The sequence below is a fragment of the Schistocerca piceifrons genome, chromosome 1 (assembly GCF_021461385.2).
Source record: "Schistocerca piceifrons isolate TAMUIC-IGC-003096 chromosome 1, iqSchPice1.1, whole genome shotgun sequence".
NCBI classification, from domain to species: domain Eukaryota; kingdom Metazoa; phylum Arthropoda; class Insecta; order Orthoptera; family Acrididae; genus Schistocerca; species Schistocerca piceifrons.
The window spans coordinates 1,109,575,884-1,109,853,361 of NC_060138.1; the positions used below are offsets into that span (position 1 = coordinate 1,109,575,884).

The 277,478-nt window shown below is 43.4% G+C and overlaps 1 protein-coding gene across 3 annotated transcripts; it reads right to left on the reverse strand.

The window, feature by feature from the left end:
• Positions 1-14,608: 14,608 nt before the first annotated feature.
• On the reverse strand, positions 14,609-149,608 carry LOC124798990 (caspase-1-like). 3 transcript variants are annotated; one of them, XM_047262537.1, is made up of 7 exons: positions 149,396-149,606; positions 115,045-115,202; positions 103,079-103,262; positions 61,008-61,294; positions 43,230-43,408; positions 31,780-31,921; positions 14,609-14,954 (listed from the first exon to the last, which is right to left on the reverse strand). In XM_047262537.1, the coding sequence occupies exons 3-7, from the start codon at positions 103,210-103,212 to the stop codon at positions 14,683-14,685; spliced, it is 1,014 nt and encodes a 337-aa protein (XP_047118493.1). In that variant the 5' UTR covers positions 103,213-103,262; positions 115,045-115,202; positions 149,396-149,606; the 3' UTR covers positions 14,609-14,682. The 3 variants fall into 3 exon arrangements, with proteins under 3 accessions (XP_047118493.1, XP_047118500.1, XP_047118485.1); XM_047262544.1 differs by lacking the exon at positions 115,045-115,202 and having other exon boundaries at positions 103,252-103,262; positions 149,396-149,608; XM_047262529.1 differs by lacking the exon at positions 115,045-115,202 and having other exon boundaries at positions 149,396-149,605.
• Between the last annotated feature and the right edge of the window lie 127,870 nt (positions 149,609-277,478).

A 277,478-nucleotide genomic window follows, 5' to 3' on the forward strand; every position in this document is an offset into this window, starting at 1 on the left:
CTTTCCATGTAGGCATTTACTTCCTAATATGGAATAAGGAAATGTGCTTCTGCTTTGAACACGGTAGAACTACATTTTCTTATTACATATTAAGTTGACATTTTTCTTGAAATACACATAAAATATTAACAAAAGATCCTCAGCCATCTAGATGCTCTTGTAAACTTGTAAACAATGTCCCAGTTCTGTTGGCATTTTCTGAGACAAGTTCTTCGTACGTTTGTTTTCTGCACAAGTTATAAATGATCTTCCACTCTGTATAAGTTCAAAAATTTTGAAAGGGTATCCCAGCGGACTAAATCAAAATCTATTTCTTAATCTACAATCCTCGATTGTCGATTTGATTTTCATCAACCTATCTTGTAAGATAAGTTTGATGTGACATTTCGGTTTTACGAAAGATCTATATCAGCAATTCATTTACCATGTGTTTTTTTTAATAGTTCAGAGAGATTATTTTCTTCGTAAATCACAGGCTAATTTAATTCATGACTATAGTTACTGAATCATGAACATATCGTGAACATTACAACCACTATCTTCCACATTGACACAAATGTTATCATCTCATTTAGTTATAAACTATCACTATCTCTCAAACAAATAAAGAGCTTAAAGAACTTACATACTTCCATTAATTAAAAAGAGAACAGTTGCTGACAGGTGTGAAAATTATCGAACTATCAGTTTAATAAGACACGGTTGCAAAATATTAAAACGAATTCTTTACAGAAGAGTGGAAAAACTGGTAGAAGCCACTCTCGAAAAAGATCAGCTTGGATTCCAGAGAAATGTAGGAATACACGAGACAATACTGGCCCTACGACTTATCTTAGAAGATAAGTTAAGGAAAGGCAAACACACGTTATGGCATTTGTAGAGTTGAAGAAATCTTTTGACAATGTTTACTGGAACACTCTCTTTCAAATTCTGAATGCAGCACGGGCAAAATACAAGAAACGAAAGGCTATTTACAAACTATACGTAAACTACACGGCTGTTATAAGAGTGGAGGGGCATGAAAGGAAAGCAGTGGTTGAAAAGGAAGTGAGACAGGGTCTGAGGTAATCGCAATGTGCGGTTACACAGAAGCTAAGTGAAAAGGTGCTTTTTGCAATTGCTGGGCATTTTTGTAAAATCCCAGAACAGAAAATCCAAGAGTAAGGAAAAGGTATTATCTTAGTCACCCGGTAAGGGTGAAGATATCGATCTTGATAAAAACTGACTACAGAGGTACTGAAATTTTCAGTCCTAGAATGTATAGCACTTGTATTAATGAGAATGGAAAAACTGCTGAAGAATTGCCTAATATGAGACTGGTAGACCAAGCGAAGATCGAACCAGCAGCATTCAAGTTGAGTTATTCAGTGTCTAAGAGTACTTAAGGTTCTCGCATAAAGACGGAATCTATAGAGGAGAAACTGTGTCCCGATATCAGTACCGAGAGGGAAATTTTTTATATTCTGCCTTTAATGGATACAGTAAGCAGCTTCGGAGATTAATTGAAAAATGACAAAGCAAATTCAAAAACTGAAGTTAATAACTTATGAACACATATTTCAACTGAAATCTCTAACTTGAAATCCAAAGTGAAATATGACATTGAAAAACAGTTTGCCAACTACGGATTACGACCCGATGAAAATGTAAGTTCCAAGTGTGATGTCATTATTACCAATTTCATTCTGCAGATTTTAATTCAGAGCATCAAGTTTGTGAAACAAGTGCACAAGAATCAGAGAAAAACTTCCAGAAAAACTTCGATGCCAATGCAAATGCTAGTCACACCTTCAATGAACATATAGAGAGAAAGCAAGCGACGCGCAAAGAAGCCGTGTGCAAAGAGTTAGTATGATCGCTAACTTTATGCCACAGCAGTGTACTAGCCTTAGGAAACATGTAGCGGACACGAGTGCTATGCTTGACGGTGAGTGGACTGCATGATAGTTGTCGCAAAGCGTACTGATGGTGCATAACAGTGCTGTAGATGGGAAGATGGTTAACTACAGACAACGATTTCTGAGGTTTCAGGGTTTATTTTAAACGTGAAAAGCGAAGGAAAATGTTTTAAGGAGACTGAAAAGGTACATGGTGGAATTGCAAAACCAGATTTGACCTTGCCATTCGGAGGCAGGCTCAGAGTATTACTAATGACTGACGCACTGCATTAGGTGACAGACTGGATGGCAGTTCCAGCAACCATACTTTAGACGAAATACCTGAGGTTGAAATTTTCGGCATTGCAGTGCTATTTAACGAAAGGAAACAAAACACATATATACTCCACAAGCCACCGTATGGTGTGTGGCAGAGTGTGGTTTGTACACTAGTGCCACTCCCTGCTTCTCCTCTTCCAGTCGAGTATGGTTCACGGAAAGAACGATTGTTAGTAAGCCTCTGTGTGGGCTCTAATAATATCTTCACGGTGCTTTCGCAAGATGTACGTAGGAGGAAGCAGTATATTGACTGACTCTTCTGCGTAAGTACGACCTCTGAACTTTAACAGTAAATCACACCTTGACGCCGAGTTTCTCTCTTGCAGCGTCTAACAGCAGAACGTCTCGTGACGCTGTCACAGTTACTACACTACTGGCCATTAAAATTGCTACACCACGAAGATGACGTGCTACAGACGCGAAATTTAACCGACAGGAAGAAGATGTTGTGATATGCAAATGATTAGCTTTTCAGAGCATTCACACAAGGTTGGCGCCGGTGGCGACACCTACAACGTGCTGATATGAGGAAAGTTTCCAACCGATTTCTCATACACAAACAGCAGTTCACCGGCGTTACCTGGTGAAACGTTGTTGTGATGCCTCGTGTAAGGAGGAGAAATGCGTACCATCACGTTTCCGACTTTGATAAAGGTCTGATTGTAGCCTACTGCGATTCCGGTTTATCATATCGCGACATTGCTGCTCGCGTCGGTCGAGATCCGATGACTGTTAGCAGAATATGGAATCGATGGGTTCAGGAAGGTAATACGGAACGCCGTGCTGTATCACAACGGCCTCGTATCACTAGCAGTCGAGATGACAGTCATCTTATCCGCATGGCTGTAAAGTATCGTGCAGCCACGTCGCGATCCCCGAGTCAACAGATGGGGACGTTTGCAAGACAACAACCATCTGCACGAACAGTTGGACGACGTTTGCAGCATCATGGGCTATCAGTTCGGAGACCATGGCTGCAATTACACTTGACGCTGCATCACAGACAGGAGCGCCTGCGGTTGTGTAGTCAACGACGGACCTGGGTGCACGAATGGCAAAACGTCATTTTTTCGGATGAATCCAGGTTCTGTTTACAGCATCATGATGGTCGCATCCGTGTTTGGTGACATCGCGGTGAACGCACGTTGCAAGCGTGTTTTCGTCATCGCTATAGTGGCGTATCACCCGGTGTGACGGCATGGGGTGCTACTGGTTACACGCCTCTGTCACCTCTTGTTTGCATTGATGGCACTTTGAACAGTGGACGTTACGTTTAAGATGTGTTACGACCCGTGGCTCTACCCCTCGTTCGATCCCTGCGAAACCCTACATTTCAGCAGAATAATCTACGGCCGCATGTGTCTGGATGCAGAAAATGTTCGACTGCTCACCTGGCCAGCACTTTCTCCAGATCTCTCACCAACTGAAAACGTCTGGTCAATGGTGGCCGAGCAACTGGCCCGTCACAATACGCCAGTCACTACTCTTGATGAACTGTGGTATCGTGTTGAAGTTGTATGGGCAGCTGGACCTGTACACGCTATCCAAGCTCTGTTTGACTCAATGCCGAGGCGTATCAAGGCCACTATTACGGCCAGAGGTGGTTGTTCTGGGTACTGCTTTCTCAGGATCTATGCACCCAAATTGCGTGAAAATGTAATCACATGTCAGTTCTAGTATAATATATTTGTCCAATGAATACCCGTTTATCATCTGCATTTCTTCTTGGTGTAGCAGTTTTAATGGCCAGTAGTGTAAATGAACCTGTGCTGCTCTTTTTAGGAGTTTCTCTATTTCCTCTACCAGCCCTATCCGGTACGAATCCCATACTGACGAGCAGTATTCCAGTGCTGGGCGCACTAGTGTTTTGTAAGATACCTCCTTCGTTCATGGACTTCACTTTATGAGAATTCTTCCAATGAATCTCTGTCTGGTATCTAATTTACTCGCTATTAATTTATGTGATAGTTCCACTTGCACTTCAAATCGCTCTATACGTATACACCGAGATACTTTATGGGAGTAACTGATTCCAGTGATTGTTCCGTAATTGTGTAATAATCATACAATAAAGGATCTTCCTGTCTATATGTTCCCAATATGCTACAATTCTTTTTTTTTTTTTATTTTTTTTTTTACATTTAGGGTCGACTACCTATCGTTGGAATGAGCGTCCATCTTCTACAGGTCTTTCGACATTTGACTACAATGTTCTAGCGTCCGTGAAAAACCTCCTGACGTTATCTGCTAGGTCACTGAAATATATGGTAAAAGGTAATGGTATTATAACACGTATACTTTTACGTCTCAAGACATGTCTCCGTTCAGCATGACATACGGTGTTCTGTTTGCTAAAATCGCTTCAGTTCTGTCACACAGCTGGTCTGATATTCCATACACTCGCGTGTTGTTCATTACGCGGTAGTGGGGAACTGTGTAGAATGCCTTTCGGGAGTCAGTAAACAGGGTATGTACCTGGGCGCCTGTGTCTACTGCTTTGAGTTTCTTGTGGACGAACAGAGCGAACTGAGTTTCGGACGATCGTTCTTTTTCGAGCCTGTGTTGTTTCTACATAGATTATTTTCGGTTACCAGAAATTTCATAATACGCGAGCATGAAATGTCTTCAAACAATCTACAATAGACCGGCGTCAGAGATACAGGCTTATAGTTTTGTGCGTCTGCTGGACTACTCTTCTTGAAAATGTGAATGACCTGTGCTTTTTTCCAATCCCTAGAAACGCTTACCTCCAGTAGACCCCTTGGGTACACTGCTACATTCTCGTACGTGTATAGAATCGAACTGGTGTCCCGTCAGGTCCAGTGGACTTTCCTCTGTTGAGCAATGCCATCTAGTTTTCGATTCCTTGATCACGTATTCCGATAGCTGTCATTTTGCCGTTCCCGCGGCGATTTAAAGGAGAAACTTCAATGCGATCTTCCTCTGTGAAACAGAATTGGGGAAAGACGTTTAGTATTTCAGCGTTTTCTAAGTCGTTCCCTGTTTCAGTGCCATTATGGTCACACAGTGTCTGGACAGATGGCTTCTGTTCATTTACTGAGATATCATAGTACCATAAATTCTTAGGACTTTCTGTCAACTTGGTAGCTACAGTTTTAGTTTCGTATTCATTGAACGCTTCACGCATAGCCATCCTTGTGCTAGTTTTGGCTGTGTTTAGTTTTTGTTCATCTGTGAGGCTTTGGCTAAAGATTCGTAGCTTAGGTGAAATTAAAATGTCTAGAAGAAACAAAGTGTGCGAAATAGAGTAGACGGGTATGGAAAGATGAAGGGCTTCAAAGTCCGTAATTCATGAAGTTGGAATCGGACATGGTTGTACTAGGTGAAAACATTTTTTGTAATGGGAATGTATTGCACTAGGCAATAGGTCACCAATGTATGGGGTCTATTTCAAATACATCTGTGGCTGCAAATTTGGCAAAGAATCATGCATACGAAGTCGCCATGAATGTTGGTAGGCGTGTGAGTGCTTTATGCTCAACACCACCTACAAGCAAGTTTGGTAAGCCCGTATGTAAACGTCTGAAATTATGGATTGTGCACGGCAACTAGATGAAGAAATAAATGGTAATATTGAAAGAAGTGCACAAACCTAAGATAATGGTATATGGAATACTTATCTCTTCGTATAAACATTCTCGGATGGGAACAGCTCAAAGAATTGCAGTCTAAAATTATCAGGCAACACTGATAAGCTGCAGTTAGGTGACTCAGTGTTTTGGAGTGATACTATAGTGTAATGGCTACTACGCTGAGGAAAGGTGACGGATTAAGCTGTTAAGAACGCTTGTATTGCACGATATTATCCGGCTGTGTATGTAGTAAAATACTCTAAGCTGGCACGAGTGCTAGTGTACCATAAAATTACTTTCCTTTTAGGGTTTGAAATGGGATGGACTGAGCTGCCACGAGAGCCAGTGTACAATAGGAAGCAGGAAACTGCAGTTCCTCGGAATATCCACTAACGGAGATAAATCGCAACAACAAAAAATAATTAATGTAGAGTAATGAAATTTGGGAGATAGGTTTCTCTAGGTAACTTTTAAGTGATTGACATTGAAAAATAATAGGTTAATGTAATCGGGAGGTAAGCCATTCCAAATGTGAAATACTGGTACGTTAATAACCGGTGTGACCGTCAAAATGTTAAATGCGAGCATGCAGACTTACCTGCAGTATGCTGTACAGGTGCCGCATGTCAGTTTGTGGGATGGAGTTCCATCCAGCTGCGTTTCGTCGATCAATACAGAGACAGTTCATGCTGTTTGTGGATGACGCTGGAGATTTCCCATAATGTACCATATGTGCTGGACTGGAGGCAGATCTGGTGATCGAGCAGGCTCAGTAACATGTCGAGTTGCAACAGAGGTATGTGGGCAAGCGTTATCCTGTTGGAAAGCATCCCCTGGGATGCTATTCACGAATGACAGCATAACAGGTGAAATCACCAGACTGACGTACAAATTTGCAGTCAGATTGCGTGGGTTAACGATGGCAATGCTGCAGCTGTAATACGAAATCACACCGCAGACCATAACTCCAGGTACAGGTCAACGCGTCTAGCTCACAGACAGGTTGGGAGCCAGTCCTCAACTGACCTCCTTCTAACAACACACGGCCATCACTGGCACCAGCTTTCATCAGAAAACTCAACAGACCTCAACCGTGCCCTATAATGAGCTCTTCCTTGACACCACCGACGTCGTAAATGGTGGTAATTTGGTGTCAGATGGATGCACGCTAAAGGGTATCTGGCTAGGAGCTGTCCTCGAGGTAACCGATTGGTAACAGTTCGTTGTGTCACTGTCGTGCTAACTGCTGCTCAAGCTGCTGCTGCAAATGCAATACGAGGTGCATTCAAGTTCTAAGGCCTCCGATTTTTTGTTCTTCACACTGGAAAGAGATAGAAACATGTGCATTATTTTAAAATGAGACCGCGTTCATTGTCAATACGTCCCAGAGATGGCAGCACCGTACGGCAGATGGAATTTTACCGCCAGCAGCGAGAATGAGAACTGTTTTAAATACTTAAAATGGCGACGTTTTCCTTACTTGAACAGCGTGCAATCATTCGTTTTCTGAATTTGCGTGGTGTGAAACCAATTGAAATTCATCGACAAGTGAAGGAGACATGTGGTGATGGAGTTATGGATGTGTCGGAAGTGCGTTCGTAGGTGCGACAGTTTAATGAAGGCACATGTTGGTGTGACAACAAACCGAAACAACCTCTGCCTCGCACAAGCCAGTCCGACGACATGATCGAGAAAGTGGAGAGAATTGTTTTGGGGGATCGCCGAATGACTGTTGAACAGACCGCCTCCAGAGTTGGCATTTCTGTGGGTTCTGTGCACACAATCCTGCATGACGACCTGAAAATGCGAAAAGTGTCATCCAGGTGGGTGCCACGAATGCTGACGGACGACCACACGGCTGCCCGTGTGGCATGTTGCCGAGCAATGTTGACGCGCAACGACAGCACGAATGGGACTTTCTTTTCGTCGGTTGTGACAATGGATGAGACGAGGATGCCATTTTTCAATCCAGAAACAAAGCGCCAGTCAGATCAATGGAAGCACACAGATTCACCGCCACCAAAAAATTTCGGGTAACCGCCAGTGCTGAAAAAATGATGGTGTCCATGTTCTGGGACAGCGAGGGCGTAATCCTTACCCATTGCATTCCAAAGGGCACTACGGTAACAGGTGAATCCTACGAAAATGTTTTGAAGAACAAATTCCTTCCTGCACTGCAACAAAAACGTCCGGGAAGGGCTGCGCGTGTGCTGTTTCACCAAGACAACGCACCCGCACATGGAGCTAACGTTACGCAACAGTTTCTTCGTGATAACAACTTTGAAGTGATTCCTCATGCTCCCTACTCACCTGACCTGGCTCCTAGTGACTTTTGGCTTTTTCCAACAATGAAAGACACTCTCCGTGGCCGCACATTCACCAGCCGTGCTGCTATTGCCTCAGCGATTTTCCAGTGGTCAAAACAGACTCCTAAAGAAGCCTTCGCCGCTGCCATGGAATCATGGCGTCAGCGTTGTAAAAAATGTGTACGTCTGCAGGGCGATTACGTCGAGAAGTAACGCCAGTCTCATCGATTTCGGGTGAGTAGTTAATTAGAAAAAAAATCGGAGGCCTTAGAACTTGAATGCACCTCGTAAGATGCGCCAGAACCATAAGCCGAACACTATGGTCTTCGCTCTCGGTATTGCCACATGGCCGTCCAGAGCCCCGTCTCCTTGCGACCGCACATACTGGTGACCGCTGCTGCCAGCTGTCATTGACAACGGTTACATTCCTGCTAAGTCTTTCTGCAATATCGCACAATGAACACCCAAGTTACTCGTAGCCATTTTACACGACCCCACTCAAACTCAGTGGGGTGTCTGTGCTGCCTTAAAGCAGTTCTTGACTAACATCAACTCACCACGTCCAGTATTTAATGTAACTAACGCTCACGACCTCTGCAGCGCATATTTAAAGCAAACTTGATTTGCATTGTTATAGTGGCACTAATAGCGTCACTCTTATTTGACTGGTCCGAAATTTCAATAGAAACCATTTTTCAGATGTACAAACACACCTACCAACACTCTTTTTAAGTGGCGCAGCTCCTTCTCGGTGCTGCATTTTTTCTTCAGGCAGTGTAATTTCACAGGGTACTGGTTCAGGAAGAAGAGGAATAGTAAGCTTAAGTTAAAAAGTTGTTAATTGGTAGGTATGATATTCATACGAATGGGGGCTGAATCAGAATTTTAAAGCAGCAATAAATAAAGTTTTATTTGTGAAATAATTTCTTAAAAATTGGTAAAATTATGGCAATGCTTTTATCGTTTGCAGAGGAATGCAAGGCAAAGAATACTACACTTAATAAGACAGCTGACATCACTTAATAAGGATTGGCGAAAGAAGTCTCTACCAATGAAGTGCTGACGCCTCAATTCAGTCATTTCTGGGCAGCTGCTTAAAACCTCTAAAATGTGCTTGAATAACGATAATCATAACCAAAAGCTGTACCATAATCCAGCGTCGTTTATTCAAAACATGCTACCAGTTTCGACGCCGAAAACCGTCATCTTCAGGCCCCAAACGTTATCCGCCACCAAACTACGAACCACAACACAGCCGTCAAATTGAAACAATACAACTTTCAATTTCAAACATGGTTGTTTCTCTGTAACTGTATACAATTTTCAGACATAGGTATTATACAGCCAACCGGTTACAAATAACTCTTTTGTACATCTGACCTAGGTTTTGATACCTACTAAGGATGTCTTCATCAGAATGAAATTTTGAGAAATCGTAAAATTACATTGCGAGAAGGAATGGCCAGAATTTAGAGCAGCTGTTCTCAAGTCGAAAATAAAATAAAATGCTTTACAGCATGCGCGACGAGTATGTGTCGAAGCGTAGATCAATTGTACCACAGTTATTTGCAACCGGTTGGCTGTATAACGCCTGTGTTTGAAAAACGTGTTACGTCGGCATGTGCAACTCACAAAGTCGAGTGCAGCGGGGCCAAATTCAATCGGATCCCGTAACTTCCAGTAACAAGCCCACCAATGGTCAGACGACAACCGCAGTTACTGGAAGTTAACGGAATCCACACCATATATCGGGGGAAGCTACCCTGCCTCAATCCTGTTGATTGTTGTGTCTTATTGGATTGGTGTGTAAATTCGTTGAGTTTTTCCATCTTATTAATAAACACAACAAATAAACATAACAGAGACTTTAGTGATTAATAATATATTCTCCATCACTATCTACAACAGACTGCCAACGCTGCGGTATATTTCGATTCTACAACTGAAGAAATCAAATGGTTACGAAGCGATGATCTCGTCCAGCCCATTTTGATTTGGAAAGGAAATTTTTTGAAAGATGTTCGATAGAGACCGGAAAAGATGAAAACCCGAGGGCGCAAGATCGGCTGAAGAAGGTGGGTGTGGAATGACTTCCCAACATAGCTCCTTGGGGTTTTTGTCAGTCTAGCAGAATGGGCGTTATCGTGGAGTAGCTTCACTTTACGCAGTCATACTGGTCGTTGTTCTTGGGCTGTGTCAGCAAGACGTCTCAGTTGTTGACAATAAATGTCAGCTATGATGGTTACACCTCGTGAAAGCAATTCGTAGTACACTGCGCTGTCGCTTTTCCACCAGATGCATAAAACTATCTTTCGTAGATGCGCGCAGGTCTCTGTGGGCGGAGTTGCTTGTTTGTTTGCCCTCAACAAATGGTTCAGATGGCTCTGAGCACTATGGGACTTAACATCTGAGGTCATCAGTCTCCTAGAACTTAGAACTACTTAAACCTAACTGACCTAAGGACATCACACTCATCCATGCCCGAGGCAGGATTCGAACCTGCGACCGTAGCAGCAGCGCGGTTCCAGACTGAAGCGACTTGAACCGCTCGGTCACAGCGGCCGGATTGTCCTCAACCATTCCTTTCTCTTCCTTGCGCTAGCGTAAAGATTAAGTTCCCCATCACCAGTAACGATACAGGCTACGGGTGGTCGGTGTTATTGACAAGCCAGTTGATGACGAACAAGTAGAGATGCACTCAAGGCAACCAACGATTTTTTGTGATTTTGGCTTAGAGCATGCGATACCTATACACACGGTTTTTGAACCTTCCCCATCACATGCAAAAGTCACACGATGGTGGAATGATCACTGTTCATCACATTTTGCGGTTCTAGAGTACATTGATGTGTATCACCGTAGATTAAGTTAATGTGCTTAAATGGTCTTCGTCAAACCCTGAAGGTGGAAAGTCTCAAATGTCAAAACGATCGTCCTTAATTCGAGAAAACCATTTTATTGCCGTACACTATCACCAGGTATTATCCCCATGCGCAGCGCAAATCTTTCTGGCTGCCTCTGCTGCTGTCATCCCTCTATTGAACTCAGACAGAAGAATATGTCGGAGGTGTTCCAATTTCTCCACTTGGCACTCCATTGTCTAACCTCCGTAGTTCCCCTGACTACTCCGAATGACAGAATGACAATATGTAAACTGAAATAGCAACAGTGAACTACAAATAAGAAATGCCAATTGATAAATAATTACATAGCAACCATGATACCAACATGCAGAACAAAAACTTTACGAATTTATGCACCAACCAAAAACATAGAAGGAATGATAAATGGCCATCAACAGACTGAACGTATTTTAGTGTTAATTCCATTCAAATTCTCTTCCAGATCCCTTCGCCGTCTCTAACAGACTGATAACGATTTCGGGGAACCTAAAAGATTTTATTTCCTCTCCCAGACCTTTAATTCCTTTGGTAAAACCACTACGAACTGTAAAATACGTCGCCGCGCGGGATTAGCCGAGCGGTCTCAGGCGCTGCAGTCATGGACTGTGCGGCTGGTCCCGGCGGAGGTTCGAGTCCTCCCTCGGGCATGGGTGTGTGTGTTTGTCCTTAGGATAATTTAGGTTAAGTAATGTGTAAGCTTAGGGACAGATGACCTTAGCAGTTAAGTCCCATAAGATTTCACACGCTCTTTTTTTTGTAAAATACATCGTAATTTTGAGTTTATTTTAGTAATAAACTGTCTTTTTGAAATAAAAGGATTTTACATGACAGTCAAGAATAAGTATTGAAGATTTTAAGTTGTAGGATATACTAAACCAAATCAAATTTCTGAATGATATTGATGAGAAAGTGGTACTGCAGGCAATGCATTGCAGGATTGTGACTGAACTGGAATTCAAAATGACGAGTTGGCTGAATAATTGATTAATGTAGTCACATAAGTTCGTAAAGCAGAATAATTCAAACCAGACATTATCATTTATATAGATCAGATTAGATTAGATTAGTACTTGTTCCATAGATCATGAATATGGCACTTCGTAATGATGTGAAACGTGTCAGGTTAATAAAAGACGTCTATACCAGATATTACATTACACAAAATATTACATGACACTTATTATTTTTAATTTTAATTTTTTTGTGGGGATTGGGGAAATTACCCACTTACTACATCCAAAAATTCGTCTAACGAGTAGAAGGAGGTGCCATTAAGAAATTCTTTTAAATTCGTTTTAAATGCTATATCTGTCAGACTTTTGATGGTATTAGGGAAGTGACCCAAGACTTCTGTGGCAGCATAATTTACCACCTTCTGAGCCAAAATTAGATTTGACATTGAGTAGTGACGATCATCCTTTCTCCTGGTGTTGTAGCCAAGTACACTGCTATTACTTTTGAATTCGTTCGGATTGTTAATAACAAATTTCATAAATGAATATACAGGGTTATTACAAATGATTGAAGCGATTTCACAGATCTACAATAACTTTATTATTCGAGATATTTTCACAATGCTTTGCACACACATACAAAAACTCAAAAAGTTTTTTTAGGCATTCACAAATGTTCGATATGTGCCCCTTTAGTGATTCGGCAGACATCAAGCCGATAATCAAGTTCCTCCCACACTCGGCGCAGCATGTCCCCATCAATGAGTTCGAAAGCATCGTTGATGCGAGCTCGCTGTTCTGGCACGTTTCTTGGTAGAGGAGGTTTAAACACTGAATCTTTCACATAAGCCCACAGAAAGAAATCGCATGGGGTTAAGTCGGGAGAGCGTGGAGGCCATGACATGAATTGCTGATCATGATCTCCACCACGACCGATCCATCGGTTTTCCAATCTCCTGTTTAAGAAATGCCGAACATCATGATGGAAGTGCGGTGGAGCACCATCCTGTTGAAAGATGAAGTTGGCGCTGTCGGTCTCTAGTTGTGGCATGAGCCAGTTTTCCAGCATGTCCAGATACACGTGTTCTGTAACGTTTTTTTCGCAGAAGAAAAAGGGGCTGTAAACTTTAAATCGTGAGACTGCACAAAACACGTTAACTTTTGGTGAACTGCGAATTTGCTGCACGAATGCGTGAGGATGTGAGGATTCTCTACCACCCAGATTCGCACATTGTGTCTGATCACTTCACCATTAAGAAAAAATGTTGCTTCATCACTGAAAACAAGTTTCACACTGAACGCATCCTCTTCCATGAGCTGTTGCAACCGCGCCGAAAATTCAAAGCGTTTGACTTTGTCATCGGGTGTCAGGGCTTGTAGCAATTGTAAACGGTAAGGCTTCTGCTTTAGCCTTTTCCGTAAGATTTTCCAAACCGTCGGCTGTGGTACGTTTAGCTCCTTGCTTGCTTTATTCGTCGACTTCCGCAGGCTACGCGTGAAACTTGCCCGCACGCGATCAACCGTTTCTTCGCTCACTGCAGGCCGACCCGTTGATTTCCCCTTACAGAGGCATCCAGAAGCTTTCAGCTGCGCATACCATCGCCGAATGGAGTTAGCAGTTGGTGGATCTTTGTTGAACTTCGTCCTGAAGTGTCGTTGTACTGTTATGACTGACTGATGTGAGTGCATTTCAAGCACGACATATGCTTTCTCGGCTCCTGCCGCCATTTTGTCTCACTGCGCTCTCGACCGCTCTGGCGGCAGAAACCTGAAGTGCGGCTTCACCCGAACAAAACTTTATGAGTTTTTCTACGTATCTGTAGTGTGTCGTGACCATATGTCAATGAATGGAGCTATAGTGAATTTATGAAATCGCTTCAATCATTTGTAATAGCCCTGTATATCTTGTGAGGCTACAGTGAAAATCTCTAGCTCTTTAAATAAGTGTCTGCAGGATGTTCTTGGATGAGCTCCAGCAATTATTCTGATTACACACTTTTGTGCAATGAACACTCTTTTACTCAATGATGAATTACCCCAGAATATGATGCTATACGAAAGCAGAGAATGAAAATAGGAGTGGTAAGCTAATTTACTGAGATGTACATCGCCAAAATTTGCAATGACCCTAATAGGATAAGTAGCTGAACTCAAACGTTTCAGCAGATCCTCAATGTGCCTTTTCCAGTTCAACCCCTCATCAATGCATACACCTAGAAATTTTGAATATTCTACCTTAGCTAACGATTTCTGATCAAAGTCTATATTTATTAATGGTGTCATTCCATTTACTGTGTGGAACTGTATGTACTGCGTATTGTCAAAGTTTAATGAGAGCCCATTTGCAGACAACCACTTAATGATTTTCTGGAAAACATTGTTTACAATTTCACCAGTTAATTATTGTCTGTCGGGTGTGATAGCTATACTTGTATCATCGGCAAAAAGTACCAGCTTTGCATCTTCGTGAATATAGAATGGCAAGTCATTAATATACATTAAGAACAGCAGAGGACCCAGGACCGAACCTTGCGGCACCCCATTCTTGATTGTTCCCCAGTATGAGAAATCACCAGTTTTTTGCATATCCATCAGCAAAAGCAACCGAAATATTGGAACAATTACACCATGACAATATAATCAGAAGGTTTTATTTAAGTTAAAGACTTAGTTCCAAGAAAATCAGATGAAAGAAAAGATGGAAGTTGGAGTTATTCCACATTAGGCAAGGCGTCCGGGGCAGCTGCAACAGGCGGCCACAGGTGTACCCGGCGCGTGAGGGAGGAGATGAAGCAGGGGCCCTGCACCAAGCCGTCCATACACGGCTCGGACGGGTCGCTGGAGCGGAACTCCTGGCCCACGATGCGGTTCACGTCGGTTAGCAGCGACACAACGTCCTTGTCGCCCGCGTGCTTTCCCAGCTGAGTACACAGCGTCTGGATGAACCACGAGCCTTTAGTGGGATGGCGGAAGGAGTACAGACCTGCGACATCACAAAATCACCGACGTAAGCGTGAGGCAGGTGCGTGTCACGCTACTTAAACATATTATGCTTGCTATTTCAACAGACAGAATGAAATTGACAGAGCAGTAAATTGCGCATTTTACATCATTTAATGACCCACAAAATACAAATAATTTAATATTTATGCGAAATAATATGTGATTTCCGGCGCAAAAGTTTTGGAACGAAGTGCTGAAATAAACTAAAAACCAGGAAATAATGAGGAGTTATTACTTTGTACTTCCACCGCGACGTTGTAACATTTGTTTCAGCTGTTTTCGCATGCTTTGTACAAGCTTCTGTAAGTACGAAATACTTAGATTTTTCCATTCTTCTTGCAGTCTTCTCCTGACCTCTTGTTAGGACCGTAGGGCGACTTTTCCAATATTTCTTTCTAAAGCATCCCATAAATTACCTATAGGATTCGTGTCCGGACTTTGTGGAGGAGGATGACATCTTTCGGACAGTCGTACAGGAGCCACAACCGTACAAATATAGGCGGTATGTTTGGGGTCGTTGTCCTTATAAAATTTGAAACAGTTTCCATTCCCATATTTTCTGCGCTCTTCTTCAAATTGTTCCTTAGAATCTGCAGGTATACATCTTTATCCATTGTTACGTCAATGAAGACCAGCTCACTCACTCCCTGGGCCGACATACAACTCCAAACTATAACTGGCACCTGCCATATTTCACTGTGGATTGCACAGTTTTTCCTTGCAGCTCTTTCTTGGGGTGCCGCCGGACCGTTATTCGTCCATCGGGTCCCGACATGTTAAACTTTTGATTCATCCAAAAATATTACTTGATTCCACCTCTCCATGATCTTGTTGATGTGTTTCCTTGCCAATAGCAGCCTCTTCTTCCTACTGGCAAGACTGATATAAGGCTTCCTTCTTGCAATTCGCCCCTGGTAATTTTCTCTGTACAGTAGTCGTCTGATTTTGCTAGGACTGGCCATCTCCCCAAACTCTTCCTCAGCCTCAATGGCAATTTGTGTAGCTGTGATTCGTGGATCTTGCTTAACCTTCTGCACTATTGCCCTCTCTTCTCTCCTCACAAATATCGTTGGACGGCCTGTCCGTGGGAGATTTTCTGTCCTGTCTTCATATTTATATCGACGGACGATCTTCCCTGTAGTAATTTTCCTCACATACAGTAACGTTGGTATTTCTTGGCACGTTGTTTCCTTTTCGACGTGGAATATTAGTAACTGTTCAAAAGTGCTGTTTTTACCTCTACGTACCATTTTGTACAAACACACTTGTGTTTCCTTTGAGCTCTCGACATCGCAGGAAGTAACGAATAACAGAGATATGCACACTGGCACTGTTGCCAACATTTGTCCCAAAACTTTTGAAGTACAGAGTTTCATAACACGCAGTAAGAAATGGGCCTTTTTCTGCTGTAAGCAAGCAAATATACGTGATTGCACTTTCCATCGCCCATAGTCACATGTACGACTTGCCGACGTACATCTTTATTTCAGTATTAACTACCCTAAATTCACACTGTGAACAATGTTTGTCCCAAAACTTATGAGAGGCACTGTACGTAACTTTTAACCCAGCGCGGCAAAGAACCCGGCTCACGCCCCGTGCCCTGACAGGAGTGCCACAGTTCTCAACCTGGCCGGCACATTTCCCACACCACCACGCTACGCTGTCTGATCGCTAGGAGGGGGAAAGGGGGGAAACAGCGAAGAAGTCAATTTGAATGGCAGTCCAGTCGCACTGCATACGACTTGCTTTTATATCTCACATTTCTCAACGACATAGTTACAAAAATTAAATTTTCAGTGTTATTTAATTATTTTTGGCGCGCTGAAGACATCAGATATTTTTTTTCTGATACGAACTGTCGGCTTACGGAAAGACTCAGACAATATCACAGATTTTCGCACTCAGGTTGCCATGTAATGGTGATTTATTTGGTGTCATAATCGAAAATACGTTTTTCATACACATGTTTTGATCCAAATATTGTAGCACATTTGCAGCCCCATTATGGAGACGTGGAAACTCTGCCTCAAGAAAACAATGTAGAGGCTCTAAACGATGTTAAAATTAAGGATATTTGTCTTCAAAACCGGAATTACCTTGCAGATCAAACAGTTGCATCTGAACACCCACAGGGGCGCTTTCAACTGGAACAGCAACGGTCCAGAAAACAGCTTGAAACCAGATAAAAGACCAGTGTCCTCAAAACGTTTAGGAAACTATCCTTAAAATTCGTTCAAGGTCACAATAAATTCTTCGAACCTCGCGTTCCTTAATGCCAACGGTCTTAGGGGAGAGGGCTGTCTTTGTCAGAATGTGTCCCTTCTGCGAGACGGTTTTCTTTTAAATGCATCCCCATCAAATTAGAGAGAAGTTACCTTGCAATAGTTTACTGTGGGCAGTGTGCAGTCAAGTCCACTTAAAATCTGAAGTCTCAAATCCAGTTCGGATGTTCTAATTTTCTTTTCTGCAATCCTTTTTCCTTGACAAAATTATCAATAGGGGCTTCTAAATCGGAAAATCGCTCCAAGTGTGCCTCTTGGAACATACTTTTCAGTAAAATATGGAGCCTCCATAATTTTCATTCAGTTTCATTAAAAACAATTGCAGCTGACGGTGGAATAATGAGTGTGACTTCAGAAATTTTACTGTTCATGTCTCCAAGTTCTTCAAACGCTCCATGCATGCAAGTTCATCACAAAGCGCTTCTTTATGTGCAGAACAATGAGTCCAGTCTGTAGACTGTTGTAAGTTTTTGTTCTTTCATTGTCTACTAAGCATTTACATTTTTGCTGCAAAGAACTGTCACACCATTTCATAGCACATGTGCAGTACCCGTCAGTTATGGGAACTGAGAATTCTCATCCCTCTCTTCTGTCGTTCCTATTCGTTTGAAAGGCTTCTGACGATAGATCGCTAGACTTCCTTTTTTTGTGCAGTCACTGGACCTGTGAACGTCCTTCATACCACGACCAAGTAGCGAAGGGTGAACAAGGCTGACACTACGATTTTGCCGAACTCAGATAATTGTGTCGACCGAAAAATGCCGTACTGCAATGCTAAGTGAAACGTGGTGCGGTTTTGGGTACCTCCGAGAAGTATGGAGCAAAGTGCGCGCGTGAAGTTTTGCAGAAAGTGCGCACCCACCCCATATAGCCCATCGTCTGATGGACAAATGAAAGAATGTCCTCGATATAAAGCCCATCATAACCCAGGCCAATGTAGGTGCGCCATCACTACGAGGCGTGTTGTGATGGATCACAGAAATCACAAGGTGCATAACATCACAGACAAACGAAAGTATGCCTTCACTATTGGACCTGTAATTCAACAGACCAATGAAAGCATGCCCACACTAGAGCCCTCAAACGGTAGATAAGGTGCCTCAAAGTGTGTACTCAGCGCAAGGCCTGTAAAACCACCGATCAATGTAAGCATGCCTTCGATACAAAGCCTGTCATATGAGGGATCAATGAAAGTTGTAACGTTCTCATATTTTTTCTGCTGTTGTAAATAATTCACCTTTCCTGTGCTAGGACAAAGACGAATGAGCGAACTCCATGAGTTGCGAATAAGATCCTTGTCTCTGTGTTTAATTTCATCTGTGATTGACGTACTTCTTATTTGCGGCATAGTAGCGAGCAGTTTGTGAAGACATCGTTATTTGCGGTAGATATGTATTTACCATGTTTTTTTCTTTTTCCTTTTTCCCGTCTGTTCATATCTCTTCGATGTTGTAGCGCATTTTTCGTTTGTCCTGTAATATAGAGATAAAAGTTGTTTTCTAGATGTAATATGTAACTGGAAATTATTTCTTTTTTGTAAGTAGATAAATATGTTTAGAGTATATTGATTGTGGAAAGCTTTAATTTTTTTGTTTATCGTTTACTGTAATAAGTTTGGTAGAAAATAGTTGTGTAAAGATATACGTAATTTACTTTGATGTTGTATAAACTGCGGGCGAGAGTATTGAGAGAGAGCAATATCGATAGTCGATCGAACAAAGCGGGGGTGTGTTGCTGGGTAGCTAGAGAGGCGGACACATGTTTTACTGTGGGAGTCGTGACTTTTACGAGCTGGTGAAGATTGAGTTTAGTGGCAAGCGATGTACGTTTTTAATGACTGTTTTATGCCAGGACGTGATATGATAATAGTGAGAGTAGAAACTGGGCGAAATAAACACTGAGACTGTGCCGTGAGAGGAAGTAACTATGATAATGCAACCGAAAATGGACGGTATTGTAGCTCTGTGACTATGAATTGAACTGCGCTTGTATTTTGACTGTGTTTTCGTACACTCAAGTACTGTGAACTTATGTATTTATGGCGGGCGCCCTTGTCCAAGTAGCAAAACATTTCAATACTTCTGGTAAATCAGTAATAGTCGTTCTGAACTTAGGCGAACTGTCTATTCTGTGGGAGTACATTCCAGCCCAGGACGGTTTTTCGCGATTGCTGCACTCATAATACGAATTGATTTTCTACAGAATTCGCGGTCGGCAAGTTTTATAAACTGTGTGTGGCTTGAATAAACTTAAATTGTGTGCGCCAGAAACATTAAAACTGTGCACATACGGACATCTGTAACAACAATTACATCGACCAGCCTGTGGCCTGCAAAACGCCACTGTAATCAGATTTGCAGCTTAACGAATACCACCGCCCGCCCGATTACGAGCAAAAATCATCAGCAGCAATCACACGACCGTGGGAGCAGATCTCAGCGTTTCGCCAGGAACAGCCAGCTGCCGTCGATATCGCGACCATCGTCACAACACACAAGGTAAGATTTAAAAGCAGCGCTCTCCTCTCGAAGACTCAAAATTATTGCAAACAATTTTAATTTGTAATTTCTTTTGTTTTTGGCTGACATTCGCATAACGTTTGTCTTCTTTAGAATAAAAGTGTTCTCCGCGTAGTGGAGCGTTCTATGCAGACATTGTTGACTTTGATTAGCAGTAGCCATTTCCCTTTTAATTATTTCCATTTTTTTTTTTTTTACATTTTAAATCCGCTGCCGCTGCATGGATATTTTTTATAACTTTTGGGGGGTATGTGTCTAAATTCGCGTGCCGTAACATTTACCAGAGGTACTGTAATGTTTTGCTAATTGGACAAGGGCCCCCACCATTAATTTCTTAAACGTCGACCAATAACTGTGAAGGTCGCTTGCTACTGGTGCTAACATTCTATAGTGGGTAATTCAATGGTGGGTAGCTGTCAAACCACATGGATTGCGATTACTTTGAATGAAAGTCGTGTAAAATTGTGGTTTCGTCACTCAACTTTGGTATTCTTTTGTCTATTGATGTTAGAAGCAATTTTTTTTTTTCTTTGGTCAATGTCATTAAATCTTATTTAATATGGTTATTCTATGCTAAACTGGGATAAGTGCACGGTCAGATATTGTGTTGGGAAGTAAAATTTGGAGAAACGTCTATTTAGATACGACTTGATTTTGACTGCATTACTTAACACGGTACTTCTCGGGTATTTTGGCGATACTTAGTCACAGTGTATAATCGCAGTCGTCGCAAGTTGAATGTTTCAGAGAAAGATATCTTTTATTTTGGAATATCGGAGAAAATACCTGGAATACTTTCTTATGAAGATAAAAACATATTTATAATACTTTCTTGTTATTTATATTGTGTATGAAACTGGGGACCTAGAAATGACGGAGAGGCTTCGTCCAGCCGTATCCCTCAGTGGTCCACAACCCCACAACAGCCCACAGCAGAACATCCACCCCACCGCCCCCCCATGCCGAACGCAGGGTTATTGTGCAGTTGGACTCCCCCCCCCCCCCCCCCCCCCCTGGAACGTCTCATACCAGACACGTGTAACCCCAAATGTTTGCGTGGTAGAGTAATTATGGTGTAGGCGTACGCGGAGCAGTGTTTGCGCAGCAATAGCCGACATAGCGTAACTGAGGCAGAATAAGGAGAATCAACTCGTATTCGCCGAGGCAGATGGAAAAACGCCTTAAAAACCTTCCACAGGCCGGCCGGCATACCGGACCTCGACACTAATCCGCGGGCCGGATTCGTGCCGCCAGGTTTCGAGAGGGTGCGTTTCTGGATGAGGTATCGAATGTATTACTTCCCCCCTACTTATACCTCCCGAGGAGATCACGAATGTAAAATTAGAGAGATTCGAGCGCGCACGGAGGCTTTCCGGCTGTCGTTCTTCCCGCGAACCATACGCGACTGGAACAGAAAAGGAAGTTATGACAGTGGCGCGCAAAGTGCCTTCCGCTACACACCGTTGGGTGGCTTGCGGAGTATAAATGTAGATGCAGATGTAGACCGGCACGCCTTCCCGCTCGGGAAGCAGCGCGTTAGACCGCGCGGCTAGCCGGGCTGCTGTTATTTACATTGATGGCAAGAACTTTGAAGAAATTTTAAATATGTGTTTTTAGTTTCTTTGTAATGAGAGAATTTGGTAATTGTTAGAATCTTTTTATGTCGTGCACTCTTTTCGTCAATAATTAGAGTGTGATTTGACGTAAACAGATGTAGCTCCGTCATAATAGCTGCTTGTTCCATCAACAGCAAAGTACGTACTGTATTTTGCTGCTGTTAAGTCGGCCATATACTACTTCGAATACTGCAGGGGCAGTTTCTGTTCGTGGACTATCGCCTGTATTTGTCACACTTACAGCACGGATGGTTAAAATGGTTCAAATGGCTCTAAGCACTATGGGACTTAACATCTGAGGTCATCAGTCCCCTAGACTTAGAACTACTTCAATCCAACTAACTTATGGACATCACACACATCCATGCCAGAGGCAGGATTCGGACCTGTGGCCGTAGCAGCAGCGCGGTTCCGGACTGAAGTGCCTAGAACCGCTCGGCCACAGCGGTCGGATAGCACGGATGGCTTGAAAATGGACACAGGTGTATGAAACTAGTCACCAGGTGAAAACACGAGAATAAAACTGCTGTGGATCCCTGGTCACTGAGATACAACTGGCATCAGACAAGCTGATAAGCTGGCCAAGACAGGTGTGACGATACATTTGTTGGACCAGAACCTACCCTAACCATACTAACGCAAAGGTAAAATCAAAACTACGTAGCTGGATCAGGAGGCAACATGTAGAATATTGTTGATCCAAAAGTAAAAACTTGGCAAGTTAATGAAGCCAAAGGCAAGTTTCACGAGAAATTCTGTAATCCCGGACTTGAACAAGGTATAAGTAGTGACTGCCCATGAGAACTTTGAGAAACACCAACATAGTATTACTATGGAGAAAGAAGCCCCTAAGTGTAAACATTGTGATGAGAGGGATGAAATCGCGACACACCTGAGCTTGCAATGAGAAGCGTTAGATGTCCAAAGGACGGGATATTCGTGTCATTAAGCTTGAAGAAATAGTGTCTAACAAGGAACTACTAAAGGGTTTCCTACTACATATTAAGGCTACTGGTTAGCGTTGCTGGTATCACAGGTAGCGAAACCACACAGTAAGCTAAGTTTCACTGTGGGCAACAATGGGCTTGACCACTGCTTTTTTTGTCTCCCTGTGCAAATCAAATCAATCACCGAACGCACTAAGTACAAGGACTGGTCATTACGAGGTTCATAGTATCACAGAAGAATGAAAGTATTACTTTGTTGTGAGGGCGGTCATACGACAAACGAAAGTGTGCCCTCACTATGAGAAACAGCCACTCCCACTGGAGGTTGGAGTCCTCCCTCGGGCACGGGCGTGTGTGTTGTTCTTAGAATTGGTTAGTTTAAGTTAGTTTAAATAGTGTGTAAGTCTAGGGACCGATGACCTCTGTAGTTTGTTCCCTTAAGAACGCATACACACACTCACACTGTGAGAAGTGTCATTAATGGACTGATGTCAGTGTGCTCTTGCTGCGAGTTCTGTATTTTGGCATACCAATAAAAGTGTGTCCTCACTATGTGCCAAGAAAAGAGTGCCCCCATTACAAGACACATTTAACTGTGGATTCATCACAGTGTGGCATTGTGGTGAGCGTACTGTAAGACCTTCGGTACACACACCCTCAGATTATTTGACTTGTCGCTCTCACGAAGTAGGCGAGTGTCAGCAATATGTCTCGTGGTCTTATTGTGCCGTTAGGTCAGACGATAGAAATGCCTCTTGCACGCTTAGAGTAGCAGATTGACGGTGGCCAACTTTAAAAAGAACTTGATTAATTTTCACCCACATTTATTAAAATAATAAAAAGCATAAAAATTACTTAACTAGGTTCTGGATGCTATTTACAATTGACAATCTGAAGTTCCTTTGGTATTGGTACGTTAATCTTATTCTCACATACACTCCTGGAAATTGAAATAAGAACACCGTGAATTCATTGTCCCAGGAAGGGGAAACTTTATTGACACATTCCTGGGGTCAGATACATCACATAATCACACTGACAGAACCACAGGCACATAGACACAGGCAACAGAGCATGCACAATGTCGGCACTAGTACAGTGTATATCCACCTTTCGCAGCAATGCAGGCTGCTATTCTCCCATGGAGACGATCGTAGAGATGCTGGATGTAGTCCTGTGGAACGGCTTGCCATGCCATTTCCACCTGGCGCCTCAGTTGGACCAGCGTTCGTGCTGGACGTGCAGACCGCGTGAGACGACGCTTCATCCAGTCCCAAACATGCTCAATGGGGGACAGATCCGGAGATCTTGCTGGCCAGGGTAGTTGACTTACACCTTCTAGAGCACGTTGGGTGGCACGGGATACATGCGGACGTGCATTGTCCTGTTGGAACAGCAAGTTCCCTTGCCGGTCTAGGAATGGTAGAACGATGGGTTCGATGACGGTTTGGATGTACCGTGCACTATTCAGTGTCCCCTCGACGATCACCAGTGGTGTACGGCCAGTGTAGGAGATCGCTCCCCACACCATGATGCCGGGTGTAGGCCCTGTGTGCCTCGGTCGTATGCAGTCCTGATTGTGGCGCTCACCTGCACGGCGCCAAACACGCATACGACCATCATTGGCACCAAGGCAGAAGCGACTCTCATCGCTCTTCATGGCGATGTACAGGAATATGGTAATCTTATTGGGCGCAGACTGAAACGTGATTATAGACTGGTACAGACAAATGTAGAACTTGTACAGACCGATGCAGACAAATGCAGACTGACTAATCGGAGGTCTGTACACTCGTTATAATACCTCACGTGTTCATGTATCACTGCGCGAGTGTGATCCACGAGGCGAAAAGGTTCTACGTTAGCAGCAATCTCACTGGTTGCGTTACATATTTATACGTGGATCGGCGGAAGCAGAATTTGGTCTGTCTCTATGGCAGCGCCATCTCGTAGTGCGGAGAAGGACGAGTGCTGCGCCTGTGCTGTTGTGGTTAATGGGGTACGCTCTAGTGGGAAAGTTGTGTACACGATGATTACGCGGAACTATGTACACAACAGGCATCACTATGAAGCGCATAATATCGCAGATCAACAAAAGCATTCCCTCGCAGCAATGGCCATCGTCTGAGAGTCCAATGAATGTGTTCCTGACTATAAAGCCTGTCATATGATGGAGCAATGAAAGTGTCCATCGCTAAGAGGCCTGTCAAATGATGGACCAATGAAATCAAACCCATTCTACGAATCGTAACTTTTTTTTAAGTTGTTCATTGTGAACTATAAAGAGTTACAAAAAATAACCTGGTCAACCAAAGTTTCAGTTACTTCCTTCTTTTATTGCTTCTTTGTCTTATTCCGTTTGGAGTGATGTAATATGCGAATACACCTCCACTGAAATGATCAGTCCCGGTCATGTTTCAGTTAATGCTCCTACCGGTTCTAGACTAACAACTGATAATAAAATGAAGTTAAAGAACTGTATTGCGGCATATCATACAATTGTGTAAAGAAACAGGTATAACCGAATACCAATAATAATAGTATCTCTACTACCCATCTCATAATATAAGAAAGCATCTTTCATTGTTGTGCATAGCTGGATGTTGCTTTTGAGATTAGAGAAATAATATCATATACACGCTTTTCTAACGTAACACTAACTCTACATTTTACGAGAAAAGTCATCATCAGTATCATCAGACATTAACTACTACATTAAAAGGTATTTCTCATCTGCATCTCAGGCGGTTCTTCTTCATGCTTATGTACGTTCCGCCGTCCTCCACACCGCCCAGGATTAGAAATCTCTTCACCCTTCAACTCACCTTCCACATACCCATCTAAGGCTCTTTTCATTCTTGTAATTACACTCAGTAGTTGTCTTGCTCTCCCACTACCCTCAGCATCTACTTATTTCTCACCATACCCATCTAACTTATTGCTTCCATCAGTCAAATACGTGAAGTATTAGTAAGAGCCCGCGATCGCTTTTTGTACTTTTTATCAAAACGTTCCATCAGGATAGAAATTTTAGTTTCCTTAATAACTTGTTTCGGCTACTACCATTATTGGACTCCATTAAAACGTGAAATGACAATTGAACATTAGAAACAAACTAAACGTTGTTGTCCAAAGACTGGTTTGTACAATTCTCGAAGCTACTCTATTCTGTGCAAGCCCCTTTATCTCCAATTAACTATTACAACTTACATCCTTTTGAACCTGCTCACTGTAATAGTCTCTTGGTCTCCCTTTACAGATTTTAGCCCCCACATTTCCTTTCAGTATTAAATTGATGACTCCTTGATGGTTCAAAATGCGCCTTATCATCCGATTCCTTCCTTTAGTCAAGTTACGCCACAAATTTCTTTTCTCTCCAATTCTATGCAGTGGAATTGGTTACACGACCTACCCATTTAATCTTCGTCTTTCTTTTATAGCACCACATTTCAAAAGCTCTTCTCTTATTGTCTGAGCTGTTTATCGTCTACGTTTCACTTCCAAACAAGGGCAAGCTTCAGACAAGTACCTTCAGAAAATAATTCCTGACACTTAAAGCTATATTGGATGCAAACATACTTCTCTCCTCCAGAACCGATTTTTTTGCCAATGCCAGTCTATATTTTACACTGATGAGCTAAAGTATTGTGACCACCCGCTTAACAGCTTGTTTGTCCGTCTTTGTAATGAAATACACCATTGATCCTGCGTATCAGAGATCAGACAGTTTGTTGATAGGATTATGGAGGTATGTGGCATTAGATGTCGACGCGCAGGTCATGTAATTCGAATAAATTACGAGCCTGTTACCTGCGTACGCGGCGGTGGCACCCGATTCTAACCCAAATGGATTCCATAGGATTTACATCAGGCTAATTTGATCGGCGAAATTTCAACGTGGGTTCAGTCTTAAGCTCTTCAAACCACTGAGGACAATTATATTAATGAAAGATGACACCGCCGTTGGGGAAGATACAAAGGGATGCGGGTGGTTCGCAACTATCAGCGGGTCTTCGGTTATTACCACAGGTCCTACGCAAGCGCAGGAGAATGTCTCCCGTAGCATAATACTGATCCCACCAGCCTGCGTCCGTGGCGGTCTGGACGTTTCGAGCGCCGTTCACCTCGATGACGGCGTCTGTGGGGGCGACCATCGACCTAGTGTAGCAAAAATGTGATTCGCCAGAAGAGCCGACACGTTTACATTGATCGACGGTCGAGCCCCGATGTTTGCGTGCCCACTGCAATCGTAATATGAACACGCAGGGGTGGTCAGTTGTACGATGGAGCCGTTTGTAGCAGCTCCAAAGGCTGATAGGGTTTTCTTCATTTTCCAACCACCTCTCTACAAAATAGTCGAAAAAATCAGAAAGCCTAGGAACATCCGGTGCCTGTGAATGTATCTCCAGCCTGCCATCACATACATCTTCAGGGCGTAGAAACGCCAGCGCAGCACACGTGCGAATTTGTTGTCTCACTTCCTCATTTTCTTTATATTCTCGAGTGAGTCCAAGATCCTGCACTTTCCTCCAGAAAGACTTTCTCGTGTGGAAATAGCGTCCATGCACTGAGGAAGTTGGTAAAGTACGTATAATTGCAGAAAGAGCTGCTGACTCAAAATCTACAGTCACACCTGCAGGGTTCCATTCTGGAATATTTTCCAGCACATTTCTGAAAAGTCGGATGTATGTCTCTCTCCTTTTATTTGGTAATAATGCAAATGCAACTGGTTCGATATTAGTCTCATTTTTATTACTTCCAAAATCTGCATGAACTGTATACAGGGTGTTACAAAAAGGTACGGCCAAACTTTCAGGAAACATTCCTCACACACAAAGAAAGAAAATATGCTATGTGGACATGTGTCCGTAAACGATTACTTTCCATGTTAGAGCTCATTTTATTACTTCTCTTCCAATCACATTAATCATGGAATGGAAACACACAGCAACAGAACGTACCAGCGTGACTTCAAACACTTTGTTACAGGAAATGTTCAAAATGTCCTCCGTTAGCGAGGATACATGCATCCACCCTCCGTCGCATGGAATCCCTGATGCGCTGTGCAGCCCTGGAGAATGGCGTATTGTATCACAGCCGTCCACAATATGAGCACGAAGAGTCTCTACATTTGGTACCGGGGTTGCGTAGACAAGAGCTTTCAAATGCCCCCATAAATGAAAGTCAAGAGGGTTGAGGTCAGGAGAGCGTGGAGGCTATGGAATTGGTCCTCCTCTACCAATCCATCGGTCACCGAATCTGTTGCTGAGAAGCGTACGAACACTTCGACTGAAATGTGCAGGAGCTCCATCGTCCATGAACCACTTGTGACGTACTTGTAAAGGCACATGTTCTAGCAGCACAGGTAGAGTATCCCGTATGAAATCATGATAACGTGCCCCATTGAGTGTAGGTGGAAGAACATGTGGCCCAATCAAGACATCACCAACAATGCCTGCCCAAACGTTCACAGAAAATCTGTGTCGATGACGTGATTGCAAAATCGCGTGCGGATTCTCGTCAGCCCACACATGTTGATTGTGAAAATTTACAATTTGATCACATTGGAATGAAGCCTCATCCATAAAGAAAACATTTTCACTGAAATGAGGATTGACACATTGTTGGATGAACCATTCGCAGAAGTGTACCCGTGGAGGGCAATCAGCTGCTGATAGTGCCTGCACACGCTGTACACGGTACGGAAGCAACTGGTTCTCCCGTAGCACTCTCCATACAGTGACGTGGTCAACGTTACCTTGTACAGCAGCAACTTCTCTGATGCTGACATTAGGGTTATCGTCAACTGCACGAAGAATTGCCTCGTCCATTGCAGGGGTCCTCGTCGTTCTAGGTCTTCCCCAGTCGCGATTCATAGGCTGGAATGTTCCGTGCTCCCTAAGACGCCGATCAATTGCTTCGAACGTCTTCCTGTCAGGACACCTTCGTTATGGAAATCTGTCTCGATACAAACGTAAAGCGCCACGGCTATTGCCCCGTGCTAATCCATACGTCGAATGGGCGTCTGTCAACTCCGCAATTGTAAACATTGCACTGACTGCAAAACCACGATCGTGATGAACACTAACCTGTTGATGCTACGTACTGATGTGCTTGATGCTAGTACTGTAGAGCAATGAGTCGCATGTCAACACAAGCACCGAAGTCAACATTACCTGCCTTCAATTGCGCCAACTGGCGGTGAATCGACGAAACTAAAATGAGCTCTAACATGGAAATTAAGCGTTTCCGGACACATGTCCACGTAACATCTTTTCTTTATTTGTGTGTGAGGAATGTTTCCTGAAAGTTTGGCCATACCTTTTTGTAACACCCTGTATATCTGTGAAAACTGTTTGCTACAGCACTTGAACGTGCCATCCATAAAAAAAGTCTCGTTTACTTCTTAGAGCCTCTCTCCCTGCTCTTCCACAAGAAACTATTATCCTGTCTCCTGATTTATCGTCGCTTAACAGGAAACTGCTGTCATCATCCATAGTTATTAGCTCTGCTTTAAGTTCAATCTGTTCTCTTGTCTCTGGGTCGCTCTCACTTCCCTGTGACTTTGCCCGCCCTCTTCGTTGTTCGCTGCTCTGGCATTTCTGTCACAAAGTCGTACCCTCGATTATGCAAGCTACCTAACTCCTCTGAATAGATTTTAGAAATAAACGTATTTTCCTCTCGTGCCGTCTTTTTTGCCTGGTTCAGAGTCCTCTGTACTTCCAACCTTGCGTCATCCAGAGCTCCATATTGATGCTGGTGTGAAAAGAGCACTGCAGTATTCTTGGTTTTAAGCTATCCGCGGTAAGGTTTCCGTGTAAGAATAACCTTCATAGCGGCAACTAGGCTTACCACGAATTGTCGTTGAAACTTCCATATCACAACTATTGAGATGGTAATATCCAAGTGGCACGATGTGAAGTCTACGAAAACTAGAGCGATACTAATAGGCTGACGGGCCTGTGCGGGCGGAGTTCGGCCGAGTCCAGGGAACAGGTAGAGCAAGATGATTAGGACGGTCCGGATGCAGCTAGGGCGGGACACAATGGACGCAGGTACGAGGCAGAGGGTTGGCAGATTTCTAGTGGGGCTTGAAAACTTTTAACAAATTTACGAGTATATGCGTTGTTCAAACTCGTGCCTGTGGTAAAGAGACTGCAACAATAATAGTACAAACTGTGATTTTTAGTCCGCAGCTCGTGGTCGTGCAGTAGCGTTCTCGCTTCCCACGCCCGTGTTCCCGGGTTCGATTCCCGGCGGGGTCGGGGATTTTCTCTGCCTCGTGATGACTGGGTGTTGTGTGATGTCCTTAGGTTAGTTAGGTTTAAGTAGTTCTAAGTTCTAGGGGACTAATGACCATAGATGTTAAGTCCCATAGTGCTCAGAGCCATTTGAACCACTTCTTGTGATATTTAGTTGAATGTGCCATCAAGTCCTATAAAAATTCTCACTCTGTGGCTGATACAGAAGGTGTCAGACGTTAACTGTTAGTTAACGCTTTTTTTATCTCGTTGTCTGAGTAATATTTGTTTTTGAATTTTTTGTCATTATTTTGATGACTCAACTGTTAGATTTCCAAGACAATCAAAGCTCACTGACAGATGTCAGAAAAGACAATATTACTACTACTTTCATTGGGTTCTTCTTCATTTGCTCTTTCTTCAACTAATACACTATATGCTTTTGCATAGCCGTAATGTGGAAGATATTCTACGTTTTCTTTAAGTCCTTCAGTTTGATCAAGAACTACCTCCCTAATAGGTTCTTAATTTTTGTTAGTCTCTTCAATTTTTTGATCATCTGCAAATGCATTCTTGAACTATAATATTTTTGAGCCTTCTTTCCTGTCCTTTGGGTCGAGTGCTTCTCTGACGTAAGTTTAACAAATTTCAGCATTGAACCAGCCAACAAATAGACCTTCAAAAACCTGACCACAATTTACTTGTTCATTTATTTATTTATTTATTTATTTTGTGCTCCGCTTGGGCAACATCGCTGTGTATATGTTCTGAACCAAATTTCTGCATAAATTAACAGAATTTTTTTTTACTTTTAATCAGTAAGGGCGGAGAATTCATACATTCGGTCTGCTACGGAGCCCCATGTTCAACAGTGCGACAATTAGGTCAGTTTCTTTCTTTCTCTGTGAGGTTTGTAATGTTTTAACTCCGAAACAATTAACTGAAGTACGTAATCGTTTTCTGTTTCGTGTTTTCTGTTTCATGGCGCCAGGTGGGGACAGTGGAGAGCAGCGTCGTATACCGTACTTCGTTCGTAACTGGCCTGAGAGCGACGATCGCTGAAAATCTACAGCCGACAGCGAGCCCACAAATGTAGATGCGCCGGAACTCGCCTGGGTCGTTGTCCCGTAATTAGTGTACATATTTTAAAAAGGAAAACGTTTCATTGTAGCTGTATATACGTCCATCTGCCGACCCATTCACAGCATCGAACACGTTATCGTTGACTGCGGCAGAAACTTTTGTAATGTACTGTGTGTGATTTAATGAGAAGAACACAATGAAGTCGAGTCACAACATTTTTTTTTTTTTTAAATTGTGTATGGCGAAGGAAAACTGCACTGTTGAATTTTAAACTTTTGTTAGTAAAAGCATCAAAAAAGTATTAATGAACCTCTGAAGCAGTGATCTTGCGTAAACTAAAATGTGCCGTGAATGATTTTAACGAGATAAAAGTAATTTCAAGTTATGTAGTCACATCCTTTCAATTTTACAAAGATACTAACAAACACGACCATGAATAATGAAACTTTTATAAGTCAAAATTTCATTAATAATAACTCGGTTTAGAAACGTAAGCTGTGGAACATCGTTGGAGCAAAGAGCTCAGACAGTCGATATACGGATTCACAGGTACAGTAAACTATGACGAAAAGAATTTTCTGCAACAGGTAGATGCCTCCTCCCATTAGATTAATTCCGCGCGAGCCCAGGTAGAACCTTTTAACGAACAGTTACGTGCCTGGTTTTCTGAGTAACGTTTGCAGGAAAAAATACCTCTGAATAGTAGCCACCTTGAACCACAGCAGTGAATACGCGGAGAGAGAGAACACCCAACTCCACTACATTCTGTCAACCGAGAAGGGCGTACAGCTACTTAAATACGCATTATATGTTAACTTCCTGATTTGCCACTCCCAAAGATTTGCAATGATTCGATGTACAAATGTTGCTGAAGAAAGTTGTTGTGGGAGTTCATGAATGTGTTTTTACCTGTTCAGATTCTCAGCAGTACGGACGCAAAAAAATTTTTTAAGTTCTTATTGTTTCTTCACCATGTGCTATACTTATCATTCGCGTAGTACTTATAGATGGGCAGAATTGAGCTGCATAGAATAGATATATGTTTGGTAAACTGATTACTCTTAATAAAAACAAAAAAAAAACAGACGTTCTAGTAGTTGACATGGTACCACACCTTCGAATGTGGAGTAGGCGATGAGGAAGTCAGCGAACGATGGCACCTGGAAGCTGGCTGGGATAAATGCAGCAGTATCTGTTGCGTCACCGATGGAATTTCGGACAATGGCGCCAGAGTCCCTGGTTCGACCTTTGCACGCCTGCAATCAACAGATCGTATCTCAACCACGTATCTACATCTGCATCTGTGTATATTACCTCGACAACACTATAAAGTGGTTGACAGAGGGTACTTACCCACAATAGAAGAAACGTTCAAGAGTGGGATTAAAGTTCAAGGAGAAAGGACATCAATGATAAGCTGATTTGATCCATTAAAAATGGTTTTTGAAAGCCTGCGACTGTAGATACAATAGGTTTGTTTATAATTTCGTTTTGAGGTTTTTGTATTTATATATAGCTTTCATTGCCTGGCTTGGCACTAATAATCTGATTTGATCCATTATGAATGGTTTTTGAAAGCCTGCGACTGTAGATACAATAGGTTTGTTTATTTATATTTATTTATAAACAAACCTATCAATGATAAGATTCGCTGATGCCAATACTGTCCTCAATGATAGTGAAGAAGAATTACACGATCTGCTGAATGGAATGAACTGTCTAAATGAGTCCAGAATTTGGATTGAGAGCATATCGAAGAAAGACGAAAGTAATAAGAAGTAGCAGAAATGAGAGCAGTGAGAAACTTAACATCGGGGTCGATGATCACGAAGTAGATGAAGTTAAGGAATTCTGCTACGTAGGGAGCAAACTAACCCATGACGGACGGAGCAAGGAGAATATAAGAAACAGATTAGAACTGGCAAAAAGGGCCTGACTGGCCAAAAAAAGACTGCTAATATCAAACAATGGTCAGGATTTCAGGAAAAAAATTCTGAAAATTTACGTTGGGAGCACACCATTATATGGTAGTGAAACATCGGCTGTGGGAAAATCAGAACAGAAAGGAATAGAAGCATTTGATATGTGGTGCTAGATAAGACTGTTGAAAATTAGGTTGACTGATAACGTATGCAATGATGAGGATCTGCACAGAATCGGTGAGGAAAGGAATAGATGGAAAACACTACGAAGAAGAAGAGATGACAGAGGGATAGAAAAACAATTAAAATCGCTCAAAAGAGGAAAGGCCGCTGGACCTGATGGGATACCAGTTCGATTTTACACAGAGTACGCGAAGGAACTTGCCCCCTTCTTGCAGCGGTGTACCGTAACTCTAGAAGAGCGTAGCGTTCCAAAGGATTGGAAAAGGGCACAGGTCATCCCCGTTTTCAAGAAGGGACGTGGAATAGATGTGCAGAACTATAGACCTATATCTCTAACGTCGATCAGTTGTAGAATTTTGGAACACGTATTATGTTCGAGTATAATGACTATTCTGGAGACTAGAAATCTACTCTGTACGAATCAGCATGGGTTTCGAAAAAGACGATCGTGTGAAACCCAGCTCGCGCTATTCGTCCACGAGACTCAGAGGGCCATAGACACGGGTTCCCAGGTAGATACCGTGTTTCTTGACTTCCGCAAGGCGTTCGATACAGTTCCCCATTGTCGTTTAATGAACAAAGTAAGAGCATATGGACTATCAGACCAATTGTGCGATTGGATTGAAGAGTTCCTAAATAACAGAACGCAGCATGTCTTTCTCAATGGAGAGAAGACTTCCGAAGAAAGAGTGATTTCAGGTGTGCCGCAGGGGAGTGTCGTAGGACCATTGGTGTTCACAATATACATAAATGACCTTGTGGATGACATCGTAAGTTCACTGAGGCTTTTTGCGGATGATGCAATGGAAAATTGTACTGAAATGCTGGAGGATCTGCGGCGAATTGACGCATGGTGCAGGGAATGGCAATTGAATCTCAATGTACACAAGTGTAATGTGCTACGAATACATAGAAAGAAAGATCCTTTATCATTTAGCTACAATATAGCAGGTCAACAACTGGAAGCAGTTAATTCCATAAATTATCTGGGAGTACGCATTAGAAGTGATTTAAAATGGAATGATCATATAAAGTTGATCGTCGGTAAAGCAGATGCCAGAATGAGATTCATTGGAAGAATCCTAAGGAAATGCAATCCGAAAACAAAGGAAGTAGGTTACAGTACGCTTGTTCGCCCACTGCTTGAATACTGCTCAGCAGTGTGGGATCCGTACGAGATAGGGTTGATAGAAGAGATAGAGAAGATCCAACGGAGAGCAGCGCGCTTTGTTACAGGATTATTTAGAAATCGCGAAAGCGTTACGGAGATGATAGATAAACTCCAGTGGAAGACTCTGCAGGAGAGACGCTCAGTAGCTCGGTACGGGCTTTTGTTGAAGTTTCGAGAACATACCTTCACCGAGGAGTCAAGCAGTATATTGCTCCTTCCTACGTATATCTCTCAAAGAGACCATGAGGATAAAATCAGAGAGATTTGAGCCCACACAGAGGAATACCGACAATCCTCCTTTCCATGAACAATACGAGACTGGAATAGAAGGGAGAACCGATAGAGGTACTCAAGGAACCCTCCACCACACACCGTCAGATGGCTTGCGGAGTATGGATGTAGGTGTAGATATAGATGTAGACAGGGTGGCAGGACATCTGTTAAGACATCAGGGAATATCTTCCATGGTGCTGGAGATAGCTGAGAGTGTAAAACCTTTAGAAGAAGAAAGAGATTGGAATCCATTCAGCAAATAATTGAGGATATGGAGTACATAATTGAGACTAAGAGATTGGCACAGTAGAGGAATTCGTTTCGATCGCATGAAGCCAGTCAGAGGACTGATGAGTCAAAAAAAATTCTTCATTGATCAGTCTCGCTTCGAACTCACTGTCAGCCAAGAGTGAAAGTCTGGGGAGCCACTTCACTTCATAGCAGGGCCCCGTTGGTTGTCATTCGCGGCACTCTTAAAGCACCGCCGTACGTCGACAACATTCTATGCCCCGTTTAGTTGACGTTCGTGGAAAGCCATCCTGGGTTTACGTTTCAGCAAGATAATGCCCGCCCGCATACAGCAAGAGTTTCTCGTTTTTTCTTTGTGCTTGTCAAGCTCTACCTTCGCCAGCAAGATCACCAGATCCCTCCCAAATTCAGAACATTTGGAGCATTTCAGGTCCCTCCAACTATCTCCTTTTGACGATCTAACGAGCCAGTTGAACAGAATCTGACACGTTATCCCTTATGTGGACAACCAACAACTCTATCAATGAACGTCAATGTGCCGGCCGGGGTGGCCGAGCGGTTCTAGGCGCTATAGTCTGGAACCGCGCGACTGCTACGGTCGAGAGTTCGAATCCTGCCTCGGGCATGGGTGTGTGTGATGTCCTTAGATTAGTTTGGTTTAAGTAGTCCTAAGTTCTAGAGGACTGATGACCTCAGAAGTTAAGTCCCATAGTGCTCAGAGCCATTTTGAACGCCAAGGCAAATAACTGCTTGCAGGAGGTTCAGAGCGGGACCAACGCACTTTATTATCGCACATGATTCAGAGTCTGTTGGTTTAGAAATGTGGACGCAACATTGCTTTCTCGACAAATAGAGGTTTGCAAAAAAAACTTTACTTAGCGGTCCCTGTATTTCCTTACCGCTAGAATTCAGACGGTGCGGTATTCTGGTTATACATGTATACACAAGAATATTTTTCTTCTTTGCACATAACAATACCTTGTTAAAGTTTATTATTTTGCCTCAGCACATATTTTTGCAATTAATCGTTTTATTCGTTTGTGCTTCTTATTGTCGTAGTCATTTTAAAGGAAAATTATTTTATTCGTTTTGTATTCTCTTTTGGTTTGGGACAAGCTGGCGACTATAATGAGGGAAAAGGAGTGGACTGCAAAACCAGAAGACTTATAAACATTATATCTTAATCAAAAATTTTCAGTTAAATTGAGAGGAGAAAGTGCAAACTGGATCAGACTAGGAAAAGGAGTAAGACAAGGATGCTGTTTATCACCTACTCTTTTCAACCTCTACTTGGAAAATATGATTGACCAATGCTCATTAAATGACAAAGGAGTAGAAATTGGAGGAAGAAGAGTAGGGTGTTTGAGCTTTCCTGATGACATGGTCCTTCTAGCCACAGGATTTGGTGGACACCATTGCAACTAACGGAAAAAAATATGGAATGAAAATTAACACAAATAAAACATAAGTATTGGCACTAGGAGGAAATAAGGAAATAAAAATTATGCTGAATGGAGAAACACTAGAACAGGTGAAAAATTTTAAGTATCTTGGAAGCAGGGTAGACACCGACTGGAAGTGCACCACAGAAATTAAAACAAGGATTGCAGTGGCAAAAGAGGCGTTTTATAAGAAAAGGAGAATCTTCTGCAGCGGCCTGGACAGAGAACTCAGAAAGAGACTCATAAAATGTCTTGTATGGAGTGTTCTTCTATATGGCGCTGAAACATGGACTATGAGGAAAAAAGAGAAAGGCTGGAGGCTTTTGAGATCTGGACATGGCGGAAGATGGAAAGAATAAGTTGAATGGACAGAGTAAAAAATGAAGAGGTACTGAGAAGAGTGGGAGAGAAAAGACAGTTACTAGATGTAATAAAGAAAAGAAAAAGAAATTGTATTGGGCATATATTAAGAAAGAATGACGGACTGATAAAAACAGTTTTAGAAGGTTATGTAGAAGGGAAAAGGAAACGAGGAAGGAAGAGATTCCAGATACTGGATGACATGATGGACGGTACAACATACAGCAGCCTTAAGAAGAAAGCAATGGATCGCAGAAAATGGAGAGGCAAAGGACCTGCTAATATAGTAGATAACTGATGATGATGATTCTCTTTTATAATGTCCTTGCCTTTAGACTACGTACAATTTTTTTCTATTTAAGACCCGAAAATGTATGTCACACTGTTGTATTACCGCTTCAGTTACGTGTTTCATACGGCTGAGCGATTATCGCATTCCTCCACCTATATACTACCTCAGTTGTGCCCTCCTTGACGACCAGCCATTCCGATTCAACATTAGACTACCCACGCCAGGGCAGGTCCTTCAGCTTTACCGCCACAGACGTGTTTCTTCTTAACATCAGTGTTCCCCACCAAGGTTATTAAATATGTTTTTCAATGTAATTTTGCCGTGTGTCTGTTTTTTACATTTTATGGCAACTGTTTTTAACTGAAAGTGAAGGAAGTCATGTGTCGTATGTACAAAAACTTCCATTTTATTTTCGCCTTAAAATTTTTCTAATTCATTGTGTATATCTCACATTTATGTTTATTATTCTTTCATCTTATTTACATTTTCTTCTCGAGGCGTTGACATGGGGAAGGGAGTAACTCATGAAGGCAAATTTGAGAGGAGAAGCAAAACACTGGTTTGACATTATGAAAAATGAAGTTGTATTTACCAAATGGTTATATATTTACAGAAAGCTGCACATTTTATAAGAAATATAATTATGGTGTACAAATATTGTGGTGAAATGCGCGATATTTGACCTCCATGTAGTCCAAAATCACCAAGAAGTTTTTTTTTTAATTCTAGCTGAATTTACCCTTTTTCAAAATTTCGTGCTCCCCCCACGGTTACATTTCATTGTATGAATCTTTTATTCGTACAATGGACAGCTTATCCCTCACAATTCTATTCCAAGAAGCAGAACTGACCTTAACTAGTTCTGCATGCAATAATATACCGCATGCCGAGGTGAAATCATAGAAATGTTCCTCCGACATCTTAACAACATTGAATGGCTGTAAATGCTGCGCTCCTCTAATCATATCAGCTATTTTGTGAGGAGTCATTGGTTGTGAAATCTTCTTTGTCTTCTCTATTATTCCGAAATCTGGGAGACAAGGCATCTACGAATACTCCAATACTAGAAGTCACAAATTGACATTTTCAACCATGCTGTTGTCCACTGAGTAGGTTAAATCCGTCAAAACCATCCAATTTTTATTTTGCCCCGCGCATTTCGCACACCACACGGTCAGAGATACGTGAATGAAACAAGTTTGGGAGTCATTTTGTCGTTCTAACAACTCCTAGTAACGTTACTATCGAATGAATAACACAGTAATGAACGGTTGGTTACAGAGTAAACGCTGGTATCTCTGTGGCTTCTTGACTTACTTCCAAACCCACGCCAGCTCACTTGGTGTTACAAGTGCCATCTCGCATCGTTCGTAAGAACGCAACGGCTGACAACTTCGACATTCTGCTTCTTCTGTGCCACTGGCGACATGTCTCACTACCTTTTCGATAATAAATCTGAAAAATGATTTGTTTTGACTTACTACGTTTCCCATGTCAGTACCTCAAATATTAATAATAAAGAAAAAAATGTTTAAAACACTATTGAAGATTTCATTCATTCTGAAGGAGATATCTCTAGTGGTACTGAAACCTGGACAAGGCCTATTACGAATGAACATCATTCAACCAATTGGCTGTATACACTGAATAGGCAGAAGATGACGACCACCTACCTAGTAGCTGTATGTCCACCTTTGGCATGGATGAGAGCAGCGATTAGTCGCTACAGTGCAGCCTTGGTAGGTCTCTGGAGAGGGTTGGCACCACATTTTCACATACAAATCACCTAATTCCCGTAAATTCCGGGGAGATGGACGATGGGCACGGACACGACGTTCAGTCACATCCCAGACGGATTCCTACGGCGAGTTGGAGGCCAGCACATCACTTGGAGTTCATCAGTGTCTTTCTCGAACCGATCCATCACACTCCTGCCCTTGTGGCATGGCGCATTATCTTGTTGAAAAATGCCATTGCCTTCGGGAAACAAGATCATCTTGAAGGGGTGTACGTGGTCTGCGTTCAGTGTACGATACTGCTTGGCCGTCATGGTACCTTGCAAAGCTCCACTGGACCAATGGATGCCCATGTGAACGTTCCCCAGAGCATAATGGAGCCGCCGCCAGTCTGTCTCCGTCCCACAGTACAGGTGTGAAGTAGCTGTTCTCCTGGGAGACGACGGATTCGCGCCCTCCCATCGGCTTCATGAAGAAGGTATATGAGCCGTAGTAAAATTTGCTGTTTTGAAGAGCGCGCCGCAGTGCGTAGTGTGAAGCAGTCGCCTTCCGTTTCGGGCGTGGCACCGCTGTGGCAATCGCAGCTTTGGTGTGTGCCTCTGGTGGGAAAAGGGAAAAGTTGCCTGTTCACGTGCATTTAAGGGGCGCTATGAGCTCGGTAGAGGCCCCCTCCCTCCTCGTGAGCGGCTTCCCCCTCCTACTCACCCCACCACTCTTGTGCCCCCTTTCAGTGTCTCTGCACTCCCTCCTGCCCTGTCTTCCCTCTTCATCTCCCGCCCCACATGTCTCCTGCCTCTTCGTGTACCCACTGATGCCCTTCCACTCTTCATCCTGCTGCCCCTAGCTCTCCCCTCCTTTTTCATCCTCTCTGACCTTTCCCTTGGCAGGTTCCACCTGGCAGTTTTATATTCTTCGTTGTGTGTGCTCCAAGTGGGTTTTAAGTTTGTTGTTCTGGTGTGTTTTTAATACTGTGGCCGACTTTTAACCTGTGCATGTCCATTCAGTGTCTTCTATGTGTTTTAAGAGTCGTCACCTATGTTTCTTAACTTTCTGGTGACTTTTTTAACTGTCCTCCATGACCATCTCCATGTCAGTCTTTTTTACCTCCATTTTCCCCTATTAGTCTGTTTTAAGTTCCCCTTTTTTATCGCCTTATGTATGTAACATTTTATTCTTATTTTAAGTTGTCATGTCACTCGGCTGAAGAGAAGCGAATTGTGCCGCTGACAGCCCTCCCCTGCCCATATGGAGCAGGGGAATGAAATCACAACAAAGAAACAAAAAAAAAAAAACTCGGTAGAGGGGCAGTCTCTCAGTCTTGACGAGTCTGGTCAGTTGGTCATCCGGCTCAGTGTGTGGCAGTTAGTGTCTGTCTGTCGTTTGGAGTTCTAGTATGTTGTCATCTGGATCAAACTTTAAATCTGGCACTAGGAGGGGGGCAAGTCTGGGCAGTTGGTCAGCCGGGTCAGTGTGGCCCAGTCAGTGTCTATCTGTCGTCCGGTGTGCTAGCATGTGTTAGGTCGCCAGTCTACACGAGTTTGCTCAGGCAATGGGCATTGGCGGTTGGATCCATCGATTGGTCGGTCGCGTACAGAGACACGAGATGACTTGTCCGCCTGGAGCGTCAGCGCATGTGAGGTCGCCACGTGAGTCCAGTGGCCGCGCCGTATATCGAGCCGTAGGGGTTTCGCGGCCGGCACGAGAGCGACAGTGGCTAGCCTACGACATCAGTCTGGCCGGTACGAGTTGCAACGCCGTGAGACAGGAGATCGGCACACCTTCCTGCGTCCGTTGAAGCGGCTGGCAGCGGACGGTTCGGGAGAATGTTTGAGGGTGCTGCGCCAGGTCTTCGCTATACATCGCCGTTTATTAGAAGTTAACTGATTGCGGATATATTGTTTCATTTACTTGTAAAATTCTACTTGTGTTCTTGGTCAGTCTCTCGTCCCCAGCTTGCTTGTTTGCCTCTCGTCGGCATTTGTTAGGCAGTTAGTGTCTGTCTGTCGGTCTGCCGTACGTTAATAACTGCCTCTGTCATGTTTGTCAGATTCGGTGTCATCGATATTATTGCTTAAAGGCCGAATTCTTGAAATATGTTTCTATCTTGTTTATCATCTTGCGAGGTGGTATATGCGTAATGTAGAGCATGTTGTACATTTTATGTAAGTCTGCATTTTATGCGTTTTATTTAAATAGTCATTTTAGATTATAAGCTTGCCACCCTTCCACCGTAATAGCCCTAAAAAAATTTTAAAAAATTGCACTTTTGGTGGCAAATAATTCGAGGGTTGTACCATTTCCATTCCTCTTACGGGATGCATAGTTTACATGTTTGTATGAGTTGTTAAAATTATTGTTTAAAGTAATCTGGTGTGTTGCAGATTTGCACCAGTGTACTCTTTCAGAGGTTGTTGTGAGCTGTCATGACTACGGCCGTGTTGAGAGAGAGCAGGCAAGTTTCTCAGCCCAAAGGCTCCTATTGTTAATATTGTTCTTGCCTCAAAATTAAACTGTAACTTGATATTTCGAGGGTGCTTTTCTGCTTATAATTTTAAGTCCGCTTTGAAAAGTCCTTTAGGAATAAAAATTCACATTCGTTAAATTGTGACTTGATATTTCGAGTGTGCTTTTCTGCTTATTATTTAAAACCTGTTTCGAAAATGCTTTTAGCAATAAAATTCACATTTGTTAAATTGTGACTTGATATTTCGAGTGTGCTTTTCTGCTTATAATTTTAAGTTTGTTTTGAAAAGGCCTTTAGGAATAAAATTCACATTTGTTAAATTGTGACTTGATATTTCAAGTGTGCTTTTCTGCTTATAACTTTAAATTTGTCTTGAAAAGCTTTTAGGAATAAATTCACATCTGTTAAAGGTGCATTTTCCATCAGTTGCTTAATGGTAACTACTTCCACGCTCACCTAGTGTGATTAAATGTGTCACTGTTCATGATGAATCGCCAGTAAATAAAGTAATTCTTTAAGAAAAGATTTTGAAAGTAAAATTACGGTTCAGTATCTGGATTCATCTGACCACGCAACGCTCTGCCACTGCGCCAATGGCCAGTGCTGATGTCACGTGCCTATTTTAGTCGTAGTTGCCGATGTTGAGGTGTCAACATTGGCACATGCATGAGTTGTCGGCAATGGGCGCCCATCGTTAGCAGCGTTTTCAGACACACTTGTACTCCATCCAGCATTAAAGTCTGATGTCAGTTACGCCGTAGTTCGCCTCCTGTCCTGTTTTACCAGTCTGTCCAGCCTACGACGTCCGACATCTGTAATGAGGGGTGGCCGCCCAACCCGACGACGCTTGGATGTGGTTGCACCCTAGTTTGGCCACGTGTGGAAGACACTCAGCACAGCACTCCTCGAACACCCGAAAAGTCGTGCCGTTTTCAAAATGGTCGTGCCAAGCCTCCGCGCCATCATGATCTGCCCTCTATCAAACTAAGATAGAAGGCCTGCCTTCCCCATTTCTGCACACGGGCAGCATGCTCACTGATACTACACTACTGGCCATTAAAATTGCTACACCAAGAAGAAATGCAGATGATAAATGGGTATTCATTGAACAAATATATTATACTAGAACTGACACGTGATTACATTTTCACGCAATTTGGGTGCATAGATCCTGAGAAATCAGTACCCAGTACAACCACCTCTGGCCGTAATAACGGCCTTGATACGCCTGAGCAGTGAGTCAAACAGAGCTTGGACGGCGTGTACAGGTACAGCTGCCCATGCAGCTTCAACACGATACCACAGTTCATCAAGAATAGTGCCTGGTGTATTGGGACAAGCCAGTTGCTCGACCACCATTGTTCAGACGTTTTCAATTGGTGAGAGATCTGGAGAAAGTGCTGGCCAGGGCAGCAGTCGAACATTTTCTGTATCCACAAAGGCTCGTACAGGACCTGAAACATACGGTCGTGCATTATCCTGCTGAAATGTAGGGTTTCGCAGGGATCGAATGAAGGGTAGAGCCACGGGTCGTAACACATCTGAAATGTAACGTCCCCTGTTCAAAGTGCCGTCAATGCGAACAAGAGGTGACCGAGACGTGTAACCAATGGCACCCAATACCATCACGCCAGGTGATGCGCCAGAATGGCGATGACGAATGCACGCTTCCAATGTGCGTTCACCGCGATGTCGCCAAACACGGATGCGACCATCATGATGCTGTAAACAGAACCTGGATTCATCCGAAAAAAATGACGTTTTGCCGTTCGTGCACCCAGGTTCGTCCGAACTGTTCGTGCAGATGTTTGTTGTCTTGCAAACGTCCTCATCTGTTGACTCTGGGATCGAGACGTGGCTGCACGATCCGTTACAGCCATGAAGATAAGATGCCTGTCATCTCGACTGCTAGTGATACGAGGCCGTTGGGATCCAGCGAACAGCAATGTCACGATACGATAAACCGCAATCGCAATGGGCTACAATCCGATCTTTATGGAAGCCGGAAACCTGATGGTACGCATTCCTCCTCCTTACACGAGGCATCACGACAACGTTTCACCAGGCAGCGCCGGTCAACTGCTGTTTGTGTATGAGAACTCGGTTGGAAAGTTTCCTCATGTCAGCACGTTGTAGGCGTCGCCACTGTCGCCAACCTTGTGTGAATGCTCTGCAAAGCTAATCGTTTGTATATCACAGCATCTTCTTCCTGTCGCTTAAATTTCTCGTCTGTTGCACGTCATCTTCGTGGTGTAGCAATTTTAATGGTCAGTTGTGTAAATGCGCCGTGCGTGTGTCTGATTAACAGTAATTCCTCGCTAGGTGGCGCTGCCATCGCCTGGACGGGTTTATATCGATAGTAGGTCGGTGGCCATAACGTTCCTGGCTTATCAGTGTACATTATTTACTGAAAATATTGTTTGTAGTATGACATAAATAATGGAAGTAAACGGAGCTGACGGGCCAGCCTACCTGAATGAAGAAGAGCTTGGGCTTGCCAGCGAGAGTGGGACAGCTGGTGGCTATGAAGGGCTCCCACAGCGTCCTGGCGTCGTACTCCCAGTCCTTCGCATCCAGCCTGCCGCCGCGCTCGCCGTGCGTCAGCACGATCACCGCCAGGCAGTCGTGCTCGCTGTGGTCCTGTTGAGCCACTGCAACCACGTAACGTCCACACTGTCACAACCGGTGCCTCACACAATGGCTTACTCTATTTTTATTTGCGGTTGGTATACAAGGCTATGCAGCTAAGCTCTTCACCTGTGTGTTCCTGAAGATACCGTAATAATGTTTTCAAACGACTAAGAGTCCTCTCTAAATGACGTACAATGCCATTCCATAAATGTATTAATTACAATTTCTCGTTTTCAAACAGGAGTATACTTCAGGGTGTCCGAAAAGACTTTCCCTGATTACATAAATTGATAACTCAGGCTAGAAGTAAGAAACAAATATGAAACTTGTGTCGAATTGTTTATAACTATCAAAGTTTTTGTTCTGTTTTAGGTTCGCAGTACGTAAGTAGTGGATGAGGTGCAGTGCCCAAGAAGCCATGTTAACCAATCAGGAGAAGGCACAGTGTGTCCTGTGGTACCATGAGACAAGATCACCAACCACAGTGCAGAGCGACTTCCAGACAACATTTGGAAGGAATCCACCTGATGTCAAGAGCATTAAAGCTTGGTATGAGAAGTTCAAGAACACAGGATCGGTTGCTGACCTTCCGAGGTCTGGTCGACCAAGAACCTCAGCAGACAGAGTGGAAGCTGTAAGGCAGTTTTTTCTGCGAAGTCCGAAGAAATCGGTGCGCAGGGCCTCACGTGAATTACAGATGCCAAAAAGCTCTCTCCATGACGTTTTACACAAACGTTTATTGTTTCGTGCATACAAAGTGCAAATCGTTCAGGCCTTGTTGCCCAATGACAGTACACGTCGATATGACTTTGCGGTCGAAATGCTATCACGTATTGAGGACGATGTTCGTTATCTCAGACGAATTGCCTTTTCCGACGAAGCGACCTTTTTTGTCAGTGGAGTAGTGAATCGCCATAATGTGCGCATTTGGGGTTCGCAACCCCCTGGCGATGTCATGGAGTGCACCAGAGGCAGTCCAAAGGTGAATGTTTGGTGCATGCTATTACACGATCGAATTGTCGGGCCATTCTTCTTCGCTGAGGCTAGCATCACATCTGCAGTGTATCTGGATATGTTGCAACAGTATGCTGTTCCTCAGCTGCTTCAGTATCACCCCGATGTCTTGCTTCAGCAAAACGGTGCACCGCTTCATTGGGGTTTGGACGTCCGTGCCTATCTCGATATGACCTTTCCTGGGCGATGGATTGGTCGTGATGCGTCAACGGTTTGGCCTCCACGTTCTCCTGACATAATCCGATTAGACTTCTTTTTATGGGGTTATGTCAAAGACAAGGTCTACCGAACACGTGTACCCGATGATGAAACCCTGCGGCAACGGATATCCACAGTCATTGAATCGATCCCTCCTGTGATCTTGGCTAATGTGTGGACGGAAATTGAATATCGCCTAAATGTGCTACGTGTTACCAAGGGTGCTCACGGGGAAGTTTACTGATGTGTGAAAAAGCCTTTGATAGTTTGTAAACAATTAGACACCAGTTTCATATTTGTGTCTTACTTCTAGCTTGAGTTATCAGTTAATGTAATCAGGGAAAGACTTTTTGGACACCCTGTATTTTCTGTCGCTGGTACCGTAGTTCTAAACGACACGTTTGACGGCGTTCCACTTCCCAAAATCTGACGACTAGTTTAGATAAATGCTGCCGGCAAGGTGAACGAAGGACTGCGTTTTATTGGTAGAACACTTAGAAGACGCAACAGATCTTCTAAATAGACTGGACTGCGTTTTATTGGTATAACACTTAGAAGATGCAACAGATCTTCTAAATAGACTGCCTACACTACGCTTGTCCGTCCGCTTTACGAGTATTACTGCGTGGTGTGGGATACTTAACAGGTAAGATTAACGGAGTGCATCGAGAAAGTTCAAAGAAGGGCAGCACGTTTTGTATTATCGAGAAGTAGGTGAGAGAGTGTCACTGACATGATACAGGGCGGACAGCATAACAACAAAGGCGTTTCTATTTGCGGCAGGGAACTTCTCACGAAATTTCAATCGTCAACATTCTCTTCCGAATGGGAAAATATTTCGTCGATGCCGACCTACAATAGGAGAAATGATCATCGTAATAAAATAAGGAAAATCCTAGCTCGCACGCAAAGACATAGGAGTTAGTATTTGCAGCACGCTGTTGGAGAGTGGTATAAGAAATGTTGGTCTTATCTCAAAGCTGTAGATGGATCAAAACAAAATGTGCAGACACTCTGTGACCAAAATGGTGCTGAAACAGAGGATGACTGCCTAAAGGCCGAAATACTACATGTCTTTTTCCAAAGCAGTTTCACAGAGGAAGACTGCACTGTAGTTCCTTCTCCAGATTGTCGCACAGAAGACAAAATGGTAGATATAGAAATAGATGACAGAGGGATAGAGAAACAATTAAAATTGCTCAAAAGAGGAAAGGCCGCTGGACCTGATGGCATACTAGTTCGATTTTACACAGAGCACGCCAAGGAACTTGCCCCTCTTCTTGCAGCGGTGGATCGAAGGTCTCTAGAACAGCGTAGCGTTCCAAAAGATTGGAAAAGGCCATTGGTCATCCCCGTTTTCAAGAAGGGACGTGGAACAGATGTGCAGAACCATAGACCTATATGTCTAACGTCGACAGTTGTAGAATTTTGGAACACGTATTATGTTCGAGTATAATGACTTTTCTGGAGACTAGAAATCTACTCTGTACGAATCAGCATGGGTTTCGAAAAAGACGATCGTGTGAAACCCAGCTCGCGCTATTCGTCCACGAGACTCAGAGGGCCATAGACACGGGCTCCCAGGTTGTTGTTGTTGTGGTCTTCAGTACTGAGACTGGTTTGATGCAGCTCTCCATGCTACTCTATCCTGTGCAAGCTTCTTCATCTCCCAGTACTTACTGCAACCTACTTCCTTCTGAATCTGCTTAGTGTATTCATCTCTTGGTCTCCCTCTATGATTTTTACCCTCCACACTGCTCTCCAATGCTAAATTTGTGATCCCTTGATGCCTCATAACATGTCCTACCAACCGGTCCCTTCTTCTTGTCAAGTTGTGCCACAAATTCCTCTTCTCCCCAGTTCTATTCAATACCTTCTCATTAGTTATGTGATCTATCCATATAATCTTCAGCATTCTTCTGTAGCACCACATTTTGAAAACTTCTATTGTCTTCTTGTCCAAATTATTTATCGTCCATGTTTCACTTCCATATATGGCTACACTCCATACAAATATTTTCTGAAACGACTTCCTGACACTTAAATCTATACTCGTTGTTAACAAATTTCTCTTCTTCAGAAACGCTTTTCTTGCCATTGACAGTCTACATTTTATATCCCCTCTACTTCGACCATCATCAGTTATTTTGCTCCCCAAATAGCAAAACTCCTTCACTACTTTAAGTGTCTCATTTCCTAATCTAATTCCCTCAGCATCACCCGACTTAATTCGACTACATTCCATTATAGTCGTTTTGCTTTTGTTGATGTTCAGCTTATATCCTCCTTTCAAGACACTTTCCATTCCATTCAACTGCTCTTCCAAGTCCTTTGCTGTCCTTCTCCGTGGATTTTAATACCTACTCCGAATTTTTCTTTTGTTTCCTTTACTGCTTGCTCAATATACAGATTGAATAACATCGGGGAGAGGCTACAACCCTGTATCACTCCGTCCCCAACTGCTGCTTCCCTTTCATGTCCCGGCAGATGCCGTGTTTCTTGACTTCCGCAAGGCGTTCGATACAGTTCCCCACTGTAGTTTAATGAACAAAGTAAGAGCGTGTGGACTATCAGAGCAGTGGTGTGATTGGATTGAAGAGTTCCTAGATAACAGAAAGCAGCATTTCTTTCTCAATGGAGAGAAGTCTTCCGAAGTAAGAGTGATTTCAGGTGTGCCGCAGAGCAGTGTCGTAGGACCGTTGCTATTCACAATATATATAAATGACCTTGTGGAAAACATCGGAAGTTCATTGAGGCTTTTTGCGGATGATGCTGTGGTATATCGAGAGGTTGTAACACTGGAAAATTGTACTGAAATGCAAGAGGATCTGCAACAACTTGACGCATGGTGCAGGGAATGGCAATTGAATCTCACTGTAGACAAGTGTAATGTGGTGCGAAGACATAGAAAGAAATATCTCTTATCATTTACCTACAATATAGCAGGTCAACAACTTGAAGCAGTTAATTCCTACGTATATCTCGCAAAGAGACCGTGAGGATAAAATCAGAGAGATTAGAGCCCACTCGGAGGCAAACCGACAATCCTTCTTTCAACGAACAATACGAGACTGGAATAGAAGGGAGAACCGATAGAGGTACTCAAGTTACCCTCCACCACACACCGTCAGATGGCTTGCGGAGTATGGATGTAGATGTAGAAGAGAATTCTTTGAAGAAAGAAGCTACTGTCCTGGTGTTGCAACAGAACCGAACGGGAGAATTCCATGTGTATTCTGCAGTTCCGCTGGTTTTCTGCTGGTGAAGTGGCTCATGATGTGGCTGGAAGTTGTTTCCACACAAAGTGTGAACAATCGTAGGCTGACTTATTCCAGAGTCACTCGCAGATTCTCTGGAACTAACATGTGAGTCATGAGAAACAGCTGCAAGAAAATCTATTTCGTCCATTCGTCCTACTGGGGGTTTGCTTTTTACCTTCTGCATGGAGTATCAGTGTCCTTCTAATAATAACTGTTTGCACATTGCTCGACCCCATCTGTTGGCATACCTTTTAGCGTACAACTCAACGGTGCTCTTTGTGGACCTTCCGCATTATCCATAGAAAAGTGGCCGCGTTATCAGCGTGGCGTCCTTGCGGCGTTTGCCACCCGATGCTGATGCGTGCTTTTTTTGGGCCAGCATCACCCAGGGACGCCGCATGCCTCTGAGGAGCTGTCTTCAGCCGCTGTTTGAATTATACTGAATGTGAGATGTTGTCGTTACCACTGCAATTATGATACCATGATGGATGAGGAACAGGTTCTTCATACCTGCTGTCAACGTTCCTGAGACACCACGTTGACGAAATACGGCCAATATGCCGGAATATTCTGAAGGTGGCAGGGGTAAAATACAGGGAGCGAAAGGCTATTTACAATTTTTACAGAAACCAGATGGTAGTTATAAGAGTCGAGGGACATGAAAGGGAAGCAGTGGTTGGGAAGGGAGTGAGACACGGTTGTAGCCTCTTCCCGATGCTATTCAATCTGTATATTGAGCAAGCAGTAAGGGAAACAAAAGAAAATTTCGGAGTAGGTATTAAAATCCATGGAGAAGAAATAAAAACTTTGAGGTTCGCCGATGACATTGTAATTCTGTCAGCGACAGCAAAGGACTTGGAAGAGCAGTTGAACGGAATGGATAGTGTCTTGAAAGGCGGGTATAAGATGAACATCAACAAAAGCAAAACGAGAATAATGAAATGTAGTTGAATTAAGTCGGGTGATGCTGAGGGAATTAGATTAGGAAATCAGACACTTAAAGTAGTAAAGGAATTTTGCTATTTGGAGAGCAAAATAACTGATGATGGTCGAAGTAGAGAGGATATAAAATGTAGACTTGCAATAGCAAGGAAAGCGTTTCTGAAGAAGAGAAATTTGTTAACATCGAGTATAGATTTAAGTGTCAGGAAATCGTTTCTGAAAGTATTTGTATGGAGTGTAGCCATGTATGGAAGTGAAACATGGACGATAAATAGTTTGGAAAGGAAGAGAATAAAAGCTTTCGAAATGTGGTGCTACAGAAGAATGCTGAAGATTAGATGGGTAGATCACGTAACTAATGAGGAGGTATTGAATGGAATTGGGGAGAAGAGGAGTTTGTGGCACTACTTGACAAAAAGAAGGGACCGGTTGGTAGGACATGTTCTCAAGCATCAAGGGATCACAAATTTAGCATTGGAGGGCAGCGTGGAGGGTAAAAATCGTAGAGGGAGGCCGAGAGATCAATACATTAAGCAGATTCAGAAATATGTAGGCTGCAGTAGGTACTGGAAGATGAAGAAGCTTGCATAGGATAGAGTAGCATGGAGAGCTGCATCAAACCAGTCTCAGGACTGAAGACCACAACAACAACATACCTGGACCATCCTGACATGTAATAACTGCTGTCAGAAGCGACCAGTGAAACTGAGCTACGTCTTGGGCCAGCATACAACATCAATGGAGCAGTGGGGTCAGTGGCTGTTCTATCTTCAAATATTGTGCGATGTTGGTTAGATTGGATTGGAGGACTGGGTTTACAGTAAATTATAAGAATTACTGAGGGCATTGTCTTGGACAGTTCAGAGGAAATGCACGAGACTTACGCAGACATGCGCCCTGTTCCATGTACGAAATGTAATTTACTTGTGTTAGTGCCCCCTGTACTCAGTCATCACCTGTAATGCGCTTCAAGTGCAGAAGGTATGGGCATTACGCCAGGAGTGTGACGAGTGTACAGGTGCAAAAATCAGGGCATGTCAAGAATTGTTACAGTAGTGCTAAGGTTAAGAGTCCCTGTGTTTGTCCTATTGTGGTTGTATCAGTGGTTTAGATACAGTATGTATAAATCAAAGGCACAGGTGGTTACCAGTCAGGAACCTGTTGAAGTATAGTCATGACTATACCAAGTAGTTCAAATGAGAGCAGATGAAACATATCTGCAGTTGGATGTTTGTAGGAGGAGGGTTTCCGTCCAGCTTATCGGTGCCCATACTAGATGATAGTGCTGTTAGCCTAGTTAATCCTTTGCTGGACAGGATAGGAGACGATGCGTTAGTATTAGTGAAAATCTGTTGACAGTCGCAAAGCTACTGTTCTTGGGCTGATGAACAATTGTTATGAAGGGCCAAACTATGTTTAAGAGGGGATGTGTAAACTTATGTGTTGTACCACGAGGAACTGAGAAACGCTCAGACGTTTCATGTTCTAAGGGACATTCATTACAGCAGCATAGAAGAAAGAATAGTTTTACGCACCAGTGTAATCAGTTAAATGGTATGGCACAGAAGCCGGGCGAATCTATCAACAGTTTTACTGAGAGAATAAGAAGACTCAGTATTAATACCTGTAAGATGGATCTGAGCACTATGGGACTTAACATCTGAGGTCACCAGTCCCCTAGGACTTGGAACTACTTAAACCTAACTAACCTAAGGACATCACACGCATCCATGCCCGAGGCAGGATTCGAACCTGCGACCGTAGCGGTCAGACTGAAGCGCATAGAACCGCTCGGCTACAACGGCCGTCCCTGTGAGTTAAAGGAGAGTTACAACACAAAAAAGATCCTTCTACAAGAAGCAGCGCACAGGGTATTAGATGCATTGCCACCCATTGTGTCAAGGAAGGTAAGAACAGAATCTCTGAAAGAATTAGGTGGAGCCACTGGCACAGCAACGGATTTAAAAGAAACAGATGGCTAATCAATCATTTTTTTCCGTTGACCTCAAATGCTACCATTGTAGAGTATCGGGCCACATACAATGACATTGAAACTTCCTGGCAGATTAAAACTGTGTGACCGATCGAGACTCGAACTCGGGACCTTTGCCTTTCGCGGGCAAGTGCTCTACCATCTGAGCTACCGAAGCACAACTCACGCCCGGTACTCACAGCTTTACTTCTGCCAGTATCTCTTCATATCAGCGCACACTCCGCTGCAGAATGAAAATCTCATTCTGGATACAATGAGATTGTCTTTATCCACAATGTAGAAAATATGGGAAAGTTGGACATTAAGAACAAGACTGTAGAAAAATATGGAGGATAACAGAACGCTATTAAACAGAAATAGCCAACCATTAAATGAGAATGGAAGGCCCAGGTCCACTAGGCAGCACTCTCAGTGAATGTTAGCAGAGTATTGGATGGAAGGGAAGCACAAATGCCTATCATACACAGTGGTGTACATGTCTGTATTAAGTTTGCACCCCATAGGAAAGAGGTTATTAAACCCTTCACAGCATAGATTATGTAGAATAGAGGGTAATGACGTGCATTCGGTGGGATTGGCAGTATTAAGTTTTCAGGGAGAGCAAAGCCATTTTGGAAGAATGTGGAGGTTATATATAATGCAGATGACAGTTACAGCAAATCCTTCGTTGGGTTTTCTGTATAAGCACCACGCTAAAACTACTCTCTATGAAACATAGTTCTGTCTGGGGAAAGTGTTGTCAGTGACATTCTGCTTCAAGTCTCATCTTTCCAGTATAATGAACCGATAGAACTACGTGCAAAAGCATTAGTGATCAGTTCATATGATAGCATACCACAAGGTACAGGGAACCTACTACAGATGAAAGTAGTAACAGATCTACCAGTAAATGTGCTATTGTAGTTGAACCACTGTTCGAAAATAATGAACTGGATAAAACACAAAAACATTTTACTTGTACAGTAAGCAGATAGTGCACTTCAGCATTGATGATTTCGTGAATGAAGACACAGAGTTACCTAAAGCATTGTTGGTCACCGGTTTAGATGTTCTAGATGAAGATGATCTAGACAGGATGAATTTGAAGCCTACCTATAAGATAACCATCGGCGTAACTGCATTATGTGAGAAGGTGAAACATTTAAAGGTAACGAAAAGAGTACCAACTACAGTGACGCAACACGGAATACCAGCTGGTGTGAATCACTGGTGTAGTCTGCGCCGCATCACATAATGATGGAGCCTATTAACCAGCAACTGTGTAATGGCAACATTGAGGAAACTACAGTCCATGAGGTGATCCTGTAGTGGTAGTACCAAAAGAGAAAAGAGAGTGAATGAAACGAAAGTGTAGAGGTTTACCTGTGACTATAGATGCCTCAATAGTCATTCAATTACAGACATATACCCAATCCTGAATATAACAGAAATACTGGACAATTTGTGGCATTGTAGGTATATTTTCACTATAAATCTAAGGAGTGGATATCATTAGCTGAAAACAGCATTGAACCTTGAGGTCATTACCAGTGTCGGCATATGCTGTTTAACATGAAGTACGCACTAGCCACATTTCAGCGTTTCATGGATGGAGTGTGGAGTGGATTAAATTTAAAGTAATGTATCGTTTATCTGGACGAGATCCTTGTGATTGCTAGAGATACAGAGGGGCGTGTACGTTGGTGTTAAAGGGAATATGCTCAGCAAACATAAACCTTAGCATAGAAAAGTGTTAGTTTGCACTACAGGAAGTAAATTACTTAGCACATGTAGTATTATGAAAAGGATAAATTGCTACTCACCATAGAGTGGAGATGTTGAGTCGCAAACAGGCACAACAAAAACCACTAAACAAGCAAGCTTTCGGCCAAACGGCCTTCTTCTGCTGAAGTAGACAACGAACACAAACACACAAACACACACACACAAAACACACACACACACACATACACACACACACATTCACACAAACACCTCCGTGGCCAGAGACAGTGGTCATGTGTGTATGTGTGTGTGATTGTGAGTTGTGTGTGTGTGTGTGTGTGTGTGTGTGTGTGTGTGTGTGTGTGTGTGTGTGTGTGTGTGTATGTGTGCGTGTTTGTGTGTGTGTGTGCGTGTTTGTGTGCGTATTTTGTCTATTTCAAAACAAGGCCTTTCGGCCGAAAACTTACTTGTTTAGCGGTCTTTTTGATGTGTGTGTCTGCAACTCAGCCTCTCCACTATAAAGCGAGTAGCAATTTATCCTTTTCATAATACTGTCATTATTCTATCCTGGATTTCCCCATTTTTAGGACACCGAATTATTCATGAGAGGATGTGGACGGATTCTAGAAGGATGAACACCTTCCCGAATTTCCAGCAGTGCAGGGAGGAGAGGACTTGCATTGGTTTTTGAAGTTAGCGAAATGTAAGAGGAAATTTCTCCCAAGTTTAGCAGACCTCTCGTGTTCTTATTGACAAAAGATGTAAAGTTAAACTGGACATCAAAATGCGATGCTTCATTAGAAAAGCCGAAGAAATTGCTGACTACTAGGCTGGTAATGGTATTTCTGAACTAAAAATATGATTCCATATTATGATGGGACACTAAAAATCACACACTAGACTCTATTTTAAGGAAAGAGGTAGAAGGGGATGAACATTCCATAACCTAATCAAGGCAACAATTAGACAAAGCTGAGAAGAACAATTTTCCAAAAGTAAAGGGCATGCTGAGCCTCATATATGGTGCCACATACTTCTGCTGCAGTTTGTATAAAAAAGTTTAAGATCTCACGATGTTGAAATGAGTGTTTGTATTAAAGGATCCATCTAGTAGGCTCACAAACTTAGCACAGAAACTAAGTGAATTTAGAAGTTGTTTGTAAACCTGGTAAAAATCCCTGTAATGCAGGCAGCCTCAATAGGGAGACTGGTGTATTATGGACAGTTCGTCGTAACATTGCAGAGTCACAGAGCGCAAGCTGCAGATGGAGATTGCAAACTATTTGGAATGCAGCTGCAGATCATTATACATGATGGTGTATTACGCAGGATGTAAAAGCTTGGACCATGTGTTGTGGTTACAATTCCGTTGCGTGAAGAAGTACTAAAACAGGAACATGACCACATATTATCCAGTCAGGGGGACGGAGGCAAAGGACCAAAGGACCAAGGAGTGAAGAGTAGCTCAATATCACTGGTGATGCACACATAGAAAATGTGTGAACAATTGTGCTAAGAAACTGCGTGCCATGTGGACAGTGGACAGAGTTAAGCCAGCAACATATTCCAGTGCGAAAGTTACCTGCCACTAGAGGTGAGTAAACGTTTTATAATGATTAGGATGGAGAGTTCAGGACCTTCTGACCAGACACCAGGGGGGAACTGCTATCTTCTGACGATACTAGATAACATTTGGCGCTTGGCGCTATGTGAGAATTGCTGCTGGCCTGAATCAGTAAGCTGACATGGTAGCACAGGCAATAGTGAACAACTGGCTATTAAAGTTCGGTGTTACAGAGAAGTTCATTATGAATCAGAGCACCAATTTAACATCGTAATTAAGGAAGCAGTTGTGCAATTTGTTGCAGTTTGTAAGTTGAGGACATCGCCATTACATCCGCAGCCAAATGGTAGAGCAGAAAGTGTACATCAAATGATAGGGAAAATGTTAAGTCACCATGTGAATAGTCATCATAGTGACTGGGATATTTTAGTGTCATAAGCTGTCACAGCATATAATTCTAAGTCTCGTGAAGGTACAGAGCTCTCACCAAAGTAATATATAGTAGGAACATGCCACCGCCATTTAAGGTAAACCTAAGGTTGTGAAAAATGGTGAGTCAGTGCAAATTTTCCGGAAGATATCGTAAGAGGAAAAAAAGCCAATATCAGAATCCTTGAAGGTCAGGAATGGTTGGGAAACCACAATGCAAACCACCATAGTACTGTATAGGTCAGTGGGTTATCCTGACAAGCTCATACACTGTAAAAGGAAAAATTAAGAAATTTATTACCCGGAATCAAAACGCATGTCAGGTAATTGTGATGACCTAGCCGGTGAACATTAAACAGGAGCTTTCGACACAGAAATGGTCATAGAAGCTGGAAGAATATGCCCTTCTGGGGTTCATCAGATCCAGATACATTACCACCGTTCTTTTTGTTTTCGTTTTTTTTAATATGTATGTTGTGTTCCGTTCTTTACGTCAGGTGGTGCGCTTTAATTGTGTGTACATGTGCAGTTCATCAAGCTGTATGATTTTTATGCACATATACGTGTAGTTGCACATCAAAGAAAAAGGAAAGGCATGCCGCACTAACATAAGCTAGATGCATGCTACCGTAAGTGGCAGCGCCACAAGTGTATCGAGTTTTTTGGTGTTTTATTGTGTGTATCTGTTGTGTCATATACCAAAGTAATAGAGATATGAGAATTTTGTACCAGTGATGAAGGGGTTTCTTGTTTTCTTTTTTGGATGTTAGTTTGCAGAGTATAAGGTATGGGTAGATTTCTTTTGTTATAAGTTAAGGATTATTTTGGACGATGTCATGGGATTTGGTTTATGTTCTTAGTATAGTACTTCTTGCTTTGCTTGTGTTTTACAAAGAAACTCTTGATGGAATAAAGTTTTTCATTTTTTGTGTCTGTAAAAACGCCGTTGTGGAACCCAGAAATGCTTCTTTGGAACTTAAGTGCTGCTTTGGATTGTGTCTGAAACTTTTGTGTGATACGTTAGAAGGAAGTTTATTTCTTAGCATGAATTGTTGTTACTTGAAATATTAAGGCTGGTGGACTATTGCATCCTTGGAACACGCATAGGAGTAAAGCACTATTGGTGTAAGTTAACATTTTGGTAACATAGTAGGAAGTCATTACTGACTGATGAATGAGTTATTCATTACTTGGAGACAGTTAGACTTTGTTATTTTGAATTTTTTACTTGGAATATCGTTTACTCGTCTTGTTAGCGTAAAGAGCTAGGTTTCTGTTTTATTACTGGACGAATACGGTGAGGGTAAAGTAGGACGATGAACGATGAGTGTTTTGTGGCGTAATGATCCTGATCACAGGTGTGGCAATAGAATTTTTATTTTGAAAGCAGAAAGTGGAGAGGAAAGAGGGCACTTCGTGGTAGGCTTAGCCCACATGATTCTCGCTAACTGACGCTGCAGATTTGTCGGAAAGCCTTCTTCTGGGGTAAGAATATGGTAACAGATAATGGAGTGAATGTAAGCAAAGTAAAGAAGCCTCCAGAGACGGTGGAGATTATTCGTACCATGAAAATAGCAGTACCGGTATTCAGATGTAGCACAAACTCTTTCACGTGATACAAGAAAGCTCTTCATCTAACCTTAGTCACAAATATTTAAAATACAAGACTTTACTGTGTGACCACCATGGGACAACACATTTCAGCTCTTACAAGAGTGAAGAGCATTGCTTTTTGTTGCAGTTCGACGTTACTTTACTCTCTGGAAGCCACCTGCTAATGTTATTGACTAACCTGTTAGATGGCTCTACACCTACATCCACACGATTGCTCTGCAATTCACAGTTAAGTGTCTGGCAGGAGGTTAATCGAACCACCATTAAGCTACTTCTCTGCCGTTCTATTCTAGAACAGTGCGCGAGAAAAACGAATAGTTAAATCTTTCCGTGCGACCTCTGATTTCTCTTATTTTATTATGATGATCATTTCTTCCTACGTAGGTGGGCACCAACAAAATATTTTCACACATTGAGGAGATAGGTGGTTATTGAAATTTCGTCAGAAGTTCCTACCTCAGCGAAAAACGCCTTTGCTTTAATGACAACCATTCCAATTCGTGTTTCATATCCGTAGCATTCTCTCCCCTATTTCGTGGTAATACAAAATGACCTGCTCTTCTTTAGGTTTCTCGATGTCCTCAGTCAATCACATCTGATGCGGATCCCACACCGCACAGCAGCACTCCAGAAGAGGGCGGACAAGCGTAGTGTGAGCATCTTAGATCTTTTACATATTGTTCCCCATCTAACAATTGTGTCATCTGCAAAGGGAAAGTGTTTCGAACCATCTCTCAGGTTCAGTAGTAGATCATTGATACAATTATTTTAAGAAAACGGACTGTAACAGAACCTGTGGCAACTTTCCACTTTACATATTCAAACTTATTCCCTGTTTGTTAAACTGGAGGAGAACTTTCTGCTATCTTCTTCCAAGATCTGAGCTCTTGCCAACGTTTTTCCGTTATCCTATGATATTCCAATTTATGCAAAATTGTTTCACTACAAAGGCCTTTGTTAAATCAAAGACAATAACTTCTATCCTCCTGTGCTGCCCTAGTAATGCCTCGCATTCAAAACAACAAATTTCTTTTCCTGTGAATGCTACTTCCTCGAAGGTAAACTTCCAGTCTGCCAATAAATTACGTGTCCTGAGATGTGGCATTCGTCCCTTATACACTCCTGGAAATTGAAATAAGAACACCGTGAATTCATTGTCCCAGGAAGGGGAAACTTCATTGACACATTCCTGGGGTCAGATACATCACATGATCACACTGACAGAACCACAGGCACATAGACACAGGCAACAGAGCATGCACAATGTCGGCACTAGTACAGTGTATATCCACCTTTCGCAGCAATGCAGGCTGCTATTCTCCCATGGAGACGATCGTAGAGATGCTGGATGTAGTCCTGTGGAACGGCTTGCCATGCCATTTCCACCTGGCGCCTCAGTTGGACCAGCGTTCGTGCTGGACGTGCAGACCGCGTGAGACGACGCTTCATCCAGTCCCAAACATGCTCAATGGGGGACAGAATCGGAGATCTTGTTGGCCAGGGTAGTTGACTTACACCTTCTAGAGCACGTTGGGTGGCACGGGATACATGCGGACGTGCATTGTCCTGTTGGAACAGCAAGTTCCCTTGCCGGTCTAGGAATGGTAGAACGATGGGTTCGATCACGGTTTGGATGTACCGTGCACTATTCAGTGTCCCCTCGACGATCACCAGTGGTGTACGGCCAGTGTAGGAGATCGCTCCCCACACCATGATGCCGGGTGTTGGCCCTGTGTGCCTCGGTCGTATGCAGTCCTGATTGTGGCGCTCACCTGCACTGCGCCAAACACGCATACGACCATCATTGGCACCAAGGCAGAAGCGACTCTCATCGCTGAAGACGACACGTCTCCATTCGTCCCTCCATTCACGCCTGTCGCGACACCACTGGAGGCGGGCTGCACGATGTTGGGGCGTGAGCGGAAGACGGCCTAACGGTGTGCGGGACCGTAGCCCAGCTTCATGGAGACGGTTGCGAATGGTCCTCGCCGATACCCCAGGAGCAACAGTGTCCCTAATTTGCTGGGAAGTGGTGGTGCGGTCCCCTACGGCACTGCGTAGGATCCTACGGTCTTGGCGTGCAACCGTGCGTCGCTGCGGTCCGGTCCCAGGTCGACGGGCACGTGCACCTTCCGCCGACCACTGGCGACAACATCGATGTACTGTGGAGACCTCACGCCCCACGTGTTGAGCAATTAGGCGGTACGTCCACCCGGCCTCCCGCATGCCCACTATACGCCCTCGCTCAAAGTCCGTCAACTGCACATACGGTTCACGTCCACGCTGTCGCGGCATGCTACCAGTGTTAAAGACTGCGATGGAGCTCCGTGTGCCACGGCAAACTGGCTGACACTGACGGCGGCGGTGCACAAATGCTGCGCAGCTAGCGCCATTCGACGGCCAACACCGCGGTTCCTGGTGTGTCCGCTGTGCCGTGCGTGTGATCATTGCTTGTACAGCCCTCTCGCAGTGTCCGGAGCAAGTATGGTGGGTCTGACACACCGGTGTCAATGTGTTCTTTTTTCCATTTCCAGGAGTGTATTTCGTGTCTCAAAATCTTTCGAAAACACTGGATTCAAGGATTTTAGTTCACAATTATCTACACTATCTATCTCTCCTTTTTTATGTATTCGTTTCACTAACGATGCCATTTAACGCTCTTACTCTGCCGGCGAAGGTGAAGTTCTTCATTTCCAACATAAAAGAAATCAACATTTGTCTTGAAACTATTACGGTCACTTTTAAAGTTATCACTGTCAACCCAATATTCGAAAAGATACGTAAATGTTTATTTTTAAATATTTAACGTCTCAAAAAGGAGGTCGACAGGAAGTGCAAAATGGCTAAACAGGAGTGGCTAGAGGACAAATGTAAGGATGTAGAGGCTTATCTCACTAGGGGTAAGATAGATACTGCCTACAGGAAAATTAAAGAGACCTTTGGAGAAAAGAGAACCACTTGTATGAATATCAAGAGCTCAGATGGAAAGCCAGTTCTAAGCAAAGGAGGGAAAGCAGAAAGGTGAAAGGAGTATATAGAGGGTCTATACCAGGACGATGTATTTAAGGACAATATTATGGAAATGGAAGACGATGTAGACGAAGATGAAATGGGAGATACGATACTGCGTGAAGAGTTTGACAGAGCACTGAAAGACATGAGTCGAAACAAGGCCCCAGGAGTAGACAACATTCCATTAGAACTACTGACGGCCTTGGGAGAGCCAGTCCTGACAAAACTCTACCGTCTGGTGAGCAAGATGTATAAGACAGGCGAAATACCCTCAGACTTCAAGAAGAATATAATCATTCCAATCCCAAAGAAAGCAGCTGTTGACAGATGTGAAAATTACCGAACTATCAGTTTAATAAGTCACGGCTGCAAAATACTAACGCGAATTCTTTACAGACTAATGGAAAAACTAGTAGAAGCCGACCTCGGGGAAGATCAGTTTGGATTCCGTAGAAATATTGGAACACGTGAGGGAATACTGACCCTACGACTTATCTTGGAAGCTAGATTAAGGAAAGGCAAACCTACGTTTCTAGCATTTGTAGACTTAGAGAAAGCTTTTGACAATGTTGACTGGAATACTCTCTTTCAGATTCTGAAGGTGGCACGGGTAAAATACAGGGAACGAAAGGCTATTTACAATTTGTACAGACACCAAATGGCAGTTATAAGAGTTGAGGGGCATGAAAGGGAAGCAGTGGTTGGGAAGGGAGTGAGACAGGGTTGTAGCCTCTCCCCGATGTTATTCAATCTGTATATTGAGCAAGAATTGAAGGAAACAAAAGAAAAATTCGGAGTAGATATTAAAATCCATGGAGAAGAAATAAAAACCTTGAGGTTCGCCAATGACATTGTAATTCTGTCAGAGACAGCAAAGGGCTTGGAAGAGCAGTTGAATGGAATGGATAGCGTCTTGAAAGGAGGGTATAAGGTGAACATCAACAAAAGCAAAACGAGGATAACGAAATGTAGTCAAATTAAGTCGGGAGATGCTGAGGGTATTAGATTAGGAAATGAGACACTTAAAGTAGTAAAGGAGTTTTGCTATTTGGGGAGCAAAACGATTGATGATGGTAGAAGTAGAGAGGATATAAAATGTAGGCTGGCAATGGCAAGGAAAGCGTTTCTAAAGAAGAGAAATTTGTTAATATCGAGTATAGATTTAAGTGTCAGGAAGTCGTTTCTGAAAGTATTTGTATGGAGTGTAGCCATGTATGGAAGTGAAGCATGGACGATAAATAGTTTGGAAAGGAAGAGAATAGAAGCTTTCGAAATGTGGTGCTACAGAAGAATGCTGAAGATTAGATGGGTAGATCACGTAACTAATGAGGAGGTATTGAATAGGATTGGGGAGAGGAGAAGTTTGTGGCACAACTTGACAAAAAGAAGGGACCGGTTGGTAGGACATATTCTGAGGCATCAAGGGATCACCAATTTAGCATTGGAGGGCAGCGTGGAGGGTAAAAATCGTAGAGGGAGACCAAGAGATGAATACACCAAGGAGATTCAGAAGGATGTAGGTTGCAGTAGGTACTGGGAGATGAAGAAGCTTGCACAAGTTAGAGTAGCATGGAGAGCTGCATCAAACCAGTCTCAGGACTGAAGACCACAACAAAATGGTTGAAATGGCTCTGAGCACTATGGGACTTAACATCTATGGTCATCAGTCCCCTAAAACTTAGAACTACATAAACCTAACTAACCTAAGGACAGCACACAACACCCAGCCATCACGAGGCAGAGAAAATCCCTGACCCCGCCGGGAATCGAACACGGGAACCCGGCGTGGGAAGCGAGAACGCTACCGCACGACCACGAGCTGCGGACTAAGACCACAACAACATCAACAACAACAAATATTTAAGATGTTTCTGAAGATGTTTACTTACCTTTTGCCAGTATTTCCATTATTTCCTTGCAACGCTTATCGTCGAGAGGTATGACTTTGAAGCCGAGTTTGCTAAAAGTCTTCAAGACTTCGTCTCTGTCTCGGCTGGTTCCTTCTCTTCTCGGCGGCCTGTACAACTCGCCGTCTTTGTACTCACGGACTTCGAACTCATAATGGTTGAAGACGAGAGCCAAACCACGCTTAGTATTGCGCATGAAGTACTCCTCGTCGTCTTTCGAGACGCCAGGGTTCGGCAGCGCTTGCATCACTCGCGAAGGTTTGGAAATTCTGCAACCAATTGATTGTCATTCAGTGTTTGTACATTGTAGAGCAAAGCAACTTGATCTTTTTAGAAATACATTCAAATAAAAGTAACGCAGATGCGTATTTAATTATTTGAACAGCACCAAGGACAACATCCAGCTTTTGTATTTACAGAGTTCTCAAGAAGATATGAGGCAGAAGGTTTCCATTATTGCCAATTCTCTGCTTTAACTGAACTATCATAGGAAGTTTCGTTCAACTCTTCCCAGCATATCGACGGATAAGTTGGCGCCAGCTTCAGGAATGTTGTTCTCCAGGAGGCTAGGGTCCTAGGGCGATCGTTGTAAACAAATTATTTTAAATAGCCAGTCGTAGGGGGCTAAATCTGGCGATCATGGTGGCGAGTGGAGATTCCTCCACAAGGAAATGAGATGTCCCGGGAAGAGGTATCGCAAAACAGTCATTGATGCACATGCTGTATGTCCCATGACACAGTCCGGCTGGAACCATGCATCTTCCACGCGTGTTTCGTTGAGTGTTGGCAGGAAAAACTCCTGAATCTTGTGGACATAACTATCAGAAGTCACCGAAGCTGCCCGTTCGTTTTCTTCAAATAACCGTGGACCAATTATTTCAGCTCGCGATTGTGCACACCAAACAGTTACACTTTGTGAACGTAGGGGTCGATGATGAAGTTGTCTGGCTACTTATTTACGAATGCAAAAAATTAATGTGAGACTCATCACTGACGAAAACAACGTCGAATTCAATGTTGACACGGGGTGTACGAATCAAGCAGCATCTCTTATAGCATCAACAGCCTCATGCTGGAGATTAAATCTTGTTGCAAGATGTTCACCCCATCACATCACATGCACTTTTTCCAACACCTGTTACTGAAATTATCCATTTTGTTGTCTTAATTCCTGTACTACAGTGTTGACCAAGCTCTTAAAGCTGAAAGCGGTCTTGCTGCACCATCAGTCACATACACATATTTAAGAAATTCATGGCCTCTAAATGCTATTGAGGCGTAGCGCCGTATAACGATCCTGCCTTGGAGGCGGTTAAGTTGGAGATGTGTCTCAGAGTTGGATAGTGACAGATGGTGACGCGAGACTAGACGCGCACGTAGTTTATGTATCAGCCGACAGAGGACAATATTAGATAGGGGGACTGTGATTTTAGTTTCGATTGCTCCCACTAGAGTGCACTAAAGTAATAGAATGATTTTCATAAACTGTTCTAGTATTTTCATAAAGTGTTACTATTTCTTTTTGTGTATGTAAAATGTTATAAATGTGTTTTAGCAGTATGAATGATGTGTGAGTGTGGTTTAAGGTTTATATGAAGATAATTGTTTAACAAGTTATGTAGTAGGATATAGTGTGGGAACATTTCGAAGAAGTATGGATATGGACAAAGGGGATTTTTGTAGAATAGATTTTTAAAGTAAGTTTATGGTGAAAGGAAAGTTAATTCAGGTATAAATAACAACAGTAAATAACTTTATGCATAAGCAAAACTTCAGCATATTACATAATTACGTCGGTAAAAAGTGCAGTCGTGAGGTTTACTATTTTGCGATGGGTTATGCATGAAAAGTGCGGACTGACGCGGGAGAGTGTTTGTTTTGCTATTGGCTGTTGACCAATGATAAAGCAGTATTCTTCGCGCGCCTTTCTCTGCTGATAGAGAAGACCTAGAGTATTCTAGAGAAGAGTGGAAGCCTAGCCATGAAAGAGATCGGACGTGTGCAGTAGTACACTCCTGGAAATTGAAATAAGAACACCGTGAATTCATTGTCCCAGGAAGGGGAAACTTCATTGACACATTCCTGGGGTCAGATACATCACATGATCACACTGACAGAACCACAGGCACATAGACACAGGCAACAGAGCATGCACAATGTCGGCACTAGTACAGTGTATATCCACCTTTCGCAGCAATGCAGGCTGCTATTCTCCCATGGAGACGATCGTAGAGATGCTGGATGTAGCCCTGTGAAACGGCTTGCCATGCCATTTCCACCTGGCGCCTCAGTTGGACCATCGTTCGTGCTGGACGTGCAGACCGCGTGAGACGACGCTTCATCCGGTCCCAAACATGCTCAATGGGGGACAGATCCGGAGATCTTGCTGGCCAGGGTAGTTGACTTACACCTTCTAGAGCACGTTGGGTGGCACGGGATACATGCGGACGTGCATTGTCCTGTTGGAACAGCAAGTTCCCTTGCCGGTCTAGGAATGGTAGAATGATGGGTTCGATGACGGTTTGGATGTACCGTGCACTATTCAGTGTCCCCTCGACGATCACCAGTGGTGTACGGCCAGTGTAGGAGATCGCTCCCCACACCATGATGCCGGGTGTTGGCCCTGTGTGCCTCGGTCGTATGCAGTCCTGATTGTGGCGCTCACCTGCACGGCGCCAAACACGCATACGACCATCATTGGCACCAAGGCAGAAGCGACTCTCATCGCTGAAGACGACACGTCTCCATTCGTCCCTCCATTCACGCCTGTCGCGACACCACTGGAGGCGGGCTGCACGATGTTGGGGCGTGAGCGGAAGACGGCCTAACGGTGTGCGGGACCGTAGCCCAGCTTCATGGAGACGGTTGCGAATGGTCCTCGCCGATACACCAGGAGCAACAGTGTCCCTAATTTGCTGGGAAGTGGCGGTGCGGTCCCCTACGGCACTGCGTAGGATCCTACGGTCTTGGCGTGCATCCGTGCGTCGCTGCGGTCCGGTCCCAGGTCGACGGGCACGTGCACCTTCCGCCGACCACTGGCGACAACATCGATGTACTGTGGAGACCTCACGCCCCACGTGTTGAGCAATTCGGCGGTACGTCCACCCGGCCTCCCGCATGCCCACTATACGCCCTCGCTCAAAGTCCGTCAACTGCACATACGGTTCACGTCCACGCTGTCGCGGCATGCTACCAGTGTTAAAGACTGCGATGGAGCTCCGTATGCCACGGCAAACTGGCTGACACTGACGGCGGCGGTGCACAAATGCTGCGCAGCTAGCGCCATTCGACGGCCAACACCGCGGTTCCTGGTGTGTCCGCTGTGCCGTGCGTGTGATCATTGCTTGTACAGCCCTCTCGCAGTGTCCGGAGCAAGTATGGTGGGTCTGACACACCGGTGTCAATGTGTTCTTTTTTCCATTTCCAGGAGTGTAGTTACGGTGGAAATGATAAGTTGCCGGATCTACCAGTGTTTCATACATCAAAAGTGTTGGAAAGTGACGGCATAATTATTCCGATGTGTGTGTAGAAATTTCGGAATTTTGAAGTGAATTTTGTAACGAGAAAAGACACATATTCCGCGTGGCGTATTGAGCTGGTCGGTGGCTAAAAACTGTGACTGCTTTTGGTACCGACAGACTTCATATTTGGCGAGCATTATCAATCCAAAACAATCAGTATTTTTGTACGTATTACGTTTTCGGGAAATGCAACACCATAAACTTGCTAACGTGAGTGGAAGGGATTGTGTGTGACTGTGTTAAGACTAGCACAGGCTTGGCAGTGATACTTGTTCACCTAAGTTTCAGACTATATTAATTGAGGACAAAATTTCCGAACTTTCATTTCGTGTTTCTCCCGAAACGTAGATTAGTGACTTTAATTGCAGCCCGGTTCACGTCGAAGTACAGTAGGTTTCACTCGGCTTCCCTTCTGATGATCTGTTGAGACAATGTTCACAGGTAGGTGCAGGTCCGTCGTAAAGGGACGGAAAGAACCGCGCCGCCGCACTATGTCATCAATTATCACGCTGACAGCGTAGCATCATGTGCACTGTCATGAATGAGATCGTCACTGACAATAGCAAAACAGTGTGATGTTCCAAGGAAGTGAGCAACACGTGAATATTGATACCTGTGATGTGTGCCAGTGGTAACTTTGAATTTCGTTCTGAGCAACAGACCAATTCTCAGCAAAGTTGAAATGAAGACTTAATATATAGGTATTCTGGGATGTGGATGATTTTACTTCTGCTATGATCTGTCTTTGAATCCCCCAAAAATGATGATGAGCTATTCCTTTCACGACCCAATGCTTAACTTCTGTAACAAACTTATCTCGTCCTACTGTCTGCTTCACCAACTCTCCTCTGTCCCACAGTGCATAGGTTACGTCATTGACAGGATCCTGAAGATGTAATGCTTCAACAGTCATCACTTAAGCACCAGGTGGAGACCCGTGGTCTAGGGGTAGCGTCTTTGATTCATAATCAAAAACGTCTTCGGTCCCGGGTTCGATCCACGCCACTGCCTAAATTTTGATAAATAATCAGCATTGGCGGCCGAAGACTTCCGGCATAAGAAGTCAGCCTCATTCTGCCAACGGCCTTGTCAAAGAGAGCGGAGGATCGGATAGAGGTTCAGGGCACTTTCTTGTCCTAGGGGTGGGAAATTGCCCCTAAAGGCGGAAGAATCAGCAATGATCAACGACATGAGGATGCAGAAGGCAATGAAAACCACTGCATTAAAGACACGTAACGTGTATCCACAGGACACGTGGCCTGTAATTGAAGAAGTGTCATGATGATCTCTCCATTGGCAAAAGATTCTGGAATAGTCCCCCATTTGGATCTCTGGGAGGGGACTGCCAAGGGGGAGGTTACCATGAGAAAAAGATTGAATAATCAACGAAAGGATAACGTTCTACGAGTCGGGGCGTGGAATGTCAGAAGCTTGAACGTGGTAGGGAAACTAGAAATTCTGAAAAGGGAAATGCAAAGGCTCAATCTAGATACAGTAGGGGTCAGTGAAGTGAAGTGGAAGGAAGACAAGGATTTCTGGTCAGATGAGTATCGGGTAATATCAACAGCAGCAGAAAATGGTATAACAGGTGTAGGATTCGTTATGAATAGGAAGGTAGGGCAGAGGGTGTGTTACTGTGAACAGTTCAGTGACCGGGTTGTTCTAATCAGAATCGACAGCAGACCGACACCGACAACGATAGTTCAGGTATACATGCCGACGTCGCAAGCTGAAGATGAACAGATAGCGAAAGTGTATGAGGATATTGAAAGGGTAACGCAGTATGTAAAGGGGGACGAAAATCTAATAGTCATGGGCGACTGGAATGCAGTTGTAGGTGAAGGAGTAGAAGAAAAGGTTACAGGAGAATATGGGCTTGGGACGAGGAATGAAAGAGGAGAAAGACTAATTGAGTTCTGTAACAAGTTTCAGCTAGTAATAGCGAATACCCTGTTCAAGAATCACAAGAGGAGGAGGTATACGTGGAAAAGGCCGGGAGATACGGGAAGATTTCAATTAGATTACATCATGGTCAGACAGAGATTCCGAAATCAGATACTGGATTGTAAGGCGTACCCAGGAGCAGATATAGACTCAGATCACAATATAGTAGTGATGAAGAGTAGGCTGAAGTTCAAGACATTAGTCAGGAAGAATCAATACGCAAAGAAGTGGGATACGGCAGTACTAAGGAATGACGAGATACGTTTGAAGTTCTCTAACGCTATAGATACAGCAATAAGGAATAGCGCAGTAGGCAGTACAGTTGAAGAGGAATGAACATCTCTAAAAAGGGCCATCACAGAAGTTGGGAAGGAAAACATAGGTACAAAGAAGGTAGCTGCGAAGAAACCATGGGTAACAGAAGAAATACTTCAGTTGATTGATGAAAGGAGGAAGTACAAACATGTTCCGGGAAAATCAGGAATACAGAAATACAAGTCGCTGAGGAATGAAATAAATAGGAAGTGCAGGGAAGCTAAGACGAAATGGCTGCAGGAAAAATGTGAAGACATCGAAAAAGATATGATTGTCGGAAGGACACACTCAGCATACAGAAAAGTCAAAACAACCTTTGGTGACATTAGAAGCAACGGTGGTAACGCTAAGAGTGCAACGGAAATTCCACTGTTAAATGCAGAGGAGAGAGCAGATAGGTGGAAAGAATACATTGAAAGCCTCTATGAGGGTGAAGATTTGTCTGATGTGATAGAAGAAGAAACAGGAGTCGATTTAGAAGAGATAGGGAATCCAGTATTAGAATCGGAATTTAAAAGAGCTTTGGAGGACTTACGGTCAAATAAGGCAGAAGGGATAGATAACATTCCATAAGAATTTCTAAAATCATTAGGGGAAGTGGCAATAAAACGACTATTCACGTTGGTGTGTAGAATATATGAGTCTGGTGACATACCATCTGACAATCGGAAAAGCATCATCCACACAATTCCGAAGACGGCAAGAGCTGACAAGTGCGAGAATTATCGCACAATCAGCTTAACAGCTCATGCATCGAAGCTGCTTACAAGAATAACATACAGAAGAATGGAAAAGAAAATTGAGAATGCACAAGGTGACGATCAGTTTGGCTTTAGGAAAAGTAAAGAGACGAGAGAGGCAATTCTGATGTTACGGCTAATAATGGAAGGAAGGCTAAAGAAAAATCAAAACACTTTCATAGGATTTGTCGACCTGGAAAAAGCGTTCGACAATATAAAATGTTGCAAGCTGTTCGAGATTCTGAAAAAAGTAGGGGTAAGCTATAGGGAGAGACGGGTCATATACAATATGTACAACAACCAAGAGGGAATAATAAGAGTGGACGATCAAGAACGAAGTGCTCGTATTAAGAAGGGTGTAAGACAAGGCTGTAGCCTTTCGCCCCTACTCTTCAACCTGTACATCGAGGAAGCAATGATGGAAATAAAAGAAAGGTTCAGGAGTGGAATTAAAATACATGGTGAAAGGATATCAATGATACGATTCGCTGATGACATTGCTATCCTGAGTGAAAGTGAAGAAGAATTAAATGATCTGCTGAACGGAATGAACAGTGTAATGAGTACACGGTATGGTTTGAGAGTAAATCGGAGAAAGACGAAGGTAATGAGAAGTAGTAGAAATGAGAACAGCAAGAAACTTAACATCAGGATTGATGGTCACGAAGTCAATGAAGTTAAGGAATTCTGCTACCTAGGCAGTAAAACAACCAATGACGGACGGAGCAAGGAGGACATCAAAAGCAGGCTCGCTGTGGCAAAAAAGGCATTTCTGGCCAAGAGAAGCCTACAAATATCAAATACCGACCTTAATTTGAGGAAGAAATTTCTGAGGATGTACGTCTGGAGTACAGCATTGTATGGTAGCGAAACATGGACTGTGGGAAAACCGGAACAGAAGAGAATCGAAGCATTTGAGATGTGGTGCTATAGACGAATGTTGAAAATTAGGTGGACTGATAAGGTAAGGAATGAGGAGGTTCTACGCAGAATCGGAGAGGAAAGGAATTTGTGGAAAACACTGATAAGGAGAAGGGACAGGATGATAGGACATCTGCTAAGACATGAGGGAATGACTTCCGTGGTACTAGAGGGAGCTGTAGAGGGCAAAAACTGTAGAGGAAGACAGAGATTGGAATACGTCCAGCAAATAATTGAGGACGTAGGTTGCAAGTGCTACTCTGAGATGAAGAGGTTAGCACAGGAAATGAATTCGTGTCGGGCCGCATCAAACCAGTCAGTAGATTGATCTGATGACAAAAAAAAAAAAAAAAAAAAAAAAACAGTGCACATTACGTACTCCTGAAACGGCTCTTGACATATACACATAAGCCTCAGGTCCATCTCTGTGTACTATTTTTCTGCGACACTACTTATGGCAAAAGAAACAAGTTTCCAATTAGTGCAGTAAATAAATGTGCATACTTCTTTCACTGCCTAGCATTTTACTCATGTTGGTAGTCAGGAGTAGAATTCTGTGAGATCAATTTTCAAATTTGGGTTCTCCTTTTTCATTAAGAGATATGCTTTTCTGAATCATCTTGTCATATGTCTTTTTACCTTTTTAACTTTTTCACCATTTTCACTAACAGAGATAACGTAAGCCTCGTTAAGACCTCGCCTGTTGTAATATTTGTCATCACTTAGGTAATATTCCAGAGAAACAGTAAGCATATCGTCTTACAACGGATTCCCACAGTTAGAATATCGGCACGCCCAAATACCTTTCTCATTATTTATTTTACAAGCTTTTGAAATCAAATAATGTGAGGAAGTGGCTATGTACACTCCTGGAAATGGAAAAAAGAACACATTGACACCGGTGTGTCAGACCCACCATACTTGCTCCGGACACTGCGAGAGGGCTGTACAAGCAATGATCACACGCACGGCACAGCGGACACACCAGGAACCGCAGTGTTGGCCGTCGAATGGCGCTAGTTGCGCAGCATTTGTGCACCGCCGCCGTCAGTGTCAGCCAGTTTGCCGTGGCATACGGAGCTCCATCGCAGTCTTTAACACTGGTAGCATGCCGCGACAGCGTGGACGTGAACCGTATGTGCAGTTGACGGACTTTGAGCGAGGGCGTATAGTGGGCATGCGGGAGGCCGGGTGGACGTACCGCCGAATTGCTCAACACGTGGGGCGTGAGGTCTCCACAGTACATCGATGTTGTCGCCAGTGGTCGGCGGAAGGTGCACGTGCCCGTCGACCTGGGACCGGACCGCAGCGACGCACGGATGCACGCCAAGACCGTAGGATCCTACGCAGTGCCGTAGGGGACCGCACCGCCACTTCCCAGCAAATTAGGGACACTGTTGCTCCTGGGGTATCGGCGAGGACCATTCGCAACCGTCTCCATGAAGCTGGGCTACGGTCCTGCACACCGTTAGGCCGTCTTCCGCTCACGCCCCAACATCGTGCAGCCCGCCTCCAGTGGTGTCGCGACAGGCGTGAATGGAGGGACGAATGGAGACGTGTCGTCTTCAGCGATGAGAGTCGCTTCTGCCTTGGTGCCAATGATGGTCGTATGCGTGTTTGGCGCCGTGCAGGTGAGCGCCACAATCAGGACTGCATACGACCGAGGCACACAGGGCCAACACCCGGCATTATGGTGTGGGGAGCGATCTCCTACACTGGCCGTACACCACTGGTGATCGTCGAGGGGACACTGAATAGTGCACGGTACATCCAAACCGTCATCGAACCCATCGTTCTACCATTCCTAGACCGGCAAGGGAACTTGCTGTTCCAACAGGACAATGCACGTCCGCATGTATCCCGTGCCACCCAACGTGCTCTAGAAGGTGTAAGTCAACTACCCTGGCCAGCAAGATCTCCGGATCTGTCCCCCATTGAGCATGTTTGGGACTGGATGAAGCGTCGTCTCACGCGGTCTGCACGTCCAGCACGAACGCTGGTCCAACTGAGGCGCCAGGTGGAAATGGCATGGCAAGCCGTTCCACAGGACTACATCCAGCATCTCTACGATCGTCTCCATGGGAGAATAGCAGCCTGCATTGCTGCGAAAGGTGGATATACACTGTACTAGTGCCGACAGTGTGCATGCTCTGTTGCCTGTGTCTATGTGCCTGTGGTTCTGTCAGTGTGATCATGTGATGTATCTGACCCCAGGAATGTGTCAATAAAGTTTCCCCTTCCTGGGACAATGAATTCACGGTGTTCTTATTTCAATTTCCAGGAGTGTATTTCTGTATCTACTGCTTAGAGTAGCTACGTGGTATCAGTGTCAGTAACTGTACTTCTCAGTACAAGTGGCTTCTGGGACAGAAGTATTTAGGTTTTGAAACCATACATCACATTTCGTGCACATATCACTATCTTCAGTGTCTGCACCAAGTGCATCTACATTATACACTTCAGAAAGTTTTGAAAATGTTGCCTGTTCAAAGATGTTTCACTTTCTTCCACTTTTCTTTTTACATACCGTGTTCTTCTTGTGCATCTTATATTTCCTGGACGTTTAAGGGGGGATATAATAGGAGCTAGAGTAGAAACGCTAACATTCAACACCCAGAAATATAAACATCTGCAATGTCTTCTACAGTTTCACATTCGGGTGGTGGGGATCGTCCAGCTGAGTCGACATTAAATTTCTTCTTGTGATGAGTGTAGCAATTCCTGCACAATTGATGTAATGCTAAAACCGTTACTTGAGGACCAAGACATTTCTGCAATACCTCTGACACACTTCCAACAATTGTGAAGTGTTTTTCACTTTTCTCAAATACCACCTTTTTGTGTCTTTTTTCATAGTCCACCCATCTCACTCTTTCACTACTGTATTTCCCCGCTGGCACTATATCTAACAAAAAGTTCAAAACAAACACAAAACTCAATGCATAACGGTTCATGTGCAAGCTCTCAATCGTTTGTTATAAACAGAAGAGCGCTGGAAACAGTTTTACCAACATGCATATTTTACACTAGAAATTCAGTGTTGCGAATAATGCAGAATATTGAAAAATTTTTGACACTTTACATAGAAAAATATTGCCCACTGGTTTGCATTGACTACTAACATATTAACCAAATAATATTTAGCGTAATTCTCAAAAGTTTTCGGATGTGGATTTTCTAGTAAATAATTCGTAAAAGTAAAAATGTAATTTTTTACATTTTTAGTAATAAATATTTACAAAATACAGACAGATGGAGCAGGAAAGATAATGTTTATAATTACATCAGTAGTATCTGGTAATATATCAGAAAAGTTGGCGTTCTGTGAATTTCGAAATTAGAAGAAAAAGTTTTTTAATTGGAAAAAATAATTTAAATTTCGTTTTTCGTCTTAAATTTGTAAGTTAAAGGAACCCTTTAGGTGTATGGGTTAAATAAATTTCAACACACTAACAGGGAGCTTTATAGCAAAACATCTGCCATGTCCCCAGTACTTTTGGTTCATTAGTTATTTTTTTTTCTTTTTGTTCTCTACTGTTTTAAGAATTATTTACAAAATAAACATTCTTCAAAAGGCCATAACATTTACGAAAATTAAGATAAAACGAATATATTTTATTTTTTGACACTTAACGATATAGAGGTCTAATATTTATTTTTTCAGAGAAATTCATGACCATGAGTTGACATGAGCTGTATGATTTGAGATGAAATCACCCAGATGTGGATCCATCTATGAGGAACTGCTTGGAGACTGTGCAGCGAACAGACTTGAATTGCAGGGAAGTGCCATTGCAGAGGGTACTGAAGGCATCAAAATCAACTAAACTGCCTGCGATCGATGTGCTGGAACCATTAAATCATATACCAGCAAGAAACTGATTTGTATTAACAATGATAAACCATTTTACTCGGTATGTTGTCAGTGACACCAACACAAGCAATGGCTAACAACTGGATAATCGAGTTTGGAGATCGAAGTACACTGACCACAACCACGGCACGAATTTCATGTTGGTCTTATTGAAGGAGCTGCGTTGGTTGTTGCTTGTGAAGAAGTTAAGAACTAGGCCCCTTCATCCAAAGGCTAAGGACAGAATGTAGTGGGTTCATAGAACAATCAGGAAAATGCTGGTCCTATGTGATGCCACATCACAGCGATTTGATTTTGATACATATCTTAGGTTCATGTATAACTGAAAAGTACACGCGAATACTCGGTTATCCCCGTATGATTTGATGTACGGGCGGTAGCATCATCATTCGATTTCATAAACACGAAGAATAAAATACAAGAAGAATGAGAACGAGTACAGAAGACGAATTAGAAGGCTTGAGAGAAGCAGGAGGAATCAGTGAAACATATGGCAATTCACTGCAGTTTAAAGTACGGCACTGGGTGATGTTATCTGCCCCTCACAGGCTGAAGGGGAGGATGAAGAAGTTCATCACAAGGCTACTTCACGAGTCAACCAAGAGCATTAGTTAACGAGAGGAAGGGTATTTTGAACATCTACGACCTTTTCGAAATAGTCTGAACTCAGTTCCAAGAGTTATTATGGCAGAGTCAGAGAATAACATGAGGAGAAGGAATAAGAGGAAAAGACAAGAAAATGTGGTTGAGCCTATGCAAGAAGTACCATATATATTAAGATCAAGGATATGAGTGGTTCTTGTTACAGATTTCGTTTCTTATATTTGTATATTATCTCGTATATAGGATTGTAGTGAATTACTTATTTTAACACAAATACTTTTTTCGTTATTTTTGTTATATTTAATGGGCTTTCTAGCAGCAGTTGCCTTCTGAGGGGGGGGGGGGGGAAGAGTGACATTAGCCCCTGTTGCAGTATGCATTTCATCATATTTACTAGGCATCAGTGGCGCTGAAGGTGATTTTTAACGGAAGGGAAATGCGGAATAACGTGAGAACTTTGGGAAAAGTACTCAACGGACTTTGGCATGGGGTGCTGAATCGGGTGTCGTAAGCTGCATACATCCTATGAGCAACTACAGGAACAAATAAGATGGTTAGTGGAAGTTGTGGCACGTACACATGGAACAGGGGACGGTGGGATGCTGTAGGCAAAATCTAGAAAACGGTTTTTGAGACGGTGTGGCTTCATTTACACAGCTTGAGGCTCCAGTGAATGGGCACCACTGTTGTGGCCCAGCTGTGGGGATCCAACGGACGTCCAACATGACTCGGGACTTTGCCGATGGGTCCGCACCGGTGGCCAGCCCTGTTGCTGCTCGCATTGAGGTTGACCCCTCACCAGTGGTCGAGTGGGAGGTCGCCTTGTGGCGTGGCAGGCAGTGAAAGACTCCCCAGGGGGTGGAAAGTAAGGACTCCCTGGTTAGTCTGACGAGCAGGTTCCAGGTGCTGTCTGCGGCTGACACTGTCGCTCAGCCAGATGCAGTCACCTGTCCTTTTCCAGAGGAAACCTCTCAGCCTGCAATACCCAGGCAGTCACAGGGGGTGGGATTATTGATAGTTGGGAGCTCCAATGTTAGGTGCGTTATGGGGTCCATCAGATAAATGGCTACTAAGGAGGGGAAGAAACCAGTTTGAACTCTGTGTGTGTACCGGGTGGAGTCAATCCAGATGTGGAATGGATGCTTCCAGATGCCACGAAGACCACAGGATGCAGCCACCTGCAGGTGGTGGCTCACGTCGGTACCAATGATCAGAAGAGATTGTCTCTGGCTTCGAGTGGCTATCAGAAGTAATAAAGGCTGCCGAAATTTTTGCGAGGGACCTAATGGTGTTCAGAAAGGGTAGGCTAAAGACAGCAGTGGCGTCTCTGGTCCTTTTAGAAGGAGTTTATCTTGTAGCGAAATGGAATTAGCTGGTTCCTGTGAGTTCGTATAGGTAAAGGTCATTCCTTTCATCCGGAATAAAATAATAATTGGATCCTTTCACCGACCTCCCAAATCAAATGATACAATTGTTGAAAGGTTGAAAGAAAACTTGACTCTAATTTCAAACACATACCCGACCTATTCAATCAAAGTTGATGGTGACTTCAAATTTTCCCTCGATATGTTGTCGAAAATACATGTTTAAATCCACAGATACGCATTTTGTGCTAAACGTATTGTCTGAAAATTATTTCGAACAATTAGTTCATGAACCTACTGGAATAGTAAACAGATCTGAAAACACACTTGACCACTTAGCAACAAACAATCCTGAGCTAATGAGCATCAAAGTGAGTAATGCGATTCGTGAACACGGGTTTGCCGTAGCGACACTGAATATCATAACTCTCAAATCCTCCAAAAATAAACTAAAAATATATTTATTCAAAAAAGCAGACAAAAATTCGCTTGACGCCTTCCTCAGAGACAACCTCCACTCCTTCTAAATTAACTATATAAGTGTAGAGCAGACGTGACTTAGATTCAGGGGAACAGTGTCGACAGCAATTGAGAGAGTTGTACGAAATAAATTAAGAATAGACGGAGCTGATTCCCCGTGGTACACAAAACAGGTCAGAACACTGTTTCAGAAACAACGAAAACAATATGTCAAATGTAGACGAAAGCAAAATACCCAAGATTGGCATCTTTTACAGAAGCTCGCAATTTAGAGCAGACTTCAATGCGAGATGCTTATAACAGTTTTCACAACGAAACTATCTCTCGAAACATGGCACAAAATCCAAAGAGACTGTGGTCGTATGTAAAGTATTCTAGCAGTAAGACACAATCAATGCCATCTCTGCGTGATAGCAACGGAAATACTATCGATAGCAGTGCTACTAAAGCAGAGTTACTGAACACAGTCTTCTGACATTGCTTCACCGAAATAGACGAAGAAAAAATATTTCCCAATTCGAATGAAGAACAGCTGGCAACATGAGTAACTTAGAAGTAGATATCTTCGAAGTAGTGAAGCAACTTACATCACTTAATAAAAGCAAGTCTTCCTATCCAGACTGTATACTACTTATGCTTCTTTCAGACTATGCTGATTCAATAGCTCCGTACTTAACACTCGTATACAACCTCTCACTCGTAGAAAGATTCGTACCCAAAGACTGGAAAGTTGCACAGGTCACACCAACATTCAAGAAAAGCAATAGGAATAATCCACTAAATTGCAGATCCACATCATTAACATCGATATGCATCAGGATTTTGGAACATATACTGTGATCAAAAATTATGAACTACCTCGAAGAAACAGTCTAGCGAGACACAGTCGACACGGATTTGGAAACAACGTTCTTGTGAAACACCACTAGCTCTTTACTCACACGAAGTATTGAATGCTACTGACAAGGGATTTCAAATTGTTCGTGATTTCCTGTCAGAGAGGCCACAGTTCGTAGTAATGGATGGAAAGTTATCAAGTACCACAGAAGTGATTATTGGCGTTCCTCAACGTAGTGTCATAGGCCTCTGCTGTTCCTTATCTATACAAACAATTTAGGAGACAATCTGAACAGCAGTCTTAGGTTGTTTGCAGATGACACTGTCGTGTATTGTCTAATAAAGTCATCCAGAGATTCAAACAAACTGCAAAACAATTTAGAAAAGTTATCTGTATGGTGCGAAAATTGGCAATTGAGCCCAATAATGAAAATTGTGAGGTCATCCACATGAGTACTAAAAGAAATCCGCTTAACTTCGGTTACACGACAAATCATTTATATATGAAGGCCATAAATGCAACTTAATATCTAAGAATTGCAATTACGAACAACTTAAATTGGGAAGAACACACAGAAAATGTGGGGAAGGCGAACCAAACAATGTATTTTATTGGCAGAACACTTGGAAGATGCAACAGATGTACTAAAGAGAGTGTCTACGCTACGCTTGTCCGTTTTCTTTTGGAGTAGTGCTGCGTGGTCTCGGATCCTTACCAGAAAAGGCTAACTGAGTACATCGAAAAAGTTCAAAGAAGGGCTACACGTTTTGTATTATCGAGAAACAGGGGAGAGAGCGTCACGGAAATGATACAGGTTGTGGGGTGGACATCAATAAAACAAAGGCGTTTCTTGTTGCGGTGGGAACTTTTCGCGAAATTTATATCACAAATTGTCTCCTCCGAATGTGAAAATATTTTATTGGCGCCGACCTACGTAGGAAGAAACGGTGACCACCACAAAATGAGGAAAATCAGAGCTCGCATGGAAAGAAATAGATGTTCGTTTTTTCTGCACACTGTTCGAGAGTAGAATAAAACCGAATCATCGCGAAGGTGGTTCGGTGACCCTCTGCGAGGCACTGACTGTGACGGTTCAAAATGGTTCAAATGGTTCTGAGCACTATGGGACTTAACAGCTGTGGTCATCAGTCCCCTATAACTTAGAACCACTTAAACCTAACTAACATAAGGACGTCACACACATCCATGCCCAAGGCAGGATTCGAACCTGCGACCGTAGCAGTCGCGTGGTTCCGGACTGCGCGCCTAGAACCGCTAGACTAAGTGTGATGTACGCAGATTTAGGCGTATTTACAGGAGTAACCGTAAGTAATACATGATCAAAAATCCATTTCACAGTTACATTTATTGGAGTAAATCTAGCTTTCTTCTCTTATTGTATCTTAGGATTTGCAAGCATACTACTAGGATATTCTCACTATCCATACACATGCGAGGGTGATATTAGAGAATGAAACGAAAAACTGTGCGAGCAGTAAGTAGACTGGCGGAAGGAAATAAGTAGCCAGAAGCGTGGCACGTTCCAAAGACAGATTTTAGAGAGTGAAATGCTTGACAGCACATGGTCGTTACGGAAATCATCAATTAGTGTAACAGACTACACTAGGAAACCGGAGGACACGATAAATCGGATTTTGTGAGTGCTGCAAGCATGAGTAGAAGTAATGCGCAAGGGAATTGTAGTGAGGAGGCTATTACAAGTATTATCAGATAGCTTATGGGGCACATGAGGGGTAGCCTCAAACTTGGAAGAAGATATACATCATGTGTTTCATGGATAACTGGGTGCTAATTTTCTGTCGTCTGAACAGTACTTGTGAGTGTTAGCTGCCGCCTGAGTTATACCTGATTATGGAACCCAGTAGACACAACGTGCCCTTCTATCAACGCATAGCATCACTAATGGTGAAAACTGACCGGGCACGATTGTGAGTTCTCTTTCGATTTATAGTAACAGGAAGACATATACAGCTGAAGTGTTACGCCATTCACACATACCCAGTCAGGGGGGCAGCCCTTGCGGGGTTCATGTAGATTGGAATCCGTGGAACATTACTAACATCGGAAGATGGCTGCAAGCACACAATAACGACGAAGGAGCTACAAATCGTTGAAGGGGGAAGATCACGGTAGGTCCGACAAGAGTTAAACAAATTAGCTTGAGCACATGCGTGTTACAGTTGTTCTTAGCCAAACAGAATGGACAAGATAGTGTGAGGGATATCGTGGAAGCTAAAGTGCATTTCCAGCAAGCAGCTTTTCATTGGATTTGCTATACTTGTGGTGACATGGTAGTATTGACTAGTTGTTACGAGCAGTGAAAGCTCACGGAGGCCAGATGGATTCAACTGAAGGGTAGTGGCTTATCAATCAGGACCAATCTTCCATCTACCAGCAGAGATTACAGTAATCACGCAACCACAGTTGCACAGTCCAGAAGTACCTCTGGAAGTATTGCCACCACCGAATATAACATTTGTAAACCAACGTTAGAACCTGACCTAATCCATTCGCCAGATCGATATACTGAAGTGCAGACAGGGCACGTTTCAGTGCATCAGCTGAAGGATTGCTTTAAGAAAATCATCACTTTTAAATATAAAAAATATTGCAGATTGATTTTCTTGTGCGAATGTGCGCTCTCTCCGTAAGTAAATGTTTCATGTGGTCTATGAAAAATATTATAAAATGTTAATGAGCTGTGAATTCATATCAGCGGTAACAGTGAAATCAGCCTACGGCTGAAACGAATCGGAGGAATTGTATTTTCAAATGTTTTATTGCAAAACGTAAGCTGGAAGCCAGGCTCCTCTCAACAAACTATACTCCTTTCTGTTGCCTCCATCTAACTGAAAAGACATATTTTATGTTAAGACTCTCTGTAATGGAGTTAGTTTGATTAGCAATTAAATATGTCGCAATGGGTTATATTTATGTTCCATTTAAAAGGATATGTACTCCCTGTAATTATTAACTGATACTTGCTTTATAAATTTTGCTAATACATGTTTCAGAAAACCTGGAACTGTGAGGTCATCAGATCATAAATCTGCAGAATGGAATTTGTGTTCCGCCATTGCTGTAAGTAAAGCGCATTCCTTATATTATTTGCGGATCATTTAACAGTGGCTTATATAATTCTGAGCAAGCGCAAACTACACATGATCTTGCCACTGTCTGCGAACTGCGAATCTACTGCTCTCGCTTCTGTAAGATACAGGCCCGACACACAGAAATTATGGTGGTGTTAAATTACGATTCGTAAATGATAAAAACTTCAGGAGCCAACTTTATTTTTGAAATCATTGCAGTCTTTTTAATAAATGGCTCTGAGCACTATGGGACTTAACTTCTGAGGTCATCAGTCCCCTAGAACTTAGAACTACTTAAACCTAACTGACCTAAGGACATCACACACTTCCATGCCCGAAGCAGGATTCGAACCTGCGACCGTAGCGGTCGCGCGGCTCCTGCCTGTAGCGCCAAGAACCGCTCGGCCACTCTGGCCGCGCAGTCTTTTTACATGTGTATCAGATGCAATAGAGAGAATGCGCGCCACCATCAACAATGATCGTTGTTCAGTTACTCAATCAGAAAGGAACTATACTGATTTACTAATTTTTATTTTCAAAATTTCTGTCATTTTATTCAGATACCGGAGCCAACAATGTGTCACGGTTACTGCAGCATGTAGAGCAATTCAGTGAAGGACAACGATCGGCGAGTGATTTTGATTGCACTGTCACACTGGCTCAAGTTCCACCATCCTAGAGCATAAGAAAGAATGAGAGTGTAAGCTTGCAGTGTGAAAGAGAAAAAGTTAAAAGGGCGCAGTGGAACAAGCCACTGTAATTTTTCCTCCTATCTATGTAATTATGTAGTTCTCAATTCGTTCGAGTAATCATTCATGATATGAAAGACAGTTATAGCTCAGTCACTCAAAATGATTCAGAAATTTTACTTGTTAGAATGAAATCAGGCGATGATTCTTCTTGTCTGCAGGCTCGTGCTTTGCAGCAGTCTGCTAATCTGTACAAATAAAATGCCTCGTATTTTTGGGAGCGTTGTATAATCAGTCGGGAAACCTCAGATCAAGCGGATATTTAGCTTTGATGAAGTTTAGCCTTCCTAAGAAGTAATGGAGCTCTTGGATTATTAAATGCAGGTTCGTATCCAGTCTTTCGGAAGTTCCCTTCTGATTAACAACTACGCAATATATCGATGAATATCAGTAATTCTCAAATGTCAAATACACACCTTTTGTATGAAGGAGCAACATATATATATTTCCCTTTTAATCGTACAATTTCGTATCAGTTATCTTCTGTCATAAATCTCAATAATCAGATTACAGTTCTTCAAACAAAGCTCAGGCTAATCGGCACGAAGACAATCTCGGAAGCTTGCTTTTTTTTTTTTTTTTTTTTTTTTAACAACCACCAGAGAGAGAGTACTACAAAGAATAATTATGCGCTCATGGCATAGCTATTGTATGAAACTACTTTGCGCATGGATTCTGCGAGTATGAAGATAGAAAATTAGTAAACGTCATTCAAGGGTAGAATTGTATCAGAATAATTCATCGAATATAAACAGATATTACACCACGAAGGTTCATATCGCCAGAAGTACAAAACAGGTGTGATAAATAGACTCATAAGTAAAGTAGCTAAACCAGTATACTACGTAAGATAAGATGCGATAAAACCGATAAGCCTAAACCTTACGACTACTGCCCAACGCGATGTTGGCAAGTGACACGGTAACAAAAGTGTATAACTGGAGCAGACACGGACGGTGGATCACCATAGCGAAGATATTGGCTGCAAATGGCAAAGTCCATTGAGATAAGTGATTTTGACAAAGGGCAAATTATTATTACGCAGAGCCTGGGAGCGACTGTCTCGAAAACGGCGAAGCTGTTCGAGTGCTCACTGCTACTGTAGTGAGAATTTACGAAAAGAGGTAGCAGGACAGTGAAACCACCACTAGGCGCTCTATGGTTCGACTTCCGTGACTCTTCACAGAACATGGGGCTCGGAAGTCTGTCTGCTCTGTAAAGTAAGATACGCGATGATCTGAGGTATCTCTGCAGAAAGAGCACAATGCTGGTGAACGCACAAGTGTTTCTGCGCACACCGCTCATCGTACAGTGTTGATCTACATCTGCATCTACATGATTACTCTGCAATTCACATTTAAGTGCTTGACAGAGGGTATATCGAACCACAATCATACTATCTCTCTACCATTCCACTCCCGAACAGCGCGCGGGAAAAACGAACAAATAAACCTTTCTGTTCGAGCTCTGATTTCTCTTATTTTATTTTGATGATCATTCCTACCTATGCAGGTTGCGCTCAACAAAATATTTTCGCATTCGGAAGAGAAAGTTGGTGATTGAAATTTCGTAAATAGATCTCGCCGCGATGAAAAACGTCTTTGCTTTAATGACATCCATCCCAACTCGCGTATATCTGCCACACTCCCCTATTACGTGATAATACAAAACGAGCTGCCCTTTTTTGCACCCTTTTGATGTCCTCCGTCAATCCCACCTGGTAAGGATCCCACACCGCGCAGCAATATCCTAACAGAGGACGAACGAGTGTAGTGTAAGCTGTCTCTTTAGTGGACTTGTTGCATCTTCTAAATGTCCTGCCAATGAAACGCAACCTTTGGCTCGCCTTCCCCACAATATTATCTATGTGGTCTTTCCAACTGAAGTTGTTCGTAATTTTAACACCCAGGTACTTAGTTGAACTGACAGCCTTGAGAATTGTACTATTTATCGAGTAATCGAATTCCAACGGATTTCTTTTGGAACTCATGTGGATCACCTCACACTTTTCGTTATTTAGCGTCAACTGCCACCTGCCACACCATACAGCAATCTTTTCTAAATCGCTTGGCAACTGATACTGGTCTTCGGATGACCTTACTAGACTGTAAGTTACAGCATCATCTGCGAACAACCTAACAGAACTGCTCAGATTATCACCCAGGTCATTTACATAGACCAGGAACAGCAGAGGTCCCAGGACGCTTCCCTGGGGAACACCTGATATCACTTCAGTTTTACTCGATGATTTGCCGTCTATTACTACGAACTGCGACCTTCTTGACAGGAAATCACGAATCCAGTCGCACGACTGAGACGGTACCCCATAGGCCCGCAGCTTGATCAGAAGTCGCTTGTGTGGAACGGTGTCAAAAGCTTTCCGGAAATCTAGAAATACGGAATGAACTTGAGATCCCCTGTCGATAGCGGCCATTACTTCGTGCGAATAAAGAGTTAGCTGCGTTGCACAAGAACGATGTTTTCTGAAACCATGCTGATTACGTATCAATAGATCATTCCCTTCGAGGTGATTCATAATGTTTGAATACAGTATATGCTCCAAACCCCTACTGCAAACCGACGTCAATGATATAGATCTATAGGTCGATGGATTACTCCTACTACCCTTCTTAGACACTGGTGCGACCTGCGAATTTTCCAATCTGTAGGTACAGATCTATCGGTGAGCGAGCGGTTGTATATGATTGCTGAAAGGAACCTAATCGGTATACAATCTGGACCTGAAGACTTGCCCGTATCAAGCGATTTGAGTTGCTTCGCAACCCCTAAGGTATCTACTTCTAAGAAACTCATGCTAGCAGCTGTTCGTGTTTCAAATTCTGGAATATTCCATTCGTCTTCCCTGGTAAAGGAATTTCGGAAACTCCAAAGCAGACCACCCCTACGTGTTCACAGGTTGACCCAACGACACCGTCAGTTACGATTGCAGTGGGCACGGGAACATCGGGAGTCGACCGTCGATCATTGAAAATGTATGAGTTCTTTAGGTGAGCACATTTTTCCTGCACTAGCCCGATGCGCGGCTCTACCAACGCCGTCATCGAGGTGAACGGCGACGCCACGGGCGCAAGCTGGTGAGAGCGGTATTATGCTATGGAAGACAGTCACCTGCGCTTGTATGGATAGTGTGGTAGTAATCGCAAACACGCTGACAGCTGCGAACCACCTGCATCCCTTTATACATACATCAAAATAGTTTTGGATACCCCAGTTCCCAGAACTCCTGAAGATAAACGTTGACTGTGGATATTGTATGACAGACACAGTCCATTTGACTGTTCAGAGATGTCACTAAACCCGCCCAAAGATGTAAACAACCATGCATGAGTAGCGCCTATTAGACGGATGGGGTCCGACAGCCGATCAGTTCCAGTCATTCCACCAGGAATGAGGTACATTACTCTTGTTTCCCGTACCTCAACCACGCCTATACGGTCAATACCGCGGTTCGATCGCGTCCGCAATGTTACTTTGTGCCAGGAAGGGCTCGCAACAAGGGAAGTGTCCAGGCGTCTCGGAGCGAACCAAAGCGATGTTGTTTGGACATAGAGGAAATACAGAGAGGCAGGAACTGTCGATGACATGCCTCGCGGAGGCCGCCCAAGGGCTACTACTGCAGTGGATGACCGCTACCTATGGATTATGGCTGACAGCAACGCCACCATGTTGAATAATGCTTTTCGTGCAGCCAAAGGACGTCGTGTTACGACTCAAACTGTGAACAACAGGCTGCATAATGCGCAACTTCACCCCCAACGTCCACGGTGAGGGCCATCTTTGCAACCACGACACCATGCAGCGCGGTGCAGATGTTCCCAACAACATGCCGAATGGACCGCTCAGGGTTGGCATCAGGTTCTCTTCACCGATGAGTGTCGCATTTGCCTTCAACCAGACTGTCGTCGGAGACCTGTTTGGAGGCAACCCGATCAGGCTGAACGCCTTACACACAATGTCCAGAGAGTACAGGAAGGTGGAGGTTCCTTGCTGTTTTGGGGTGGCATTATGTGGGGCCAACGTAAGCCGCTGGTGGTCATGGAAGGCGCCGTAACGGCTGTACAATACAATCTCACGACCGGTAGTGCAACCATATCGGCAGCATATTTGCGAGGCATTCGTCCTCATGGACGACAATTCGCGCCCCCATCGTGCACATCTTGTTAATGACTTCTTTCAGGATAACGACATCGCTCGACTAGAGTGGCCATCATGTTCTCCAGACATAAACGCTATCTAACATGCCTAGAATAGATTTAAAAGGGCTGTTTATGGACGAAGTGACCAAGTGACCCACCAACCACTCTGATGGATCTACGTCGAGTCGCCGTTGAGGAGTGGGACGATCTGGACCAACAGTGCCTCGATGAACTTGTGGATGGTATGCCATGACGAATACAGGTATGCATCAATCCAAGAGGACGTGCTACTCGGTATTAGAGGTACTGGTGTGTACTGGATGTGTACAGTAATCTGGACCACTAACTCTGAGCGTGTCCGCAGCTTGTGGTCTCGCGGTAACGTTCTCGCTTACCGAGCACGGGGTCCCGGGTTCGATTCCCGGCGAGGTCAGGGATTTTTCCTGCCTCGAGATGACTGGGTGTTGTTGTGTCGTCTTCATCATCATCATTCATCCCCATTACGGTCGGAGGAAGGCAATGGCAAACCACCTCCACTAGGACCTTGCCTAGTAAGGCGCCGCGGGTCTCCCGCGTCGCTCCCCTACCTCTGAACGTCTCGCTGTATGATGGTACAACATGCAATGTGTGGTTTTCAAAAAGGTTTCAAAAATGGTGGAAATAATGTTTATGTTGATCTCTATTCCCATTTTCTGTACAGGTTCCGCAACTCTCGGAACCGTGGTGATGCAAAACAATTTTTACAGCGATGTCATCTTTCAGCTGTAAAATTGTCCACGTCTGGGGGCCAGAACCGTTCCACTGTGGTTTGAGGAGCTTAACAGTGAACTCACTTTGATGTCCCGGTGACCAAATTCGTCTCATGTAAGTCCTATCGAACCCAACTGGGTCACTATCGGGTGCGATCACCGCGTATGCGAATTAGCGGCACGTTATCTACGCGAATTGCATGACCTGTTCTAACATTCTGCGTGGTTTCTGTTTGTTCTAAGTCGTGTCTTCCTACCAATTTCGCGCAACGATGCTCTGAGCGTGTTCTTTAGGGAACTGACTAGTTTGAACCTGGGACCTGTTGCTGGTAAGGAGACGCCAGACCACACATGACATGTAGAGTTCAGAAGAGTTCAGTGAGACTAGCGATGATATAACCAAATACTTAATGATTGCAGCGTCAGCTCCACTGCACTCCCTGTAAAAGAATCTTAATACTAACTAAATTTAGTGGAAGGGGTTCAAGGCTTTCCTATTTTTAGTTAGCTGGTAAAATAACGTCGAAAAAGCAGTTAAGTTTACCACTGGAAATTTTATTCTACTAACAAAACATTGTTTATAAATTGCACTATTGATAAAAGGAAATATTTTAATACAGGATGATAAAAACCAACTGCGTTCAACAAAAATGTGAACGAATATTCCCTGAATGGCTTTCCAAGTTCTATAATTGATCGAATGATGACCTATGCCATATCACATCTATAATCTAGATTTAAGTTAAGTTTCATAAAAGAGAAAACTATAAAAATGGTCTACAGTGGCCCTCAATTATCTTTAATTACTTATCTAACTTGTCGTAAATTACAGTGGCTGATGTGGCTTCTCAATAATTATATAACAGAAACATCATCGCGTTTCAGATTTTAACTTAGATAGCAAATGTGAATACCATAAACTTTAACTGACGATCGACACTAATATTACGCAAAAAGGGGATGTAACAGATGAGACCTGCAGTTCTAAGTGAAGCTTTATGCGCTGTTATGCGGCATCGCGTGCGTTCATTACCTTGTCGCTGGTTAGGCAGTGTCAGGGGACGGTGAGCGGCGCAGCTCCATACAGCTCGCCATCTCGGAAGCAACTCTCTCCTAACTTCTCCTTACTACAATTTACCGAAGTTGGTTTAAAAAAACTATCTAGCTATTTTTTCATCTGACCAATCAGGGTCTCAATGTTAACCTTAAGCTCTGCCTAAAAAAATTCTGTCTATCCAATGAGAAACATTATACTTTTTGTGGTGGGGCAATGTTTTTAACGTTTGCAACGTAACAGACGCGAAAAAGTCTCACGCTAAAATTTGCAGCTGGTGTGGCCCTTTTATCGTGAGAATTATACTGTTCTTCTGGAGGGCTCTATCTTTTAACATGGGCTGGGGGGGGGGGGGGTGGTCCTGGCGGTTGACTGGCGACGTGGGTGTCCGTCCCTTATCGTAGGGCCTTCTAGCTTAACACGGTTCTGCTCTCGGCTTCTGTTCTCGTTTCTCCCCTCGGAACTGCGTCTGTCTCACGGTGGGTAGTATGACATGTGAAACGTCCCCTTTGAACAATTATACATGACTGTGCTTAAACTGATACACAATATTTTTAGCGCAACGCAATCTGACTTTCAAAAATCCCAACAAAAGAATGGCCCTGACTAACATTAACCTATACCTTTCACAAATCACTTACCTCACAAAAATCTTCGTTTCTCAAGCTACTGCAATACAGCGAGCGCCACTACTGCCAGCTAAATAAAAGATTCAAACTACTGAAGGCACTAACTACTGATAGGCTTAGCAAATGAAAGATTCTAATAGAGAACAAACAATGTATTTACCTTAATAGTCATAATATATATAGCAGTTAATGACATCCAGTGTTACAAATTTCAAAACTCCGCCATCTCTCTCCCCACATCCACCACTGCTGGCGGCTCACCTCCAACTGCGCAACGCTACGCGCTGTTCGCATCCAGCTGCCGCTGCCCAACACTACAATGGCAGACAACAATGCAAATTAGCCACAGACTGCACACAGCACAGCCAGTGATTTTCAGAGCGCTACGTGGGGTTACCAATAAGAAAACCTAAACAGCCTACTTACACATGCATTTAGGCATTCTTGTGTTAGTCTGTGGTATTCCATTTGCTCACTCGTTACTTTTATTAATTTGGTTAATTTAATGTCACGATTTATTCGGTGCTATGTGACATACTGCTGGATTTGCTTATCATGTCAGGGTTTTCATGGAAGGTGTTGGATTTGCCTGATACCTCACACTGTGCGTAGAGTTCTAATGCCACATACCTTCACAAACCTACCAACAAACTATCGGATCCCTTCTACACAGAATCAGAGATATATTTTGTTCCAAAGACGGGCAAACAATATATTAAGGAAGTGGTCATAATGTTTTGGCTCAGCAGTGTATACCCACGTGGGCAAGCCACCAGTTCTTTTGGTTATATATTTTTTCTGTCTTTTGTACGAGGATGTGGTATAATAATATGGAAGTCATTTTAAAGTAAACCCAAGGAACTGGGTCTCAATTGTAGGTAAAGGTGATACAGCACAACGACCATATATGGGCATATTACTGTGAGCCTGACCCGCGTATTGCAGCAGTGCTGACGAGTGTGGGTATATGACTGGTAGTGGTGAATATGCATAACATGAGTGCTGCTACAACTGTAACTACTGGGCATTTTGTAATGAAATTATTCTGACACAACTCTACCAGGATGAGAGCGCTTTGGCAGCTGAGGTCGACTCGTGGTACTGCCAGTAGAAGTCACCAGCTTGAGGCAATGGCGGGACAACTGATCTATGGGAGCCATCCCAGATCCAGCAACATGTCTGACACCTGCCCCGGAACAGCGGATTGTTCCCCATGCATACTAGCCATATTCCGCCACTGCACAATGAACACCTCACTGTGGGGGGTGGGGAGGGGGGGGAGGTCTTTCCTCACTTTGACGCAGCTGAGGCGACACACAGGCTGCTGCAGATACAGCGTACTCAGGTTACACACCGGTGGTGTGGAAGCCTCACCGCCAGCTTACTCAACGAGGCCGCTGGCGCACAGTGGAGGCTCCCCTCAGGAAATCCGGGGAGTGCAAGCAGCCAGACCAGCAGAACTCAGAGGCCAGCAGCCACTAACCTGGTGTGCTATCTGCGTGGTTCGAATGCCGGTGGCGGAAGAAATTTTCACTGCCAGTTTCTGGCAAGCAGGAGGAGAGGTGGTGGCATAAAGTTTTTGATCACCAGACATTGCGCCTATGTCCTGGTTTAAATACCAAACCTCACCACAGTATCTCATCAAGTGAGAGCATGTGACACTGTTGATGGTGATTTATTCGTTGGATGGAAATGTTCAGCTCGGTGTCCCCCGCAGTGCTGTTAGAGAGGAGTGGGCTATGTGTTGACAGTGGGTTTCACCCTTTTCCTTCTCTCATCACCTTCAACACACAACACTACACTATACACACACCCGTTGCAGTCACCTACTCTTCACAGATACACTTACATAGTTCTCCTACTTAGTGAAGAAAAGGTGCCTGCGGCATGAAGTATACGTAAAATCTTTCCAATTAGTAGGTTGAGTCTATTCTTCAGGGGGTCTCAGCCATTCATGTCATACGACTTTACTTTTAACTGGTGTGCTACATATCGCAGATGCTTCAAATATGAAATTGTTAACTTTGCAGCCGCCTTTCTCTGGAGCCTCCCGGGTTTTCCCATCTCGCCTCCACCACTCGCTCACACCATCCTGGCTTATAGCGGACCCTCGTTGCGCTGGGGGCGCTTTATTACTATTTTGTGGTTGGTTGCTTTGTGGGGTTGAAGGGACCAGACTACAAAGGCCATCCGTTCCACGATTTTGTGATCTCCATTTTTGTTTCCATGGAGACGTACTTAGTTGGCCTGCATACTCAAGGCTGTCCGATTTTAGGAGTTTTCGAACACATTTCAATGGAGCAGTTCACTTTTATTCTTTCTATGTGTGTTGGGTTTGTGCATTTATTGTTTACAGTGTCATAAAATGTCGCTGTGTGTCAGAGAAGTTGCTGCTGTACAAGGTAACGTTGACCATGTCACTATATGGAGTGTGCTACGGGAGAACCAGTTGTTTCCGCACCATGTACAGCGTGTGCAGGCACTATCAGCAGCTGATGGCCCTCCACGGGTACACTTCTGCGAATGGTTCATCCAACAATGTGTCAATCCTCATTTAAGTGCAAATGTTCTCTTTACGGATGAGGCTTCATTCCAAGGTGATCAAATTGTAAATTTTCACAATCAACATGTGTGGGCTGACGAGAATCCGCACGCAATTGTGCAATCACGTCATCAACACAGATTTTCTGTGAACGTTTGGGCTGGCATTGTTGGTGATGTCTTAATTGGGCCCCATGTTCTTCCACCTACACTCAATGGAGCACATTATCATGATTTCATACGGGATACTCTACCCGTGCTGCTAGAACATGTGCCTTTACAAGTACGACACATGTCGTTCATGCACGATGGGGCTCCTGCACATTTCAGTCGAAGTGTTCGTGCGCTTCTCAACAACAGATCGGTGACCGATGGATTGGTAGAGGCGGACCAATTCCATAGCCTCCACGCTCTCCTGACCTCAACCCTCTTAACTTTCACTTACTTTCACTTATGGGGCATTTGAAAGCTCTTGTCTACGCAACCACGGTACCAAATGTAGAGGCTCTTCGTGCTCGTATTGTGGACGGCTGTGATACAATACGCCATTCTCCAGGGCTGCATCAGAGCTTCAGGGATTCCATGCGACGGAGGGTGGATGCATGTATCCTCGCTAACGGAGGACATTTTGAACATTTCCTGTAATAAAGTGTTTGAAGTCACGCTGGTACGTTCTGTTGCTGTGTGTTTCCATTCCATGATTGTGATTTGAAGAGAAGTAATAAAATGAGCTCTAACATGGAAAGTAAGCGTTTCCGGACACATATCCACATAACATATTTTCTTTCTTTGTGTGTGAGGAATGTTTCCTGAAAGTTTGGCCATACCTTTTTGTAACACCCTGTATATGTGCGTGTGTTATTGCGTGTGGTGGGAAGTGCTCTAGAAAGAACGCGGGATTCTGAGTGGAGGAAATCGTAAAAATCCTTTACTTGGTGTGTTCTGATGTAGTCTGGTTATGTGCTGCATCTCTGTTTATTGTTGTTTTAGTGCATAAAATGATCAGTGAGCTGTGACTTGCAATGTTTTAGCCATCTGATCATTTACTCACTTTTTAACTCTCGTGCATGTATTGACATTTCTTACATAGACAATCTATGGTGACGTCCGTCGTTTCTTAAAACAGATCTAGATTTCAAATACTACATAATCTTCTTCAATGCATATAAACACTGGCAGCATTAGTCCAAAGTGTCACGTAGTAAACACTATTGATTGACGTAGAGCATGCTGGAGTCTGGGACTCTTGCATGTTCTACTTCAACCAATATTGCTTATACGTGTTGTGTGCGCTAAATATGACTATGCTACAGTTGAAATCTAGATCCGCTGTAATAAATCAACGGGTTGTCAGATTTTTCCTAGCCCAAGTATACAAGGCTGTGACAAAGTACAAAGACGTAAGAGGAAAATTACTATACAAATGTACAGTAATTATTTATAACATGCGTTGTGAAGAAATGGGATTGTAACCCAGTCACGTAAAAGCCATTCTGAACCTTCAGGCAGTGTATGAAAGAACCAACAACTTTTAAGAGCATAGAACACAAAGTAATTTCCGATAAAAATCAGTTCTCTTTGCAAGGTGACAGACTAAATGAAGAAGCTTTCTTTCTGCACATAGAACTTACAAAAAGTTTTCTTATGAATTAAATTATCAGACTGATATGTCTGGAATTTTACTAACCATGGGTAAGATAACAGTACAACTCTTATTTACAGTAACTGTGAAAAGAAATTCGCTAAGCTTCAATGTGTTTTAACTGTGCCAAAATATTTTGTTACTAATAGCTTTCAAAAGTCAGATTTTAATATACACTCCTGGAAATGGAAAAAAGAACACATTGACACCGGTGTGTCAGACCCACCATACTTGCTCCGGACACTGCGAGAGGGCTGTACAAGCAATGATCACACGCACGGCACAGCGGACACACCAGGAACCGCAGTGTTGGCCGTCGAATGGCGCTGGCTGCGCAGCATTTGTGCACCGCCGCCGTCAGTGTCAGCCAGTTTGCCGTGGCATACGGAGCTCCATCGCAGTCTTTAACACTGGTAGCATGCCACGACAGCGTGGACGTGAACCGTATGTGCAGTTGACGGACTTTGAGCGAGGGCGTATAGTGGGCATGCGGGAGGCCGGGTGGACGTACCGCCGAATTGCTCAACACGTGGGGCGTGAGGTCTCCACAGTACATCGATGTTGTCGCCAGTGGTCGGCGGAAGGTGCACGTGCCCGTCGACCTGGGACCAGACCGCAGCGACGCACGGATGCACGCCAAGACCGTAGGATCCTACGCAGTGCCGTAGGGGACCGCACCGCCACTTCCCAGCAAATTAGGGACACTGTTGCTCCTGGGGTATCGGCGAGGACCATTCGCAACCGTCTCCATGAAGCTGGGCTGCGGTCCCGCACACCGTTAGGCCGTCTTCCGCTCACGCCCCAACATCGTGCAGCCCGCCTCCAGTGGTGCCGCGACAGGCGTGAATGGAGGGACGAATGGAGACGTGTCATCTTCAGCGATGAGAGTCGCTTCTGCCTTGGTGCCAATGATGGTCGTATGCTTGTTTGGCGCCGTGCAGGTGAGCGCCACAATCAGGACTGCATACGACCGAGGTACACAGGGCCAACACCCGGCATCATGGTGTGGGGAGCGATCTCCTACACTGGCCGTACACCACTGGTGATCGTCGAGGGGACACTGAATAGTGCACGGTACATCCAAACCGTCATCGAACCCATCGTTCTACCATTCCTAGACCGGCAAGGGAACTTGCTGTTCCAACAGGACAATGCACGTCCGCATGTATCCCGTGCCACCCAACGTACTCTAGAAGGTGTAAGTCAACTACCCTGGCCAGCAAGATCTCCGGATCTGTCCCCCATTGAGCATGTTTGGGACTGGATGAAGCGTCGTCTCACGCGGTCTGCACGTCCAGCACGAACGCTGGTCCAACTGAGGCGCCAGGTGGAAATGGCATGGCAAGCCGTTCCACAGGACTACATCCAGCATCTCTACGATCGTCTCCATGGGAGAATAGCAGCCTGCATTGCTGCGAAAGGTGGATATACACTGTACTAGTGCCGACATTGTGCATGCTCTGTTGCCTGTGTCTATGTGCCTGTGGTTCTGTCAGTGTGATCATGTGATGTATCTGACCCCAGGAATGTGTCAATAAAGTTTCCCCTTCCTGGGACAATGAATTCACGGTGTTCTTATTTCAATTTCCAGAAGTGTATCTTCAAATAAGACAGAAATACATTTTCCGCGTGAAGAATCATCACTCTTAGAAAACAATTTTAAATGCAATAATGCCAAATGTGTCACATTGCAAATGTGTCACATTGCAAATGTGTCAAATGTGGTGGGTCTTGACAGTATTAAATTGGAAAATTTCTCTTCAAATAAGGATAGCCTATGACTTATGTAACATTTCTAACAAAAATTTAGTTAAAAGTCAATGTTTGTTTGATAACGACTTTTTTAATTTTGAGTTATCAGTCTTCCGCACGCTTTGTTGCAGCACGCCATGAATTCATCTCCTGTACCAAGCTTCTCATCTCAGAGTAGCATTTGCAATCAACGGCCTCAGTTATTTCTGGATGAATTCCAGTCTCTGTCTTTCTCTACAACTTTTACCCTCTACAGCTCCCTCTAGTACCATGGAAGTATTTCCCGGATGTCTTGACACAGGTCCTGCCATTCTGTTCCTTTTTCTTGTCAGTGTTTTTCACATATTCCTTTCGTCTCCGATTCTGTGGAGAACCTCCTCGTTTCTTACCTTATCAGTCCACCTAAATTTCAACATTCTTCCGTAGCACTACATCTCAGATGCTTCGATCTTGCTCTTTTCCTGTCTTCTCACAGTACATGTTTCACCACCATACATTCTCAGAAACTTCTTCAAATTAAGGTTTATGTTTGATACTAGCAGACTTCTCTTGGCCAGGAATGCCCTTTATGCCCTTTTTGCCTGTGCTAGTTTGCTTCCTGTACCCTCCTTGATGCATAGGTAGCAGAATTCCTTAGCTTCTTCTACTTCGTATCATTGATCCTGATGTTAAGTTTCTCTCTATTCTCATTTCTGCTACTTCTCATCATTTACTTCGACTTACTCTCATGCCACATTCAGCACATAGATCCTATAATACGTCCCCATTTCACTGATGATAGCAACGTCAACAGCAAAACCTATCGCTGATATCCTTTCACGTTGAATTTTAATCCCCCTCTCGAACCTTTATTTCCCTCATTGCTTCTTCGATGTATACACTGAACAGTAGGGGCGGAAGACTACATCCCTATCTCACACTCTTTTCAATTCGAACACTTCGTACTTGATCTTCCACCCTTATTGTTCCCTATTGATTCTTGTACATATCGTATATCATCCGTATTTCCCTACACCTTACCCCCATTTTTCTCATAATGTCGAACATCATGCACCAATTTACATTGTAGAAAGCCTTTTCAAGGTTGACATATCTTATGGCCATGTCTTAAATTTTCTTCAGTCTTGCTTTGATTATCAGCCGCAACGTCAGAGCTACTTCTGCAGTGCCTTTCCCTTTCCTAAAGCCAAACTAATGGTCATCTAACTGACCCCCAGTTTTATTTTCACTTCCTCTGTATATTATTGTTAGCGACTAGGATGTATGAACTTTTAAGCTGATTGTGCGATAACTCGCACTTTTCGGCTGTTGCAATCTTCGGAACTGCATGGATCATGTTTTTCCGAAAATCTGATGGCATTTATCCAGTGTCACACATCCTGCGCACCAACGTGAATGGTCGTTTGGGTGTTGCCAATGCCCAAATGATTTTAAAAATACCGATGGAATGTTATCCATCCCTTCTCCCTTATTTGATTTTAAGTCTTCCAGAGCCTTTTAAAATTCCGTTTCTAATACTGGATCCCGTATCTCTTCCTTATCGTCTCCTGTTTCTTCTTCTGTCACGTCATCAGACAAGCTCTCTTCATCATAGAGGCCTTCGGTTTACTGCTTCCACCTATTCGCCCTTCCACATTTAACAGGGCATTCCCATTGCACTCTTCATGGTACCACCCTTGCTTTTAATTTCGCCTAAGTTTGTTTCGACTTTTCTGTATGGCGAGTCACTCCTTCTGTCAGTTATTTCTGTTACTTCACATTATTCATGCAGCCATTTCGCTTAGCTTCCTGTTTATTTAATTCGTTAGTAGTTTGTATTTCTCTGTTCCTGAAGTTCCCTGAAAATTTGTGCACTTTCTTCTTTCGTCGATCACTAAGTAGTTCTTCTTTTAACCATGGATTTCTCGCAGTTACTTCACTAGCACCAAGTTTTTGTCTCCAACGTCTGTGATAACTCTTTTGGAATATGTCCATTTGTCTCTAAATGAACGGCCTGCTGAGGTTTTCTGTATTGCAATGTCTATAGACTCAGAGAACTTCAAGCGTACGATGTCTTCATTCCTTAGTAATTTCGTAGCTTATTTCTTCGATTCTTCCTGACTACTCTCTTAAACTTTACCCAACCCTTCATGATTACTAAGTTGTGACCTCAGTCTATATCTGTTCCTCGCTAGACATTATACCTGATTTCGTAATCTCCATCTGAATGGTTCAAATGGCTCTGAGCACTGGGACTTAACTGCTGTGGTCATCAGTCCCCTAGAACTTAGAACTACTTAAACCTAACTAACCTAAGGACATCACACACATCCATGCCCGAAGCAGGATTTGAACCTGCGACCGGAGCGGTCACGCGGTTCCAGACTGAAGCGCCTAGACCGCACGGCCACACCGGCCGGCTATCTCCATCTGACCATGACGTAATGTAACTGAAACATTACTGTGTCTGCAGGCCTTTACCAAGTATATCTACTCCTCTCTTCATTCTTGAACAGAGTGTTTGTTATTACAAGCTGAAATTTATTGGAAAACTCAATTACCCTTCCTTCTCTCTGATTTCTATTACCAAATCCGTATTCAAAATGGTTCAAATGGCTCTAAGAACTATGGGTCTTAACACCTGAGGTCATCAGTCCCCTAGACTTAGAACTACTTCAATCTAACTAACCTAAAGACATCACACACATCCACGCCCGAGGCAGGATGCAAACCTGCGACCGTAACAGCAGCGCGGTTCCGGACGGAAGCGCCTAGAACCGCTCGGCCACAGAAGCCAGCTAAACCCGTATTCTCACATAACCCCTTCTTCCACTCATTGCCGTACCACCGTGCTGAAGTCGCCCATGACTATTAGTTTTTCATGTTCTGAATTTCTGCCTCTTCATCTTCTGTTTGCGACGTTGGCATGTATACCTGAACTTTTGTTGTCGGTGTTTGTTGTCGATTCTGATGAGAATAACCCTATCACGGAACTGTTCACAATAACTCACTCTCTGCACTACCTTCCTATTCATGGCGAATCCTACTCCCGTTAATACCATTTTGTGCTGCAATTCTTATTACGTTAAATTCGTCTGACCTGAAATCCTTGCCTTCTTCCCACTTCGCTTCACTGAGAATCACTATATCTAGACTGATCCTTAACAGCTCCCTGTTCAGATCTTCTAGCTTTCCTACAACGTGCAGCCTCCTTACATTTCACACATCGATTCGTAGAACGTTACCCTTTCGTTGGTTATTTAATTTTTTCGCATGATCACCTCCCTTTCGCAATCCCCACGCGGAGATCGGAATGGGGGACTAGTCCGGAATCGTTTGCCAATGGAAAGATCATCAAGACACTTTTAGTTTCAGGCCACATGTCCTGTGGATATACGTTATGTGTATTTAATGCAATAGTTGCCTTCTGCATTCTCATGCCGTTAATCATTGGTGATTATTCCATTTTTCAGGGGCATTTTTCTACTCCGAGGGCAAGAGCTTGCTCCGAACCTCTGTCCGCTCATCTGCCCTCTTTGACAAGGCCGTTGGCAGAACGAGGGTGACTTGTTAGCCGCAAGTCTGTGGCCTCTCTTGCTGGTGGTTTTTATTCGAAATTTATGACCGAGGACGTTTTCATTACTAATGAGAGGCATTACCCTTAGACAACGCGTTCACTCTAAAAGTGATTAAAAACATTAATGTCAAACTTAAAAAAAATGAAGCCCTCAATTCGAAATCAGACAAGTGTAATGCTTCAGTTATTGCCATTAAGCGCGAACATGTAACAAAGACTTTAAAGTTTTTTGAGGAAACAGCATTTCAGGATCTAACGTGAACCCAATTCCTGCATTACGAAAAGAAATTAAATCATTTATTGGCGACGCTAAGCATTTCCTCGAAGAATTCCATAAAAAAACAGATAGTTAATATGAATTCACATGCCCCAAAATTGCACTCACAGTACAAAGTACATACGATTGCTTCATCCAGTTCGACCAATCACGAATAGTATGAACAATGCTAATCACAATTGCGCAAAATTTCTTAACTACAATATAAAAATGTCATTCGTATTTCAAAATATTTACTCAGTCACTAAAAACCAGCCTCTAGTAAATCAGATTAAGACCTTAGAATGCGGTCAAGATATAAAATAACTTTCATTCGATATTACCAATTTGAACAGCAATGTACCGGTGTAAGATGGCTATTGTTTGGTGATGTTGTTGGATGTGTTAATATTTATAAAGGAAAATGATATATTCGAAGAACTGCGGCCAGAGAAACAGTTGTTAAGCAACAGTATCTGTGTCTGTGTTGGCAGCACTGTGGAGTCGTAGAATCTTTGACAGCCGGTAATGGACAGCTGCAATTTACAGCAGTCGGATTTTTTTTCGTTGAGTATACAGTGTAATGCGTGGTCGCATTTTTGGAACTATGTGAGTTGCAGATTTATTACGAGGAGGAATGATGAGTCACAACAATGGCTGGATAGCATAAGGACGAAGAAAGGCTTTTGAAATGAAGAACAAGGTATTATTTGATGAGTTAAAAAGTTTGTTTTTGTAGATTTGTGTTGTTGGTCCATTCCATCCTCGTCACAGTCGTGTTTTTGATAATTATTCTACTGAACTGATCACCTGAGTTAATTTGCTGAACCGTGGAAGTTATCAGATTAAATGAATTTTCGTATTAGGGTCTGTAATTGTTTTCTTTGATAAGTTCCACTTAGAGGTTGTCATGTGTTTCTATGGCATTCTGTGTCGAGATGGACCAACTGTAGTTTTTAATATATAGCTGTTTCGGAGTATTACTGTGCAGGTGAGATACATAATACTTGACTGTTTCGTTTCCTTTCGGCAATGTAGGTTTTGCCATTCTCTTTATTTTACCAGGGTCATATGTCACTGCAGAAGTTTTCCTGTGTTTTCTTATAATGGTCGACATTACAATTGTCTTTAAATACAGTTACGATTTTTTTTTCAAACGTTTTGCACTGACCAAGCCTACTGAGCGTGAAATTATTGGTTTGCTTATTTATTTGCTTATGAATGAGATCGGTTTTCACACACACACACACACACACACACACATAGTATTATCTTCAATTTCATGTAAGTGATGTGGCGTTGTGCTCAATAGCGCACTTAGGTTGTCAGTTCACATACCCAGGTTTGCATTTACGATTACATGTGCGCAAGTAACGGCTACTTACGTACACCAGTTCAAACAATCATCAAGAATAACATGTTGTTGTTGTGGTCTTCAGTCCAGAGACTGGCTTGATGCAGATCTCCACGCTGCTCTATCCTGTGCAAGCTCCTTCATCTCCCAGTACCTACTGCAACCTAAACCCTTCTGAATCTGTTTAGTGTATTCATCTCTTGGTCTCCCTCAATGAGTTTTACCCTCCACACTGCCCACCAATACTAAATTGGTAATCCCTTGGTCTCCCTCAATGAGTTTTACCCTCCACACTGCCCACCAATACTAAATTGGTAATCCCTTGATGCCTCAGAACATGTCCTACCAACCGATCCCTTCTTCTAGTCACGTTGTGCCACAAACTCCTCTTCTCCCCAATCCTATTCAATACCTCCTCTTTAGTTTTGGATCTACCCCTCTAATCTTCGCCGGCCGAAGTGGCCGTGCGGTTAAAGGCGCTGCAGTCTGGAACCGCGAGACCGCTTCGTTCGCAGGTTCGAATCCTGCCTCGGGCATGGCTGTTTGTGATGTCCTTAGGTTAGTTAGGTTTAACTAGTTCTAAGTTCTAGGGGACTAATGACCCCAGCAGTTGAGTCCCATAGTGCTCCGAGCCATTTGAACCATTTGAACCCTCTAATCTTCAACATTCATTTGTAGCACCACATTCCGAAAGCTTCTATTCTCTTCTTGTCCAAACTATTTATCGTCCACGTTTCACTTCCACACATGGCTACACTCCATACAAATACTTTCATAAACGACTTCCTGGCATTTAACTAGATGTTAACACATTTCTCTTCTTCAGAAACACTTTCCTTGCCATTGCCAGTCTACATTTTATATCCTCTCTACTTCGACCATCATCAGTTATTTTGCTCCCCAAATAGCAAAAGTCCTTTACTACATTATGTCTCTCATTTCCTAATCTATTTGCCTCAGCGCCACCCGATTTAATTCGTTTACTTTCCATTATCTTCGTTTTGCTTTTGTTGATGTTAATCTTATATCCTCCTTTCAAGACATTGTCCATTCCGTTCAGCTGCTATTCCAAGTCCTTTGCGGTCTCTGATAGAATTACAATGTCATCGGTGAACCTCAAAGTTTTTGTTTCTTCTCCATGGATTTTAATTCCTACTCCGAATTGTTCTTTTGTTTTCCATACTGCTTGCTCAATATACAGATTGAATAACACTGGGGATAGGCTTCAAACCTGTCTCACTCCCTTCCCAACCACTGTCTCCCTTTCATACCCCTCGCACCTTGTAAGCCGGCCGGGGTGGCCGTGCGGTTCTAGGCGCTACAGTCTGGAGCCGAGCGGCCGCTACAGTCGCAGGTTCGAATCCTTCCTCGGGCATGGATGTGTGTGATGTCCTTAGGTTAGTTAGGTTTAATTAGTTCTAAGTTCTAGGCGACTGATGACCTCAGAAGTTAAGTCGCATAGTGCTCAGAGCCATTTGAACCATTTTTTGAATCTTGTAACTGCCATCTGGTTTCTGTACAAATTGTAAACAGCTTTCGCTCCCTGTATTTTACCCCTGCCACCTTCAGAATTTGAAAGAGAGCAGTCCAGTCAACATTGCAAAAGCTTTCTCTATGTCTACAAATGCTACAAACGTAGGTTTGCCTTTCCTTAGTCTATCTTATAAGATAAGTCGTAGGGTCAGTATTGCCTCACGTGTTCCAAAATTTCTGCGGAATCCAAACTGATTTTCCCAGAGGTCGGCTTCTACCAATTTTTCCATTCGTCTGTAAAGAATTCGCGTTAGTATTTTGCAGCCGTGACCCATTAAACTGATAGTTCGGTAATTTTCACATCTGTCGACACGTGCTTTTTTTGGGTTTGAAATTATTATATTCTTCTTGAAGTCTGGGGGAATTTCGCCTGTCTCACAAATCTTGCTCAGCAGATGGTAGAGTTTTGCCAGGACTGGCTCTCCCATGGCTGTCAGTAGTTCTAATAGAATATTGTCTACTCCCGGGCCTTGTTTCCACTTAGGTCTTTCAGTGCTCTGTCAAACTCTTCACGCAGTATCATATCTCCCATTTCATCTTCATCTACGTCCTCTTCCATTTCCATAATATTGTCTTCAAGTACATCATCCTTGTATAGACCTTCTATATACTCCTTCCACCTTTTTGCTTTCCCTTCTTTGCTTAGAACTGGGTTTCCATCTGAGCTCTTGATATTCATCCAAGTGGTTCTCTTTTTTCCACTTTGATTTTCCTGTAGGCAGTATCTATCTTACCCCTAGAGAGATATGCCTCAATATCCTTACATTTTTCCTGTAGTAAAGTAAAGAATACCTTTAAAAATGTATTTGTTGCGAACAAATTAGTGGTCTCATTGTTTGCTAGAAACAGTGCAGAAATACAATTACTTTGAATTTAATGGAATAATGTACAAACAACCTGACGGCTTTGCAGTGGGCAGCCCAGTGGCAGGCATCTTCGCTAATTCTTTGAAGGAAGAATTTTTCAAAAATTAATTGTTTTGTTAGTGTACGTTTTCAGTTACATTCTAGGTACATGACATTATGTCCGTCTACAGCAGACTTGACTACGAATTTATTTTAGCAGTTACTGCCGTTCCCTGGTTGTCGGTCTTCATACAGACAGCTCTGAAACATAGTTTTCCTGCTCTTTTAATTGTTTTTATTGTATTCCATGGCTGCTATTCCTGCTGTGTTAATTCTACTCATATTGAGCACTTTAATGCTTTATGCACTCGACAGATGATGTGTAAGAACTGTTGTTTCAACGTGCAGCATTTCTTGTATCATTCTTTTATTATCTACTATTATACGTCCGTTATTTAGCTAGTTCTGTTGTAGTAATTATTTTCATTTGTAACATAGATGTTTTCTCGCGTGCCGCTCTACGGCAATCGCGTCCCAAAAGTGGGGCGCATTGCGCTGTTACCATCCTGTAGTGCTGTTACTGCGTCTGATGCCAGCCCTAGTGGTTTGCTTTGCTTATGCTTTTAACACTGACTTTACTAAACTTTTATTGAATGGACTTCGGCACTTCAGTTTGTATTGTTTTATTACCTCTCGATGCGATGGAACCTATGTACGTTATGCATATTTGTTATTCTGATATGTTGATTAATTTTTTTATAGGTAATTGTAGCTCATTATGACGAAGATGCCCTTAATTGGTACAGTCTGCAGCTCGCGGCCTCGGGGTCGCGTTCTCGCTTCCCGAGCACGGCGTCCCGGATTCGATTCCCGGCGGAGTCAGGGATTTTCACCTCCCTCGAAATGACTGAGTATTTGTGTTGTCCTCATCATTTCATCATGATTCATGCAAGTGGAAAGATTGGCCTGATGAAATATTGGGAATTTGTACGGGGGCTGATAACCGCTCAGTTGAGCGCCCCACAATCCAAATATCATCATCGTCTTAGTTGGTACCAAAACCAGGTAAATGAAGTAAAATTTGTGCAACCGGTTGGCTGTTTTCCCATCAAACCTTCAAGGCCATCCACGTTCAAGATTGTTGTTTTGAGAAACCTTCAGCTCGTCCGATTGTAGAAAACACAAACCGACAAAATTACACTTAATCTGCAATTGCCGCCATACACTGCCATGTTGACGCAACGGTCCAAATACAAATCGATTGGACCAAACAAACACTAACAGACACAAATGAACGCACCAGAGAACAGCCTATGTTGTAAGAAGTAAGTATGTAGACAGAATTAAACGGAAGAAGGCAGATCAAGTAGCTCGAAAGACGGACGGTCCAATGAAATTATTTGTTGAATTTCTACATATGTACATCTTCTCTCGGTATCACTGTGAAGTTTATGGCAGGGGACGCTTTTCATTTTGGAGCATATGGTGAGCTCGAACTTAACGACGTATCTGAAACACAAGGGCCTTCTCCCTGCCAGCCAGTGCAGATTCCGCAAACGCAGACCTTTCGAAAAGAGATTTATTGTGTTCTCACGTGACTGCTGGGAAGCTATGAATAAAGGCAGTCAGTGAGACGTAGTATCTCTCCACTTCCAAGTAACGTTTGACTCAGTACCACATCTACGTATATTATCGAAAGTATGATCGTACGGGATATCAAGTGTAATGTGGCACTGTATTAAGGATTTCTGGCTAGGAAAGTCCCAGGGTGTTACGTCGTCTGGAGAGACGTCGGTAGTTGTTGACGTAACTTGAAGCGTGTCCCAGGGAAGCATGTAGGGACGCTTAATGTTCATGCTGCACGTTAGCGACCTGACAGACACTATTAGTTGTAAGCTCAAACTTCTCAGATAATGGAATTATTTGCAATGAAATACTATGTTAAAGAAGCTGTAGAAATATTGTCGAATCTTGAAAATGTTCCAAAGTGGTGCGACGGTTGGCAACTTGCTTTAAATGTTCTGGATGAGCTGGGGAGTTTTCGAGGAGCAAACCACGCCCTTGAACAGCTTACAATGACACATCGCCTTGACAGACACCCATAACACTGTCAGACTATGTTTAATGTATGCAAGTTTGACTTTTAGAGCGTAATCTGTCAACACCACATGGTGGTATTCCCAAAAACATTCAACACATCACTTTACACGATGATTGGGTCGCCGAATTTTTCAAAAGTCAGCTTTAGTTTTGGAGCTTACTTAGCGGCTGAATGCACCGTACAATCTCATGCCAAGACCACTTTAATTTAAAAACGGCTGAAAGCCAATAACTTAAAGCTCAACCAAAATCAGAAATTTAAAAAGCAAAGTCTTATCTAAAAACAGTTCCTTAATTAGGCCGAAGGCCAAAGAATCTGATACATTAAGAGCAAACAACTTAAATTCAAAATCGGCTGAAGGCCCGTTACTTAAGACTCAATATCAGCGGTTTAAAAAGAATACCAATGGCTTTACATAAAACAGTTCTTAAATTATGCTGAAGGCCCAAACCATCTGACGCCCTAAGGGCAAAACAATCTTAATCTAAAAATCTGCTAGAAGCCATACAAGTGCAAACAACAAGAACAAACAAGAAAAGGCAGTACACCCAAGGGCGCTCAGAAGTTCCGAGGGTCGGCCTGGAATTCAAACACAAATGCTCACTTAGGTGAGACAGGCAGCCGGCCCAACTATTGTCGATCCGACGACAACCCAACTGACAGACAGTCAACGGACCCACTTACAGGATAACCTCCGCTTCACCTGACTATCGCACAACAGGGAGTTCAATGGAACAACGTAGAAGGTATTGGCGCCCACAAACAATTATGCATTGACCTGTCAAACTACACACCATGCTGGACAGAGACAACACGATGACGAAAATACACTGCCTGAATTTACATCAACGGCTAGGGCAGGTAGCCGGAACGTTAACTTCCACAAGGCAGAAGATTCCTCTGGTGCACTTTTGTTAAAATAACCGAGTACAGTTAAACGCCACCAGAGGGTAGCTAAAATTTGCCAACTTAAAAACACACATTGTTGCTCGCGGGAATATCCCAACAGCCGACAACGAACTCCAAACGACACAATGTGAACAGTCATGACTTGCTGGTAGATTAAGTCAAACTCAACTTTCATGTCCTGGATCGGTGAGCCACATATTCTGACACCACATAGAGGCCACCAGCGGGCCCGGCTAAACTGCATGCCGCGGAGATTTCCACGCCAACTGCCCAACTGCCCGCACACAGCCCAGCTGGAAACTATAAGCGCCAGGCCAAAGATAGTCCAAAAAGAGGGTAACAGAATAATCGCAATAACCGCGGAAGACTGAATGCAGAATAGCAACCAAGGTTTAATCCAACGCATAGCATGAGCCAGCCATGGCTCACAACTCATCACGGCGCTGCTCTGATTACAACTACCTTTTTATGTTGTGTGCTAAATTTTGCAAGCAATACCCATAGTCTGCCTACCTGGTGCCATCGTGTAAGGTGGTGACCGCTTCATGCTGTTCACTGGGTTTGGCGTGATCATCAGATGGCTTTGCCAGTGAGTCTTCTTGTCTGCTTTCTTTCAACTCGCTGACCTGAACACTTTTTTCTTCCATCACACGGGGATAAGAGTACCTGCTTCAGAGAGTCCTTACCTCGTAAATACCTGAAACGAAAACAATGAAATGTTGCTTTTAATGCAGAAAACAATTATTGGAAGCCAGCAACAACATTCAGCATAACATGCTAGTGCGAACTCCTGTTTCCGCGAATACTTACTTCCACATCTTTTCAAAGCCCTCTGTCCAGCTGTACACACCATGTTATCCTCCCTAACTAGTAGCTACTTACATCTATGTTCGTAGGGGCCGCACTATACAGTGTGTGGCAGACGCTCACACCACACCAGTTCCATTTCTCCTCTTGAAGTTCCTTCTGCAAACCGTGGGCGGGAAGAACGCTGTTGAAATGGTTCTGTATAGGCCCAAAATTCTGTTGTTGGACTATCTTGATCATGCCGTGTGAAGGAAAAAAACTCATGTGAAAATTTTGATGGTCGCAGAATGAGAACATACACTCCTGGAAATTGAAATAAGAACACCGTGAATTCATTGTCCCAGGAAGGGGAAACTTTATTGACACATTCCTGGGGTCAGATACATCACATGATCACACTGACAGAACCACAGGCACATAGACATAGGCAACAGAGAATGCACAATGTCGGCACTAGTACAGTGTATATCCACCTTTCGTAGCAATGCAGGCTGCTATTCTTCCATGGAGACGATCGTAGAGATGCTGGATGTAGTCCTGTGGAACGGCTTGCCATGCCATTTCCACCTGGCGCCTCAGTTGGACCAGCGTTCGTGCTGGACGTGCAGACCGCGTGAGACGACGCTTCATCCAGTCCCAAACATGCTCAATGGGGGACAGATCCGGAGATCTTGCTGGCCAAGGGTAGTTGACTTACACCTTCTAGAGCACGTTGGGTGGCACGGGATACATGCGGACGTGCATTGTCCTGTTGGAACAGCAAGTTCCCTTGCCGGTCTAGGAATGGTAGAACGACGGGTTCGATGACGGTTTGGATGTACCGTGCACTATTCAGTGTCCCCTCGACGATCACCAGTGGTGTACGGCCAGTGTAGGAGATCGCTCCCCACACCATGATGCCGGGTGTTGGCCCTGTGTGGCTCGGTCGTATGCAGTCCTGATTGTGGCGCTCACCTGCACGGCGCCAAACACGCATACGACCATCATTGGCACCAAGGCAGAAGCGACTCTCATCGCTGAAGACGACACGTCTCCATTCGTCCCTCCATTCACGCCTGTCGCGACACCACTGGAGGCGGGCTGCACGATGTTGGGGCGTGAGCGGAAGACGGCCTAACGGTGTGCGGGACCGTAGCCCAGCTTCATGGAGACGGTTGCGAATGGTCCTCACCGATACCCCAGGAGCAACAGTGTCCCTAATTTGCTGGGAAGTGGCGGTGCGGTCCCCTATGGCACTGCGTAGGATCCTACGGTCTTGGCGTGCATCCGTGCGTCGCTGCGGTCCGGTCCCAGGTCGACGGGCACGTGCACCTCCCGCCGACCACTGGCGACAACATCGATGTACTGTGGAGACCTCACGCCCCACGTGTTGAGCAATTCGGCGGTACGTCCACCCGGCCTCCCGCATGCCCACTATACGCCCTCGCTCAAAGTCCGTCAACTGCACATACGGTTCACGTCCACGCTGTTGCGGCATGCTACCAGTGTTAAAGACTGCGATGGAGCTCCGTATGCCATGGCAAACTGGCAGACACTGACGGCGGCGGTGCACAAATGCTGCGCAGCTAGCGCCATTCGACGGCCAACACCGCGGTTCCTGGTGTGTCCGCTGTGCCGTGCGTGTGATCATTGCTTGTACAGCCCTCTCGCAGTGTCCGGAGCAAGTATGGTGGGTCTGACACACCAGTGTCAATGTGTTCTTTTTTCCATTTCCAGGAGTGTATATTTGATTCCAGTCGCTCTCAAGCACTGCAGGACAGCTTTGTGAGCTGTGGCGTCAGAAAATCCCCTCCGTAAAATAGCTGTACAAAGGCTAATTGCCTTCTTTCTCACCCCTGTTGTAGCCTGGTCGCCCACCCAAATATGAACGGTTTCGACACGCTCTTCGTTAAACTGACCAGTCTGATTAGTCAACTGTTTCCTCAAATTTCAGACGATATGTCAGTATCTTTAAGCACTGCGGATCATCTTTGCTTGCGTTTACCTCCCCAGAAGAGTTTTGTCAAAATGGGAGGTAGCTCGCAACGTCAGGTTATATATCATACTAACTTAATCCAAGATAGGAGGAAGGGAAGTATCGGTCGTTAATTTTAATCTATTTATTGCAGACTGATTTCAGCTAATGTGTAGCTGTCTTCAGCGTAGTTACATGCAAGCCATGATGACTCATCTTAAATAAACTGTCGGAATGTCAACACAATGAGTTTAGCGGGATGGAAATATAAGCAGCAACCTCAGTAAACTGTTTATCTCCAATGGCAAGGTTGTCCTATGTGCGATTTTACAGTAACGTTCAGAAAAAAACATGAAGCCTTGAGCGACTAGAGAAAGGAAGTTCATATTCGCAAGATAGGTACGTTAGCATGTTCTGCAGAAATGATTAACATTTCAGTCACTTCTGCTGAGCATGTGTCCTGTTGCCTAGTAGTCACAGGGTCTGCCATAGGCCCTGATACATTACTGGCCATAAAAGTTACTACACCACGAAGATGACGTGCTACAGACGCGAAATTTAACCGACACGAAGAATATGCTGTGATATGCAAATGATTAGCTTTTCAGAGCATTCACACAATGTTGGCGCCTACAACGTGCCGACATGAGGAAAGTTTCCAACCGATCTCTCATACACAAACAGCAGCTGACCGGCGTTGCCTCGTGAAACGTTGTTGTGATGCCTCGTGTAAGGAGGAGAAATGCGTATCATCACGTTTCCGACTTTGATAAAGGTCGGAATGTAGCTTATCGCGATTGCGGTTTATCGTATCGCGACATTGCTGCTCGCGTTGGTCGAGATCCGATGACTGTTAGCAGAATATGGAATTGGTGGGTTCAGGAGGGTAATACGGAACGCCATGCTGTATTCCAAAGGCCTCGTATTACTAGCAGTCGAGATGACAGGCATCTTATCCGCATGGCTTTAAAGGATCGTGCAGCCACGTCTCGATCCCTGAGTTAACAGATGGGGACGTTTGCAAGACAACAACCGTCTGCACGAACAGTTCGACGACGTTGCCAGCAGCATGGACTATCAGCTCGGAGACCATGGCTACGGTTACCCTTGACGCTCCATCACAGACAGGAACACCTGCGATGGTGTACTCAACGACGAACCTGGATGCACGAATGGCAAAACGTCATTTCTTTCGGATGGATCCAGGTTCTGTTTACAGTATCATGATGGTCGCATCCGTGTCTGGCGACATCGCGGTGAACGCACATTGGTAGCGTGTATCGTCATCGCCATACTGGCGTATCACCCGGCGTGATGGTATGGGGTGCCATTGGTTACACGTCTCGGTCACCTCTTGTTCGCATTGTCGGCACTTTGAACAGTGGACGTTACATATCAGATGTGTTACGACCCGTGGCTCTACCCATCATTCGATCCCTGCGAAACCCTACATTTCAGCAGGATAATGCACGACCGCTCGTTGCAGGTCCTGTACGGGCCTTTCTGGATGCAGAAAGTGTTCGACTGCTGCCCTGGCCAGCACATTCTCCAGATCTCTCACCAATTGAAAACGTCTGGTCAATGGTGGCCGAGCAACTGGCTTGTCACTACTCTTGATGAACTGTGGTATCGTGTTGAAGCTGCATGGGCAGCTGTTCCTGTACACACCTTCCAAGTTCTGTTTGACTCAATGCCCAGGCGTATCAAGGCCGTTATTACGGCCAGAGGTGGTTGTTCTGGGTACTGATTTCTCAGGATCTATGCACCCAAATTGCGTGAAAAAGTAGTCAGATGTCAGTTCTAGTATAATATATTTGTCCAATGAATACCCGTTTATCATCTGCATTTCTTATTGGTGTAGCAATTTTAATGGCCAGTAGTGTAACTTGTGCCACGCGTATTGGCAAAGACACGCATAAGGCGCGAATGGCGCTCTGTAGTATAGTCACCCATACTGCATTCACATGGTTCCAAAGTTCATCTCTGGTGGTGGGCATTGGGTTACAGTACTGCACCTGTCGTTTGACCGTATCCCACACATTTTAGACTGGCGGCAAGTCTCGTGATCTAGTGGGCCAATGCAAAAGGCTAGCTCCTCTGACTATTTTTGTGATGTGTCTGGACTCTGGCCTAAACTTTTAGGCTGGAGGTTTTAGTGTATTGCAGAGTGGCTGGCTCCTCCCTTTTTCCTTGCGGTGAGCCAGCCACTTCCATCTGCTATATTGTTTTAGCTTCCTCTACCACTTTCTTCCTGGGTTGTCCATGTTTTAACGATAGCGACATGCTTCGTCCCTCGCTTCGGTGTGGGTAGGCACATATTTTTTCTGTGTCTTATGTTCTGTTTTATCTTATTGTTATGAGTCTTTTCTTGACACACGTCTCAATCTGTTATTGAGTGGGCACTGAAGACCTCGCCGTCGTGCGCCCTTAAGACCCTCTCCATCCATCCATCCATCCATCAAGAAGGCACTCGTTCGTGCAGCAACATGAGGTCGTGCCTTGTCTTGCTGAAAAATGGAAACGAGGGTGTAGTGCAGTAAGAGTATGGCTACAGGCAGCAAAATGTCTTTCTCGTAGGTCACGCTGATCACAGTGCGCTGGACACGCATCAACTGTGATTTGCGATTGTACCCAACAGCACCGCAAACTGTAAAGCCTTGTCTTGGCGCTGTACGTCTTGTGCGAATGCAATCACTGCGATGACGCTTCCCCTGTCTGCGGCGAACCAAAATGCGACCACCATTTTCAAACAAATAGAATCTGGATTCACCGAAAACACTATACGATGTGAATGATAATTAATTGAAGCCCTCAGCTACCAACAGGTGTTGTGCATATAACTTGATGGGGACAGCTGAAATTGCGTGTCCCGACCGGGACTCGAACCCGGGATCTCCTGCCCTCATGGCCGACGCTCTATCCATCCGAGCCCCCGAGGACACACAGATGAATAACGCGACTGCAGGGACTTATGCCTTGCACGCCTCCCGGTGAGACCCACATTCCCAACTGTCCACAATCTACATACCTAATGTTCCTAACAGATATATTGGCCATCCACTCGTTACTCGCGCCAACTAAGGTGACGATTCCTGTAAGAGAAAAAACGCACAGGTTGCCCGAACTCTTACGGGAATCGTCTCCTTAATTGGCGCGAGTAATGAGTGGATGGCCAATATATCTGTTAGGAACATTGCGTATGTAAATTGTGGACAGTTAGGAATGTGGGTCTCACGGGAGGCGTGCAAGGCATAAGTCCCTGCAGTCGCGTTATTCATCTGTGTGTCCTCGGGGGCTCAGACGGATAGAGCGTCGGCCATTAGGGCAGGAGATCCCGGGTTCGAGTCCCGGTCGGGACACGCAATTTCAGCTGTCCCCATCGAGGTATATCAACAACACCTATCGGCAGCTGAGGGTTTCAATTAATTATCATTTATTTTAGAGAAGCTGCACGGTCATCAATTGTACCTGTTCTTCCGAGAACAGTTACTGTCTTCAACTATATGACGTCATTCCTGTCATGTTTGACGTCGTTCTACACCATTGTCATTTAGCATGTTTCTGTACATTCGTCAAAGGTAGGTGGAGAAGTGGACGACGTCGTAATAGAGGGCGACGGTTTGTGACCTCTGATAGTTTACGATGTACTACACTGTTCCACTGTTGCGGCAGAGCCGCGGAGAAAGATCTATCCTGCAATGTCATTCGGACGAGGTGTCGATCTTCTCGGGGTGTGGTCTGGTTGGTGTGACCTGGCCCATCTCGTCGTGTTCTACGATCTTCCGTCAACCACTCTGCATACACTCGTTGCACTGCTGAAACACTTTGTCCCACACGAGCAGCAATTTTCCGGATGGATGCATCACATTCCCTCACGCCAGTAATGTGCCCTCTTTCAGTCTCACTGATTCGACGGTACGGATCGCGGATACGTCTGCGGTGAGGCATCCTGCACGTCTGCTCAACTCACATTGATCCATTACCTTCGATTTATAGCGACAACGAGAGCCGAAAGCATATTTTACCGGTAGGCGTCGTTGCGTCGTGATATCGGTGTTGTCCTTGAACCCTCAGACCGACATGGTTCAAATGCTAATCATATCTACAGAACATGCTATTATAAGCGTCCTGCGAATATGAACGTCCTATCTCACGTCGTTCACGGTTATCTGTTTGTTTGTTTTATTTATTTTTTCTTTTAATTACGACCAATGCTACCCTTCCTTCTGTGTTGAATCTTATTAATACGGCTGTGGAGCACGCAGTTCCTGATGGAAGCAAGCTTGTAGAATCATATCTAGATTTGACTGGAAACGCTCAGCAGAGGAAAGGCTACAGAATCTGATGTCATACGCTTCTGTATACAGTACGCCACAGAACTTACTCGTCTTGTAGCAGCACTGCTGCTTAGGGAGCAAAATACGAGGGTGTACAGAGTGTCATTCTCAACGGTCAGTGGAGGAGCGAATATTTCCTAGTGAACGGTGAGAAATCTTGAGACTTAGAAGTAACTTTGTGCGCACACGAAGGGAGTGTCAGAGGACTATTACTTTACACAGTGTATACAAATAATTAAGTGGATAACTTCGTAAATTCCATGAGGCTGCTTGCGGATGAAGCAGCAAACCTGTATGGTAATGAAATTCAGGAAGACATATACAGGATTGACGCTTGGTACAGGGATTGGTAGTTGACCCTCAACAATGGCTCAATGTGCATAAATAGGTGGTAAGACGCACTGTTACATGAATACGAGATAGCATAATATTGAGGACGCAGTCACATCGATTGATTGTCTATGTGTATGAGAACGGAGCGATTAAAGTGACACGATTACGTAAAACTAATTGAAGATAAAGCAGATGCCAGCCTGTGTCATTGGAAGAATCCTCAGGAAAAGGTAGCTCAGGAAGCTCTTCTACGACCGATATTTAAATATTTCATATCAATCTGGCCCCGTATTAGGTGGGACTGACACAGAAGATTCAACGAAGTGCATCGCATACTACAAGACTGCCTTTTTTATCAGGTGTGGTTTACTGTTAAAATTCGTACCTTCCTAGAAGTGACAACAAATACATACAGTATGTAATCAAAAGTATCCGGACATCTGGCTGAAAATGACTTACACGTTCGTGGTGCCCTCCATCGGTGATGCTGGAATTCAATATGGTGCTGGCTCACCCTTAGCCTTGATGACAGCTTCCACTCTTGCAGGCATACGTTCAATCAGGTGCTGAAAGGTTTCTTGGGGAAAGGCAGCCCATTCTTCACGGATGCTCCTCTGAGGATAGGTATCGATGTCGGTCAGTGAGGCCTGGCACGAAGTCGCCGTTCCAAAACATCCCAAAGTGTTCTATAGGATTCAGGTCAGAACTCTGTGCAGGCCAGTTCATTCCAGGAATGTTATTGTCGTGTAACCACTCCGCCAAAGGTCGTGCATTATGATCAGGTGCTCGATCGTCTTGAAATATGCAGTCACCATTCCCGAATTGCTCTTCAACAGTGGGAAGCAAAAAGGTGCTTAAAACATCAGTGTAGGCCTGTGCTGTAATAGTGCCAGGCAAAACAAGGGGTGCAAGCTCCCCTCCATGAAAAACAATACCAAACCATAACACCACCGCCTCCGAATATTACTGTTGGCACTACACGCGCTGGCAGATGACGTTCACCGGGCAATCTCGATACCCATCGGATACCCATCGATACCCATCGGATCGCCACATTGTGTACCGTGGTTCGTCACTCCACACAAAGCTCTTCCCCTCAGTCGTCCAACGTTTACGCTCCTTACACCAAGCGAGGCTTCGTTTGGCATTTACCGGCGTGATGTGTGGCTTATGTGCAGCTGCTCGACCATGGAATCCAAGTTTTCTCACCTGTCGCCTAACTGTCGTAGTACTTGCGGTGGACCCTGATGCAGTTTGGAATTCTTGTGTGATGGTCTGGATAGATGTCTGCCTATTATACATTACGATGCTCTTCAATTGTCGGTGATCTGTCAGTCGACAGACGAGGTCGTCCTGTACGCTTTTGTGCTGTACGTGCTCCTTCACGTCTCCACTTAACTATCACATCGGAAACAGTGGACCTAGGGGTGTTGAGGAGTGTGGAAATCTCGCTTGAGACGTATGACACAAGTGACACCCAATCACATGACCACGTTGGAAATCCGTGAATTCCGCGTAGCGCTCTCTCACGATGTCTAATAACTAAAGAGGTCACTGATACGTAGTACCTCGCGGTAGGTGGCAGCAAAATGCACCTAGTACGAAAAACGTATGTTTTTGGGGGTGTCCGGATACATTTGTACACATAGTGTAGCTTCCTTCCACGTACAGTGATGAGGCAAAACATTATGACGACAGCCCACCGTGAAGTTGTAAGATGTCTGGTGGCACTGCGGGCACGTGACGCGGAAAGAGAAGTATATGAGCGGAGCAGAGACGAATGGGGAATCATTCTAGTTGCGATAAGTGGCGCTCATGCGAAATACCACCGGCTTAAGTGACTTTAACAAAAGCCAAATTGTTGTGGATCTGTGTCTGGAAGCGAGCATCCCGGAAACGACGAAGGTGGTCGGCTGTTCGCGTGCTACTGTCGTGATCATCTTCGAAAAGTGGTTAAAGAATGTAGAAACCATGATCAGGCGACAAGAAGTAGGACGCCCATACGTCATCACAGAACGCAGGGATCGGAGGCTTGCCTGCTCTCTAAAGCAAGATAGGCGGCGATCTGCGGCTGATCTGACAACAGAACACAGTGCTGTCGCAGACACAAGTGTTTTGGAGCAGGAACTTGAGCGTACAGTGTTGAACATGGTGTTCCACAGCAGAGGACCCCTTTGTGTTCTCATGTTGACCCAACAATATCGTCAGTTACCATTACAGTGGGCACGGGATCATCGAGATCGGACGGCGGATCAATGGAATCGTGTCGCCTGGTCGGAAGAATTCCGCTTGTTGACGCTCGTATCCAGATACACCGTCATCCAGGCGGACGACCGCTCAAAACTTGCAACATCCGCCAATGGGAGCAATATTACGTTATGGAGACATTCACCTGGGCTTCTATGGGATCTTTCTCAAGGATATTCACGTCAACAGTATGCGCGAAGAGCAACCGGAAACAATTGGTCTTCCAGTAGTTGAAAATGACTTTACGAAGAAAGGGTCAGTGTCGTTGATTTAGGCTTATTTCCTTCTCAGGCAGTGTTCAACAGGTTTTAATAGTCCACTGATTCCAATTCTATAAAAAAAGAAGTGATACTTGCTTTTACTTCCTGAAAATAGTGTGTTTTTAGATGTATCAAATTTGAAACTACATTTCATACATATATGAGCAACTGGCGGAGGGGGGGGGGGGGGGGAGGCTTATGCGTATATGAGCAACTGACAGTCGTTACAGTTTTACTGTGTTCATCGTTTTGTAGTTTTTAAGACATGCATGACGGCTTCAATTACTACTATGTCATTTGTTACTTTTTCTTAGATGAAAATGCGCTGGGAACAAAGATAATTACTTAGCCATTCCAGAACCATACAATGAGTATAAGTACAGAACCTAGTTCCAGTCATTTTTCCATACAAGCAACACATAATTTTTCGCCTCACGCCCACCCTCCCTCCCCCGTCCCAATCCTTTCGGCATTAGCTGTCTTTAGCTGGGTGCTTGTTAAAATCGTAAAATCTTTTGTACTTGGCGCGCTCCTCAGCTTGGTACCCCAAGCGGCCCCTTATGTCGCTTGGACCTTGCACCGACTCTTCACAAAGCAAACAATGTTATTTATGAAAGACAGAAAATGTCGCAAATGAAAGAAGAAACACCATTATTGGACATACTAGCGCCGAGGAAGAGGAAAATTGGCCAAAAGATACAAATGTGTTTTACACATGCTAAAACTCGCTACCGAAAAAAAGAAGCAGATCATAGTACAGGGAACTGGGGCGTTCGAGTCTGATAAATGAGAGGTGCTCCGAATGTAAAGCATTCCTTTACCGTACTTCATTAAGAAAGTGTTTTATTTTGCAAAGTAATTTTGTGTAATTTTATATCTTAGAATATTTCTTAACATCTTTTGTCCTCCCAAGTAACACTAAGGTGGCAACATTTAACAATCTTGTTCACTTTACAGGATGATAAGAGATGTGCGTTAAGTTATAGAATCAAATAACGTAAAATTAATTTTTCACCCGTGTCTCTTCCTGTTCCTTGTGCAACTAGTTGCATCACGTGTAATATAGGACATACAGGACCTGCAAAAACGTGTAAGCAGCTAAAACAGTTATTCGTGAATATATTCTCACTACTGGTGTTAACCAACTTGTTAAAGATTGTTCACGTAACTTTACTTTGTAAATGTGCTTTTAGGTCCCCACAGGATATGCGAGCACAAAATAGGCCGGCATTAGTTTGCCATGTGTTCTGCGCGTCTGCCTTTCGACCTACATTATAAATTTGAAAAACCTACTGTGGCAAATCTGTACACACTGAAAGGAATAAATGAAAATGTACTCGAAGACATAGTTGAGAAGACGTGTCTGCTCACTATTAGCATTCATTTCCACCAGGAAAACTGACACGTATTGTAGCGTGCTGGATTGGGTGGACTGGATAAAAGGGTGGAGTTGATTGATTGAGTTCAGGTTAACATTTGATCACCTATTCATCTATTAATAACTTCATTCAAGGTCAACACAAAAATTCAGTTTTGTTTGAACCGTCAACCTGTCGTAAAAACTAAAATAAAATTGAGGACAGTAAAATGTTTTAAATACTCTGACTCAATAAAATTCTACAGCATTTACGATCACAAAAAATTATGCATAAGCATAACGAACAGTGGAACAAGTACTTCCAAGTCTTATTCAGCTTTGAAAATGAAATATTTACAGAAACGCTCTCCAATCGAACTCATTAAAATGGACACTACATTGATTTAAAATATAATAATATTTCTATTTAACTGTATTTTGGAAAGGCATATGCTCACTTTAACAATTGGTGCGAAAACTGAATTTACGTAGAACCACGAGGACAACGGTAACTTCCCTGGCACAGCCCGTTGGATCTCCGGCGCTCTTTCTGTCGCAAGATGTACTTCGGCGTACGAACATCACTCCACTCCAGCTTATACAAGTATACGGAAATGCCTCAGCCTACTCTGAAACAACTTAGTATTAGAAACAGGAAACCATCGGTTCTTAGCGCAGCCATACAGTATAGGTGTACTAGATGCCGGTTAAGCACCAATAACCAGTACTCATACAAAACCCATCGCTATACAACAAATATGAAGTGAGCAGTCAGATGGATATAAAGAGAGTAAGTTAATCGGATAACTGTCTGTTAACGCCGTTCGCTGATACAAAGTTAAACCTTGTACAAACTCACACGAACCCAGGGTATGGCCAAATACATGAGCATAGTTCTAACGTAGTTCAAATGGTTCAAATGGCTCTGAGCGCTATGGGACTTAACATCTGAGGTCATCACTCCACCAGAACTTAGAACTACTTTAACCTAACTAACCTAAGGACATCACACACATCCATGCCCGAGGCAGGATTCGAACCTGCGACCGTAGCGGTCACGTGGTTCCAGACTGTAGCGCCTAGAACGGCTCGGCCACACCGGCCGGCTTGAACGTAGTCAATCGGCGCACAGTTTGTAAGTGGTAAGTAGAAAATGATGATAAAGCCACACCAAACAACAGTACCTGTTTTCATTTTGAGCATACGTGTACTGCATCCAGAATTCTCTCCGTGAGTCCGACTTGCTCTGACACAATACAACCACCGCCGTAAGCCCAGGGTGCGCCACCTCCAGAATCCACAATACGGCTGACCCACGAGTGCTCGGTGAGCGCGGTTAGTCCTATAAACAAATTGCATTGTTTCCACAACGAAACCTTGTCTCGAAATCTGTCAGAAATTCCAAAGCAATTCTGGTAGTAAGTGAAGTATGATAGCGGCAAGACACAATCAAAGGCTTGTCTGCGCGATAGCAATGAAAATACTACCGAAACAGTGCTACCAAAGCAGAATTATTAAACACAGCCTTCCGAAATGCCTTCACCAGAGAAGACGAACTAAATATTCCAGAATGCGAATCGGGAACAGCTGCCAACATGAGTAACTTAGAAGTAGATATTATCGGAGTAGTGAAAAAACTTAAATCACTTAAAGAAACCCTTCTGGTCCAGACTGTATACTAATTACGTTCCTTTCAGACTATGCTGATGCGATAGCTCCATACTTAACGCTCATATACAAACGCTCGCTCGTAGAAACAACCGTTCCAAAGGACTAGAAAATTGCAAACGCAGACAAATATTCGAGAAAGGCAATGGGAGTAATCCACCAAATTACAGCCCCATATCATTAACGTCGATATGAAGCAGGCTTTTATCGACACAGTACCTCTCGAGCCGCACGTAACCAGATATACGGCATATACTCTCAGTCCTGCAACTGGACTCGTGGTTTCCTGTCAGAGGGGTAACAGTTAGTAGTAACTGGCAGAAAGCCGTCGAGTAAAATAGAAGTGATTTGTGGCGCACCCCAGTGTAGTGTTATAGGTTTCTACTGTTTCTTATCTATAAGTATATAAACGATTTAGGAGACAATCTGAGCAGCAGTCTTAGGTTGTTTGCAGACTCATCTAGTCAGGTCGTCAGAAGATAAAAACTAATTGCAAAACGATTTAAATGTTTGAATGGTGCGAAAATTGTCAATTGTACCTAAATAAAGAGAAGTGCGAGGTCATCGACATGAGTGCTAAAAGGAATCCGCTGAACTTCTGTTCCACGGAACATCAGTCACCTCCGAAGGCCATAACCCAACTACATACACTACTGGCCATTAAAACTGCTACACCAAAAAGAAATTCTGATGATAAATGGGTATTCATTGGACAAATATATTATACTAGAATTGACATGTGATTATATTTTCACGCAATTTGCGTGCATAGATCCTGAGAAATCAGTACCCAGAACAACCACCTCTGGCCGTAATAACGGCTTTGTTACGCCTATGCATTGAGTCAAACAGAGCTTGGATGGCGTGTACAGGTGCAGCTGCCCATGCAGCTTCAACACGATAGCACAGTTCATCAAGAGTAGTGACTGGCGTATTGTGACGAGCCAGTTGCTCGGCCACCATTGACAAGACGTTTTCAATTGGTGAGAGATCTGGAGAATGTACTGGTCAGGGCAACAGTTGCACATTTTCTGTATCCAGAAAGGCCCGTACAGGACCTGCAACATGCGGTCGTGCATTATGCTGCTGAAATGTAGGGTTTCGCACGGGTCGGATGAACGGTAGAGTCACTGGTCGTAACACATCTGAAATGTAACGTCCACTGTTCAACGTGCTGTCAATGCGAGCAAGAGGTGACCGAGAAGTGTAGCCAATGGCACGCCATACCATCACGCCGGGTGATACGCCAGTATGGAGATGACGAACACACGCTTCCAATGTGCGTTCACCGCGATGTCGCCAGACACGGATGCGACTATCATGATTCCGTAAACAGAACCTGTATTCATCCGAAAAAGTGACGTTTTGCCATTCCTGCATCCAGGTTCGTCGTTAAGTACGCCATCGCAGGCGCTCCTGTCTGTGATGCAGCGTCAAGGGTAATCACAGCCGTGGTCTCCGAGCTGATGGTCCATGTTGCAGCAAACGTCGTCGAACTGTCCGTGTAGATGGTTGTCGTCTTGCAAACGTCCCCATCTGTTGACTTAGGGATCGAGACGTGGCTGCACGATCCGTTACAGCCATGCGGATAAGATGCCTGTCATCTCGACTGCTAGTGATAAGAGGCCGTTGGGATCCAGCACGGCGTTCCGTATTACCCTCCTGAACCCACCGATTCCATATTCTGCTAACAGTCATTGGATCTCAACCAACGCGAGCAGCAATGTCGCGATACGATAAACCGAAATCGCGATAAGCTACAATCCGACCTTTATCAAAATCGGTAACGTGATGGTATGCATTTCTCCTCCTTATACGAGGCATCACAACAACGTTTCACCAGGCAACGGCGGCCAACTGCTGTTTGTGTATGAGAAATCATTTGGAAACTTTCGTCATGTCAGCACGTTGTAGGTGTCGCCAACGGCGCCAACCTTGTGTGAATGCTCTGAAATGCTAATCATTTACATATTACAGCATCTTCTTCCTGTCGGTTAAATTTCGCGTCTGTAGCACGTCATCTTCGTGGTGTAGCATTTTTAATGGCCAGTAGTGTACTTAGGAATGACAGTTCCGAACAACTTTAACTGGAAAGAACATAAAGAAAATTTTGTGTAGAATGCGAATGAAAGACTTCGTTTTGTTGGCAGAACACTTAGAAGATGCAACAGATGCACTGAAGAAACTGCCTACACTACGGTTGTCCGTCCCCTTTTGGAGTAGTGCTGTGCGGTGTGGGATCGTTACCAGGTAGGATTAACGAAGAACATCGAGAAAATTCAAAGAAGGTTAGCGGGTTTATAGTATCTAGGAATGGGGAGAGAATGTGACGTACATGATACACGATTTGGGGTGGGCATCATTAAAACAACAGCGTTTATCGCTGGAGGAGGATCGTCTCATGAAATTCCGATCACCATCTTTCTCCTCCGAATGTGAGAATGTATTCTTGAGGCCGAGATACATAGGGAGAAACGATCATCGTAATAAAATAAGGGAAATCAGAGCTCACACGGAAAGATATAGGTGTTCGTTTTTTCCACGTTCTGTTCGAGAGTGGAGTAACAGAATTATTGTGAAGGTGTTCGATGAACGCTCTGCAAGGCGTTAACTATGGTTTGCAGAAATTCCATGTTGATGCAGCTGTTGATTCAGATGCATTCGTAATTTCCGGCAATGCTCCTCCAGAGCGAGCGAGTGACTGCCTTTCTTCGTGGATCCGCGCGCCGGCTGACAGACCACTTCCGTGTCCCTAGTGCACGCAGATAAAGGCTTCCGGGACGAGAGATATCAGCCCACAAGGCTCCAGGAAATGTAACCGACCTCTGGCTTAGGCCTGGCAGTGCCAAATTAGGTAGTGGTGTCGAACGCGGCACAGTATACTTCAGAATCGAGGAACAGGCGAGAGAACAGTGAAGGCAATATGAAGTAACACTTCACAACAAAAGTACGTTTACTGACCACGTATGGAACTACTCTCAGAGCTGAACTTCCTGCCGCAGCAAATAATGCACCAATTCATACGTATGCAGAATGCTACAGGTAATTCCAGTGTTCCATAAATAAATAAGACCGAGAACCTACATGAAATCGTAAGTCTTCCGAAGCGGACACCCACTCGTCATCAGCCGCGGCAAGTCGCGTGCTTCGCTCCCTTTACTACCGTCCACGTGCTAGGAATACGACTCGCTGAGGAACTCCTGTAGCTCTATCCTACGGAAGTGAAAATCAGGACGAAGAAACACAGAGCTTGGCCAAAGCAGACGTCAATAGCGTTTTCACTGCTGGTGTCATAAAAAATACCGTATTTCAAGATTTCGTTAAACTACACTGTTGGCCATCGGAATTACAATACCATGGGAGGATAGCGCATGCAGTCTCATTGGAAGAATGAATGATTAAATTTGTAGGTGTGCCCGTTCCAGCCTCTCGATTTTCGGACGTGGCGTTGAGGGCCCAGCTTTGCCCGAGAGCGCCCCTGCGGCATCTCGCCTCGCTAGTCGGAACGTGGGCTCCAAATTATACTGATAGGAAAATCTATTTTGTGAGCTTCTGAATGAGATATGGTATATTAAGTTTTGGGTTTTACGATACAGTGATCCATTTGAGGCGCTGAGAACCATAAAGCACAACTTCGTCGATTGTGAGAGTGTTGCATTTATCCACGCTTGTGACATCTGTTTATCTTACAGTAGGTCCGGTTTACCTGTACTGAAGCCTCACATTGTGTACATGAACATTCCCTAAAAGCTGTACCATTGGTTTCTCTGATATTCGCTTAAATGTGGAGTCGACGACGGTGTGCTTTTTGTCATGTTGTAACCTCCCCACGAAAAAAATAACCTCCCAACAGTAAAAAATATTACATATAATTTAGATTTTAGCGTAACCTACCAACAGAAAAATTGCGTAACCTACCAATAATAAAAAATATAATTATTTGTATCATTCACATTCAGTGTAACCTCCCAAAAGTAAAATTTTGAAATCTACCAATAATACAATGTGACTAACTTCTCAATAAAATTGTCGCTCACTTATAACCTTTCAATAATGACTGTGAATTTAAGCTGGTGAATTTTAGACGTCAGCACATCACAGTTATTAGTGTCTCAACCGAAATGGATTCACATGTCACAGAGATCGCCGATCCAAGCTCGACCAGCGTGGCGGGATGCTTTCGGTAGACCATGTCTTTCACTGTGCCCCACAAAAAAAGTCAGATGGAGTCAAATCCGGCGAATATGGAGGCCAATCCATGCCTGCACCAGTAAATTTGGGATATTCCAAAGCAATGACTCGATTCCCGAAGTATTCTTCAAGAAAGCGAAACACTTGTTCGGTCCGATGTGGTCGGGCTCCATCTTGCATAAACCATTCAGTACCTCGTCGATCCTCTAACGCTTGCTGTGTGGCGATAAATTGTTCCAAAATTGCAACGTAACGTGCACCAGTGACCGTTTCTCGAATGAAAAAAGGGCCAATAATGCCTCTGCTGCATACTGCGGCCCACACAGTAACGTTAGCAGAATACAGGGGTTTTGCTTCACACCAATATGGCTTTTCGGAACCCCAAAATCGCCAGTTCTGCTTATTTACGTATCCATTCAGGTGGAAGTGTGCTTCATCTGTAAACCAGATGCAGCCAACATCAAATCCTTCACTATCAATCATTGTGAGCATCTGATTAGCAAAGGCAACCCTTTGTCGCAGGGCACGTACTGGTATGGCCTGGTGCGTTTGAATTTTGAATGGAAACATCTGTAGACTCTTTGTCAGTATTTTCTGCGTGCTGGAACGTTGCAAACCAGTCTCAGATGCAATTCTGCGGACGGAGTGGTTGCGAAGGGAGTGAGACAGGCTTGTAGCCTCTCCCCGATATTATTCAATCTGTATATTGAGCAAGCAGTAAAGGAAACAAAAGTAAAGTTCGGAGTAGGTATTAAAATCCATGGAGAAGAAATAAAAACTTTGTGGTTTGCCGATAACATTGTAATTCTGTCAGAGACAGCAAAGGACCTGGAAGAGCAGTTGAACGGAATGGACTGTGTCTTGAAAGGAGGATATAAGATGAACATCAACAAAAGCGAAACGAGGATAATGGAATGTAGTCGAATTAAGTCGGGTGATGCTGAGGGAATTGGATTAAGAAATGAGACACTTAAAGTAGTAAAGGAGTTTTGCTATTTGGGGAGCAAAATAACTGATGATGGTCAAAGTAGAGAGGCTATAAAATGTAGAATGGCAATGCCAAGGAAAGCGTTTCTGAAGAAGAGAAATTTGCTAACATAGAGTATAGATTTAAGTGTCAGGAAGTCGTTTCTGAAAGTATTTGTATGGAGTGTAACTATGTATGGAAGTGAAACATGGACGATAAATAGTTTAGACAAGAAGAGAATAGAAACTTTCGAAATGTGGTGCTACAGAAGAATGCTGAAGATTAGATGGGTAGATCACATAACTAATGAGGAGGTATTGAATAGAATTGGGTAGAAGAGGAGTTTGTGGCACATCTTGACTACAAGAAGAGATCGGTTGGTAGGACATGTTCTGAGGCATCAAGGGATTACCAATTTGGCACTGGAGGTCAGCGTGTAGGTAAAAATCGTAGAGGGAGACCAAGAGATGAATACACTAAGCAGATTCAGAAGGATGTAGGTTGCAGTAGGTACTGGGAGATGAAGAAGCTTGCACAGGATAGAGTAGCATGGAGAGCTGCATCAAACCAGTCTCAGGACTGAAAGCCACAACAACAACAACAACATCACACTTTCCAACCATACAGGTGCCCAGTACTCGGCAGCAGAGTACACAAGACTGATGCCAGTTAAACGTAGACAGTCAGCAGAGGTTCCTGTCTGGTTGGAAAGTGTGCATGTGAAGAAGGTAGAAACAAAACTTAACGACACTATGCGCTGCATTACTGGTTCCATCAAATCAACCCCATGTCACTGGTTACCTGTACTGAGTCACATCCCTCCACCTCACTTAAGGCGGAAAAGAGCTCTACTGAGGCAGGCCAAGAAAATCTCTGCGTCACCTTCTCTACCACTGCACCAGGAATTCTGTCATCCGCCACAGCCACGATTGCTATCAAGATGACCAGAAAGTGCGACTGCAGGACAACTCATTGCGGATGGTTTTTTGATCTAAATGAAAGCTGGAAGCACGAATGGTCAACAAGAACATTGGGAGCAAGAGCCCATCATCTTGATCCTACAAAGAAGCCAAAAGGTTTTGACCTACCGAGGAAATTTTGGTGCCGCATCAACAGGTTAAGGACTGGACATGGTTGTTGTAGCTACTTCAGGTACAAATGGGGATCATTTCACCAATATGTGAATGTAATCAAGAAGAGCAGACAATTGTACATTTATTCCAATGCTGTCCACTTCATTCATACCCTGGAATTCCCTATGACTTGTTCACTCTCACACCCAGCTTAATTAACTGGATGAAATACATGGACTTTAAGGTTTAATCTTGTCTTATATCATATGTATATTGTATAAAAATCATTTGCCTTATATCAACTGTATACTGTATAAAATCACCATACGAATAAATAAATTGCTATCACGTAAATATTTAGCAACCGACATAAGACAAGCAGCTGCTATTCAGTTTACCTGAGGAAGAAGCAGTTTTTTTATACAGCAGCTTTCCTTCTAATTTACGAGATTAAATTCAAGTAGCAACGCTGAAGTACCCCGTCCTCCGAATATGCGAGCCCAGCAATTACGTGGCAGGTTACCACTGTGATCAACGGATGTGTATTTCACCAGGCAGTTGTGTGAAAGTACTGAAATTCGAATGAAAGGTCAACGCTCTGACGATATAACCAATATTTACGTCAATGTTGCGTGCAGGTTGAAGTACGTCCCAGAGAAGGTCTTCTCTGACAGTTTCACATTGTTGTATGTGCTTTGTTCTCAAGTGAGGAGAGACTATGTGCAAAGGGCGTTCAAAAAGTTTTGCACAGTCGTCTCTACTTTTTTTTATTTTTTTGCGGGAGGAGAATGAAATTTTTTGTGAACATATTTGTAACCTTTATCTATAAGTTGGTATATAAAAGTATTTTCTTTCATTTAGACGTGAGCTATAATGGAGCGTGAAGTAGATGTCAGGTTGTGACAACGGTCGGTGATGGAGCCCTCTTCAAGACCGGCGATGATTGTGCCACATCGATTCACAGAAAGTTGCTTTGGGGAGGACACAGTGGATCACAGCAGCATCCAGCGGTGGTTGCAGATGTCATTTCAGCAAGATGTCGTGTCGTCACACATCTGTCATTTTGGATGATTTGATCAATGGTCTCCTTATTCACATCACTAACTACTGTCGATGGTCTGCCACATCGTGAATTGTCAAGTAATCACCTTCTTTAAACCTCTGCAACCACCGCTGGATACTGCTGGGGTCCTCTTTGTCCTCGCCATAAACAGGGAGTAGCTTTCTGTGAATCGATGTGGCAGAGTCATCGCCAGCCTTGTAGAGGAACTTCATTACCGACCGTTGTCGCAACCTGACATCTACTTCACGGTCCATAATAGTTCACCTGTAAATAAAAAAAAATGTTTTTATATACTAACTTATAGCCAAATGTTCCAAGTATGTTTGTAACCTCCCCCTCACTTATCGACCTTAATGACAGCGAAAAATTAAACCGCGTGTACCTAATGGAAATTTGGGAAAAGCAATCGTCACCGAAGTTAATCTGTCGGTAAAGAGGGAGGAAAAGGTTACATCTAAATGAAAGGAAAAATGCAAATGAAACTGGTGGAAATTAATTTTCAAAAGGGGTAAAGTTAATAAAGAAAGTAAATGTGCGGCCGTTACGTTAACAATTAACTAGCGGTAATTAGATATTTGAGATTTGGGGAAAATTACGGTCGCCAGTCCTATGCGCAATTACTATAGTAACTGAAAAAGAAAGGTTATTGCACATATAATTAGCACTAAAAGTGTGGCAACTGAAGGTTGACACGTGTTGTGTGAAAACTGAATGTTTGTCTGAAGTAATAAATTTCGCTACACCCTGACTTAATTTAGCAATAGAATTAATAAAACTGGAAAACTGAAAGTTAATTTAGTGACTGAAATTAATAGTGAACTTTGTTTCTGAAGCATATCGAAATTCAGTAAAATACAGTTAGTCTTGGGCTACCTCAACAATCATTTCAAAAGCTACTTGAATCTACGCAATTTAGAAATAAGAGATTTAACTTCGAACTTGAATTAAATGATTCTGAACAATTAACAATAGTAAAATTTAGTACGTACCAAGCTGAGCTGCAGTCACAGGTAAGCTAAAATATGCTAAAAAAACTCGCACTCTTAATTTGTGCTCGTGTAATCTAAATATTGTAGCCAGCTATGAATACTTTAACTGAACTTTGAAATTAAGGCAGTGAAATTGAATCTTATTATTTTAATGCTGGCGTTTGAATTTCAACGACACTCGGGTTCATTTCGGAAAAGGAAGGGACCCTGCTTGGCAATGCAATTGGGACAATGAGCAACAAAGGTTCATGCTAAGTTGCTGTAATTTTGCGATGCAACAATTTTAAAAGCTGAGGTCTGCCATACAGTTCTGAAACTTTACGTGCTTTTAGTCTTCCTTGTTGGTTGGCTTCCCGTCCGCGACACCGTGCTAGAAACTATTATAGCCAGTCGAGCGCAATTACATGCTGCCCAACCCCGAACGCGCGGCAACTCGCGGGAGCGTCACACAACACACCTGCTCCACTGCACTAGTCCGGCCAGACCCTCTCTGCTCTGCCCGCGCTCCACGCGGCCGAGTTAACACTACCAAAGATCCTAAAACACTTTGCTTCTCCACACGACCTATCGATGTATTCGTTCGATAGCATAGTTTTCCCTTGGCCAGACCCAGCGTATAAATACAAATAATATTCACAAAACAAACCAACACACACACACACACATATATATATATATATACACAAACAGTAAAACAATTACAGTATACAAAGACACAGAAACGTCATATATTCAGGTAACAAAATATGGAAAATAAATTATAGTACAATAGATGGAAATAGGAGGATATGCATTTCCGGCGTTACATGTTCACAAAAAATTTCATTCTCCTCCTGCAAAAAATAAACAAGTAGAGCCGACTGTGCAAAACTCTTTAAACGCCCTTTGTATAACAGCTGAAGCATTAAAACCAGCATCTCATCTTTTATCTGCTTTTTTATTAAACTAGTCTCGAAAATTCTTGATCTGACAGGACGGCATTAAGCAATACACACTGAACAACCAAAGTAACTGGTACACCTGCCTAATATCGTGTAGGGGCCTGCCGCGCGGGATTATCCGAGCGGTCTCAGGCACTGCAGTCATGGACTGTGCGGCTGGTCCCGGTGGAGGTTCGAGTCCTTCCTCGGGCATGGGTGTGTGTGTTTGTCCTTAGGATAATTTAGGTTAAGTAGTGTCTAAGCTTAGGGAATGATGACCTTAGCAGTTAAGTCCCATAAGATTTCACACACATTTGAACTTTTTTTTTTGTGTAGGGGCCCCGCGAGCACGTAGAACTGCCGCAACACGACGTGGCATGGACTCGACTAATGTCTGAAGTAATGCTGCAGGGAACTCACACCATGAAACTTGCAGGGCTGTCCACAAATCCGTGAGAGTAAAAGGGGGTGGAGATCTCTTCTGAACAGCACATTGCAAGGCATCCCAGATATGCTCAATAATGTTCACGTCGGGGAGTTTGGTGGCCAGCGGAAGAGTTTTAAATCAGAAGAGTGTTCCTGGAACCACTCTGTAGCGATTTTGGACGTATGGAGTGTCGCATTTTCCTGCTGGAATTGCTCAAGTCCGCTGGAATGCACAATGGACATGAATGAACGCAGGTGACCAGACTGGATGCTTACGTACGTATCACCTGTCGAAGTAGTATCTAGACGTATCAGGGGTCCAATATCACTCTCACTGCACACGCCCCACACCGTTACAGAGCCTCCACCAGTTTGAAGTGTCCCCTGCTGACATGCAGCGTCCGTGGTTCAAACCCGTACACGTCCATCCGCTCGATACAGTGCGAAATGAGACTCGTCCGACTAGGCAACATGTTTCCAATCATCAACAGTCCAATGTCGCGAGGCATAAAGCCTTGTGTCGTGCAGTACATGAGTGGGCCTTCCGCTCTGAAAACCCATATCGATGATGTTTCGTTGAATGGTTCGCACGCTGACACTTGTTGATGGCCCAGCATTGAAATCTGCAGCAACTTACGGAAGGGTTGCACTTCTGTTACGGTGAACGATCCTCTCCAGTCGTATTTGGTCCCGTTCTTGCATGATTTTCTTCTGGCCGCAGCGAAGTCGGAGATTTGATGTTTTACCGGATTCCTGATAATCACCGTACATCCACGACCAGGTCGTACGGGAAAATCCCCTCTTGATCGCTACCTCGGAGATGCTGTGTCGCATCCCTCGTGCGCCGATTATAACACAACGTTCAAACTTACTTAAATCTTGATAACCTGCCATTGTAGCACCAGTAACCGATCTAACAACTGCACCAGACACTTTTTGCCTTCTATAGGTATTGCCGACCGTAGCGCCGTATTCTTCCCGTTTACATATCTCGGTATTTGAATACGCATGCCTATACCAGTTTCTTTGGCTCTTCAGTGTGATACAGTTTATTGTTTTATGCAGTGCATGGAGTAAAGTTCTAAGTGTTTCATCCGTTTCTTTAACGTGAACCCTGCCTCATTCCATGTCCCTAAAGTTTCCTCTTCGTTATTGGATGTACAGAACACTATCAACGAATTTTTTATTGAGCAATGTACACAGTAACATAGCTATCCGTGTTGCAACTATGTCAGACAGCGTAAACCCATCTGTTAACACGGAGACAGATCTTATTTATTTGAATTAATTGCCTACCATGACAAGTGGGCTCCAAGGCATTCATATCAGCATTGGGACGTCACTGCTGATTACAGATGGCAACTTCCGCCAGACAGACAAACGTTTGCGAGACCAGACGCCGTTTGGATGGAAAGACATAGACCCTACCGAGACTTTACTAATTTGAAAAATCTGTTCCTACAGCATCAGTATTCTTCCCGCTAGTCGCATGACATTACCAGCTTTATACTCACTCTGCTTAGCTGCAATGTAGGAGAGTCGCAGTTTTCATATTAAGTACCTGGTTGAACTGGATTCTACCGACAAATCTTCGGAGTCTGTTCACGGATATTTTCTGCTGGCTTGTTAATGAGTACCAGCATAAAAATACTGACATATTTGTTTTGTTAGCATGTTTAACTTTTGTCTGAGGATAAACCTTCTCAGCAGTAAAAAGGCAAGTTATTCTTCTCACAGCAGCACTTCCAACATTTGTCCTCAAGCATTTGCTGGACGTATTCCAATCTCTGATTTATTCAACAGCTTTTACCCCCTACAGTTTCCTCTAGTACCATTAAAATTATTCCTTGGTGTCTTAATAGCTGTCCTACCATACCGTCCCTTCTTCCTGTCAATGTTTTACGTATATTCCTTTCCTCGACTATTCTACGGAGAACCTTACCTTTTCTGTGCAAATAATTTTCAGCATTCTTCTGTAGCATCACATCTCAGATGCTTCGTTTCTCTTCGTTTCCAGTTTTCCCACAGTCCATGTTTCACTATCGTACAATGCTGCAGTCCAAATGTACATTATCAGAAAAATTTTCCTCAAATTAAAGCGTATGTTTTATATTAGTAGACTTCTCTTGGCTAGGAATGCCCTTTAATCATTGCTAGACTGCTTTCTTTGTCCTCCTGGCTCTGTCTGTCATTGGTTATTTTGATGCGTAGGAAGCAGAATTCCTTAGCTTCATGTGCTCCGTGATCACCAGTCCTGACCTTAAATTTCTCGCCGTTCTCGTTTCTGCCAATTCTCATTACTTTTGTCTTTCTTCAATTTACTCGTGATCCATCCACAATTTATAATCCTTAAACTGTTCATTCCGTTCAGCGGATCCTGTAATTTTCTTCACTTTCACTTAGGGTAGCAATATCATCAGCGAATCTTGTCATCCTTTCACATTGAATTTTAACTCCACTCTTGAACCTTTCTTTTATTTCCATCATTGCTTTTTCGATGTACCGATTGAACCGTAGGGGCGAGACGCTATGTCAATGTCTTACATTCTTTTAAATTCGAGCACATCGTTTTTGGCCCTCTAGTCTTATTGTTCCATCTTGGCTCTTGTACGAGTACGTATTGTATATTACCATTATTTTCCTACAGCTTACCACTACTTTTCTCAGAATTCCGAACATCTTACACCATTTGCCATCGTCGAACGCTTTTTCCAGGTCGACAAATCCTATGAAAGTATCTTGATTTCTCTTCAGTCTTGTTCCCTTTATCATCGCAACGTTAGAATTGCCTCTCTGGTGCCTTTACCTTTCATAAAGGCAAACTGATCGGCATCTACCGCAAACTCAATTACTATTCCATTCTTCTGTTTACTATTCTCGTCTGCAATTTGGATGCATGAGCTGTTATGCTGATTATACGTTAATTGTTGCTCTTCTCGGCTCTTGCTATTTTCGGGATTGTGAGGTTGATGTTTTTCTGAAAGTCAGATAGTATATCGCCAGACTCATACATGCTACACACCAACGTGAAAATTCGTTTTGTTGCCACTTCACCTAATTATTATCGAAATTCTGATGGAATGTTATCCATCCCTTCTGCCTTATTCGATATTAAGTCTTCCAAAGCTCTTCTGATGTTAATACTTGATACCCTATCTCTTCTGTATCGACTGTCCAGCTTCTTCTCTATCACGCCATCAGACAAGTCTTCCCCCTCATACAACGTTTCGATGTACTCTTTCCACCTATCCACTCTCTTCCCAGCATTTAACAAGGAATTCCCACAGCACTGCTAATGTACCATCCCTGCTTTTAATTACAACGAAGGTTGTTTTTCACTACCTATTTATTTCATTCCTAAGTGACTTATATTACTGTATTCTTGAATTTCCCTGAACATTTTTGAGCTTGCGTCTTTCATCGATCAACTGAAGTATTTCTTCTGTTACTTATGGTTTCTTTGCAATTACCTTCTTTGTTGATGGTGTTGGGACTGCAACCAGCCACAAATTTGCTTTCAGTTGCTTTATTCAAAGGGTACCGTTACCGGTTTCGAATCGTTGTGATTCATCATCAGACGGTTTACACGCTTTCCTTATGACATGTGGTGTGTTTTTTACAGATTAATTGTCGTGAAATGTCGGTTTGGAGTGTTTGTTTTCATAACATTCGTCCAACAGATGTGAATACATTCCCACTGCATTCTTATTGTTGCACATGTAAATTTTTCTCACTGAACACTACCACGCACCACATAAAGGATCTGAAAGTAAATTTGTGGCTGGTTGCTGTCCCAACACCATCAACATTTGTCTTCAAATAACAGCCACGGTCTCCATCATGTCATCATATGACAAAATTTCATACCTTCTTTGTATCTTTATTTTTCTAAAAATTATTTCATTCAATCTTGGCGTGGAGGTACAGCAACCATCTATTGCCACTATTTAAAAAACAGTCGTAGGTTGCACAATGTTCTTTATTAACTGAAGGACGTCACGTTTCGCCCGGATAGGGGATCCTCTTGTTATGTCAAAAAATCAGAAATTTTCTGCCAGAAAACATTCGTCAAGATGGCATGATACCGCATAAGACGTACTAAAAGGCAATCTCATGGAGACGACAACAGGCGTAGCAGCGTAGAACAGGAACTCGCTCACAAACTGTAAATACAGCCGTAGATCTCAAGGGGCTCAGAGACCCGTCCGTATTCACATAGAGAATACATATGAATACATTTTTAACGTAACCTGACGATGTCCTATACGAGCGAAACACGTCGTTCTTGAGTTAATAAAGAACATTGTGCAACCAACTACTGTTTTTAAACACTATGGTTTTCAAACTATGGTTTTTCTTTCCAACTTCTGTGATGGCCCTTTTTAGAGTTGTCTATTCGTCTTCAACTGAAATGCCTATTGAGATATTCCTTTTTGCAGTATCTACAGTCTCAGACAACTTCAGTCGTATCTTCCTATCCCACTCCTTTACCCGTTCATTCTTCCTGATTGGGCTCTAAAACTTCAGACAGGTGGAGTCATTCCGGATGTGGAATGGGTTCTCCCAGATGCCATGAAGAGCACAGGGTGCAGCCAACTGCACGTAGGTACCAATAATGTGTGTCACTTGAGATCAGCAGAGATTCTCTCTGGTTTCGAGCGGCTAACAGGAGTGGTAAAGGCTGCCAGTCTTACTTGCAAGATGAAAGAAGAGCTGACCATTTGTAGTATACTCGACAGGACCTATTGCGGACCTCTGGTACAGAGCCGAGTGGAGGGTCTGAATCAGAGGCTCAGACGGTTCTGCGACCGTGTAGGCTGCAGATTCCTCGACTTGCGCCAAAGGGTGGTTGGGTTTCGGGTTCCGTGGAATAGGTCAGGAGTCCGCTATACGCAGAAGGCGGCTACACGAGTAATAGAGGCTGTGTGGCGTGGACTGGGCGGTTTTTTTAGGTTAGAGGGTCTCGGAAAACACAAGAAAGGCTTCAGTCACAAAGGGTGCAGGCCGAACACAGGAAGAACGTAGATACAGGAACCATCGGTAGTACACTTGTAAATTGTCGTAGCTGTGTTGGGAAAGTACCAGAGCTCCAAGCACTGATAAAGTCACTGATGCTCAAATCGTTATAGGCACTGAAAGCTGGCTAAAGCCGGAGATAAGCTCAGCCGAAATTTTGCGAACAACGTAACGGTGTTACGATAGGATAGGCTAAACACGGTGGGCGGTGCTGTGTTTGTTGCTGTTAGAAGTAGTTTAACTTGTCGCGAAATTGAACAAGATAGTTCCTGTGAGTTAGTATGGGCAGAGGTCATTGTTGGCAACCGGAATAAAATAATAATTGGATCCTTTTACCGACCTCCCAATTCAGATGATACAGTTGCTGAAAGATTCAAAGAAAACTTGAGTCAAACACGCACCCGACTCATACGATTATAGTTGGTGGCGACTTTATTTTACCCTCGATATGCTGGCGAAAATACATGTTTAATTCCGAAGGTACGCATAAAACATCATCCGAAATTGTGCTGAACGCATTCTCTGAGCAGTTAATTCATGACGCTATGCGAATAGTAAACCGTTGTGAAAACGCACTTGACCTCTTAGCAACAAATAATCCTGAGTTCTACATCTACATCTACATTGATACTCCGCAAGCCACCCAACGGTGTGTGGCGGAGGGCACTTTATGTGCCACTGTCATTACCTCCCTTTTCTGTTCCAGTCACGTATGGTTCGCGGGAAGAACGACTGTCTGAAAGCCTCCGTGCGCGCTCTAATCTCTCTAATTTTACATTCGTGATCTCCTCGGGAGGTATAAGTAGGGGGAAGCAATATATTCGATACCTCATCCAGAAACGCACCCTCTCGAAACCTGGCGAGCAAGCTACACCGTGATGCAGAGCGCCTCTCTTGCAGAGTCTGCCACTTGAGTTTATTAAACATCTCCGTAACGCTATCACGGTTACCAAATAACCCTGTGACGTAACGCGCCGCTCTTCTTTGGATCTTCTCTATCTCCTCCGTCAGACCGATCTGGTACGGATCCCACACTGATGAGCAATACTCAAGTACAGGTCGAACGAGTGTTTTGTAAGCCACCTCCTTTGTTGATGGACTACATTTTCTAAGCACTCTCCCAACGAGCATCAAAACGGATACAGGGATTAGTGAACACAGCGTTGTCATAGCGAGATAATACTGTAACGGCCAAATCGTCAAAAAATAAACGAAATATATTCCTGTTCAAAAATTCAGATAAAAATTCACTTGACACCTCCCTGAGACACAATCTCCACTCATTCCAAATTAATAATAAAGTGTAGACCAGATGTGGCTTTATTTCAAAGAAATAGTATCGGCAGCAATTGAGACATTTATACCAAATTAATTAACAAACGGCGGAGCTGATTCTCCTTGGTACACAAAACGAGTCAGAACTCTGTTACAGAAACAGCGAAACAAAAAAGCCAAATTCAAACCGACGCAAAATACCCGAGATAGGCGATCTTTTACAGAAGCTCGAAATTTAGGGCAGACTTCAATGCGAGATGCTTATAACAGTTTCCACAACGAAATTTTGTCTCTAAACCTGGCAGAAAATCCAAAGAGATTCTGGTTTCATGTGAAGTATGTTAGCGGCAGGAAACAATCAATGGCTGGCCGGGGTGGCCGAGCGTTTCTAGGCATTTCAGTCTGGAACCGCGTCACCGTTACAGTCGCAGGTTCGAATCTTGCCTCGGGCATGGATGTGTGTGATGTCCTTAGGTTAGTTAGGTTTAAGTAGATTTAAGTTCTAGGGAACTGATGACCTCAGATATTAAGTCCCACAGTGCTCAGAGCCATTTGAACCATTTTTTGAAACAATCAATGCCTTCTCTGCTCAATAGCAATGGAGATACTATCGAAGACAGTGCTGCCAAGGCAGAGTTACTAAACACAGCCTTCCTAAATGCCCTCACAAAAGAAGACGAAGTAAATATTTCAGAATTCGCATCAAGAACAGCTGCCAACATGCATAACGAGTAAATATACTCGGAGTAGTGAAGCAATTTAAAACACTTAATAAAAACAAGTCTTCTGGTCCAGACTGTATACCAATTAGGTTTCTTTTAGAGTATGCTGATGCATTAGCTCCATAGTTAACAATCAAATACAACCGTTCCCTCGATGAAAGATCCGTACCCAAAGACGGGAAAGTTGCACAGGTCACACCAATATTCAAGAAAGGTAGTAGGAGTAATCCACTTAATTACAGCCCCATATCATTGATGTCGATATGCAGCAGGATTTTGGAACATATATTGTGTTCGAACATTGTGAATTACCTCGAGGAAAACGATCTACATGGGTTTAGAAAACATAGTTCTTGTGAAACACAATTAGCTCTTTGTTCGCATGAAGTGTTGAGTGCTATCGACATGGGATTTCAGATTGGTTACGTATTTCTGGATTTCCGGAAGGCTTTTGAATCTGTACCACACAAGCGGCCTGTAGTAAAATTGCGTGCTTATGGAATATCGTCTGAGTTATGTGACTGGATTTGTGATTTCCTGTCAGAGAGGCCACAGTTCGTAGTAATTGGTGGAAAGTCATCGAGTAAAGCAGAAGTGATTTCTGGCGTTCCCCAAGGTAGTGTTATAGGCCCTTTGCTGTTCCTTATCTATACAAACGATCTGGGATACAATCTGAGCAGCCGTCATAAGTTGTTTGCAGATGACGCTGTCGTTTATCGACTAATAATGTCATCAGAAGATCAAAACAAATTACAAAACGATTTAAAAGATATATCTGTATAGTGCGAAAATTGGCAGGTGACGCAAAATAACGAAAAGTTTGAGGTCATCCACATGAGTGCTAAAAGGAATTCGTTAAACTTCGGTTACACGATAACTCAGTCAAATCTAAAGGCCGTAAATTCAACTAAGTGCTTAGGAATTGCAATTACGAACAACAAAAACTGGAAGTAACACATAGAAAATTTTGTGGGAAAGGCTAACCATAGAATGCGTTTGATTGGCAGGACACGTAGAAAATGTAACAGATCTACTAAGGAGACTACCTACACTACGCTTGTCCGTCCTCTTTTAGAATACCGCTGACCGGTGTGGGATCCTTACGAGATAGGAATGGCGGAGTACATTGAAAAAGTTCAAAGAAGGGCAGCACGTTTTGTGTTATCGTGAAATATGGGAGAGAGTGTCGCTGAAATGATACAGGATTTGGCCTGAATATCATTAAAAGAAAGGCGTTTCCCGTTGCGACGGAATCTTTTCACGAAATTCCAACCACCAACTTTCTCCTCCGAATTCGAAAATATTTTGTTCACAACGACGTATATAAGGAGAAACGATCACCACGATAAAATAAGGGAAATCAGAGCTTGCACGGAAAGATATAGGTGTTCGTTCTTTTCGCACACTCTACTAGGTTGGAATAATTGAGAATTGTGAATGTGGCTCCATGAAACCTCTGCCAGACATTTAAATGTGATTTGCAAGAGTATTCATGTAGATGTAGATGTAGCCTACCCATCATCACTAATAAATTTTTAGATCAGTCTATATCTTCTCCTGGGTACGCCTTACAATCCAGTATCTGACTTCGGAATATCTGCCCGACCGTGCTGTAGTGTGACTGCAATATAGCCGTACCGCCCGGCCTTTTCCAAGTATACCTCCTCCTCTTGTGATCCTTGAACAGAACATTCACTATTACTAGCTGAAATTTATTATAGACCTCAATTAAACTTCCTCCTCTCTCTCGTTCCTACAACCATGCCCATACTCCCCGTAACACTTTGACCTACTCCTTCCCCTACAACAGTATTTCAATACCCCATGACTATTAAATTTTCATCTCTCTTTACGTACTGAATTACCTGCTAAATCTTCTCATATTGTTTCTCTATCTTTTCATATTATGCTCAGTATTCTCATATACTTTCCCTGTATCTTCATCTTATGCTTGCGACGACGGCATGAATACCTAAAATCTTATTATCTGTGTTTGTTTGCCGTCTAGTCTGATGACAGCAACCCTATCACTGAACTGTTCACAGTAAATCACTCTATGCACTACCTCCCTATTCATAAGGTTATACTATTTTCTTCTTCTGTTGATGTTACCCTACACTTATCTAACCTGAAATCCTTGTCTTCTTTCCATTTCACTTCACTGATCCCCTCTACATCTAAACTGAGCCTTAGCATTTCCCTTTTCAGATATTTTAGTTCTCCTACCACGTACAAACTCCTTACATTCCAAGCCTCGATTCATAGAACGTTATCCTTTTCTTTGGTTATCGATTAGGGGACAAGTCCGGAATCGTAGGCCCATGGAGAGATCATCATGACAATTATTCCAATTATTCAGTTACAGGAGACATGTCCCGTGGATACACTTTATGTGTCTTTAATGCTGTGGTTCTCATTGCCGTCTGCATCCTCATGTCTTTGAACATTGCTGATTCTTCAGCCGTTAGGTGTAGTTACCCACTCAAGGCCCAGAACCTCAATCAGCTCCTCGGCCACGTTTGACAATCCCCTTAGCCGAATGACGGTGACTTCCATGCCGGAAGTCTTCAGCCGCCATTGCTGATAATTTTTATTCAGGACTTAAGCGGTGGGTTGGTTCCAACCCCGAACGGCGGACGTTTTGATTACTAATCGAATATGCTGGAGTAGAGGTACATAGAGAGTCAAAGGTTGATTCTTTTATTTACCAAAATCCTTTGCTTTTTTCATTGGTGTATGTCCTGACAAAACTCTACCATCTGGTGAGCAAGATTTATGAGACAGGTGAAATACCCTCAGACTTAAGAAGAATTTAATAATTCCAATCCCAAAGAAAGCAGGTGTTGACAGATGTGAAAATTACCGAACTATCAGTTTAATAAGTCACGGCTGCAAAATCCTAACGCGAATTCTTTACAGACGAATGGAGAAACTGGTAGAAGCCGACCTCGGGGAAGATCAGTTTGGATTCAGTAGAAATGTTGGAACACGTGAGGCAATACCGACCCTATGACTTATCTTAGAAGAAAGATTAAGGAAAGGCAAACCTACGTTTCTAGCATTTGTAGACTTGGAGAAAGCTTTTGACAATGTTGACTGGAATACTCTCTTTCAAATTCTAAAGGTGGGAGAGGTAAAATACAGGGAGCGAAAGGTTATTTACAATTTGTACAGAAGCCAGATGGCAGTTATAAGAGTCGAGGGACATGAAAGGGAGGCAGTGGTTGGGAAGGGAGTGAGACACGGTTGTAGCCTCTCCCCGATGCTATTCAATCTGTATATTGCGCAAGCAGTAAAGGAAACAAAAGTAAAGTTCGGAGTAGGTATTAAAATCCATGGAAAAGAAAAAAAAAATCTTTCAGATCCGCCGATGACATTGTAATTCTGTCAGAGACAGCAAAGGACTTGGAAGAGCAGTTGAACGGAATGGACAGTGTCTTGAAAGGAGGATATAAGATGAACAACAACAAAAGCAAAACGAGGATAATGGAATGTAGTCGAATTAAGTCGGGTGATGCTGAGGGAATTAGATTAGGAAATGAGACACTTAAAGTAGTAAAGGAGTTTTGCTATTTGGGGAGCAAAATAACTGATGACGGTCAAAATAGAGAGGATATAAAATGTAGACTGGCAATGGCAAGGAAAGCCTTTCTGAAGAAGAGAAATTTGTTAACATCGAGTATAGATTTAAGTGTCAGGAAGTCGTTTCTGAAAGTATTTGTATGGAGTGTAGCCACGTGTGGAAGTGAAACATCGACGATAAATAGTTTAGACGAGAATAGAAGCTTTCGAAATGTTGTGCTACAGAAGAATGCTGAAGATTAAATGGGTAGATCACATAACTAATGAGGAGGTATTGAATAGAATTGGGGAGAAGAGGAGTTTGTGGCACAACTTGACCAGAAGAAGGGATCTGTTGGTAGGACATGTTCCGAGGCATCAAGGGATCACCAGTTTAGTACTGGAGGGCAGCGTGGAGGTTAAAAATCGTAGAGGGAGACCAAGAGATGAATACACTAAGCAGATTCAGAAGGATGTAGGCTGCAGTAGGTACTGGGAGATGAAGAAGCTTGCACAGGATAGAGTAGCATGGAGAGCTGCATCAAATCAGTCTCAGGACTGAAGACCACAACTGCAACATTTTTTTAAACATGGCGATAGCCAGAGAATATCCAGTTCTAACAATGGAAACGCCGTGGATCGCCTCCTCATTGGTGTAACACCCCAACTCTGTGATTAGTTAAGAGAGACACTACTGATGAAATTCGAGAAAAATGGAAATTGTCTGAATTAGAGAGTGCGGATAACTGCAAGATTGAGTTCACTAAGGAAGTGCCAAAAATCAAGAATATTTTTCTCGCCGTCAGTAAGCAAGTAGTAAATCTCGAGTCCGCAAATCAACTTCATGGAGCTCGTCTTCGCTTTCGGGAAGCATCCCGAGCCCAGAAAGAGGACGACGGGAGGAGGTATTTGGCGAGGAGTCGTTAGGGTAATTAGGAACAACATCTGTCGCACCAAGAACCGCACACCCATCGGCGATCTGCACACCAAGCGATGCTTGACCGTGTCCAGTGCATCTCAATGGGGTGTCTGCAAGGTGAATCCTGTGAAGGTGTGACCGGCATAGTCGCTTCGCATTGACCGTAAGGTACCGTGCAGACTAGCTGTGCAACGATGCCATAGCGCCATCTGAGAACTGACTAAAAGGGCTATTGCTGTGTCAGGGGCATGATACAGACCCAAACAGCCCCCGCACGGTGGGAGAGTGAGGGTCTCGTGCTGTATCTTGAACATACGAGCCTAGTACCGCTAGCATGTTGCGAGCCATAGACTGCCGAATAGGAAGTGTCTGTGCCATATAGGGGATACGTGATGCCAAATATACATTTACATACTGTTTCTGGTTCAGAAGATCGAAGGCGTATAAACGATGATCTACGAGCCCAGCTCATAGTTTAGGCACCGGCAGTTGAGGGCAATCGTGCGCCGCAGATCCCATGCGAAATCGAGTCCTCAGCATCGGACAGTAGCAGCTGCACGCAATGTAACAGCACCGTCCGCAGGAAGCCCAGCATCTCGATTTTCCGACGTTAAGGCCGTGGGTGGTAACTCCGTGATCTCAGCACCGCTACGAAGAATGATTATGACAATGTCCGCACAAGCAGTGCAACTGAGTACATGGTCAGCGAGAGACGTCCCAGACAGTCGTTAACGGAGACCCCGGAGCAGTGGTTCCACGGCGAAAGCATACAACAGTGCTGAGAGTGGGAAGGTATGAGACAGCCATTGTAGAGAACACGGGTGTGCCTCCACGAAGGAGACGCATTACGACTTCGACGGTAGTGTCAGGGTATCCCATATTGCAGAGCACCCCTTTCAGGAAGTCGTGATCGACCCGATCGAACGCCTGGCTGAAGTCAAGAGCTGCCAAAAGGTGACCGACACGGCGAGAGTGACCAAGAGCGATTACGTTCCGATAGCGACAGAGGGCAGTGGGGATGTTACTGGCACCTCCCAAAGAAGTTTGATCAGGGGAAACCACGTACCGGATCGTCCGATTTAGCTGTGCAGCCGACAGGCGGGTAAAGATACGCTACTGGCCATTAAAATTGATACAACAAGAAGAAATGCAGATGATAAACGGGTATTCATTGGACAAATATATTATGCTAGAACTGACACGTGATTACATTTTCACGCAATTCCGGTGCATAGATACTGAGAAATCAGTACCCAGTACGACCACCTCATCAAGAGTAGTGGCTGGCGTATTGCGACGAGCCAGTTGCTCCACCATTGACCAGACGTTTTCAATTGGTGAGAGATCTGGAGAACATGCTGGCCAGGGCAGCAGTCGGACATTTTCTGTATCCATAAAGGCTCATACAGGACCTGCAACATATCGTCGTGCATTATCCTGCTGAAATGTAGGGTTTCACAGGGACCGAATGAAGGGTAGAGCCACGGGTCGTAACACATCTGAAATGTAACGTCCACTGTTCAAAGTGCCGTCAATGCGAACAAGAGGTGACCGAGACGCGTAACTAATGGCACCCCATACCATCACGCCGGGTGATACACCAGTATGGCGATGACGAATACAGGCTTCCAATGTGCGCTCACCGCGATGTCCTCAAAAACGGATGCGACCATCATGATGCTGTAAACAGAACCTGGATTCATCCGAAAAAATGAAGTTTTGCTATTCGTGCACCCAGGTTCGTCGTTGAGTACACCATCGCAGGTGCTCCTGTCTGTGATGCAGCGTCAAGGGTAACCACAGCCATGGTCTCCGAGCTGATAGTCCATGATGCTGGAAACGTCGTCGAACTGTTTGTGCAGATGGTTGTTGTCTTGCAAACGTCTCCATCTGTTGACTCAGGGATCGAGACGTGGCTGCACGATCCGTTACAGCCATGCGGGTAAGAAACCTCTCATCTCGACTGCTAGTGATACGAGGCCGTTGGGATCCAGCACGGCGTTCCGTATTACCCTCCTGAACCCACCGATTCCATATTCTGCTAATAGTCATTGGATCTGAACCAACGCGAGCAGCAATGTCACGATACAATAAACCGCAATCGCCATAGGCTACAATCCGACCTTAATCAAAGTCGGAAACGTGGTGATACGCATTTCTCCTCCTTACACGAGGCATCACAACTACGTTTCACCTGCCAACGCGGTCAACTGATGTTTGTGTATGAGAAATCGGTTGGAAACTTTCCTCATGCCAGCACGTTGTAGGTGTCCCCACCGGCGCCAATCTTGTGTGAATGGTCTGAAAAGCTAATCATTTGCACATCACAGCATCTTCTCCCTGTCGGTTAAATTTCGCGTCTGTAGCACGTCATCTTCGTGGTGTAGCAATTTTAATGGTCAGTAGTGTACAACACAAAGCTCAGAGTAATGCAACAACCTCCGTAGGTGAAAAGTACGGCGATGCGGTTCCATCACTGTTGAGCATAGCGCCTTGGTGGTACGCTTCCATTGCAGTCCGTAACCCATGTACAAGATGCATATCGGCCAATTCATCATCAGTTAACCTATCCGCAAGGCACAGCTAATACTACTGAAAAAAAAAAACTTAGGCAGAACCGAGTAATGCTGAATTCAAACTTGAGGGCGAAGATTAAATTGTTGTCAAAAGCAAGCCCCGTCTCTAAATGAAACAAGTTTGTTCCCAAACGAGACACCCAGAGTATATCATCGACGATTATACTATTCAGCAGATAATTTCAGTGCAATACACAAGGTGTTTCATAATTCATGTTTACACGCTTCTAGAGGCTGTAGAGGGATTTTGTAGCTCAAGTTTATCGGGGGAACCCATGCCCGGAAACGTCATCCGACAAACGCTGCAGAGCGTCAATGTTACAGGCTATGGAGCCTGTAAATGTATGTACTAGTATATACAGGGTGATTCCGTAATGATTGTTACAATCTTTTTCGCATGATCGAGAAGGATAAATGTATCAATTTGAGGTAATCGTCTCTGTACTTGAAACGAACGAATTGAAAGTTATAAGCGGAAACTGTTCTCACACCTCGGACGATGGAATACATGTATTGGTACTGTTTTTGCTAAGATTATCGGGTAGGCTACTTCCTGAGGTGGTGGTATGGACCAAAACGAGAAAAAATGTTTAGTAAACACGGGCTCTAAAATGTACACCTTACCAGCTATGAGCGCTTGTTTAATAGAGATGTTTCACAGTAGCGTTCGTTTCCGCCACAGTTATCTTTACATCAAACTGATACTTCTATCCTTCTCCACGATCCTGAAGTGAAATCACCTTATATACACATACGTTTACAGGCGCCGATGCCTATAACTTTGACGCTATGTAGCGTCGTTGGGTGACATTTCCGGACATGGGTTTCTATGTAAAACTTAATGTACTGCTCTCTCTACAGCCTCTAGAAGTGTGTAATATGAGCTGTAAACACCCTGCAGATACCAACGTAAATCGGGGTAAGAAATCGAAAGAACTCTGCAACGCGCCGCCGTGGACTATGGGTCCGTTACACCAAACTACTCATAAAACAATAACCCAGGTTTCCAAAATTTTGTTGATGCAATACGGATTCTCCCTTTAGAAAACAAATACGCAATACACCTGAGCACATTTTTTTGGAATTCTAGCTACTAGGGATAAAATGCAGAATTTGTGGTTGTCCTCAGCTTGTACTCAAACCAGACTTGAGTTCTAAGACTAAAACGACCCGAAAGAGAAGAAATTGTTGAAAAGAGAACGAGATTAGTTTGTAGACTACGCCCTGTATAACACAATATACATGTACAGGGTTATTACAAATGATTGAAGCGATTTCACAGCTCTACAATAACTTTATTATTTGAGATATTTTCACAATGCTTTGCACACACATACAAAAACTCAAAAAGTTTTTTTAGGCATTCACAAATGTTCGATATGTGCCCCTTTAGTGATTCGGCAGACATCAAGCCGATAATCAAGTTCCTCCCACACTCGGCGCAGCATGTCCCCATCAATGAGTTCGAAACGGTAAGGCTTCTGCTTTGGCCTTTTCCGTAAGATTTTCCAAACCGTCGGCTGTGGTACGTTTAGCTCCCTGCTAGCTTTATTCGTCGACTTCCGCGGGCTACGCGTGAAACTTGCCCGCACGCGTTCAACCGTTTCTTCGCTCACTGCAGGCCGACCCGTTGATTTCCCCTTACAGAGGCATCCAGAAGCTTTAAACTGCGCATACCATCGCCGAATGGAGTTAGCAGTTGGTCGATCTTTGTTGAACTTCGCCCTGAAGTGTCGTTGCACTGTTATGACTGACTGATGTGAGTGCATTTCAAGGACGACATACGCTTTCTCGGCTCCTGTCGCCATTTTGTCTCATTGCGCTCTCGAGCGCTCTGGCGGCAGACACCTGAAGTGCGGCTTCAGCCGAACAAAACTTTATGAGTTTTTCTACGTATCTGTAGTGTGTCGTGACCATATGTCAATGAATAGAGCTACAGTGAATTTATGAAATCGCTTCAATCATTTGTAATAGCCCTGTAGAAACATTAGAGGAAACTATAATTAATAAGAATAGAAAGAGAAGTAAAGTTATGAGGGAAAGATATAAAAACTTGTCGGTTGTCGATAATGAGAGCCCGGATATTCATCAACTGTTCAGTCGTAGAACATACATACATTCGTGCCATTAAACGTGCACCAAGGGTCAGCAAAACAATAAAATTATGCGGTATCAAAATTCAGCTCTATAACAAGACACAGCAACCAAATTCTCCAAATGTTCTTCACTGTGGCTCGTGTGTTTATCAGATAGGACATATTTGAACACAGAAAAAGACCTTTCTACGCCACAAGAAGTGACAGGTGCAAACTTAACTGAAAAAATTTCGCACAAAGTCAGCTCAAGATGGAAGCTTTCTTCATTTTCGCCAAAAAAAAAACTCAAAACCAGAATTTGATCCGATAACTTTGGTCACCTTATTTTGTGATGCAACACTCACTTCTCCATAGGATGATTGCAAAGATTTTTCAGCCTCTTCAATAATTTAGTTACGGTTGTGACCAAACGCAGCTGTTCGCTGTGCCTCCATCTCAGCCTAACGGTGCTCCTAAACTGAAGATGACCGATTAAAAGTTCCAAAATTGGTCATTTTTATAAATGAGATATTCTGGCATATTGACGGTTTACACTAATTGATCATCAAGAACAGATCACTGTTGCCTCCTTACCATGCTGGTTGAAATCTGCAATAGTTGTCAAACATCCTACCAGTTACTTGTGGCTTCCAATTTCGTTATTACCATAGGAAATTGCACAAAATTTGATTTGGTGTAACCTAATTCAGGTTTTGTTTCAAATCAGTTTTTTTGAATGCTAGTTCCGTGTCTTTAATGCAAGCTGCGTGAGTGGCTTCTAAAGTGTATACGACCCAAAACTGGAAAAAAATCAATTAGGGGGCAGTAACTTAAGCTTCTTTTAAGTAGAATGAAGCTCACGCATACTAACTTCAATAAATGTACTGGAATTTACGATCTCTTATTATAATGAAAGACAGGAACATTTTTCCATGTACTCTATCTACTAGAATTAGTTGTGGCTCCAAAGGTAAATCTGGCAGTATATCTCTAGATGGGGTAACACGGACAGGAGTTTTCAAGAACACCTACAATAGAAAACAAGACAGCATTTGACTTAATTAATGCTCTCAGAATTATGAATCTTTCGTATTTTGTGCGCCTATTTACGTTGTGTGTGGACGATATCAGCGTATTCACATTTTCATATTTTAGACGTGCAACTCCAATTACGCGGCGTAGGGCACGTGCTAAATATGTAACGTGCTTTAAGTTAGGGTAAAATATTTTAATTGCTTTCCTGGTCTTCATCATATATACGACATCATCGCTTAACAACAGGAGGACACCTTTCTATTTAAATTTGTTGGCATGGAGTATACTGACTTCTAGCGACATCTACAGAGCCGAACTAAGATGCCAGAGCACTCTATTAAGTTTACAAGCTGCAACAAAAAAGCGAAATTTCTCGTATTTTGAACGTTTGGCGTAATTCATGTGAAAAAACTTAAGTAAAAGGTGCTATCATGCAATTTGTAGCAATATATGCTCAATGGCTAGAAAAATTATGAAGTACCTGAATATAATGCAGATATATTGATGAAATCGTCAAAATATGCTTATACTACCGAAACGCCCAAAACTTGCAAACATGCATACAACACGCATTTGCATGAAACTCTGGGCTCTACCGGTGGTGCTGTAGTTCTGTTAGTGACGTCATAGGATTTCCTAAGCCGTTTGAACGGAATAGATACTGTCTTGAAAAGCGGACATAAGAAGAACATAAAAAAGTAACAAAGTTAATAGAATGTAGTCGTATTAAATCAGGAGAAGCTTGAGGGTAATGAATCAGATTATGAGGCACTAAAGGTATTTCGTTGGATGATAATAAATATAAACATGAGGGGAACAGAAGGTACTTTTTACAGAAACACGCTGAAGATTAGATCGGGAAATGGAGTAACTGATGAAAAGCTACGGCCTAGAAATGAGACTATAAGACCTATATGACACAGTAATTTGACGAAATGAATGGATAGACTGATAAGGGACGAGTAGCTAACATCAACGTGGTGCTATTGGTGTTTTGTGAAGTGACTTCTCGCTATTTCACGTTGATAAGATATTTCGTAACGTGAAACGCTAAAAATGTTCTGCGATATTTCGACAACGTCCCACATAAAGTAGAACCAATAGAATTGCTTAGGTACCAGTCCTATTTGGTACAGGTCATATACGGAGAAATATTCTAGAATGTGTAGCACCAGTGCCTGCTACGTAGCCTCCTTTGTAGACTGGCCGCATTTCTGCCAGTGAACCACGTTCTGTCACCTACTTTCGTATCCCTACAGACTTTTACACCCAGGTATTCGTATGACCTGAACCACTCTAACTGTGACTCATTGGTATTATAGTTAGATACACTACATTTTTTTCCATTTTATAAACTGCCGAAGGTCACGTTTCTGAACTTTTGAAGCAAGTTGCCAACATTTCCATCACTTTGAAATCTCATCACGATTTAACTGAATATTAGGTTCTTCCAGACAGTACTTCAACACAGATAACTGCATCATCTGAGAAATGTCTGAGGTTAGTGTTAACTTGCATTGTCCACAAGGTCTTTAATAAACAACATTAACAGCAAGGGCCTCAACACACTTCCCTGGGAGACACCCGAATTTATTTCTACACCTGTCGACGACTCTCCATACACGATAACTTGCCGCGCCCTCCGTACCATAAAATTCTCAATCCAGTCACAAATTTTGCTTCATACCTCATACGACCGTACTTTTGAAAATAAACCGAAATGTGATACTGAGTCAAATGCTTTTCGGAAATCGAGAAATTCTCCATCTATTCGACTGCCTTGATCGACGGCTTTAGGTCATGTGAGGAAAGTGCAAGTTGCGTTTCATATGATCGATGTTTTCAGGATCCATGCTGGGTGGCATGGAGATCTTTGTTCCAGATACCTCATTACGTTTAAGCTCAGAATATGTTCTAAAATTTTACAATAAGTGGACTTCAAGGATAATGGGCGGAAACTTTTCTAAATCACTTCTGCTACCCTTCATACAGACTGGTCTGTACTGTCCTAATATTTCCATCAGTTCATGTATTTCAGCCTTGTTTAATTTCTTATTTTGATTAAATTGGTCTTTAAGAAGTTAATAGTGTCTCTAATCAGAACGCTTGTATAGTGGTTGCAAATACTAAATCTTACGAACTACTTCTTGCACATTGTGAACAGTATATTTCGCCCCATAAGTGTAAAGCTCTTTCAGTATAGTATTTTTTTTTTTTTTTTTTTTTTGCTCACTAAATACTCCGAGCTGTAAAATGAACACCATGTTCAAGGAGTTTTACACTTCTGGGACGAAAGTATGTGTGGGACGAATCTATGTTCCTATCGAGATCTAATAGGACATAAATGATTTCTTTTTTTTTCTGGCAGAATTTCCATTTCGATAATCTCATCAACATCTGCGAAAATACCGCTATACACAGCATTAACATTGTACACAAAAAATGGTTATTATGTATACACATTTACATATGAATGTGTAATGTGAATCTAAAATGGTTCTTTGCACATATTTACGTCTGATCGTATAAATGATGATTGCGACATAAAACTAAGCCTTCCCTGCGGCACACCTGATATTACGTTGGTGCATATGTTCGTAGCGTTTTTCCCTAAGTTTAATAAACAAAACAGACACACATGACAGACTTCAATCGTCAATAATATATTCTCCTTCACTATTTACAACTGTCTGTCAACCCCGAACAACTTTTAGATTTCGCGATTGTAGGAATCATGTGGTTGCGAGGCGAAGAACTCGTCGATCCTTGTTCGGAACGCATTTTATCCAAAAAGCAAGTTCCCTGAGGGATCTTCAATAGAGAGTGGAACAGGTGAAAATCTGAGGGTGCAAGATCAGATGAACAAGGCAGGTGCGAAATGATTTTCCAATCCAATTCTTGTATAGCGCTTTTTGTGAGTATAGCAGGGTGCGGATGGGCGTTATCGCCGAGTTACATCACTTCACTTCACGCAGCCTTCCTGGTCGTTGTTCTTCGACTGCGTCTGGAAGACGTCCTATTTGTTGTCAGTAAATGCCTGCAGTGATGGTTACACCTCGGGGAAGCAATTCGTAGTACACCACACCGTCGCTATTCCACCAGCTGCATAACATTTTTGGGGATTCATAATGGTCTTTGTGCGAGGAGCTTTGTTTGGGCTCAACCATTCCTTTCTTTTCCTTATGTTAGCATGAACACATCATTTCTAATCACCAGGAAAGATACAGGCTAGGAATGGTCGATGTTGTTCATGAGTCAGTTGATGACGAGCAAGCAGAGACGTACATATGGCCACCACTCAGCTTTGTGATTTTGGTTTAGAGCATTCGGGACCCATTCACCCGAATTTTGAATCTTCCCCATTTCATGCAAATGTCGCACGATGGTGGAACGATCGTAGTTCATCACATTTTCCAGTTGTCGAGTACACTGACTTGAATCATTGAGGATTAATGCATTTAAAAGATCTTCATCGAACCCGGAAGATTTTCCTGAACGTGGCGAGTCACAAATGTCAAAACGATCCTCCTTAAAACGAGATAATCATTTTCCTGCGTGCTCTGTCCAATGGCATTATCACCATACATCGTGTAAATGTTTCCGGCTGCCTGAGCTGATATCGCCCCTCCAGGGTGAGCTCATCAGAAGATTATGTCGGAAATGTTCCAATTTCTCCACTTGGCACCCCATTTTCTAGCGTCCACAGCTCCATTCATTATCTCCGGATGACAAAATGACAATATATAAAATCAAATAGTAATAGCGAATTACAAATAAAAAAATGACAATCGACAAATAAACCCGTAGCAAATGGAATACCAACATGCAAAACCAAAACGCTACGAACTTATGGTCCAACCTAATATTTCACCAATGCTTGTAAATGACTGTCCACGAAGAATACAAACCTGCACCCTGCCTGTCACGAAACTCTGATGAAGTCGTAAATCTGATTAGATATTCAGTAGGAATAGAGTAGACTGAAGTCGAAGATAGTAGTTCGGAAGAATCAGTGTGGAAGGAAGACAAAAGTAATGATAAACGATGAGACGCGTTGAAATTAACTGAGGACGTGGATACTACGATAAGGACTATCACAGTACGCAGATCACTTCAAGAGGCGTGGACATCACTAAAAAGGCTAGTCACAGTCGGACAGTCAAACATACATACAGGGAATATAACTCCGAAGAAATCTTGTGTCACAAAAGAAATATTTCTGTAGGCCGATGAAAAGATGAAGTACAAACGTGGTCATTAAGAGACAGGAATACAGCATTATAAATCACTTAGGAATGAAATAAATAGTAAGTGCAGGGCAGCCGAGACTAAAAGTCTGCAGAAAAAATGTGAATAAATCGAAAAAGAAATAATCGTCAGGAGGACTGTCTAATCATGCAGAGAAGTGAAAACAACCTTCGGTGAAATTAAATGCAAGGGTGGTACCACTAAGAGTGCAATGGCCATTCCACTGTTAAAAGCAGACGAAAAGTCGGATAGGTGGAAAGAGTACTCTGAACGCCTCCATGAGGGCCTGTATGACTTGATAAAAGAAGAAACTGGTCTCGGTTAGGGGAATATAGGGGTCCTGTATTCGAGTTATAATTTAAAACACCTTTCAAATACTTGAGATCAAATAAAACAGAAGGGATATATTACGCTCCATCGAAATTTCTAAAGAAAAACACTGAGAGACATGGCAACCAATTGACAGTTGTATAATGTATAAAACTGGCGACAAAACGTCATACTTTCGGAAAAATATCATGCACGCAATTCCGAAAACAGCAAGAGCAGACAAGTGCAAGAATTATCGTACAATCAGCTGAACAGTTCATGCACCCAAGTTGCTGACAAGAATAATGTACAGAGAAATGGAAAAGCAAATTGAAGATCTGTTATATGACGATCAGTTTGGCTTTACGCAAGGGAAAGGCAGTAGAGAGGCAGTTCTGACATTGTGGTTGATAACGGAAGCAAGACTGAAGAAAAATCAAGCTACTTTCATAGGATCTGTTGACCTGAAAAAAGCATTCGATAGTGGGAAATGGTAAAGTATATTCGAAATTAAGAGAAAAATAAGGGTAAGCTACAGTGAAAGACTGATGATACACAAGGAACAACGACGGTGGAACATCAAAAGCGAAGTACTCGCACTAAAAAGTGTGTAAACAGGAATGCAGTCTATACATCGAAGAAGCAATGACATAATTGAAAGGAGGTTTCAAGAGTCGAATTAAAATTCAAAGTAAACGATATCAACAACATTCGCTGACGACATTCCTATTTTCTGCTACCTAGGCAGAACGGTTGATGAGCGGAGCAAGGAGGACATAAAAAGTAGATAAGCACTGGCAAGAATGGTATTCCTGGCCAAGAGAAGTCTACTCCTAACAAGAGAACCTTCCCATCGCACCCCACTCAGATTTAGTTGTAAGTTGGCACAGTAGATAGGCCTTGAAAAACTGAACACAGGTCAATCGAGAAAACAGCAAGAAGTTGTGTGGAACTATGAAAAACATAAGCAAAATATACGAACTGAGTAGTCCATGAGCAATATAGGCAACATCAAGGAAACTGTGGGCTCAGGAGCACCGTGGTCCTGTGGTTAGCGTGAGTTGCTGGGGAACGAGAGGTCCTTGGTTCTCATCTTCCCTCGACTGAAAATTTTCTTTCTTTATTTTCGCAAAGTTATGATCTGTCCGTTCATTGACGTCTCTGTTCACTGTAATAAGTTTAGTGTCTGTGTTTTGCGACCGCACCGCAAAACCGAGCGATTAGTAAACGAAAGGACGTGCCTCTCCAATGGGAACCGAAAACATTTGATCGCAAGGTCATAGATCAACCGATTCCTCCACAGGAAAACACATCTGATATATTCTCTACGACACTGGTGACGGCATGTGCGTCACATGACAGGAATATGTTGTCGACCCACCTAACTTGTACACTTAGCGAATGAGTAAAAAGATTCTTCTACCCTGCCCGATTTAGGTTTTCTTGTGGATGTGATAATCACCCCCAAAAAAGTGATGAAAACGTAAGAGTTTGTCACATAAACTGAAAATAAAAAATTAAAATTTTCACTCCAGGGAAGACTTGAACCTAAGACCTCTACAGACGGTCTCGCTAACCACGGGACCACGGCACTCCTTCAGTCCCATTATCCTTGTTATTGCCTATCTTCAAATGGGCTACTCAGTTTGTATATTTTCTAATTTTTTTCATAGTTCCACACAATTTCTTCCTGTTTTCTCAATTGATCTGTGTTCAGTTTTTCAAGGCCTATCCACTGTGCCAACTTATAACTAAATCTGAGGGGGGTGCGATGTGGAGGTTCCCTTGTAAGAAACATAGGCTTTAAATCGAGGAAGAAATTGCTGAGAGTGAACGTTTGGAGCACAGCATTGTGTGGTAGTGAAACACAGACTGTGAAAAATCGGAAAAGAAGAGAATCGAAGTATTTGAGATGAGTTGCTATAGAATAACATTGAAAACCAGATGACTTATAAGACAGGTCATTCGGTTGTCCGCAGAATCGGCGAAAAAAGGAACACATGGACAACACTGACATGAAAAACAGAGAGCATGTTAGTACATGTGTTAAGGTCTAGAGGGAACTGTCGAGGGTAAGGTCTGCAGGGGAAGACAGAGATTGGAATACATCCAGCAGATGTCTGAGCGCGTAAAATAAATAATTGAGGACGTACGATGGAAATACTACTTTGAAATGGTCACGCAGAAGAGTAATTCTTGGTGGGTCGCATCAATCCAGTCAGAAGACTGATAACTAAAAGAAAACACGTATTGCTGTCAATGGAGGACGTTTTCCTCCCATGGAAGTCTTAATGTAGAAACTCACAGTACGTTCTCTGATATTCTGCTAGAAAAGAATGTTAGTGACCTTTTCCAGTTCTGGAGAACATATTTTTCCTAATGGAATTTGTCGTCAATGTAATTCTACACACAAGATTGAGTTGTACACAAGAAAACATTCAGCAAGTTTAAGAAAAGCAATAATACAAGCGAAAAAGAAATGAGAATATGCACTGTACTTACGTTATTAAGAGTGCTGTCGCGTCTGGGCCGTGTCTGGTGCTGCGACTTGCACAAGATAGAAGTTATCTCATTCTAGGAGACATGAGTTCCGCGAATGACGTATCATTTGTCCCCGACTCATTACTGGTTGTCGAGTTCGCGAATCAGACGGCAGCAGATTTCAAGTTCCCGTCTTGGAAATACAGAAAATGCCCGCTGACTCCGGATGCGAAGCTTCCTGTTGACGTCGTACAAACGCTCGGGAGAGCTTATCTGTAGTGAGCGAAACGGCCGGCAGAGGCTATCTAAGTCACACAAATTAAAAATACCGCTCGTGATAATATGAAGTATGTAAATCAAAAATATACTCATACTCATTCTTCACTATATTTGGTGAAATGCAAGTTTGATAGGCAGCACATAAATGTCACTTCCTTACTCGACAGAGACGTTCGATGATAAAAACCAGACTGCGAAAACTCCTTTCATTGGTTTTCCCGGACACGGTACCACCTCTTCATCCGTCCAATCTTCAAGCCCCCGCAGAGAAAAAATCGATTGTTAGACGAAATCAATTTCTTTTTAAATACGGGCGCAGTGCTGAAAGTTGTACAAAATTAGCGTTATTATGTTACACTAGATCTCAGAGCCAAGAGATGGGTGTTAGACGTTAAGACAGCGCGGGGTGCCGAAGGTGGGAGTGATCATTTCCTGGCCAGAGGCCGTTTAAACATACACTGTAAAGGAAGAACGGGGCCTAAGTTAAAAAGAGTGGAAAGGTACCACGTGGAGAAACTGAAAGATGAGGCAACGAAGACCATATACCAGTTGCAACTTAGTAACCGCTTAGAAGCACTCAGTGAAGTGGGCGCGAATCAGGACCTCGAACTAATGTGGGGAAACATCCAGAGCTCAGTTAGGGATACAGCAAAGGAAACACTCATGGGAATCCCAGTGAGCAAGAAGATCTGGTTTGGAAAGGAATGTGCAGATGCCCTGGAAAGGAGAAAGGAAGCCAGGAACAAATGGCTGGAGGGGACAAATCTGGCACAGGCCAAAGCACAATTTGAGGAGGTCCGAAAGACTACACAAGTAATTCTTAGAAGAGCAAAGAGGAAATACATAAGGAATATCATCACTGAAGCAGAAACAGACTTCAGAGGACAAAAGACGAGATAAATGTTTCTGAGGGTGAAGTACCTCTGCAAAGGTCACCAGGTCAAGCAGAAATTTGTCAAAGATTCCCGTGATAAGATGCTGACGAACGATAGGGACATAGCTGAGAGATGGAAAGAGTACTTTCGACAGCTGCTAAATTGTGATGAACCCGAACTGCATTTTGATTTCCAGTACCCAATTACAGCCGATGCAGACTATCCCCTACCTACCCTGTATGAGATAAAAACCAGAGTCAGACACCTCAAACGGAATAAGAGTCCAGATGAAGATGGAATACAGGCTGAAATGATCCTGGCTGGAGGAGAGAAACTTGCAGAAAAAATACACCGACTGATACAGGCAATATGGACCAAAGAAGAACTACCAGGAGAATGGAAAACAGCTTTGATTTGTCCAATACGTAAGAATGGCGACAAACTGAAATGTGACAACTATCGAGGAATCGCCCTGCTTAACGTCTGCTATAAGGTCCTGTCCAATTGCCTCATACATAGAATTCAGCCAGTGGCAGAATCGGTGAATGGGAAGTACCAGGGAGGTTTCCGGCCAGGACGGTCAACAATAGATCACATCTTCAGTCTCCGGCAGCTCACTGAGAAACTGGGTGAATATGGTAAAGATTTGCATATTTTATTCGTTGATTTTAAGAAGGCCTATGATTGCATACATCGCAAGAGCCTGCTCAACTGTTTAAGGGAGTTTGGCATAGCAAGAAACTCATCAATCTGATAAAGATCTGTCTGAACGAAACACATGCAAAGGTGAAGATGGGAAATTGTGTAACTGAGGAATTTGAAATTGTGACAGGACTTAGGCAAGGAGATCGGTTGTCCCCTATCCTGTTCAACTTTGCCCTCGAGAAGATCGTACGCGAGACCTTCCAAGAGAACGAAGGGATTGAAATCGAAAGAAAGAGACTGGCATACTTAGCCTATGCAGACGACATCTGTTTATTCTCTAGGTCGGAAGAAGAGTTGGAGCAAATGACCAAAGCACTAAAGGAGGCTGCCAGCAAATTTGGGCTAAACATAAACGAAGCTAAGACAGAGTACCTCGTTATGACGCGTAGTCATTGTCAGACTGCTGATCATCTACAATCACTGCAGGTTGGGGACCATTCCTACAAGAGAGTGCAAGAATTCAAATACCTAGGGGCACTTTTCACTGAGAACTCGTCATGTGAAGCAGAGATCAATGCCAGAATACAAGCAGGAAACCGATATTACCACAGCCTAGCGCAATTGCTTCGCTCCAAATCTCTCCAGACAGTTCAAGATTCGACTGTACAAAACCCTGATCCAGGCTGTTGTTCTATATGGCTGTGAGACATGGAGTATCCGGAAACAGGACTTCCATAAGCTCCTTGTTTTTGAGAGAAAAGTGCTTCGGAAGATCTTCGGTCCGGTTCTGGATGCAGATACAGGGGAATGGAGGATCAGATACAACCAAGAGCTCGAGGAAGTATACCAGCAGCCCAACATAGCAGGAACTGTCAAAGCCAAACGAATGCAGTGGGCCGGCCATGTGGCCCGGATGGAGGATCACAGATGGCCTCGGAAGCTCCTGGATTTCACACCTACAGGAAAGAGACCGCCATGGAGACCCAAGAAGCGTTGGAGGGATGGACTCCATGAAGATTTAAACCAAGTGTCAATAGATGTGAACGGATGGCGGATAGCAGCAATGGACAGAATACAGTGGAGGAGGAAACTTGTAGATGCGTGCGGTCCACTGGGCCTGATCACGTAGTAGTAGTAGTAGTAGTAGTAGTAGTATGTTACACTAGTATTCCAAAGATCACGAAGTGGTATGGTGTGGAAAGAAGTGGTGAGGTGTAGAAAGAAATTGAAAACGTACGTTTTATTGAACTGAAATACAATGAAATGACTTAAAATTGTGTTTTATTAATGTATTTTATTAAAGTATCACAAGTATTTAATTATAAAATAATCTAAACTATTAATTTCTATATTTCAATAGAGTATAATGAGTCGCACCAAATACAGTTGTTTACTGCAGTCCCAAACTTCACACCAGCTGTAAGACATGTAATACGCTCTGGCAGGTCGCTGAATACATGTGCTTCCTTATAGCTCCCGCCCATCTGTACGAATGTTAACACCTTGCATTTTTTGTAGTGGTTGGTCCTAGTATTATTTTACTCGTTGTACTATGTACGGGAAAAATAGATATTTTTCGTAACGGGAGATAGAACTCATAAATATATTTTTTGTGAAGCAACTGTCAAAATAGCAAGGTCTTTTTGTAGAAGATTCTGCATTATGATCAAACGCCAGATAATATCAGGCTTCTGTAATACGAAAATGCTATGTCTGGTAGCTGACTTTTCCCAGGAAATGGTTCTGTAACTCATCAGTGAACGGAATTATGCCAGATAAACTATTTCCTTAATTTTTAAATATCTAAAGTGGTAATTATACATACGGTGAATTTAGTTCATCTACGGCACTTAATTGGTTCTGTAGCGTGTACTTCGCAGTTTCATGAGCTGAATCCCACATACTTAACGCTTTCTACCCTGGTGCCTCACTGAGTAAATTACTTTTAATTTCTCTAGAGGTTAATGAGCACTATTGATTTGCACACAACCAACTGAATCTTGCCATAATTTATCTGTAATCCAGATCGGAAATTCTGGATGATACAAATTCTGTGTGTCTGTTGGTATGTGATCGAAATGGAATGGGTGCACTCTGTCAATCATTAACATGTAGTGTCTACTATTCCTTAATATTTTTCTTATGCACGACTACATCGCATTTCTCAAAATCAAAAGTGTTGGACAAGTCTTAAAAAAATTAATTGACTCAGTTGTATCATCAGTCAAGGTAATTAATGCCTATTAATCATTTATTGGACGAAACTCTTTCCTTGTAGGCATTTACTTCCTAATATGGAATAAGGAAATGTGCTTCTGCTTTGAACACGGTAGGTCTACATTTTCTTATTACATATTAAGTTAACATTTTTCTTGAAATAAACATAAAATATTAACAAAAGATCCTCAGCCATCGAGATGCTCTTGTAAACTTGTAAACAATGTCCCAGTTCTGTTGGCATTTTCTGAGACAAGTTCTTCGTACGTTTGCTTTCTGCACAAGTTATAAATGATCTTCCACTCTGTATAAGTTCAAAAATTTTGAAAGGGTATTCCAGCAGACTAAATCAAAATCTATTTATTAATCTACAATCCCCGAATGTCGATTTGATTTTCATCAACCTATCTTGTAAGATAAGTCTGATGTGACATTTCGGTTTTACGAAAGATCTATATCAGCAATTCATTTACCATGTGTTTTTTTTAGTAGTTCAGAGAGATTATTTTCTTCGTAAATCACAGGCTAATTTAACTCATGACTATAGTTCCTGAATCATGAACATTACAACCACTATCTTCCACATTGACAAAAATGTTATCATCCCATTTAGTTATAAACTATCACTATCTCTCAAACAAATAAAGAACTTATATACTTCCATTAATTAAAAAGAAAACAGTTGCTGACAGGTGTGAAAATTATCGAACTATCCGTTTAATAAGACACGGTTGCAAAATATTAAAACGAATTCTTTACAGAAGAGTGGAAAAACTGGTAGAAGCCGATCTCGAGAAAGATCAGCTTGGATTCCAGAGAAATGTAGGAATACACGAGACAATACTGGCCCTACGACTTATCTTAGAAGATAAGTTAAGGAAAGGCAAACCCACGTTATGGCATTTGTAGAGTTGAAGAAATCTTTTGACAATGTTTACTGGAACACTCTCTTCCAAATTCTGAATGCAGCACGGGCAAAATACAGGGAACGAAAGGCTATTTACAAATTATACGTAAACCACACGGCTGTTATAGGAGTGGAGGGGCATGAAAGGAAAGCAGTGGTTGAAAAGGAAGTGAGACAGGGTCTGAGGTAATCGCAATGTGCGGTTACACAGAAGCTAAGTGAAAAGGTGCTTTTTGCAATTGCTGGGCATTTTTGTAAAATCCCAGAACAGAAAATCCAAGAGTAAGGAAAAGGTATTTTCTTAGTCACCCGGTAGGGGTGAAGATATCGATCTTGATAAAAGCTGACTTCAGAAGTGCTGAAATTTTCAGTCCTAGAATGTATAGCACTTGTATTAATGAGAATGGAAAAACTGCTGAAGAATTGCCTAATATGAGACTGGTAGACCAAGCGTAGATCGAACCAGCAGCATTCAAGTTGTGTGATTCAGTGTCTAAGAGTACTTAAGATACTCGCATAAAGACGGAATCTATAGAGGAGAAACTGTGTCCCGATGTCAGTACCGAGAGGGAATTTTTTTTTATTCTGTCTTTAATAGATACAGTAAGCAGCTTCGGAGATTAATTGAAAAATGACAAAGCAAATTCAAAAACTGAAGTTAATAACTTATGAACACATATTTCAACTAAAATCTCTAACTTGAAATCCAAAGTGAAATATGACATTGAAAAACAGTTTGCCAACTACGGATTACGACCCGATGAAAATGTAAGTTCCAAGTGTGATGTCATTATTACCAATTTCATTCTGCAGATTTTAATTCAGAGCATCAAGTTTGTGAAACAAGTGCACACGAATCAGAGAAAAACTTCCATAAAAACTGCGATGCCAATGCAAATGCTAATCACACCTTCAATGAACATATAGAGAGAAAGCAAGCAACGCGCAAAGAAGCCGTTTGCAAAGAGTTAGTATGATCGCTAACTTTATGCCACAGCAGTGTACTAGCCTTAGGAAACATGTAGTGGACACGAGTGCTATGCTTGACGATGAGTGGACTGCATGATAGTTGTCGCAAAGCGTACTGATGGTGCATAACAGTGCTGTAGATGGGAAGTTGGTTAACTACAGACAACGATTTCTGAGGTTTCAGGGTTTATTTTAAGCGTGAAAGGCGAAAGAAAATGCTTTAAGGAGACTGAAAAGGTACATGGTGGAATTGCAAAACCAGATTTGACCTTGCCATTCGGAGGCAGGCTCAGAGTATTACTAATGACTCAAGCACTACATTAGGTGATAGACTGGATGGCAGTTCCAGCAACCATACTTTAGACGAAATATCTGAGGTTGAAATTTTCGGCATTGCAGTGCTATTTAACGAAAGGAAACAAAACACACATACACTCCACAAGCCACCGTATGGTGTGTGGCAGAGTGTGGTTTGTACACTAGTGCCACTCCCTGCTTCTCCTCTTCCACTCGAGTAAGGTTCACGGAAAGAACGATTGTTAGTAAGCCTCTGTGTGGGCTCTAATCTTATCTTCACGGTGCTTTCGCAAGATGTACGTAGGAGGAAGCAGTATATTGACTGACTCTTCTGCGAAGGTACGATCTCTGAACTTTAACAGTAAATCACACCTTGACGCCGAGTTTCTCTCTTGCAGCGTCTGACAGCAGAACGTCTCTGTGACGCTGTCACAGTTACTACACTACTGGCTATTAAAATTGCTACACCACGAAGATGACGTGCTACAGACGCCAAATTTAACCGACAGGAAGAAGATGTTGTGATATGCAAATGATTAGCTTTTCAGAGCATTCACACAAGGTTGGCGCCGGTGGCGACACCTACAACGTGCTGATATGAGGAAAGTTTCCAACCGATTTCTCATACACAAACAGCAGTTCACCGGCGTTACCTGGTGAAACGTTGTTGTGATGCCTCGTGTAAGGAGCAGAAATGCGTACCATCACGATTCCGACTTTGATAAAGGTCTGATTGTAACCTACTGCGATTCCGGTTTATCGTATCGCGACATTGCTGCTCGCGTCGGTCGAGATCCGATGACTGTTAGCAGAATATGGAATCGATGGGTTCAGGAAGGTAATACGGAACGCCATGCTGTATCACAACGGCCTCGTATCACTAGCAGTCGATATGACAGGCATCTTATCCGCATGGCTGTAAAGTATCGTGCAGCCACGTCGCGATCCCCGAGTTAACAGATGGGGACGTTTGCAAGACAACAACCATCTGCACGAACAGTTGGACGACGTTTGCAGCATCATGGGCTATCAGTTCGGAGACCATGGCTGCAATTGCACTTGACGCTGCATCATAGACAGGAGCGCCTGCGGTCGTGTAGTCAACGACGGACCTGGGTGCACGAATGGCAAAACGTCATTTTTTCGGATGAATCCAGGTTCTGTTTACAGCATCATGATGGTCGCATCCGTGTTTGGTGACATCGCGGTGAACGCACGTTGCAAGCGTGTTTTCGTCGTCGCTATAGTGGCGTATCACCCGGTGTGACGGCATGGGGTGCCATTGGTTACACGCCTCTGTCACCTCTTGTTTGCATTGATGGCACTTTGAACAGTGGACGTTACGTTTAAGATGTGTTACGACCCGTGGCTCTACCCCTCGTTCGATCCCTGCGAAACCCTACATTTCAGCAGAATAATCTACGGCCGCATGTGTCTGGATGCAGAAAATGTTCGACTGCTGACCTGGCCAGCACATTCTCCAGATCTCTCACCAACTGAAAACGTCTGGTCAATGGTGGCCGAGCAACTGGCTCGTCACAATATGCCAGCCACTACTCTTGATGAACTGTGGTATCGTGTTGACGTTGTATGGGCAGCTGGACCTGTACACGCTATCCAAGCTCTGTTTGACTCAATGCCGAGGCGTATCAAGGCCGCTATTACGGCCAGAGGTGGTTGTTCTGGGTACTGCTTTCTCAGGATCTATGCACCCAAATTGCGTGAAAATGTAATCACATGTCAGTTCTAGTATAATATATTTGTCCAATGAATACCCGTTTATCATCTGCATTTCTTCTTGGTGTAGCAGTTTTAATGGCCAGTAGTGTAAATATACCTGTGCTGCTCTTTTTAGGATCTTCTCTATTTCCTCTATCAGCCCTATCCGGTACGAATCCCATACTGACGAGCAGTGTTCCAGTGCTGGGCGCACTAGTGTTTTGTAAGATACCTCCTTCGTTCATGGACTTCACTTTATGAGAATTCTTCCAATGAATCTCTGTCTGGTATCTAATTTACTCGCGATTAATTTATGTGCAAGTTCCACTTGCGCTTCAAATCGCTCTATACGTATACACCGAGATACTTTATGGGAGTAACTGATTCCAGTGATTGTTCCGTAATTGTGTAATAATCATACAATAAAGGATCTTCCTGTCTATATGTTCCCAATATGCTACAATTTTTTTTTTATTTTTTTTTACATTTAGGGTCGACTACCTATCGTTGGAATGAGCGTCCATCTTCTACAGGTCTTTCGACATTTAACTACAATGTTCTAGCGTCCGTGAAAAACCTCCTGACGTTATCTGCTAGGTCACTGAAATATATGGTAAAAGGTAATGGTACTATAACACGTATACTTTTACGTCTGAAGACATGTCTCCGTTCAGCATGACATACGGTGTTCTGTTTGCTATAATCGCTTCAGTTCTGTCACACAGTTGGTCTGATATTCCATACACTCGCGTGTTGTTCATTACGCGGTAGTGGGGAACTGTGTAGAATGCCTTTCGGGAGTCAGTAAACAGGGTATGTACCTGGGCGCCTGTGTCTACTGCTTTGTGTTTCTTGTGGACGAACAGAGCGGACTGAGTTTCGGACGATCGTTCTTTTTCGAGCCTATGTTGTTTTCTACATAGATTATTTTCGGTTACCAGAAATTTCATAATACACGAGCCTGAAATGTCTTCAAACAATCTACAATAGACCGGCGTCAGAGATACAGGCTTATAGTTTTGTGCGTCTGCTGACTACTCTTCTTGAAAATGTGAATGACCTGTGCTTTTTTCCAATCCCTAGAAACGCTTACCTCCAGTAGACCCCTTGGGTACACTGCTACATTCTCGTACGTGTATAGAATCGAACTGGTGTCCCGTCAGGTCCAGTGGACTTTCCTCTGTTGAGCAATGCCATCTAGTTTTCGATTCCTTGATCACGTATTCCGATAGCTGTCATTTTGCCGTTCCCGCGACGATTTAAAGGAGAAACTTCAATGTGATCTTCCTCTGTGAAACAGAACTGGAGGAAGACGTTTAGTATTTCAGCGTTTTCTAAGTCGTTCCCTGTTTCAGTGCCATTATTTTCACACAGTGTCTGGACAGATGGCTTCTGTTCATTTACTGCGATATCATAGTACCATAAATTCTTAGGACTTTCTGTCAACTTGGTAGCTACAGTTTTAGTTTCGTATTCATTGAACGCTTCACGCATAGCCATCCTTGTGCTAGTTTTGGCTGTGTTTAGTTTTTGTTCATCTGTGAGGCTTTGGCTAAAGGTTCGTAGCTTAGGTGAAATTAAAATGTCTAGAAGAATCAAAGTGTGCGAAATAGAGTAGACGGGTATGGAAAGATGAAGGGCTTCAAAGTCCGTAATCCATGAAGTTAGAATCGGACATGGTTGTACTAGGTGAAAACATTTTTTGTAATGGGAATGTATTGCACTAGGCAGTAGGTCAGCAATGTATGGGGTCTATTTCAAATACATCTGTGGCTGCAAATTTGGCAAAGAATCATGCGTACGAAGTCGCCATGAATGTTGGTAGGCGTGTGAGTGCTTTATGCTCAACACCACCTACAAGCAAGTTTGGTAAGCCCGTATGTAAACGTCTGAAATTATGGATAGTGCACGGCAACTAGATGAAGAAATAAATGGTAATATTGAAAGAAGTGCACAAACCTATGATAATGGTATATGGAATACTTATCTCTTCGTATAAACATTCTCGGATGGGAACAGCTCAAAGAATTGCAGTCTAAAATTATCAGGCAACACTGATAAGCTGCAGTTAGGTGACTCAGTGTTTTGGAGTGATACTATAGTGTAATGGCTACTACGCTGAGGAAAGGTGACGGATTAAGCTGTTAAGAACGCTTGTATTGCACGATATTATCCGGCTGTGTATGTAGTAAAATACTCTAAGCTGGCACGTGTGCTAGTGTACCATAAAATTACTTTCCTTTTAGGGTTTGCAATGGGATGGACTGAGCTGCCACGAGAGCCAGTGTAGAATAGGAAGCAGGAAACTGCAGTTCCTCGGAATATCCACTAACGGAGATAAATCGCAACAACAAAAAATAATTAATGTAGAGTAATGAAATTTGGGAGATAGGTTTCTCTAGGTAACTTTTAAGTGATTGACATTAAAAAATAATAGGTTAATGTAATCTTTAGGTAAGCCATTCCAAATGTGAAATACTGATACGTTAATAACCGGTGTGACCGTCAAAATGTTAAATGCGAGCATGCAGACTTACCTGCAGTATGCTGTACAGGTGCCGCATGTCAGTTTGTGGGATGGAGTTCCATCCTGCTGCATTTCGTCGATCAATGCAGAGACAGTTAATGCTGTTTGTGGATGACGCTGGAGTTTTCCCATAATGTACCATTTATGCCGGACTGGAGGCAGATCTGGTGATCAAGCAGGCTAAGTAACATGTCGAGTTGCAACAGAGGTATGTGGGCAAGCGTTATCCTGCTGGAAAGCATCCCCTGGGATTCTATTCACGAATGACAGCATAACAGGTGAAATCACCAGACTGACGTACAAATTTGCAGTCAGATTGCGTGGGATGACGATGGCAATGCTGCTGCTGTAATACGAAATCACACCGCAGACCATAACTCCAGGTACAGGTCAACGTGTCTAGCTCACAGACAGGTTGGGAGCCAGTCCTCAACTGACCTCCTTCTAACCAACACACGGCCATCACTGGCACCAGCTTTCATCAGAAAACTCAACAGACCTCAACTGTGCTCTGTAACGAGCTCTTGCTTGACACCACCGACGTCGTAAATGGTGGTAACTTGGTGTCAGATGGATGCACGCTACAGGGTGTCTGGCTAGGAGCTGCCCTCGAGGTAACCGATTGGTAACAGTTCGTTGTGTCACTGTGGTGCTAACTGCTGCTCGAGCTGCTGCTGCAAATGCAATACGAGGTGCATTCAAGTTCTAAGGCCTCCGATTCTTTTTTCTCCGGACTGGAAAGAGATAGAAACATGCGCATTGTTTTAAAATGAGACCACGTTCATTGTCAATACGTCCCAGAGATGGCAGCACCGTACGGCAGATGGAATTTTACCGCCAGCGGCGAGAATGAGAACTGTTTTAAATACTTAAAATGGCGACGTTTTCCTTACTTGAACAGCGTGCAATCATTCGTTTTCTGAATTTGCGTGGTATGAAACCAATTGAAATTCATCGACAAGTGAAGGAGACATGTGGTGATGGAGTTATGGATGTGTCGAAAGTGCGTTCGTGGGTGCGACAGTTTAATGAAGGCACACGATGGTGTGACAACAAACCGAAACAACCTCTGGCTCGCACAAGCCAGTCCGACGACATGATCGAGAAAATGGAGAGAATTGTTTTGGGGGATCGCCGAATGACTGTTGAACAGACCGCCTCCAGAGTTGGCATTTCTGTGGGTTCTGTGGACACAATCCTGCATGACGACCTGAAAATGCGAAAAGTGTCATCCAGGTGGGTGCCACGAATGCTGACGGACGACCACACGGCTGCCCGTGTTGCATGTTGCCAAGCAATGTTGACGCGCAACGACAGCATGAATGGGACTTTCTGTTCGTCGGTTGTGACAATGGATGAGACGTGGATGCCATTTTTCAATCCAGAAACAAAGCGCCAGTCAGCTCAATGGAAGCACACAGATTCACCGCTACCAAAAAATTTCGGGTAACCGCCAGTGCTGAAAAAATGATGGTGTCCATGTTCTGGGACAGCGAGGGCGTAATCCTTACCCATTGCGTTCCAAAGGGCACTACGGTAACAGGTGCATCCTACGAAAATGTTTTGAAGAACAAATTCCTTCCTGCACTGCAACAAAAACGTCCGGGAAGGGCTGCGCGTGTGCTGTTTCACCAAGACAACGCACCCGCACATCGAGCTAACGTTACGCAACAGTGTCTTCGTGATAACAACTTTGAAGTGATTCCTCATGCTCCCTACTCACCTGACCTGGCTCCTAGTGACTTTTGGCTTTTTCCAACAATGAAAGACACTCTACGTGGCCGCACATTCACCAGCCGTGCTGCTATTGCCTCAGCGATTTTCCAGTGGTCAAAACAGACTCCTAAAGAAGCCTTCGCCGCTGCCATGGAATCAGGGCTCAGCGTTGTAAAAAATGTGTACGTCTGCAGGGCGATTACGTCGAGAAGTAACGCCAGTCTCATCGATTTCGGGTGAGTAGTTAATTAGAAAAAAAATCGGAGGCTTTAGAACTTGAATGCACCTCGTACGATGCGCCAGAACCATAAGCCGAACACTATGGTCTTCGCTCTCGGTACTGCCACATGGCCGTCCAGAGCCCCGTCTCCTTGCGACCGCACATACTGGTGCCCACTGCCGCCAGCTGTCGTTGACAACGGTTACATTCCTGCTAAGTCTTTCTGCAATATCGCACAATGAACACCCAGTTACTCGTAGCCATTTTACACGACCCCACTCAAACTCAGTGGGGTGTTGATAAATGGTGTCTGTACTGCCTTAAAGTAGTTCTCGACTAACATCAACTCACCACCTCCAGTATTTAATGTAACTAACACTCACGACCTCTGCAGCGCATATTTAAAGCAAACTTGATTTGCATTGTTATAGTGGCACTAATAGCGTCACTCTTATTTGACTGGTCCGAAATTTGAATAGAAACCATTTTTCAGATGTATAAACACACCTACCAACACTTTTTATGTGGCGCAGCTCCTTCTTGCTGTTGCAATTTTTCTTCAGGCAGTGTAATTTCACAGGGTACTGGTTCAGGAAGAAGAGGAATAGTAAGCTTAAGTTAAAAAGTTGTTAATTGGTGGGTATGATATTCATACGAATGGGGGCTGACTCAGAATTTTAAAGCAGCAATAAATAAAGTTTTATTTGTGAAATAATTTCGTAAAAATTGGTAAAATTATGGCAATGCTTTATCGTTTACAGAGGAATGCAAGGCAAAGAATACTACACTTAATAAGACAGCTGACATCACTTAATGAGGAATGGCGAAAGAAGTCTCTACCAATGAAGTGCTGACGCCTCAATTCAGTCATTTCTGGGCAGCTGCTTAAAACCTCTAAAATGTGCTTGAATAACGATAATCATAACCAAAAGCTGTACCATAATCCAGCGTCGTTTATTCAAAACATGCTACCAGTTTCGACGCCGAAAACCGTCATCTTCAGGCCCCAAACGTTATCCGCCACCAAACTACGAACCACAACACAGCCTTCAAATTGAAACAATACAACTTACAATTTCAAACATGGCTGTTTCTTTGTAGCCGTATACAATATCCAGACATAGGAATTATACAGCCAACCGGTTACAAATAACTCTATTGTACATCTGACCTAGGTTTGATACCTACTAAGGATGTCTTCATCAGAATGAAATTTTGAGAAATCGTAAAATTTCGTTGCGAGAAGGAATGGCCAGAATTTAGAGCAGCTGTGCTCAAGTCAAAAATAAAATAAAATGCTTTACAGCATGCGCGACAAGTATGTGTCGAAGCCTAGATCAATTGTACCACAGTTATTTGCAACCGGTTGGCTGTATAACGCCTGTGTTTGAAAAACGTGTTACGTCGGCATGTGCAACTCACAAAGTCGAGTGCAACGGGGCCAAAATCAATCGGATCCCGTAACTTCCAGTAACAAGCACACCAATGGTCAGACGACAACCGCAGTTACTGGAAGTTAACGGAATCCACACCATATATCGGGGGAAGCTACCCTGCGGAGTACCTAAGTAGGAGAGTCATTTTATCCAGGTCGGAAAGAATGGAACAAAATTGCCAATTTACCAATATATAGTCCTGATACGGTGATTTATAAGTAATTTAATCAGAGCCACAATTTAGTCGATGTAATGACACATTCCGACGCAGAGGTATACAATACCCCTGCTGCCCGAAGATTAAATTGAGAGGCATGTAGAATATAATCTCTGTAATGTTCATATTCGATTTTCTTTTGTTTCTTACTCCAAGAAGGAGTTAAGAGACACTTTCAATTGTTACCTTGTAGGGGATCGACGTAATTTTTGGTGTGTGCGGAATGGCAGCCATATTGTTAGTATTTATGGTTTGTGCGACGAGCAGAGCAAGTGTTATTGTGTTGTGAATAAAAAATAGTGAGAAGTATGTAAGTTTTATGAGAATTATTTAAAGCGATATAGCATTGTATTCCTTGGTTTCCACCGTCTTCGTGAAGTGGAGCGATGCCGACTCAGGAAGATACGCACGGTCAACAAAGAGAAGAAAATCGATGGCGACTAATGAATTAATATTGTGGCAGAAGGACTAATTCTATGTCTAAGGTGAGAACTCTGATTAAATCAACAATGACGTAGAATTCAAAAATGTAATTAATCGGAATTGTAAATTATATTACAGGCAAATCTCACGCAGCACTGTAATTGTCCGCATTCAAGCCGGTCAATACAGTCGGTAAAAAAGCCTTTCAAAAATTCTAAAGTTACAGTTCCATATCCATAATTTCTCCTCTCTTCAAAAAAATCAATAAATTTAATTTTTTTTATTTATTTCGCCACAACGACACAGCCGGAAAAAAATCCAGTAACAAGCTCACCGAGGCCAAACGACAACTGCAGTTACTGCAAGTTACGGGATCCAGTTGATTTTGACCCCGCTGCATTCGACTTCGTGGGTTGCATATGCTGACGTAACATGCTTAAGAAGTTGTACTGTTTCTGTTTGAAGACTCCGTTGGTTTTTGTCTTTATGGTTCGTACTTTGATGGCAGATTACGCTCGAGGCCTGAAGATAACGGTTTTCGTCGTCGAAACTGGTATCACGTTTTGAACAATGGATTACAGTAGACCTGTTGGTTTCAGTTATCAGTATTCATGTACTTCGTATCTAGCGGCTGTCTCACTGTCCTCGATGGATCACCAGAGTCGAAAAAAGTGAATGGTTACAGCCCATATCATGATGTAGTCTCATGTATAGGTCCATGAATGTCTGGATGCTTGTGATCACATGGAACTAATTTCCCAGCGGTTTCTTGAGGGTATCTGCGTGCTTGAGTTCACATAGAGTTTGAAACGTCCCCATAGAAAAATTAATGAATTACTGTGCTGATAAACCTCTTACATTATTTTATTGACAAACAGATGAGCAGCACTGAACGTACTCAGACATTTTGCTCTTTACCTATTCTGATCAACACTAAACTGACCCACAATATTTTTAGCGCAACGCAATCTGACTTTTAATAATCCCTACAAAAGAATGGCCCTGACTAACAATAACCTATACATTTCACAAATCACTTACAAAAATCTTCGTTACTCAAGCTACTGCAATACAGCGAGCGCCAATACTGCCAGCTAAATAAAAGATTCAAACTACTGAAGTCACTAACTACTGATAGGTATAGTTGGCAAATGAAAGATTTTGATAGAGAACAAACAATGTATTTACCTTAATAGTGTTCAAAAGTCATAATATATATATATTACTTCATGACATCAAGTCTTACAAATTTACTGTCTCTGGACACACGTCCAGACCATCCGCTCTCAAAACTCCGCCATCTCTCTCCCCACATCCACCACTGCTGGCAGCTCACCTCCAACTGCCAACGCTACGCGCTGTTAACAGCCAACTGCCCAACACTACAATAGCAAACAACAATGCAACCCAGATAAAGACTGCGCACAGCGCAGCCAGTGATTTTCATATAGAGCACTACATGGCGTTACCAACATAAAAACCTAAACAGCCTACTTACATAGCTCCCGAAATGGCGGAGTTTTGAGAGCGGATGATCTGGACGTGTGTCCATCAGAGACAGTAAATTTGTAAGACTGGATGTCATGAACTGTTATATATATTATGACTTTTGAACACTATTGAGGTAAATACATTGTTTGTGCTCTATCAAAATCTTTCATTTGCTAACTATGCCTATCAGTAGTTAGTGACTTCAGTAGTTTGAATCTTTTATTCAGCTGGCAGTATTGGCGCTCGCTATATTGCAGTAGTTTGAGTAATGAAGATTTTTGTGAGGTAAGTGATTTGTGAAAAGAATGGGTTATTGTTAGTCAGGGCCATTCTTTTGTAGGGATTATTAGAAGTCAGATTGCGTTGCGCTAAAAATATTGTGGATCAGTTTAGTGTTGATCAGAATAGGTAAAGAGCGAAATGTCTGAGTACGTTCAGTTCCGCTCAGCTGTTTGAAAATCAAATAATGTAAGAGGTTTATCAGCACAGTAATTCATTAATTTTTCTACGGGGACGTTTCAAGTTGAGTAGTCTGAAGTGAGAGCAGATTTGAAAGGGCTCGCTGCGTGATGCCTCAGGGCGCACCGAGGTCGCAGTAGCGGTCCAGCCAGTGGCTGCACTTCTGCCTGGCGCGCTCGGCCGCCGCCCACGACACGGCGGCCATCGATTCTAGCCACGGCGCGCCGTCGCCATCGCTGCTGATGGCGTCCAGCAGCCAGTCGTAGCCGGGCGGAGTCAGCTGGAACACGGTAGACCCCAGGTCCGAGTCCAGATCCAGGGGCCGCAGCAGCCTCCACAGGCTGTAGGCACTGTCGCTGCTGGCGCTGTGCGTGGGGGCGGAACCGGCTGCCGCTGCCGCCCCCGCCACCTCCGATGCACGGCTGCTGATGGAGGAAGACCGCGCCAGCCGGAGAGGGCGCACCGTCGGCGACGTAGGGGGCCGCCACCACGGCTCCCTGTCGGACAGGCGACACCACATGCTAAAATCCAGTACACGCCTTCAGGTCACTGAGTCGTTGGTTACTGTGCGCTGGGAACTGTCTGAAAGATTCTGTACTTCCATCTAGATGGAACGGGACTGAGGCTGGTCAAAGACTCGAAAGAAATAAGCACCGACAGCCGTAATTTCGTGAATTACTTTATTTGACAACCAGTTTTGGTGCCCAATTGGCATCAATTTTAGGCCCCTATGTTGTGTGGAGATTTCAAGTCTACAAAGAAGTTTGAGAAACCTATGGTGTTGTTGTGGTCTTCAGTCCTGAGACTCGTTTGATGCAGCTCTCCATGCTATTCTATCCTGTGTAAGCCTCTTCATCTCCCAGTACCTGCTTCAGCCTATATCCTTCTGAATCTGCTTAGTGTATTCATCTCTTGGTCTCCCTCTACGATTTTTACCCTCCATGCTGCCCCCCAGTACTAAATTGGTGATCCCTTGAAGCCTCAGAACATGTCCTAACAACCGATCCCTTCTTCTAGTCAAGTTGTGCCACAAAAGCCTCTTCTCCCCAATTCTATTCAATACCTCCTCATTAGTTATGTGATCTACCCATCTAATCTTCAGCATTCTTCTGTAGCGCCACATTTCGAAAGCTTCTATTTTCTTCTTGTCCAAACTATTTATCGTCCATGTTTCACTTCCATACATGGCTACACTCCACACAAATACTTTCAGAAACGACTTCCTGACACTTAAATCTATACTCGATGTTAACAAATTTCTCTTCTTCAGAAACGCTTTCCTTGCCATTGCCAGTCTACATTTTATGTCCTCTCTACTTCGACCATCATCAGTTATTTTGCTCCCCAAATAACAAAACTCCTTTACTACTTTAAGTGTCTCATTTCCTAATCTAATTCCCGCAGCATCACCCGACTTAATTCGACTACATTCCATTATCCTTGTTTTGCTGTTGTTAATGTTCATCTTATACCCTCCTTTCAAGACACTGTCCATTCCGTTCAACTGCTCTTCCAAGTCCTTTGCTGTCTCTGACAGAATTATAATGTCATCGGCGAATCTCAAAGTTTTTATTTCTTCTCCATGGATTTTAATACCTACTCCGAACTTTTCTTTCGTTTCCTTTACTGCTTGCTCAATTATATAGATTGAATAGCATCGGGGAGAGGCTACAACCCCGTCTCACTCCCTTCCCAACCACTGCTTCCCTTTCATGTCCCTCGACTCTTATAACTGCCATCTGGTTTCTGTACAAATTGTCAATAGCCTTTCGCTCCCTGAAATCTATGGCAGCCATTTGAAAACAGTGATCCAAATAATAGCGTGGACGTTTAAATGATAACATCTAGCTACTTTTATACGGGTCTGAAGATGGTGCCAATGAGGCACCGAAACTGGTAGTCAAGTAGAGTAGTTTACAACATTATAGCTGTTGGTATTTATTTTTTTGAATCCTGTGAAAGATGGGTGAAGTGTCCAACTGCAAGATCTCTGTCGATTGGTTTCCTCTGATTATGTTTCACTATTCATTTCAAATGGATGAAAACCACTAAAAAATTTCGTAGTTACCTAATTATGATGTTTAATAGTTTTTTGATCTTCATCAAGCCTTATGAGAGTTTTAAGCGTAACCATCTTGGTACACACTGTGCGGCTCTATGAGAATCAACACTTCGGAATTAGAACATCGTAGCACCGATAACAGTGGAGCTATAGGCAAAATACGGTTTTTTAACCCATAACAAGTGGTCTACCATCACTGCAGGTGTGCTGCACAGGTAGTATCAGTATGTATTGCAGGGGCTAGATTTGTGTAGCAGGTAGAGAGAGGGAGAAGATGGATAGTGAGAGACGGAAGGATGAGATGTACAGAAAACGGAGGGAGGAGGAGTTGCGTAGATAACATAAGTTTAAAAACACATTGATCGTTGTGATTCTTCAGTTTCTCCCGGCGTATTTGTTGCTCGAACAGTCCACGGGTATACCGCCGGTTCATAGTGTCAAACGGGCACAATATTTCGGCGATCAGACATGTCGCCATCGTAATTAAATCGGCCGCCCGCCCTTAAGAGCTCAGTTCGTCAGCGCACCTGACGATGGCGACATGTCTGATCGCCGAAATGTTGTGCCCGTTGGACACTATGAACCGGCAGTATACCCGTGGACTGTTCGAGAAACACTGATGGTTGCAAAGAGTAAGATAAACTAGTGAAACAGCAATCGATTTTCTATTTCTGGGCATACTATATTAATAGTACTATCTCGAAGTTTTATTGGAATCAGCCTCTTATTGTGGGAGAAAAGATTGAGATTATTTTCATTTAATTCCACTGAAGTTACTGATAAATTTTACTTGGCACCAACGACATTTTTCCAAGTCAGCCTCATAAAAACATATATAGGAAACTCAAAAAAGCCGGCCAGAGTGGCCGAGCGGTTCTAGGTGCTACAGTCTGGAAGCGTGCGAGCGCTACGATCGCAGGTTCGAATCCTGCCTCGGGCATGGATGTGTGTGTTGTCCTTAGGTTAGTTAGGTTTAAGTAGTTCTAAGTTCTAGGGGACTGATGACCTCAGAAGTTAAGTCCCATAGTGCTCAGAGCCATTTGAGCCAAACTCAAAAGCCCAAGTGTGCTGTACCGATCTAGGACTGTTTGCTGCTCAAACGGAAATCTGTGGAATCTTTGAATCTTTGAGCCGAATTTGTGAAGTCAAATAGGAAAATAATAACATAGAAATTTTAAGTTTGTGGATGCACTCAAACATTTCACCGCGTTACAATATGCTGCAAAAAATGCCGAAATAATTGTACTTCTGTTTTTCACGGCAATAAATCAATACAGGACTACGAGTGTGGACCTCTCAGCATTGACAGCCCAACTCTCTCTGGTACAGATTAGACCAGGGCCGGCCAGAAATTCTGCACGCGTGCGGTGCTCCTGCACACGTGCAACTTCCGGGTCAAAGCGTGCACGCCGCAGCCGTCAGCGTTCATGTAGTGCATGTTTCTACGCACAGATGTCGCTTTATCCTCTTGCTGAGATACTCTGTACCGGCACATTCTAGTGCTCTTTCCACAGCTTGCAAGCCAACCATGGGAAGGTATTTCGCGTATTAAACATTTAAAATACTGTCACCGTCTACTCATTGAGACATCTACTTTTATGTTAACAGTTTAACCTAGTAAGACATGTAATACAGTTAACAACCGTGGGTTTTTATTAAGGAAGCTTGACTGACGGCAGGTAAATACGCGTAATGTTTTTGAGCTAGAATTTAAGAAAGAGAGCACTCAGCGACTTCCAACGAATCTTATTTATGATTTCAAATAGCATTAAACTAGTGCAAGGTTTCCTATAACTAATTCTCGGTGCCCTCAGCTACACCCACATAATTTCTCTCTCACTGACCTTTGAACAGAATGACAACCGCAGACCTCTCGATGATCACCTGTTATTTCAATACCATTATTGCTATATCTTTCATCAGTTTCGTCTGAAATCTGCATAATAACCGACAGTTAGATGAATGTTATGTTTTATCGACTTCAGCTGAGCGTAGCCCTTCACACATTAAAAAAAAAAAAAACCTAGGTGTAAATATACATTGAAACAATCGGTTTAATGACCAATTTTCCTCTTGCTTGTACCACATAAACAGGGAAGTGGAGCCGCCGCCGTTCATTTAGGACTCATGTCTAATAACAGATGTCGCTTTCGCTCCCTGTCGCACACGTGCGCACATGTGCAGCGCTTCCGCACGTCTGCACACTGTGCAGCGTTTGGCCGGCCCTGGATTAGACTGATGGTAAGCTAGTTATTGCGTCGAGTACCATTCGTCCTGAAAAGTGAAGCCTCCGCATTTTTCATGTGAAAACTCAAGTCTTTTTAAATGAAACAAACGTTATTAACGTCCTACATCTTTATTCTTCTTGTCTACATATTTATTTCACAAAATAGTCACCCTGGCGACGAACGCATTTCTCTCAGAGAAAGATCAATTTGCTGATACCGTCATGTTAGATTGTATGACTTCGTTGACTGAGCCACATCCTCACCTCTGCTTGCACCGTGTCACCACTATCAAAGTGAAGTCCTCCAAAGTGTTCGTTAAGTTTTGGAAACAGATGAAAATCGGATGGAGCCAAGTCCGGACAGTGTGGAGGATTACCGATGACAGTGAATCAGAGGCGTCGGACTGCTGCACTTGTCGCAGCGCTCGTGTGTGGTCTGGTATTATCATACTGGAGGACAGGGTGCTTCAAGTGTGGTGGAAACCCTCGATTTCGAAACTCGATTACAGCAGACTGTTTCTCACGCACCGAGGTAGTTACGTTAGACACGACACGTTACTAGCTACAGTTCGGGGCTATCTAGCGGCAGAGGCCCGCAAATACTTATACGCGAAGGGAAAAGCTGTAGAATGTTAATGCTGTTTGTTTTATTTAAAAAGCTTTAGAGTTTTCACATAAAATATTCGGAAGCAGTGCTTTTCAGCACGCCCTTATAGAAACCAGACATTCCTTAGATGGAAATGGTTGTGTGAAACTCATCACTGGTGTGCAGAGCGGAGAAAGGTAGTGTTTTCAGAGGATTCCACTTCCATCTTGCCACACTATAACAGCTCAACATAAGCCGTCAATGAGAATATTTGAAGATTCGAAACGGAAAACGCTCTAAGCGCCATCTTTCTCGAAAACGTGTTTTCAGCGCTATTGTGTTCTCCGTACTCTGTTGCGTAGCGCTTGACTTGTTCCACGTGTCAAATGATGGAGAAAATCGTTTCAAACGTGCATTACTAGAAGGCGCATAGTCTTTGTGCCAAGCAGCGCTTCCCTCACAGGGGAGTTAGCGAAAGTTATTGTTTACATGTTAGAGTTTCAATGAACATTGCAAATATGCGGACAATATTTGCCATCGACAGTTACATAACGCTTGACAAACATGCACATGTTCAGTCACCGAGTTCAAAAAATGGGCTGTTGGTAGCTCTCGATGAAAGATTACGACGATGAAAATGTGAAAATGACAGAGTATAAACAACTAGAAACAGAGTTGCTTATCACTGTAGGATCGCTTCATAAGTGATTGCATGAAGCAGTCTTCCGAGTCACACTACGATCGAACATAAAAAAAAAACATTCTGGCGGTGTTTTAAACCTCTCTGGTCTGAATTCATCATATCTAGCCACAGTCCATGAGTACTGGACAAAGTCTGCGAAGACTGGAGAGCAGAACTCATTGTGTGGAACACATCAGCAACGAAATTGAATCCTTCGACGATGAAGCGAACTGATAGTCGTTAAGGACACTGTGATGCCGGCCGGTGTGGCCGATGGGTGCTAGGCGCTTCAGTCTGGAACCGCGCGACCGCCACGGTCGCAGGTTCGAATCCTGCCTCGGGCATGGCTGTGTGTGATGTCCTTAGGTTAAGTAGGTTTAAGTAGTTCTAAGTTCTAGGGGACTGATGACCTCAGATATTACGTCCCATAGTCCTCAGAGCAATTTGATACTGCGATCTCCAATCCGCTTCAGTACCGCCTTGAAATGTCGGAAGAACAGCACATAAAGTGAATGTAAGGTGTGTACCCACGAGATGGCCTTGACTGTATATGAGAATACCATCGCTATGTGTCCGGTCACAATATGTCCCTAGCTAATCAGCCAGAAGAAGAGACTCCTTCGCTGCATATGGAAGTAGACATCTTGAAAGAATCGCGTTACGATTCGTTTCATGAGTAGGATGGACCTGCACTTCTCGAACTCAAATTGATCTCTAGGTTCCTGGTAAATTATCACCACCTTTGGAAACTCGTATCCACTTGGCGACATAACGGGTTCGATGGTATAAGAATGAGTCGTTGCGTAGTCACTCTGCACCGAACTTCTTACCCTCCTCTCCCTTGAAATGCAGAGTTTACGACGAGTGAAGTTCTTTCCACACACTTTGATCGATATTATAAATCTACATAGATTTTTGCGAAACTTTTGTCATCTTTCATTCACGTCACCATCTGTAGTCGAGGCTTCGCATTTAGTGGTTACACATTTCGTTATTGCCCGTGAGCCAAGATGCTGTCACCGTTTAAACCTTGCAACCTTTCCTTGGAAATATCCAGTGAAACGGATCAGTCTTATTTGTCGGTCATTTTCCAAACTCCAAGCACGATTATCTCTGTGCGAAGATTAGCGCCTAGAACAGTTTTCGCCGACCAGAATTTTTCAGCGGGATGCTCGTCAAACACGTGGAATTTTGAGCGCTGACTTTCCTCTCCTTTCTCTTCCAAATGGATGATATATGTCTTGCACCATGCAATAACGTTTCTGAACTGTTTTTAACTTTAATCAATTTGTTTTCCCAGTATCCTGGAGTGCATTTATCTCCTTTGCCTCTTCAAAAGATATTTCCTCTTCGATGGGTTTCGCAGATAAGCAGACGACTGGCTTCCAGCACTTCGTAACCACTCTTCATCACTCATACATCCATTATGTATATTGCCGTACAGGAGGGACAGTTTACTTGAAAGTCTCTTGCCCGGTATCGACGAATAAATACGATACGTCAGTGCCTCACTTATTCCGAATTACGATGAAATGTTCCTTCTGACATGCCTGCACACATCAAAATACCGTACTCATCTATCTCAAATAACTGTAAAAATACTCTTACTCCGAAACAGAGGAATGAAAAAAAGTCAGTGTATTCAAAAGACGAAAGACGATCTTTATCTGAAAGACCAGGTTTGTTTATCAGTTGCAAGACAGAAAGAGCTGGTGATATCATTTTTTCCTCAACAGCACAGGGAGCTTGCAACATCTGATACGGGGAATTGAGTTGTATAACAAACAGAAGTCATATAATTGCGTAGGCTTCCGTTGCCAGAGTCAGTCGACATAAAAGTTTTCTGGGTATGGAACCGCGTCATAAAGTAAAAAAAAAAAAAAATAAATAAATAAATAAAAATTACTGCTGCTGGAAAAAAAACAACATTTCGGCCACGGTTGCAGCGGCCTTCTTCTGGGTCTAATTTTATGACGTAATGGCATGCGAAGTGAGCAGTAACAACAAAATATAAAGGACACTGCGTAACTAGAGCGCACCATTAGACCCAAAACAATGCCGTTGCAACCGTGGCCGAAACCTTGGTTTGTCTCCAGCAGCAGCAGTTTTTTTTTTTTTTTTTTTTTTTTTTTTTTTTTTTTTTTTTTTTTTTTTTTTTTACATTATGACGCGGTTCCATGCCCAGAAAACTTTTATGTAAACAGATGCTGAGAGATTTTTTCATTAATTTGATTTTGCTATTCTCTTACAAAAAATTTTAAAAAAATGAAATATGTTTTTGCTGACTACAGTTCTGCTGTCTAAAACATTACTGTTCCGTTTATCACAAATAATACATAGGGCCTCTGTAGAAATGACACTTGGAACAAAAATTTCTTATTGACATTTAGAACCAGCTACATTCCTGGTATGACTCTTAGAATGTTCTTAACAAATTATTTATTTTCTAATTTATTATTTTTGCAGAGCTGGCATGGGCAGCATAATTCTACGGGATCAAAATACAAGTTCAGTTTTTTGGATATAAATAATTTATGTACAGAAAGATAATTTGATTTCTTCAGTATCCGGACAAGTGTAACATTTGGCACGTACAAGGAAAGCCTTGAGTGTGACATTGCAAAAGGCCGAAGATACTTACGGCATTCGACGCCCACCGTTTCGTCCACCATTCAACCACAATACTGGCTGCAAATGGCAACAGGGGCTGCATTGGCGGGTATCCGATGGTGAGCACAGCATGAGGCTACAGAGCGATGCTTAGTCGATGTGCAACTCAAAACAGTGCTACAGTACTAGTGGTGTTGATACAAAGCAGAGCAGTGGCAACGGTAGCCGGCCGCTGTGACCGAGCGGTTCTAGGCGCTTCAGTCCGGAACCGCGCCACTGCTACGGCCGCAGGATCGAATCCTGCCTCGGGCATGGATGTGTGTGATGTCCTCAGGTTAGTTAGGTTTAAGTAGTTCTAAGACTAGGGGACTGATGACGTCAGATGTTAAGTCTCATAGCGCTTAGAGCCATTTGAACCATTTTTAAGTGGCAACGGTAAACAAAGCAAACATTGCGTTATGACTACAACAACAGTTGCCGATATTGACATTTCGTCAGAAAGGAACCCAAGGAATTTCACAAAGTAAGAGAGAAGTGGTAGGGTTTTTGTAAATTGAGGCAGTGGAGTGTGTAGACACACATACACTCGACTGTGGAGGCAATGTCCAATAGGAGTACAATGACGAGGATGCAAGTAAAAGTGATACTGTAACAGATGTCGAAGTGTTTTATCATCCTCGTCGGACAGGGAACCACAAATCGCGTTTCCAGTGAAATAGACACTACTGGCCATTACAATTGCTACACCACGAAGATGACGTCCTACAGACGCGAAATTTAACCGACAGGAAGAAGATGTTGTGATATGCAAATGATTAGCTTTTTCAGAGCATTCACACAACGTTGGCGCCGGTGACATGACGGAAGTTTCCAACCGATTTCTCATACACAAACAGCAGTTTACCGGCGTTGCATGGTGAAACGTTGTTGTGATGTCTCATGTAAGGAAGAGAAATGCGTACCATCACGTTTCCGACTTTGATAAAGGTCGGATTGTAGCCTATCGCGATTGCGGATTATCGTATCGCGACATTGCTGCTCGCGTTGGTCGAGATCCAATGACTGTTAACAGAATATGGAATCGGTGGGTTCAGGAGGGTAAAACGGAACGCTGTGCTGGATTCCAACAGCCTCGTATCACTAGCAGTCGAGATGACAGGCATCTTATCCGCATGGCTCTAAAGGGTCGTGCAGCCCCGTCTCCATCCCTGAGTTAACAGATGGGGACGTTTGCAAGACAACAACCGTCTGCACGAAGAGTTCGACGACGTTTTCAGCAGCATGGACTATCAGTTCGGAGACCACGGCTGCGGTTACCCTGACGCTGCATCACAGACAGGAGCACCTGCGATGGTGTACTCAACGACGAACCTGGGTGCACGAATGGCAAAACGTCATTTTTTCGGATAAATCTAGGTTCTGTTTACAGCGTCATGATGGTCGCATCCGTGTTTGGCGACATCGCAGTGAACGCACATTGCAAGCGTGTTTTCGTCATCGCCATACTGGCGTATCACCCGGCGTGATGGTATGGGGTGCCATCGCTTACACGTCTCGGTCACCTCGTGTTCGCATTGACGGCACTTTCAACAGTGGACGTTACATTTCAGATAGATGTGTTACGACCCGTGGCTCTACCCTTCATTCGATCCCTGCAAAACCCTACATTTCAGCAGGATAATGCACGACTGCATGTTGAAGGTCCGGTAAGGGCCTTTCTGGATACAGAAAATGTTCGACTGCTGCCCTGGCCAGCACATTCTGCAGATCTCTCACTAATTGAAAACGCCTGGTCAATCGTGGCCGAGCAACTGGCTCGTCACAATACGCCAGTCACTACTCTTGATGAACTGTGGTATCGTGTTCAAGCTGCATGGGCAGTTGTACCTGTACACGCCATCCAAGCTCTGTTTGACTCAATGCCAAGGCGTAACAAGGCCGTTATTACGGCCTGAGGTGGTTGTACTGTGTACTGCTTTCCCAGGATCGATGCACCCAAGTTGCGTGAAAATTTAATCACATGTCAGTTCTAGTATGATATATTTGTCCAATGAATACCCGTTTATCATCTGCATTTCTTCTTGATGTAGCAATTTTAATGGCCAGTATTGTAGTAAAGGACAGTCATTGTTTAAGAGGCAGGTACGTTGAGAGTCATCTGTAGAATAGTAAAAAAAAAACGATTATGAAGAGATTTCGAATAAATCCGGAGCAATACGACCGTACGGTGTGCCAGACTTCACGCGTGCTGTTTGTGAGGGCAGTGTGTGGGCCGAAGTCCAACCCCTCACTCTACATCTACATGGATACTCTGTAAATCACATTTAAGTGCCTGGCAGAGGGTTCATCGATGAACCACCTTCACAATTCTCTGTTATTCCAATCTCGTATAGCGCGCGGAAAGAACGTACACACCTACATCTTTCCGTACGAGCTCTGATTTCCCTTATTTTATCGTGGTGATCGTTTCCCCCTATGTAGGTCGGTGTCAACAAAATATTTATGCATTCGGAGGAGAAAGGTAGTGATTGGAATTTCGTGAGAAGATTCCGTCGCAATGAAAAACGCCTTTGTTTTAATGATGTCCATTCCAAATCCTACATCATTTCTGTGACACTCTCTCCCATATTTCGCGATAATACAAAACGTGCTGCCTTTCTTTGAACTTTTTCGATGTACTCCGTCAGTCATATCTGGTAAGGATCCCACAACGCACAGCGGTATTCTAAAAGAGGACGGACAAGCGTAATGTGGGCCGTCTCCTTAGTAGGACTGTTACATTTTCAAAGTGTCCTGCCAAGAAAACGCGATCTTTGGTTAGCCTTCCCCACCACAGTTTCTATGTGTTCCTTCCAATTTAAGTTATTCGTAATTGTAATTCCTAGGTATTTAGTTGAATTTACGGCTTTTAGATTAGACTGATTTATAGTGTAACCGAAGTTTAACGAGTTCCTTTCAGCACTCATGTGGATGACATCACACTTTTTGTTATTTACGGGCAACTGCCAATTTTCGCACCATTCAGAAATCCTTTCTAAATCGTTTTGCAATTTGTTTTGATCTTCTGATGACTTTATTAGTCGATAAACGACAGTGCCATTTGCAAACAACCAAAGACGGCTGCTCAGATTGTCTCCTATATAGATTATATAGATAAGGAAAAGCAAAGGGCCTATAACACTACCTTGGAGAACGCCAGAAATCACTTCTGTCTTACTTTCCGTCAATTACTTCGAACTGTGACCTCTCTGGCAGGAAATCACAAATCCAGTCACATAACTGAGACGATATTCCGTAAGCATGCAATTTCACTACGAGCCGCTTGTGCGATACAGTGCCAAAAGCCTTCCGCAAATCCAGAAGTACGGACTCGATCTGAAATCCCTTGTCATTAGCACACAGCACTCAACATTTCACTCGGCTGTACTCGGTACTTCACGGAAGTACCTGGAATAGCGCGACATTTCATTTAGCATTGCAGTGCAACAAGTTCCGGTCGGCAAAACCCTGAGTTCGGCGGAATGGCGGTGTCAGCGCTGGTGACCCTTCGCTATTTGTTTGTGGTATGAAGGACGTTCGCTGGTCCAGTGGCTGTCTGAACAAAGAGGCAGTCTAGTGACCTATCGTCACAATCGCTTAAAATGAATCGGAATGACAGAAGAGAGGGATGAGATTTCTCAATTCGCATAAGAGACAGGTACTGCATGTTTTCTGACACGACATTGCAATACCACGCAGAAAGAATTTAATAGATTTAGTTGAAAATGAAAGAGCAAAAAATTACAGCGATAGGCAGACGAGATTACTTGATCTACACATCTAGAAGTGCTTTTTGCTAAACTTTCAGGCATGTAGCGCGTGAAGAAATTGGTGATACGAACATTTCTGAAGTCGCACACGTTAATCATTTGTCATTTGTAACAGTTTTCAGTGGAACTGAACGAAGAGTTTGGAGACGTTATAGATCACTGCAGAGTACGTTGGTTAAGTCAAGCAGCATGCCCGGAACGACTTTTCGATTTAAAAATCGCTGTTGATGAATTTATGAAGGAATAAGGGGTGCAGGTACGAAAATTAGAACATCCGGGATGGAATGCAGACTTCGCATTTTAAGTGCACTCGACTGCACGCTACACTAAGCTAACTTCTTCGTGATTGGATGACGTGCATTTAAAAAGAAAATCGCTTTGTACAAGGGACGTATTCTGGCAAAGACGGTGTAGTTCCCTCACTACCATTGAAGAAAACGCGAGTTTGAAGAATTCATTGTGGCCTACAAAGAATTACAAGAATAGTTTCATAAAGGTTTTGAAGACAGTGTCAATCTTGCACGTTTTCAATATTTTTTCGAGCCTGTTTGCTGCTTCAGTTGAAAGTGCCCCTGTGAAAGTTCAATTGTAACTGACTGACCTGGAAGGAAATTCAAGTTTTACTGAAAAATACTTTTGCGTTAAAATCGTCCAGGACACCTACATAGTAGGTAGAGTCTCCATAATGGGGTTGCAAAATTGCTACAGTATTTGAATCGAGATACTCGTGTGAAAGATCTTTTTTCGATTATGAAACCAAATAAATCACGTTACGTGGGAACTAGAGTGCGAAATTCTGTGAAATTTTCTGCTTCTGTCTGTATGGCGACAGTTTGTACCAAAGAAAAATTATGTCTTCAGCGGGCCAAAAATAGTTAAATAATACTGCAAATTTGAAACTTCCTGGCAGATTAAAACTGTGTACCGGACCGAGACTCGAACTCGGGATCTTTGCCTTTCGCGGGCAAGTGCTCTACCAACTGAGCTATCCAAGCGCGACTCACGCCTCGTCCTCACAGCTTTACTTCCGCCAGAACCTCGCCTCCTACCTTCCAAACTTTACAGAAGCTCTCCTGCGAACCAGTTTTAATCCGCCAGGAAGTTTCATATCAGCGCACACTCCGCTGCAGAGTGAAAATCTCATTCTGGAAACATCCCCTAGCCTGTGGCTAAGCCATGTCTCCGCAATATCCTTTCTTTCAGGAGTGCTAGTCCTGACTGGTTCGCAGGAGAGCTTCTGTAGAGTATGGAAGGTAGGAGACGAGGTACTGGTGGAATTAAAGCTGTGAGGGCGGGGCGTGAGTCGTAGGTGGGTAGCTCATTTAGTAGAGCAGTTGCCCGCGAAAGGCAAAGGTCCCGAGTTCGAGTCTCGGTCCGGCACACAGTTTTAATCTGCCAGGAAGTTTCATATCAGCGCACACTCCGCTGCGGAGTGAAAATCTCATTTTTGAATACTGGTAATTCGTTTTGTTTGTGATGTATGTTGTTGAGAAATGTGAAATATAAAACAAAGTCGTATGCAGTGCGACTGCATTGCCATTTAAGTGCGACGCATTCCCCCTCCTCGGGCTCAGAAACCGGGGCGTGGCAGTGGGCGAAGCATGTCGGCCACGCTGAGCACTTTTGCACTAGCATCCGGGCACGGGCCACGAGCCAAAATCTTGGCCGCCTCTCGTGTAGTGTATAATTAAACCTACGGATATTCAAGGATGGACAAGGTGCACTTGTTACAAAAACTGCTGTTTGCGCGTTTCAAGGAAGCAAGGTATAATTTACAGGATGTGCATGTTAGTCACCTACTACATTATGCAAATCAAATTGCGTGCGACATAGACTACAACGATTTCAAGAGAAGCAATGGATGCCTGCATATCTTCACAGAGCTACAGAGTTGGAAGACGTAAGATAACAAAATTTCAAAAAAAGCGTGAACTTTACGATGCACAGCAAGCTGAGGAATCGGCCTGATAATTCGTAGATGAGAGAAACAAACTCATCCAATTGTTCAGTAAGGTATTTGTTTTCAACTTCGACCAATCCGGATTTGAAGAGGAAATGCATATGAAATGAACTCTGGAAATTAGAGGTACGAAGAGAATTGTATCAAGATCAAATAACATGAATGCCTTAACGCAATCGCATACAATTATGCCGACTGTTAATCTGGATGATACGTTGGCGGGAAAGTAATTTATTGTGCTGCGAGAAGTTGGAGGTACGGCTCTTTCTCATTAGCGTAATCGTGGAAGGTCTATAGGAAATATTTACGTGAGAAAATGGACGTAAGAGAACTACAGCTACGGCATGAACACTGCTTTTGGCCAATAGCTTGTCAAAATAACTTACTTTTTCTTGATTTCTGGTCTGCATATAAAAACTTGTTTAGAGCAAATTATCCCTCCTGAAAAGTGTGTGACGTTACAGTTCATACCACCTGGAACCACTGGACAAATTCAACCTCTGGATGTTTGATTTTTCCAACCCTCTAAAACATATTATTACACTATCAGCAGCTACACCTTAAAGGATAGCAGTTTAAGTTAAATTCCATGACAGACTGTTTAACATTCGGTTTCATGCATTTCATCAGTTCACATCACCTAGTTACATCAGTATGATTCAATATCCACACTTGAAGAGTGGATACCTAGCTGAACGCTATGCATGATTTATAGCTCCCAAGGAGTTCACATTCGATCTTGATGGTGCGAACCTTTGTGATCACTGTGGCTTGCCATTTCCCATTCCGTGTTCTTGGTGCAAGTTAATGGTTTTTTTAACATATCTTGAATGTCAACGATGTCTATTTTGTGAATACATCCTACAGAAGGTTGATCTCTGCACCTCCTGAACCCTCATTTTCTGTCGCCCTCCTAATGCACATGGTGAATCATCAGCACCTAATATTCTTTCTGTCATAATTGTGAAAACAACACTTCCAAACGAGCCTTACTAAAGATTGAACTTGCGACCTCACACTTAAAAAGTTCCTTGATAGAACGTGCTACACTTGCACTCTTCATTCGATTCCTAGTTCATATACAGATAGTTTAGGATACTAACACAGTGAGGTACATATGAGCAGAGTAGTATCATCTGACATCTAAAGTTGTTGTTGTTGTTGTGGTCTTCAGTCCTGAGACTGGTTTGATGCAGCTCTCCATGCTGCTCAATCCTGTGAAAGCTTCTTCATCCCCCGGTACTTACTGCAACCTAAATCCCTCTGAATCTGCTTAGTGCATTCATCTCTTGGTCTCCCTCTACGATTTTCACCCTCCACGCTGCCCTCCAATGCTAAATTTGTGATCCCTTGATGCCTCAGAACATGTTCTACCAACCGGTCCCTTCTTCTTGTCAAGTTGTGCCACAAACTCCTCCCAATTCTATCCAATACCTTCTCATTAGTTATGTGATCTACCCATCTAATCTTCAGCATTCTTCTGTAGCACCACACTTCGGAAGCTTCTATTCTCTTCTTGTCCAAACTATTTATCGTCTATGTTGCACTTCCATACATGGCTACACTCTATACAAATACTTTCAGGAACGACTTCCTGACACTTAAATCTATACTCGATGTTAACAAATTTCTCTTCTTCAGGAACGCTTTCCTTGCCATTGCCAGTCTACATTTTATACCCTCTCTACTTCGACCATCATCAGTTATTTTGCTCCCCAAACAGCAAAACCCCTTTACTACTTTAAGTGTGTCATTTCCTATTCTAATTCCCTCAGCATCACCCGACTTAATTCGACTACATTCCCTTATCCTCGTTTTGCTTTTGTTGATGTTCAGCTTATATCCTCGTTTCAAGACACTATCCATTCCGTTCAACTACTCTTCCAAGTCCTTTGCTGTCTCTGACAGAATTACAATGTCATCGGCGAACCTCAAAGCTTTCATTTCTTCCTCGTGGGCTTTAATACCTACTCCGAATTTTTCTTTTGTTTCCTTTACTGCTTGCTCAATATACAGATTGAATAACATCGAGGAGAGGCTACAACCCTGTCTCACTCCTTTCCCAAGCACTGCTTCCCTTTTATGCCCCTAGACTCTTATAACTGCCATCTGGTTTCGTACAAACTGTAAATAGCCTTTCGCTCCCTGTATTTTACCCCTCCCACCTTTAGAATTTGAAAGAGAGTGTTCCAGTCAACGTTGTCAAAAGCTTTCTCCAAGTCTACAAATGCTAGAAACGTAGGTTTGCCTTTCCTTAATCTTTCTTCGAAGATAAGTCGTAGGGTCAGTATTGCCTCACGTGTTCCAACATTTCTACGGAATCCAAACTGAACTTGCCCGAGGTCGGCTTCTACCAGTTTTTCCATTCGTCTGTAAAGAATTCCCGTTAGTATTTTGCAACTGTGACTTATTAAACTGATAGTTCGGTAATTTTCACGTCTTTCAACACCTGCTTTCTTTGGGATTGGAATTATTATATTCTTTTTGAAGTCTGAGGGTATTTCGGCTGTCCCATACATCTTGCTCACCAGATCGTATAGTTTTGTGAGGACTGTCTCTCCCATGGCTGTCAGTAGTTCTAATGGAATGTTGTCTACTCCTGGGACCTTGTTTCGACTCGGGTCTTTCAGTGCTCTGTCAAACTCTGCACGCAGTATCGTATCTCCCATTTCATCTTCATCATTATCCTCTTCCATTTCCATAATATTGTCCTCAAGTACATCGCCCTTGTATAGACCCTCTATATACTCCTTCCATCTTTCTGCTTTCCCTTTTTTCCTTAGAACTGGGTTTCCATCTGAGCTCTTGATATTCATACAAGTGGCTCTCTTTTCTCCAAAGGTCTATTTAATTTTCCTGTAGACAGTATCTATCTTATCCCTAGTGAGATAAGCTTCTTCATCCGTACATTTGTCCTCTAGCCATCCCTAATTAGCCATTTTGCACTTCTTGTCGATCTCATTTTTGAAATGTTTGTATTCCTTTTTGCCTGCTTCATTTACTGCATTTTTATATTTTCTCCTTTCATCAATTAAATTCAATATTTCTTCTGTTACCCAAGGATTTCTATTAGCCCTCTTCTTTTTACCTACTTGATCCTCTGCTGCCTTCACTACTTCGTCCCTCAGAGCTACCCATTCTTCTTCTACTGTCTATCTTTCCCCCATTCCTGTCAATTGTTCCCTTATGCTCTCCATGAAACTCTGTACAACCTCTGGATTAGTCAGTTTATCCAGGTCCCATCTCCTTAAATTCCCACCTTTTTGCAGTTTCTTCAGTTTTAATCTACAGTTCATAACCAGTAGATTGTGGTCAGAGTCAACATCTGCCCCTGGAAACGTCATACAATTAAAAACCTGGTTCCTAAATCTCTGTCTTACCATTATAAAATCTATATGATACCTTCTAGTATCTCCAGGATTCCTCCATGTATACAACCTTCTCTTATGATTCTTGAACCAAGTGTTAGCTACGATTAAGTTATGCTCTGTGCAAAATTCTACCAGACGGCATCTACAGTTAAGGCTGCGAAACTTGGGGAGAATATGTATACAAGTGTATTTCGCATTAATCCAACAACTATATTGTAAACAAACTAATTCAACTGTGTAAGAGAATGATCCGTAATTCCAGTTCGAAATTATGCCTCAGAATCCACCCTATTATGTTTAGTTAAGAGTTGCCCAGTGATGCCTGAGAGTCAGTATTCTGCAATATGAGGAGTCATATCTGATTGCCAAGATTCTGCGGGCACATTATATAGAGACAGTGTTGACGATCTTAGCACCTTGGCTGCCCAATTATCTAAGCCAATCGTATTGTTTTAATTGCTCTGGATTTATGGAAAACAAATGAACATTCTTTTCGTTCGAGATGGAGGAGGGGTCACAATGAGTCTGATGCGCCAGCCTGTTGTTCAGTGATGGAGCTATCCATGTGACAGGCAGTACCATGTTACCTGCTCTCTGGAAGCCTCCATCGTTGAGTACTACCGTGTCCAGTATTAGGCGTCATGGTTTAGGGTGCCGCGTGAAACCAAATGCAATCTCTGCTCCACCGCCTTGAAAGCAGTCTTGGCAGCAAACACTACTTCATGGAGGTTCTAGAACTTCGTACTGCCCTTCTTACAGATCACACCATATGTGATATTTTATCATGAAAATTCCCAGTTAAATGGGTGAAGGAATGTACACGTAATTTTCAGTGAATGGTGACCAAACACTGCGGTCCTCAAAAGCATAGTTGCATGACATGTTACTCCTCAAAAATGTCTGTTAAGTAATTTTCCTCCAGGAACTTATCTAGGACCTTTCTGATTTTATACCATGACGGGCTGTTGCAGCATACAGGGGTTTTCCACCGTACAGAATTCGTGAAGTCAAAAATCTGGCACAGTTCTGTAATCCAAACTACTTGTATATTGGCAGGTACTTCACCTATTGTATAATTTAGGGAGGTAAGTGTAGGGACACAATAACTTTACAAAATTGTGCACTTGCGTACTGCAGCGGTGTACTGTAGTACTCACTCGTCACTGCTGGTAGTGTCCACACCTGTTGACAGAATAGCTGGCAGCGAGCTGGCCGACGATAATGAGGATGAGGAGTTTTCCTCGTCAGGGGCCGATTTCAAGTGGGTTGATGCTGGGCGGCGTGGCAACACCAGCTCCTGCAGCTCTGATGGTGAGAATGGGGGCGATTCCAGCGGCGGTGGCGACGGCGGTGAGGGTGTCGGAGACACACGATGTGGCAGCAGTGGCAGCGGCCTCGCCAGCGGCCGACCATAGGGTCGCAGTAGAGACATTCAGCTACCTGGTGCCAACAATCGAGAAGAAAAGATATAGATGTAAAGTTTTGCAGACGATCAATTAGAGATACGGTATATGGCACCTGTACCTCTCAACAGTGCCGACTTCTCAGACTTGTGATGTGGCAACAGTGGGAGCAGTCTCAGCAGTGGTCAGCCTTGGAAGTGCAGCAGCACATGCAGCCGCCTACTGTATCAAAGTGAAAAATAAAGGAAGACAAATGAAGCATTGAAGAAAGATTTGGTTTGCAGGACATAAACCTCTCAGTATCGATGATTACTCAGAGAAATGACGTGGTAACAATGGCAGCAGCCTCAATAGCATACAGCCATGAGGGCTTGTCAGAGACATGCAGCCAACATGCAGCACTGCTACCACAAAATGGAAAAGAAAATATGACACATATACGATTTGTCACTGAACCTCAGCCAAATGTTATTATTTATCAAGGTTTCCATTACATTTGCACACAAGGTTTTATTGGTGCCCAGTTTCAAACCCTTGAACAAATTTTCAGGAGGTATAAAATTAATAAGAACATAATATACAAAAGTTTGAAATGTAAAATAGTTTTCCAACATTCTCTATTTACCATAGTAAAATACATCAGTTATGATGTACATGCACCTCTAATGTTTGACTGTACATAATTCCCCATGAACGCTCAAAAGATTTAACATTTCTTTTTACATCATATCAACGTCATAAATGTGATTTGATTGTAAGCCAACACATGGAACAGTAAAAAATGAAAGAAAGTTTAGAAATAGTTATGCATCTGGCGAGTACAGACTACAGTGTGAAACGTGGGATCGTTTTTATACAGGCCATACTGGTCAGACGTTTGTAATTCGGTACAAAAAAACATATTGGCCTGTACACCAAGACTGCATTTGGCCGTCATTTGCAAAGCACAAAGCATGCAGCATGTAGCACTGGAAACACTATGAAAATTTTATATATAGCACCTAAGGGAGTGAAACTGAATGTACTTGAGGAATGAGAAATAAATAATTGTTACATAAAGGAGCTGGACAAACTGACGATTGATCAGTCCGACTTCAAATACAGTACAACTTTTTTACTCCTTTTGAAAATGACATATGATTCACTCCAGCAGTCAGCTGATGGCTGTGCATGTTAATATTTTGTAAAACAGTGCGACAGTGCCTGATGCCTTCATAAGTAGAGTATCAATGTATTTCTTTTTAGGTTTATAATCTCTAGAAAGACAGCGAACATGAATACATGATAAACGACATCAGGTGCCTGTCAAACAACTGAAGACGCCTGTCCAGTTTTGAATGTACCATTGCAATTACGTTGCAGCCACATCACATCCGTAGAACTGACATGATGTATGAACAAATCTTTCGATAAAACTTCTGAATGTTCTATGGGAATAATGTATAGGCAAACACAGGTATGTCATAAAGGATTATTGCACTATTGTAGTCTATGCATACAGAATGTTAGAAACCTATTTCTAAGAATATTATGAAAAGGCTAAATGCTACTCACCATATAGCAGAGATGCTGAGACGCAGATAGGCACAACAAAAAAACTCTGTCACAAGATAAGCTTTTAGCCAACAAGGTCTCTATCAAAACTGGATGACAGACACACACGCCCATTCACGTGAACGCAACTTGTACAGACATGACCATAGTCTCTGGATGCTGAAACCAGACTATGAGCAGCAGCAGCAGTGCATAATGGGAGAGGCAACTGGCTGGAGGTAAGGAGGAGGCTGGAGTGGGGAGGGGGAGGGATACCATGGTAGGGGTTGCGGATGGTGAAATCCTGCTGGGGAGCATGCATGGACGATGTGAAGAGAGAGTAGGGCAGCTAGGTTCATTTTGGATGTTAGCGAAGCTAAGCTGCAATCATTGTGCTACATTCTATGTGGGCATGACAACCAAGCTGTCTGTCTGTATGAATGGCCACTGACAAAGTATGGCCAAGAAGCAACTGGACCACTTGTTGTTGAGGACGCTGCCCAATATGATATTCTTCATTTCAATGACTGCTTCACAGCCTGTGCCATATGGATCCTTCCCACTAGCACTCTTCCTGCAATATAGCCTATGTTTCCGTAACCCTTGTGGCCTCAAGCTTCGTTAGTCATTGTCCTCAGCCACCTAGCCCCTTCCATGTTCCCTTTCTAGCACTACACAGCCCCCTATTCCACCAATGCATCCATCCTTTTACTTCTCTCCTTTTCCAGTACCCCCATACCCCCCTCTGTTTCTAATCACAGTACTTCACCTAGCTGCACTACTCTCTCTCCATAATTTCCCTGCACGCTCCCAGGCAGTAATTCACCGTCCCACACCCCTACCCTGGTATCCCACCCCAGCCTCCTCCTTGCCCTAACCCAGATGTATCTCCCATCATGCACTGCTTTTGCGGCTGCTTGTAGTCTGGCTTCAGCCGCCAGAGACCATAGTCATGTGTGTGTGTGAGCTGCGTTTGCGTTAGCAGGTGTATGTGTCTGTCGTCTATTTTTGACAAAGGCTGTGTTGGCCAAAAGCCTGTTTTGTGACAGACTTTTTGTTGTGCCTGTCTGTGTCTCAGCCTCTCCGCTATATGGTGAGTAGCAACAATCCTTCATGATGTTATTTATTCCATCCTGCATTTTACATTGTTAGGAAACTATTTGTGTATTTTAAAATTTTGTTTTTTACTTGTTTATTAATTTTGTACCTTCTGATGTAGGTAATTTTTGAAAATGAACACGAGCCTTCGAAAATAGTCACCTATGAGAAGAATTACATGCAACTGTGACGGAAACCTTAATAAATAATTTGATTTGCGGATCCTTTATGCCAACGCAGTATTGAAACTGCTTAAACAAATGTTAGATTCACAGCTATCGAACCCCACAATATTACTGACACCTTGGACCCAAGATGCAGCAACAATGATAACAGCCTCAGCTGCAGACAGTTTTACTGGCTCAGCAGAATCATGCAGATACTTGCTGTTGCAGATGCAGAAGGTAAGCTACACAAACAATTTGTCACCAGCTATACAAAAAATGTTTGTTTTCCACCGCTTCAGTTCCTCTTCATGCTGACTGCTGTGTCACATGATATGGCAGTAGTGACAGCTGCCTCAACTGAAGTCGATTGACAATGCACAGCAGCGACTTGCAGCCAGAGCTTTCAGAAGTTGGGAAAGAAAGTAAGATGCACAAACAGTGTAGCTCTTCGAGAATTTCGGGGTAAATCTTAGAAACACTTGGCTCTCCACCGTCTCGAACACCCCATATTTTAATGACAAGGGTGAGAGAGCCTTTTACTTTGCCACACATGTCTGTGTGTGCAGGATAGACAACTGTCACGAAGAGCCAGGAGCTATGTCATACGAGCAGCCCCGACAAGTGGTTACAAGCAGCGCCCTAGAAGTTATATCAAAAAGTCAAAGAGTATCTGGATAAGTTCCATGGTGTGTGGCGTTGCGTTTTACCGTATCGCGATATTGCTGCTCGCGTTGGTCGAGATCCGATGACTGTTAGCAGAATATGGAATCGGTGGGTTCAGGAGGGTAATACGGAACGCCGTGCTGGATCCCAACGGCCTGGTATCACTAGCAGTCGAGATGACAGGCATCTTATCCGCATGGCTGTAACGGATCGTGCAGCCACGTCTCGATCCCTGCGTCAACAGACAGAACGTTTGCAAGACAACCACCATCTGCACGAACAGTTGGACGACGTTTGCAGCATCATGGGCTATCAGCTCGGAGACCATGGCTGCGGTTACCCTTGACGCTGCATCACAGACAGGAGCGCCTGCGATGGTGTACTCAACGACGAACCTGGTTGCACGAATGGCAAAACGTCATTTCTTCGGATGAATCCAGGTTCTGTTTACAGCATCATGATGGTCGCATCCGTGTTTGGCGACATGGCGGTGAACGCACATTGGAAGCATGTATTCGTCATCGCCATACTGGCGTATAACCCGGCGTGATGGTATGGGGTGCCACTGGGTACACGCCTCGGTGGACGTTACATTTCAGATGTGTTACGACCCGTGGCTCTACACTTCATTCGATCCCTGCGAAACCCTACATTTCAGCAGGATAATGCATGACCGCATGTTGAAGGTTCTGTACGGGCTTTTCTGGATACAGAAAATGTTCGACTGCTGCCCTGGCCAGCACATTCTCCAGATCTCTCACCAATTGAAAACGTCTGGTCAATGGTGGCCGAGCAACTGGCTCGTCACAATACGCCAGTCACTACTCTTGATGAACTGTGGTATCGTGTTGAAGTTGCATGGGCAGCTGTACCTGTACACGTCATCCAAGCTCTGTTTGACTCAATGCCCAGGCATGTCATGGCCGTTATTAAGGCCAGAGGTAGTTGTTCTGGGTACTGATTTCTCAGGATCTATCCACCCAAATTGCGCGAAAATGTAATCACATGTCAGTTGTAGTATAATATATTTGTCCAATCAATACCCGTTTATCATCTGCATTTCTTCTTGGTGTAGTTATTTTAATGGCCAATAGTGTATGTTAAGTACTTAAGTTTTCCAGACGGGGTTGATTTGCGAGACTTAAAAGCGCATGTGAAATTTGTGGTGTTGTTATATTGTGAGGAAGAAAATACACTCCTGGAAATTGAAATAAGAACACCGTGAATTCATTGTCCCAGGAAGGGGAAACTTTATTGACACATTCCTGGGATCAGATACATCACATGATCACACTGACAGAACCACAGGCACATAGACACAGGCAACAGAGCATGCACAATGTCGGCACTAGTACAGTGTACATCCACCTTTCGCAGCAATGCAGGCTGCTATTCTCCCATGGAGACGATCGTAGAGATGCTGGATGTAGTCCTGTGGAACGGCTTGCCATGCCATTTCCACCTGGCGCCATCAGTTGGACCAGCGTTCGTGCTGGACGTGCAGACCGCGTGAGACGACGCTTCATCCAGTCCCAAACATGTTCAATGGGGGACAGATCCGGAGATCTTGCTGGCCAGGGTAGTTGACTTACACCTTCTAGAGCACGTTGGGTGGCACGGGATACATGCGGACGTGCATTGTCCTGTTGGCACAGCAAGTTCCCTTGCCGGTCTAGGAATGGTAGAACGATGGGTTCGATGACGGTTTGGATGTACCGTGCACTATTCAGTGTCCCCTCGACGATCACCAGTGGTGTACGGCCAGTGTAGGAGATCGCTCCCCACACCATGATGCCGTGTGTTGGCCCTGTGTGGCTCGGTCGTATGCAGTCCTGATTGTGGCGCTCACCTGCACGGCGCCAAACACGCATACGACCATCATTGGCACCAAGGCAGAAGCGACTCTCATCGCTGAAGACGACACGTCTCCATTCGTCCCTCCATTCACGCCTGTCGCGACACCACTGGAGGCGGGCTGCACGATGGTGGGGCGTGAGCGGAAGACGGCCTAACGGTGTGCGGGACCGTAGCCCAGCTTCATGGAGACGGTTGCGAATGGTCCTCGCCGATACCCCAGGAGCAACAGTGTCCCTAATTTGCTGGGAAGTGGCGGTGCGGTCCCCTACGGCACTGCGTAGGATCCTACGGTCTTGGCGTGCATCCGTGCGTCGCTGCGGTCCGGTCCCAGGTCGACGGGCACGTGCACCTTCCGCCGACCACTGGCGACAACATCGATGTACTGTGGAGACCTCACGCCCCACGTGTTGAGCAATTCGGCGGTACGTCCACCCGGCCTCCCGCATGCCCACTATACGCCCTCACTCAAAGTCCGTCAACTGCACATACGGTTCACGTCCACGCTGTCGCGGCATGCTATCAGTGTTAAAGACTGCGATGGAGCTCCGTATGCCACGGCAAACTGGCTGACACTGACGGCGGCGGTGCACAAATGCTGCGCAGCTAGCGCCATTCGACGGCCAACACCGCGGTTCCTGGTGTGTCCGCTGTGCCGTGCGTGTGATCATTGCTTGTACAGCCCTCTCGCAGTGTCCGGAGCGAGTATGGTGGGCCTGACACACCGGTGTCAATGTGTTCTTTTTTCCATTTCCAGGAGTGTATAACTAAGTTGATATGAAGGTATTCCGAGAGTAAGAAATCATTTGAAAAGTAGAGAAGTAGTTCAGTATCTTTTCCCTAATCAGCACGAAATCTTCGGAGAAGAATCATTGTGAAGATCGACGCAGCCACCTGTCCTGAGAAGAAGATCGGCTGCACACAATACGTAAATCACCCGCGAGAGACGTGTGAGTCTTGCACCCCAGTACCACACAGTCTCTGGTCGTCAGGAAAGTGTTAGAACAGCTTGTCGTTGAGCATGTCACAAAGGTTGGGCTTACAGCACGTGAACTTGTCAATGTAGGTGACTACTTGGGTACATGATCTGGCAAAACATTGGACATGAGAGTCGTGGAGGATCAGCAGATACATGTAGCTACCTGCTGTCACACAATGCAGAAAGAAAGGAAGGGGGACGTACAATGTATTACCAATCATCAAAGTGTAGATTCACAGCACCTCAAACCCTCAATACCATCTACCGCGAAGAAGCGTTAAACGACAACAGCAGCAATAGTCTCACCAGAAGACAGTGACGGGGGTGACGTACAGACCTCCAGTTTTCTGCGGCAGCCCTCTATTTTTCTTAGTCTGCGGCTTTCAGCCTCTCCTGAGAAGGGCGCAAACTGAGTTTCTTAACATCAATGTTTTCAAAATCCTTGCTGGCTGGCGAGGAAGAGCACACTCAGTTCAAAGTGTTTTATTATTCTTTAGCTGACAGTATGCACTTAATTTCTCCAACAGTTCAATGTAAACGGTATTTCTCGCAAAAACATCTGCTACTGTTATTTTAAAAGATACTTTCAGCATTTCTTTTAGCCTAACTGACCTCTTCACATTCATACAACAAATAACACAAAATTTTCATCTCTCACCATTGACAGACTTATGATCTTTTGGAAACTGTCACGATGTCATCATCTTTTCAAGTGACAAGTGTGTACTGCAAAGGAGGGTACAGAAAGCTTTGATGTGATGCAGCTTTTTATTCACCTGTCTCAGACAAAGGCTGTTGGGTCTGGATTAGCGGATAGTTTTCACTTTCCCTATCTGTCAACTCTAATGTATGGGTCACCCTCTTCCTTCCAATTTGACAGCTTAAGATTTATTATTCTTTACTTACGCAGTTTATCGTGAACACGGAGATTTTTCTTTAAACTGACGTATCTCTCATCTTGTGTTCTTGCCGCTTTGGTAGGGATTTTCAGCAAAACGCTGAATTTTAGCTGCCTTTAGAGTTTTGGTTAGTTGGTTGATCTGGGGGTGAGGAGACCAACCAGCGAGGTCATCGGTCCCATCGGATTAGGGAAGGAAGTCGGCCGTGCCCTTTCAAAGGTGTCATCCCGGCATTTGCCTGAGGTGATTTAGGGACATCACGGGAAACCTAAATCAGGATGGCCGGGCACGGGTTTGAACTGTCGTCTCTCGAATGCGAGTCCAGTGTGCTAACCACTGCACCACCTCGCTCGGTTTTAGAGTTTTGTTCTTCATATTTCTTGATTATATTTGTACTTCACCTTTACCATTTCCCTGAAGGACTTTTTTATTACGCCTAACTTAACGAGGAAAACACGAATAAAGCACTGTTACATTCACAAGTCCGAAAATAATGTGAAAGTTGAGAACATATCTTTCGACGTTTCCCTGAATATAGTTGCTGCGTCCGTCAGAAGATACCATGCGCAGCTATACACATAGAGGGCTTCGAATGGTAAGACCAGCCTCAAAACGAGCACAGCATAGTTATGGTCAGACGTCATAGAGGAGCCACACAACGCGAACTGCATTACGCTTCCACCTAACGTCATGCAAATGGTTCCCAAATAAACTCCCATCCACCAAAGGCGGACAGAAGTGGACGCTCCACTCGAATAGAGAGTATCAACTGTTAGTTCGACAAGATCAAGACTGTCCACAAGACCGTTCAGGACTTTTCTACCGTCGCCACCCAGAAGAGCCCAACCGGCTATCTAGCTAATCATACAAGGTCCGGTCAAATTAATGTGACCACCGCCTATGTTTGATGTCAACGTGCAACAACCACGCACAGACGGCACATGGCAGCACTGGCAGTGGAGAGAATATAAGCGTGTCTGGAAGACCAGTAAAACAGCGTAACCAATGCCCTAATGTGGAAAAGGAGCGATTTACCTCACCTCCGAAAGAGTATCATGGCGATTGGCTTCCGGGCCAAGGCTGAAAGCATTTCCGAAATGGCTAAGTTTGTCAACTGTTTGCATGTCGCCGTGGTTAAAGTGCAGTGTGCATGAGAAAATGGCGCTATCCAAAACCGGCACCGAGGTAACTTGGTGCTCCAAGAGCCATTTCTGGCAGGGCTGAACGACGGCTGCGGAGGTGTGTACTGGCGAAGAGAGGTCCAACTGTTAGGCAACTGACAGTCCAGATGAACCAAGGGACTACCAACAATGTCTTATCAACGCCTGTTCAGCGAACGTAGCTGCGTAAGGGTATCTGCAGCAAATGTCTCATTCATGCACTAATGCTGACTGCTGTTCATTGGCGAAGAAGGCTACGTCCACTGAGAGGCGATGGGCGATCTTTTCAGATGAATCACGTCTTATGCTCCGTCGGACAGACGGCCGTTGGCGTGTACGGCGTCAAACAGCTGAACGCAAATAGCGTGCAACAATCGACAGAAGTGTCCAGTCCTGAAGATAGGGCGTTATGACCTGGGGAATGTTTTAGTGGCATTCTCTGGGTGATGTCGTCATTCCGGATGGCACACTGCATCGAGTGTGCATCTGTCTTTGTGGACCATGTCCATCCTTTCGTCAGCACAATGCATCTAAGAGCTCGACAGTGCAACGTGGCACGTGCGTGGATCGAAGAGCTCCAGGATAGGTTTACCATACTTTCTTGACCAGCAAAGTCCCCGGAACCGAGGATCTGTGGAGCACGCCATGGAGTCTCAACCGAGAAACGTAGCGCAGATGGGCACGGAACTGGAGTCCTCATGGCTTCACTTCCCTATCATTACCTTCCAGAACCCTACTGACTTGCTTCCTGCATATCGCGCAGCGGTCACTCTGCTAAATGTGGTTATTCGGGCTTTAGACAGGTGGTCACATTGATGTGACTGGATAGTGTATTCCCTATTGTTCACTGGATTCAGGGCTAGGCCTGTGTTCAAAGACTGATCTGTGAAAGCGAACATTTAACTACTTTGATACACGTTATCTTCACAGCCAAGTTAAGTACTGCACAGTTCATAGTAATAAATTAATATGAATTGTTGCTGTCTATGTGTCCAGCCATCTTTTGCCATAGCTGTTGCCTTGACCTAATTGGGCCTGTGACAAAGCTGTATTGTTGCTGCGTGCAAGGCAGCCACCTCGTAATAGCAATTACTTTCTGTCATATCTCGTGCACCAAGAGTATTAAGTGAATACAGTACCGAGAGGGGATAATTTTTTATTATTAGTGAAGACTTATCAAAGTGGGACATGGGCATTACGCAGAATTTGCACAAAAAAGTTGCTTTTCTTAGCAGTTTTGATGGAGTACTACATTCTAAACAAAAAATTGCTATCAGACACCACAGTTATTTGTTGCTCTGCAGTTTAAGAGTCAAATGAACTCGACACGGATGGAAAAAAAGTATAAAAACAGTTCATTATTTCAAATTAAAGCGTGCCCACATGTTGCCAATGTTCTTTCGAGTACGCTGCAAAAGCTTCTGTGGGACGCCCTCATACATTCCCTGCACAGTCCCGATCTCTCCCCCTGTGATCCCCATATTTTTAGAGACCTGCAGAAAGACATTCGGACGAAGAGGTGCAAGCCTGGGTAATCGTAAAATCATGCTTCTGTAGGCAGCCGCAAGCATTTTTCTATGAAGGCACTGACCGTCTTCTCTCACACTGCGATAAATGTATTAACAGTTATGACGAGTACTTTTGAAATAATAAATAGTTTACTTACTTGTTTTCCATCTGCCTCGTTTTCATCTGTTCCCCTTCCACATGAGGCTATTAGCGGAAACTGCGGTTTTATATGGGATATCCGGAGTGCCAAATACATGACTACTTGCAAAGTATAGACTTCTAGTGCAGGAAATGACATTTGACTCTCGACATAAAAAATGTATTAACACTAACTGGTGTTAGGACGTCATTGTTCGACTGCACTATTGAGAATCAATTACGGCACATACCGTATATGCCTTGAAGCGGTCCAATAAGGAAAAACTGCGCGAAATTGTAGTAAACTAGATGCTACACGGAGAACTGAGAATCACTGGATGCAACCTAAAGTAGTAATTCACTCTCGAAATACGCGGCTAAGAGACTTCGGTAAAATGTTAAATCTCACGACACACCTATAATCGCAAGAATGGGAAAAACTAAGAAAAGATTATAGAAGTATATGGGATATTGAATGGCAACGAAGTAAAAAAGGATGAAATAGATAACTGTATTTTCCTATGATCCACCTACGTTTAACGATTAGTCTACCAATATCACTGCACTCTACCCTCATTTTCAAAGGCCACGAGAAACTCAAAGACTGTTCTATATTCTTCAAAATAACTGATGAAACACTGTGCACATGTACTGGAGAAGCAAAACTATTGACCACCTATTTTTTCCTTCAGTTCCACATTCTCAAACTCGCAATTTTTCCTTGCATTATTACCACGGAAACATTCATAAAATTCCAGCACAGTAACAAATACATAGCTACATATTCGCAGATTTTAAATAATATTAAGGATAAAATGGAGTTGCTGTTAAAGGTGTTTCAGTTCTCCACTTCAGACACTTCTCTCGGAAATGGTGTGTCCGATCTTTTTACGATCAAATGTGTTTTAGGCAAATCAGTGAGGGTGAAATAATGATGACTCTGTAATTCATGTAAACTGCTGGAAATCTTAAAAGAAACTCCACTTCAAAACTGCAATTTGGAAAGATTGTATACTACGTTCCGCCCTCATAATTGTAAAAGACGGTAGCGCAATTTTTGTATTTGTTTATGCAGTTAAATCTTTAAGTAATCAACTGATACGATGGCTAACTGTTGTGGAAAAGGGTAATTTCCAAAACTGACATTGCTCAAAAACAGGCTTCGAACCTCCATATTAGAGGACAGCCTCAAATTTTCGGCATCCCTCAATATTGAAAGTGATATTTTAAGAAATCTAAGGTTCAGCAGTATAAAGAAGGGCCCAAACTAATTATCTAATAATATTATTTAAAACTGAAATTTCATGGCTGATTATTTATGAAACTGTGTACAACTTGAATTAGAGATGTAGTTCATGAAAGGGAAACTGCAGCTGATAAAGGATTGAGGTAAGGTCATAGGCTCTCTCCAATGTTATTCAGTCTGTAGGTTGAACAAGCAGCAAGGAGAACCGAAGAGAGTCAGAAAGAGGATTTAAACTCATGGAAAAGAAATAGAAAATTGACAGTTCAGTCATACACAGCAAGGGACTTGGAACAGCAGTCGAAAGGAATGAGAAGTATCTTGAAAAGAAATTATGAGTACCAACAAAAATGAAACAAGAGTAAGGGAATGTAATTGAATTAAATCAGGTGACGCTAATAAAATTTCATGAGGAAATGAGACACTACAAGTAGTCGGTAGGCTTACTATCTGGGCAGCAACATTGCTGAGAGTGGCAGACATACAGAGAATACAAAATGTTATGTGGCAATATTCAGAAAAGCGTTTCTGAAAAAGAGAAATTTGTTAGAATCGAATACAACTTTAAATGTTAGGAACTATTTCCTGAAGACATTTGTATGGAATATAGCCTTGTATGGAAGTGAAAAGCGGGCGATAAGCAGTTCACACAAGATCAGAACAGAAACTTCTGAAACGTGATGCTACATGGCAACGTTGAAAATTAGATGGATATGTAGAGTAACCAATGAGGAAATACTGACCTGACTGGGGAAAAACAAATTTACGGCACAACTTGAGTAACAGATGGGATCGATTGATGGGACACATCATGAAACATTAAGGAATTTTCAGCTCGGTAATGGAAAGAAGAGAAATAAGTAAAAATAGTAGAGGGAGATGAAAACTTCAAGGGAGTGAGCAGGTTAGTGTCAATGTAGGTTTACACAGGGTAGCCTACCGTGCATGCTCCATCAATCCAGTCTTCTGACTGAACAGCGTAACAAAACAGTATTTGAATATGGTATAGGTAAAACCTGCTTGGTTGATGCGTTCATTTTGTTATCTTGCATCTGAATGACGAACATGTTTTCTTATAGTTAGAATTTGTAATTTTAAATGCTAACATGTATATTTTTCTGTAGTTGTTCATATCTTCTTCAGTAAATTGTGATGAGTATACACTACTGGCCATTAAAATTGCTACACCAAGAAGAAATACATCGCGGGATTGGCCGAGCGGTCAGAGGCACTGCAGTCATGGAGTCGAATCCTCCCTCGGGCATGGGTGTGTGTGTTTGTCCTTAGGATAATTTAAGTTAACTAGTGTGTAAGCTTAGGGACTGATGACCTTAGCAGTTAAGTAATATAAGATTTCACACACATTTGAACATTTTTGAAGAAATGCAGATGATAACTGGGTATTCATTGGACAAATATATTATACTACAACCGACATGTGATTACATTTTCACGAAGTTTGGGTGCGTAGATCCTGAGAAATCAGTTCCCATAACAACCACCTCTGGCCGTAATAACGGACTTGATACGCCGGGACATTAAGTCAAACAGAGCTTGGATGGCGTGTACAGGTACAGCTAGCTGCCCATGTAGCTTGAACACGATACCACAGTTCATCAAGAGTAGTGACTAGCGCGTTGTGACGAGCCAGTTGCTCGGCCACCATTGACCAGACGTTTTCAATTGGTGAGAGATCTGGAGAATGTGCTGGCCAGGGCAGCAGTCGAACATATCTGTATCCAGAAAGGCCCGTACAGGACCTGCAACATGCGGTCGTGCACTATCCTTCTGAAATGTAGGGTTTCGCACGGATCGAACGAAGGGTAGAACCACGGGACGTAACACATCTGAAATGTAACGTCCACTGTTCAAAGTACCGTCAATGCAAACAAGAGGTGACCGAGACGTGTAACCAATGACACCCCATACCATCACGCCGGGTGATACGCCAGTATGGCGATGACGAATACACGCTTCCAATGTGCGTTCACAACGATGTCGCCAAACACGGATGCAACCATCACGACGCTGTAAACAGAACCTGGATTCATCCGAAAAAAATGACGTTTTGCCATTCGTGCACCCAGGTTCGTCGTTGAGTACACCATCGCAGGCGCTCCTGTCTGTGACACAGCCATGGTCTCCGAGCTGATAGTCCATGCTGCTGCAAACGCCGTCGTCCCCATCTGTTGACTCAGGGATCGAGACGTGGCTGCACGATCCGTTACAGCCATGCGGGTAAGATGCCTGTCATCTCGACTGCAAGTGCTACGAAGCAGTTGGGATCCAGCACGGCGTTCCGTATTACCCTCCTGAACCCACAGATTCCGTATTCTGCTAACAGTCATTGGCTCTCGACCAACGCGAGCAGCAATGTCGCGGTACGATAAACCACAATCGCGATAGGCTAAAATCCGACCTTTATCAAAGTCGGAAACCTGATGGTACGCATTTCTCCTCCTTACACGAGGCATCTCAACAACATTTCACCAGCCAACGCCGGTCAACTGCTGTTTGTGTATGAGAAATGGGTTGGAAACTTTCCTTATGTCAGCATGTTGTAGGTGTCGCCACCGGCGCCAACCTTGTGTGAATGCTCTGAAAAGCTAATCATATGCATATCACAGCATCGTCTTCCTGTCGGTTAAATTACGCGTTTGTAGCACGTCATTGTCTAGTAACATTACACTTAAGTGACACAAATCATGCGATAGCGATATGCACACTTACAGATGGAGGTAGTATCGCGTACGCGAGGTATAAAGGGATGGTGCATTGGAGGAGCTGTCTTTTTATGCTCGGGTGGTGCATGAGAAAAGGCTACCGACGTGATTACGGCCTCACGACGTGAATAACAGACTTTGAATGAGGAACGAGAGATGAAGCAAGACGCATGAGACGTTCCATTTCGGAAATCGTTAGAGACATCAATATTCCGCGTTCCACAGTGTCGAGAGTGTGCCAGAATACCGAATTTCAAGCATTACTTCCCAACACGGACGAAGCAGTGGTCTACGACCTTCACTTAACAACCAGTAGCAGCTTTTACGCTGAGTTGTCACTGCTAACAGGCAACAAGCAGTGTGTGAAACAACCGCAAAGATGCTTGTACGACTTACAGCGAACGGTATTCCTGGGGCACCGGCGCAGGAAGAGTTGGTATACATCTCGCGTCGTCGGTAGTCGTGTTGTTGGGAAGGATTCCCTGGCATAGCGAAGCTCCAAAAAATAAATAAATAAATAAATAAAAGACCTGAAATGTGACATCTTCGGTGAAATATGGCGCACATTGACTGGGGGCAGCATTGAAGTGGGCGCTAGTACATCGGCCAACGCACCCGAGATATTGCGAAATTCACCGCGCCATGTCGTAAAATCGTACTGACGATTAACGCACTTGCCTTTTCATATACGTTCACCAGACCAAGTTCACCCTCTCCAGACGGTAGCGTAAGAGCGTAAGCGATGTGTATTGGATCTTAAATAGGTGTCCCACACTCACGTAAGTACCGAAAGTTGCTTGTATCCGTGATGCCATTGTGCGCGTTAAAGGCAGGACATGCGCTACGTGAGTGAGTCTCGGTGCTAGGTACACGTTAACATAGGTCACCCTCTGAATTACCATTAGGTTATCCGATGACGACTCATGCCGAACCCAAACCTCCATATGTCGTCATCGATGCGTCAACAACCTGCATTCGTATATTCATTACGTATATTCCGTTACAGGTGACAAATATCAATTGAAAGTCGCTTACCCGGTTTCGACGGATAAATACGATATCGCCTCTGACGTCCAGAAGTACAATGCAATGTTCCTTTGTGGCTATGTACAGCGGCATACTTACTGCAGCTACTACACAGCAGCAGAAAATTAACTTCAAACTTTATCTGCAGTAACTGGTCTGAGTGTTAATCAAAGCTAACGGAGGTAATGTTCTTATACAACGGCACAGCATTTTCTGCCGTAAGATTTTTGAAGACGTGTAAAAAAAAGACAACGCTGAATTGATGGATCTTTAATCCGCCAAAAGCTGTTAGTAAATTTTTCTCGTTGCACATAAGTTTTAATATAGAATGTGTGAAGAAGATTCGCTCGATTTAATAAGGTAACGTCTTGTACATGGATGAAAATGGGGTTACGGGTAGGTCTACAAAGACTTTTTTTTCTGAAGAGCCATCCGCTTTTGCAAAGGTACATCTTTTACATGCATGCATATACAAGATTTGGGTACTTTTTACAAATACTTTTATGATCGGCGTTTTCATTCGCCTTTCACAAATATTCAGTGTGCTCTCCACCGGACACTTGACAAACAGACAGACGATAATCAAATTCGTTCTTTATTTATATGAACATATCTACATTCATTGCGAATTGTACGCGGAGTCACGATTCGCCCAAAGTTAGTGGAACGGGAGACAAATGGAGCATTTTACAGCCGCCGACAAGACAAAAAAAAAGAACGATTACACACCTTGAGATGAGGCGAGCTTTGAGAAAAATGGGGGAATGCGTCACCCTTTCGGCTGATCCATCGTTGAGGTAGCTCACTGTTAATAAATGCCAATGCGGTTGTTCTCAGTCCTGCTGAAAAATGAAATTTTCGTCATGTGCTCCCATTTGCAGAAAAATCCATATGAAAAGCGAGCGATCAAACGATCTAGGTGCACCAGTAAGACCGCTACCGCCAAACACATAATCTGGCAACTTCCAGCTAGTCCCAAGGTAAACGTTTAGTTTGGATGTGTAAGTTAAAACCCATCCTAAGTTTCTATTTTTATTCCTGTAGAAGATACACTCCTGGAAATGGAAAAAAGAACACATTGATACCGGTGTGTCAGACCCACCATACTTGCTCCGGACACTGCGAGAGGGCTGTACAAGCAATGATCACACGCACGGCACAGTGGACACACCAGGAACCGCGGTGTTGGCTGTCGAATGGCGCTAGCTGCGCAGCATTTGTGCACCGCTGCCGTCAGTGTCAGCCAGTTTGCCGTGGCATACGGAGCTCCATCGCAGTCTTTAACACTGGTAGCATGCCGTGACAGCGTGGACGTGAACCGTATGTGCAGTTGACGGACTTTGAGCGAGGGCGTATAGTGGGCATGCGGGAGGCCGGGTGGACGTACCGCCGAATTGCTCAACACGTGGGGCGTGAGGTCTCCACAGTACATCGATGTTGTCGCCAGTGGTCGGCGGAAGGTGCACGTGCCCGTCGACCTGGGACCGGACCGCAGCGACGCACGGATGCACGCCAAGACCGTAGGATCCTACGCAGTGCCGTAGGGGACCGCACCGCCACTTCCCAGCAAATTAGGGACACTGTTGCTCCTGGGGTTTCGGCGAGGACCATTCGCAACCGTCTCCATGAAGCTGGGCTACGGTCCCGCACACCGAATGGAGACGTGTCGTCTTCAGCGATGAGAGTCGCTTCTGCCTTGGTGCCAATTATGGTCGTATGCGTGTTTGGCGCCGTGCAGGTGAGCGCCACAATCAGGACTGCATACGACCGAGGCACACAGGGCCAACACCCGGCATCATGGTGTGGGGAGCGATCTCCTACACTGGCCGTACACCACTGGTGATCGTCGAGGGGACCCATCGTTCTACCATTCCTAGACCGGCAAGGGAACTTGCTGTTCCAACAGGACAATGCACGTCCGCATGTATCCCGTGCCACTTAACGTGCTCTAGAAGGTGTAAGTCAACTACCCTGGCCAGCAAGATCTCCGGATCTGTCCCCCACTGAGCATGTTTGGGACTGGATGAAGCGTCGTCTCACGCGGTCTGCACGTCCAGCACGAACGCTGGTCCAACTGAGGCGCCAGGTGGACATGGCATGGCAAGCCGTTCCACAGGACTACATCCAGCATCTCTACGATAGTCTCCATGGGAGAATAGCAGCCTGCATTGCTGCGAAAGGTGGATATACACTGTACTAGTGCCGACATTGTGCATGCTCTGTTGCCTGTGTCTATGTGCCTGTGGTTCTGTCAGTGTGATCATGCGATGTGTCTGACCCCAGGAATGTGTCAATAAAGTTTCCCCTTCCTGGGACAATGAATTCACGGTGTTCTTATTTCAATTTCCAGGAGTGTATAATCTGGGATATCGGTTGACTATTTTTAAAATACTCTGTATTAAAAAAAACATGGCGTACTTTTTTCAGAATAATGAAATCAACCAAAGCATCTGCCTGCTTTGTTCTCCAGCAGCCAAACGCAGCACATGTAACTGTTGCTTATTAAAATCAGTTTAAAAAATTCGTTTTTAAAAATAGCTTACAATCCAACCACTGCCACTGAGGAACAACCGTTTTGCCCACCTGTAACGCACACTACCTGTCCAAAGCACGGTTTCAAATGTTCAAATGTGTGTGAATTCCTAAGGGACCAAACTGCTGACGTCATCGGTACCTAGACTTACACACTATTTAAACTAACTTATATTAAGAACAACACACACACACACACGCACACACACACACACACACACACACACACACCCATGCCCGAGGGAGGACTCGAATCTCCGGCGGGAGGGATCTCGCAATCCGTAGACATGGCGCCCAAACCGCGCGGCTACTCCGCGCGGCTAGTACGGTTCGCCTCACCAGCTTGCTTGGGACTGACGCGTCTCTCACACATCCTAACTGCGCCGAGATTTTGTGAGGCGGACAGAATTCACATTTGGTGTTTCGCCGTCCAAAGAGCTTTCCGATGTTGCTTGTCGTATTGCCACTAATACAATGAATGTCGATACGTTGGTGGACAAAGACAATGGATTTGTCTTAGCAAAGTATGAGATTTTGTCCTTAAAATACAGAGGGCATAGCACGAAGCTGGATACGAACCCAGTGACGATGAGACAGCGACGTCTCTCCCCAACACGTCGCACGCCATAAGAATGCAAAATGACTCCCGGGTCGACCAACAGTGCCTAGAGATTGCAGAAAGTCTTGTTGTCGAAAATTCGTGCAAATTAAACTCTTCACAGTACCAAAAAAGAATTTAAATTTCATATTCGCTGGGAAAACTCTGACAAATACTAATATAATGGATGTCCTTTTTTTGTGAGCAGCGTTTACCAAATCGTGAGGAAATAAAAGCACTTTTGAAAACACGTGAAGTTAATAGCAGCTTTTAAACAATATGATGGGGCACTATGGCTATCGGAAAAGCTGGTGCTAATGTCATCTATAATCTCAGTTAATTCACTTAGAACAACATACCGCTGAATAAGAAAATTCCGTCTGACTTACATGTGGTAAAATTAAGTTACGTCATGAAAACCTATTAACCAATTGCAAAGAATGGCAGCTAGCTCAAAATATAGAGAAATGTAATGTCGTGCACTTCCCGATATGTTATAATCCCTCAATGCACAATGATGACTCACAAAGGAAGCAAGCTTTGGCTTAGAAATTGCGCATAAGAGCAGTGTGTGGAGACGTGAAGTGTAATGATCACATTTTGTGTAAATCCCTCGCTAGCAACAGTTAGGAAATTTAAAGTACGGTTTTTCAGGGTTAAACTACAAATGTTCTTCACCTTTGTACGTATTTGTATTGTAAATATAACGCATTTACAACTGCATAAATATCAGCTCGCACAAAGGTGAGCATGGGCCGGAGTGGCCTAAAACGGAGCGACCAAACAAAAGCAGGTGCCAGTGAGGAATTCACTAGGAAAATTCATCTCGAGAGCAGTAACATACAGAAACCTTCTTCGGCCAATTCTTGATTATCGTTCGCCATACTGACGGGGTTCGTAGAAGAGATGGAGAAGATCCAAAGAAGAATAGTGTGGTTTGTCCCAGCAGAACCGCTACAGTCAAACCGTTTTCTGTTAAAATTCTGAGAGGGTACTTTACTCCAATATACCTCTAGCGAAATGCAGACGAAGAGAAAATCAAACTATACGGACATATACCAACAGTTGCCCTTTCCGCTTACCACTCGTTATTGAACTTGGGGGGGGGGGGGGGATGAGGTGGTGAGGAAATTTAATTAAATGGTACGTAGGTCATCTGAACGATTTTAATCTCGATAATGTGAAACAAACCAGTTTTCATCCTTCACGTCGGGTAGCATTCGACATCATGCGCTGTAAGTAGGCTGTTTAGGTTTTTATGTTGGTAACGCCATGTAGCACTCTATATGAAAATCACCGACTGTGCTGTGTGCAGTCTGTGGCTGGTTTGCATTGTTGGAGTTTGCTATTGTAGTGTTGGACAGCTGGATGTTAACAGCGCGTAGCGTTGCGCAGTCGGAGGTGAGCCGCCAGCAGTGGTGAATGTGGGGAGAGACATGGCGGAGTTTCGAGAGCGGATGATCTGGACGTGTCTCCATCAGAGACAGTAAATTTGTGAGACTGGATGTCATGAACTGCTATATATATTATGACTTTTCAACACTATTGAGGTAAATACATTGTTTGTGCTCTATCAAAATCTTTCATTTGCTAACTATGCCTATCAGTAGTTAGTCCCTTCAGTAGTTAGAATCTTTTATTCAGCTGGCAGTAGTGACGCTCGCTGTATTGCGGTAGTTCGAGTAACGAAGATTTTTGTGAGGTAAGTGATTCATGAAAGGTATAGCTTATTGTTAGTCAGGGCCATTCTTTTGTAGGGATTTTTGAAAGTCAGATTGCGTTGCGCTAAAAATATTGTGTGCCAGTTTAGTGTTGATCAGAATAAGTAAACAGCGAAATGTCTGAGTACGTTCAGTTCTGCTCAGCTGTTTGAAAATCAAATAACGTAGTTCAATAATTTTTCTAAGGGACGTTTCAGCGCTACCAATATGTTCCAAACGCCGCCCATAAAAATGGGTTTCAACTGAGGCTCATACCCTGGGTTCTGTTAGTGGTATAAAGGTAGGGTCAAGTGTTTCGGATAGTACTTAGGTTAGGGACTATTTGTTTACCCAACAAAAGGATCCTATCACTGTAACTATGCTAAATTACATGGTCTAAGTTTGAGTATAACACACTCCTCCAGCTTAAGAATATGGAGCAATTTCTTTTTTTCCCATATTCGTTGATGTGCTCTACGGTGCGTCTGAATGGGCTTCTGGAGGCACCATTTAGCTCATGGGCAGTTCCTGAGAAAACCCGAAAAAAAGCGTCTTTCACCATTTTTTCGCAGCCATCTTTGCGTTTTCAAAAAATTTTATACGTTATCAATAAACATCCTAAAAACAGGGTTTTTGGATACCAAAACGCAGTCGCGGGCTCCAAGACGGCTACGCGTTGCAAATAGCTGAAATTTTTACGATGTATTCCTAAGATCTCGATCTCGAACAACTTTGAAAGTTTTCTTGACGCCTTTATCCGTTTCTGAGATACAGAGGTTCAAAGTTACCCTACTTGCACACGTAAAATACGGTGTGATGCGAAAACGTAGTTCGTAAAGTCACTTAGCAAGGAAAGGTATGCTGTGAGGTTTGAGTGTTATTATCATAAAGCTTCTGGGAACCCAATGAAGTGTAGTATTGAAGCACACGCAAAAGTTTTGTGCAGGTAAAAACCGGTCTGTGGTATAAAATTAGCTGTGCTTTGCTTTCTTTTCATAAGAGTGACATGCCCAGCCATAGCACAGAAAAGGAAGGAAGCAAAGGAAAAATGGGCGTATTGTATCGGAGCACGAAAATGGTGAATATGCTTCAGTCTAAAAGCGTCTGACTGAAAAGTAGGATCCCAGCTACTTCATTCTATCTTCCTCCTTTACAAATTTTCCCAAAAATTTTGACATGCGATGATATCGCGCTTTTTATGCTGAGAGAGAAGGAGACAGTGGTCGTGGGAAAGAGTCGGAAAAGTAATAAATATTGGAAGATAGTAGACAGTGGTTGTAGTATAGAAAGAGCAAAGGAGACGATGGCAGTATGAGACAAAAAGAGGGGCTCAGTGACAGTGCAACATTATTGACAGCGACAGAACAGTGGCACGAAAAAACTGAAGGAGACAGTGTCAGTGGGATAGCAATAAAGAGAAGGGGGTGAGAGCCAGTGATAATGATAGACAGAGTCTGCGACAATGGCTACGAGGGAAAGAGAGATAGTGACAGTGAGAACACACAGCAGCAGCGGGAAGAAATGATTGAGGTAGCAGTATGAGAGAGACAACAGTAGTAGGACGAACGAAGGAGACTGTAACTGCGAGACAGGCGGCAATGACAGTTAGATATTGTAAGTAGCCCGTTTATACGTTTGTATGTTGGCAGCGCAATAGACTGCATTAAAATCACTGACCACACACTGCGTCCTCTGTGGTTGGACGGACTAGCAGTTAGCAGTCGGCGGTCGGCAGTTAGCGAGCAGTCTGCTTGGTCAGGTGTCCGTCATGGAGATCCAGTATTGGTAGGACGTACATTGTAAAATGATGATTAATGTATTAACTAATGCTTTGGTAGTGGAATTATTGACGATTATATAATTTTTGGGAACTGAATGTCAGATGATTAAGGTAAAATCTGCTAAATACGTACATTGTTTGCTCTTCTACAAAATCTTTCTTTTGCTAAACATATGCCTACTAGTAATAAGAACCTTTAATAGTTAGGCTACTCTTATTTAGCTGGATGTAGTTCCTGCTTGCTGTAATTGCTGTAGTCCGTGGTATGAAGTTTTCTGGGAGTTAAGTGACTAATGAAAAGTGTGGGTATTGTTAGGATTCCTTCTCATTCAGGACCATTCTTTTAATTATTTCAAGTCAGGTTGTCATTTTTCAAGCAATCAGACGGTGTTGCACTTGTATATTGAGGGTAATAAATGAGTAGGAAAAGCTTGAGTTGCTTGTCAGGGAAAATTCCGTAGGTCAGTGTTGAATTGAGAAAAATAAATAATGAGACAGGTTCAGCTGCACTCAGTTATTTCAGTTAGACAAACAAACTAAGAAGTTTCATCTCTCGATCCTTAGCAGAGGATACTTCACAGGAATCTTCTGGTTTTCTTGTAGTTTGAATAATTAGTGCATGATTAAAAATTGTTTACTGCTAGCGCGTAATTGTATGTATAGAATTTCCTTTGTAGTTGTAGTTTCTTATTGTTGGACTGTATTGTAATGAACAAAGCAGTTGTGGCATGCATGTGCATTTGCATTAGGTATCTCGCAGTCGCTTTTGCAACTAATCATATATTGATTATTTTCAGTGTTGTTTTAGTATGTCTTCTTATTTTTGCTGTTCAAATTGTTTTTTGTGTGTTATTGTGTGAAATAGTGTGATAATCAAGGCGAGTGAAAAGCGCAAAACTAGGGTGCAAAACATAGTAAGAAATGACAGTGACGACGAACGTAGCCCTGTTAGCACCACCTAGTAATGAATTGACGAATGTTCAAGACAAATTTGGTAATACTGCATAGGGACACAGACCAGGTAGTAAATAGTGGTGTAGCCATTGAAACAATCAGTGAACAGGGAAGTATTGTCGATCGATCGGTTGGTAACAGTTCGCCTTAGGATTGCGAAATAATAGAACAAAATTTTGCAAATACCGTAGATTCAGGATTTGCGTCATTACACTTTTCTCAATTAAGTCAAGAGACATTCTCTGCTTTTCAAAATATAAATGTTGCCGGTGTAAACTCACTGATGAGAAACACAACGGAACATGTTTCAGTCACTAATGCATTGTTATTGCTATTAATTCAAGAACTTGATCAAAGGCTTCAGATGTTAGACATAATGGAACAAAATCAGTGACAAAGACAGCAACAGCTTCAAAAGTTAGACATAATTTAACAAACGACCATCGTACACGAAAATCACGACATCTTGCAGGCTAAAATTGACTCAGTTGCATCTACCGATATGGAAGCGCAACTTGTAAAAAATCGCGAAAACTTAACGCACACAGTTGATACGATTACGACACAAATGGACACACTAAAACTTGGCTGAGAACAACACACGGAGGAAATCAGCACACTATCGGAAAAAGTAGCCGAACTTTCGGATCAGTTAACAAATTTATCTTCGTAGGTACATGATGATTTGAATGATAAGACCGGTAGCCTTTACTGATGCAGATGATTACAAGGGAATTAGGATATTCAAACAAAGTCAATATGCGACCGCCAGTGATTGTGTAACGAGCCTTCTCCGTCTCTTCAGGGGCGTATTTGTGTTGCTAGGAAGTCTTTAGTCTGGAACGACCAGGCCAGGAGAATTTGTTTCGGGCTATACTCGCGACATTATCATCACCACGACGGGACGTCGAAGCAACCAGCCATCGCCTCCGGTATGCCAGATCGTGTCCTTGCAGTTAAGACGACAGCTTGGTAATGTACAGTCTTAGACATAAAAACTGGCCGCCGGCCGGCCGCCACAGAGACTAAGTCCGAGTCGTTCACTTAAGGTGGCCAATAAAACTGGCCGCCCCTGACAACTCTAAGTCCGGCCATCTGCACAATCTGGCAACACCGTAAGATGCAGAAGTGTTAGGAGGAAGTGTTGTCTACTTCCGATGTGTGCTCGCACTGTGTGAGCCCGTGGTCTAGCGGTAATAGTCGCGCATTCTAAACTGATAGTCGCCTGTTTGCGTCCACCTATATGTATATTTTTTTTACTACATTTCGGCCCTCGTATAAAGTTATGAGTCTGATTGAAAATCGAAGATAATTCGCTTGACATAATTCCGCAGGACAGCTCGTGGCTGCGTCGCGATCATAACAGCTTACGCTCGAGCGTTTCCTCGCGCTGCAGCGGCTACCAGCCACCGGCCAGACGCCACCCACCGCCTGAAATCCGGCGCCGCCCATGTGAACGCGGCGCGACGCTGTCAGTATATGTTTTAACTGTCATTTTCGAATTTGAAGTTCTAGTTATCATCTTGCAGTTAAGCATTGCATTTTGCATACTTGAAAATCATGAACTACGGTTAAGCATTGTAAAATTGAGTCGCAAGTGGAAGAAGGTGTAACATCTGCAACACAACGTTTACTTTTGGTATAACAGAGGGGTGAATGCAGAGGAGGCAACTAGAAAGATTTGAACTGTGTGTGGAGCGAGTGCTTTCGGGAAAAATACGCCAGAAAAAGATATTCTTGTTTCAACAAAGATTGTTCTGGCATGAATGATTTCCCACATTAAGGAAGTCTCGACTACTGATACATGTGATAGATTACCATTTCACCATCATGCGACATTTGCAATCAACAGGCAAAGTTCAGAAGTCTGGCGTAGGAGTACTGCATGCTCTAATTCGAAACAACAAAAATCATGGAGTGACTATTATTGAACGTCATCAGGTCGCTCATTGAGCATTCGTATGCAGTACTGTTGTTGGTGACGTGTTATGATGCCTTTATCGTTAACTTCCTAAGAAGAAATGAAAGGCTGAGCCCCACCAAAAGACGTAAACTCGAGCAAAGAGTAGTGTGAACATAATATTTTACATCTGATAGCTCCAAAAGTGTGTTTTGGGATACGATTTCTGCCCCACGGGGTGTGTGCAACACAGCTGGAATTTGTTGCCAACAACAAAGACACCTTTTGGTGGCAGTGTAAGGAAATCGAGCAACAAAACTAAATCACCTGTGCTACTGCATGATGACGCACTCTGTTGATTTGAGAAACAAAACTGTCCAGGAGATTGATAGTAAAGTCGTCTCTCAGGCATTTGTATTGATAGGGAAGTCCTCTCTCAAGCACATGTCTCTCTCGTCATATATTCGTAAAAATTTACCTTTCCCGCTCTTGATCGATCAACCGTCAAGGCAATTCATTTCTAGACGAAAATACTCTGAAAATTACACTGGTTTAATGACATCGTTAGAACTAGTGGGTTTCTACGGGCATAGAATTTGTAAACAACATTAGCATTGTCAGATTGTTTTAGATATCGTGAAAGAAAATTGTGCTCCTGATTAATTTCTCTTTGGCGGTTACTGATGCGTTTAGTAAATTAATGGAAAATTTTATTAAAATATTCACTGTACTAATACAAATTAAATTCAGCTTACTACAGTAACAACACGACGGCAGTCTATCTTAATAAAACATTAAGTGTCTATAAGACGATTGATCCTATTTTAACGCGAATTAGTTGGATATTACCGACTTTTGACATCGAAAAGATCTGTATTTACTTCATTTCGTGTATCATTCGCAAGTATTATGAAAATATGTCATTTCATAGATAAAATTATGTATTCACAACAACAAAAAATATGTAGGTAGAAAACAAAAGTGGCATTATGAATTTGGCAGTACCGTAAGGTTTTCGTTCTGACACTAACAAGGGGAGGCCGCCAATTGTGAAATTCAGATTCAATTCACACTGCTCATAATAAAAGCTCATGGCCAGAGGTGTAATGTGGCAAAGCACCAAGACGCACTTCTCAGCCGTTGTCGAGAAAATCGACAGTTAATAGAAACCGTTGCGGTGAAATACTCTCTACGATGTATAATTTCCTATAGCGTCGTGGCGCAGCGGTAAGTGCTTGGGTTCGTGAGTCAAAGGTCGCCGGATCGAATCACGCGCCATGCAATTTTTTTTTAGTATTTGTTATATGTAATTAAAATATATATATACGCAATAAATATATATATACGCAACTTTTTTTTAGTATTTGTTATTTCTAATTATATATATATATATAACAAATGACAAATACTAAAAAAAAAAGTTGCATGTGCGAGATTCGATCCAGCGATTACGAACCTGAGCGCCTACCGCTGCGCCACGACGCTGTAGGAAGTTACAAATCGTAGAGAGTAATCACCTCAACGGTTTCTTTTAACTGTCGATTTTCTCGACAACGGCTGAGAAGTGCATCTTGGTGCTTTGCCACATTACACCTCTGGCTATGAGTTTTTATTATGCGCAATATGAATCGAATCTGAATTTCACAATTGGCGGCCTCCCCTTGTAAGGGTTCCTGAAAGTAGCAAGATCAATTTTGCTCGAGCGTTTTCTTACGATTCCCTTATTGAGTTTGTATCTGCCTGGTTGTAGCTCTGCTACAAAAGAATTAAAAATCTGGCTTTCAGCGAGTCTCGAAAGGCGAACGAAAGCAGCTTGCACCTGGTAGCCAAGCATGTTACCTCAGAACTGGTTTTTTCCTAAAGTGGAAAGACATCCTTTTGAGGATCAATTGTTGGCAAATGTCACTCAGACATGTGCCGTTGGTCTAAACGTTTCGGTGTGTTGAATTTGTACCAATGATTTTTCTACAGGTTTTTTCTGTCCCAGATAGAGAGTTGAAGTCTCCCATTAGTATTTTCACGTCATCTTGGTGAATTTTGCTCATAGTATTTTGAGTGTAATCCAGAATTTTTCGACATTTTCGGTGTTTTTCTTATTTTCGATGTTGGTGGGGACATGTGCATTGATGAGTTTATATTTTTTACTGGGGCTCTTAATGGGCATAGTCATAAGTCGGTTGTTGATGGGCAGGCCGCGGTGGCCGAGCGGTTCTAGGCGCTTCAGTCCAGAACCGCGCGACTGCTACGGTCGCAGGTTCGAATCCTGCTTCGGGCATGGATGTGTGTGATGTCCTTAGGTTAGTTAGGTTTAAGTTCTAGTGGACTGATGACCACCACTGTTAAGTCCCATAGTGCTCAGAGCCATTTGAACCATTTCATTGTTGTTGGGTGTGATTTCTTTGACAGAGTTGATGATAGATCTGTGTTCGAGAAATTCAATGCCAAAGATTGGTACGCCTTTCGCTACCTTTTGTTGTATTTTGCTCTTGAAGATTCAATGGTTTCCGTAATGCAAGGATTCATTGTCAGTTAGTCGTGGTTCTTGAAGAGCAAGGGTGAGAATTTTTTGTCGGTCGATTTCTTATGTGAGATTATTTAGTTTTCGTGTTTGGATCAATGTATCGATGTTTAGTTTTCAAGTGCATGTTTTCTGCTAGTAGGGAAATTTACCAGAGATCTTCGATATTCTCTGCCGTGCTAACCTGGACTCCCCAGAATCCGAAAATCCGACTGCCGCCTGTCGACAGGCGGGTTGTGTACCACCTGGGGTAATGTTGACTTTGCTTGCATAGTTCGTTTGTTTGTGTCTCATTGGTTTGGCCTAGATGATTCCAGGAACGGACAGGACCATAGGGTGTTGAAGCCTTTGCAACCAAATATTTTCAGCTGAGCTCATTGAGCTGACAGACGGTGACCAGAGTAGCGGTGATTTTCACTCAGACGTGTCTGGATTTTGGGTTCAACGGATTGAATAGCAGTTCAGGATTGTGTTAGTATTTGGTTCACCCCAAGTATTTGATTTCCTCGGTACCACCCATATAGGGGAGGGTTTCCCCTATCCGCCACACTGGATTATTATTATTATTATTATTATTATTATTATTATTATGTAATCAGCAAATCCGATATGGTGTATCTTCGAACCACTGAAATAGATGTGTATTGTTCGATTCAGTATTTCCATCACATAAATATGGGTTATAATTACGTTACATTGCTGCTAGTAGACATATTTCTCACTTTATCTTAGACAGTTGCTACCTGTTACTCCATCATAGGAATTTATGTGCGCAGCATTGTTGCAATACAGTCGTTCAAATTATACGATTTCCGTAGTTTCATTTCGATACCAGATCGTTCTAATCGGATTCAGTCAGTCAGTCTTAATGTGGATATTCGACTACGACCCTCATCATATGATAGGCTGGGTAAACCACATTCTTAATTGGACTGTTGAATCTAGATCACTTATCTATGACAGGGCCTGAATTCTTAAACACTGTGGAAAATAATAATCCAATGTGCTTATTACAAACTCGTTATTTAAATATAAGTATATGAACTAACGAGATAACAGTTTATTTACAGGAGCAGAGCCCCATCCATCATAGCAGAGCAGTGCGAGATTGGTTTCAGGGCCAAGAGAGGATAAAGGTGTTGCCGTTTGTTGCACGATCGCCGAACAACAGCCAGATAGAGAATATGTGGGTAGAAGTAACAAGGTCATAGCCATGTGGACCTACAAATACAAGCGACCTTTGGACGAATATAGAAATCGTATGGTGGGAAATAAACCATCACGCTACACTGTCGACAACTTAATGAAATCAATGCCCCTACGCCTGCGAGAAATCTTACGTAATGGCCGTTGGTCGGTTGGTTACTAAAAGTATAGTCCACAAAACCCATGTGGACAATTTTCTGATAATCGGTCAAGCTTTGCTTTGTCGCAGCTCTTTAGCATAAAAGTCCATTTACTTTCAGTCTCCTCCTTACAAGTCTTGCAATGCAAGGTAATTGAAAAATCTCATCCACTCGACGCCAACTGAGGAATTGACTGGTGCATGTGTTGTTCAACACACAGAAGTTGTCACCCTCACTGGAATCAATGACTGTTTGTGCGTGTGTGTGTGTGTGTGTGTGTGTGTGTGTGTGTGTGTGTGTGTGTTTTCGTGTTCACGCACAATCTGAATCAATACTACTAACATTAGAGAGACAACCAACAATAAATATTGCATCAAATATGACTGTAAAGTATTTTAATGCGATGAAACTGAATTTTTACCCAACCCACGTCCTGCATATTACGTTAAGTAAGATGTATTAACTCCATAGTTGTCGAGGCTCGCGACAAGTACAGCGATTAGCAGTGCCCAAGGCCGCCGCGCTTTGTTTATGCTGGCTGAGCGAGGACACTGCAGCAGACGCTTCGCCGTAAACACAAGGAAATCACCTTGGCTCTGACAGCAGTGAGCGGATATCACTGCCTGCGTGTTCTTATAGTAACCAACGTGAGACTCTACTCACAGGTGCCATGGAGCAATTGCAACGGGTATCATGTCATTAGTCATCAGAATATCAACCAGTGATGAAATGTCCACTCTCCTCTAGTATGAAGTAAAAAGATAAATAGTTTAGAGTTCTGAAGCATAGTATGACACCAGATTCTTATCGTAGGCGCTATCGGAAACGCAAAAACAGGTAGCTGTCCATCCTTTTGTCCAACAGGCTGTTTCCTTTCATGCCTTACTCTCGCTAGGAGATTCTTACTTAAGGACTTGTGGGCATCAAGTTCTTCAGCAGAATAAGCCTTATCTTATTGTGCTAATTACGGTACGGAAAAAATGCAACAAAGACGAGTTCCCCTGAAGCAGTGAGGATATTTGCACATGTCTGTATTCAGCAATGACTGCCAGCTGCTACAACACTTCACAGAAACCATGCGGCAGGCAACACAACTGTGCGTGCGCTTCAGACTTCATTCAGTAAGCCGTCAGGAGATGGATGGAAACGTCAAATTAACGTCGCTTTCCGAGTCGTACTCAATCCAGAATGAGGTGTTATTAAGGTAGTTGAGCGTTCTAGCAATTACACTTTCATAATTCCAATATGAGTATCCCGACAGCCAAAAGAACCCGTTAGTGTGAAACCATCGGGAACTGAATTAATAGCAAACTGCAAGAACTTGAGGCAATACGTCGACTCTTTTCTTCCCTGGGTGACCTATTACTGTTATTTAGGATTCTCTGTGTCCTAGTAGTAATGCAAATGGAACTTCAGAGGCGCTTTCCGCTATTCTTGACAAACATCAGCAACTTGTAATCACTGCGAGTTACAACTGCGTGATGATAATGGTTCAGGTTGTCAGTAGTTGTGGTGGTGTTATGCTGTCAAACTGCTTACAGTAACGTTAATGTTGGCGCACATAATTTAGCGCTGACTACCTACTTAAGTAAAGATAGTGTTGTAGCGTCGTCGCTTCTCTTTATTTATCCTCAGCTTGAGTAATACAATTTTACGAACATACTACACCATTCGCGAGCTGCTAATGATACAGTATGACTACAGAGGTCATCGTGCGGGTATTACATTAATTCTGCAATGAATTACTTAGCAAATATTACCCTCAGCTATGCAGCTGGAATGACTCATTACTCAGGTACTCTATGTTGCATTTGGTTAAGTGACCAGTTCGCTGCAATCCTGCTTCTACTGTTCGTAAATACTACTATATAGTTAAATGGTTCAAATGGCTCTGAGCACTATGGGACTTAACTTCTGAGGTTATCAGTCCGCTAGAACTTAGAACTACTTAAACCTAACTAACCTAAGGACATCAGACACACCCATGCCCGAGACAGGATTCGAACCTGCGACCGTAGCGGTCACGCGGTTCCAGACTGTAGCGCCTAGAAACACTCGGCCACCCTGGCTGGCATACTTGTATGCTGACCATCCGTTATTTGACTAAATATGAACTACAATCTGATTCGCATATATATGACATGGGTTATCGCCGGCACAAAGCAATGACTAAGGGTTGGATGCCGTTGAAGTCACGTTACACTGATGGCAAGACAAATGTTCGCAAATTTCCTGTGCTGCCTCAAAAAGCAATTGCATCTTAAGTATCGAAGGACCGACGTCCACACTGCCACAGCGCGTTGAAATACAGCAACGATGGCAGATGAAAATTTGTGACCGACTGGGCTTCGATCCTGGACCTCCTAGTAACTAGACAGACGTGCTGATCACTGCACTATTATTAATTTTTTTTATAGTTTGAGAAGACTTTCAGCACCAGGTAGGCGGAGGCAAAGAAGGCACGTGTCGCAGATCCGAGGCCTCGCCATAATGCTTCCCCCGTATCTGTCACTGAGCAGCTGCATTAATCCCATGTATTCCATGTTTGCACCCATATATTCCTTTAAATTGAAGTAGTACTTAAGGTAAAATAAATTACAGTTGCCGCCTCCAATGGCGTGCGTTCCTTGTAGAACATAACTATCACAGTGAAAAGGGTGACGGAAAAACACGTAACAAACGTGTCATTCAGCAATGTATTCACAATTTAGGTTATTATGCACTGGATGCATATGAGGTCTGTAAGGAAGCCATATAATTTTCAACAAATAAAAGAAATTTCGGAGCCGGAGGGGTTTGCCAAATTAGAACAGTTCTGATCTTAGAACCAACGTAAAAGAATATTCCAGAAATAAAAAAAGTGAAAGAATAGTATTCTGCTTCCAATAAAAAAATCTGTCCCCCTTTTTGTAGCCCACATAAAGCAATAGATGAAAAATTTGATAGCTTTCCTTATATTTGCTATTCCTCTTCAGCTCAAAATGTTCTTCTTCGACATAAAACATGTACTCTTCTAAGTTCTAAGTTTTGCTTGTTACGACGTAAATCCCAAACGATCCCAGATACCACGAATAACTGCTATTCGTAACATTTCTAGTCGGGTTGTAAAGCTTCCGTTACCGGTATATGACATTCTGCGGTTCTGTTGATAGTGCTAATTTCTTCCTAGTCCAGTTCCGTTAGCACACTGGACTCGCATTCGGGAGGACGACGGTTCAATCCCGTCTCCAGCCATCCTGATTTAGGTTTTCCGTGATTTCTCTAAATCTTTTCAGGCAAATGCCGGGATGGTTCCTTTGAAAGGACACGGCCGATTTCCTTCCCAATCCTTCCCTAACCCGAGCTTGCGCTCCGTCTCTAATGACCTCGTTGTCGACGGGACGTTAAACACTAACCACCACCACCATCGTTTACAACGTCGCACCATACCGCACTGAGTCTAGTTGGCAGAATTTTATTGTTGATATTTTCCCTGACGTTCCTCCAGTTTGTTGTAGGTTTTTATACCGGAATTGGTTTTGTGAAGACGATGTCTGGTAATATAATAATCATAGACGGTTCCAGTGCTGGTTTGTGCTGGTGGAAGTCTTATACAGCTCCAATCGCCATAGTACTTTCGGACGTAATCTAGGCTGGCATGCTACATTAACAGGAGCGTTCCTATCCCCAGGATCTAACGAGAGGAAGATAAGTTTCGTGATGCCTGTCTTAGTGGGATGTATTAGTTTAAAAGCACGTCTTCAATTCCAAGTCCTCCGGTTTGCCTCTGCAATGTCGCCGTGTGGAAGGATACTTTGAAGATATTTTGTTTCCACACATACCAAGAGGCTACAGCTAACAATTTATGTGCAGTGACCTGCGGTATCGGTAAGACTGCTGCGACATGATATATTTTGCTAAGTATGTATGTATTTATAAACTGAACTTTATGCAGTCGGTCTAACGGTCGCATGTCGTTGTCCTTCAACAAGGTTCCGATGACATTAAGTTTGCACTTCCAATTGTTCGTAACCATGCGCTTGGGATTCGCCCTTAACAACAATCCGAGTTCGAGTCTCCACTCGCTCGCGGATACATTGTATTCCCGCGATAGTTCGGACGGTGACGGGCGTCTAGCACTAAAAACTTTAGATTACCCGTCGAGACCCAAATAATCATACAGGATGTTTCAGGAGGAATAGTAAATATTGTAGGAGGTGGTAGTATAGACAAATTGCAGAAAAAAGCCATATAACATGTGTCCAATTTTTATTGCGTACATATAGCTGGGTTCAACGCATTTCCGTTTCGTATGTTGGTCCTTACGGCACCCTGTTCTCTACAGTTCCTTGAAAATGAGCTTCCAGCGTTATTGGAAGAGTTTCATTTGGCTACAAGGATGCGTATGTTCCTTCAACATGACGTGGCTCCTGCACATTCTAGTCGTCAGGTGACACAGTATCCAAACCTAATATTTCCTGAAGATGGATCAGTAGATATGGGCACTTTTCTTGGCCTTCAAGGTCGCTGGGCCTTATCGCTTTGGATGGTTAAATGCGAAGTCTACAAAGAAAAAGTAAACCCAAGAGCCGATTTCATCGTTCGGATTATGAATAGTGCAGCCCTCATAAAAGAACGCAAAGACGACCTCAGAAGAACTACACGTGGTGTTACCAAGAGAACTCAAATGTGCATTGAAGTTGGTGGGGGAAGTTTTGAAAATCAACTCTGAACGTCCTCGTTTGCCTTTGCTTTGAGTTTGTTAGGGTTACGTACTAACAGCTGTATCTCTGTACTCAATAAAAAGTGGACGCATTTATTTGGAATTTTTTATGCAATTAGTCTGTATTACCACCTGCTAAAATATCTATTGTTCCTCCTGAAACACCCTGTATGTGGATATATGTGTGGTGTCTGTTCTTCGGGGACACACACACACACATACACACACACATTTTTATCTTAAGTGCTATTCGGAAAATGTTCGGCGATTCAGTGATAGTGCCGGACTGGAGCTGCATCAGCCTACTCATTTCACTAGATATAGTTGTAATTTTCTGAACAATTCCTGTTTAAAAAATGACAGCGACAGTGCCTCTCATCGTTTAATTTGTCGGAAACCTGCTTCTTTCTGTCCTAGCCTATACTATAGCAATGAGTGATTGCTCACATTCTTGATACCTCACTGTACGTGCTACTGCAACTGTAGCCAAAGATTCAAATTCCGCTGGATAAGTATGTTTCAAGTCATGGTTTTGCTCCTCCCCTTTGTCATTGAAAACGATCACAACGAAATTAAGTATAGGTATCCTATGAAACCCTTGAGTTCATATTGCGGTGCTGTGAAGATGGAAAAAGTAGTTTTTCACAATTATCAGATGACAGATGGAATTTGTCAGATTCCACTAATTATGATTGCATTATTAACTGTTAGTTCACAGGCGCTTTTCTGCCGCTAATTGTAACTGTTATTTGAATGTTAGAACTGGAAGAATAGAAACAATAAGTTTTCGCCATATGGAATGGTCGAATTCACTTTAAGTCTTCACGTTTCGAGCAAAGGCAGAATATCCGTCAGGAAAGCTGACAACAATAAACAAGGCCATGCCTGTCTTCTGGGGGATACGCCAATGACAGTGATCTCAATAACAATATTGTACAGCAAAGAGACATTGCCAACTCAACCACTGGAGAAGCTCCAAAATTGTGAATCGCGTCTGGTGAATACGCTTTCAAGGTTTCGGTCCGATGAAAACAGTAAAACACAAATAATTGTCGCAGTATTAATTTATGACATTTAGTTTGCATTCAGTACATCGATGTATTACAAGTAATTGCATTCTAGCTCCAAAACCTAGTTACAGAATGTGAATAAGACTCATTGACATATAATGAGGGTCTTGCGGCTCTAGCCACCCGCAACTTTGAGACGAAGCTACAGTCACTTCTGAGGTCACTCACAGAACACATCAGCTGGTATCCTTCCTGGCAGTATAACTGATACTTGGCAACAGCGCAGAATATGTTTGGCAACTCTGTGACCGACGAGTTACTTCCTTGATGGCATAGAACTATCCTGCTAAATTCACTTGATTTTATCGTGTCATTTCAATTAAATTACTGTGAGTGATTTTCTCTTGAGATGTGGCATAAGGAGATCAGTTAATGCTTTTGAGTCAACGAAAGTGGTTCCACACGGGAAATACAACTACTCTCGTATCTTATGTTGCGATTTATCTGCCATAGCGGCTACTGAGCCAGTAAGTACAGCAAAGGCCCGCACCTGTTCGCTAGCTCCTTGGTAAAGTGCTTGCCTGTCAGGTGCACGCTGCCTTTGTTCGCCTTTCAAGACTCGCTGAAAACCAGATTTTTTAGTTCTTTTGTAGCAGAACTACAAGCAGACAGATACAAATTCAGTGTGGGAATCGTAAGACAACGCTCTAGCAAAATTCGCCTTGCTACTTTTAGTAAACCTTAGTGTCAAAGCAAAAACCTTACGGTACTGCCAAACTCATAATGCCACTCTTGTTTTCTACCGACATATTTTTTGTTGTTGTGAATACGTAATTTTATCTATGAACTGCCACATTTTCACAATACTTGCGAAGCAAATCATGTGAAGTAACACTTCACCAACTTGTTGGGAAGGTGGAAAAAGCACTACCCTTTCTGGATGCTCTCTCTCTTCCTGAATGTCGAGGGGGTTCTAGTAATACGATCTTCGAGTAAGTGGTTAGAGATGCAGAAGCTAGTGGTGAATGAACTCATAGATGAGCTGAATGCGAGAGACTACTCTTGAAAAGAATAAGCAGACGATTTATTCACAGTAAGACTCAGAAAATTTGCTAGTACTGTTAAACCTATGTGCACTGAAAATTATGGAAAAGTATTTAAAGATGAGCCCACGAAAATTGGTGTAGTATTATTTATGGAGAAGCATGTCCAGCACACATACTGAGAAATTATGTTTCTCGTTGAAACTGTAGAGAGACTTGTAGCCCTGGATGGAAAACTATTATGAAACCTCACATAAAGAATATGTTCCACTGCGAAAGATAATCGTATAAGCACTAGAAGCTGTTGTAGGGTAAACTGGGGTCTAAACCCAGTACGTACTGGATATACACCTCTGCAAAAAGACGAATGATAATTTGTTGGCCTACAATAAGAACAAAGTTGAACAGAAGGTGGTGCTAGGGAGTCTGACAAACTACGGAGACTGCCGTGCTTTCACAAACAGATGGGATTAGCAGCCCTCTTAAAATGGATATTATGCTAGACGTGCCTCCAATACACCTGTGGCTTAAAATGGAGGCAGCGGCAGGGACATAAAGGCTAAAAATTGGAAATAACTGGATATAGTTAGAATATACGGAATCCCAAATCAGTATTGCTATGGCTGGGGAAATGCCGACTAAGTATACAATAGTTTATAGCTGTTTCAATAAATCTTCCCATGTAATAGTTGGAAGCAGGGAGCAGTGGAAGAACGAACCACAACACCGTGCAGGAGACATAATATAGTGGTTTACTGACAGGTCGAAAACAGATGAAAGTACCAGGTCTGGTGTACTGCCTAGAACCTCTTTAGGGAAGATGGCCACAGTACTACACGGTATCTTCTATCAGCATGTGCACGGAGGAGAATTAGAGTAGACCCTACAAAAATCGTAACATCTACTTTTATTCAGGCAGCCAAGAAGCTCTGAAATATCTATCAGTCCCTGCAACTAGATCGAAGGTCGTTGCAGAATGCCATGAAGCATTTTCTTTCGGACATGTCCGAAAGAACAGACACCACACATATATCCATATACAGGGTGTTTCAGGAGGAACAGTAGATATTTTAGCAGGTGGTAGTGCAGACGAATTGCATAAAAAATTCCATATAAATGGGTCCACTTTTTATTGAGTGGTCTCGTGGTTCTAGGCGCGCAGTCCGGAACCGTGCGACTGCTACGGTCGCAGGTTCGAATCCTGCCTCGGGCATGGATGTGTGTGCTGTCGTTAGCTTAGTTAGGTTTAAGTAGTTCCAAGTTCTAGGGGACTAATGACCACAACAGTTGAGTCCCATAGTGCTCAGAGCCATTTGAACCATTTTTTTTTATTTACAGAGATACAGTTGTTAGTACGTAACCCTAACAAACTCAAAGCAAAGGCAAATGAGGACGTTCAAAGATGATTTTCAAAAATTCCCACACCAACTTCAATGCACATTTGAGTTCTCTTGGTAACACCACGTGTAGTTCTTCTGAGGTCGTCTTTGCGTTCTTTTATGAGGGCTGCACTATTCATCATCCGAACGATGAAATCGGCTCTTGGGTTTACTTTTTCTTTGTAGACTTCGCATTTAACCATCCCCGCAAGCAAAAATCCAAAGAGATAAGGTCCGGGGACCTTGAAGGCCAAGAAAAGTGCCCATATCTACTGATCCATCTTCCGGTAAATGTTAGGTTTGGATACTGTGTCACCAGACGACTAGAATGTGCAGGAGCCCCGTCATGCTGGAGGAACATACGCATCCTTGTAGCCAAATGAAACCCTTCCAATAACACTGGAAGCTCATTTTCAAGGAACTGTAGACAACAGGGTCCTGTAAGGACCAACATACGAAACGAAAATGCAGTGAACCCAGCTACATGTACGCAATAAAAATTGGACACGTGCTATATGGTATTGTTTCTGCAATTTGTCTATACTACCATCTCCTACAAGATTATCTATTCCTCCTGAAACATCCTGTATAATTACTCAGGTCTCGACGGGTCATCAAAAGTTTTCAGTGCTAACCACCCGTCATCGTCCGAAACCTCGTGGGAATACAGTGTGGCCTCGAGAGAGTGGAATAATGGACCGGGGGAATTTGCGTCTGACGAGGAGCGCGTGTAGATGGGTGCTGCAGTGAGGTTGGCCGCTGTGTCCCGACAGTGTCCACCGTCGGGGGTTCGAGTCCTCCCTCTGGCATGGGTGTGTGTGTTGTCCATAGAGTAAGATAGTTTAAGTTAGATTACGTAGTGAGTAAGCTTAGGGACCGATGAATTAAAGCAGCTTGGTCTCATAAGTTCTTACCACAAATTTGCAAAACTGTAAATCCAAAATACTGCATCTCGGTTCTTACAATATTGCATTAGGTGCGCCCTAGTTAGATGTAACTGAAGAGAGACTCCAACTCGGATTGTGGTTAAAGGCGATTCCCAAGCGCATGGTTACGAACAATTGGAAGCGCAAACTTAAGGTCATCGGAACCTTGTTGAAGGACAACGACATGCGATCGTTAGACCGACTGCAGAAAGTTCAGTTTATAAATACATACATACTTAGCGAAATATGTCATGTCGCAGCAGTCTTACCGATACCGCAGGTCACTGCACATAAAATATTAGCTGTAGCCTCTTGGTATGTGTGGAAACAAAATATCTTCAAAGTATCCTTCCACACGGTGACTTTGCAGAGGCAATGACTTGCAGAGGCAGAGGACTTGGAAGTGAAGACGTGCTTTTAAACTAATACATGCTACTAAGACTGGTGTCACGAAACTTACGTTCCTCTCGTTAGATCCTGGGGATAGGAACGCTCCCGTTAATGTAGCATGCCAGCCTAGAATACGTCCGAAAGTACTATGGCGATTGGAGCTGTATAAGACTTCCGCCAGCACAAACCAATACTAGAACCGTCTATGATTATTATATTACCAGACATCGTCTTCACAAACTAATGACGGTAAATTAACCTACAAAAGACTGGAGGAACGTCAGGAAAAATATCAACAATAAAATTCTACCAACTAGAGTCAATGCCGTATGGTGCGACGTTGTAAACGAAACCATACCCACAGCGGAACGATTATGGAAAATCAAATTGAGACCATCTCCATACTGCCACAAATGTCGGCTGGTAGAAACTGTAGCGCTCATGTTCTTATGTGAAAATAGAATCAGAATTTGCAACTGGACTGAGAAGAAATTAGCACAGAACAGCAAGAAGTCAGATACCGATAACTGAAGCTTTACAATCCGACTGGAAATGTTGCCCGTCCGCAAAGAATAACAGTTATTCGTGACATCTGGGATCGTTTGGGTTTTATGTCGTAACAAGCAAAACTTAAAACTAAGAAGAGTACATGCTTTATATTGCAGAAGAACATTTTAAGCTGAAGAAGAGTAATAAATATAAAGAATGCTATAAATTTTTTTATCTATTGCTTTATATGAGCTACAAAAAGGGGGACAGTTTTTTTATTAGAAGCAGAATACTATTGTTTCACTTTTTTATTCCCGGAATATTATTTTACGTTGGTACTAAAATTAGAACTGTTCTAATTTGGCAAAACCCCTCCGGCTCCGAAACGTTTTTCATTTGTTGATAAATATGTCTTCATTACAGACCTCATATGCATCCAGTGCATAATAACCTAAACTGTGAATATATTTCAGAATGAATGTTTGTCATGTATTTTTCCGTCACCTTTTTCACTGTTATAAGTTATTTTCTACAAGGAATGCACGCCATTGGAGGCGGCAACTGTAATTTATTTTACCTTAATTACTACTTCAATTTTGATCTACAATTTAAAGGAATATATGGGTGCAAATATGGAATACATGGGATTAATGCAGCTGCTCAGTGACAGGTATGGGGCAAGCATTGTGGCGAGGCCTCGGACCTGCGACACCTGCCTTCTTTGCCTCCGCCTACCTGGTGCTGAAAGTCTTCTCAAACTATAAAAAAAAATTAATAATAGTGCAGTGATCAGCACGTCTGTCTAGTTACTAGGAGGTCCAGGATCGAAGCCCAGTCGGTCACAAATTTTCATCTGCCATCGTTGCTGTATTTCAACGCGCTGTGGCAGTGTGGACGTCGGTCCTTCGATACTTAAGATGCAATTGCTTTTTGAGGCAGCACAGGAAATTTGCGAACATTTGTCTTGCCATCAGTGTAACGTGACTTCAACGGCATCCAACCCTTAGTCATTGCTTTGTGCCGGCGATAACCCATGTCATATATATGCGAATCAGATTGTAGTTCATATTTAGTCAAATAACGGATGGTCAGCATACAAGTATGCCAGCCGGGGTGGCCGAGTGTTTCTAGGCGCTACAGTCTGGAACCGCGTGACCGCTACGGTCGCAGGTTCGAATCCTGTCTCGGGCATGGGTGTGTCTGATGTCCTTAGGCTAGTTAGGTTTAAGTAGTTCTAAGTTCTGTGTGTTGAACAACACATGCACCAGTCAATTCCTCAGTTGGCGTCGAGTGGATGAGATTTTTCAATTACCTTGCATTGCAAGAATTGTAAGGAGGAGACTGAAAGTAAATGGACTTTTATGCTAAAGAGCTGCGACAAAGCAAAGCTTGACCGATTATCAGAAAATTGTCCACATGGGTTTTGTGGACTATACTTTTAGTAACCAACCGACCAACGGCCATTACGTAAGATTTCTCGCAGGCGTAGGGGCATTGATTTCATTAAGTTGTCGACAGTGTAGCGTGATGGTTTACTTCCCACCATACGATTTCTATATTCGTCCAAAGGTCGCTTGTATTTGTAGGTCCACATGGCTATGACCTTGTTACTTCTACCCACATATTCTCTATCTGGCTGTTGTTCGGCGATCGTGCAACAAACGGCAACACCTTTATCCTCTCTTGGCCCTGAAACCAATCTCGCACTGCTCTGCTATGATGGATGGGGCTCTGCTCCTGTAAATAAACTGTTATCTCGTTAGTTCATATATTTATATTTAAATAACGTGTTTGTAATAAGCACATTGGATTATTATTTTCCACAGTGTTTAAGAATTCAGGCCCTGTCATAGATAAGTGATCTAGATTCAACAGTCCAATTAAGAATGTGGTTTACCCAGCCTATCATATGATGAGGGTCGTAGTCGAATATCCACATTAAGACTGACTGACTGAATCCGATTAGAACGATCTGGTATCGAAATGAAACTACAGAAATCGTATAATTTGAACGACTGTATTGCAACAATGCTGCGCACGTAAATTCCTATGATGGAGTAACAGGTAGCAACTGTCTAAGATAAAGTGAGAAATATGTCTACTAGCAGCAATGTAACGTAATTATAACCCATATTTATGTGATGGAAATACTGAATCGAACAATACACATCTATTTCCGTGGTTCGAAGATACACCATATCGGATTTGCTGATTACATAATAATAATAATAATAATAATAATAATAATAATAATAATAATAATAATCCAGTGTGGTGGATAGGGGAAACCCTCCCCTATATGGGTGGTACCGAGGAAGTCAAATACTTGGGGTGAACCAAATACTAACACAATCCTGAACGGCTATTCAATCCGTTGAACCCAAAATCCAGACACGTCTGAGTGAAAATCACCGCTACTCTGTTCACCGTCTGTCAGCTCAATGAGCTCAGCTGAAAATATTTGGTTGCAAAGGCTTCAACACCCTATGGTCCTGTCCGTTCCTGGAATCATCTAGGCCAAACCAATGAGACACAAACAAACGAACTATGCAAGCAAAGTCAACATTACCCCAGGTGGTACACAACCCGCCTGTCGACAGGCGGCAGTCGGATTTTCGGATTCTGGGGAGTCCAGGTTAGCACGGCAGAGAATATCGAAGATCTCTGGTAAATTTCCCTACTAGCAGAAAACATGCACTTGAAAACTAAACATCGATACATTGATCCAAACACGAAAACTAAATAATCTCACATAAGAAATCGACCGACAAAAAATTCTCACCCTTGCTCTTCAAGAACCACGACTAACTGACAATGAATCCTTGCATTACGGAAACCATTGAATCTTCAAGAGCAAAATACAACAAAAGGTGGCGAAAGGCGTACCAATCTTTGGCATTGAATTTCTCGAACACAGATCTATCATCAACTCTGTCAAAGAAATCACACCCAACAACAATGAAATGGTTCAAATGGCTCTGAGCACTATGGGACTTAACAGTGGAGGTCATCAGTCCCCTAGAACTTAAACCTAACTAACCTAAGGACATCACACACATCCATGCCCGAAGCAGGATTCGAACCTGCGACCGTAGCAGTCGCGCGGTTCCGGACTGAAGCGCCTAGAACCGCTCGGCCACCGCGGCCTGCCCATCAACAACCGACTTATGACTATGCCCATTAAGAGCCCCAGTAAAAAATATAAACTCATCAATGCACATGTCCCCACCAACATCGAAAATAAGAAAAACACCGAAAATGTCGAAAAATTCTGGAACACACTCAAAATACTATGAGCAAAATTCACCAAGATGACGTGAAAATACTAATGGGAGACTTCAACTCTCTATTTGGGACAGAAAAAACCTGTAGAAATCTCATTGGTACAAATTCAACACACCGAAACGTTTAGACCAACGGCACATGTCTGACTGACATTTGCCAACAATTCAACCTCAAAAGGATGTCTTTCCACTTTAGGAAAAAACCAGTTCTGAGGTAACACGCTTGGCTACCAGGTGCAAGCTGCTTTCGTTCGCCTTTCGAGACGAGGGAATTGTAAGAAAACGCTCGAGCAAAATTGATCTTGCTACTTTCAGGAACCCTTACAAGGGGAGGCCGCCAATTGCGAAATTCAGATTCGATTCATATTGCGCATAATAAAAACTCATAGCCAGAGGTGTAATGTGGCAAAGCACCAAGATGCACTTCTCAGCCGTTGTCGAGAAAATCGACAGTTAGAAGAAACCGTTGAGGTGATTACTCTCTACGATTTGTAACTTCCTACAGCGTCGTGGCGCAGCGGTAGGCGCTCGGGTTCGCAATCCGAAGATCGCTGGATCGAATCTCGCGCCATGCAACTTTTTTTTTAGTATTTGTCATTTGTAATTAACATATATACACTCCTGGAAATGGAAAAAAGAACACATTGATACCGGTCTGTCAGACCCACCATACTTGCTCCGGACACTGCGAGAGGGCTGTACAAGCAATGATCACACGCACGGCACAGCGGACACACCAGGAACCGCGGTGTTGGCCGTCGAATGGCGCTAGCTGCGCAGCATTTGTGCACCGCCGCCGTCAGTGTCAGCCAGTTTGCCGTGGCATACGGAGCTCCATCGCAGTCTTTAACACTGGTAGCATGCCGCGACAGCGTGGACGTGAACCGTATGTGCAGTTGACGGACTTCGAGCGAGGGCGTATAGTGGGCATGCGGGAGGCCGGGTGGACGTACCGCCGAATTGCTCAACACGTGGGGCGTGAGGTCTCCACAGTACATCGATGTTGTCGCCAGTGGTCGGCGGAAGGTGCACGTGCCCGTCGACCTGGGACCGGACCACAGCGACGCACGGATGCACGCCAAGACCGTAGGATCCTACGCAGTGCCGTAGGGGACCGCACCGCCACTTCCCAGCAAATTAGGGACACTGTTGCTCCTGGGGTATCGGCGAGGACCATTCGCAACCGTCTCCATGAAGCTGGGCTACGGTCCCGCACACCGTTAGGCCGTCTTCCGCTCACGCCCCAACATCGTGCAGCCCGCCTCCAGTGGTGTCGCGACAGGCGTGAATGGAGAGACGAATGGAGACGTGTCGTCTTCAGCGATGAGAGTCGCTTCTCCTTGGTGCCAATGATGGTCGTATGCGTGTTTGGCGCCGTGCAGGTGAGCGCCACAATCAGGACTGCATACGACCGAGGCACACAGGGCCAACACCCGGCATCATGGTGTGGGGAGCGATCTCCTACACTGGCCGTACACCACTGGTGATCGTCGAGGGGACACTGAATAGTGCACGGTACATTCAAACCGTCATCGAACCCATCGTTCTACCATTCCTAGACCGGCAAGGGAACTTGCTGTTCCAACAGGACAATGCACGTTCGCATGTATCCCGTGCCACCCAACGTGCTCTAGAAGGTGTAAGTCAACTACCCTGGCCAGCAAGATCTCCGGATCTGTCCCCCATTGAGCATGTTTGGGACTGGATGAAGCGTCGTCTCACGCGGTCTGCACGTCCAGCACGAACGCTGGTCCAACTGAGGCGCCAGGTGGAAATGGCATGGCAAGCCGTTCCACAGGACTACATCCAGCATCTCTACGATCGTCTCCATGGGAGAATAGCAGCCTGCATTGCTGCGAAAGGTGGATATACACTGTACTAGTGCCGACATTGTGCATGCTCTGTTGCCTGTGTCTATGTGCCTGTGGTTCTGTCAGTGTGATCATGTGATGTATCTGACCCCCAGGAATGTGTCAATAAAGTTTCCCCTTCCTGGGACAATGAATTCACGGTGTTCTTATTTCAATTTCCAGGAGTGTATATATATATATATATATATATATATAATTAGAAATAACAAATACTAAAAAAAAGTTGCGTATATATATATATTTTTAATTACAAATAACAAATACTAAAAAAAAATTGCATGACGCGTGATTCGATCTGGCGACCTTTGACTCACGAATCCAAGCACTTACCGCTGCGCCACGACGCTATAGGAAGTTATACATCGTAGAGAGTATTTCACCGCAACGGTTTCTATTAACTGTCGATTTTCTCGACAACGGCTGAGAAGTGCGTCTTGGTGCTTTGCCACATTACACCTCTGGCCATGAGCTTTTATTATGAGCAGTGTGAATTGAATCTGAATTTCACAATTGGCGGCCTCCCCTTGTTAGTGTCAGAACGAAAACCTTACGGTACTGCCAAATTCATAATGCCACTTTTGTTTTCTACCTACATATTTTTTGTTGTTGTGAATACATAATTTTATCTATGAAATGACACATTTTCATAATACTTGCGAATGATACACGAAATGAAGTAAATACAGATCTTTTCGATGTCAAAAGTCGGTAATATCCTACTAATTCGCGTTAAAATAGGATCAATCGTCTTATAGACACTTAATGTTTTATTAAGATAGACTGCCGTCGTGTTGTTACTGTAGTAAGCTGAATTTAATTTGTATTAGTACAGTGAATATTTTAATTAAATTTTCCATTAATTTACTAAACGCATCAGTAACCGCCAAAGAGAAATTAATCAGGAGCACAATTTTCTTTCACGATATCTAAAACAATCTGACAATGCTAATGTTGTTTACAAATTCTACGCCCGTAGAAACCCACTAGTTCTAACGACGTCATTAAACCAGTGTAGTTTTCAGAGTATTTTCGTCTAGAAATGAATTGCCTTGACGGTTGATCGATCAAGAGCGGGAAAGGTAAATTTTTACGAATATATGACGAGAGAGACATGTGCTTGAGAGAGGACTTCCCTATCAATACAAATGCCTGAGAGACGACTTTACTATCAATCTCCTGGACAGTTTTGTTTCTCAAATCAACAGAGTGCGTCATCATGCAGTAGCACAGGTGATGTAGTTTTGTTGCTCGATTTCCTTACACTGCCACCAAAAGGTGTCTTTGTTGTTGGCAACAAATTCCAGCTGTGTTGCACACACCCCGTGGGGCAGAAATCGTATCCCAAAACACACTTTTGGAGCTATCAGATGTAAAATATTATGTTCACACTACTCTTTGCTCGAGTTTACGTCTTTTGGTGGGGCTCAGCCTTTCATTTCTTCTTAGGAAGATAACGATAAAGGCATCATAACACGTCACCAACAACAGTACTGCATACGAATGCTCAATGAGCGACCTGATGACGTTCAATAATAGTCACTCCATGATTTTTGTTGTTTCGAATTAGAGCATGCAGTACTCCTACGCCAGACTTCTGAACTTTGCCTGTTGATTGCAAATGTCGCATGATGGTGAAATGGTAATCTATCACATGTATCAGTAGTCGAGACTTCCTTAATGTGGAAAATCATTCATGCCAGAACGATCTTTGTTGAAACAAGAATATCTTTTTTTGGCGTATTTTTCCCGAAAGCACTCGCTCCACACACAGTTCAAATCTTTCTAGTTGCCTCCTCTGCATTCACCCCTCTGTTATACCAAAAGTAAACGTTGTGTTGCAGATGTTACACCTTCTTCCACTTGCGACTCAATTTTACAATGCTTAACCGTAGTTCATGATTTTCAAGTATGCAAAATGCAATGCTTAACTGCAAGATGATAACTAGAACTTCGCCGGCCGCGGTGGTCTAGCGGTTCTGGCGCTGCAGTCCGGAACCGCGGGACTGCTACGGTCGCAGGTTCGAATCCTGCCTCGGGCATGGGTGTGTGTGATGTCCTTAGGTTAGTTAGGTTTAAGTAGTTCTAAGTTCTAGGGGACTTATGACCTAAGATGTTGAGTCCCATAGTGCTCAGAGCCATTTTTTGGACTAGAACTTCAAATTCTAAAACGACAGTTAAAACATATACTGACAGCGTCGCGCCGCGTTCACATGGGCGGCGCCGGAATTCAGGCGGTGGGTGGCGTCTGGCCGGTGGCCGGTAGCCACTGCAGCGCGAGGAAACGCTCGAGCGTAAGCTGTTCTGATCGCGACGCAGCCACGAGCTGTCTTGCGGAATTATGTCAAGCGAATTATCTTCGATTTTCAATCAGACTCATAACTTTATACGAGGGCCGAAATGTAGTAAAAAAAAAGATATACATATAGGTGGACGCAAACAGGCGACTATCAGTTTAGAATGCGCGACTATTACCGCCAGACCACGGGCTCACACAGTGCGAGCACACATCGGAAATAGACAACACTTCCTCCTAACACTTCTGCATCTTACGGTGTTGCCAGATTGTGCAGATGGCCGGACTTAGAGTTGTCAGGGGCGGCCAGTTTTATTGGCCACCTTAAGTGAACGACTCGGACTTAGTCTCTGTGGCGGCCGGCCGGCGGCCAGTTTTTATGTCTAAGACTGTACGTTCGCAGCACCGGCAAATCAGGGAATTTTGCTAGGTGAAAATCGGAGCTCTGCAGAGCGCGCCTGTTCGTCTTTTCTAACTTTGTTCTGTCTTGGGTGTTCATTGTCTGAGTTATCACTACTGTAGCTGCAATCAATGCTGGGTTGTCTGGGTGTTTCTCTTAAGATCTGGGCTGCAAGGAGTTGGTTCCACATACGACTTGGTCATAAATGTCACAATCTAGTTTATGGACAGCTTCACCTTCACAGCATTTATTTGAGTATCCAATTTGATGTATTGTAAATGTTTCATGTGTTTTGTTTATTATTTTGAGTTTACTCATAATAAATCAAATTGTTATTTTGGACAGAACTTTCATTCTGTTAATCGGTAGAGCAATCCTTTCATTTCTCACTACCTTAATGAAACTTTCCTTTATGTAATTAATTTCTATCCAATTAAATTATTGCAGGTGCTAAACTCTTTTCTACTCCACTTGCAGTGTCGATTAGTCAGTTCGCGTTTCTTCTTAATCCATGTGCAACGGCAAAAGTCGGAGTTAGAAAAGGGGGGACTTAGAGCATCATTTCCATATGAAGATTGTAGAAGAATTTAGTGTTAAATACACTGCTAGCCCCGGCACCTCGCAGGTTTCATCTGGGAAAATACAGATTGTGAAAAGAGTGTAAAATATCTAAATGTTTGAATAGTTGTCTACAGACTGATTGTGGGTGAACATCAAGTAATGTTCTCGGTACCAATTTTCCTGCAATAAATACTTTGTTTCAAATTGTTAAGTTAAAGAAGAATCGTATTCTTACGTTACTAACTGTAAATGTTCAAAATATATTGAGGTGCTGAAAACGTTCAGAAGCATTCGAACTGTGATGTTACAGCATAACATTCAAGGTCGGATGAACTGATCGAACTAGAAATGAAGACGAATCAATGATAAAAAGATTTCTAATGAAGAATATAACGAATTGAAGAGAGAGAGCCGACCAGGGTGGCCGAGAGGTTCTAGGCTCTACAGTCTGGAACCGCGCGACCGCTACGGTCACAGGTTCGGATCCTGCCTCGGGCATGGGTGTGTGTGACGTCCTTAGGCTAGTTAGGTTTAAGTAGTTCTAAGTTCTAGGGGCCTGATGACCTCAGAAGTTAAGTCCCATAGTGCTCAGAGCCATTTGAACCATTCTTTTTTTTTTTTTAAAGACATAGAAGTTTTGTAGTGGAAGGAACGGTGAAAGGATAGAATCCCAGAAACAGGCGTAAATGTGCGTTCGTGGTTTGTTAATTTCCAAACAAGCAACTACGCAAAGAGCAAAAACAGCAGGGCTTAATTTTTTGAACAGATCAATTACGTTTCTTCCTGTTCAGATCTTCATCAACATGCACGCAAAAATAATACACTGAGGTGAAGAAAGTAATGGGATACCTTCTAATATCGTGGCGGAACACTTTTTGCCTGGCATATTGCAGCAACTCGACGTGGCATGGGCTCAACAAGTCGTTGGAAGTTCCCTGCAGAAAAATAGAGCCTTCCTGCCTCTTTAGCCTCTCAATGATTGCGAAAGTTCAAAGATGTTCAAATGTGTGTGAAATCTTATGGTACTTGACTGCTAAGGTCATCAGTCCCTAAGCTGACACACTACTTAACCTAATTATCCTAAGGACAAACATACACACAGCTATGCCCGAGGGAGGACTGGAACCTCCGCCGGGACCAGCCGCAAAGTTCGTGACTGCAGCGCTTCAGACTGCTCGGCAAATCCCGCGCGGCCGATTGCGAAAGTGTTGCCGACGCAGGATACAGTGCATAAACTGATCTCTGATCTCTCAGTTGTTGTTGTTGTGGTCTTCAGTCCTGAGACTGGTTTGATGCAGCTCTCCATGCTACTCTGTCCTGTGCAAGCTTCATCTCCCAGTACCTACTGCAACCTACATCCTTCTGAATCTAGTGTATTCATCTCTTGGTCTCCCTCTATGATTTTTACCCTCCACGCTGCCCTCCAATACTAAATTGGTGATCCCTTGATGCCTCAGAACATGTCCTACCAACCGATCCCTTCTTCTAGTCAAGTTCTACCAAAAACTTCTTCTCCCCAATCCTATTCAGCACCACCTCATTAATTATGTGATCTACCTGTCTAATTTTTAGCATTCTTCTGTAGCACCACATTTCCAAATCTTCTATTCTCTTCTTGTCCAAACTATTTATCGTCCATGTTTCTTTCCATACATGGCTACACTCCATACAAATACTTTCAGAAATGACTTCCTGACACTTAAATCTATACTCGATGTTAACAAATTTCTCTTCTTCAGAAATGCTTTCCTTGCCGCTGACAGTATACATTTTATATCCTCTCTACTTCGACCATCATCAGTCATTTTGCTCCCCAAATAGCAAAACTCCTTTCCTACTTTAAGTGTCTCATTTCCTGATCTTATTCCCGCAGCATCACCCGACTTAATTGGACTACATTCCATTATCCTCGTTTTGCTTTTGTTGATGTTCATCTTATATCCTCCTTTCAAGACACTATCCCTTCCGTTCAACTGCTCTTCCAAGGCCTTTGCTGTCTCTGACACCTCTCAATTATGACCCATAAATGTTGGAATATATTCATGTCAGGAGATCTGGGTGACTAAATCGTTCCGTCAAATTGTCCAGAATGTTCTCCAAACCAAACGCGAACAATTGTGGCCCGGTGACACAGCGCATTATCATCCATAAGAACTGCATCGTTGTTTGGGAACATGAAGTTCACGAATGGCTGCAAGTGGTCTCCACGTAGCCGAACGTAGCCATTTCCAGTGAATGAGCTTGGACCAGGGAACTCAGCACATTCCATGTAAACACAGTCCACGGCATTACGGAACCACCACCAGCTTGCACGGTGACTCGTTGATAACTTGGGTCCCGAGCTTCTTGGGTCTGCACCACACTTGTGCCGCACCATCAGCTCTTACGAACTGAAATCGGGACTCGTTTGACCTGGCCGCGATTTTCCAGTCATCTAGGGACCAACCGATATGGCCACAACCACAGGAGAGGCGATGCCGTGCTGTTAGCAAAGGCAGCCAGGTCGGTCGTCTACTGTCATAGCCCATTAACACGAAATTGCGCCGCAATGTCCTAACGGATACGTTCGTCGCTAGTTCAAATGGTTCAAATGGCTCTGAGCACTATGGGACTTAACATCTGAGGTAATCAGTCCCCTAGAACTCTGAACTACTTAAGCCTAACTAACCTAAAGCCGCCGGCACACGGACCGTGCATGCGAACGTTGAGCGTTGAGCGTGTCGAGTTTCTGACGTCATAGCGTGGAATAACATGTTCGGGAGTGTTTCCGAACGTGCAGAGCAATATCTGGCATGTCAGATATTCTGAGCGTGCGTCTGAGCGTTGACCAATGAGATGGCACAACGCCACCTACGTCACACGCACGCCGTCTCCCTTCAGAACAGAGTTGTGGGGCGCCATATTGGCATTCATTTCAAGCTTATACGTATACATGCCGTTTCTGAGCACCAGAAAATTGAGAATCTCTGGAAAACGCGTTGTTAACTGATTGGTTCGTTCCAATTAAATAGAGAGAAACATCATATTCGTGGCAAAAGAATTATTGTAACTTGCGTATTATGAGCGTAGGCTATTGAAGGCAGCCACACACTGAAGAACCACCCAAAACGCATTGTCCTTGGCACAATTTGCTATAATTAAATTTCAATCAGTAACATAGTCACGATGAAGGTTTCCAGCAAGGGTACGATAATATGATTAGATGCTAAGAATCTGATGTTGGTTTAGCGTAGTGAGAAGCGCCAAAGTCTCTTAATAAGTGTTTGCTGGGGCAGTGGTTCGCCACTGGACATTGCACATTTTTTTTCCTAGCATTGGCGTTTTTATTAGGTTTTGATACTTTATTATTAGTTTAATATAAGTATATACTATAATATTTGATGTTATGTAAATATAAGTTCACCTTTTTTTGAGGGGTGACTTTGTTCGATTGGCTTAATTTAAAGGACAGCTTGCGCTATTTGTATAAAGATATTTTGCTCCTTTTTCTTTTACGCTTCGTGATTCACATGTTGCAAAGATTCTGCTACTGGGCAGGAACAGTGATCAAGACTGACCTTGGGGTTTTACTAAAATGTGGGAATGATGAAATAATGTTTATCTTATGCACATAAGTATACCAAATTTGTAACGCACTCTTTGTAACGGAACTTTTATAAGCCTGTGTCCTTATTGATTGGACATCGTACTTTCCCTTTCGTTGACGATGGAGGAAATGAGCGTTTTAGTAGAGCTAACGCGGGAAATTTACGCCCGCCCGTTGAGTAAACAGTGTGATTTACGAACTAGAAACATCCCTCAACTGCCGCTAGAGTGTGTTGCGATCGCGTATACCACGTTGGGGCCCACGTACCGTATGCACAAGTCGCATCGTTCCTGAGCGTTCAGCAGCACGTTGAACTCGGCACGCTCAACGTTAACGTTCGACAGCACGGTCCGTGTGCCGACGGCTAAAGTACGACACACACATCCACGCCCGAGGCAGGATTCGAACCTGCGACTGTAGATGTCGCACGGTTCCAAACTGAACCGCCTAGAACCGCTCGGCCACTCCGGCCGGCTCGTAGCTAGTCCCACAACGATTTCTGCGGTAATTTCATGCAGTGTTGCTTGCGAGTTGGCACTGAAAACTCTACGCAAACGCCACTGCTGTCGGTTGTTAGGTGAAGACCCTCCGCCACTGCGCTGCCTGTGGTCAGAGCTAATGCCTGAAATCCGGTATTGTCCGACCACTCTTGACACTGTTGATCTCGGTATATTGAATTCCATAACAGTTTCCGAAATGGAATGTCCCATGCATCTAGTTTCAACTACCGTTCCGCGTTCAGCGTCTGTTAATGCCCGCCATGCTCCATAATCACTACGGAAACGTTTTCACAAAAATCATCTGAGTACAGATGACAGCTCCGTCTACGTACTGCCCTTTGTTGTTGTTGTGGTCTTCAGTCCTGAGACTGGTTTGATGCAGCTCTCCATGCTACTCTATCCTGTGCAAGCTTCTTCATCTCCCAGTACGTACTGTAGCCTACATCCTTCTGAATCCGCTTAATGTAGTCATCTCTTGGTCTCAGTTTACGATTTTTACTCTCCACGCTGCCATCCAATACTAAATTGGTGATCCCCTGATACTGCCCTTATTTATCTTTTTTACGCGATACAACCCTCATATACAGGGTGGTCCATTGATAGTGACCGGGCCAAATATCTCACGAAATAAGCATCAAACGAAAAAACTACAAAGATCGAAACTCGTCTAGCTTGAACGGGGAAACCAGTTGGCTCTCTAGGGTTGGCCCGATAGACGGCGCTGCCATAGGTCAAACGGATATCAACTGCGTTTTTTAAATAGGAACCCCAATTTTTTATTGCATATTTGTGTAGTACGTAAAGAAATATGAATGTTTAAGTTGGACCACTTTTTTCGCTTTGTGACAGATGCCGCTGTAATAGTCAGACGTATAAGTACGTGGTATCACATAACATTCCGCCAGTGCGGACGGTATTTGCTTTGTGATACATTACCTGTCTTAAAATGGACCGTTTACCAATTGCGGAAAACGTAGATATCGTGTTGTGTATCGCTATTGTGATCAAAATGCCCAACGGGCGTGTGCTGTTTATGCTGCTCAGTATCCTGGACGACGTCGTCTAAGTGTCCGGACCGTTCGCAGGATAGTTACGTTGTTCAAGAAAACAGGAAGTGTTTAGCCACATGTGAAATGTCAACCACGACCTGCAACAAATGATGATGCCCAAGTAGATGTTTTAGTTGCTGTCTCGGCTAATCCGCACATCAGTAGCAGACAAACTGCGCGAGAATCGGGAATCTCGAAATCGTCGGTGTTGAGAATGCTACATAAACATCGATTGCACCCGTACCATATTTCTATGCACCAGAAATTGCATGGCGACGACTGTGAACGTCGTGCACAGTTCTGCCACTGGGCACAAGAGAAATTATAGGACGATGACAGATTTTTTGCACGCGCTCTATTTAGCGACGAAGCGTCATTCACCAACAGCGCTAACTTAAACCGGCATAATAATCACTATTGGGCAACGGAAAATCCACGAGGGTTCGACAAGTAGAACATCAGCGACCTTGGCGGGTTAATGTATGGTGCAACATTATGGGAGGAAGGATAACTGGCCCCCATTTTATCGATGGCAATCTAAATGGTGCAATGTATGCTGATTTCCTACGTAATGTTCTACTGATGTTACTACAAGATGTTTCACTGCATGGCAGAATGGCGACGTACTTCCAACATGATGAATGTCGGGCATATATCTCGCGTGCGGTTGAAGCGTTATTGAATAGCATATTTCATGACAGGTGGATTGGTTGTCGAAGCACCATACCATGGCCTGCACGTTCACCGGATCTGATGTCCCCGGATTTCTTTCTGTGGGGAAAGTTGAAGGAGATTTGCTCCCGTGATCCACCGACAACGCCTGACAACATGTGTCAGCGCATTGTTAATGCATGCGCGAACATTACGGAAGGCGAACTAGTCGCTGTTGAGAGGAATGTCGTTACACGTATTGCCAAATGCACTGAGGTTGACGGACGTGATTTTGAGCATTTATTGCATTAATGTGGTATTCACAGGTAATCACGCTGTAACAGCATGCTTTTTCATAAATGAAAGGTAGATGTATCACATTGTAACAACCGAAATAAAATGTTCAAACGTACCTGCGTTCTGCATTTTAATTTAAAAAACCTACCTGTTACGAGCTGCTTGTCTAAAATTGTGAGACATATGTTTGTGACTATTACAGCGCCATCTATCACAAAGGGAAAAAAGTTGTCCAACTAAAACATTCATATTTCGTTACGTACTACACTACTATGTAATAAAAAATGGGGGTTGCTATTTAAAAAAACAGTTGATATCCGTTTGACCTATGGCAGCGCAGTCTAGCGGGCCAACCATAGCGCCAACTGGTTTCCCCCTTCAAGCTAGACGAGTTTCATTCTTTGTAGTTTTTTCGTTTGACGCTTATTTCGTGAGATATTTGGCCCGGTCACTATCAATGGACCACCCTGTATATGGCCATATCCTGTCCCATGCTTTTTGTCACATTGTAGCAGTGTAAGTAGTTCCCCCGTCGGAAGGCGCAGTATACTGGATGTTCCAGGAGGAATGATCAATGTTCTGCGATATGCCTGGAACGATAGATCTTAGGAAAGTCGAGTAAACGTGGGCTTTAAAATACTTAACTGAAGAGCTCTGAGTACATCTTCATCTTCGATACTGTGAAGCAAATTTATTTTACTGCAAGCTGTTTCCTTTTCATTTCTTGGGAGATCGTAGTACGGACCAAAATAAGAAAAAATTTTCTGTTAACATGGGCACTAAAATGCATACCTTAAAAGTTATGAGCACATGTTCTCTGCAAGAGATAAGTGGATTAAGGAAGGATGGGGAAGGATGTAGGCCGTGCCCTATCAAGGGAACCCTCCGGCATTTGCCTGAAGCGATTTCGGGAAATCCCAGAAAACCTAAATCAGGATGGACATGACGCGGGTTTGAACCGTCGCCTTCCCGAATGCGAGTCCAGTGTGCTAACCACTGCGCCACCTCCCTCGGTAGCTTCTAAGCTATGCACTTTAGGGCGCATGTTTATTGGACATTCCTTATCTCAAGACATAGCTTGTAGTTCAAATGGTTCAAATGGCTCTGAGCACTATGGGAGTTAACTTCTGAGGTCATCAGTCCCCTAGAACTTAGAACTACTTAAACCTAACTAACCTAAGGACATCACAAACATCCATGCCCGCGGCAGGATTCGAAACTGCGACCGTAGCGGTCGCGCGGTTCCAGACGGTAGCGCCTAGAACCGCTCGGCCACTCCGGCCGGCCTCTTGGAACACCCCGTGCATGTATATGAAGTGTGCACCTACCGGAATTAGATCTGGGGTGCTTGTTTTTCTCGGGAAAATTTCTGTCTGGCCAGGGTTCTGATTCTAAGTGCGGTTCATCACACAGTTTTAAACCGTTTGAAAATGAAAGCAATAAATAAGACACTAAAGTCTCAAGCTCAGATTAAGTGAATTCGGTTCGTGACACGACGTCCTAATTCTGGCAACATGAGGAAGGAAACACTTTCCTGTTGTTCCGTAAATACTCTATTGTCAGTTTCCTCACAAACCGGCTTTCAGCTTCGTAGTCCATCGTTAAATGCCAACTTAATATCGGTACAACAGATAAAATGGCGTGCAATTTGCGCAAATAGACATTCATAAGACGGAGTGATACAGAAGTTTGCAAAGAAAAATTTGCTTTCTTACATGGATCTTGATACTTTCAACAAAATATAAAAAATTAACTGTAATCTTAATTTGCATAATTTTAACTTCATTTAATAGAGGGGAAAAAGGAAGTGTTTTCGATCACTTAAAACTAAGGTGTCATCCTTTTTCAAGTGTTTACTGCTTTCAAATACACTCCTGGAAATGGAAAAAAGAACACATTGACACCGGTGTGTCAGACCCACCATACTTGCTCCGGACACTGCGAGAGGGCTGTATAAGCAATGATCACACGCACGGCACAGCGGACACACCAGGAACCGCGGTGTTGGCCGTCGAATGGCGCTAGCTGCGCAGCATTTGTGCACCGCCGCCGCCAGTGTCAGCCAGTTTGCCGTGGCATACGGAGCTCCATCGCAGTCTTTAACACTGGTAGCATGCCGCGACAGCGTGGACGTGAACCATATGTGCAGTTGACGGACTTTGAGCGAGGGCGTATAGTGGGCATGCGGGAGGCCGGGTGGACGTACCGCCGAATTGCTCAACACGTGGGGCGTGAGGTCTCCACAGTACATCGATGTTGTCGCCAGTGGTCGGCGCAAGGTGCACGTGCCCGTCGACCTGGGACCGGACCGCAGCGACGCACGGATGCACGCCAAGACCGTAGGATCCTACGCAGTGCCGTAGGGGACCGCACCGCCACTTCCCAGCAAATTAGGGACACTGTTGCTCCTGGGGTATCGGCGAGGACCATTCGCAACCGTCTCCATGAAGCTGGGCTACGGTCCCGCACACCGTTAGGCCGTCTTCCGCTCACGCCCCAACATCGTGCAGCCCGCCTCCAGTGGTGTCGCGACAGGCGTGAATGGAGGGACGAATGAAGACGTGTCGTTTTCAGCGATAGTCGTTTCTGCCTTGGTGCCAATGATGGTCGTATGCGCGTTTGGCGCCGTGCAGGTGAGCGCCACAATCAGGACTGCATACGACCGAGGCACACAGGGCCAACACCCGGCATCATGGTGTGGGGAGCGATCTCCTACACTGGCCGTACACCACTGGTGATCGTCGAGGGGACACTGAATAGTGCACGGTACATCCAAACCGTCATCGAACCCATCGTTCTACCATTCCTAGACCGGCAAGGGAACTTGCTGTTCCAACAGGACAATGCACGTCCGCATGTATACCGTGCCACCCAACGTGCTCTAGAAGGTGTAAGTCAACTACCCTGGCCAGCAAGATCTCCGGATCTATCCCCCATTGAGCATGTTTGGGACTGGATGAAGCGTCGTCTCACGCGGTCTGCACGTCCAGCACGAACGCTGGTCCAACTGAGGCGCCAGGTGAAAATGGCATGGCAAGCCGTTCCACAGGACTACATCCAGCATCTCTACGATCGTCTCCATGGGAGAATAGCAGCCTGCATTGCTGCGAAAGGTGGATATACACTGTACTAGTGCCGACATTGTGCATGCTCTGTCGCCTGTGTCTATGTGCCTGTGGTTCTGTCAGTGTGATCATGTGATGTATCTGACCCCAGGAATGTGTCAATAAAGTTTCCCCTTCCTGGGACAATGAATTCACGGTGTTCTTATTTCAATTTCCAGGAGTGTATTTACAGTAATGTCAGTTCCTTACTTTTCTCGATAGTATAGAAAACGTCACAACCTGCATCGAATGGACGGATTTCTGTTAAAAGATATTCTATACAAGGCTGAGTCTCCCTAGTCTCCAGATTTCCTCGTTTTCCGGTAGCCTAATTCATTCCGCTCTTTGTCAGTGAACCAACGCATATACTGTATACTCTTACACAGCGCTCGGAGGTAGTTTATACACACCACTTTCCATCGAAATTTTAATTGTGTTTTCGCTTTTGAATAATAATTTAACTATACTGTTGTTATTAAAAAAGGCTGGTCCTTGGTTGCAAGGCTAACTTCTTCGCAAGGTTGTCTGAAACTTTTTTAACATATAGGATAGTGCTCCAGTTTTTTGTAGCTACTGTCACATTTTCGTCGGGCATGGTGGTTGCCCTCATATTAGTTTCATTATCCGAATCAGACTGTCTAACCGAATTACAGACGTTCGGACTTACCGATTCCAGAATGGTAACACAGTGTTCTATAGAAAAGAAAGGTGCGTAAAATTACACCACTTCTATCTGCTGGCCAGCAGGAACCAGTCATTAGTTTTAAAAACTGGTGCATTGTCCCGTATTCTAGTAAAACTTCAGGTACCCGTGAAAACAGCTAGATTTTTAACTGTACACCTGCGTTTACAAAAACAACAGCATAGCTTAAGTATTGTTCAGCAGTCAAGACAGAAGGCAACTTTTGATGCTGATCATTTAATCACGGCTATGACAATTACGTTATCAGAACATGAAATAAGATGCTTAACTGCCATGTAAAGCAGAAAGACAACTCCACCGGAATTATTTGATATCAATAAACATATGACAAAGAATGTCAGTTTAGTTATGAACGGAGAAACACAATTCCCTTCTTCCTCTCTATTAAGCCAGGTTTCTATTACGAAAATTTAGATTACAATAGTAAATTCAGTTTTTCATTTCTTGTTACATGTAATACTATCCGTATAATACTTTCGTCTGTAAACCTCATTACCTCATCATTTTATGTATCTGCAGTATGTGTGTCTGATTTCTGACGGACACACGAAATGTGGGAGAGAGTGTCACAAAAATGACACAGGATTTGGGCTGGAAACAGTTAAAAGAAAGGCGTTTTTCGCTGCGACGGAATCTTCTCACGAAATTGCAAACACCAACTTTCTCCTCCGAAAGCGAAAATATTTTGTTGACACCGACCTACATACGGAGGAACGATCACCACGATGAAATAAGGGATATCAGAGCTCGTCCTGAAAGATATAGGTGTTCATTCTTTCCGCGCGCTATACGAGATTGGAATAATAAAGAATTGTGAAAGTGGTTCCATGAAGCCTCTGCCAGGCACTTAAATGTGTTTTGCAGAGTATCCATGTAGATGCAGATGTAGATGTAGATTATATCTATGGCCTCGACATTCTGTTGCCGCCTGATGAAGTTCTAAGAAGCCGAGAGCCGCTTTGTTATGAGACATCACGCATTGGACAAGTATGTGCCGCAAAAGTGGGTTACGGATAGAAAAGACACACCGTGGATTAACAGCGCAATTCGGAGAATGCTCAGGAAGCAAAGGCAGTTGCACTCGCGGTACAAGAAATATCGGAAGAATGAGGACGGGCAAAAGTTAGTAGAGATTCGTGCTGCTGTAAAAAGAGCGATGCGCGAAGCATTCAACCACTACCACCGTCATATCTTAGCAAAAGATCTTGCTGAAAATCCAAGGAAATTCTGGTCTTACGTAAAATCGGTAAGCGGGTCGAAGGCTTCCATCCAGTCACTCACTGATCAGTCTGGCCTGGCAACGGAAGACAGCAAAACGAAATCTGAAATTTTAAATTTGGCATTTGAGAAATCTTTCACGCAGGAGGATCGTAGAAACATACCGCCGTTTGAGTCTCCTACAGACTCCCGTATGGAGGACATAGTGATAGACATCCCTGGGGCTGTGAAGCAGCTGAATGGGTTGAAAATAAATAAATCGCCAGGTCCTGATGGGGTTCCAATTCGGTTTTACAGAGAGTACTGTACTGCACTGGCTCCTTACTTAGCTTGCATTTATCTCGAATCTCTTGCCCAACGTAAAGTCCCGAGCGACTGGAAAAAAGCGCAGGTGACGCCTGTATATAAGAAGGGTAGAAGGACGGATCCTCAAAATTGCAGACCAATATCCTTAACATCCGTTTGTTACAGGATTCTCGAACATATGCTCAGTTCGAATATAGTGAATTTCCTTGACACAGAGAATTTGCTGTCCATGCATCAGCACGGCTTTAGAAAGCATCGCTTCTGCGAAACGCAACTCGCCCTTTTTCCCACATGATATCTTGCGAACCACGGAGGAAGGGTATCAGACGGATGCCATATTCCCTGACTTTCGGAAAGAGTTTGACTCGGTGCCCCACTGCACACCCCTAACTAAGGTACGAGCATATGGGATTGGTTCCCAAGTATGTGAGTGGCTCAAAGACTTCTTAAGTAATAGAACCCAGTACGTTGTCCTCGATGGTGAGTGCTCATCGGAGGTGAGGGTATCATCTGGAGTGCCCCAGGGAAGTGTGGAAGGTCCGCTGTTTTCTATCTACATAAATGATCTTTTGGATAGGGTGGATAGCAATGTGCGGCTGTTTGCTGATGATGCAGTGGTGTACGGGAAGGTGTCGTCGTTGAGTAACTGTAGGAGGATACAAGATGCCTCGGACAGGATTTGTGATTGGTGTAAAGAATGGCAGCTAACTCTAAATATAGATAAATGTAAATTAAGGCAGATGAATAGGAAAAAGAATCCTGTAATGTTCGAATACTCCATTAGTAGAGTAGCGCTTGACACAGTCACTTTACAGAAGCTCTCCTGCGAAACTTGCAGAACTAGCACTCCTGAAAATATCCTTTCTTCAGGAGTGCTAGTTCTGCAAGTTTCGCAGGAGAGCTTCTGTAAAGTTTGGAAGATAGGAGACGAGGTACTGGCAGAAGTAAAGCTGTGAGGACGGGGCATGGGTCGTGCTTGGGTAGCTCAGTTGGTAGAGCACTTGCCCGCGAAAGGCAAAAATCCCGTGTTCGAGTCTCGGTCTGGCACACAGTTTTAATCTGCCAGGAAGTTTCATTAGAGAAGCAGCATTTGTGGCTGACTGCAGTAAAATTTTGCTGCCGCCAACTTACATTTCGCGGAAAGACCACAAAGGTAAGATGAGAGAGATCAGGGCTCGTACAGAGGCATATAGGCAGTCATTTTTTCCTCGTTCTGTTTGGGAGTGGAACAGGGAGAGAAGATGCTAGTTGTAGTACGAGGTACCCTCCGCCAAGCACCGTGGATTGCGGAGTACGTATGTAGATGTAGGTAGAAACATATAACGTTTGCAGAGCTTAAGGAATCGTTTGCTTCTTAATCTAAAGGTTAGACTTACTTGACTACAGCAAATCATCTATTACGCAAGCAGCAGTCGCCGGCGCGACCGTTCGCGGCACGAACAGCTGCGACCCTCCAGCTGCTGGAGTTCTGCGCGTCCAACGGCTCATGGCTGCAACAGACTCCCTGCAGCCCAGGACTGAACGGCCGCGCCCTGACCTAAGCCGCCAGCGGCAGCTGGTACGGGCTAACTCCGACGCTGCCCCCTCCCGCCTCCCCACTCATCGCCAACGAGCCGCCGTGCCAAATCTGGCGAAAACATCGATCACTGCAGCCGCGTTAACCCGCCTCACCGTACCGGCGGTTCTCCCGCAATACGACGCGCACCGATGCGTTTTCAGGACTCCGTTACGTACCTGCGACCGAAAATACTGCATGGCTTCATCACCACTTCAAACATGTCTCACATGTAATTAATCCACTAGTGTGTGTGTGCATGTGTGTGCATGTGTGTGCATGTGTGTGCGTGTGTGTGCGTGTGTGTGCGTGTGTGTGTGTGTGTGTGTGTGTGTGTGTGTGTGTGTGTGTAGTTTGTGAAGTGTTACGAAACGATGTGTGTATAGTGTGTGCAGTGACTGGTAGTGAAATATGATTGAACAATGTGGCATTACATTATTTAATACATTATTTGTAAAAAAACGTATTATATACCTGGAGTAAATCTAATGGTTGTCTCTAACTACACTACTGGCCATTAAAATTGCTACACCAAGAAGAAATACAGATGATAAACGGGTGTTCATTGGACAAATATATTATACTAGAACTGACATGTGATAACGTTTTCGCGCAATTTGAGTGCATAGATCCTGAGAAATCAGTACCCAGAACAACCACCTCTGGCCGTACTGAAAGTTTACCGTCTAACCTCCTTGCCTAGGGACGCCAGATGAAAGTTGATGTCGTCAAGCCCTGAATGAAAATTGCGCAACGGATAACTGGGGAGGGGAGCTTGATAGCGCTACCTAGAGAGCGTGCCCTTTCTGTACGATACTAGGCAAGGGGCCGGAGGGCTCACACGCTGATGTGTGGGTCCCTGCATTCTATAGCTTTTATTTTAAATAAATTCCTTTAACTTGACTTCTTTGTGATTTTTAAGGTATGTTAAAGATTGATGACAGTTGATTACCTATTTATTTCAAACATTATCACTTGACTTTACAGAGATTGCAGCAATTATTTCAGTTTACAGTCATTACAATTTAACAACTTATAGCTCGGGTATATTATATACTAATCTGCACGCACATTTCTACGGGTAAGACGGAATTGCGTTGGCCAAATGTATACCACCAAAGTCTCCCAATATTTTACATAGGACATTCACTATGTGAGGAGGATAACGGGCAAACTGGGGACCAGATACTTTAACACAGGGGTCAAATTTCCGGGATTAAACGAGCACATTCGTTTCGTCACACAAGCCGAAGCTGGAAATAAGAGAATTAGTAAAAATATTCAAATACCTTTCTTCCATGCGTGAACATTGAGACAGACGCACTGAGGGCACGTCTGCTCACTTACCCGTCTTTTGTAACACTCCCCTCATCGAATATGGCGGGAACCCGGATGTCTTCCTGGGCCCCGGTGGAGGGGGTGGTCGAACCACTTGGCCGTGACCAACCTCTCCACCCCAAATCTTGTGACACTGGAAAGTCTTTGACTTTTACCTGCCTGTGCTGTCTCTCTGATCCCATACCCAGGCGTAAGGTTGGCACTACTATACTACAGAACTACTTCCCAACAAAGATTTGGCCACGCTTTACGGAAAGGTGGGACGAGGATTAGGAAACTTCATGTGCAGATTCACATTCACGTACAAGAAATGCATAATACAGAACACATATAAATACGTATTATGAAGCCTGACACATTTCTTTCCACCCGTCCACATGGGTTCTGTTGCACCCGCAGCCGGCCGCGTCGTGTAATAAAATTGCCTGCGGAGCCGCCTCTGTTTCTATTTCCCGGTGCGAACGAGCAGCGAAACCTACTGCTTATAGAGCGGAAACTACTGTACCGTTTCTGTACTAACGGCGTTGATACGCCTGGGCATTGAGTCAAACAGAGCTTGGATGGCGTGTACATGTACTGCTGCCCATGCAGCTCCAACACGATACCACAGTTCATCAAGAGTAGTGACTGGCGTATTGTGACCATCCAGTTGCGCGGCCACCATCCACCAGACGTTTTCAATTGGTGAGAGATCTGGAGAATGTGCTGGCCAGGCCAGCAGTCGAACATTTTCTGTATCCAGAAAGGCCCATACAGGACCTGCAACATGCGGTCGTGCATGCGGTTCATTGGAAGCATCCTAAGGAAATGCAGTCCGAAAACAAAGGAAGTAGATTACAAAATGGTTCAAATGGCTCTGTGCACTATGGGACTTAATTTCTGAGGTCATCAGTCCCCTAGAACTTAGAACTACTTAAACCTAACTAACCTAAGGACATCACAAACATCCATGCCCGAGGCAGGATTCGAACCTGCGATCGTAGCGGTCGCGCGGTTCCAGACTGCAGAGCCTAGAACCTGTCGGCCACCACGGCCGGCGAAGTAGGTTACAGTACACTTGTTCGCCCACTGCTTGAATACTGCTCACCGGTGTGGTATCCATACCAGATTGGGTTGATAGAAGAGATAGAGAAGATCCAACGGAGAGCAGTGCGCTTCGTTACAGGATCATTTAGTAATCGCGAAAGCGTTACGGAAATGACATGTAAACTTCAGTGGAAGACTCTGCAAGAGAGACGCTCAGTAGCTCGGTACGGGCTTTTGTTGAAGTTTCGAGAACATACCTTCACCGAGGAGTCAAACAGTATATTGCTCCCTCCTACGTTCATCTCACGAAGAGACTATGATGATAATATCAGAGAGATTAGAGCCCACGCAGAGACATACCGACAATCTGTCTTTCCACGAACAATACGAGACTGGAATAGAAGGGAGAACCGATAGGTGTACTCAAGGTACTCTCCGCCACACACCGTCAGGTGACTTGCGGAGATGGATGTAGATGTAGATGACTGCACGTATGTACGTCAGTCTGATGGTTAGACCTATTGTGTACTATTCATGAACAGCATTCCCAGGGGTATTTTTCAACAGGATAACGCTCTCCCACTTACTGCTGTTGTAACCGACGATGCTCTACAATGTGTTCAAATGTTGCCTTGGCGTGCTCGATACCAGACATGTCTCCAATCGAGCACCTATGGGACATCATTGGATGGCATCTTCAGTGTCATCGACAAACAGCATTAACCATCTCGGTATTGACTATGTAACAGACCTGTAACTCCATCCCACAAACTGACATCTGCCATTTGCACAACGCAGGCGGATGCACCAGTTATCAGTCAACAGTATTTTGCAGTGTCTTATCTCGCACTTACATTAACCTGCTGAGGCGTAGCGCCGTATACCGATCCTGCCTTGAGGCGGTTAAGTACGAGATGTGTCTCAGAGCTGGATAGTGACAGATGGTGACGTGAGACTGGACGCGCACGTAGTTTATGTATCAGCCGATAGAGGACAGTATTGGATAGGGGACTATGATTTAATTTCGATTGAGCCCACTAGAATGCACTAAAGTAATAAAATGGTTTTCATAAACTGTTCTATTATTTTCATAAAGTGTTATGTCTTTTTGTGCATATAAAATGTTATAAAGGTCTTTTAGCAGTATGAATGATGCGTGAGTGTAATTACGAGTAATTTACGAGTTATGCATGCGGTTGTGCAGTATCCTTCGGAAATGTAGGGTTTCGCAGGGAATGAGGGGTATAGCCACGGGTCACAACACACCTGAAATGTAACGTCCACTGTTCAAAGTGCCGTCAATGCGAACAAGAGGTGACTGAGACGTGTACCCAATGGCAGCCCATACCATCACGCCGAGTGATGTGCCAGTATGGCGATGATGAATACTGGCTTCCAATGTGCGTTCACCGCGATGTCGCCAAACACGGATGCGACCATCATGATTCTGTAAACACAACATGGATTCATCCGAAAAAATGACGTTTTGTCATTGGTGCACCCAGGTTCGTCGCTGAGTATACCACCGCAGGCGCTCGTGTCTGTGATGCAGCGTCAAGGGTAACCACAGCCATGGTCTCCGAGCTGATAGCCCGTGCTGCTGCAAACGTTGTCGAACTGTTCGTGCAGATGGTTGTCTTGCAAACGTCCCCTTCTATTGACTCAAGGATCGAGACGTGGCTGCACGATCCGTTACAGTCATGCGGATAAGATACCTGTAGTCTCGAATGCTAGTGATACGAGGTCGTTGGGATCCAGCGCGGCGTTCCGTATTACTCTCCTGAACCCACCGATTCAATATTCTGATAACAGTCGTTGGATCGCGACCAAAACGAGCAGCAATGTCACGATACGATAAACCGCAATCGCAATAGGCTACAATCCGACCTTCATCAAAGTCGGAAACGTGATGGTACGCATTTCTCCTCCTTACGAGGAATCACAACAACGTTTCACCAGGCAACGCCAATCAACTGCTGTTTGTGTATGAGAAATCGGTTGGAAACATTGCTCATGTCAGCACGTTGTAGGTGTCGCCACCGGCGCCAACCTTGTATGAATGCTCTGAAAAGCTAATCTTCTTCCTGTCGGTTAAATTTCGCGTCTGTAGCACGTCATCTTCGTGGTGTAGCAATTTTAATGGCCAGTATTGTAGAAGTCTTGAAATATGTGTATACGAATTAGCTTATTTTAAATTGATCTAAATTTGTAAATACTTTGACCTATATCTTTGTAGAATGAGTTCTACGGATGAATAAAGCTACTAGTACTACTAATAATAATATCTCCTCTCCGAACAGCTTAATTGCCGTCATTCCGCCATCTTCCTCTCCCTTGACCTTGAACGACCCTATGACCGCGTGTGGCAATTCGGTCTCCTCTTCAAGCTCCAAACCTTCGCCCTTCCTATTAACGAAGTCCGTCTGATCGGCTCCTTTCTTTCCCAACGGCCTTCCTACGTCACCATCCACAACACGGATTCCTACACCTTTTTCCCCTCTGCTGGTGTGCCCCAGGGTTCCGTCCTCTCCCCTCTTCTGTACCTCTTGTATACGGCGGACATGCCGCCGTCTTCACTCCCTATCCACCTTCTCCAGTACGCCGATGACACCGCCTTCCTTGCCCTTGCCCCCACCCTGCAGCGCTCCCAACACCTTCTCCAATCTCATCTTGACCGGTTCACTGCTTGGTGCAACCAGTGGTTGCTTAAGGTCAATCCTGCCAAAACCCAGGCGATCATAGTAGGCAAAACCACCCCTTCCTTCAGCCTCCTCGATTTCTACATCACCATCTATGGCCGTCCTATCGCTCTCACCCCCCTTAAATACCTTGGTGTCACCCTCGACCGTCGCCTCTCCTGGACCCCCCACCTCCGGGCGATCCAAGCCAAGGCACGCTCCCAACTATGTCTCCTTAAACTCCTTTCCGGCCGTACTTGGGGTCTGGACCCCTCCACTATCCTCCATACCTATAAATCCCTCATTTGCCCCATCCTTTGCTACGACCACCCTGCCTGGATCTCCGCTCCCCCAACCTTTTACAAATCCCTTCAGATCCTCGAATGCCATGTTATTCGCCTCGCCTGTCGCATCCGTCTCCCCTCCCCCATGCGGTTCCTGTACGACCAAATTCCCTTCCCCACCTCCTCGTTTTCCTCGAATGGATACGGATCCCCTACACCTCCAACAAACTCGATCCTCCTCACCCGCTGGTCTCTCCCATCCTCTCCCACCACCGTCTGCTGCCGCACCTGTACTTCCACGTCCCACCTGCTCTCCATCTCTCCACTCTCCATCTCTCCACTCTCCATACCCTCTCCCAAGATGGCTTCTGCCAGCTCCCCCTCCCTGATGGTGCCCTCCTCCCCTCCATTTACCCCTCCTACCAACTTTGTTTCTTTGGGCACCCTCTCTCCTTTCTCTCCCCCCTCCCTCCTTCCTCCCTTACTCCCCACTCCTCCCCCGGGCTTCCCCTCCCCCATACCTCCGTTCCTCCTCCCATCTTCTATGCCATTGGCATCTTTGCTCTTCCCTCTCCCTCCCCCTCCCCCTTCTTCCCCTATTGGCAGTTCCCCAGACTCGCACACGCTACATGGACATTCGCACGCCGGAGATCATCGCCATCCGTTTCTCGTGTGTTGTGCTGTCGTGTTTTGTGATTAGTGTCCGCCGTCACGCTTCAACGTTCACATGTGCCGTCGAAATCATCAGTGTTTGTGCGTCGTGTCGACAGTTTTAGTGGTTTTTCGTCTAGTGTGAACGGCTTCGTCTTTTTTATGTTCAGTGTCTACTGTTTTTTACCCGCCAATTGTTCAATCTCCTATGTGTCTTCTATATGTTTTATCATTGTTAACTCTAAGGCTGAAGAGCGGTGTCAGGTGCTCCTGCCAGCCTACCTGTTGTTGTACGGATATCAAAATTACAATAAAGGAAAAAAATACTAATAATAATAATAACACTTTGCCGTCCGCACGTCTCGTACAAATTTATTCGCATGGCGCCGGCAGCGCTAGTTCGGGTTACTTGACTTGTCGCCGGCCGCTTCTCACCTTTCCGTTGATAACAGGCTTCAAACACAAGTATGGTGTCTCAGAACGAGCTTGCGTGCTTTAGTTTTCCTGAAATCCTCTATTTTTCCGTACCGTTAAACAAACTCGAATTTTCTTTTCAAGTAACTTCTCTGCTACACTTTTATACGAATAATCCATGCAGAGGCGATGCCACTTTCCATCACAAGGTGTCAATAGTTCCATCACTGTTTTTGTTAAAGGCTGTCCAGCGCCGGAATATACCTTGAATGAGGAAATGTATCCTGTACTCGAATCACACAGCTTCCGAAAGAGTATGCCGTATTTCGTAATTTTCGACGGATTATAAACTTTAAAATTAACAGCCCACGCCACTGTACCATTCCAACTGAGATGTTTTGCCGGCCGGGGTGGCCGAGCTCTTCTAGGCGCTACAGTCTGGAACCGCGCGACCGCTACGGTCGCAGGTTCGAATCCTGCCTCGGGCATGGATGTGTGTGATGTCCTTAGGTTAGTTAGGTTTAAGTAGTTCTAAGTTCTAGGGGACTGATGACCACAGATGTTAAGTCCCATAGTGCCAGGGGCCATTTGAACCATTTGAACTGTAACCGGTGCTAACGAGGCTGCAGTCGGTGTTAAGAGCGCCGCCACTAGACAATGGGTTACTGGAAACGAGTTATCTGGAGTGATGAGTCTCGCTGTAGCGTGTGGCAGTTCAACGGAAGGATTTGGGTTTGGCGAATATCTGGAGGACGAACAGCCATCACGTGTAGCGCCAACAGCGAAGTGGTGTTACGTTGCAGAGGTGCTTTTCGTGGTTAGTGCGTAGTCCCCTTATTGCACTTAAGAAGACGCTAGATGCTGGACATGGAACACTTACTACAGCATCGTATACTATGCACACTAGAGGCACAGTTCGAAGACGACGATTTATTCTATCGTCATGTTAATGTACTCTGCCATAAAGCAGCATCTGTCAGACAGTAGTTTGTGCACAATAACGTTCCTGAAATGGAGTGACCTGTCCATAATCCCAAAGTGAACTAAAGAGACAGCTTTTGGTGTGATTTTGAGCGTAGGCTTCGCTCCAGACCCCAGCACCCGACATGTAGGCATCACATTTTCTATCTTCTTAATAAGTAAATCGTTAGTTTTAGGCATTTCCGTTCCCTAATTAGTTTCAAGGTTACAGGGTTTTAAAGCTGCAACACTGTTAACATTTTATTAAAATAATAACAAAGCAAAGAGGCTTCATATTATGTTTAGGTAGAACTAGCTGACTACCTGGCATTGCCTGGGTACGTATTTATTCCAGTCCTCTATTAGCCTATCTTCTCCTCACCCGTCTCTCTCTCTCCACCACCCCGTTTATCTCTCCACCTTCTCCAGCTCCCCACCCACTCTCCGTCCATCTCCTCCTGCTTCTACTTGACTGTCTCCTCCTCCCCTCTGCCCAGCCGCTTCTTCCCGAGCTGTCCATCTCCTCTTCCTCCCTCTAACTCAATCTTGCCCCCTCCCTCTATCTGCCAAGTTCCTATTCCCCCTCTCTCCGTCCACCTCGTCTCCCCCCTCTCTCCGTCCACCTCGTCTCCCCCCTCTCTCTGTCCACCTCGTCTACCCCCTCTCACTGTCCATCTCCTCCTACACCCTCTCCATCTCATCACCTTTCCTCATCCCTTTCCCCTGTCCATTACGTCCCCCCCTTTGTTCATCTTCTCATTCGCCATGTGTCTGCCAGTCTCTTTTCCCCCCTGTCTGTCCATCCCTCTTCTTCCCTCTCTCCATTTCGTCCATCTAGTGACTTTACCCGGCTCTAAGCAGAACATTAAAGGGGACTCCACACCAACAGAGAGGAGACCCTGCTAAACGAAAAACCAGAGCTTGGAAACAAACACTTTACAGGTATAACTGGTCGTATAGCTCGTCGCTAGAAAGCTTGCTTGTTGTAGGAGCGGTATCGGGTTCGATTCCTGGGCTCGAGAAAGGTATCTGTGTAGGAGAATGATTATTCATGACTAAAACAATACGCACAAGGGCCGAAGCATAGTAATTATCTGCTCCAAGGCATATCAACGTATGACAGCTAATTTATTAACAACACAAAACACCAATTCGTACTTCAGTTGTCATTTTTATGTGAATGCTATCATATCTTTCACTGCAACAAAGAACAATGAATATAATGAATATCATAAATCATATTCATTTAAACGTATGTTACTGACTGAGATCATTATAAATGCATTATTTATAATACAAATGTTCAAATGCATGTCCGCCTTGTTGAATGCATTGATGTATGTAACACTGCAACCGAAATGCAATAGCACAGCCGGCTGGTGTGGCCGAGCGGTTTTAGGCGCTTCAGTCTGGAGCCGCACGACCGCTACACTCGCAGGTTCGAATCCTGCCTCGGGCATGGATGTGTGTGATGTCCTTAGGTTAGTTAGGTTTACGTAGTTCTGCGTTCTAGGCGTCTGGTGACCTCAGCTGTTAAGTCCCACAATGCTCAGAGCCATTTGAACTATTTTTGAACTCATTCCGATGCGATTTTTACCCGTCGATTTGCTCACATACGCATATGTCAAATATGTTATTGTTGTTGTTGTTGTGGTCTTCAGTCCTGAGACTGGTTTGATGCAGCTCTCCATGCTACTCTATCCTGTGCAAGCTTCATCATCTCCCAGTACCTACTGCAACCTAAATCCTTCTGTATCTGTTTAGTGTATTCATCTCTTGGTCTCCCTCTACGATTTTTACCCTCCACGCTGCCCTCAAACGCTAAATTTGTGATCCCTTGATGCCTCAGAACATGTCCTACCAACCGGTCCCTTCTTCTTGTCAAGTTGTGCCACAAACTCCTCCACAATTCTATTCAATACCTCCTCATTAGTTATGTGATCTACCCATCTAATCTTCAGCATTCTTCTGTAGCACCACAGTCCAAAAGCTTCTATTCTCTTCTTGTCTAAACTATTTATCGTCCATGTTTCACTTCCATACGTGGCTACACTCCATACAAATACTTTGAGAAACAACTTCCTGACATTTAAATCTATACTCGATGTTAACAAATTTCTTTTCTTCAGAAACGCTTTCCTTGCCATTGCCAGTCTACATTTTATATCTTCTCTACTTCGACCATCATCAGTTATTTTACTCCCCAAATAGCAAAACTCCTTTACTACTTTAAGTGTCTCATTTCCTAATCCAATTTCCTCAGCATCACCCGACTTAATTCGACTACATTCCATTATCCTTGTTTTGCTTTTGTTGATGTTCAGCTTATATCCTCCTTTCAAGACACTATCCATTCCGTTCAACTGCTCTTCCAAGTCCTTTGCTGTCTCTGACAGAACTACACTGTCATCGGCGAATCTCAAAGTTTTTATTTCTTCTCCATGGATTTTAATACCTACTCGGAATTTTTCTTTTGTTTCCTTTACTGCTTGCCAAATATACAGATTGAATAACATCGGGGATAGGCTACAACCCTGTCTCACTCCCTCCCCAACCACTACTTCCCTTTCATTTCCCTAGACTCTTATAAATGCCATATGGTTTCTGTACAAATTCTAAATAGCCTTTCGCTCCCTGTATTTTATCCCTGCCACCTTTAGAATTTGAAAGAGAGTATTACAATTAACAATCACGCATCATAAAAAGTTTTGCATCACCACGTTCCCCAGTAAACCGTGTCTTTTGCCACGCTTCCCGTTTCCCTTGGTTTACTCCTGTTTGGAGTCTCCGCGCTTTCCTAGAGGGCGTTGCGGAGCCTCCGCGACGCGCTGCTAGCACGCCCGCTGGATGGTGCCGTGCCCAGGGCGGAGGAGGCAGTTAAGGCGCACGGGGGTGAAAGCTATATGGGAGAAGAGGTAACAAGCCAGGTAGTTCCTTCCAGACCACTAGAGGCGCTATGTGTCAAACGAAACTGCAATTGACCAATGAGAACCGTTCAGTTGCGGTTATTATCATATCGTCTTGCTCTGTACTGAAGTCCACGGTTACAGTCGTCTTTGTATATGTTTCGTATTTACATACTACTCATCTTCATTATAAAGAGGTGTATTACTTTATGAAATTTAAAGTTCGCTGTGGAACTGAAGAGATTTCCTGCAGAAAAAATGTCCGCAATTAATCCTAAGGTAAGACATTTAATTTTCGGTAAATCACTCGTAGCCTATAAATGAAATGTATTCTCTTCTGTCGTGAATGAAGCTATGTGATTTCTGTTTGCTTACTTAAATAACTTTGATATGTCAGTAGTAGTTCTATTTGATGAAGATATTTGTTTTCCAGAATATTCAACACAACAAATTGACGTAGAAATACTCCTGTAAATTCCCAGACTCTTCATCTGGATATTACGTCGGTTCAACGGAGAGAGTTAGTAACAAGCATTTCAACAGGTTTCCAAAACTACTTCAAGGATTGCTTCAGAAGCGGAAAAGTATTTGTAAACTGTGACCTGATGTGAATTGTGCTACTTATTTTGTTTGTGAAGATCATTTTTTCGAGGAAGATTTTATGAATAAAACTAGGCACAGGCTAAACAGGGGTGAGTTTCCAAAACATGTGGCAGGTGTTCCGTGTGAAATTGTCAATGTGAGTAGTGAATCAGGTGAAACTGTTGCTCATAGTGAAATTTTTATTGTGTGCTTAACAAATAAAAAGGAAGTTTTGTTTTCCTTTCATTGTTTTTATCCACCTTTTCTATTTTTGGTACTTAATATTGATGTCTTCTTTTTTGTGTTGATGCGTTTACAGTTGTAAGATGTAGGAACTATTTTAAGAAATTAATGGTCAGTAGTGCACGTTTCCTGGCCAATTACTCAGAAATTACACTCCTGAAACATAGTTGTAACAAATTTTAGAGTTTTTCATTCATTAACACTGTGACAAAGATTTCTTAATTGAACCTCTTTAACTGCCGATTATTCTCTTAATAATAGTTCTTTTTCTTCCATTGACCCCACAGATTATAAGATGTCAAAGTATGACAATATTCAGGAATATTTGTGGTCCAATTTATATGCAACAATTTTTATTTAGTTTGTAACGGTTATTTAGACTACAAGCTTGTTTCGACTTACTGTCAGTTTCAAGTGTTGCGTCTAGTTTTTGTAGCGCACAAAACGTCCTGGAGCTCTTATATGTTGATAGAAATCAATATAAGTGTGTCAATTTGCAAGTATATTCTTGATGTTTGCGCCTGACAGTTGCTGCTCAAGAAAAATCATAGAAGCAGCCACTGTCAGACGCAAACGTCAAGAATAGACTTGTAAACTGACACACTTATATTGATTTCTATCAACATATAAGAGCTCCAGGATGTTTTGTGCGTCATAAAAACTAGACGCAACACTTGAAACTGACAGTAAGTCGAAACAAGCTTGTAGCTTAAATAGCTGAAGCTAAATAAAATTTTTGCAGCTAAATTGGGCTACAAATATTCCTGAATAATAGGTTGTCACTGCTGTATTGCAGTGTGCTATAGCTGTGTTTAAATTATATTATTACGATGCTAGCCAAAATAATTACATAGCACGCCCAGAAAACTGAGATAAGAAAATTAAAAGGAAAAAAAAAAAACAGCGTACATAAGCTAGGAGGGATGCAACCCGCAATGTTTATCCTTTTTTAGTTCATCTCCATACCACCAGAGACGCTGCTATCGGTCAGTGTTGCCCTCTTTTAGCGCGGGAGTTGCGCTTCTCTTTTCTTGTTGTTCTGTGTTGAGGCGAATGTTTGGCCCTGGACGACCGTTCTGCAGCGGGACGCTCGGTCCCTCTATCCTAAGTCTTGATGGGCCCAAGAACCCGGGGCGTGAGGACACAAGAGGCCGTAAATCTGTGGACAACGTTTGGTTTCCTTTTATGGACTGTGGAAACTGTGAAGTCCGTCTGCGGCTGCCAATAACTTCCGGAATGTGGTGTCGTCACTGAAAGTAAGATTTTTCATGTAGTTAGTGCAACGGCCGTCGTCTGGCGGGGACAATCTCCCGGTGTTTGGCAGCTATTAATAACTGTGTGGCAACGTTTCTCTGCTTTGAGTTTGTGGTCGGAAATTGCCTTGCGTGTGTGTTACTGCCCCCTTTCATGATCGTGCATTTCTAGGCCATACTGACGCCCATAATAAAGAAACAAAAAAAAAGAAAAATTATTGGCTGTGGACCTTCTGCAAACGGTTGTTTTCCCATGGACGGCGTAGGTCACTGTTTGAATAAGCACATAGTAAAATGTTAAATAACATTGTACTGTCTGGCGGAGAGAGAGAGAGCCAATTAATTTTATAATATTTGAAATGCGATATTATGTTAATGTTCACCGATATCTGTTGTGTTTTAGTACATAGGCATATTTAACCCTCCAACGGTAACGTGAAGTTTCCTGACATAAACGGTAAGGTGGGGTTGGATCAGACCCCACCCTCCAAATATCGATTTTTCTTGGTAAAATAAAAAATGAATAATGTAAAAAAGTTTTATTATCAATTAAACATATATAATATTTGTTATAACAATTTTTTTTATTTTTATAGCCAATAAGCAAGAATATAAAATACTTTGGGAAAAAGCAGGAATTTGATTACAAAAAAATACCTTAATAGAAATAGTCTCTATAAAATCGTTGAAAACATAGTAAAAATCAATAGATTCAGTCATCAACTAGAAACTTGAGTGCTTTAGAAATTCTACAGATAGGAACTAAATGAGAAACATCTCTTAATACTTGTAGAAAATAATTATAGTGTCAGCAGTACACATAATGTAATAGGTGGTTTCTGAACAGTTTTCTGCATCGATATTGTCGACATCCTCTGACTCAGCCTCCGTCGGACAAACTCGTTGTATATCTCCTCAGGAGTTCTAAGGAGTTGATTCGCCATTTTAGTAAGATACTATGAGAGAAATCAAACTTAGATGTAGTATAAACATCAATATGGGGTTGAATCCTCTCCACAAAAGAAACTAATAAGTGTGACGTCGGATCCAAACCGAGCGCGGGTAATGTAGGTTTCGGATAGAGAGGGTAGCTGCAGGTCACTCACCAGACTGGCGTGGCCTCCTCGGCGTTCTCGGGTCGATTGGCTGGTAGGGCAGCTGGAACCACAGCGCTCTCAGAAAATGGCTCTGAGCACTATGGGACTCAACTGCTGTGGTCATAAGTCCCCTAGAACTTAGAACTACTTAAACCTAACTAACCTAAGGACAGCACACAACACCCAGCCATCACGAGGCAGAGAAAATCCCTGACCCCGCCGGGAATCGAACCCGGGAACCCGGGCGTGGGAAGCGAGAACGCTACCGCACGACCACGAGATGCGGGCAGCGCTCTCAGAAAAGGGAGTGGAGAGTTATAAACAAAACACACTCGGTGGGGTCGGATCCAACCCCAACCTTACCGTTAGAGGGTTAACTTTAGTCGTTATTGTGTATATATTCTTGTGTTAAGGAGTTTAGTCCCTGTGGTATTTAAATGCTCTATTTAATTATATTTAAGGTTGTGCTACCGCTTCTATTTCGTAATCAGCCTAGCCACGACTGATGTCGGTTGCTCGGTCTGTCTGAAATGTTGGGCCTATCGGGTAGAGACCGTTTTGCTGTACTCAGTTCAGAATTCCCGTACTGATACTACGGCGGTAGTTCTGCCGGAAACTCGTTTGCAGAAGTAATCAATTCTTGTGAGAACAAATAGAGCTACCTTTGCCTCTGTAATTTTCGTCCGCTGGCCAGCAAGCTTTGGTTAATGATTAAAAATCGCCAACTGGAATTCGTCCAACCTAGTGGCTCGTGTTAGACGAGTTCCCTTTCCAGTTCGGGTAAATGTTTCCTCCTCCTAGTGGAGCCATCCTCTTTCCCGAGCCACGCTGGGGTAAGAGTTGCCAGAGTGTCTATTGCCGCTCAGTGTTCCAGGAGAATGAAATAAGGGGTTAATTATCTACTCCACCGTTATGCCCAAGAAAAGCGAATTAGAGTAGTGCTGGTAACCTAAGTATTGTACACAACTAAGATAGTTCTAGGTTTGGAGAAATTGCTGTTTGGTAAAATTTACTTTCTGCGTCGGTAATCCGGCGTATTCCACGATCCAACATTGTTATAGAACTGAAAGACTTGGTTTTGATAAATTTGCTGAGACGTGACTTAACTATATGCTATTGATGTTAATGGCTTTAAATGAATCTTCTTTATTTGTGGTTATAATTCTTAATGAGTGAGCGTCCTTAATGGTGTAACATTTATTGTACGTATGATTGTCGGCAATTTCTCATTTACAGACTGAAAAGTTGATCCTTGTTCAAGTTTATGGGACTTTATTAATCGTTGACATTTACTGTTTATGGTCTTAAAAAGGACAATTTTAGATTCCTGTTTATTAATTCTTAAGTTATATACCAAATATTATGAGTACAAATATTGTCTCATTGTTACACTTACTTGTTGTGTGGTTTACACTGAAGGGTGTGACAATAAATGCAAAATCTAAAGTGAAGCGTTGGGGCGAATTAATCCTTACCCTTTCATTACCGTTAACGATAACTGATTGTCGCTTGTTATTGCAACTGGTTGGGAGAACTGTTTGACCCCACAGAAAGAGTCCATCATCCAGAACTCCTGAAGACAGACCTTGACAGTGGATATTGCATCACAGACACAATCCCTTTGACTGTTCAGAGATGTCACTAAATCCGACCAAAGATGAAATCAACTATGCATCAGCAGCGCTTACTAGCCGGAGGCGGTCCAACAGCCGATTAGTTCCTGTCATTCCACCAGGAAGGAGGTACACGGCTCGTGTTGTCTGTAGTTCAACCATGCGGTTAGATCGCGTCCGCATTGTTACTTTGTGCCAGGAAGGGCTCTGAACAAGGGAAGTGTCCAGGCGTCTCAGAGTGAACCAAAGCAATTTCGTTCGGACATGGAGGAGATACAGAGAGACAGGAACTGTCGATGACATGAGTCGCCCAGGCCCTCCCAGAGCTACTACTGCAGTGGATGACCGCTATCTGTGGGTTATGACTAAGAGGAATCCTCACAGCAACGCTACCGCGTTGAATAATGCTTTTCCTGCAGCCACAGGACGTCGTGTTACGACGAAATCTGTGCGTAATAGGCTGCGTGACTTCACTCCCGACGTCCATGACGAGGTCCATCTTTGCAACTACACCATTCAGCGCGGTACAGATGGGCCCAACACATGCCCAATGGACTGCACAGGGTTGGCATCACGTTTTCTTCACCGATAAGTGTCGCATATGCCTTCAACCAGACAATCGTCGGAGACGTGTTTGCAGGCAACTCGGTCAGGCTGAACGCTTTAGACACACGGTCCAGCGAGTGCAGCAAGGTGTAGGTTCCCCGCTGTTTTGGGTATGGCATTATGTGGGGTTGACGTACACCACTGGTGGTCATGGAAGGCGCCTTAACGGCTGTACGATACGTGAATACCATCCTCCGACCGATAGTGCAACCATATCGGCAGCATATTGGCGAGGCATTCGTCTTCATGGACGGCAATTCAGGCCTCCATCGTGTACATCTTGTGAATGACTTCCTTCAGGATAACGACACCGCTCGACTAGAGTGGCCAGCATGTTCTCCAGACATGAACCATATCGAACATGCCTGGGATAGGTTGGAAAGGGCTGTTTATGGACGACGTGACGACCCACCAACCGCTCTGAGGGATCGACGCCGAATCGCCGTTGAGGAGTGTGACAGTCTGGACCAACAGTGTCTTTATGAACTTGTGGATAGTATACCAATACGAATACAGGCATGCATCCATACAAAAGGACGTGGTACTGGGTATTAGTTGTACCGGTGTATACAGGAATCTGGACCACCAACTCTGAAGGTCTCGCTGTCTAGTGGTACAACGTGTAATGTGTGGTTTTTATGAACAATAAAAAGGGCGTAAATGATCATGTTGATCTATATTACAATTTTTAGTACAGGATCGGAAACTCTCGGAACCGTAGTGATTTAAATCTTTTTTTGGCACATATATGTAGACATATTACCCTGTATGTCTAGCGAATTTCGCCCTGCAGTTTCATTTTCACGCAGCTCACTATTTATGACGTCGTATCTCCTGAACAGTGAGCTATACAATTATATAATTTTGCAGGCACATCTAGTGGTATACATGCCTACTATCTCCGAAATTTGTTTTAAATAGAGTTAGTTCAAAAGAAGTAAAAAACTAAAATGTCGTGCATAATGTGGCAATGTTTTCTCGCGTTTCAGTATTTGACGTCATATGTGTCGTACAGTGATACAATTTTGTAGGTACATTGAGAGGCAGATGTGGTTAGTGTCTGTGGAAAACGTCGTGAATAGAATTAGTAGCAACGACGAAATAAATTTAAACGTCTTCCATGATGCAGTAGTTTCTCAGGCATCTCAGTGTTTAGGACGTCATATCTCCCGAATTAAGTGTCATACCATGATGTAATTTTTCCCGTGTATTCAGTGTTATATGCGAATACTGTCCCCAAAATATTTCACGAATGTAGTCAGTTGTAAAAAAATATTAATGTAAAAAGTCATGCTCCATGTGACAGTCCTACTGCACGAACAGCAGAAATGTAGTAAGCGATGAACTGTTTTCCATTCATAGGTTTGTGGGGGTCGTCAGCGAGAAAAAGTTTCATAAAAGTTTAAAATTATGTGTGAAGTTCTTTGCAAGTCTTTAAGTGCTCTCATTTTCAAATACTGGATGACTCAAGTCTCTGTTGTCTCGCGTCTTGGAGTACACTGCTTTCTCACCCCCACCCCTTTGATAGGAGGTTGGTTCTTACCCCCACAGTGATATATGGGATATAAAATGTAGACTGGCTATGGGAAGGAAAGAGTTTCTGAAGAAGAGAAAATAGTTCACATCGAGTATACGTTTAAGCGTCAGGAAGTCGTTTCTGAAAGTATTTGTATGGAGTGTAGCTATGTATGGAAGTGAAAGAAGAACGAAAAATAGCTTAGACGAGAAGAGAATAGAAGCTTTCGAAATGTGGTGCTACAGAAGAATGCTGAAGATTAGATGGGTAAATCACTTGATTAGTGAGGAGGTACTGAATGGAATTGCGGAGGACGGTAATTGGTGGCACAACTTGACTAGAAGAAGGGATCGGTTCGTAGGACAAGTTCTGAGGCATCAAGGGATCACCGATTAGCACTGGAGGGAAGGGCGGAGGGTAAAAATCTTAGAGGGGGACCAAGAGATGAATACACTAAGCAGATTCAGAAGGATGCATGTTGCAGTCGTTATTAGCAGATGAAGTTTGCACAGGATGGAGTAGCGTGGAGAGCTGCATCAACCCAGTCTCTGGACTGAAGACCACCACAACAACATATACATGGTGGTCCATTGATCGTGACCCGGCGAAATATCTCACGAAATAAGCATCAAACGATAAAACTACACAGGACGAAACTTGTCTAGGTTGAAGGGAGAAACCAGATGGCACTATGGTTGGCCCGCTAGATGGCGCTGCCATAGGTCAAACGGATATCAACTGCGTTTTTTAAAATAGCAACCCCCATTTTTTATTACATATTCGTGTAGTACGTCAAGAAATATCAATGTTTTAGTTGGACCACTTTTTTCGCTTTGTGATAGATGGCGTTGTAATAGTCACAAACATATGGCTCAAAATTTTAGTCGAACAATTGATAACAGGTAGGTTTTTTTAAATTGAAATACCAAACGTAGGTACGTTGGAACATTTTATTTCGGTTGTTCCAATGTGATACATGTACCTTTGTGAACTTATCATTTCTGAAAAAGCATGATGTTACAACGTGATTACCTGTAAATACAACATTAATCCATTAAATTCTCAAAATGAAGTCCTTCAACCTCAATGCATTTGGCAATACGTGTAACGGCATTCCTCTCAACAGCGAGTAGTTCGCCTTCCGTAATGTTCGCGCATGCATTGACAGTGCACTGACGCATGTTGTCAGGCGTTGTCTGTGGATCACGATGGCAAATATCCTTCGACTTTCCCCACAGAAAGAAATCCGGGCCATGGTATGGTGCTTCGACGACCAATCCACCTGTCATGAAATATTCTATTCAATACCGCTTCAACCGCACGCGAGCTATGTGCCGGACATCCATCATGTTGGAAATACATCGCCATTCTGTCATGCAGTGAAACATCTTATAGTAACATCGGTAGAACATTACGTAGGAAATCAGCATACATTATACCATTTAGACTGCCATCGATAAAATGGGGGCCAATTATCCTTCCTCCCATAATGGCGCACCATACATTAACCCGCCAAGGTCGCTGATGTCCCACTTGTCGCAGCCATCGTTGATTTTCCGTTGCCCAATGGTGCATATTATGCCAGTTACGTTACCGCTGTTGAATGACGCTTCGTCGCTAAATAGAGCGCGTGCAAAAAATCTGTCATCGTCCCGTAATTTCTCTTGTGCCCAATGGCAGAACTGTACACGACGTTCAAAGTAGTCGCCATGCAATTCCTGGTGCATAGAGATATGGTACGGGTGCAATCGATGTTGATGTAGCATTCTCAACACCGACGTATTTGAGATTCCCGATTCTCGCGCAATTTGTCTGCTACTGATGTTGCGGATTAGCCGCGACAGCAGCTAAAACACCTACTTGGGCATCATCATTTGTTGCAGGTCGTGATTGACATTTCACATGTGGCTGAACACTTCCTGTTTTCTTAAATAACGTAACTACCCGGCGAACGGTCCGGACACTTGGATTATGTTGTCCAGGATACCGAGCAGCATACATAGCACACGCCCGTTGTGCATTTTGATCACAATAGCCATTCATCAACACGATATCGACCTTTTCCGCAATTGGTAAACGGTCCAATTTAACACGGGTAATGTATCACAAAGCAAATACCGTCCGCAATGGCGGAATGTTACGTGATACCACGTACTTATCCGTTTGTGGCTATTACAGCGCCATCTGTGACAAAGCGAAAAAAGTGGTCCAACTAAAACATTCATATTTCTTTACGTATCACACGAATGTGTAATAAAAAATGTGGGTTCCCATTAAAAAAAAACTAAGTTGGTATCCGTTTGACCTATGGCAGCGCCATCTAGCAGACCAACCATAGCGCCATCTGGTTTCCCCCTTCAAGCCAGACGAGTTTCGTTCTTTGTAGTTTTTTCGTTTGATGCTTATTTCGTGAGATATTTGACCCGGTCACTATCAATGGACCACCCTGTATATATCCCTTTTTATACTTTAATAATTTATAATTTAATATTGTGAAAATATGACCTGTCTTAGTCGCCAGCTGGCAGGTTCTTGCAAACGGCAGCAAATACAAGGTAAAAAAAAAAATCAAAAATAAATAAAAATATCTCAACCCTCTTTAGTTTCGGCTCTCGAAGAATAATTTGCTGTCATTCCTCTACAGAGATCAGACACCTTATTGAAAGTACCCCCACAGAGTTAAAGACGTTGTAACCTCCCCACAAAATAAAATAAATAATATGAATATGATTCTAATTTAGTGTAACCTCAAAACAGAAAAATTCCTAAATTTCTCAACAGTAAAAATTATAATTATGTCGTTCACATTCAGTGTAACGTCCCAACAAAAAATAAATTCAGTAACCTGGTAATAATACAATGTAACTAACCTCTTAATTAAATTGTCGCTCACTTATAACTTTTCAATAATTGACTGTGAATTTAACCTGGTAAATTTTGGACGTCAGCAGTGCTGCGTCATGGCCCTGAAAGATCATTCTGAATAAAAAGGAGAAAAATTCTTACCTCAATGAAGTCGCCGGATAACACATATATATCTGCTCTAACACTAAATTTTTCTGGCACAGCCCTGTGCAGTGCTGGCCGATAGATTTGTCATTTATGAAAGGGAAACAACTGATTTTTCTTTTTCAACAATCGGGATGATCATGGATTTGAGAAATTATTCATATTACCATTTACTTCATACAACTATTCATATTATAGAGTTTCTTATTTCTATCATATTTCATCACTAAAACTAAGATGTGTAGTTCTATCTGACAGCTTGCATCAGTCGCCTCGTATTCTGAAAGAAAAATAATTAGTTAAGACTGCTGTCATACGATGTGTATAGTATATTCTTGTTAATGCTTGTTAATTCTGATCCATTTACTCTTCACGACAAGGTATTGCATTTTCTTTCGTTCATTCCGAAGGTGAAATTCCCATTTCATAGTAATCCACTGTGGTTTGTTTCAGTTATTTCTTTTACACGTTATTGCTTTCTGAAAATGATGAATAGGGATTAACATCTTGCATTTAAATCATATACTCATTAAATAAAAATTTGTTTCTAGTGATATAATTAAGCATACAGCATAGCATGACAGAAAACGTATTATGTCAAAAACATAGACAGTTTTCAAGTTTGATGTTGTTCAGCGCAATGTCAATTATTTCATGGTGGCGTAGTCGACGAGATGTAGGAAAGGATACTAATTCCTTAATTTTGTTAGGTGGTTCAACATTTTTCAATACAACAGTCAGAGATAGCATAGTAGATTCATTTGGTATGGAGTTAATTACATCCTGGAATGAGAGTATGTATGTATCCCAATCAATATGTTTTTAATGGCAGTATATTGTACATGATTTACCAATTTCTTTCATCAGTCATTCAGAAGGGTTCGAAGAAGCGTGATACCTGGATATATAGATCGGAGAAATGTTTCTTGCTGGTAACATACGTGTCCATATAGTAGATCGAAATTGTGGTCCATTGTCGGAAATTACTTTCAATACATGCCCTACATGAAATAGAAAATGTTTTACAAATGCTTTCGAAACAGATTTAGCAGTAGCTTTGCGTAGCGGAGTGAAGGTAACAAATTTCGAAGTGAGTTCAACAGCGACAAAGATGTAGCAAAAACCTCTATTAGTTCTGGGAATCGGATCAAAAATGTCTACAGCAGCCATGTGTCTCAATTTAACAGGTACAATGGGATGTAACGGAGGAATATGTGAAGTCGTGTCTGACTATGTTGGCAAAATAACAGTTCTGTCTCAGTATAAGAAAACTTTTCCTGGCTCCATAATGTGCGTAACTTAAATGAGTATACCAAATTAATTTGTTAACAAGTTCGTCAGGAATCCATAGCAACCAGTTGTTGCTGTCAGGGTGAGAGCGGCGAAACAGAATGTTATTGCGTACAGTGTAATGGTTTCTGATGGTAACATTATTCCTATCTTGCCAAAGGTGTTTAATTTCTTTCTACACGTTGTCTTTGCTCTGCTCTTGTGCTATGTCTCGTAATGATGCCGAAATAAAATTTTCGAATGAAACTTGTTGAATATACGTGACGCTAGGATTTGCTTGGCAGAAGCTGGTTGCGATGTCTTTCTGATTGTTTCTGAGAGAACAGGATAGTGCATCTGCTACAATATTTTGTCTACCAGGAATGTGAACAATTGTAAAACTTAAATTCCTGTAAATAAAGTTTCCATCTGCTTAACCTGTCGTGTGTAAATTTTGCTGAAAGTAAAAACTGTATAGCTCTATGATCTGTGTAAACGGTCGTATGTCTTCCACAAAGAAAATGCCGAAACCTCGTAAATGCCCATACAACACATAATGTTTCAAGTTCTGTAACAGAATAATTTCGCTCAGCAGGTGACAGAATGCGACTCGCAAAGGCGATGTTTTTAATTACTGTAGAACCATCTGCTTCAATTTCCTGAAAAATGTGTACGCCTAAAGCGGTGTTAGAACTGTCGGTGGCAATGGAAAAATTTCTAGTAAGATCTGGATGTGATAAAAGTGGTGCATTCAACAAAGCTTGTTTCAGATTGACAAATTCAGACTGCGCGTGGCTATCCCACGACCAAATAGTGTTTTTACCTGTCAATTGACATAATCTAGGGGTGTCTAAAGCAGAGTAATGAATAAATTTACGAAAAAAGTTAATTAATCCCAGAAAGCTGCGTAATTGTTTCTTCGTCGTAGGTACAGTAATGTCACGTAAAGCTTGAAGTTTTTCCGGGCCAGGCGTAGTGCCCTCTGCTGAAATTACATGTCCAAGAAATTTTATAGAAGTTTTGCCAAAGTGTGATTTGCTAAGATTAACTGTGAGTCCTCGTGCTCGAAAAGTTTGCAACAGTTGTTCAAGAATCAGATTGTGTTCAGACCAGTTAGCTTCTGCAATAAGAATGTCGTCTACATACGTTGTGATTCTATCTTTTAGTTCTGTCGGAAGTATAGTATTCAAACCGCGAATAAATGCTGCTGAAGAAATAATTAAACCGAACGGTAATTTACAAAATTGATAAGTCACCAAAATAGAGAAAAGCTGTGTACTTTCTGCAGTTCGGATGGAACTGAATTTGCCAAAATCCCGATTTCAAATCTAACGTAGAATAAATAGCAGTACCATGAAATTTCTGTAGAAGTTCTTCTAGTGTTTGAGGACGATCTGTTTCATTAATAATAATGTCATTGATGTGACGCGAATCAAGTACGAGGCGAAGTGAACCATCCTTTTTCTTAACAATACGGAGCGGGTTTACGTACGGACTAACTGCCGGTTCAATAATTCCTTGGTCAAGCATAGCTTGCAATTCTTTCTTAACTTGTTCTCTGTGAATATACGGAATGGGATAATGTTTGGCTTTAGACGTGTCGTGCTGTTTAACTTGAAACTCATACATAACACCGGACATAGTACCAGGGACGTTGTCAAAAACTGGAGCCTGCTGTAAAAGAATTTTGCGTAGTTGAGTACGTTCGTCGTCTGTATTTGCACTGTTCTGTTTAACTTTATCAGAAATCATATGCATAACGTCATAGTCGGCTTCGTCTGGAGTATTATAGTTGTGAACATACGTATCTGTGAACAATGTGGAATGACAGTATATGTTACGTGATGCAGAAATGACCTCTGTACGATTGTTTGTTCTTCTACAGATAACGAGTGCTGAAATTCTAATGCCAGTTGTACATTTTCATTCTTTAACATTAAATAGGGATTATTGAAAGTCAATAACTGCGTCGTTTTGTACCAAAAAAACTCGTACCTAAAATAACGTCTGTTGTCAATAAGGGAACAATCCAAAAATTTGAGAGAAACGTATGACCTGCAATACAAAATGATGTGTCTGTAACTTTACATCTACTCCTTTACCAGATACAGCTCCTTTTACTTTAGTTTTGCCTAATGGTAACGTAGGATAGGTATTCTCTTTGTTCCATTCGTTGAAAGTTTCCTCATTTATAACTGACATAGGTGATCCATAATCGATTACTGCTGAAAATTTGGATGATCCAATCTTTACTTCAATGACAGGGTGGGAAATGGTTTCTTGAATAACTGGTTTTTCCTGCAAAAGAGTGTTTCGGATGTCGTCAAAAGTAATAACATTTTCGTGAATAAGATTCTCTGTGTCAAAAGTAGTGCTTGCGTTGCTGGAAGATTCATTCTGCACTGTATCTAGTCAAATTCTTTCTGACGTGCTGTTATTTTCGGGAGGATGCTGTGGCATTTCAACTATTTGTACTGTTCTGTTACTTCGTCCTGACGTATTAGGTTCGGGATGATACCTACTGTCTGGTTCATTCATGATAATCTGTTGTTGTGGTTGATTATGCTGCTGGTAAGACCGACTGTTACGCTGAAAATTGTGCTCATTACTTTTACGTCTGTCATAATAATCGTTGCTATACGGCGCATTGCGATATGAGTTGAAATGATGTGTTTTCTGTACGAAGTGATTTCCTTGTTGCTGTGCGTTACTATTTGGCGCAGCCGACGCTATACGTGTAGGCGGCGAAACATTAAAGCTTGGTTGGCCTTGCAGACTACATTGTTGGTTAGGTATGCTAACCGACTGGTTTTTGTTGCTGTTGTGGGGAAACCCTCTATTGTTGCCAAAATATGTTTGCTGTTGCTGATAATTATGATGATACTGATGATTAAAAATTTTGTCCCTTATTGAAATTACGCTGTTAGTTCGGGAGTGTCTAATGAAAACTGTCGCTTTCAGGTTAAACTTGTCATATCAGGTTTTCTTTACTCATTCCTAACCCTAGATAGATCGATAGTTGAAGAGCTGTTTTGGTAGATATAAAGGATAGTAAAAGAGAAGACAGCAGTGCAGAAAACTAAAACTGAAATAGCACTACTACGGCTCGGGGCCCTGTGCACGCTACGGCACATATTCATTGAAGTGTAATGAATCCCCTGAGGTCTATTACGCACTGCAAATAAATTTAGGTTTCTGTGTTACAGGCAATGCCAGTGAAAATTCAAAAGCAAGTTGTTGTATCCAATCCAATTTTAGTTTCTGCATTACAGGCCAAGCTGATAAAAATACAAAAGCAAGTTGTCTTATCCAGTCCAAAGCGTGTACCTGTGCTCTGTCATTTTTAAATACCTTAAATTTTCTCACGGGTAGAAAGTGTTTGTAATACAAATTATCGTCTCTGTATGTCTTAGCAGGTTTAGGATTGCATGAGAATCTGTTTGTCTGTGTCTCTTCGGGTTCTAAGTGTAGTGGTCTCTTTAAATTACTTAAGTTATACTGGCTGTGTGCGTGTGACAAATGTTCGGAATGTGGCGTATGCTATGACGTGTTAGTGACTGAAACATTTTTCATTTCTGTCAATTTGGCTGATCTGTTGTTCTAATTTCTTATCGACTTCCGTATCCAGAGTGCGTGAAACTTCTGCTGACATTAATTTAAACTCGTCGCGTATCTGTGTTGCGTTTTCTGAACATTGTTCAGTGACTGCACTAATTTCATCTCTAAGTAATTTCGTTGTGGCTACACGTGTACTACTTAATTCTTGTGCAACAGATCTAATTTCTTCACTGCTGTTCCTAGCACAAGTCTTAGAATCCTCATGTAACTGTTCTTTACTATCATGACATTGCACGGCAACGGCTGTAATCTGTTCACTAAGTTGTTTGTTCTGTTCGTTAAGGTTGTCGTGTTTTTCATTCGACTGTTTGAAACTTTCATTAAGTTGTTTGCACGATTCAGTAAGTTGTTTGAAATGGTTGTCGAGTATTTCAGTCCGCTGTTTGAGTTTTTCATTAATTTGTTGTTTGAGATTTTCATTAAGTTGTATGTTCGATTCATTGAGTCGTTTGTAATTGTCGTCTTGCTCTTTCTTCTACTGTTTGAAAGTGTTGTCTATTTTTTCATTAAGTTGTAGCAATACTGCCATAACTTGATCCCAGCCAAAATTAGCGACTCTGTTCACTGTCTGTGTGATGGTGTATCTGCATTTGTCACTTTTTGTGTAAGCATTTGGTCATTCTCTGATTCTTGAAAAGGTTTGCCAATCAGACGTGCACTGTTGGTCGCTACATCGGAATCAAATAAATCTGACGTATTCTGACTAGATGGTTCATCTTCGTGAAAAAAATTTATCTGTTCACAATTCAAATTTTGCAAACCAGGTGTGTCAAACTGGGCAGCGTTCATTGTATCGGAACGTGCTGCGTCATCAATTGTTAAATTTACTGTGGACATAATTGAATTTGTTTGCTCATCATTAAAATCAATATCATTACTAGTGATCGGCACACACTGATTATCTGTAATTAGGGGATTATCACTATTACACTGAGTGTCGCAAGTATTATCGGTCAAATTATTCGAGTCAGCTTTTTCACTCATTGCGCATCACGATGTACTGTTAGCAGTTTTTTGCAGCATTTTCTCACAAAGCAAAATTAAGCACAAAATGAAACAAAGACGAAGCGAAATGGAACAAACACAATTACAACAAAGAGCAATAAACTGCCGATGATCTGTGAAAGAAAGAGTGACAAATTAGTAAACGCGTTGCGCCAGATGCAAACTACATTTACGTAAATAAGAGCAGATATATGACTACTTCTCAGAAATTCACAAAGAAAATACGATCCTGGCCGGTTGTCGCCAAGTGTAACCTCCCCACAACATTAAATAAATAGTATGAATATGATTCTAATTTAGTGTAACCTCAAAACAGAAAAATTCCTAAATTTCTCAACAGTAAAAATTATAATTATGTCGTTCACATTCAGTGTAACGTCCCAACAAAAAATAAATTCAGTAGCCTGGTAATAATACAATGTAACTAACCTCTCAATTAAATTGTCGCTCACTTATAATTTTTCAATAGTTGACTGTGAATTTAACCTGGTAAATTTTGGACGTCAGCAGTGCTGCGTCATGGCCCTGAAAGATCATTCTGAATAAAAAGGAGAAAAATTCTTACCTCAATGAAGTCGCCGGATAACGCATATATATCTGCTCTAACACTAAATTTTTCTGGCACAGCCCTGTGCAATGCTGGCCGATAGATTTGTCATTTATGAAAGGGAAACAACTGATTTTTCTTTTTCAACAATCGGGATGATCATGGATTTGAGAAATTAGTAAATTCTTTAATTGAAATGAATGGTTGCTGAAAATTACTTTATATGAGAAAGATTATTATTAGGACATATTTAAAACATTTTCATGGGACTTGAGATAACATTACTACATACGTGGGAGGCTGCTTTTTACCTTATACAATAATGCTCAGGCTCCGGCATCGCTGCACCGCGACTGGCCCAGCCAACACGATACACCAGACCAGACCAGACCAGACTTCTGACTAGCAACAACTTACTGCTACAGCTACACAGTTCCTACTGCAGTCAACACTGCTCTCTGGTCAGAGATTCTCTTATACCTTGCATATCGCAGGCAGCGCATGAGCAATACATCGAAATTACATCTGATCGCACCTCTTACAACGTTATAAAGGTGAAGGGTGAACACACCTCATATTATGGTCCATTAACAGGTGTCCGGATATTTTTGATCAGATATTGCATGGAACATTTTAATATAATGAACAGTTGAGTTACACTGGAATATGCCAGTTGGAGAAAAACAACCCGATAATGTCAGAGCAGGGTATGAAAGGTCGAACCGAGCGAGATTTTCCAGATAACCTTTGGTCGGAAATGTACCACTGCGGAGCTTCAGCTACACTGCGTGTGACATTTATCTTGATTACCCAAGTAACTTTTTTTGCATAAATAACATACAAAATATATGAATAAAATGTTGTTTAGTTAGCGGGGAGACATTAACGAAGAGAATGCCTTTCTTGTAACTTAAGATATGGACAGCAGTACGTCATTTTTAAATAGTACTCTGAATTTTTTAATTCGGTAATCCACTTCCTCTCCTCAAGGCTATCCAAAAACGCATCCCAGTGCACCATTTACGTCAACTTTGAAACGTAGATCGGTCTTGTCGTCATCAGTCTTCAGCTGAGGGTTTCACTGAGTAAGATGAACACTAACGAAAAGAAGGTAGACATGCTGCTGACCTGTGGAGAGCGCGACTTAGAAGAACAGGAATCGCAGTAATAGCTTCTTGTGTTTCTAGTTGTTTGCTGTCGGTTCCAGCAAGTCGACTTCGGCTACCTGTGCTGCGTGTGCGTAGCATAGGAGATTCAAAGTCAGTGTCTTTTAACGTCTTTAGTAATACCATAGTTGCGTGGGTTTCACACAGTCATACTTTTTTGAACAGGTCATGATGAAAGGAGTGACCAACGAAGTCACAACAAAGATGATCGTGCTGGTTAATGTCACTCTAGTAGCTAAATAACATGTGCTTGATATATTTTTTATTTTCTTTCTCGACAAAAAATTATTTGGGGTTGTCTAGACACGTAGTACAACCTGTATAACGACAAGAAGTCAGGGACAAGCGTGAAAGTTTCTACGGCAAGCGATAACTTTTTGGACTCGACAATCATTCTGAACAGGTCAGGAATTTTCAAGATGGTGCACCAGTGTGTGAATTGAGAGAGAGAGAGAGAGAGAGAGAGAGAGAGAGAGAGAGAGAGAGAGAGAGAGAGAGAGAACAGAGAGAGACAGAGTGTTCAGAATCTTATTTTTTAAGGTTTCCGTACTTGGATCGTGGTTTTTTTATGGTTCTGTACCTCAATTGGTAAAAACGTCACTCTTAAAGGATCACTTTCTATTCCGTCTGTCTCTCTGTCCGACTCTGAAGACCTCTTTCTCACGAAGTGGCAAAGATATCAAGAGTTGCACGACCTAAACGGAAGGATTAGGCCTGGTGCAGGGAATGGCAATTGAATCTCAATGTAGACAAGTGTAATGTGCTGCGAATACATAGAAAGAAAGATCCCTTATCATTTAGCTACAATATAGCACGTCAGCAACTGGAAGCAGTTAATTCCATAAATTATCTGGGAGTACGCATTAGGAGTGATTTAAAATGGAATGATCATATAAAGTTAATCGTCGGTAAAGCAGATGCCAGACTGAGATTCATTGGAAGAATCCGAAGGAAATGCAATCCGAAAACAAAGGAAGTAGGTTACAGTACGCTTGTTCGCCCAATGCTTGAATACTGCTCAGCAGTGTGGGATCCGTACGAGATAGGGTTGATAGAAGAGATAGAGAAGATCCAACGGAGAGCAGCGCGCTTCGTTACAGGATCATTTAGTAATCGCGAAAGCGTTACGGAGATGATAGATAAACTTCAGTGGAAGACTCTGCAGGAGAGACGCTCAGTAGCTCGGTACGGGCTTTTGTTGAAGTTTCGAGAACATACCTTCACCGAGAAGTCAAGCAGTATATTGCTCCCTCCTACGTATATCTCGCGAAGAGACCATGAGGATACAATCAGAGAGATTAGAATCCACACAGAGGCATACCGACAATCCTTCCTTCCACGAACAATACGAGACTGGAATAGAAGGGAGAACCGATAGAGGTACTCAAGGTACCCTCCGCCACACACCGTCTGGTGGCTTGCGGAGTATGGATGTAGATGTAGATGTAGATGTAGATGTGGATGTAGAAGCTCGTAGGCGTGTTTCTACATCTGAAAGATGTCTATTTAAATTTCGCGCCAGTCGCATCAGAGTGGAACTGTTAGCGCCACTGTGTGGAAGCACATCAAGTCTACTTTAGATGTAGACTGTAACGGTTATCAGCGTTAGTTACATTTGAGACAGGATATGGTGAATTGGTGTTACTCAACAATGCCTTTAAAGGGACAAAGACGCCATTATCAGCACCTCGCTGAGTTTGAACGAGGTCGTGCAACAGGGCTATGAGATGCTGGATGATCATTATTCAATACCGCAGAAAGACTTGGCTGGAATTTGGCCACTGTACATGACTAGTGGCAGCGGTGGCCATAAGGAAGTGCGGTGGACAGCCACGTAGCACTGACGAGAGGAACCACCACAATGTTTGGAGTATGGCTCTGCAGCAGCAATTTGACAGCTGTTGGTATCACAGTGGCACAACGAACTGTTACAAATCGGTTACTTCATAGACACCTCCGAGCCAGACACCCTGTAGCATGCATTCTACTGATATCAAACAATCGCCATTTGCGACTTCAGTAGTGCCAAGTGGGAGCTGTTGTTGATAATTCTTCCGTGTTATATGGCCATGGTCCATTGAATTCTTCTGTTCCTAACGTTTCGTCCAATACTACGTTGGACATCTTCAAATGTATGGCTGGTCCTGCTGAGTCCTGCCGACTGAGTCGGCAGGACTCAGCAGGACCAGCCACACCTCTGAAGATGTCCAACGTAGTATTGGACGAAACGTTAGGAACAGAAGAATTTCATGGACCACGGCCATATAAACCGGAAGAATTATCAACAGCAGTACCATCCGGTCGTGAAAGCCTTCATTGTATGACAAGTGGGAGCTCATTTGGGAGCAAGCTGGAGGTCTGTTGTGTTTTCTGATGTCAGTGACCGCCGGTTGTTGGTTAGGAGACCAGTTGAGGGCCTGCAGTCAACGTGTCTGACACGCTGGACCTATACCTGGAGTTACGGTCTGTGGTGCGATTGCGTAGGGCAGCAGGTGCACTGTCGCTGTTACCCCACTTACCTGCAACGAACTGACGCGTGGTGCAGGGAATGGCAACTAAATCTCAATGTAGACAAGTGTAATGAGCTGCGAATACATAGAAAGTGTGGTGTCACCGCCAGACACCACACTTGCTAGGTGGTAGCCTTTAAATCGGCCGCGGTCCGTTAGTATACGTCAGACCCGCGTGTCGCCACTATCAGTGATTGCAGACCGAGCGCCGCCACACGGCAGGTCTAGAGAGACTTCCTAGCACTCGCCCCAGTTGTACAGCCGACTTTGCTAGCGATGGTTCACTGACAAATTACGCTCTCAATTGCCGAGACGATAGTTAGCATAGCCTTCAGATACGTCATTTGCTACGACCTAGCAAGGCGCCATTACCAGTTACTATTGATGCTGTAAAACATGTACTGTCAAGAGCGATGTTCACCATTTATGGATTAAAGTTAAGTATTCCACAGCTACATCCTTTTTTTGCTAGTCTCATTTCCTTGACCTGTTCCAGACCTCACGCCAGCCTGCGTGAGCTAAAACGCGTGCCTTTCGGCTTCCTCTCATAGTGGGTTGGCTCTCTTGCCAATCCACAACAGAAAGAAAGATCCTTTATCATTTAGCTGCAATATAGCAGGTCAGCAGCTGGAAGCAGTTAATTCCATAAATTATATGGGAGTAGGTATTAGGAGTGATTTAAAATGGAATGAGCATATAAAATTAATCTACATCTATGTCTATATATACACCCATACTCTGCGAGCCACCTGACGGTGCGTGGCGGAGTGTACTTTGAGTACCTCTATCGGTTCTACATTCTATTCCAGTCTCGTATTGTTCGTGGAAAGGAAGATCGTCGGTATGCATCTGTGTGGGCTCTAATCTCTCTGATTTCATCCTCATGGTCTCTTCGCGAGATATACGTAGGAGGGAGCAATACAGGGTGTTACAAAAAGGTACGCAGGCCTTAGTGGCCGTGCGGTTCTAGGCGCTACAGTCTGGAACCGAGCGAACGCTACGATCGCAGGTTCGAATCCTGCCTCGGGCATGGATGTGTGGGATGTCCTTAGGTTCGTTAGGTTTAATTAGTTCTAAGTTCTAGGCGACTGATGACCTCAGAAGTTAAGTCGCATAGTGCTCAGAGCCATTTGAACCATTTGAACAAAAAGGTACGGCCAAACTTTCAGGAAACATTCCTCACACACAAAGAAAGAAAATATGTTATGTGGACATGTGCCCGGAAACGCTTACTTTCCATGTTAGAGCTCATTTTATTACTTATCTTCAAATCACATTAATCATGGAATGGAAACACACAGCAACGGAACGTACCAGCGTGACTTCAAACACTTTGTTACAGGAAATGTTCAAAATGTCCTCCACCCTCCGTCGCATGGAATCCCTGATGCGCTGATGCAGCCCTGGAGAATGGCGTATTGTATCACAGCCGTTCACAATACGAGCACGAAGAGTCTACATTTGGTACCGGGGTTGCGTAGACAAGAGCTTTCAAATGCCCCCATAAATGAAAGTCAAGAGGGTTGAGGTCAGGAGAGCGTGGAGGCCATGGAATTGGTCCGCCTCTACCAATCCATCGTCACCGAATCTGTTGTTGACAAGCGTAGGAACACTTCGACTGAAATGTGCAGGAGCTCCATCGTGCATGAACCACATGTTGTGTCGTACTTGTAAAGGCACATGTTCTAGCAGCACAGGTATCCCGTATGAAATCATGATAACGTGCTCCATTGAGCGTAGGTGGAAGAACATGGGGCCCAGTCAAGACATCATTAACAATGCCTGCCCAAACGTTCACAGGAAAAATCTGTGTTGAAGACGTGATTGCACAATTGCGTGCGGCTTCACGTCAGCCCACACATGTCGATTGTGAAAATTTACAATTTGATCACGTTGGAATGAAGCCTCATCCGTAAAGAGAACATTTGCACTGAAATGAGGATTGACACATTCTTGGATGAACCATTCGCAGAAGTGTACCCGTGGAGGCCAATCAGCTGCTGATAGTGCCTGCACACGCTATACATGGTACGGAAACAACTGGTTCTCCTGTATCACTCTCCGTACAGTGACGTGGTCAGCGTTACCTTGTACAGCAGCAACTTCTCTGACGCTGACATTAGGGTTATCGTCAACTGCACGAAGAATTGGCTCGTCCATTGCAGGTGTCCTCGTCGTTCTAGGTCTTCCCCAGTCGCGTGTCATAGGCTGGAATTTTCCGTGCTCCCTAAGACGCCGATCAATTGCTTCGGACGTCTTCCTGTCGGGACACCTTCGTTATGGAAATCTGTCTCGATACAAAGGTACCGCGCCACGGCTATTGCCCCGTACTAATCCATACATCAAATGGGCATCTGCCAACTCCGCATTTGTAAACATTGCACTGACTGCAAAACCACTTTCGTGATGAACACTAACCTGTTGATGCTACGTATTGATGTGCTTGATGCTAGTACTGTAGAGCAATGAGTCGCATGTCAACACAAGCACTGAAGTCAACATTACCTTCCTTCAATTGGGCCAACTGGAGGTGAATCGAGGAAGTACAGTACATACTGACGAAACTAAAATGAGCTCTAACATGGAAATTAAGCGTTTTCGAACACATGTCCACATACCATCTTTTCTTTATTTGTGTGTGAGGAATGTTTCCTGAAAGTTTGGCCGTACCTTTTAGTAACACCCTGTATACTGCTTGACTCCTCGGTGAAGGTATGTTCTCGAAACTTCAACAAAAGCCCGTAACAAAAGCCCGTACCGAGCTACTGAGCGTCTCTCCTGCAGAGTCTTCCACTGGAGTTTATCTATCACCTCCGTAACGCTTTCGCGGTTACCAAATGATCCTGTAACGAAGCACGCTGCTCTCCGTTGTATCTTCTCTATCTCTTGTATCAACCCTATCTGGTGCGGATCCCACACCGGTGAGCAGCATTCAAGCAGCGGGCGAACAGGTGTACTGTAACCTACTTTCTTTGTTTTCGGACTGCATTTGCTTAGGATTGTTCCAATGAATCTCAGTCTGGCAGCTACTACATTGGTGTGGGTTTCCTGGCACCCTGTTCCTTGGCT

What these genes read in the sequence shown, in the direction of transcription:
- LOC124798990 (XM_047262537.1), bottom strand. Translation starts at nt 103,212, where the DNA reads ATGGAAGAAAAAAGTGTTCAGGTCAGCGAGTTGAAAGAAAGCAGACAA. An exon ending in ACCTTACACGATGGCACCAG is followed by an intron (nt 61,295 to 103,078) that starts GTAGGCAGACTA and finishes AATTGGTTGCAG; the next exon opens with AATTTCCAAACCTTCGCGAG. An exon ending in CCAAGCTCTTCTTCATTCAG is followed by an intron (nt 31,922 to 43,229) that starts GTAGGCTGGCCC and finishes TGTTGATTGCAG; the next exon opens with GCGTGCAAAGGTCGAACCAG.